Source organism: Bubalus kerabau, chromosome 9 (assembly GCF_029407905.1).
Source record: "Bubalus kerabau isolate K-KA32 ecotype Philippines breed swamp buffalo chromosome 9, PCC_UOA_SB_1v2, whole genome shotgun sequence".
Classification (NCBI taxonomy): domain Eukaryota; kingdom Metazoa; phylum Chordata; class Mammalia; order Artiodactyla; family Bovidae; genus Bubalus; species Bubalus kerabau.
Window position 1 is genome coordinate 101,073,654 of NC_073632.1, and position 288,358 is coordinate 101,362,011.

The 288,358-nt window shown below is 41.4% G+C and overlaps 1 long non-coding RNA gene and 1 pseudogene across 1 annotated transcript; one reads left to right on the forward strand and one right to left on the reverse strand.

Moving 5' to 3' along the window:
* Positions 1-5,712: 5,712 nt before the first annotated feature.
* Positions 5,713-158,355, reverse strand: LOC129620189 (uncharacterized). The gene is made up of 6 exons (XR_008698426.1): positions 156,615-158,355; positions 124,482-124,823; positions 117,725-117,833; positions 104,066-104,159; positions 8,566-8,648; positions 5,713-6,245 (listed from the first exon to the last, which is right to left on the reverse strand). It is a non-coding gene; the product is annotated as an uncharacterized LOC129620189 (long non-coding RNA).
* Positions 94,702-95,644, forward strand: LOC129620188 (hydroxyacyl-coenzyme A dehydrogenase, mitochondrial-like; annotated as a pseudogene).
* Positions 158,356-288,358: the final 130,003 nt, after the last annotated feature.

Consider the following 288,358-nt stretch of genomic DNA (forward strand, 5'->3'; position numbering starts at 1 on the left):
ACCCCCCAAAATTCCATCATCTCCGAAGGAAGATTCTGAGCAAGGATTTCTGACTCAGATAGTCCAGAGCAGAGCTTCTACAGGATAAACAAATGTGTTTTTTTCTTACTAATATGATTCACCCTCCCAACAAAACCTTGATTGGGGGGTGGTTGTTGTTCAGTTGCTAGAAGCAAAATTAGAAAATATTTGGAGTTGAATGAAAATGTCAATTGTTGTTCAGTTGCTAAGTCATGTCTGACTGAGACCCCATGGACTGAAGCACCCAGGCTCCTCTGTCCTCCACTATCTCCCGGAGTTTGCTCAAATTCACGTCCATTGAGTCAGTGATGCCATCTAACTGTCCCATCCTCTGCCATCCCTTTCTCTTCAATCTTTGTCAAAATCGGGGTCTTTTCCAATGATTCGGCTCCTCGCATCAGGTGGCCTTAGGACTGGAGCTTCAGCTTCAGCATCAGTCCTTCCAATGAATATTCAGGATTGATTTCCTTTAGGATTGACTGGTTTGAGCTCCTTGCTGTCCAAGGGACTCTTAATCAGGTATTTTTCTATTAATACAATAACGATGTCCATTTGTTGTGTTACTAAAAACTCTCTTCTTGGAGAAAAGTAAGGAAAGAAGGAGAAGTTAAAGAGACATCTCATTTGCCACAGGTATGCCTTCTAACTCTGTAATATTGTGTAATATTTCTTCACTTCTACACCCAGAGATATTAGTGGTAAGGCAGGTGAGGTGTTTCTTCTTTTTTTTTTTTTTCGGTTCTTGAAGGTTTCTGTTTTGACAAGACCTCTTTAAAGACCTGCCAGCTCAGCTGTAAAAACGCTGTGGATTGAAACTTGGCACTTACATTTGCAGTCCCAGAGCAGCATTTTTTTTTAACACTAAATTTGGACTAAATCTGTTAAGATTCTTCTTGAAATTGTGAGTGTAAAAATAAAACTCAGGAGCTTCATGAGTTCCTTGATATTTTGTGTTCCTACTATGTGAGGAAAACAGGTTCTGATTTCTAAAGAAGACAAACTGCCAGTCTCCGATTAAAATTTCTTCCTTGGGTGTGTGCCTGTGTCTGTGGGCGAATTTATCTAAATATACAATATACTCATTCACGTATCACACGTGCACGAACTTTAAGCCATTTCGGATAAGGCAATGTTAAGCACACTTCAGGGCCCCCACCTCTCAGTCCCCATTGGGAAGCTGATGGGCGGGCAGGCCCAGAGGAAGAAGGAAGAGTATCAGAGTGTGCCTCCCTCTTTGCATCCTGAGATGGCAGGCAGGGGAGAAAAGAACTGGTGGTCCAACCAGGAGCACAGTCCCCTTGTCAGAGGCCCAGATGAGATGGGGCAGCTGCTGTCGACAGACACTGCTCAGCTTGTCAACAGAGCTGCTGGGTTCCTTCCATTTTACGTATGTCTCTCCCGTCTGTGACCACCCACCAAAGGGTTAATGAGGCTCGCACTCAGCCTCCTCACAAGCTCTTTTTTCCTCAGCCCAGAGATGTAGGAAAACATATCTGTTATTTGCCTGTGTTTGGTTCACTTCTTTGTATTGTTTTTTCCTATATTAAGATGGTCCCCCAAGATAATGTTTAACGATGCATTGAGTGAAATGTCTCGTGCCAAGCCCTGTTCTTTCCCCCTGGACTGTCACGGCCACCCCGACAACAAATCATTTGTGTTGGTTTCTCCTGGGAACCTCCAAGGCTTCTTGATGGAAAAAAAGGAGTAGAAGAAACTGTACCTTTAAATTCTCTTTCATTTTATACCACTCTGCACCTCGCTTTTCCAGTTAATAAGTGTTTCATATTAGTGCTTAGAGATCTTCCCTGTTTGCCCCCTATACCTCCAAAGTCACACTGTGTCAACATGGTCAGTCATCCACCTGGTCTTCCGTATTTGTGCTGTTTCTAACCTTTTCTTATTACTAATAAACAATTATTTCTATAATAACAAACATAAATAATAACAAATATTGAAGTGATTAAGAACATGTTCTGTCTCTGTATTCTAACTCATATATTTATGCTTGTATCTTCATAATTATTTTGTTTCTCCAACATTTGGAGTCATGTGATACATATATAAGATATGTATCTTATCTTCATTGTTTTATTTTTTATTGATCTAAGCATTTTATGTCAGGACTATTTGCAAAACAGCTTATATTCCAAAATTCTGACATATTTTTCATCAATATTAAATTTTGTATTTTTTGTTTGCATTCCCTCTTTGACCCAAGAATTAGCACTTTTATTTTGCTTTCTAAGTGAGAGGGCCTTGTTCTGAATTGAATTGTAGATTCAATGCATGGTTGCCAGATAATTTTGCTGTGCTATTTCTATATTTCTACTTTATTAGAACTTATTGAGATTTTCTTTGTGGCTTAATTGGCATGTGATCAGTTATTTTGTGAAGAATGTATGAGCACTTAAAAAGTAGGAGGAGTTTTGGGTATTTGAAATATATCCAGAAGGGTTAACTTATTGTGTTGTTTTATTGTTTGTTTGGTTTCTTTTTTAATACTAAAAGAGGTGAGTTTCAGCCTCCAGTTATCAGTGAACTTCTTATATCTGCTGTGTTTTCTGTTTCAGGGAAGTTCCCACTGTCATCTGCTGCATAAATATTCTTAATTATTTTATCTTGTCTGAATTGTAGCCTTGAGCATTATAAGGTCTCATTTCTGTCATTATTAATGTTCTTTGGCTTAAATTCCTCCTTGTTTGATATTAAGATTATAACCTTTATTTCTATTTCTGTTTGCATTTTCCTGGCATAACTTTGTCCTTCTATTTAACTTTTCTTAATCATTTTTAGTTTTCTCTTTTGTATACAGCATAGAGTTATGTGTGCTTTGTAACCCAATCTGAGTTTTTTTAAGTGAGTTAAGTCTATTTTTATTTACTCATGTAACAGATAAGTATGTTCGCTAGGCTGTAATACCAATTCATATAATGTTTATATCTGTGTGTATGCATGAATATGCATGTTTAATTTTCACAATGTGCTCTCTTTTCTCCTTTTGGTTTGCTATTTTTAGTTTTTTGTTTAATTTAGAAAGTTATTTGTTTTGTTCTTGGAATTACTTTACATTAAACTTTTATATAATGTCCTTAATTGTCTCTTTGCTTTAGATATTATATATTAGCTTCTTATTATAAGCAACAATTAGTTTGTAAGCTCTTCCCTTTCCTTCATCATCTAATTTTAAGCAATACAGTTATTGTCTTTTATATTTGCCTTGTGCTATAAAATCAACTAAAACATTTACTGCTTGTTTTGTGAGCTTTGGATGATAATTTTTGACTCCCAGTTATCACCTCTGAAGCAAGTATGATCTTACAGAACTTTCAATCATTTTTTCCCATTCTCCCATTTTTATTGATATATTATTTCTATATTTTCAAAGGGTATAAAATGTACATATTATTTTATTACAATTACTTATAACTTTCCTCTGAGTTAGATATATTTAATATGTATCACTAGTTCTTTTCCCAAAATTGCCTCAGTCCCATCTTTTTTGGCCAAAGCTCATTCTCTAGTGGATTCCTCAGCAATATATGTTCAGAACTGTTGGTCTTTATAGCTGTGAGCAACTTGCTTACATATAAAATGTTCAGATTATCCTTTTCCTCTTCAGATGCCTTATAAATTGTGATGATGTTTGCTATAGGATGTTGCTGTTGAGAAGCATGATGCCAACCTGATTTTCTTTCCCTTAAAAGGGCTTTCCTTTACCTGAGTGTCATAAAGATACCTGCTTTGTCTTCCAAATCAAATATTGCAATCAGTGTTGAGTCAGCGTTAACAGTTTGGGGTCAATTTTCACTTTCGGTAACACATTAGCATCTGTTTCATTTCAAGAAAATGATATGAATTATATACAGTCTTGATATTTGTTCTTTGTTCCACTGTGTTTATTTTCTTTTGGGGGAATTTCAATAATAGAAATGTTAAATTTCCTTTACCTCTTCTCTATATCATTTTCTCCACATCCATTTTTAAAGTATAGTCTTTTCCTATTGTCTCAGTCCTAATCTTTTTGTTCCCAATTACTCTTAAAACCATGACTATTTTGTTTTGTTCTGCATAATTTAGTCTTCATTTCTGAAATGGTATTTATTATTCTTTCATTATTTATGAGCATATATTAATGAGACATTTTTGAGACTTGGCTCTTACAAGGGTGGCAAGGCCTATATATGTATATATATATATATATGTTAGTGTGAATGAAATTTAAGAGCTTACCATCCCTTTCTGCACCAAGTTAAGCATTTAGCTTTAGGAATGGATATGATATTATGGTGACTGCTCTGAAAATCCTATTTCACAGGTGACCCACACAGTTTATTTAGTGAAATATCATAGAATATCACGCTAAGCTGCTAAGTCACATCAGTCGTGTCTGACTCTGTGCAACCCCATAGACGGCAGCCCACCAGGCTCCCGTCCCTGGGATTCTCCAGGCAAGAACACTGGAGTGGGTTGCCATTTTCCTCTCCAGTGCATGAAAGTGAAAAGTGAAAGTGAAGTCGCTCAGTCGAGTCCAACTCTTCGCAACCCCGTGGACCGCAGCCCACCAGGATCCTCCTTCCATAGGATTTCCCAGGCAAGAGTACTGGAGTGGGTTGCCATCGCCCTTTCCTAGAATACCATAGTCATTTAATCAAATTAGTTCATTAAAGCAGAGAATCAATTTTAAAATTATATATGAAAGCAATAATATATGTAAAATATACGTGAAATATATATGACCAACCTAGATAGCATATTCAAAAGCAGAGACATTACTTTGCCAACAAAGGTTCGTCTAGTCAAGGCTATGGTTTTTCCTGCGGTCATGTATGGATGTGAGAGTTGGACTGTGAAGAAGGCTGAGCGCCGAAGAATTGATGCTTTTGAACTGTGGTGTTGGAGAAGACTCTTGAGAGTCCCTTGGACTGCAAGGGGATCCAACCAGTCCATTCTGAAGGAGATCAGCCCTGGGATTTCTTTGGAAGGAATGATGCTAAAGCTGAAACTCCAGTACTTTGGCCACCTCATGCAAAGAGTTGACTCATTGGAAAAGACTCTGATGCTGGGAGGGATTGGGGGCAGGAGGAGAAGGGGATGACAGAGGATGAGATGGCTGGATAGCATCACTGACTCGATGGACGTGAGTCTGAGTGAACTCCAGGAGTTGGTGATGAACAGGGAGGCCTGGCGTGCTGCGATTCATGGGGTCACAAAGAGTCGGACACGACTAAGCGACTGATCTGATCTGATCTGATCTGATACATGTATTTTGTATTTTAAGTAAAAATATTTTTTGATTAATCAATAGTCAATCCCTGCTTACAACATGGATGACCAGTGATTAAAGCTCCACACCATTTCACCATTTCAAAAGCATGATTCACGCTCAATGTGATTTGAGTGTGATTCAATTCATTAGAAGTCTGTGACTTCTAATTTCAGTTCTTTAAAGTTGATGCAATGCAAGGCCCCTTGGGGAAGAATATGGAAGGAAGAGTTGATCTCTCAAAAATTTCCTGATAAATTAAATTCCTCTAATTCACACCTAAAACAACAGCAAAACTTTAATAATTTTTTTAAATTCTTATTGAAATATTTTTTGTTTTCATGGGTACAGCAACAATTTTCACAGTTATATTTCACTATATCATATAATGTTTAATTAAGATATATTGTTATAATAACAAACTCCACTAGCATCTACCACTGACTCTTAGATCTAGAAGGAGCCAATGTGGGTGAGATACTAAAAAGGAGCCTACAGCCTACAGTGGGTGGGGCATCAGTCAGTATCTTTTAAAGAAAGAGTTGAAATCATTGGTTAATTTAGTGAGTCAGCTTTGGACATGTCAATTAAAAGAGTTTCTACTGCTTTGAGAGTTTATAGAGCTGTTCCAGGGCATCCAAGGCTTTCCAGAGCTGTTCATGCATTATAGAGGTGGGATGAACCTCTCAAAGATTATACTCCCTACTTTGCTACTGGGAAACAGAGATTCAGAATTCTGCTATTTTATGCTCAGTGTTACAGAATTACGGCACTCCCCACCTCACCCCTCTGTTCTTTCTGAGTGCTGAGTCCTTCCTCTGTGCAATTCGTTTCTGCGATCATATCCTCACCACTTGCCCCAGCATCTTCATCATCTTCTGTAGGGAGTTCATCGTGTTCAGGACCCTCTAAGATATGCTGTAGTGATTTTATTCCTTTGCTTTATTCCTCAGTATCAAGCCTGCATTCAAAATACCATCACTGTTAATTTTCCGTTTTATTTTTAATGAAGCAGCTAAGTTGCATTGATGAGTTTCTTTCACAAGATCATTAAAATTCATAGTTTATCAGGGAATTCTGACCTTTAAGTGTTAAGAAAATGACATGGACTCAATGTCTGTGCCCCTCCCCCCCCCCCCCCCCCCCCGCCAAAATTCATTGTTTAAGCTCTGATACCCAGTGTATTTGGAGGTGGGGCTTTGGGGAGACAAACAGGTTTAGATGAGGTCATGGAGGTTTAAAACTCAACACTCAAAAAACTAAGATTATGGTATCCAGTCCCATCACTTCAGGGTAAATAGATGGGAAAAAAAATGGAAACAATGGCAGATTTTATTTTCTTGGGCTCCCAAATCACTACAGACAGTGGCTTCAGTCTTGTAAGAAACTTGCTCCTTGTAAGAAGAGCTATGACAAACTTAGACAGCACTTTAAAAACCAGAGACATCACTTTGCTGACAAAGGTCTGTCTAGTCAAAGCTATGATTTTTCCAGTAGTCATGTATGGATGACTACTTCTCTGGTGGATCAGATGGTAAAGCATCTGCCTGCAATGTGGGAGACCCGGGTTCGATCCCTGGGTGGGGAAGATCTCCTGGAGAAGGAAATGGCAACCCACTCCAGTACTCTTGCCTGGAGAATCCCATGGACGGAGGAGCCTGGTAGGCTACAGTCCACGGGGTCACAAAGAGTTGGGCACGACTGAGCGACTTCACTTTCACTTTCATGTATGGATATGAGAGTTGGACCATAAAGTCTGAGTGTTGAAGAATTTATGCTTTCAAATTGTGGTTTTGGAGAAGACTCTTGAGAGTCCCTCAGACAGCAAGAAGATCAAACCAGTTAATCCTAAAGGAAATCAACCCTGAATATTCATTGGAAGGACTGATGCTGAAGCTGAAACTCCAATACCTTGGCCACATGGTGTGAACAGCTGACTCATTGGAAAAGACCCTGATGCTGAGAAAGACTGAAGGCGGGAGGAGAAGTGGACGACAGAGGATGAGATGGTTGGATGGCATCACCAACTTGACGAACATGAGTTTGAGCAAACTCTGGGAGATGGTGAAGGACAGAGAAGCCTGGTGTGCTGCAGTCGACGGGGCTGCAAAGAGTCGGACACGAGTTAGCGACTGAACGACAACATCCACAACAATGAAGGTGGAGCCCTGTGATCAGACTAGTAGCCTTCTAGGAAGAGGGGGAGACCAGAGACTCCTCTCTCTTTCTGCCATGTGAGGATACAGCAAGTAGGTGGCCTTCTGCACACCAGGAACAGAGCCCTCACCAAAACTCAACCCTGCAGGCACCCTCTTCTCAGACTTCCTACTCTCCAGAACTATGAGAAATGAATTTCTATTGTTTAAGATACATAATCTAATTGATATTTTGTTAAAGCAGCCCTACCCAGCTAAGAAAACACTAAAATAGTCTCAACGTCATTCAAATTAGCCTCAAAATAGTGTCCCTTAGCAGTCATGGGAAGAAATAGGAAGGCAGGAAGGCCAGAAGGGGCTGACCTAAGCCATTGCCTGAGGGGACAGTGGCATCTCCCACACAGGGGGAACTTCTGTGAGACAATATCACATATTGTGAGGTAACATAAATAGGGTTAAAGCAGCTAACTGTTTTTAGAGAACCAGAAGAAGTTGAGATCCAATAATTTTCAAAATACAAGGTGACCCATTCCCTCATTTCCAAAGCTACACACCGTCTGTTCCTCCTTGTTTGCTTTTTATAATCATGCTTTCTTTCTCACTTGTCTTCATATTTCCATTCCTCCTTTTGGAGGTTTTCACTTAAAGATTTACAGACTGTGCCTTGCACTCTTTGAGGGAGGAGGTGTTACTAAACAGTATATAATAAACACAGAAAAGCCTTAGAAGGAAAATGTGTTTTGATATTAGATGGTAAAGTAATTGCTTATATAAAGGCACATTAATTTAGAGTTGGATGAAAGATCTCAGTGGGAGAAGCAGGCTAAAATCTATGTATATTATGATCGTATTTTTACAAATAGAGAAGTGCAAATATAAATATGTATGCATACACATACACACACATATATATGTGTATATATATACCTACACATTGTATTGAATAAGTGAATGCTAAGAAAGAAAATCTGGAAGAATAAACGCCAAAATGTAAATGTTAATCCCCAAGAAAAAAGGAACTCAGATGAATATATGTTACAAGTATATCAAAACATATCTTAACCCACTACAGATCTTAATATCAGTCTGGTTTCTCTTGTACGCCTTCCAAGGAAATCTACTCACTGAAATACCAAAGCACCATTCATCTCCTGTGTGTAGTCTTGAGGGCATCAGAATCAGTCTTCAGAGTCTGCGTGTTCATAGGTCTGTATAATGGGGAGATACAAAGGTATTAGGGGAAATCATTAGTCAGAATGGAAGTTCACAAAATGTGAAAGATCACATTTTAAAGTCAGAACCAAAAAATATATGTATGTATGTATGTGTGTGTATATATATATATATATATATATATATATATATATATATATCAGATCAGTCGCTCAGTCATGTCCGACTCTTTGCGACCCCATGAATCTCAGCATGCCAGGCCTCCCTGTCCATCACCAACTCCCGGAGTTCACTCAGACTCACGTCCATCGAGTCAGTGATGCCATCCAGCCATCTCATCCTCTGTCGTCCCCTTCTCCTCCTGCCCCCAATCCCTCCCAGCGTCAGGGTCTTTTCCAATGAGTCAACTCTTCTCATGAGGTGACCAAAGTACTGGAGTTTCAGCTTTAGCATCATTCCTTCCAAAGAAATCCCAGGGCTGATCTCCTTCAGAATGGACTGGTTGGATCCCCTTGCAGTCCAAGGGACTCTCAAGAGTCTTCTCCAACACCACAGTTCAAAAGCATCAATTCTTCGGCGCTCAGCCTTCTTCACAGTCCAACTCTCACATCCATACATGACCGCAGGAAAAACCATAGCCTTGACTAGACGAACATTTGTTGGCAAAGTAATGTCTCTGCTTTTGAATATGCTATCTAGGTTGGTCATAACTTTCCTTCCAAGGAGTAAGCGTCTTTTAATTTCATGGCTGCAGTCACCATCTGTAGTGATTTTGGAGCCCAGAAAAATAAAGTCTGACACCGTTTCCACTGTTTCCCCATCTATTTCCCATGAAGTGGTGGGACTGGATGCCATGATCTTCGTTTTCTGAATGTTGAGCTTTAAGCCAATTTTTCACTCTCCACTTTCACTTTCATCAAGTACAACAACCAATAAGACAAAACACAGTATTTCTTCATCCGAATCGTGTGTCAGTCAACTAGAGGCTAACAGAGGGCACTTGCACAAGGTATCAATCTGCCTGGAGCAAATGCTGCTCAAACACAAAAATCTTCTTTGTCAGCACACTGTCAAATTTAGAGAGTAAGGAATTATTAATACAGGGAAAATTTGAGGGTCTTTTATTGATTCATAAAATTTTTCTCAGAAGTGGGCCTAAAGCAAAGCTCGGAAAAGAAGAAGTTTTAAGGCGCTATGAAAGTGTAAACTGAAGTTAAACTGGAACATCACTCTCTCTGTTGGTCCTGGTCCATTGAGCCTATATTGAAAGAATTCCTCCTACTTACCGATGTAGGAAGAGTAAACACGGTGCTGCAGGAGAGATGAGAATAGATAAAAAGAAGGACAGTGTGATACAAGTCTGACTTACAGATGGAGTAGTGTTGATTAGAAGGCAAAGTATTGATATCCTGGTTTTCTTGGTTTTCTTAACCTGTGCTCTCCCTTCAAATAAGGAGAAGGGTGGAAATTCATCTGATTTAATAACAAGTCATCTCGAACAAGATCACAATCAAGTTGCCAACCATTCATTCATCCAACAAATATTTATTGAGGCACTGCCAGGTGCCCAGAGACGTGCTGAGGATGTAATAGACTCTGAGATGTAGTCTTTGCCCTCAGGAATTTAAGTTCAGGGAAGAACTAGTTAAAAGTAGCATTTCTGTAGGAATCACTTTTCTATTTTTTTCTTTTGGTTTTATTGAGACGCAATTGACATACTGCACTGTGTTAAGTTTAAGGTATACAGCAGAACGAATTAACTCATGTATATTGCAAAATGATTACCACAATAAGTTTAGTTACCATCTCTCACTTTATATAGTTACAAAAAGGAAAAAAATACTCCTTGTGATGAGAACTTGGGGATCTATTCTCTTAGCAACTTTCATATATACCATGTAGCAGTGTTAACTATAGTCATGGGCTGTACATTATACCTGCAGTCCTTAATTATCTTATAGCTAGAAGTTTATACTTTTTACCTATTTCAATAACCATTACTGAAACATTTTTAAGTTTCTGTAATATGCTAGGTTCTATGTTTAGGAATACAGAAATAAATAATAATATCTGATTTCTGTCCTGCAGGATATAAGAATCCAGTACCGATTCAGATATATTAACAATCAAACAAGCAAGCAAATAAGACATAAACCTCCAGATTTCATGACACTATAGACTCCATCCTCATCCTTCAACTAGAGACATGCTGAAATACTGAATAAAATAAATCAAAGTTTTTTTAAAAAATGAACTCTAAAGAAAGGAAATTCTCTGATTTCCAATAATTATAGAACTAAAGGATCTTTTAAAATATAAACAAAAAGTTTATAATAACTAATCACATATTTGCTTAAAGCCAATGCCAAAGGAATTAATAGGATTTTAAATTTTTATTTCATTTTTGGTATTTCAGTGAATAAAATCTAAACTCTATAAGTAGAGGGTTATAAATGGGTTCTTTATATGGATAGTTGATATTCATCTAAGCTATTTTTTATCCCCCAAAAATTGCAAACAGCTCTATTTTTCTAATATAGAATACATATCTACATTTCAAATCAAGAAGATGCAGAAAAATGCAAAGAAAATTAAAGAAACCTTTTTAAATTCTAGCACTTAGGGATAACTACTTTTAACTTTCTGGTATATAAACATCCATATTTTTTTATTTGCATTCACTCATTAAAACACAATATGAGCAGATATATTTATTTATACTATTCTTAATTTATAAAAATTTAGTTTCATATAGACCACTGCTTATTAAAATTAGAAATCAAGGAAACCTGTGACAATGAGAGCAACAAGACCCAGATGTTTGAAAATCTGATCATCACCCTGCAGGAGCTGGCACATACCAAGGAGAGGTCAAGAGAGGCCCCTGTCAAACCCAGCAACCCTTTTGAGCTACAGTGAGGTACTAGGCCCTAGCTTTAAGTGAACCCTAGACTTTATTTTTTGAGGCTCCCAAACCACTGCAGATGGTGACTGCAGCCATGAAATTAAAAGACACTTACTCCTTGGAAGGAAAGTTATGGCCCACCTAGATAGCATATTCAAAAGCAGAGACATTACTTTGCCAAAAAAGGTCCATCTAGTCAAGGCTATGGTTTTTCCAGTGGTCATGTATGGATGTGAGAGTTGGACTGTGAAGAAGGCTGAGCACCGAAATATTGATGTTTTTGAACTGTGGTTGTTGGAGAAGACTCTTGAGAGTCCCTTGGACTGCAAGGAGATCCAACCAGTCCATTCTGAAGGAGATCAGCCCTGGGATTTCTTTGGAAGGAATGATGCTAAAGCTGAAACTCCAATATTTTGGCCACCTCATGAGAAGAGTTGACTCATTGCAAAAGACTCCGATGCTGGGAGGGATTGGGGGCAGGAGGAGAAGGGGACGACAGAGGATGAGATGGCTGGATGGCATCACTGACTCGATGGACGTGAGTCTGAGTGAACTCCGGGAGTTGGTGATGGACAGGGAGGCCTGGTGTGCTGCAATTCATGGGGTTGCAAAGAGTCGGACATGACTGAGCGACTGAACTGAACTGAACTGAACCTATATGCAGAGTCCAGCAATGGGAAAAATGGGAAGGAAGATGCTTCTAATCACATAAACTAATCCACAAAGCAGCTTTCTTTTGGGGTGGAGGATGGAGGGTCTTGAATATTGGTATAGTGGAGGGAGATGGCCTGACCTCCATCCATCCTTGCTACTAATCCCCTGCTGCCTAAGGGTCTACCCTCTGCGTGCGTCCCTTTCCTTGATGCCTTTATTCTCTTTGTGAAAGTGATATAATTCATTGTTAAATATTAAAACAATAAAGACCAATGCAAAATGTACAAATTACCTGAAACCCTCCAACCCTTAAATAACCACTGTCAACACTTTGATGAATGTCCTTCTCAGTAGTCCCCTTTACCTATGTACCCAGATAGATATATGTATAGATAAGAGTGAGCAAATATAAGTGTTGTTCTAAAGTCTGTATTTTTTCAGCGAATAATATATGTTGTAAGCTTCTTTCTATACCAGTAAATAAACAGCAGCAGCTAAAAAATAAAATTAGAAATCAAGCATATGTTTTTTGAATTTTAAAATTGCCATTATTCACCAGTTTTTGGGAAAATCATAATGCAAAGCTTATAGAATATATTAAACAGAACAACACAAATAACCAAGCTCATATGATAACTTTATATCCAAATTCATAGGACACAGCTAAAGCTGTACATGGAGGGAAGTACTAGTTTTATATAATGTATATATAAAGGAAAGAACTGATCAGAAGGAAAAAATGGATATAACAAACACTCTTAGAAATAAAAAAGAAAGAATATCATATAAAGAAGTCATTTTAAATGCAAAGATTTACCAAATATTAAGAAATGCTGCTGCTGCTGCTAAGTCGCTTCAGTCCTGTCCGACTCTGTGCAACCCCATAGACGGCAGCCCACCAGGCTCCCCCGTCCCTGGGATTCTCCAGGCAAGAACACTGAAGTGGGTTGCCATTGCCTTGTCCAATGCATGAAAGTGAAAAGAGAAAGTGAAGTCACTCAATCATGCCCAACACTTAGCGACCCCATGGACTGCAGCCTACCAGGCTCCTCCGCCCATGGGATTTTCCAGGCAAGAGTACTGGAGTGGGGTGCCATTGCCTTCTCCGAAGAAATGCTACTCCCTGTATAAAGCAAAACTTTTTGGAGAATAGAAAGGTCAAGCTCTTTAGCTCATTTCATGTAGAATAAAACAATTTTGATAAAAAATAGACAAAGATAATGAAAGACAGGAATATTATAGGTCAACACTTTTCATGAAAAGAGAAGCAAAAAGTCAAAGTAAAATATTAGAAAATCACCACCTCACAGTCCTTAGAACAGCAACTATAGAAAATTGCAAGTGTTGGCAAGAATGTGTAGAAACTGGAACCCTTGTGCCCTGTTGGTGCGAATGTAAAATGGTGCAGTACATATCAGAAATGGTATGGTTTTGATCCAGCAATTCGACTTCCGGGTGTGTATCCAAAGAATTAAAAACAGGATATCAAAGAGATGGTTGTATACCATACTCAGAGCAGTATTATTCACAAAAGCCAAGATGTAGAAAGCAATCTAAGTCTTCATTGATTGAGGAACAGGTAAACAAAATGTACTATACACATACAAAAAAAAGAAGTATTAGCAGTCTTAGAAAGGAAGGAAATTCTGACATGTGCTTTAAAATACAAGGGTCCAAGTGAAATGAGTCAGTCCGTTACAGAAAGACAAGTACTGCATGATTCTACTTATGAGGAACCTGGAGCAGTCACATTTATAAAGACAGAGAGTAGAATGGTGGTTACCAGGACTGACGGAAGGGAGGGATGGCCAATTGTGGTTTAGTAGATACAGAATTTCCATCCTACAAGATGAAAGACTTCCAAAGACTGGTTGCACCACAATGTAAATGTACTTAACAGAGCTGAAGTGTACACTTAAAAATGGTTCAGATGGTAACTTTTATATTATATAAATTCTACCTCAGTTTTTAAAATTAGCATACCAAATTTAACAGTGATGGGCTCAGCCCCACCCAACTCTGTGAACTCATGGACTGTAGCACGCTAGGGTGCTCCGTCCATGGGATTTCCCAGGCAAGAATACTGGAGTGGGTTGCCATTTCCTCCTGCAGGGGATCTAACAAACCAAGGGGTAAAACTAGCATCTCCTGTGTCTCCTGCATTGGCATGCAGATTCTTTACCACTGTGCCACCTGGAAAGTCCCTTAAATGGTATATGACAACCTAGAGGGGTGGGAGTCATGTATGGATGTGACAGTTGGACCATAAAGAAGGCTGAGCACCGAGGAATTGATGCTTTTGAACTGTGGTGTTGGAGAAGACTCTTGAGAGTCCCTTGGACTGCAAGGAAATCCAACCAGTCCATCCTAAAGGAAATCAGTCCTGAGTGTTCATTGGAAGGACTGATGTTGAAACTGAAACTCCAGTACTTTGGCCACCTGATGCTAAGAGCTGACTCATTTGAAAAGACTCTGATGCTGGGAAAGATTGAAGCTGGGAGGAGAAGGGGACGACAAAGGATGAAATGGTTGGATGGCATCACTGACTCAATGGACATGAGTTTCGGTGAACTTCAGGAGTTGGTGATGGACAGAGAGGCCTGGCATGCTGAAGTCCATAGGGTCACAAAGAGTCGGACATAACTGAGTGACTAAACTGACTGAGAGGAGTGGGATGGGATGGGAGGTGGGAGGAAGGTTCAAGAAGGAGGCGGGATATGAATAGATATGGCTGATTTATGTTGATGTATGGCAGAAAACAACACAGTATAGCAAATCAACTATCTCCAAATAAAAATAAATTAATTAATTAATAGAAGAAAATTAAGAGCAGCAGAAATGATAAATATCTGGGTAAATATCAAGGATTATTTTTTCTCCTCTCAAGTTCATTATAATATCTTTGATTGCTGAAAAGCAAAAATTATAACACTGGAGTTGTCAATGCATGTAGATGTAATATTAATACATGTGCAAACTGTAACATGAAGACCCAGGGGAGAGTAAAGGAACCTATTTAGTTCTAGGAGTTCTATCTACACTGTGTTTGAAGTGCTAAAATATTCAAAACTTATATGAGAAAAACTTCAAAATCATCAATTATAAATTTAAACATGAACAAAAGGAAAATTTAGATATGTACTATAATCTCAAACAAATGCTTAAAAGATACAAAAGAGATTAGTTAATGTGAAATATTAAAATAATTTTAATAATCCAAAAGAAAGCAGGAGAAGGAAAACCTACAAGCAAGAGGACAAAGTGTAAACTTCAATCTCATCAATACCAATATTTTTATTAAGTTTAAATGATTAATGGATTTAACATATCAAATGAAGGACAGAAACTGCCATATTCAGTTTTTAAAAGACCCAACTATATGCTGTCTAAAAGATACGTATTTTAAATATTAGCACATAAATGGGCTAAACATTTTAATGGGAAAAGAGTAGTTATATTAATATTAAAGTTAACTTCAGAGCATGAATATGACTAGAGATAAAGAAATACATTAAATAATGGCCAAAAAGTTCTGCAACAATAAAACAGCAAACCTAAATGAGTATTGACCTAACAACAGACACCAAAACACACTGACAAAAAAGAAAAGAGAAAAGAAAGAGGAAATTTTAAAATCTACAAATTTGAAGCCTTCAGCACTCAAAGGAGTTATTTTGATAGAACAGAGACAGAAAATTAGTAAAGGTATAGAAGCCATGAACAAACAGCTTGCTCTAATCAACACTTACAGATAATTCATCCTACAATAGCAGAATACACATTCCTTTTGGGTGAACGTGGCATAATCACTAAGACAGATCATACTCTGGGTTATAAAATAAACCTTACATTTAAAAGGATAGGAACCACATAAAATATGTTTGCTGTCAATAATTGAATTGAACTTGAAATCAGTTACAGAAAGACAGCTTCCCAAATTTGGAAATCAAATAGCACACTTCTAAATAATAATAATTCATGGGGCAGAGTAGAAGCTATAAGTGAAATTAGAAAAAATTGGGGGTTGAATGAAAATATCAATTGTTTTTGTTCACTCACTAAGTCCTTTGTGACTGTCTGTGACCCCATGGACTGCAGCACCCAGGCTCCTCTGTCCTCCACTATCTCCCAGAGTTTGCTCAAATTCATGTCCATTGAGTTGGTGGTGCTGTCTAATTACCACATCCTCTGCCACCCTTTTCTCCTTTTGCCCTCAATCTTTTCAAGCATCAGCTTCTTTTCCAAAGAGTTGACTCTTGGCATCAGGTGGCCAAAGTATTGGAGCTTCAGCATCAGTTCTTTCAATGAATATTAAGGGTTGATTTCCTTTAAGATCAATGGGTTGATCTCCTTGCAGTCCAAAGGACTCTCAAGAGTTTTCTCCAGTACCACAAGTTGAAAGCATCAATTCTGCAGTGCTCGGCCTTCTTTACGGTCCAACTCCCACATCCATAAATGAATACGGAAAAAACGGTAACTTTGACTATATGGACCTTTGTCAGCAAAGCAATCTCTCTGCTTTTTAATACACTGTCTAGAATATTACAAGTGTATGAGAAGCCTTTCTTCCAAAGAGCAAGCATCTTTTAATTTCATGGCTGCAGTCACCATCTGCAATGATTTTGAAGCCCAAGAATGTAAACTCTGCCACTGTTTCTCATTTTTGCCTATCTATTTGCCATGAAGTAATGGGACCAGAAAGATGATGCTGTGAAAGTGCTGCACTCAATATGCTGGCAAATTTGGAAAACTCAGCAGTGGCCACAGGACTGGAAAATGTCAGTTTTCATTCCAATCCCAAAGAAAGGCAATGCCAAAGAATGCTCAAACTACTGCACAATTGCACTCATCTCACATGCTAGTAAAGTAATGCTCAAAATTCTCCAAGCCAGGCTTCACCAATACGTGAACTGTGAATTTCCAGATGCTCAAGCTGGTTTTAGAAAAGGCAGAGGAACCAGAGGTCAAATTGCCAACATCCCCTGGATCATCAAAAATGCAAGAGAGTTCCAGAAAAACATCTATTTCTGCTTTCTTGACTACACCAAAGCCTTTGACTGTGTGGATCACAATAAACTGTGGAAAATTCTGAAAGAGATGGGAATACCAGACCACCTGACCTGCCTCTTGAGAAACCTATATGCAGGTCAGGAAGCAACAGTTAGAACTGGACATGGAACAACAGACTGGTTCCAAATAGGAAAAGGAGTACGTCAAGGCTGTATATTATCACCCTGCTTATTTAACTTATATGCAGAGTACATTATGAGAAATGCTGGGCTGGAAGAAGCACAAGCTGGAATCAAGGTTGCCTGGAGAAATATCAATAACCTCAGATATGCAGATGACACCACCCTTATGGCAGAAAGTGAAGAGGAACTCAAAAGCCTCTTGATGAAAGTGAAAGAGGAGAGTGAAAAAGTTGGCTTAAAGCTCAACATTCAGAAAACGAAGATCATGGCTTCTGGTCCCATCACTTCATGGGAAATAGATGGGGAAACAGTGGAAACAGTGTCAGACTTTATTTTTGGGAGCTCCAAAATCACTGCAGATGGTGATTGCAGCCATGAAATTAAAAGACACTTATGCCTTGGAAGGAAAGTTATGACCAACCTAGATGGCATATTCAAAAGCAGAGACATTATTTTGCCAACAAAGGTCTGTCTAGTCAAGGCTATGGTTTTTCCAGTGGTCATGTATGGATGTGAGAGTTGGACTGTGAAGAAAGCTGAGCACCAAAGAATTGATGCTTTTGAAGTGTGGTGCTGGAGAAGACACTTGAGAGTCCCTTGGACTGCAAGAAGATCCAACAAGTCTATTCTAAAGGAGATCGGTCCTGGGTAGTCTTTGGAAGGAATGATGCTAAAGCTGAAACTCCAGTACTTTGGCCACCTCATGCAAAGAGCTGACTCATTGGAAAAGACCCTGATGCTGGGAGGGATTGGGGGCAGGAGGAGAAGGAGATGACAGAGGATGAGATGGCTGGATGGCATCACCGACTCAATGTACATGAGTCTGAGTGAACTCCGGGAGTTCGTGATGGACAGGGAGGCCTGGTGTGCTGTGATTCATGAGGTCACAAAGAGTTGGACATGACTGAGTGACTGAACTGAACTGAACTGAACTGAATGGGACCAGATGCCTTGATCTTAGTTTTTTGAATGTTGAGTTTTAAACCAGCTTTTTCACTCTCCTCTTTCACCCTCATGAAGCTCTTTAGTTCCTCTTCACTTTCTGACATTAGAGTGGTATCATCTGCACCTCTGAGGTAGTTGACACTTCTCCCTGCATTCTTGATTCCAGCTTATGGTTCATCCAGCCTGGCATTTCCCATGATGTACTTTGCATATTAGGTAAATAAGCAGGGAGATAATATGCAGCCTTGTTGTACTCCTTTCCCAAGTTTGAACCATTCAGTTGTTCCTTGTCCAGTTCTAACTGTTGCTTCCTGACCTGCATACAGATTTCTCAGGAGACAATTAGGTGGTCTGGTTATTACCATCTCTTTAAGAATTTTCCACAGTTTGTTGTGACCCACACAGTCCAAGGTTTTAGCCTAATCAATAAAAAGAGAAACAGATATTTTTCTGGAATTTCCTTGCTTTCTCTAAGATCCAAAGGATGTTAGCAATTTGATCTCTGGTTCCTCTGCTGCTGCTGCTAAGTCGCTTCAGTTGTGTCCGACTCTGTGCGACCCCATAGAAGGCAGCCCACCAGGCTCCCCCGTCCCTAGGATTCTCCAGGCAAGAACATTGGAGTGGGTTGCCATTTCCTTCTCCAATGCATGAAAGTGAAAAGTGAAAGTGAAGTCGCTCAGTCGTGTCTGACCCTTAGCTACCTCATGGACTGTAGCTTACCAGGCTCCTCCATCCATGGAATTTTCCAGGCAAGAGTACTGGAGTGGGGTGTCATTGCCTTCTCGATCTGGTTCCTCTACCTTTTTCTAAAGTACCTTGTACATCTGGAAGTTCTCAGTTCACATACCGATGAATCCTAGATTGAAAGATTTTGAGCATAACCTTGCTAGCTTCCCAGGTGCTAGTGGTAAAGAACCCACCTGCCAGTGTAGGAGATATAAAAGAGGAGGGTTCAGTCCGTGAGTGTGGAAGACCTCCTGGAGAAGGAAATGGAAACCCACTCCAGTATTCTTGCCTGGAAAATCCTATTCAAGGATAGCCTGGTAGAGCAGCCTGGCAGGCTATAGTCCAGAGGGTTGCAAAGAGTCAGATACGACTGAAGCAACTTAGCACTTCTAAGCACTTGCTAGGAAGTGAAATGAGAGCAATTTTATGGTAGTTTGAACATTCTTTAGCATTGCCCTTTCTTTGGGATTGGAATGAAAACTGACATTTTCCAGTCCTATGGCCACTGTTGAGTTTTCCAAATTTGCTGACATATTGAATGCAGCTCTTTAACAGCATCATGTTTCAGGATTTGAAATAGCTCAGCTGGAATTCCATCACCTCCACTAGCTTTGTGCACAGTAATGCTTCTTAAGGCCCATTCACACTCCAGAATGTTTGGCTCTAGGTGACTGACCACACCATCCTTGTTATCCTGGCCATTAAGACCTTCTCTATATAGTTCTTCTGTGTATTCTTGCAACCTTTTCTTAATCTCTTCTGCTTCTGTTACATCCTTACCTTTTCTATCATTTATCATGCCCATCCTTGCATGTAATGTTCCCTAGATACCTCCAATTTTCTTGAAGAGCTCTCTAGTCTTTCCCATTCTATTGCTTACCTCTATTTCTTTGCATTGTTCATTTAAGAAGACCTTCTTATCTCTCCTTGCTATTTTCTGGAACTCTTCACTCAGTTGGGTATATCTTTCCCTATCTCCTTTGACTTGCACCTCTCTTCTTTTCTCAGCTATTTGTAAAGCCTCCTCAGACAACCACTTTGCTTTCTTGCATTTCCTTTTCTTTGGGATGGTTTTGGTCACTGCCTCCTGTACAATGTTACAAGCCTCCATCCACAGTTCTTCAGGCACTCTGTCTATCAGATCTAATTCCTTGAATCTATGTGTCATAAGGGATCATAAGGGATTTAATTTTGGTCATACTTGAATGTTTAATCATAAGGGATTTAATTTTGGTCATACTTAAATGGCCTGGTAGTTTTCGCTACTTTCTTCAATTTAAAACTGAATTTTGCAATATGGAGCTGATGATCTGAGTTGCAGTCAGCTCCAGGTCTTATTTTTACTGACTGTATAGAACTTCTCCATCTTTGGCTGCAAAGAATATAATCAATCTGACTTCAGTATTGACCACCTAGTGATGTCCATGTGTAGAGCCATCTCTTGGGCTGTTGGAAAAGAATGTTTGCTATGACCAGCATTTTCTCCTGACAAAACTCTGTTAGTCTTTCCCTGCTTAATTTTGTATGCCAAGGCTAAACTTGCCTGTTATTCTTGGTATCACTTGACTTTCTACTTTTGCATTCCAATCCCCTAAAATGAAGAGTATGTCTTTTTTTCATGTGAGCTCTAGAAGGCTTCCCTGGTGACTCAGATGGTAAAGAATCTGCCTGCAATGAAGGAAACCCAGGTTCAACTCAGGGTAAGGAAGATCCCCTGGAGAAGGGAATGGCAACCCACTCCAGTAATCTTGACTGGAGAATCCCATGGACAGAGGAGCCTGGTGGGCTACAGGCCACAGGTCACAAAGAGTTGGACACAATGGAGTGACTAACACTTTACACTTTTTCCTCACTAGAAGATATTGTACATCTTCATAGAATATTAATGCAAAATATCAAAACATGTAGGATGTAGATAAAGCAGTGTTTAAATAGATGTGGCACTGAATACTTACATTAGAAAAAAAATATCTGAAATCAATGACCAAATTCTGTATTAAGAAACTAGAAAAAGAGATTTTCCTGGTGGTCCAGTGGTTAAGAATCTGCCTTGCAATGCAGGGGCCATGGGTTCAATCTCTGGTCAGGGAACAAAGATCCCACATGCAGCAACTAGGAACCAATGCAGCCAAATCAATCAACAAAAAAAAAATTTTTTTAAATAAAGTAGAAAAAGAAAAGCTAATTATTAATAAATCCAAATCAAGCAGGATGAAAGACATAATAAAGATCTGAGAGGCAATCAATAATAAGATTCAGACAGAGCAAGAGAGAACATCAATGGGAAGAATAGTTAGAAATCAATAACCAAAACATATACATTTCTATTCTGGCTATAACAGACTAGCTTGTACTACACTAATCATCCCACAAAAAGGAACAGTATAAATAAGCACAATACAAATAAAATGTTTTTGCAATGAAGATGAATTATCAGAGAACTATCAGATTACCCAGAACCTGCGAGTTCAGGATGCTGGAGAAAAGGGAGTGAAATTCGCATTATCCCAACATTCTGTGCCACTTTCCTCTCAGCTCATCTAACAATCTCAGTGTGCTGCAGGACTTGCAGCCTGAGAAACAGGGGATGGAACTTAGTAGATCACTTACTTTGCTTTACTGTACAAGAGTGGGGAAATTCTGAGGGCAGTGATACACATTTTTCTCAAACAGCAGTTGCTGCTGCTGCTGCTAAGTCGCTTCAGTCATGTCTGACTCTGTGCAACTCCATAGCAGTAAGCCCTAGTTTTCAAGGTGGGATCTAGGTTAGTGGTATGTTCTTTTATTGACTTTTTGCTCCTTTCCTATCTCACTTTCTCTACTTCCTTCTTGAAATTTCAAGAATTACCACTGAAAAATACCACCTGAGACCACGTAGTTTTCTCAGTGTTTGATTTTCAGGGACCCTAAAATATCAATAACTCTGTTAGTAGCAAACAGTTAAAATATAAATTTTGAACAATGTAATCAAAACGTAACCTAATAGAAATACATAGAAACCACAAAGACAGAGAGTACTATTTAGAAATGTATTTTTAAATTTCTAAACTTAGCACAATTTTTGTATCTGTTGCTGATTTCTAACTTCATTTCATTCTGATTAGAGAACACAGGCTTTAAATCCTTTAAAGCATTCTGTGTTTCACTTTACAGCCTAGCATGTGGTCAATTTTGGTAAATGTTCCATGTGTATCTGAAAGGAATTCACATACTATGTTTTGCAATGTGGTGTCCTGGATGGGATCTTGAAACAGCTATAGTACATTAGGTAAAAATTAAGGAAATCTGAATAAAGCATGTGATGCCATCCAACCATCTCATCCTCTGTCATTCTCTTCTCAACCTGCCTTCAATCTTTCCCAGCATCAGGGTCTTTTCTAATGAGTCAGTTCTTCGCAGCAGGTGGCCAGAGTATTGGAGTTTCAGCTTCAGGATCAGTCCTTCCAATGAATATTCAGAACTGATCTCCTTCAGGATGGACTGGTTAGATTTCCTTGCAGTCCAAGGGACTCTCGAGAGTCTTCTCCAACACTACAGTTCAAAAGCATCAATTCTTCAACGCTCAGCTTTCTTTATAGTCCAACTCTCATATGCATACATGACTACTGGAAAAACCATAGCTTTGACTAGATGGACCTTTGTTGGCAAAGTAACGTCTCTGCTTTTTAATATGCTGTCTAGGTAGGTCATAGCTTTTCTTCCAAGGAGTAAGCGTCTTTGAATTTCATGGCTGCAGTCAGCATCTGCAGTGATTTTGGAGCCCCAAAAAATAAAGTCAGCCACTGTTTTCCCATCTAGTTGCCATGAAGTGATGAGACCAGATGGCATGATCTTTGTTTTCTGAGTGTTGAGTTTTAAGCCAACTTTTTCATTCTTCTCTTTAACTTTCAACAAGAGGCTCTTTAATTCTTCTTCACTTTCTGCCATAAGGGTGGTGTCATCTCTGTATCTGAGGTTATTGATATTTCTACTGGAAATCTTGATTCCAGCTTGTGCTTCATCTGGCTTGGCATTTTGCATGATACTCTGCATGTAACTTAAATAAGCAGGATGATAATATAAGGCCTTGACGTACTCCTTTCCTGATTTGGAACCAGTATGTTGTTCTATGTCCAGTTCTAACTGTTGCTTCTTGACCTGCCTGCAGATTTCTCAGGAGGCAGATAAGGCGGTCTGGTATTCCCATCTCTTTAACAATTTTCCACAGTTTGTTGTGATCCACACTGTCAAAGGCTTTGGCATAATCAATAAAGCAGAAATATATGTTTTTCTGGAATTTCCTTGCTTTCTTTAAGATCCAAAGGGTGTTGGCAATTTGATTTCTGGTTTCTCTGCCTTTTCTAAATCCAGCTTGAACATCTGGAAGTTCACGGTTCATGTACTATTGAAGCCTGGCTTGGAGAATTTTGAGCATTACTCTGCTAGTGTGTGAGATGAGTGCAATTGTGCAGTAGTTTGAGCATTCTTTGGCATTGCCTTTCTTTGGGATTGGAATGAAAATTGACCTTTTCCAGTCCTGTGGCCACTGCTGAGCTTTCCAAATTTGCTGGCATATTGAGTGCAGCACCTTCAAAGCATCATCTTTTAGGATTTGAAATAGCTCAACTGGAATTCCATCAAATCCACTAGCTATGTTCATAGTGATGCTTCATAAGGCCCACTTGACTTTGCATTTCAGGATGTCTGGCTCTAGGTGAATGATCACACCATCCTGATTATCTGGGTCATGAAGATCTTTTTTGTATAGTTCTTCTGTGTATTCTTGCCACCTCTTCTTAATATCTTCTGCTTCTGTTAGGTCCATACCATTTTGTCCTTTAGTGTGCCCATCTTTGCATGAAATGTTCCCTTGGTATCTCTAATTTTCTTGAAGAGGTCTCTAGTCTTTCCCAATCTGTTGTTTTCCTCTATTTCTTTGTATTGATCACTGAGGAAGACTTTCTTATCTCTCCTTGCTATCCTTTGGAACTCTGGGTTGAAATGCTTATATCTTTCCTTTTCTCCTTTGCCTTTTGCCTCTCTTCTTTTCTCAGCCATTTGTAAGGCCTCCTCAGATAACCATTTTGCCTTTTTGCATTTCTTTTTCTCGTGGATGATCTTGAACACTGCCTCCTGTATAATGCCACGAACCTCTGTCCATAGTTCTTCAGGCACTCTATCAGATCTAATCCCTTGAGTCTTTTTGTCACTTCCACTGTACAATCATAAAGGATTTGATTTAGGTCATACCTGAATGGTCTAGTGGTTTTCCCTACTTTCTTCAATTTAGTCTGAATTTGGCAATAAGGAGTTCATTATCTGAGCCACAGTCAGCTCCCAGTCTTGTTTTTGCTGAATGTAAAGAACTTCTCCATCTTTGGCTGCAAAGAATATAATCAATCTGATTTTGGTACTGACCATCTGATGATGTCCCTGTGTAGTCATCTCTTGTGTTGTTGGAAGAGGGTATATGACCAGTGCATTCTCTTGGCAAGACTCTATTAGCCTTTGCCCTGCTTCATTTTGTACTCCAAGTCCAAATTAGACTGTTACTCCAGGTATCTCTTGACTTCTTATTTTTGCATTCCACTCCCCTATGATGAAAAGGACATCTTTTTTGGGTGTTAGTTCTAGAAGGTCTTGTAGGTCTTCATAGAACCATTCAACTTCAGCTTCTTCAGCAATACTTGTTGGGGAATAGACTTGGATTACTGTGATACTGAATGGTTTGTCTTGAAAACAAACAGAGATCATTCAGTCATTTTTGAGATTGCACCCAAGTACTGCATTTCAGACTCTTTTGTTGAGTATGAGGGCTACTCCATTTCTTCTAAGGGGTTCTTGCTCACAGTAGTAGATATAATGGTCATCTGAGTTAAATTCACCCATTCCAATCCATTTTAGTTCACTGATTCCTAAAATCACAGCCCCACCCACCAACAGAAATTGGATTAAAGATTTAGTGAGCATGGCCCCACCCATCAGAACAAGACCCAGTTTCCCCCACAGTCAGTCTCTCCCATCAGGAAGCCTCCATAGGCCTCTTATCCCTATCCATCAGAGGGCAGACAGAATGAAAACCACAACCACAGAAAATTAATCAAACTGATCACATGGAGCACAGCCTTCTCTAAAGCAATGAAACTATGAGCCATGCTGTGCAGGGCTACCCAAGATGGACAGATCATGGTGGATTGTTCTGACAAAATGTGGTCCACTGGAGAAGAGAATGGCAAACCACTTCAGTATTCTTGCCTTGAGAACCCCATGAACTGCATGAAAAGGCAAAAAGGTATGACACTGAAAGATGAATTCCCGAGGTTGGTAGGTGTCCAATATGCTACTGGAGAAGAGTGGAGAAATAACTCCAGAAAGAATGAAGAGACGGAACCAAAGCGAAAATGCCCAGTTGTGGAAGTGCTTGTGAGGAAGTAAAGTCTGATGCTATAAAGAGCAATATTGCATAGGAACCTGGAATGTTAGGTCCATGAATCAGAGGAATCATTTCAGTTCAGTCACTCAGTTGTGTCCAACTCTTTGCAACCCCATAGACCACAGCACACCAGGCTTCCCAGTCCATCACCAACTCCCGGAGTTTACCCAAATTCATGTCCATTGAGTCAGTGATGCCATCCAATTTCAATATTCATTATTTGAGGCAATCATTGAGATTATGTTAAATTGGCTGAAGGATAAACACAACAACCAAAAGAACAGAACAGAAATCTTAGAAACAGACCCACACAAGCGCAGCCAACTGACTTTTGGCAAAGGTACAAGAGCAACTGAATGGAAGAAAGATAGTCTTTTCAACAAGTGGTGCTGGAGCAATTGGATATCCTCAGGCAACTAATAAACCTCTACCTAAATCTCACATCTTATACAAAAATTAACTGCAAATTGATCATAAATTTACATGTAAAACTATAAAACTGTCAGAAGAAAACACAAGATAAAATATTTGGGACCTAGGGCTTATTTAAGAGTACTTAAATATGACACCAAATACACAATCTATAAAAGAAAAAAATCAACAAACTGCAGTTCATCAAAATTTGCAACTTCTGCTCTGTGAAAGATCCTGTTAATAAAATGAAGGGATTTACAATGAACTGAAGATTATGTGCACAAACTACATATGTGACAAAGGACTCATTTTTATAATGTACAAAACTCTTAAAGCTCAATAGTAAAACGAACAATCCAATTAGAAAAGGGGTATATCATATCCGGTAACACTTCCCCCATGAGGATACATAAATGGTGAATAAACGCAAGAGAAGATGTTTGCCATCACCAGGGATAACAGTAAATACAAAGAAGGACTGTGACGAGTTATCATCACACATCTATTAAAATAGCTGAAATAAAGTGGCAACATCACATCCTGGTGACAATGCAGAGAAATGGATTTCTCACAGCTGGTAGTAGGAACACCAATGACACAGCTACCTTGAAAAAGAGTTTGGCAATTTCTTTAAACACAAAAAAGGGTTTACATTTACAACTTAGCAAACCCACTTACACCCAACAAACACTCTTATGCATTGTCTCAAGAGAAATGAAAACTTAAATGTTCACGCAACAACTTTAGGTGGATGCTCAACTGATCCATATCTGGGGAAATCATTTGGCTCCCCCAGATAATATAGCATTCCTATGATGGTAGCTTCTCAATTCCAAATGCGGGTTCTATTAATAGTTTACCTTCACATTGCCTGCCTACATGCTTAATCTCTCAGTCGTGTCTGACTCTGCGACCCTATGAACTGTAGGAGCCTGCCAGGCTCCTGTGTCCAGGAGATTCTCTAGGTAAGAATACTGGAGTGGGTATTCCTTTCTCCAGGGGATACTCACAACCCAGGGATCAAACTTGGGTCTCCCGAATTGCAGGCGATTCTCAACCGGCTGAGCCACCAGGGAAGCCCCGACATCTCATGGCTGAAATCAGACTTTCCATTCTCCAAGATTTGTCACCATGGGCTGAATTCACACAGGTCAGAATGAAAGACTCAGTTCATGAGAATTTTAAAAAAAAACCTTGCTTAAAATGAGATAGTGCTTGTAAAACTTTTTCTAAAAAGAAAAGGAGAATAAGAAGGACATATTTGGAGAGACAAAATGGCAACTGTTCTTAGAGAATAATATTCTAAATATATCGGCATATTGTCTTCCAAAATAATTCCTTAATGGCCACAATGAGTTAGTACTATTAGTCTGAACTTTTGAAGTTTTGTCTGGGGGTAATACCGTCTGAGTACCTCCTCTTTCCTCATTGAAATGGTCAGGAATATAACGGTCTGAGAAGGAATAGAAGATTTAGCAAGGCTGCAGACTATGTCATTTATTCCATGTTCAAAAGCAATAGTAGAAAGGAAGCCAGGAAGATGTCTTTATTCTTCTGTGAGAATTCTATTGTTCATCCTGTTCTAATTATGAAATCTGAACTTGAAAGGATGAAAGGGAAGCTCAATCAGTAGTATAAAAGTGTATCTTCTCTAGAAATGGTTCTTAACAATTTTAACGGCAGGCTTATCTATCCTGGACTGACTGACCCAATAGTTAAAAGTAATATTCTATAATACTGAAAACAGTCTGCAAAGCTGCATTTCTTGATTCATTTATGTTTCAAATTATAAGGCTGTATGGCAGAGAAAACACCACTAATCTTTCATGACTGTGAGGTGGTTTAACTGAAATGTTATTGTGAAAACAAATTTCTCAGGTACAGAAAAAAAAAATATGCTGTGCCATTTCCTCAATTCAAAATGAATTCATTTAGTTCTTAATCACAGAAAAGAAAAAAGCTCTCCAAATTGAACAAAAGGAAATGTAGGGGATTTCCACAAAAGAGAATTTTAAAATAAAATGAGTAAAAGGCTTCAAGAATACTTTCATTCCTCAGAGGCCCACCAGGGAGTTAATAGGAACTGTGGCCACAGCAATCCAGAATTAATATCTTACATTTGGAAAATCAACATGTTTGGGAATCTGAAAAGAGGACAGCTACGTGAAATGAAATCATCTTGGGTCATTATGTGCCTACAACATTCGCCCCACTCAGGCACACTCAGACATATGTTAAAGACATAACTGTCTCTACCTCCATTTGAGACTCTTTTCAATAAATGAAACTCCAACCGCAAAAGCAGTTGACAATGTGAAATTACAAAAAAAGCTGTCAGAAGGCCTGTGTGGGAGATACATTCGCCATAAGCAAAAGGGCTAGGAATCTGAGAAGCTTTTTAAATGGATTCAGAGACCTTTGGAAAAAAAAGGTCTCCTTCTCCAGTAATTGAATTTGACACCAATGTTCTTTGGATGCTAGGGCTGTACAGGGTATTTTCCCATCCACATCTAGGCTAAATTGGAGATGGTGACCTCTGATAGACTAGAGCAATCCAGGAAGTAATAGAAACCTCACTTCATAGAAACTAGTGACAGGTTGGGATTAAATGCTGGGCTGGCCAGGAACAGTCCAATTCCTTTTTAGGGAGCCCACAGGCTTCCAAAGGAATGGAGGTTTTAAAAATCACTATAAATTCTTCTTTCTCCAACTTGCTTTAACTAAATCGAACATTATAATCTAAGGTCACCTCAGATTTAGAACATAGGCAAGCCTTAAATCCAAATGAGATGTTCTTGCTTTCTAAATTCAATACATTTTACAGAATTCAGTAAAAGTTGATTAGGACTAGGGCATTTACCCAGAGTTTATATATAAGGATGTTCCCTCAACTGTTATCTCAAATAGTGGGGAAAAAAAAAAAAACAACCTAAGTTTGCAAGAACAAGGGATTGATTAGGATAAGGTATGTCATAAAATGGAAGTTTATGATATAATTTGAAATAGTCATTTTCTATAAGTTTCCAATGTACCCCATTGTGTTCAACATCTGTAGACACTACAGTGTGATCGCCGTCAGAAGTCTAATTAACATTAGTCACCATACAGGTGACCCACTTCCCTATTTTTCTCACCTCTAACCTCTTCCTCTCTGGTTACCACTAATTTGTTCTATTTTTTTGTTTTCGTTTTGTTTGTTCTATTTTTTTAAGACTCCACATATGAGTGACATCATATGGTATTTATCCTTCCCTGACTTATTTCACCCAGCGTAATACTCTCAAGGTTTATCAGTGTTGTCAGAATTCCATTCCTTTTTACGGCTGAGTAGGACTCCATTGTGTGTATATGAGTTCAGTCGCTCAGTTGTGTCGGACTCTTTGCAACCCCATGGACTGCAGCACACCAGGCCTCCTTGTCCATCACCAACTCCCAGAGTTTATTCAAACTCATGTCCTTTGAGTCGGTGATGCCATCCAACCATCTCATCCTCTGTCGTCCACTTCTCCTCCCACCTTCAATCTTTCCCAGCAGTGTGTGTGTGTGTGTGTGTGTGTATCACGTTATCTTTACCCATTCAAGTGTCAGTGGACACTTAGACTGTTTCCATATGTTGGCTGTTTTAAATAATGCAGAAATGAACATAGGGATGGATATGTCTTTTCAGATTATTGTAGTCATGTTCTTTGGATAGATACACAGAAGTGCAATAGATCATTACAGCAGTGTTTGTCTCCTATTTCTTAACCCTTTGAGGACTTTTGGTACTGTTTTCTGTAGTAGCTGCACCAGTTTACACTCCCATGGACAGCGTACTAGAGCTCCCTTTTTTCCACACCCTGTATAACATTTTGCTGTTGCTGCTGCTAAGTCACTTCCTGGTCTTTTTGATAACAGCCATTATAACAGATGTGGGGTAACATCTCATTGTGATTTTGATTTCCATTTCCCTGATAATTAGTGATGCTGAGTATCTTCTCATATGCCTCTGGGCCATATGTATGTCTTCTTTGGAAAGATGTCCATTCTGATCATTTTTTAAATCAGGTTATTTGTTTTGTTATTGTTGAGTTGCATGAATTCTTTATATATTTTGGATATAAATCATTTATCCAACATATAATTTGCTAATATCTTGTCACATTCAGTACATTGCCTTTTCATTTTTATGATGGTTTTCTTCATCCCACAGGAGCTTTTTAGTTTGATATAGTCCCATTTGTTTATTTTTTATTTTATTCCCCTTGCCTTTGGAATCAGATCTACAAAGACATATCTAAGACTGATATCAGTGAGGGTACAGCCTGCCTATGTTTTCTTCTAGGAATTTTATGGTTTTCAGTCTTACAGTAAGGTCTTGTATGGTATAAGTTACTGGTCTAGTTTCATTCTTTTGCATGTGACATTCCAGTTTTTCCAAGACCATTTATTGACAAGATTGTCCTCTCTCCAGTTTCTGCTCTTTGATCCCTTGTCATAGACTAACTGTCCATATATCAGTTCAGTTGCTCAGGCGTGTCCGACTCTTTGCGACCCCATGAATCGCAGCATACGAGGCCTCCCTGTCCATCACCAACTCCCGGATTTCACCCAGACCCACATCCATCGAGTCAGTGATGCCATCCAGCCATCTCATCCTCTGTCATCCCCTTCTCCTCCTGCCCCCAATCCCTCCCAGCATCAGAATCTTTTCCAATGAGTCAACTCTTCGCATGAGGTGGCCAAAGTACTGGAGTTTCAGCTTTAGCATCATTCCTTCCAAAGAAATCCCAGGGCTGATCTCCTTCAGAATGGACGGGTTGGATCTCCTTGCAGTCCGTATATAAATGGGAGTATTTCTAGGCTCTCAGTTCTGCTCCACTGATCTGTGCGTCCGTTTCTGTGCCAGCAGCATACTCTTTTTACTACTATAGCTTTGTAGTTTAGTTTGAAATCAGGGAGTGTGGTACGTCCAGCTTTATTCTTCTTCCTCAAGATGGGTTTGTCTATCCAAGGTCTTTTGTCACTCCATTCAAATTTTAGAATTCTTTCTTCTAGTTCTGTAAAATATGTCATTGGCATTTTGAGGAATTACATTGAACCTGTAGATTTCATTGTGTAAAATGGACAGTTCAGCGATATTAATTATTTTAATCTATAAACATGAAATTTTTCCAATTTGTTATCTTTTCAATTTCTTTTATCAGTTCTTATAGCTTTCAGTCTAAAAGGTATATTTTAAAATAATATTTAATTAAATTTCTCAAGTTATATTATTATGAAAGAGTGAGAATGATGTACATAATGCATACATATATATGTACACATGCATATAATAAAACATAAGAAATGATAATCACTAGGCATCAGATTACAAATGTTTCTTATGTTTTTTATTGCTTTATATTTATTTATTTATATAAATTTTTCCTCTGATCATGATCATTTAACTGGTACTGAACTTGCCTTCCCAACAATTATGAAAATGGACAAAATAGAGGCACTGACAAACAGGTAGTACAAGATGCAGTCCTTTGGAGAGGGGAAACATCTAAGTCCAACTGTTGCTCCACAACTGCCCTGGTTTTCTGCCTAATTGTATTCTTTTATAGTTCAGGAAGGTGAGGAGACAGATATTGGAATTCCAGGCTGCGGAAGCAGGGAGAATTTTCAGAGCAGGGTACATAAGAAAAGAGAGTTTTGTGTGTGTGGTGGAGAGGAGTCTTTTGAGGATTCACTTGAGTGTTAAGCTAAGGACTGGACTGATTGTTAATTTTGAAACATGTAAAATATCATGTATGAAATGAGATGCCAGTCCAGGTTCGATGCACGATACTGGATGCTTGGGGCTGGTGCACTGGGACGACCCAGAGGGATGGAATGGGGAGGGAGGAGGGAGGAGGGTTCAGGATGGGGAACACATGTATACCTGTGGTGGATTCATTTTGATATTTGGCAAATCTAATACAGTTATGTAAAGTTTAAAAATAAAATAAAATTTAAAAAATAAAAAAAAAAAAAGGGTGAGATTCTGCAAGACCACACAGAGATGGCCTGCTACAAGGCTGAGAGCTAGCCAATGATACCTGAGGTTGTGCAGTGTTAGGAGATATTGGAGTGCCATCTCAATGTAATCAAGAAACTATACACTGAGTACAGTGGACATTCAGCTGACAGTAACCATGTGCTATAGTAAAAGGTACACCATACAATTTGGCCCCAAACTGAAATAGACCAATCTTCACAAATAATAAAAATAATTCTAACAGGATCAAAATAATTTAACTGAATTTAAGATCTTCCAAGAAAAAAAAATCCATCTTTTACAGCAAGATGATATAACCCATAATCTCTACAACATATTATTCTGTCCAGTATATATTCCAAAATTAGTAAGAATGCAAAGAAACAGGAAAATTTGACCCAAGAGATAGAGAAAAAATAGTTAATGGCAATAGGTTTCCAAATATCCCAGTTGTTGGACACAGCAGATAAAACTTTAAAGCCACTATTACAAATATATTTAAGGTCTTAAAGGTAAATATGATTATAATGAAAAATGATCCAAATTTAGCAGAGAAGTATTGTAAAAAAATAATTAAATGTAATTTCAATATAAGAAGTGTACAATATATGAAATGAAAAATTCACTGGATGGGCTTCATTGGAGAATTGGAGCAGCAGAAGAAAGAGGAGCAGAGAAAAGTGTCTGTGAGTTTGAAAAAAGATCAGTGGAATTTATCCAGTGTTAAGGACACAGAAGAAAAATCAAAATAAATGAATAGAACCTCAATAATCCATAGGAGATAACAGTGAAAATAGAACAGAACAAAATTTTAAGGAAATGATAACAGAGAATTTCCCATATTAGGCAAAAAAAAAAAAAAAAAATCAACATAGAGTTCCAAGAAGCTAGTAAAATGCAAATAGGAAAAACACAGAGAGAATCACACCTAGGCACACCCTAGCCAAACCTCTGAAAAGAAGTTAAAGAGAAAATCTTAGAGTAGACAGAGAATAGCCATATATTATACATAAGGAAACAGCAGAATAAATAATATTTAACGTCAACAACAGAATCCATTAAAACAAATGGTATGGCATCTTTAAAGTGCTAAAGGAAAAACAAATGACATTCAAGAATTTTATATCCAGAGACAATATCCTCCCAAAATAAAAAAGCATTTTCCCATGATGAAAACTGAGAAAATTTGTGACCACCAAACCTTTACTAAGAAAATTCTAAAAGAAGTCCTGCAGGCTGGAGGGAAAATGATACCAGATGGAAATTCAAACCTATAAAAGGGGATGAAGAGCACTGAAAGTGATAATTGTGAATATACATATAAAAGACATTTATTTTTTTCTTTTAATATCTTCAAAATCATAACTCTTTATGGCAAAAATTATACTATTGACTAAGGATTTAAAAATATGTAAAAGTAATATGTATAATGATAACACAGAGTATGAAGAATAAATAGAACAGTATCAACCTAGATAGCATATTCAAAAGCAGAGACATTACTTTGCCAACAAAGGTCCGTCTAGTCAAGGCTATGGTTTTTCCAGTGGTCATGTATGGATGTGAGAGTTGGACTGTGAAGAAGGCTGAGCACCGAAGAATTGATGCTTTTGAACTGTGGTGTTGGAGAAGACTCTTGAGAGTCCCTTGGACTGCAAGGAGATCCAACCAGTCCATTCTGAAGGAGATCAGCCCTGGGATTTCTTTGGAAGAAATGATGCTAAAGCTGAAATTCCAGTACTTTGGCCACCTCATGCGAAGAGTTGACTCATTGGAAAAGACTCTGATGCTGGGAGGGATTGGGGGCAGGAGGAGAAGGGGATGACAGAGGATGAGATGGCTGGATGGCATCACTGACTCTATGGACGTGAGTCTGGGTGAGCTCCGGGAGTTGGTGATGGACAGGGAGGCCTGGCGTGCTGCGATTCATGGGGTCACAAAGAGTCGGACACGACTGAGCGACTGAACTGAACTGAACTGATTGCAAGGCTTTACCTTCTGAAAAGGACCAAGTGTTTACTCTAAAAAGACACTGTAAACTACAGATGCACACTTATTTCTTAGGAAAGCCACTAAAAAAAATAAAGAAGTATACCTACATGTATACCGCCGTGGCAGATTCATTTTGATATTTGGCAAAACTAATACAATTATGTAAAATTTAAAAATAAAATAAAATTTTAAAAAAATTAAAAAAACAACAAAAAAAAAACAAAAAAAGAAGTATACCTAAAAATCAAATAGAGGAATAAAATGAAATAATGAATTGCTCAATAATCACAAAAGAGGGCAACAAGGATGAATGGAAGAAGAAACTGACAGGACAAATAGGAAAAAAACAGCAAAAGCTATTCACAACTAAGTGTTGTTTACAAGACATGCTCATTTAATAAAAAGAGAGATATAGGTTGAAAAAATTTTAACTGAAGAGGATATAGCAACCAAAGAGTAAGTAAAAGAGAATGGGAGTAGGTACATTAATATCAAATACAATAGAAATCAAGACAAGGAGAATTATTGGCATTTTTTAAAAGATATTTCTTAGTACTATAAGGATCAATTATAAGAAATGGCAGTCAAAAACATGCAGGAACCTAATCGTGGAGTTTCAAGATATATGAAAAAACAACTTAAAAAGAACTAAAGGGACAATAAATACATACCTACTAATCGTGGGAGATTCGTAACAGCACTTTTCTCAGTAATTGATAGAACAACTAGGAAAAATTCAGCAAAGATATGGATGATTTAAACAATGCTACAAGCCACTAGTGACCTAACAGATATGGATTAAAAAATGTACTCAACAATTATAAAAAGCACTGTCTTTTTAAGTACACAGGGAACATACAACTGGCTAATAACATAAGTTTTGATACATTTCACAGATTGAAATATCACAGAATATGTTCTCTGACCAAAATAAAATTGAGTTTTAGAAATAAGACACTTACAAAATACTTAATTATTTGAAAGTCAAATAACACGCTTCTAAATGATCAATGAATCAAAAAAGCTATGACAGAAATTAGAAAACAATTTAAATGATATATAAGAAAATATATCAACATTTGTGATATAACTAGTGATTGGCCAGAAATTTTAAGCTTTATTTTTAAAAAGAAAAATAAAAATTACTTTCTATTATAAAAAGTTAGAAAAATACTTAAACCCAAAGTTGATTGAAGAGTGCACTCTTAATAAAAATAAGAGTGCATGTCAGTGAAATAGAAAACAAATAGGAGAGAAATTTAACAAATCCAGAAATTGGTTCTTTGAAACAATAAAGTTGCTAAACTCTAGCAAAACTGATTAAGAAATATAAGAGCATAAATCATGAAATCAAAAGCATACAATAGAGAAAATTAAGTCAGAAGTTAGTTCTTTGATAAGATTAGCAAGATGATAACCTGAGCAAGACAGATGAATTTTTAAATAAAGAAGACAATACACAAATTATTAAAATTAAGCATGGTAAAGGAGGTATTTCTTCATATTCCACAGGCATTAAAAAACTACCAAGGGAGTATTGTGAACAACTTTATGTCAATAAATTGACAACATAGCTGAAGTGAACAAATTCTTTGCAAATGGCATGTGTAAATTAAAACAAATGAACCAGAAAATCTAAATCCACTCTACTTATTTAAGAATTTCAATTTTTTATTAAAATCTTTCTACAGAGAAAACTCAAGGACCAATTGTTTTCACTTGTGAATTCAAATGTTAAGGAAAAAATAATGCTAAATTTACATAAAGTCTTTAAGAAGATGGAAATGGAGGCAACATTCCTCATTCATTTAATAAGACCATCATAAACCTAATACAGAGACATGATGATTAAATTATAAGATTAGAAAGATTACAAAATAACTACACTCCAATTTTTCTCATAAACATAGACACAAAGTCCTCATAAAAAAATATTAACAAGTTGAATCCAACAACACAGAAAAAGGATGATACACCACAACCAAGAACAGTTTATCTCAGCAATGCAAGGTCATTTTAACATTCAAATTCCAATCAATGTAATCCACAGATTTAACAAAATAATAAACAACCACACGAGCATCTCAATTGATGAAGAAAAAGCATCTGACAAAATTCAACACCAATTTATCATAAGTACTCTTAAGAAACTGGAAATAGAAGGGAACTTCCTCAACCTGAGAAGGGGCATTTTTGGAAAAAACTGGCTGTTGACATCATATTTATTGGTGAAGATAGAAAATTTTCTTCTTGAGATCAACAAAAAGGCCAGAAAGTCAGAATTCTATCCAGCCGTGTACTGCAGACCTTAACCAGTGCTAACTGACAAGAGATTTGAGAGGAAGAAGCTAAAGTACATGTTTGCAGATGACTTGTCTTCATAAAAAAAGAGAAATTTACAAATAAATACTAGAACTAAAAGTGAATTTATGAAGTGAAATACAAAATTACCAATTATCTTTCTATATACTAGCAGCAAGATTTGGTAGGTAAAATTTTATTAACAAGTCCCTTTGCAATGGTATCAAAACTACTAAAGCTAATAAGTAAATGCTGCAGGATCATAAGGATACGGAAAGAAATCAACACACAGAATAGAGATTCCAGAAGCAGACCCCAACTCAATCTCCAACTCAATCTATTTCAAAAAGATATATGCACCCCAATGTTCATAGCAGGAATATTTACAATAGCCAAACACAGAAGCAACCCACTGCCCACAAACAGGTGGATGGAGAAAGAAATTGTGTTACACATATATACAATGGAATCATAAAAAAATGAAAATTTTCCATTTGCAACAACATGGATGGACCTGGAGAGTATTACACTTAGTTAAGTAAGTTAGAGAAAATAAACACTGTGTATTTTCATTTTTCTGTGGAATCTAAGAAATAAAATATAAATAGACTCACAGATACAGAGTGGAAACTAGTGATTATCAGTGGAAGAGGGGTGGGGGAAAGAGTAAGATAAGTGAAAGGAATTATTCTATTTGGCAGCCTGGACTCCTCTGTCCATGGGATTTTCCAGGCAAGAATACTGGAGTGAATTGCCATTTCCTTCTCCAGGAGCTCTTTTCTACTCAGGGATTGAACCCAGGTCTCCTGCTTTGCAGGCAGATTCTTTACCATCTGAGCCACCAGGAAAGCCCAAGAGATACAAATTATTAGGTATAAAATAAATAAGATAAAGTACAGGGAATGCAGCCAATATTTTATAATAACTTAATTTGTAGAATCATCTATTAAAAAAACCTCAAAATCCTATACTGTACACCTGAAACTATTATGATGTTTTAAGTCAACTGTACCTCAGAAAGAAAAGAAAAGCCTTCCAATGGAAAAGCATTCAATTCTCAGAATAAGAAACTCAAATAGAAAAAAAAGAAGAAAAAAAAAAAACATTGTTAAATATAGAGAAAGATGACATTATTTGTAAGAGCAAAAAAAAAAATCAAAAGGAGATACACACGGTACATCCAATACATGACTATGCTAAAAATTAGATGTGTTGATAAGGAAAGTTTTCTATGTTAAGTAGGCAGGGGACATGACAAATACCACACATAGTGCAATTTAATATTTTAGATAGTAAATGAACTGTCCAGGAAATAAATGCACAGACGTGAAAACCTATTACATGTGCCTCTCCAAGGGTAAGGAGTAAATGCTGATTCATGGGGAAGGACATGTTATCCAGGCAATGGTGACATGGAACAAGGACTGAATTGTGAAAAGAATCAGAAAAGAACTCACATGAGAGGAAATAGATGAAGACAATTAAAAAGCCAAATTTTACTGGAATATAGGTGAAAATTTCAGAATACTTGTACTTTCATTCCTTTATTGATGCTCATTATCAGTTGGTTAGGTAAGCAGTGTGGACAGGATAACCTACATAATACATTGTGTGACCAAAGTTTGACAATCCAAATCTTACCACTTTATTTTGGATTTTGAACAGTCCACGAGGTTTGGTCATGAGAATTTTAAATTTAACTTTTTTTTTTTAAGAATGAACTGGATTATGTCCAGTTGCAATGTGTCCATCATTGAAAAAGACAAAATATAAAAGTAAAAAATAAATCACTTTTATCACTGCCTTTAAAGATAACCACTGATGAAATATATGATTCTGGCACTAAAATATATGAGCATGGTACATATTTCTTAATAGTTGCCCCAAAAGATTGAGTCAGTTCAGTTCAGTGACATCACTCAGTCGTGTCCGATTCTTTGCGACCCCATTGACTGTAACATGCCAGGCCTCCCTGTCCATCACCAACTCCCGGAGTCCACCCAAACCCATGTCCGTTGTGTGGGTGATGCCATCCAACCATCTTATCCTCTGTAGTCCCCTTCTCCTCCCGCTTTCAACCTTTCCCAGCATCAGGGTCTTTTCCAATGAGGTAGTTCTTTGCATCAGGTGGACAAAGTATTAGAGTTTCAGCTTCAACATCAGTCCTTCCACTGAATGAACACTCAGGACTGATTTCCTTTAGGATGGACTGGTTGGATCTCCTTGCTGTCCAAGGGACTCTCAAGAGTCTTCTCCAACACCACAGTTCAAAACCATCAATTCTTTGGCACTCAGCTTTCTTTATAGCCCAACTCTCACATCGATACATGATTACTGGAAAAACCATGGCTTAAAACTGAGAAATCTGTATAGAGCTTCTTCATCTTTGAGTGCAAAGATATGCAAATATATATTTCAATCAACAATTCATGTACATTGAAAATAACCAATTTTAAAAAAATATCCTTCCTTTTAATGAAGGATAGTCATAAAATCTCCCCTTCTGTGTGACCACACACAGTCCGTGCCTCCTGTTGAGCTCACTTCCCTTATCATTTCTGAGATTTTTCAGCATTCTCTTACAGTATCCACAAGTCCATTCCAGTAGTTGGCTGTCCCTCTCATTCCAAACCCCTGCTCTAGGCTTCTCTGAATGTCATCATTGCCATCAAGTACTTTCTTTCCCTTAAAAGCTATGCCTTATCCAAATCTACATCATTCTAAGTGCGGTTACAGGTTTGACACTTAATTCCCTAAAGCAGAGCTGGAAAGAACGCCGCATACACTAACTTATTAGAAGCTGAGTTAGTAAAAGAAGAATGGAGTATAGATGGAAAAAAATTTTTTTAACTAGTCCTTTAGAATTCTTTGCTCCTTGTCTTAATCCATTCAGCCTGTTATAACAAAAATACCACAAACTGGGTACCTATAAACAAAAGAAACTTATTCCTCAGAGCACTGGAGGCTGGAAAGTCCAAGATCAAGGTGATGGGTTTCAGTCTAAACCCAATAGCTCCTTCTTGTCCTCAGCCAAAGGAAAATATTATTACAAAAATCTTTACAGAGATCCAATTTCCCCTCCAATAAGACATTTGAATATAACTTAATATACCAATATCTGAAGCAACTTCATTCAGATTTTGGTGCTGTTTCCAAGACTGAGATTCTTAATACATACCTGTCTCAGCATAAAGTCATTCCTTCCATCACTGGAAAGACAAATGGAGAGTCAGCTAGACTAATTCCAGCTGCCAACTCAAGTGCAGAGACTTTAAAGACACCAAACAGCATTTTTTTTTTCCATTGCCAACAATTTTAAGATCTAGATTTCACTCTAACCACACAGACACACAAAGAAAAAACCTCCCAGCAGTGTGAGAGCAGTCATTTGGCCCATATGAAGACCATATGAAGAGATGAAAATAAGAGCACATTTCTGTTTGAATTCACACTTCTTTGATGGCATTCTATTATTTATTCAGGATTTAAACTATTTGCCTAGCCTCTGACTCTTTGTTATCCTTTGCATCTACCACACCCTTCCTGGATCAATGCTCTGTGTGGGTACCTCTGCTTCCTGCTACACACAGATCAGAAGAATCATAAGCCCAGAAGGCAGGAGCCATTAGATAAAGAAAAGAAGAATAACGTGAAGTTTAGGGAATGGTTTCATTCATCTTCTGAGGCGGTTGTGTAGAAAGAGGTATATTTCCCTGGTCCCTATAGGTATCACCAGAGGCGCTGTTTGAATTCTACAAGCAGGATCCAGGACCAATTTGGGTCAAAAGGGCCCTACAGTGGCCTTGTGTCAGTGTGTTCATTACCCAGGCTCTTAATGCTTTCTTTGGAACCAAGCCCCCTGACTTATAAAATTTTAGAAAATCAGTTCCCCCAAATTTTGCTTTCTTCCATCCATTAAGTCAACAAAATGTATTGGCACCAACTATGTACCAGAAGTGGGCTTCCCAGGTGGTGCTAGGGGTAACAACCCACCTGCCAATGCAGGAGACCTAAGAGACATGGGTTCCACCCCTGAGTCCAGAAGATCCCCTGGAGGAGGGTATGGCAACCCACTCCAGTATTCTTGCCTGGAGAGTCCCTTGGACAGAGGAGCCTGGCAGGCTATAGGGTCACACAGAGTCAGACACGACTGAAGCAACTTACCACACACACATGTGCCAGAAATTCTGCTGAGCGCGAGGCTCTTGCCAGTGAACCAGAACACTGTCCATATTTCCTAGCAGTGAACAGACTTTGAACAAATAATTTTGAAATAGAAGCTGCTTGTGTTATGTTGTATGTGAGCTCAGTCATGTCCAACTCTTTCTGATCCCATGGACTGTAGCCCTCCAGCCTCCTCCATCCATGGAATTCTCCAGGCAAGAATACTGGAATGGGCTACCATTTCCTATTCCAGAGGATCTTCCCAACCCAGGAATCAAACCCATGTCTCTTGTGTCTCCTGCTTTGGCAGGCAGATTCTTTGCCACTGCGCCACCTGGGAAGCCCAAAGCTGCTAGTGAACACCCTATGACTCCTGCTTCGGTTTCCTTCCCTGGGCCTCCCTAGCTTACCACAATAGCTCCTTCCTTTCCCACAGCCTCTTCCTGACCTCAACTCCCAATGCCCACATCCACTCTTCTTCCACCAGCCTCCCGGCTGAGCAAGCCTCTGTCTATTAGCAGAGGCCAGTGTTACCACCTGCTAGAACATTTCCCTATCTGGATCCATCCTGAAGCCCCAGGCCTCTTTGATGCTGACGTTCACCTCTAATCATCTTCTTCCACCCAAACCTGTCTAGTTTCCCATCAGTAACCAGCCCTAATTTGGAAAGAGGAAGGGGCCAGATAGAAGGAGTGCAGGCAAGACATTATCAGAAGCTGAGGGACTTCCCCGGTGGTCCAGTGGTTAAGACTGTGCTTCCACTGCAGAGAGTTACAGGGTTCAGTCCCTGGTCGGGGAACCAAGGTCCCGTGGCCAAAACCAAAACAAGTGCATATTAAAAATGATAGGATTTTAAAAAATACAGAAGCTGAAACACGTGTAGAAAGAAATTTCTCTGTGGTAGGTTGTCATCTAATATCTGGCTTTCTAAAGAGTGATTACTTGTATTATCTTTCTTATCTTCACAAGTGTATTTGTTATTAAACTCATCCAAATGAATAAATAAGCACATAACTTGAGAAGAGAGTCAATCAGTCTTAAATTAAACAACTTGTTTTTCTCTCCCAGAAGTTGTCTCACAGAAAACTGTGTTTTGCATATGTGTGCATTGAGTCAGCTGTCAGAGTCAGATGCTGTGGAATGAAGTTCTTTAGTAGAAAACAGAGCATGAAATACCTGCATAGTGAAGTCGCTCAGTCGTGTCCGACGGGACCCCGTGGACTGTAGCCCACCAGGCTCCTACGTCCACGGGATTCTCCAGGCAAGAGTACTGGAGTGGGTTGCCATTTCCTTCTCCAGGGAAATCTTCCCTACCCAGGGATCCAACCCAGGTCTCCCGCATTGCAGGCAGACACTTTAACCTCTGAGCCACCAGGGAAGCCCAAAATATTCTATGTTATCACTTCCATGTGGAATCTAAAAACAAAACAAAACAAAACAAAACAATGTATATAACACAATAGAAGCAGATTGGTGGATACAGAGAACAAACCAGTGGTTACCAGCGGGGAGAGGAAAGTAGGGGAGCAAGATAGGGATTAAAAGGTACAAACTACTATTGTATAAAATCAATGAGCAATAAGGGAACATTGTACAGCACAAGAAAATATAGCCATCATTTTGTAATAACTGTAAATGGAGTATAATCTATAAAGGTATCAAATCACTATTTACTTCACCTGAAGCTAATATAATGCTGTAAATCAACAATATTTCAAAAAAAATTTTAAGATACCTGCATAACTCACTTTGAAAGTGAAAGTGAAAGGTGCTCAGTCATGTCCGACTCTTTGCGACCCCATGGATTCTACAGTCCATAGAATTCTCCAGGCCAGAATACTGGAGTGGGCAGCCTTTCCCTTCTAAAAGGGATCTTCCCAACCCAGGGATTGAACCCAGGTCTCCCACATTTCAGGCAGATTCTTCACCAGCTCAGCCACAAGGGAAGCCCATAACTCACTTTAACCACTTCTAATTAGTGGACCAACTTTATGGGTAGTGTAAACTTGAGAGGGGTATATGGAAATATTTCTAATCTTATATTTTTAATATAGGTTATAATGGTGTGCACCACTAATCAACAGAAAAGAAACAAAAGCCAATCTCTAGTATAGAAATTATTGACATCACTGATTTTTAAAATGTTGATCCTTCAGTAAGTACAATAAAGAGAAAATTAATTTGTGGCTAGCCGTGCAAATTAAAACCACAATACCTTTGTTGGTGCAGTGAGCATTGCAAGATAAACAGTGGGCACAGAGTAGAGTTGCAAGGATTTATTTGCTGTATCTGCTGATTTTATACATAAGCAACAGCAGCACATAATCAAATAAACATGCAGTAAGCACTGGGAGAATGTCACTGGAATTTTATCTGCTCAAAGCTTCAGGAATATGTCTTTTTCTCAATTTTATCAGTATATATATAATATAGTGTCTTATGCTACAAGGAAACACTGATCAAAACCTCACAAAAAAAGGTATATGTCATATCCTAGCAGAGATTTTACTCATTCTGATATTGTCAGCTGCTCCGTCACCAACAGATGGCGGCTGCTTTCCTCCCGTGTTTCCCTGAAGGTTCTCCTTTAAGCCACTGGCCAGAAATTTGGTCCGCAATAAGGAAGAACAGACTCAGAGCCTCATGAAAAGGACTCTGCCTGGTATTTTTAACAATTTATATTTTAAGGAATAGACTTAGGAGCTGGTATCTCTTAGAAAATTGTCAGAGGTACTCAGGGTTTCCAGGATGCTTTTGAATTTGGTACCACAAAAGCCAAAACTCAGTTAAGAACAGCTGAATGAACTCAAGAACATCTCATTGTGATTATTTATTTTGGAATGTTTGTAGAGTTTTTATTATTCTGTTTTCTGATGGCTCTATGAGAAAGCCCTTTTTCTTTTACGTCAATTGATTTCTTTTTTTCTTTTTGTTTTAATTGTGGTAAAATGTGCATAACTATTTTTAAGTGTACAGTTCAGTGGCATTAATTACATTCACAATGCTAAGTAAACATCACTGTATCTACTGCCAGAACTTTTTCATTACCCCAAACAGAAACTCTGTAACAATTAAGTAATAACTTTCCATGCTTTGTCCTCAGTCCCTGGTAAGCTCTAACTTATTTTCTGTCTCTATGGATTTGTCTACTCCAGATACTTGATATAAGTAGAATCATACAATATTTTATCTTCTATGTCTGGCTTCTTTCACTTAGCATAGTGTTTTCAAGGTTCATCCATTTTGTGGCATCTATCAGAACTTCACTTTTTGTGGCTGAATAGTATTTCCTTGTATGTATACATGTTTTGTCTATCCGATCATCTGTTTATAGACACTTAGATTGTTTCCATCTTTTGACTATTATGAATAATGCTGCAATGGGCATTTGCCCTAAAGTACCTATTTGAGTCTCCATTTGCAAATTTTGGAGAGGATTGATTTAGGAGAGGAATTGCCGGGTCAATTCTTGACCTTTGTCTGACCTCAAATTAATAACTATGTGCTTGCATTATGTTCTCTCTGACTCTTCAAAATTCAGAAAAAATATTTTTATTGAGTTCCTTTACTTTTAATGGCAATGTCGTTAGTTGCATGTGTTTAGTAAAACTAATCAGAATGTAACTGCACGAACTGAATGTGTAATAAAGGCTATACATGGAGTGTCATATATCAGAATAAATCTCATGTGATCAGATATGAAAAGCCCACCATTAATAATGAAGGGTAATACTTCATGGGTGGAATCAACTCCTTCAGTATTCTTCCAGGAACTGTTCTCATGTCTCACAGAGTCCCAGATGCACAGGTAGTAAGACAGGTCGCCCCCTGGCAGGCCAGGAAGCTTAGAAGATTGAGGGACATTACAGAGAGAGGAGTTCACACAAATCTGTAGATACTCCAAGCAAAAGCTGAGGGAGATGAATTGCCTGGGTTTGGCTTCAAAGCCTCAAAGTAGAAGAACAAATGCAATCAATGTTTTATTTAATCTCTGGAGAATAGAGACTATTTTTTTAAAAAATCCAGTCCTAGATTTCTTACAAAATCATGGGCATAGTTGTTTTTATGGCTTTTTATACTTGCTTAATGCCATATGACTCCAGATTTGAAGATCATACCACAGTTTATACTTGCTAATTAACACTGAATGCTGTACCTATGAGAGCAGGCCAAAACACCATGAGATCACCCCTATTTGAACCAGGAATAGTCCCCTGGACGTAGTTCGGGAACACAAAAAGAGAACTATTAAGAAAAATTATCCCAAATTTGGAAATAGATAAAAAGATGGTCTCATGTTTCAAACTTATACCTAGAGCATTTTCTGATCCTCTAGGAGTATGTGCTTTAATCATTTACTATTAATTAGGGTATTTTACAAATCTATAAGGATAGTCTTCAATCTCTACAAAAGTAATAATTATTCAAATGATTTTTGTCCTGTGGCAATGTAGATGAAATTTTTTCCTGCGGATGAACAAATGGTTTCTGTTTGGGAGAGAGGATTTCATCTCAAAGGTGAGAGAGGCATTGCCATCATTGTGGCCTTGACCTTCTTGTGCATTAATCAGTTTTGTGTGTAATAGCGCATCCTTCCTTTCAGTTACTATAAATGCTTTTGCCTTGCGTACACTTTTCAGAGTTGGCTCACCACCCCATTGGTTTTCCTCATTCATCAGTTAAATAAATCTCTGACACAGTGCTCCCTTAAAGAAAGAAAATGCTAGAAAAGAACGGCAAGATTATAGCAAAGTTGCAGACTTTCCTGAAAAACAAGAAAGTCCAGATAACATTGGAGCAACAGCTTAAAAATGTTAAGGAGAAATAACTGCCCACTTAGAAGTTACACTTAGTTCATACATCATCCTTGACCAAGGTAAAATAAAGATATTTTCAGACTCATGGTGATAAAGAGAGTTAACAACCTCTTTAAAAGAACTATTAAGGGAAAATTTTCAATGAGAAGAAAAGTAAACTACATAGGAATGGATGAGGTTCTTTTTAAAAAAGAATAGTGAAGCTTACATTCTAGAGAGCAATAATGTGAAACTGGAGAAATTAAAAGTGAGCTTAATGTATATGAAAACTTTTTATCCTTTTGGAGAACAAAAAAATAATGAACAAGTCTCAATTTGTTTACAAAATTTAGCTGATTATATATTTTTAAATTTTAAAGTTACCAAAAATATTAGAGATGCAATTTATAACTTCCAAACCAGCACAAGGAAAAGTAAAAATAACCAATGTGAAGGAAATTCTATCAACCCAGAAGAAAAAAGAAAGGATAGTAAACCAGACAGGCAAAATTAGATACTGGAAAAAAGTACAACCACATCAGTAATCATTAAAAAACATAAATAAATTAAACTCATCTATTTGAAAAAAGAAGATTGTCAGGTGAATTTTATTCAGCTATATGGTGTTTTCATGAGATACTAAAATCTCCTTGGACTTCAAGGAGATCAAACCAGTCCGTCCTAAAGGAAATCAGTCCTGAATATTCATTGGAAGGATTGATGCTGAGGCTGAAGCTCCAATACTTTGGCCACCTGATGTGAAGAACTGACTCATTAGAAAAGACCCTGATGCTGGAAAAGATTGAAGGCAGGAGAAGAAGGGGATGACAGAGGATGAGATGGTTGGATGGCATCACCAGCTCGATGCACATGAGTTTGAATAAGCTCCAGGAGTTGGTGATGGACAGGGAATCCTGGTGTGCTGCAGTCCATGGGGACACGACTGAGCAACTGAACTGAACTGAAAACAAACCTTAAGAAAATATTGAAAGTAAAGACACAAAAACATATTCCAGGAAAATATGAAAAGCAATATGATACAGCATATTATTATCCAACAAAATAGAATTTAAGGTAAAATAGTTAATAGATATAAAAAGTTACACTGTAATAACCAAGAAAATTTTTCTAGCAATAAAGTATGAAAAAAATCACAAAATTACATGCACTCACTGCATAGTTTCAAAATATGTAAAGCCAAAAATGACAGGGTTACAATGTAAAATTGATACACCTCTATCAAACAGAAAGATCTATTTTGGAAATATTATTGAGTCTAAATATTTCAATGAAATATTAATAAGCTAACTATAAGAACAAACATAAAATATTTGCTAAAACTGTTTTGTCTACTAGATCATGAAGGATATTGTGATTAATTTTAAAGAATTGATACTGCTGAGAACACATTCTCTTATGACAATGCAATTTAACTGTAAGTCAAGCAATAAAGAGATGATGAATATCATATGTGTCTGATCCAGCTTGATCTCTGTTCCCCACATATTATGGAATAATTCATAGGTTAAAGAAAACGTCATAGTGAAAATAAGAACATATTTGAAACAAAAGAGCATTAAAACTACCATATGCCCAAACTTATGAAATAGAGCCAAATGTGACATAATTAGAGAATATATGGCCTAAATATATTTTTAGAGGAATACTTAAAATAAATGAATTAAGTAGGCAACCTATGAATCTGAGGGGAAAATCAATAAATTCAAAGATAAAAAGGAACTAATAGATATGAGCCAAATGAATAAGATTAATTAGAAAATGTAGAGACCATTTGCAAGACAAATTTTTTAAACTAATTACATAATTTTTTTTTTTAAGTTTGGCAATACTGATCAAGAAAAAGAAGAGAAAATATAAGTAACAATTTTTGGAAAAAAGAAAGGGAAATAACTCTGAACACATATGATATTTTTAAAGCTTAATAGAGTATGGTGAACAAGTTCATGTGAATATATTTGAAAACATAGTCAAAATGTACAATTTTCTAGGGAAAAATGCAAATCACTAGAAGTTACTTTATAACCTTAATAGTATATAAGCCATAATTTTGTATAAGTTTACTTTTAATATCATCTACCAAGAATAGATACAAAACTCAGATCAGCTAACAGATCTTCAATGAACAAATACATTTTACATAATATATACATAATATATAACAAATTTAAAGAATAGGAAAAGGGAGAGATCTCCCTAGATATCAAAAGATGATATATACAATTCAAGGAAATCAGTCCTGAATATTCATTGGAAGGACTGATGCTGAAGTGGAAGCTCCAATACTTTGGCCACCTGATGCACAGAGTCAACTCATTGGAAAAGACCCTGATGCTGGGAAAGATTGAGGGCAGGAGGAGAAGGGGGTGACAAAGGAAGAGATGGTTGGATGGCATCATCGGCTCAATGGATATGAGTTTGAGCACACTCCAGGAAATAGTGAAGGACAGGGAAGCCTGGTGTGCTGCAGGTCATGAGGTAGCAGAGTTGAATATGACTTAGTGACTGAACAACAAGAGTTCAAGGAAGCAAAAGTATTTGCTTAGTCGCTAAAGTCACGTCCAACTTTTTTGCAACCCCATGGACTACAGCCCCCCAGGCTCTTCTGTCCATGGGATTTCAAAGGCAAGAACACTGGTTGGGTTGCCATTTCCTCCTCCAGGGAATCTTTCCAACCCAGGAATTGAACTCGCATCTCCTGCATTGGCAGGTGGGTTCTTTACCACTAAGCCACCAGAGAAGTATAGTTAATATCATAAAAGCAGATTCAAAAACTTGTTAACTAAAATATTAGTAAATACAATCCATTAATGTAACATCTTTTAAAAATCAGTACAGTATAACAAAAAACCAAATAACCTAGTAGAGTTTACCTCAGAAATGTAAGGATAATTTGCTATTAGAAAAAAAACTTTACAGATTAACAGATTAAGGGAGAAAAATGATTTCACCATCTAAATAAATGAAAAACAGAATTTCATCAAATCAATAGCTCACTAATCATAAGGACTCTATATACAAAAAATGAAGGTAGCTTTTGTAAAGTCTTAATAAGAATTTCTACCAAAAATCTACAAGATAAGACACAGATAGTGGAGTCATTTTAAAAACATTCTCTGCAAACACCAAGTTTAGAGTGCATGATACTAGAAGTCTTACTACTACTAAGTCACTTCAGTCGTGTCTGACTCTGTGCGACCCCATAGACGGCAGCCCACCAGGCTCCCCCGTCCCTGGGATTCTCCAGGCAAGAACACTGGAGTGGGTTGCCATTTCCTTCTCCAATGCATGCAGGTGAAAAGTGAAAGTGAAGTCGCTCAGTCGTGTCCGACTCTTAGCGACCCCATGGACTGCAGCGCACCAGGCTCCCCCGTCCGTGGGATTTTCCAGGCAAGAGTACTGGAGTGGGGTGCCATTGCCTTCTCCAACTAGAAGTCTTAGCAAGACAATAATAAACAAATGAGTTAAATACACAAGAACTGGAAAAGAAAAACCAACAATTTATTACTTATAGATAATACAATTATCTACATTTTAAAAAATCTAAGTTTGCAAAAACATCATTAAAACCAAATAAGACAATTCAGAGATTTCTGAATTTAAGACCACCATAAAATCAGTATTTTTCTCTGCAACAGAATAAAATATTGTCTTAATATAATAATTTGTTAAAAAAAATCTATTCTATAAAAACTTGTTCTGTCTATCTGGAAGCCTACAGGCTTTTTTTCTTTATCATTCAGTTTTACAAATTTGGCCAGGACACACTTGGATGTCTGTCTCTACTCCTCAGTCCTCTTTGAAATTCCATGAGACTTTCTACCTCAGGATTAAGTCTCCCTTTTCTTTGTGAATGTTTTTCTTCTAATGTTTGTTTAGTTGTTATTAGTCTCCAGGATCTGTCTCTGTCTCTTCTCCCTCATGATCTCTGCTCTGTGCCCTGAAATGGTTCATGGGCTCCATCCTCCAGTCCACTGATGGGGACCTCAGCCAGCTCTTAACTCATTATCACCAAAAGACTGGCACCCAGCAAGGCATCTCTCAGGAGAGATTTAAACAGAGCCCAAGATGCTACCAGCGTCCAACAGCATGAGGTTGTGTACGTGCAGCTGGCTCAGGAAAGGCAAGTAAGATTCCCCTGGAGAAGGAAAAGGAAACCCACTCCAATATTCTTGCCTGGAGAATTCCATGGACAGAGAAGCCTGTCCTCTGTCCACAGGGTCTATAGTGGGCGGGCTACAGTCCATGGGATCACAAAGAGTCAGACACGACTGAGTGACTAACACTTTCACTTTCAAGACTTTACCAAAGTCCAACAGCGTAAGGTTGTGTACATCCAACTAGCTCAGGAAAGACAAATAGCAGGGAGTATGGGACATATAATTGGTTGTGTATTTCCACTCATGCAGTTGGCGAAAAGATCCCACTCACTTTAGCACCAAAATATAAAATATTACAGATACATTACAATATATGCAAGAAAAATGCAGAAAATCATTAGAGATACAATTCTGAAATATTATAGAAGGATTTAAGGACTAGATAAATGGGAGATATACTGTACTCATAGATGAAAATGGTTAACATGATAAAAATGTCAGGTCTCTCCAAATTAGTCTAAAATTCAACACAAAAATTGTACCAAAAATTGATTGAGTTTGGTGAAATTTGAATCTAAAATTCATATGAAAGATTATAAATTCAAGAATTATCAAGATAGCTCCAATAAAATAAAAGAGAGATAAAATTTGCCTATGATATGCCAAGGCTTATTTTAAAGTTTGAATAACTAAATACACTTGATGGCATGAATAAATGCAATGAGAGAATTACACATAATTGCAATAGTAGCAAAGGACAAGTAATAATCTCAAGCTTATTTGGGAGTTCAATAAACTACAGTGGGGTCAGTCCACCAGTGGATAAGAGCGAGCATTTAAAAATGTTTATAGACCTTTTAACCAAAATTGGAATAAATATTAATCTTGACCAATATTTAATATGCAGACAGACACTGCATCCTTCTAAGGGGCTTGTGTCAGTAAACAGAAGTCACCTACAGCGGGGTGAGTGCCCCAAGGGAAGTGGCAGTACCCCAACACAGAACTCCTCTCAGCCACTGTGAACAGACCCTTAAAATGCTCCAGATTAAGTTTACTGAGATAACACCATACTTCAAATACATTCACCAGATCGCTTACAGGAAGATCATGGCAACAAAGGCGCTGAACCAGAAATGCGTAAAAGGCTACAGATTGTCGTCCATGTGGTTGATTTTGAAAAAGAGGACCTTTAAAATACAGTACAAAATTCATAATATTTCATAATAAAATAGGCAAGAGAGATGAAAATCTGTTGTTCTACAAAGAGGTTCACGGTTTAGTTGGTGGCAAGTTATGTAAAATAATTGTCAAATTTACATTTGAGCTACACATTATTTTCCTTTACAAAGTGACAAGTGTTCCCAGCTTGTTGACCTTCTCTATGATAAAAAACAGCTCTAAGTAGTTCATTACTAAAAAACGTTTCCCAAAAAAAAATCACGTTTAATCTGCCCCTTAAAGAGTAAGATAACTTTTTTAAATGGTTGAAGAAGAAACTGCTTTTTAAAACTCAGACTATAAATTAAACCTTTTGAAAAGGAATAATCTGGGCTGTTCCCATGATTATGCAATTTTATTGCAATAACAATACAAATATACCTTCTATAAAACATGTAATGAATGCATATTTAAACTGGAGAATGCCACAGCTGAAAAATCCCATGTCCCAACAAAGACCCAGCACAATCAAATAAATAAATAAATATTTTTTAAAAACTGGAGAAACATAGTTTCCTAACCTGTTTAACAATCATTCAAATGAAACATTCCTGTAGGTTTTGAAGTAGATCCCCTGCCACGTGTGAAGTCTGGTGATGAACAAAACCCTCATTTCACATAGTGGGGAAAACAGATAAGTAGATTGATTGGCCAACACTGCAAAGCACAGGAAGTGCCATGTGAGTAGGGCTCCTAATTCAGTCTTGAGGAGGAAATGAAAGCCTCCTGGACGAAGCAATATCATACTGAAAGACACATACGAAAAGTTACGTTGGAGCGCTCGTGCTGTGCTCAGTCGCATCCAACTCTGCAGCCTCATGGACTAGCCCACCAGGCTCCTCTGTCCATGGGATTCTGCAGGCAAGAATACTGGAGTGAGTTGCCATTCCCTTCTCCAGGGGATCTTCCTGACCCAGGGACTGAACCTGTGTCTCCTGCATTGGCAGGTGGATTCTTTACCACTGGAGCCATCTGGGAAGCCCCATGTTGGAGTAGGAGGGACTAAAAGAAAGTGGGAAGGTTCACCCAAATGGACCACAGCAGAGCAGGCCCTCGCTTCAGAAGGAATGCTGCTTTTCTTATTCTGACATCACAGAACCTGACCCTGAACGTTTAGGGGAGTTTCTTCTGGAAACTGAGACGGGTAATGTCACCAAGCGACACATGGAGAGATGGCAGCTGAGAGCACAGTGAGGTCTGGATGAGGACAGCTACCTTCTTCTGCAGACCCCTTCCCATCACCTGGTAACACTGTCTTTAGCCCCTCATCTCTCCCTGTCCCGTAAAATATTCTACCCATGCATCAGGATCACTGACCTGACCCAAGACCAACTGTGTCACTTTTTAAAAATCTTTGTCTTACTTATAGTTGACCAAAAAAGCCACATCTAGGTTGATACCTGAATATAGGGGGAAATGTAATAATTCATGTCTCTCTCCTTGTGCCCCAAGCAAAGTTATCAGGAAGTTCTCTTCATTGTGTTTGTCACTCAGTCATGTTCAACTTTTTGTGAGCACCAGGCTCCTCTGTTCATGGGATTCTCCGGGCAAGAATACTGGAGTGAGGAGCCACTCCCTTCTCCAGGGGATCTTCACAACCCAGGGATCAAACCCATATCTCTTGCATTGCAGGCAGATTCTTTATCATCTGAGCCACAAAGGAAGCTCATTCTCTTCATTATTTTTTCTTTTATCTGAAGCCCAGCGATGTGAATATTTTTATTTCCTTTGCCAGTGTCCCTTCTGGGTATATCTCCCCCAGGAACCTCTTGGGACATATGAAGATTTACTGGGTCCCTAGCCCAGTAATACTCAAATTTTAGTGGGCACACAAATCACTTGTGAGGGAGAGGAGTGTCCTGTTAAACACAGTCAGTTCAGTTCAGTCACTCCGTCATGTCCAACTCTTTGTAACCCTATGGACTGCAGCACACCAGGCTTCCCTGTCCTTCACCAATTCCCAAAGTTTGCTCAAACTCATGTCCATCGAGTTGGTGATGCCATCCAACCATCTCATCCTCTGCCATCCCCTTCTCCTCCTGCCTTCAATCTTTCCCAGCATCAGGATCTTTTCCAATGAGTCAGGGTTATTTCCAATGAGTCAGTCAGTTAAACACAATAGGTCTTGAGGAAGACCTCAAGTGTATGCTTCTGAAAAACTTCTAAGTTAGCAAGGTCCTATGCCATCTTATTGCCTTCCAAACTCTCCCCAGTTTCCCAAAATAAGAAAGTACCTGGTTTCTGTAAATGAAATTATTACTTCAATGCAAGAAGATACACACACACACACACACACACACACACGTTTAGTTGCTCAGTCTTGTTCAACTCTTTTTGACCCCATGGACTGTAGCCTGCCAGGCTCCTCTGTCCTGGAATCCAGGCAAGAATACTGGAGTGGGTTGCCATGCCCTCCTCCAGGGGATCTTCCTGACCCAGGGAGGGAGCCCATGTCTCTTGCGCTCAGGAAGATTCTTTACTGCTGCATTACTGGGGATAAGATTACGTGTAGTGTTATATACACAACAAAGGCAATGGCATCCCACTCCAGTACTCTTGCCTGGAAAATCCCATGGACAGAGGAGCCTGGTAGGCTGCAGTCCATGGGGTCGCAAAGAGTCAGACATGACTGAGCGACTTCACTTTCACTTTTCACTTTCATGCATTGGAGAAGGAAATGGCAACCCACTCCAGTGTTCTTGCCTGGAGAATCCCAGGAATGGGGGAGCCTGGTGGGCTGCCAGACGTCTATGACGCACAGAGTCGGACACGACTGAAGCGACTTAGCAGCAGCAGCACACATTATAAGTATATAAACTACATGTTATAAGCTGAATCGTGCCCCTCAAAATTCCTGTGTTGAAATTCTGAACCCCTTATACCTCTGGAAATGACTGTATTTGGAAATATGTTCTTTGAAGGGATGGTAAGTGAAGATGGGACGGTTAGAGTTGGACCCTAATTTTAACCTAACTGGTGTCCTTATAGCAAGAGGAGATTTGGATGCACAAAGAGACAGACGCCAGGGGTGCTCACACACAGAGGAAAGACAGCGAAAAGGCAGCCATCTACAAACCAAGGGGAGAAGCCCGCGGAATAAACAAACTTGCCAACACCTTGGTCTTGGACTCCAGAACCATGGGAAGTAAATTCTTGTTTAAACCACCCGTTAGTGGTAAGTTGATACAGCAGCCTTAGGAAACAAATACACTGTCGTATTAAAAGAATTTGCATGTGTGATTCACTGAGTGCCTGCAACTTAGGAAGTAATGAAAATAGTTCAGGTGACTGCAAGATGGAAATAGACACTTTCAAAATAGTCCATCTGACTTTCAAAAATGGAAACAGCATGAATTCCAAAAATTGCAGGTGGGTACAGTTGCACTGAATTCCCTTGACAACGCTTTGGACAGGATTGTTAAACAGGTGGCTGGTGAGCTCTTAAAAATAGAGCCATAAAGGAAAGTCCAGGTTCCCTCAGATTAAGGCATGCTGAGCTACCCTCATTCCCTCTATTGATAGGTTAGTTGCTGGAGATCATGGGAAGGCTACAATCATACTGTATCTAGAGTTCAGTAAGATATTTTGTAAAAGGCTGTCAAATGATCCTTCAGAGAAAACAGAGAAATGTAGACTGAGCGAGGCTTGGCATCGGGTGGATTTGTGGCTGACTGAAATCTATGAACCTGGGATGTTAATCAAGAAAGCATTAAAAACTTGAAGATTAACTCCCACAGGCATGAGACTTCCCTCATGGTTCAGTGGTTAAGATGCCATGCTGCCAATTCAGGGGCACGGGTTCTATTCCTGGTCAGGAAATTAAGATTTCACATACTGTTCAGTGCAACTAAAAGATAAAAAAATAAATAAAATAAAGGCCTGTGGGGGTGTAAAAAATGTTTTTTTTTTCAAGTCCAACAGATATGCCCAGAACAGTGATGTATATAGAATTGCATACATACATACTCTGAAATTACCTGTGGCAAAGATAGCTCACTGTCTTCCAATAATTATTTTCTCTTTCTTTCAGATAATAGAACAAACAAAAGAAAAGACTACTTCTCCCAGCCTTGTTGGCAAGTTGAAATAACCATGTGACTAAGTTCTGTCCAATAGGATAAGAACAGATTTGATACGTTCTGGAAATCCTGTCCTTAAAGTGAAGAGGTGCCCCCTCTTCACTTTTGCCCTTCGTAATGATTAGGATATGAAGTTGTTGTGAGTGAACTTGGCCTAGGGATTGGGGAGAAATAAGATAGAAGGTGGCTGGATCTCTGAAGCCACAGAGCCTGCCTACAGCTCTAGACTTATACCCAGATAGCTCAGAAAGAAATACACTTCTATCTTATTTAAGCCACTATTAAGTTGCATCTCTGTTGAGCACCTGAACCATATCCTAAGTAACTGAGTATGTTTATCTGGTTGTCAGGGGACATTAAGCTGGGGAGGAAAACCAAACCATTCAACATCAACCAGAAAATCTAAATAAGCTGGAAGAGCGTAACCTCAGGATCCATTTCAACAATCTTGCATTTATGTTTAAATAATCAGTTGCATAATAAAATGTAGGATGGCCTACCATAAAACAAGGTCATGTGTTCTTTTTTTTAAGAATTTTTTTTAATCTGAACTCAAAGCCACACTCTTAGGCTACAGTAAGTAACTATGGTGTCAGCATCAATGATATTAAGATCCTCACTTGGTCCATTCTGCTCAGATGACAGGAGAACAGCCAGAGGGTGACCAGGACACAGGGGCACGGGCTGACCTCCACGGTGCACAAACAGAAAATGGGTTTATTCTCTCCCCACCCCTACAGTCTCCCTTCCTCACCACTTGATACCTCAGGCAAACTTCATAGCTTTAGGGTTACTTCCATTCATAATTAGAGTCACATAATTCCAAGCTCATTTTCATGTATCAAAACTGTCAGTCATAATGAAGGAAAGTTGAGATGGAGACATTTCACCATGTGCCTTTGGTTTGTGAACCATAAATTCCAGCATAAATCAAAAGTTCAATATCACATCCAACTCAAAGCCTCTCCCTTCTGCCGCTGCAGGTGGGGCTCCTGGCTCAAGGCAACAGGGAAGTGGGTAGGACCTGTTCTTCCATCTTCTGTCCTGGCCCTTCTCATCCTCTTCCACTTACTCGGCTTCTTTCAGGAAGAACAGGTCAGAAAGGGGGTAGAGAGAATAGAACACCAAAATAATAATAATAATAGTAATCATTTATCATAATAATGCTCCTGTGACTAGGCTGGTAAAGAATCCGCCTGCAATGCGGGAGACCTGAGTTTGATCCCTGGGTTGGGAAGATCCCTGGTGAAGGGAAGGGCTACCCACTCCAGTATTCTGGCCTGGAGAATTCCATGGATTATACAGTCCATGGGGTCTCAAAGAGTTGGATACGACTGAGAGACGTTCACTTTCTCTTTCACTATAGGATGAAAAGTCTTTCCATTTAGCTGGAGCTGTGAACACTCTCTTGGCTCAGCTTCTGGCTGTCCTGTTCTCCATCATGGCAGGAGCCCACTGCTGGCCCAAACACTGAGCCAGGCATTCATCAGTGAATCTTATAGGAATCCCTAAACTGTACAATTCCCTGACTTAATTACAGATTCCACCTGAATTTTTGTTAACCTGTTTCATACCCTGGTATCTGTGCAATGTAGCCCATGGCCTCCTTCTTGCAGGCACCTCAATTTCCTGGGATCCCCTCACACTCTGTCCATGGGCACCTCTACACTCCCCATGGGAAAAGAAAGAGGAAAGTCCAAAATGTCCCCCTAAGCCTGTGGATCCCTATGCTAATCCAATCAGCTGTCTGCTGAGCTCTCCTTTCTGTAGATGGCCTGCCACAGTAGGACTTCCATTTCTTGTTGTGAGTGAGTGACAGTTGCTGAGTCATGTCTGACTCTTTGGGACCCCATGGACTATAGCCTGCCAAGCTCCTCTGTCCATGGAATTCTTGAGGCAAGAATACTGGAGTGGGTTCCCATTTCCTATTAAGTTCTCAAAAAGTATAGTCTAGTAGCTCTTCCTTCAAACGTGAGGGAATCTGGGGCTTGAAAGAGACCATTCATTGTCCCCCAAAATATGTTCTCCTCTTTTTTCATAGTATTAGGCTTTTAGCACATAGCTAAAAGCATGTAGTTACCCAATCAGCAACTTTATTTCCCTCATTTCATTGTAGCTAAGATTCTGGATTCGAATTTAGGTCTATCACATTAAGAACTTGCATAAGATTAGAGGGCAGAAGGCAGGTACAGACACCTTCTGGCTCCTGCTGCTGGTACAACGTCAGGGCTTCTTCTCCAGACCAGGTGTTCTTGGCAGGGTCCCAGCTTGATCGTTACCTAATGTTGTTCCTTGATTTCAGCATCTCTGTTTGTAACCGTCTCTCCTTTTGTTTTCCTCTCCACTTAGTATAAGACGCAGGAATATGCCATAAGGCAGCTTCAGTTGTCTGTGTGACACCTCCTTAGTTGTGGGCCACCGAGTTCATCAGGTGCCTTCTCTACTTCATGTTAATTCAGGCGGCAACATTGCTAAACTTTCTGCCATTCTGTAACAAACAGAGTGCACAGTAAGTTTTCCTCACCTTCCTTTCAAGGCCTCACCACAGCGTCATCAGAGGCCACTGCAATTCTAGGGCCAGTTTCTTCCTGGCTCCTTAATCTTTCACGAACTCTCTCTTCAAAGTCCTTCCTGCTTCTGCCCACTGTCTACTTCCAAGGCCACTTCCACATTTTAGAAGTTTGTTATAGAATTACCCTACTTCCAGGTACCAAAATCTATACTACTTATCTATTGCTATGCCATAAATTCCCACCAAGTATAGTGGCTGAAAACACACTTTCTTTGGGTCAGTAATTCAGGACTTAATTGAGTGCTTGTGGCTCAGAGCCTCCCATGAGTTTAGGGTCAGGATGCATCATGAGCTGCATGTTTGTGTCCTTCATAATTCATATGTAGAAACTCTAATCCCTACTAAGATTATATCAGGAAATTATGCCTTTGAGAAGTTTAATAAGGCTCAGATGAAGTCGAGGGGGTGGGGCCCCTCAGGCTGTGGTTAGTGTCCTTATAAGAAGACTGGACTAGAGTTCCCTCTCTGCACCATGTGAGAACACAACCAGAGGCTGGCTGTCCATAAACCAAAAGAGGGTCCTTGCCAAGCATCAAATCTGTGGTGCCCTGAACTTGGACTCCCTAGACTCCTGAACTGTGAAAATTAAAATAGGTTGTTTGAACCACCCAGTCTATGGTATTTGGTTATAGTAGGTCGAACTAAGATAGGAGGTCAGCAAGGGCTTCAGTCATCTCAAAGCTTGACTGGGGCTGAAGAATCTAATTTCAAGAGGACTCACTCACATGGCCATTGGCAGGAAAGCCTCAACTCCTCACCTCATGGGTCTTGCCATGATTCTAAGACCAGGGCACAAAACAACCAAAAAAAAAAAATCCAAGATGATCCCAGAACATTGTTTAGTGCCAGAAAGTTTAAAAAACACACATCTTAATGACAGCATGTCCAGAGGATCTAAGAACAAATCTATAAAGGCTCCTGGTGGCCAAAACTAATAGGATTTAGGCAATAAAATAAATAAAACTACATTGCTTTATCACTCAAAGAATAAAGTAAACACGAGTCCATGCTTATATAAATAAATAATTGAATAAATAAAGAGAAAGGATAAAGCTTCCTTAAGGAAGAATACCAGTTAATAAATATAGACGGAATCAGGAAAACAGAAAATCACCATTAGAATACCACAATATTTATTTCTGCAGACAAGATTAATTGATAATTGCTGAAAACAGTGAAACTTTAAGAACAAACGGGGTATCTTTTCATACTTTTATATCTCCCAAATTTACTAACTACTGTTGTGGTTTGAAAATATGACAACAAATCCCTTAATACCTCTTCTTCCAGGAGGTAGAGTGTAATACCCTTCCCTTTGAGTGTGGATCAGACCTAGGGACTACTTCTAATGAACAGGTTAGAGAAAGGGAAAAATAGTAACTTTTAGTGGAGAGAGCTAACAGACATCACCTTAACCAGCTGATCAAGGTTTGTATCACCTGTAGTTTTGTTGGTGTTCAGTCGCTTGGTCATGTCTGACTCTTTGTAACCCCATGGACTGCAGCACACCAGGCTTTCCTGTTCTTCACTATCTCCCAGAGTTTGCTCAAACTCAAGCCCATTAGCCATAATTAGCCATGCTGATGTTAGGTGTCCACTGATATGACATAATGAGAAGGGCATGTCACCTCTAATGTTCTTTCCTGAATCCATAGCCAGTGTATTTATGAGAAAGTATCAGATAAACCCAAATTGAGGGACATTCTGCAAAATACCTAACCACTACTCTTCAAAATGTTTAAGGTCATGAAAGAAAAAGAAAGAAAAATGGTCCAGGACGGAGGAAACTAAGGAGACGTGATGACTAACTGCAATATAGTACCCTGGAACAGAAAATGAACCTGAGCAGAGACACTTGGTAAACCTAAGTAAAGTCAGTAGCTGAGTTGATAATATCGACCCATGTTAATCTCTCAGTTTTGATAAATGTGCCATGGTTAGGTGAGATGTCAACCTCAGGAAAAGCTAGTGTATCAGAACACTTCATAGTGTGACTAACTCTTTAGTAAATACAAAAGATTTCAAACTAAAAAGTTAAGAAAACTAGGTATGGCTGCAAATCATATGGTGAGAGGTGCAGATGGAGATATCTGATCTGCGAGGTAGGAGGTCAAGTAATTTGCTGAGAAAAGTAAGGGTAGAACAAAGGCACTGCTGAAAGCCCTTATTACTTCTTGCCAGAAAGTCTACTCGGCATTTTAACAAATTATCCCCCCAAATCACCATACTGTGCTGTAATTGTGCTATGTCTACATATATCTGCCACCCCTGTGTTTTCTGGGCATGCTATAGTGATGTAAGAGATTCAAATGTACCTTTTCAGCAAAAGGAGAAGTTTCCTGATTGGTGGCCTGAAGCGAGAAGAGATGACCTTTCACCTGGGGCAAGCATGAATCCCAGCGTCCCTCTGTGTGACACCAAGGAACAGCACGTCCAGCCACTGAACCCAGGATCTTAATATTTGGGACAGCACCTCTGTCAGATGGTCTGCTAATCATTGATACAGAGCTGAGATCAATAAGAAAAACATCCTGTTTACCCAAGTTGCATTTTTATAGTATCCTGTTACATTGGTATGTAGTTTATATCCTCTGTATTAGTAGGTACGTCACCAGCATCTAGTTGAAGTGCACAAAAGCAAGTAACATTTAGCAGTAGCTTCATGATCTATCAAGAATGATGTCTCTATTTTTCACGTGTGATATGTCACACCACCCAGAGAGAAAATAAAACAGAGAGTGTAGGATACACACATACTACCCATAAAACAACCATATTGTAACAGCAAAATATGTTTGTAAAATTGGTCAAGGAAATTGAATTTAACATATGCTGTTATCATACAAGCATTTTTAATGAAATAACACTTTGTATTTATATAGCACCTTTCTTCTAAGGAGCAAAAATATGGCTCAGATATTATTACTCATTCTCACACCATCCTTGACAGGTGGGTAAGTAGCAACATTTATACCAAGTTTTAATCACCGAGAAACCAAGACATGCATAGAGAGACCAAACAAACCACATGCAATGAGCCAGAAAGTTGGAATTTTCCAGCCCCAAATGCCCAGTGTGTTCTACTCACTCTCTTCTCCAAAATCTTAAAAGCTAGTTTTAATACTAGGGGAAAAAAAGAGAGAGAGAGAAACAGTTGAAGAATAAAAAAGGTTTTTAGCAGCTACTTGGAAGATGATGGTAGAACCTAGATTAGAAACTGCTGAAAGTTAAAAATAGTGCCCAAACCTTGATCATCTACTTGGGCAATCTATACTATAGTCCAGGAAAAATTAAAGTACCTTTCCAAAATATGATTCAAACTGTTGTCAAAGCTTTTTGTAGATACCTGAGTGAAAGTAAAGTCTTTTTCTCAACCAATTATCATTCAACGTGCAGGTGGCCACAGCAAATCAATTAGCAATAAAGGGTAAATACATCTGAGGAGCACAGAGAGTCTTGCATAAAACATAACAAGACAGGAAATTTTGGATGATGGCTTCCTGGGAAGCTCTTCAAAAAATTATTCAAAGGACCAAAAGTTACTTTAAAGATAAATGTAGATTACAGACATGGTTGCTTCCCAGATGGCTCAGAGCTAAAGAACCTGCCTGCCGATGCAAGAGCCGCAGGAATGGTGAGTTTGAGCCCTGGGTCGAGAAAAATCCCCTGGAGAAGGAAATGGCAACACACTCCAGTGTTCTTGCCTGGAGAATCCCATGGACAGAGGAGCCTGGCGGGCTACAGTCCACAGGGTCGCAGAGTCAGAAATGAATGTGCACACATGCCTATATATATATATATATATATATATATATATATATATACACATATGTGTATACATATATATATATAGACATAGTTGGAGCCTAAAAGTATCCCTTGAAATAAGAAAATTACTGTAGGATAAATTCTTTAAGAGCCATAATGTCTTTTAAAAGGTGTTAATGTATTTAATCTCCAGTTAACTTTAAGGTATGTAAAGATGTAGTTCCCACACACACACCTTTTTTCAGATAAAATGCGGTGTCTGAAAATGTTTATCATATCCACCAATGTATTCAACCAATGTCAGCAAACCTAAGGAAAGCATCAGACGTAAAGAGAATAATGAAAATGTTCAGAAAACTTCTGAATCAAAGGGACAAGGAGGGAAAGTCACATTACACTCTAACAGCAAATTTCAGTTACGTGAAAAAACAAATATATTGCAAATATATGCAGTCAATATTTATTAAGCACTTTTAATACACTAGGAAGGGTATAGCACCAGGAACACACATGAATATCTAACTTCATCACCACAAAGTTCCTTTGAGATATTCCCATTTTATATATTTAAGGAGGTTAAAGATATTGTCAAAGGTCAGGCAGGTCTGAGGGGCTATCTGACTCCAAACCCACTCCCTAAAGCTGCCTAGAACTTTCTTTCAGTTCTCAATTAGTGCAAAGAATTGAGTCTCATCTTCTGCTTCTTCCCCTGCATTGACAAACATCTAAAAGCCATCATTTTATAACATTGAAAACTTGGATTCAAAAATCCATTAAAATCTTACTTATGGAAACATTTCCCAAAGCCTGATAGCAAGCAATTCATATAAAAGCACATATTTTCACTACTTTGCTGTTCTTCACTCTCAACAACGTGATTCCTATTTTGAGCTTCATCCTTTCCTATTTGACTGCTTTTAAACCTATCAAATTGTACCATGAAGCTGCAAATACTGTGAAGGAATAAAAAAATGTAACCAGCTTCAAGATAATTGATAACTCCCCCTTCAACAGACTAATTTATATGAAATATAGTGAATCACAATGATACACTTTAATTAATTAATTTAATTAATTAGTTAGTTAATTAATTAATGCCTCTGGCAAATAAATTTCATTTTCTTATCCAGAGAGCTTCTTGGCCCACGAAGGAGAGAAAAAGTAATGATCCTTCAGAACTCTCTAACCTTCACAACAGTCGGAGGCCACCTTCAGGGGAGCATGTCCTCTGTAAGTTCACCAAGAAAATTAGGTCTTCAAGAATGCACTGCAATCCACACACTGGCCTCCAGTGAGTCAATTAGGAGTGAAAGCCAGTGTTAGAAATAAGTAAATTACACCAGTTATCGTTGGCTTGATTTTTCTTCTTATGTCCATCACTTCCATCACTGGATACATTTAACTTTTAATCTGACTAATCACCAGAGTTTAAAACCTCTGCTTTCCCAAGAATCAAAGCAAGTAAATAAGGAGGAGAAGAGGCCCATCTCCAAAGACCAATCCTGCACCCTTGGAATAAGGGCCTTTTCCCTTCACCTCCTTGGCAACCACCGCCGCTGGGCTATTTTCATTTACTTCCACAGAGGCGCCCCTCCCGTGGGTCGGTGCACACCTTTGCATCCCTCAGGCCTCCCTCCCGGCAGCCAACCCCACTGTGCTGGACCCACGAAGGAATTTCTCTTCCACATGAGCCACTCTTGGGTGGTCCTCTGGTTCTTTTCATTTTGAAGAATGGGAGAGATTTCTGCCTGAGTTATCCAGGTCTTAGGCTTCCATTCAATTCAGACCACCAGTAATGCTCTCCTGGGTATTCATGAACGCACGATTTCTCCAGAGTCTCTTTCTCCAAGCACAGAGACCAAAGTCCTCTTCCTTTCCTGCCCCTGACTGCCTTAGTAATTCTCAAGCCTTTCGTGGCATTTGTTCCCTTGTTTAATCTTCCAGCAAATGCTTATTTAACAACAATCTACTATGGTCCAGATACTTAACTAAGTGCCAGGAAACAAAGATGACTAAGAGATAGTCCTTGCCATAAATAAGTTCATGTTGCTGTGAGGGACACCAACCACCCAGATTATTAGAGAACACAGTGGAAGGGCAGGAACAGAGTTAAGCCCAGGGCATTACAGGACTCTCAAAAATAACCAACCCACCCAGCCAGGGACTCTGTCTAGTTCTCATTCTTCAGGTTGCATGTGTTTCCAGAGTTTGGTTTTATTAAAGTGTTTAAATCTTTCCCTTTCTGTCAGCCTTCCCCATAGAGAGGGGGACGTCAGAGGTCGCCCACCCTGACTCCCAGGCTGAATGGCCATATTGCTTTTCAGCCAACAGGTCATATATACCCATATACCCCTTCTCATTATAAATAATACCACAAACACCAGAATACTTACAACCCCTTTAATCAAACCCCCTCAACCCATGTTTGAGTTATCCTAATTCACATAGGATTCAGGGAAGGTGGTTTTCTCAGTGCAGTGGCCTTAGAATTGCTTTTAAAATCAACAGACATTCACTTCATCCTTTTGTCTCAACTTCTGATCTCATAAAGATGAAAAAAAAACCTTCATTCACCTTAATTCTTAGTCCCTAACATTATTCTGCATGCATCTTCAATGACGGGTCTTCCTCTTACCTATCTGGTTTGGGATTGCATTGGCCAACTTGAGAAAAATCATCTTTACTAAATTGGTTCTGAGAGTAATTGAAGCAGAGGACATATGAGGTCTCTTAGCGATTGTTTCAGCTATGCTTTCCGTTTTGATATTAACAGCCTAATGAGGGGTCAGATACATGACATTTTAAGGTCTATTTACTTATCATATATTCAAAACCTTTCATCAGCTTAGGAGCCTCATAGTCAATGTCAGTTGTCATTCTTTTTTCTCATCAAGATTCCTTCACAAACCAAAATACCATTATGCTGTTATCTTTCCTAGCGGGAGAAAAAATGTTGAATGGGAAAGAAATTAAGCTAAGGAGAGACAGGGACAAAAGCATGGGATCTAGACCGAAAGATCAGGTTTCAAGTCCTGCTTCATCAGTTATTCACTGCAGGGTTTGCCTCAAATTATTTAACTTCTTTGTGCCTCAACTCCCTCACCTATTTTTTTTTTAAGATTTCTTTTAATATTTATTTATGTTTGGCTGTGCTGGGTCTTCATTGCTTCATGGGCTACTCTCTAGTTGCGGCGTGTGGGCCTCTCATTGCCGAGGCCTCTTGTTGCAGAGCACGGGCTCTGGGGCCATGGGCTTCAGTGCATGGGCCTCTCATTGACGAGGCCTCTTGTTGCAGAGCATGGGCTCTGGGGCCATGGGCTCAGTGGTTGCAGAGAGCCGGCTCAGTAGTTGTGGCACAAGGACTTAGTGGCATGTGGGATCTTCCTGGACCAGGGACCAAACCCATGTCCCCTATATTGCAAGGTGGATTCCACTTAACCCCTGGGTCACCAGGGAAGCCATCCCTTACCTATTAAATGAAGAAAATCATCATTCCTGCCTCACAAGGTGTTTTCAAGGATGAGTGAAAGCCCTCATCTCGTGGACTCAGCAGGAGCACCCAGCCCGTCATTCTGAAAGTCCCTCCTCTGAGCGGCCCAGGCTCCTGGGTCCTCTCCTACTGCTCTGGACCCTTCTAATCCTCCACTTCATGGCCTGCACCCACTGGAGTTCCTCAGGTTTCCATCCTAGACTCTCCCCTTTTCATTCTCAGCCTCTCTCTACCACATCTTGTCCACATCCATGGCTTCAGTGCCAGTTACCTCCAAACTCTAATTTGAATTTCAGACCCTTATGTGCAAAGATTTACAGTTGTTAGAATAGCTACTATCGTAGCTGCATTTGGGGCTATCTCACACTCAACAGCCTGAACCGAGTTCAAATCCTCTCCTAAATTGGGCAGTCCTGCCTCTGTGTCTCCCGTCTCAGCTAATAGTGCTGCTCACCACTCTGGGTAAGCCAGATACCTAGGAGCTATCCTTGACACTTCACTCAGACCCCAAATCCAACCAGTGCACGTCCTGCCCATTCTTCTTTTAAATTATATTTATTTATTTTTAATTAATTGATTGCTTTACAATATTGGTTTGATTTCTGCCATACATCAACACAAATTAGCCATAGATGCACATGTCCCCTCTTTCTTGAACGTTCCTCCCACCTCCCACCCTTTCCCACCCCTCTAGGTTGTTACAGAGTTCTGCTTTGAGTTCCCTGAGTCATGTAGCAAATTTCCACTGGCTATCTATTTTATATGTGTTAGTGTATGTCTCGATTGCTGCCCCGTGAATAAGTCCATCAGTAGTGCTGTCCATTCTGCCTCCTAAAGAACTCCTAAATATACCTTTCGACCTGTATCTCATCCTACCACTGATCCCAGTCACCATCACCATCTGCTCCTAAGCCACCCATCCCCCTCCTTCGCGTGCTACAGCTGGAGTGCCCTTAACGGTGCACAGAAGTCCCGGTGTGGTTCCCCTCCCTAAGCCCTTCCACCGCACTGCATTGCTCTTTGGATCAGAACCAACATGCACAGTGAGACCTGGACAATCGCACCTGAACTGGCCCCGGCGGCCTCACCATTCTCGTCCCCCATTGCTTTCCATCTCTGTATCATGCTGCCTTCTTCCCACCCACCCCCCACCTTTGTCATCCATCAGACCTCAGTTCAAGTTCACTTCTGCAGAACGGCATTTTATAAACCCTTGAATGAGTCTACACATTCTTCGAGACTTTCCCACCTCATGGCATGATTTTACTGCACGGCAGGGTCACAGTCTGTTGTTATCCAACAGTGTGTTTCTTTTCATGAGGTCAGTCTCCCATGCTAGAGTGTGCCATCCAGCAGGACAGAAATGGGTGGGTCTCGCTCCTCCTCGAGTTCCCAAGGGCAATTCCCAGTGTAACTCCTGTATGTATCTGTTCATTATTCATGGAATTATTTATTAAATTATGATTCACTTCTTTAATTAATTAATACTGAGGTGGACCCACAGAGTGGTTGAGCACCCCACTTCCCCAGGCAGACTGCCAGGATCCACTTCTGGTTCTTCCACTTACTCGTGGTCTCATGTTGGTGAATTTGGCACTGTCCCTGACATCCTCTCTCCAAAACTTGGTCACTGGCATAGGAACCTCAGCAAGATGGCAGTTAGCTCCCCAGCAACTACAAGAGCCCATCTTTAACCAAATACCAAAAACACATTCCATGTTTTTTAAAAACATGTGCCTGTAAACATCAGTCATTGCAGAGGATATTATTTTAACAAGAAGAAAAGGTGGAGTCCCAGCCTGTTGTGTTTTGCTCTCAAGTCACGATCCTGACAGTACCTTACCCCCTCCTAGTGCAGGTGTCTCAGGGAACCTCGGTTTCTCGCTAGTTCCCTCTCCTGGAGCACCCCAAGCTCTCCAGCAGCTGACGCAGCTCGTCCTCCGGGAGAACTCCAGCCAGGCGCCGACCCGTTCCCCGTGCAGGGAACAAGTCTGAGCCAGGCCCCTCTCCTGCAAGCAATCAGCACAGGCCCTCAAGCATGAGATTTAATTGCTTGTTCATTATTTTAGCTCACAGGGGCTACAAGGAAGCCAGGCATTTCCGAGCACATCATCCACCAGAACCCTGGGAGCTGTCAAGATTAAAAAATAACAACAGCAATGAGAAAGGAGTCCGTCTTGAGCAGAATGGCTCCAGGTGCCCGTGACTCAATGAGAGGATCCCAATCAAAATGCATGGCGGACCCTCGCTGTTTTCTCTGCCCTTTCCAATTCTATTTGTGCGGGGAGGAGAGGGGCACAAAGGGACAAGAATTTGAACTCACAGCCCCCAGTGCACCAGCGTCCCTCTTCCGCCTGATTGTATACTTAAAGTGCCTGAAAAGTCAATAACTTCCCATGGCTTCACAGCAAAGCCAAAAGATTAAAAGAGAGACATTGTCCTTTTGAAGATGCGGAAAGTAATAAGTGAGCAGGCTGAATCCTCTTTGGGTTTAAAAGCCTGTACAGTGCTAGCAGTTCTGCTTTAAGGTGTCAAAATTGCCTTAAATCTTTAGCTTTGTTATAGCCCACTGCTACACAGATATAATAGAGCCAGGTTGACTATCTCAAACAATTTGGAGATCACTTTTTCTCTCTAAAAACTTTGTTGAAATATATATATTAGCACAGCCTTTTTCCTTGACATTTTCTGTTTTTAAAAAAAAACACACTATGTTTTCAGATACTTAAGAGATCAGGGTAGCCAGGCAGTGGCTCACTTAAAAAAAATAATAATCATACACCAGCTATCAGGATTTGAGCACAAAGGTTACAGCCAGTTTTCCTATCTCATTTTCTTTTCTCCTTTGGAGCACATTTGACCTCGGCTGTCTTAAGGCAGAAAACTTCAACAAAGACAGGAGGACTATTTAAAGTGATGAAAAAGATTCTGAATGAAGGCTTAGGCCTTTGATGAAGCCTGAAAGAAATGCAGTGCTTAGGAAGTGGATAAAAGTCAATAGCAACCAGTCTTTGCTTTGGATGAAACCTTGATGGTACACTTTCCCCCCAGTGACCTTAAAAATAAAAACAAACAGAGACTTGCAAGTCTTCAAGCTGTCTGGTATCTGTGCATCCACTTGATGGACATTTACTGAATTCCAGAGGGTCCCTGTCCAACTCCAAGCTCTGTGATGGATTGGGCGATCTGTAACTGCACCAGGAGAAAACAGGAGGATGTAGGCAATGGACAGAGAGAGAGAAACCTCCTCCCGCTCACTGATCCCAGCACAGAAGGAAGACTCTTGTCCTGCAGACCAAGAGGCTGTGAAGTTGTTCTGTAGGAGAAAAGATGGGGAAAATGTCCTGAAGAGAGAAGACCTTGAAAGGATGCTGCAAAGATGCCCCTTCTCCTTCCTCCCTTTCCATCTTTCCCTCCAAAGCACCCCACCCACCCAGTTCTAGATTCTAGAACTAGAACTGAGCTGAGGTCTGACAAATACATTTCCCAAAAACAGGTGGGGGGGAAAAAAAAGCAAGGGCTCCAGACTGTACATGCAACTCATCCTTCTGTGTCAGAGAGACACAGAATGGCATTTCCACATCTGCCTGTCCTGTTTCCCTCGAACTGTGAACTACTTAAGCATAAAAGGCAAATGTTCCAAATAGCAAGATTCCCCTCACGCTCCAGTTAGATGCTTACTGGTGAATATTTACTTAAAAAAAATCATTATTTGGGTTCACCCTGGTGGTTCAGACAGTAATGAATCTGCCTGCAGTCAGGAGACCCAGGTTGATCCCTGGGTTGGGAAGATCCTCCAGAGAAGGAAATAGCAACCCACTCCAGTAATCTTGCCTGGAAAATTCCATGGACAGAAGAGCCTGGGGAGCTACAGTCCATGGGGTCACAAAGAGTCGAACATGACTGAATGACTAACACACAGAGATAACAAATCAGGTTTCTGAACCTTGAATGGGAGGAACTGGGCTGTGCACAGGCAATGTCTGTTCTCACCTCCAGCTTCTCAGCAACTGCAGGTCTTAGCTGGACTCTGCTGTTATCTTTGGGATGTTCTGTGCTCAGTTCAGAGGGCCAACCGTGGCAGCAATCATTTTATGAGCCAACTCAGGCACTCTGCTGGTGTCTGCACTGCCTGCCCTGTTTCAAAAGTCAGGCTCACAGGAAAGAGCAATTTCTTAATGGAAAGAATTTGTTATCGGTTTAGGCCACAAGCCCAAATCTTTGAAACAGCGTGACTCAGATAGTTCAGCACTCAGAAAATTAAGGTTTCGTGTCCCTTGGTTTTACGTGAGGTTTCTTACTCTCTTGAGGCTGAAAGCATTACATTACTAATGCCATCTTATTCCTCATTCACACAGGTGAATAGGACTTTCCAGCACCTACTATGTGCAAGAGGTAGTGGGAAGCAGGAAGATTAAAATTTTTAAACAGCAACTACCTTTGAGGAGGTTAATTAGTTACAGATCTTGAAATCATAAGAAAAAAATTTTTGACCTTTTTAGGTAACCCAAGTACTTTTATTTTACAGATGAGGAAATGAAGCCCTCAGCTATTCCCTACTGTCTCTAATAAATGGCAGAGGTAATTTTCAGACCCAGATCTGTTGGCCAAAATAAGGCCTGTCCCTTCCCACATCTCCAGACCACAGAGGTAGGCTGGTGTGGTTTGCAAGGCTGGCACTGTGGCTGCATTATAATCAGAAGCACACACCACTCTTTGGGCAGCCCTCATCTTCCGCAGCCAGCCCCTGGTGGGAGGTTGTACACACACGCTCACACACTCATAGAACACTCACCACCACATTTGTGGCTGAGATTGGTATTCTGGATCTACATTGGAGAAATCTGTGTGCAGAGTGGTTAGGCAACTGCTCAAGGTTAAAAGGCAGGAGAGGATTCAAACCCAGGATGCCTGACTCTTCCAACCCTTCTCGACTCCCACACCCCAGCAGCCTCACCTTCCATCTGCTTCTGTGGTTCTTTGTCTCATCTTCACAGACTTCCATCCTCTTAATTTGTACTGAGTAATGGAGCAGAGAATTCGAGAGATGAAATGATCTTGGAGGCCATCTGGCCCAGATCTCTCAATTTACAGGTGAGGGGATGGGCCCAGCAACGTACCTGTGGCCTTGTGGCTAGCGCTGCTCAAGGTCTGGGGAGCTCACATTGAAGGAGAAAGACCGTGAATTCTTTTCCCTCCTGCCTACATGGCCTATCCATACTTTGAAGCAACTTGGGTGTGGTCCAGTTTCCCCAGGCCTCAGCAGCCAGTGGGTGTTAATGAAGTTCCCATTATCAATAAGAATAAATAAGTTTAATTAAGCACCTCTTTAAGTCATACACACATATTTGTCTGGCTGTGGGACGCACCTCCCACCCTTCTCAAATCTTCACTTAGTTACCCTGGAGTCTAATTGGCCATCCCATTGCCCCCCTCAACCCACCACATTGGTGCTCACTACCCCAGATGGCTCTTGAGGGTGGTCCTCAATCATGAGCACAGCTGCTCAGCCCATCCCGAACAGTCTTGCTGTCCGTGGGGAGAGTGCTCCCTCTGGACTCTGCCTAGATGTCTGATGCCTGAGTTGGAGGTCCTTGTTTCCAAGGAACTGAAGCTCTACTGTGATCCATGCTTGGAAAGATCTCTCTTCTTCCTCCAGATACCACTTGTCTATCTGGCACTAACACTGTTTGCATTCTTGGGGCTGCTGTGAGAGCCAACCAAGATAATGGATGTGACGAACGTAGCCGAGGCTGCTCCTTAAGTCAGGTCTTGGCAAATTTTAGTGTTTTCATTATGGTTTTGTTGCCATCATCACTATTACTTAAGTGTTAGAAAATTTCAGAGAAAGAGATCCTTGGATGCTGGAAATTGGGAAAACTTAATTTCATATGGGTTCTAGAGTCAGAGAGGCCAGTATTTGAAGATTTGATAATAGAGATAAATCAACAGAGATTTGATTATGTAAACAAATTTACACAGGGAACCCAATCCTTCTGAACTCGGTTTCTTTACCTATAAGATGGGAACAGTAACACCTACTATGCGTATTTATTATATTTTTCTCTAAGGAAAGAAAAGTTATTTAATTACTCAATAAGAAGTATATTTCATCTGTGGACAGAAAACAACTCAGTTTACTTACCCACATAGGAGGGGAACATAGACGTACCAAAACTGCGTTAGTTGCTCAGTTGTGTCTGACTCTTCATAACCCCATAGACTGAAGCCCACCAGGCTCCTCTGTCCATGGAATTCTCCAGGCAAGAATATTGGAGTGGGTTACCATTCCCTTCTTCAGGGGATCTTCCCAAATCAGGGATTGAACCCAGATCTGCTGCATTGCAGGCAGATTCTTTACTGTCTGAGCCACCAGGGAAACCCACCAAGACCATAGATACAACGTATCAGTTATCTTTACTACAGTCCTTGACTTAGGACACTCTCAGTACACAAGAGCTAGTCTTAAGAATGTAAGACAACTAGACTCAAGTATGGCCTCAAACAAGGAGCAGAAATAGGTCAGAAAATAGAAAGGATATCGCAGAAAGTGGAGAGGATATCGCAGGACGAGGGACAGCATGGGGACCAGCTTAGAATAAGGATGAGGATATCAGATATGAGCAGGATTTGGGAAAAGGGAAGGGTGAGCGAAATCCATTGGGAAACAGTGACAGGTAAGATGGGCTAAAGAAACCACCAACGCCAGGAGGCAGACGGAGGAGCTACCAGAAATCCAACCATCCCAGGCCCTAAAGCAGGAGAACCTGCTGAAATCAGAGCTGCAGAAGATCAGCCCGGCTGGCCGGATACGCTTAGTGCATGGAGCCAGGAGCAACTTGAGAGCGGTCCTCTTCCATACCTGGGGACAGTAGACTGAAAACGTTCCGTTCCCCTTCAGCAGGCACAGCTCAGCTCTCCCCTTCCAACCTAATCGGATTTCCCGTGGATACCCACTTCCCCTTCTGCGCCAAGATTCAAGGGATTTGCAGGTACAGATTCCATAAGGATTCTAGTCACTCACCTTCTACTGATTTTTCGCTTAAGACACAGTAGAGAATTATTGACGTTATTTCCTTGAAAAGCCTTCCCTGCCTGTGCATGTCTGTGTCAATAATTGTCATGTTGGCAATTGGAAATGGGCCTTTGGCAGCTCGCCTAGGAATGTCAAATAGTCTCCATTAGGTTTGAAAGCTCTGAGTTTCAGTAATGGGTTGATACTCTACCTGATATGATTGTACAAAATTACATAATTGATTTCTGGGACACTGCACCACACACATTTTACAGGTTTCTTTTATTTTGTGCCTCAGAAGGCAAGTGTGCTTTTGTCCATTTTCCTCAGTAAGAGGATTTCAAGTCTTGTTCCTGACTGGTCCAGATTAAACTCGGGTATTTTATAAGGCTCTACACTCTTTTTCTCAGTTATTTTACACATCAAAGTCTATGATTTTTCCACTGGTTCCGAGGAGCTGATAACTCAAAAGTGGGCCTAAGAATTTTATGCAAAACTCCAGCTGCATTTGGGAGGAAATAAAAAAGAGCATTTCTTAATTGCTGCAGTATTTGTTCAGTGTTTATTTTTTTGCTTTATATCGTTACATATAGTATTTGTTATATATCTTTAGAGCAGATTTGATTAGCTCAACCATCTCTTTTTTAAAGAAGAGTGACCTTATATGTATAACTGTATCACTTTACTGTATGCCTGAAACTAACACAACATTGTAAATCAATTGTAATTCAATATAAAATAAAAATTTTTTAAAGAATGGTGATTTCTAGCCTTGAGAACGCCTACAGTCAGGGAACAGTGACGAAGTGAGAAAGAACCACCTGGTGTGCAATCCATTCTCTAGTTGTCGATGGATACAAGGACTAATGGGCTCCCATTCAGCCGTGACTGTACTGCCCGGGCCAAGGCAGAGACGACAAGCTGAACCGGCCACATTCAGTGACACCCGGTAATTGTCCCTACTATTTAAACAATGGCCATGACAAGTCCAATGTTCAGAGGGAAAAGCATGAGGCATTAGGCTGAGAAAGTGCTGGGGAACTGTAGGTGCATTTTGAAAGAAACATCTTATACAAGGAGAAAGGAGGAGGAATATTATGAAATGCAAAAGGCATATAAGAAGAATACTTTTTAGAAGATACTGAAAGACAAGAGAGACTGGATTTTTTTTTAATCTTCTGAATGAAAATTATTTCATTTGCCTGATTAGGCGCATAAGGTGGGTGCTAAACTAAGTCACAATCAATTCATATTCAAATATCCTGACTTTTCAGACATGATTTTCAAACTGATTTTAATGATTTTAATTTTTATTTAGTTATTTATTTTTGGCTGTGCTGGGTCTTCACTGCTACACGGGCTTTTCTCTAGTAGCAGCAGGCAGGGGCTACTCTCTACTTGCAGTACACGGGCTTCTCACTGCCGCGGCCTCTCTTGTTGCAGAGCGCAGGCTCCAGGACACACAGGCTTCAGTAATTGCAGTTCCAGGGCTCTAGAGCACAGGCTCAGTGGTTGTGGTGCTCGTGTTTAGTTGCTCCACGGCATGTGGGATCTTCCCGGGTCAGGACCGAACCTGTGTCTCCTGCACTGCCAGGCAGATTCTTTACCACTTAGCCACCAGGGAAGTGCTCAAACTGAAAGACCTAAGAAAACTTCTTTCTTCTTGAGAAACGCCTTTTACGCAGAACTTTTCAAAAGACTAATAAAAATAGACTGCTGTCAACCAATAATCCCCAAAATATTTCCAGGGACAATCTGGAAAATTCTATGTAATTAGGATCTCACACTATACCTTGCTAAGTACTATGCCCACAAGCAAGCAGGAGTCTCTTACCAAAGATGAAATATGTTCTTTATTCTGATGTTCAAGAGAATCTTGTTATAATATCTCAAAAATTACATAACAGATATGGTTTTATTGTTTCGAAAGTGACATTACCAGAAGAAATGTCACATTTTTTCTTAAGGGAAACTCAATTGAAGTTAAGTTTGTTTTGAAATTTTCACAACTTCCTCAGAAATACCTGGGACATGTGTTGATGTGTTATGAAACCAGTGCTTATTCATTTTTCATACTCACTCATCATGCAATGCTGATTCCAGTCAACAAGGAAAGATTGACTGTTCTATACTAGGCACAGCTGGATAGCCAGTAAGGATACAAAAACTAGTACTTTAAGACAGTCCCCACCTACATGGAGCAGAGAAACAAACCAATATCCTAAAACAGAAAGACCATTCACTTGTTCTTTAATATAAGAAAAATCTACCTCCCAACCTTTCAAAAATTTTTCAATAGAAAAAATAAAATATAAAAATTAAAATTTTCCAAAGAATTCAGCTCTTAGCTCAAGAACAAGCCATTGATAAACTCTGTTTTAGCCACTTTAACAAAATTGAGAAAAGAAATTCCTCTTAAAAAGCTAATGTTAGTAATTTTTCAGTGCATTTTGGGGATAAGAGGTTTTTCTTTGACATATTTACTCAAAATGGCCATGCTTTTTCTCAACTATTTTCATTTTCTTTAGGCAGGTGCTTGAAAGTCAGCCATAATTTTGACATCCGACTCTCTCATGTCCACATGGGAGCATTTAATTGTCCCTGTTAGACATGCACCGCACTCCCTTCTCAGAATCATGCCACATTCCCTTGGTCTTTCAGCCTGGGTCCTGACGAGAGAAGACCATGAAGCAGAGCTCCCAACTGGCCTTGAGTGACATGTAACAAGAGCAAGAAGGAACCCTTTGTTCTAATAAGGCAATAAGAATTCGGGATTGTTTGTTACTGCAACGTAACTAAGCCTATCCTGATTTATACCTTCTTTTAACTTCACCCATGAAATGTTCTCAGGGTTTCTCTCCAAGGGGAATTGAGAAGGAGGAGAAGAAAATAAAAGCCCTCAGCATGCCACCACTGAGTCCGGGATTTCTGTGGGTGTGAACTTTTTTATGTTTCCCAAGAAAAGGAATGACTTCTCAGACCCAGAACATATGGAAGCTATGCCATTATCCTATAAGGGAGAGGAAGATTTTTTTTTCCCTGTTTCTTAGAATGGTTAGATCCCTCCAGCTACCTCCTAGGCAAATGGTTCAGATTGGATGAGGATCAAGAGATGAGTGGAAAAAGGACCACAGAGAGGCACTTTCCAGGATCTGAGATGCCAATACCAGATGTCACAGGTCCACTCCCAAAGCTTTCTCCCATTAACTTTGTATGTGATTTCCCTAACCTTGTGGAGTGACGTGCAGTGCTAGACACTAGACCCCCTTTCCACTAGTGAAGTCTTATTACCCTCCATCTTATTCTGTCTCAGACTCACCATGCAGACCTACATTAGACAGGCTCTTCCTCAAACATACCCACAGGCATAGAAAACAAACTTCTGGGTACCCAAGGGGAGAGTCAGCAGGGAGGGATAAGTTAGGAGTTTGGGATTAACAGATACACACTATATTATATATAAAATGGGCTTCCCTTGTGACTCAGATGGTAAACAATTTGCCTACAATGCAGAAGACCTGGGTTCTATCCCCAGGTTGGAAAGATCCCCTGGAGAAAGGAATGACAACCCACTCAAGTATTCTTGCCTGAAGAATCCCATGAACAAAGGAGTTTGGTGGGCTACAATCCATGGGGTCGTAAAGTGTTGGACATTACTGAACAACTAACTTTCACAAGTTTTGTATATAAAATAGATGAACAGAGGCTCACTGAATAGCACAGGGAACTCTACTCAACCTTTTGTATTAACCTATAAGGGAAAAGGCTTTCTTATCTCTCCTTGCTATTCTTTGGAACTCTGCATTCAAATGGGAATATCTTTCCTTTTCTCTTCTTTTAGCTTCTCTTCTTTTCACAGCTATTTGTAAGGCCTCCTCAGACAGCCATTTTGCTTTTTTGCATTTCTTTTCCTTGGGGATGGTCTTGATCCCTGTCTCCTGTACAATGTCACAAACCTCCATCCATAGTTCATCAGGCACTCTGTTCGCAGATCTAGTCCCTTAAATCTATTTCTTACTTCCACTGTATAATCATAAGGGATTTGATTTAGGTCACACCCGAATGCTCTAGTGGTTTTCCCTACTTTCTTCAATTTAAGTCTGAATTTGGCAATAAGGAGTTCATGATCTGAGTGAACCACAGTCAGCTCCCGGTCTTGTTTTTGCTGACTGTATAGAGCTTCTCCATCTTTGGCTGCAAAGAATATAATCAATCTGATTTTGGTGTTGACCATCTGATGTCCATGTGTAGAGTCTTCTCTTGTGTTGTTGGAAGAGGGTGTTTGCTATGACCAGTGCGTTCTCTTGGCAAAACTCTATTAGCCTTTGCCCTGCTTCATTCCGTACTCCAAGGCCAAATTTGCCTCTTACTCCAGATTTTTCTTGACTTCCTACTTTTGCATTCCAGCCCCCAATAATGAAAAGAACATCTTTTTTGGGTGTTAGTTCTAAAAGGTCTTGTAGGTCTCCACAGAACCATTCAACTTCAGCTTCTTCAGCGTCTCTGGTTGGGGCATAGGCTTGGATCACCATGATGTTGAATGGTTTGCCTTGGAAACGAACAGAGATCATTCTGTCATTTTTGAGATTGCATCCAAGTACTGCAATTCGGACTCTTCTGTTGACCATGATGGCTACTCCATTTCCCCTAAGGGATTCCTGCCCACAGTAGTAGATATAATGGTCATCTGAGTTAAATTCACCCATTCCAGTCCATTTTAGTTCACTGATTCCTAGAATGTTGACATTCACTCTTGCCATCTCCTGTTTGACCACTTCCAATTTGCCTTGATTCATGGACCTGACATTCCAGGTTCCTATGCAATATTGCTCTTTACAGCATCGGACCTTACTTCTATCACCAGTCACATCCACAACTGGGTATTGTTTTTGCTTTGGCTCCATCCCTTCATTCTTTCTGGAATTATTTCTCCACTGATTTCCTGTAGCATACTGAGCACCTACCAACATGGGGAGTTCCTCTTTCAGTATCCTATCATTTTGTCTTAACATACTGTTCATGGGGTTCTCAAGGCAAGAATACTGAAGTGGTTTGCCATTCCCTTCTCCAGTGGACCACATTCTGTCAGACCTTTCCACACAGCATGGCTTACTTTCATTGAGTTAGACAAGGCTGTGGTCTGTGTGATCAGATTGGCTAGTTTTCTGTGATTATGAATGCAGAATTCCAAAGAATAGCAAGGAGAGATAAGAAAGCCTTCCTCAGTGATCAATGCGAAGAAATAGAGGAAAACAACAGAATGGGAAAGACTAGAGATCTCATCAAGAAAATTAGAGATACCAAAGAAACATTTCATGCAAAGATCAGCTTGATAAAGGACAGAAATGGTATGGACCTGGCAGAAGCAGAAGATATTAAGAAGAGGTGGCAAGATACACAGAAGAACTGTATGAAAAAGATCTTCATGACCCAGATAATCATGATGGTGTGATCACTCACCTAGAACTAGACATCCTGGAATGTGAAGTTAAGTTGGCCTTAGAAAGGATCACTACGAACAAAGCTAGTGGAGGTGATGGAATTCCAGTTGAGCTATTTCAAATCCTGAAAGATGATGCTGTTAAAGTGCTGAACTCAATATGCCAGCAAATTTGGAAAACTCAGCACTGGCCACAGGACTGGAAAAGGTCAGTTTTCATTCCAATCCCAAAGAAAGGCAATGCCAAGGAATGCTCAGACTACTGCACAATTGCACTCATCTCACACACTATTATGCTCAAAATTCTCCAAGCCAGGCTTCAGCAATATGTGAATCATGAACTTCCAGATGTTCAAGCTGGTTGTAGAAAAGGCAGGGGAACCAGAGATCAAATTGCCAACATCCCCTGGATCATCGAAAAAGCAAGAGAGTTCCAGAAAAACATCTATGTCTGCTTTCTTGACTATGCCAAAGCCTTTGACTGTGTGGATCACAATAAACTGTGGAAAATTCTGAAAGAGATGGGAATACCAGACCACCTGACCTGCCTCTTGAGAAACCTATATGCAGGTCGGGAAGCAACAGTTAGAACTGGACATGGAACAACAGACTGGTTCCAAATAGGAAAAGGAGTATGTCAAGGCTGTATATTGTCACCCTGCTTATTTAACTTATATGCAGAGTACATCAAGAGAAACGCTGGGCTGGAAGAAGCACAAGCTGGAATCAAGATTGCCGGGAGAAATATCAATCACCTCAGATATGCAGATGACACCACCCTTATGGCAGAAAGTGAAGAGGAAAACTAAAAAACCTCTTGATGAAAGTAAAAGAGGAGAGTGAAAAAGTTGGCTTAAAGTTCAACATTCAGAAAACTAAGATCAGGGCATCTGGTCCCATCACTTCATGGGAAATAGATGGGGAAACAGTGGAAACAGTGTCAGACTTTATTTTTTTGGGCTCCAAAATCACTGCAGATGGTGATTGCAGCCATAAAATTAAAAGACACTTACTCCTTGGAAGGAAAGTTATGACCAATCTAGATAGCATATTCAAAAGCAGAGACATTACTTTGCCAACAGAGGTTCGTCTAGTCAAGGTTATGGTTTTTCCAGTGGTCATGTATGGATGTGAGAGTTGGACTGTGAAGAAAGCTGAGTGATGAAGAATTGATGCTTTTGAACTGTGGTGTTGGAATAGACTCTTAAGAGTCCCTTGGACTGCAAGGAGATCCAATCAGTCCGTCCTGAAGGAGATCAGTCCTGGGTGTTTGTTGGTAGGACTGATGTTGAAGCTGAAACTCCAGTACTTTGGCCACCTCCTGTGAAGAGTTGACTCATTGCAAAAGACCCTGATGCTGGGAGGGATTGGAGGCAGGAGGAAAAGGGGACGACAGAGGATGAGATGGCTGGATGGCATCACCGACTCGAAGGACATGAGTTTGGGTAAACTCCCAGAGTTGGTAATGGACAGGGAGCTCTGGTGTGCTGCGATTCATGGGGTTGCAAAGAGTTGGACACGACTGAGAGACTGGACTCAACTGAACTTATAGGGAAAAGAAGCTGAAGAAGGATAAATAGATACATACGTGTAAGTGAATCACTATGTTGTACACCTGAAACTAACACAACACTGTGAATCAAGTATACTTCGATTAACAAAAATACACCTGTTCTTCCCACCTTTTGGATCCCCCCAGCCAGCCTGCGCCGGGTGTAGGCTAGAGCCTCCGAGTCCTGGCTGTGCAGGGGCTCCACCTGTGTGGCCTTCCAGTAGGAGGTTCAGACTCAGCACAGCTGGGACTGCCCCTTACCACGTGTCCTTCTACATCACACTTGTGAGTCCCCTATGGACACAGTGTCGAAAATCACTATTGTGTAAATCCCTTTCTTCTCAGGTCACTGGGGAAATAAACAACTATTAATAACCATTGTTTGTGATAAGTAACAATTATTAATAACTAGTAATAATTATTAAAATATTTATTATTAATACTAAGTATTATTAGTTGTTTAGAATTACATCATTTTATAATAACATTATTATTAAGCCTATACAAGCAATTTCTGAGCATTAACTCATTTAATTCTCACACTAATCCTATGAACGAAATACTGATATTATTCTCATTTTATAAACTCATCCAACATCACACAGGAGTTTGAGTGGGCAGAATAAGAACTAGAACCCAAGTCTGCCAAAGTTCAGGACTTCTTTCCCAAAACAGAATACAAACTCCTTTCCTTAAGCTAAGTCTCTTTGTTTTCTGTCAAGACCCAGCCACACCCAAGAGATATTACACTATGAGAGGGTGCCTGTTTCTCCTCAGTAGGGACTGGCCTGGTCCTCACCAGGCTTACTTTCTCTGCATGAGCATGCAGGAAGACCACACTCCTGCCTATGTGGACATAGGCTGGGCCTACGAGACCAGGTTCTGGCTAGTAGAATGTGAGCACCTTCCAGGCCTGGCCAGAGAGCATCTTGCAGTCTCTCCACACTAGTTCTGTATCCACGGAGGTCCCATATGTAAGACGGCAGCCTCACAGGTTAGAAGAGGCTGGGTGTCTACGCCTTCTCTCAGAGAAGGATGCCCAGTCTGCACCAGATTGCTACAGGAGCAAGGATAAACCCAGACTTGTTAGCCACTAAGATTTGGAGATTGCTGTTTTTGCAGCTAGTTTTTCTTATCCTGGTCAATTCACCTCCCCTACAGTAATAATATGGAAATTCTCATGAATAACTTATCAAGGAATTTCTCAAGCTCAGCACAAATATTCCAAATCTCATGTTCATCAACAAGTGTAAGTTTGGCAACCTCTCAGTCATGACTCTTGGTTAAGTAGCCATAACAAACAATAACCCAATGATATCTCTCTTGCTGTCCACACAAGAACTCTCACCCCTAATAACTGTTCCTCCTGGAGTATTTCTAAGGTAATCAGCTTTTTCATGCCATCCCATTCTACCTGAATATTTTGAGCTCTGTCTTAGAAAATCAATTCTGAAAGTCCCTATTTTAAAAGTCTCCTAAAACCATCCCATGTGTGGGTGGGTGAAACATGCGTTTGTTCCAGGTGCTCATGGGATTCAGAGGTTGAAGACGCTATTCCAGTGAATCAATGACAACTCATATGGGGCTGTTTTAGTCAAATACTCAAGATGCACCTGGAAAGAATTAACTTTTGTAAGTAACAATGGCAAGAATATAGAAATCCTCAGTGTATTGTTGTACATGGAACATTTATTTTGTGTCATCTGAGGTTCTCAAGTGTCCCACAAGAGCAAGGCCAAGTAGCGCAATCTAAAAGCAAATGAATGATTCTTTTGGTCTTTTTAATCTAGCAATTACTGAATAATACACTGGTTATCACCACGTGGTAGTCAGTGGGACCTAAATGCATACTGGAGGATACCTTAGAATATTCCATAGGCAAAGCCTAAATCTGTCATACGGATGTTCATCCACTTCAAATATGTTTAAAGAAAGTTTGGCAAAATGCAGGGCTGGGATGTGACAGCTCTATGACAGATCCATTAAATAAAAAAGATAACAATGGAAATTGTACATCGCTTACGGCACAAAAATTAGCAATGGGCTCAGCAATCTGAAGACTCAATTCGCGGCTTAATGTTCTCATTTTTTTTTTTTTAAGTTATTAAGCGAATATTGAGTTTTTGTCTCCCAGAGACAAAAGAAGAAAAACTTCCCAATAAGAGAACTTGAAAATAAAGAGTAACATTTCATACTAGACTTATTAGACATGCAGCAGAAACTAGAGGGAACAAAAATGTGCATACAACTGGCACTCTTCCGACGGCGCTTCACCTGAGGAACCTTTTAAAATAGCCAAAACGTTTGCTAAATCCTGCCTTCTCTTATTTGACACTGGTTAAAAGCAGCGTCAAAAAGTTGTCCTAGGATGCTGAAAAAGAGTCACCTGAAATGCCACATGAAAATTCTGATTCCTCAGCCTCATCTTAGATCTAATGAGTAAAAATGTCAGTGCCTTGGCATAGAGCATTTTAACAATCACTGTGCAATTCTGAGAACCCCTAGTAGAGTCAAATCACTTTTGAGAGATCAAGCGAAAGAAAAACATCACACACAGACAGGAAGCGTTTTCCTGCAACAGAACCCAGAAGTAATTTCTTAATTGAAATCTTTAAGATCAGAATAAATAAGAAGTCATTAAATGTGTCCATCTAAATAAAACAAAGATAGATGAAAGGGTATTGTGAAGAAAAAATCTTTCTGCTTCTAATAGAGATAAATTCACTGTTTAACTTTTTTGTTCTACTAAATGGAAAGAAAGATCTTAAAATGTATATAGATAGCAACTAGACAGACAGATATTACAGTTCCCACTGTGCTTAGAAAACAGCTTAAGAGAATGCCTTTTATCCTTTATTTTATATTCGTTCTACTTTTAACTCCCTTCTGTTTTTAACAACAAAGACTCCAAAACAGTCAAAGGGGAAAGGTTTTGAAGTTAGCTATTAGAGAGACAGTTGCCCCCAAATAACACCTAGCACAATTCACCCTTCACATAAGAGAACTGCCCAGTGGGAGGTTAAATTCTGAGAGCTGTCTGGTCAGGATTGAATACTATACCTTTCCGTTTGTGCTCAGTGTCCTAATCTAGAGCATTCAGGTTACTGGGCACCCAGTCCCTTCATCATTGTTTAGAGCCTGTTGCCAAGTGCCACTAGAAATAGACGTAACATGAGCAATGGAAACCATATTTTTAAAGGAAAAAGATGAAATGCCCCACACTTTTAGACCACAGGAAGTTTCAGTATATTTAAACAAGAATGTCAATATAAGATCAAGTCAGAAACCCACAAGTGAAAACACTATAAGAAACTTGGTTATCTGTACATGGAACAGATTTCAGCTGCTCATTACAATTCATGATGACAACCATCGCAATGCTGAAAAATCTATGGCATTTCAAGGTGCCGGTGAGAGAAACATAAAAATATTAGTATAGAAATGGGCATACGGTACCCCTGTGTGTGTGTGTTAGTTCCTCAGTCGTGTCCGACTCTTTGTGACCCCATGGACTGTAGCCCACCAGGCTCCTCTGTCCATGGGACTTTCCAGGCAAGAATACTGGAGAGGGTTGTCATTTCCTTCTCCAGGGGATCTTCCCGACTCAGAGATCGAACCTGGGTCTCCTGTATTGCAGGCAGATCCTTTACCATCTGAGCTACCAGGGAAGCCCTATAGTACCCCTATACAGCAAGCAACCATAGCGTCCAGCTGTAAACACAAGAGGGCAGGCACATTTTCTTTGGCTCTTCATGAAATCCCAGTGCCTTGCACACTCCTTGACTCTTGTTGTGCATATATAAATTTTTTTTGAGAGGACAGAATATGAAAAATCAGAACAAAATGGGCTTTCCTAAAACTATTAGAAGAAATTCCAAGGTAAAACCTATCTTTGCACCGAATTTTATCAAGTTACTTCCTAAGTATCCTTCAAAACCTCCCACCTTCCCCCACCTTTGCCCTGCTCACCTTAATCCCAACCACCACTAGCTCTTTCCAAGACAACAAGAACCTTTTAAAGGATCTCTCTGCATCAACTTGAGCCCGTCTTCAGTCTTTTGTTCATATTTTAACCACAGTCATGTTTTTCACACTGAAAAATCTGATCTTCACACACACACATACACACACACATACACAGATGGGGCCCACAGCAGATTAAACCATGATTCTCAGGGGTCTGAGGATCCAGACCAAAATTGTTAATGTGACTACCAACATGTCCACGGTCTTGTTCTATCCACATCCACATGGGAACCTTGTAGCGTGCTTCAGCCACCCGGCTGCTCTCAGTTCCTCTGATGTCCACGCCCCCGCTGCCCCAGGGCTCCGGCACTTGCTGCGCCTTCTACCTGCAGTGTTTCTTCTTCCCTATTCCTTTGCCTGCCTGCCTTTCTGTAATTACCAGTCTTCCTTCAGATCTCAGCTCACGTACATCTTCTTCAAGGGGAGGCTCTGTTACATCCTCTATTGCGAAGTCTGAAATCACCATGGACCTCTCCCTTGTAGCACTAGGAGAGTCATTATTTTATGTTCATTTATGTGATTCTTCGCTTAAAATCTTATTTTACTACACTGAAAACTATATGAAGGCAGGGACTCTGTCTTTGAGCTTTACTCAACAATATATCCCCATAACCTGGCAAAGTGTTTAGCATTATAGTCAGTTCGCAAGAAATATTTGTTAAAGTCAAGAATCAGTTAGGAGACTGATGATTCAAGGGTGCTGTTGGTTCCATATTCTGAGCCCTAGGTTGGTTGTGGCTGTTGTTTTTAAGCCATAAAAGGTTCCCTCTCATTAGTTAAACAAATGCATAACTAAATGATTTCACCAAAATTTCATCTCTTTGCAATGATGTGCAGTCAGATCCAGACAGCTGTTGGAACCAGAAGCCCAGAGCAAACGGGTGAGATTAAGAAACTTCCAATAACACCTCCACAACATTTTTATAACTTCAAGAAGAAGCTTCTTGGGTATTTAGGCTAAAGCAACTGGTTCCCAGAATGGCTACCATGGACTCTGATTTCATAAATTTCAAAAAACAAAGTATAGAATTACATGTCAGACAGCAGGATAATATCAACAGAAACAACTGGTATTTTTATGAGGTTAAAACAAGAAAAATCTGTTCTGCTGAGATCCAGCTGACCAGCAGAATATACACAGAGATAGAAAGTTTCCAAAGAAACTTTTTCTCTTTTTTAATTAAATGTTCTTTCTTAGTTTATGAAGCCAAACACATAATATCCACAAGAATATTTGGATTAGTTAGTAAGTAGCTCCGAAGATTTTTCTAACTTCTAAAAAAATACTAAAATATTTACCTTTAATAAATATTAAATAAAAGTTTACATATATGTAGATATATATAGAGAGAGAGAATTTGGGGATTTATTCTGTGCAACAACTTTGCAAGATAAATTAGTTGGTGTCATTATTATTATAATTATATACATGAAAAATCTAAGGCTTAGTTGTCCATCTGCTAAGTAGCTCAAGTGGGAATCAAATCTATCTTAGTCTCCATGATCAACACCATTCCCTTAAAAAAAAAAGGTGAGGGGGAGGGGGGAGGTGATGATTTTTCAATGTGGTATATTAAGTATTTTAGACCTAATTGAAAAGGTATAAAACTGATCAATTTCATACCACCCAGGTTTTTCCATTTAAGGTATTTTTCATATTTTTCCTAAAAGAGACTCTGTAGGCAGGGTTTAGAATTTTATTCCACATTGAGACAAAGAAGAAAATGTCTTCAGAGTTCCAAGCACGTTTCTTACTATTTCACTCACACAGAGGTCTCCTCTTAATTTTTTTTTTTTCTGTTTCATTCAAAAAGCAATTCCACTACCAACCTGAGGTTAGCTACATTAATCTAATGTCAACTCCATTATTGTTAATTATTTTATGGTGGCTATATTTTAACAGAAGGGGGACAAAGATCCCTCGTGTCATTTGATAGCCCACCAAGAATTATATTGAAATAACTACATTGATTTCCAGATCTCAGCAAGCAACTAGGACATAATTAAACTTTTATCTCTGCAAATTTTGCTGTCTTTTTTTCAAAACTTGGTTACCTATTGTTCAGTGGATTAATCTTATTTTGCTTCTCAGGTGGGCCTAAAATTTCATTCGGTGCTTAAGAAATGAATTCAAATGAAAGACATGTAATATCTGGACATTTCTCAAATAAGAATTTCCATTGGTATATTTTCTTTCTGGATTTATTCCCCCTCCCCCCGTTCCTTATTTGACTTTAATAAAGCTATATTCTATTGAAGTTAAATAAAAGCGTTCCTCTGAGCACTTGGAGTTAAATTAAAATAGCTGTAAATCTGAAGAAGCAGCCATTTAAAGAGTCTACTTGACCTACCTTAGAAGAAATAACCTGTAGCTACAGAAAAAGCGGGCTCCACTGAGACCCACTCTGTGAAACCAGCGCTGAGGTCCCTGGCCTTTTCCCTCCTGCAGCACATCTGCCATTACCTTGCTCCCTCCTCACCTCTCAGCACAGGCCTTAAACTTCATGAGAAGGAAACTTTCTCAAGATTTCCGAAATTTTTTTTTTCATTAAGGAAAAAAAAAAAAATTAGCAAGCAAAGGAGCAGTATGGTAAGGTAGGAGAGAAAAAAAATCCACTAGGCTGAATATAAACTTGAATTCATTTTCCCCTTAATTATCTCTGTCACAGAGTATAAACCACGTTGCGCTCTGTGCATCAGTTTGCTCACCTGAAATCTACGGGACTAGATCAGACCCAGGGCCAGGACTAGGGGGACTCAAGTGAGATTAGTCACCCCCTGTGCAAAATGCACAGGGCCACCAAAACTTCAGTGTGAAAGTGTTGGTCACTCAGTCATGTCTGACTCTTCACACTCCATGAACTGTATAGCCTGTCAGGCCCCCCTGTCCATGGGATTCTCCAGGCAAGAATACTGGAGTGGGTTGCCCTTGTCTTCTCCAGGGGATTGTCCCCACCCAGGGATGGAACTAGAGTCTCCTGCATTGCAGGCAGATTCTTTACCACCTGAGCCACCAGGGAAGCCCCTGTATGCAAAAGATCCATGATGAACAAAATAGCAAATGCTTAAATAAAGACAGGCTGAGGATCGTTGATTTTCCTTCGGTCTCGGCCCAGCTCTGTTCCTCGTCATGATTTCGATCATCTCTAAACTCCTCTCTCTCTCACATTCTAGTACCAGGCTTCTTGTCCCCAGTGGTAGCCTGGACATGCATCACCACCGCCACCCGCAAACCTGGGAGATTCAAGCCATTGCAGCCCAGGAGGAGCATCTCCAGGGTGACTTGTGACAGTGGCTGGCGCCTTCCTTTTAATTCTCCTCTCGCTGTCCCAGAGACATGGTGACTTCATGTGGCTCCACATCAGGACGTCTGCTCATGATCAAGATGGAAATCACAATCTCATTTCCCTAAGAGCCCTAGGAGGGCCCAGACTTCCAGCAAGCCGCCTTGGGCGCCACCCCACAGCCCAACCTACTCTGACTGGATTAAGATGCAGCTTCAGACTGAAAAACCCGTGGAGGAAACTTGCAGAAATTCTGGAAGGCTGTTCCCCCCTCCTCGCCTGTTTCCCTGCCCACCCAGCCTCAGGGAAGGGTGACATCCGTCAGGGCAAAGCTTCCAGTCCTCCAGAGTAAATCGAACCATCTCCTTTTGTTCCTGAGAGGGCAGGAGTGGGGATGGGAGTAATATGCCAGGGTGGGTGGGGACCCCCATAACATGACTCAAAACAAGTAAGGCAACTTCATAGAGATCCCCCAAGCTCCAGGGCGTTCCAGAAAGTGGTAGGAGGCCTTAGAATGCCCCTGAGGCTAGCAAGGGAGCAGTAAGATGATCTCCATGCTCCTCTAAGGGCAAGGGGGTCTCTGAATTGGAAATGCTAAGTTATTTGTCCAGATAAAGCAAGCTGCATTCTTTCTCAGGAATTTTAACAGCTTACTTGCTCTCTCTTCCCCAGCTCTCCATCAAATCCTGTTTACACAGCACAGTGTGGAATAGGAGTCCATGATGATCCACTTTTGTATAGGTTAGTGTGGATGAAGGCAGGAACCGGGAAGTACTCTCAAGGATGCTTCCCTGGTGGCTTAGATGGTAAAATCTGCCTGCAATGCAGGAGACTCGGGTTTGATTCCTGGGTCAGGAAAATCCCCTGAAGGAGGAAATGCCAACCCACTCCAGTATTCCTGCCTGGAGAATCCCATGGACAGAGGAACCTGGTGGGATACAGTCCCTGGGGTCACGAAGAGTCAGACATGCCACAAAGAGTCAAACACAACTGAGCGCCTTTCACTTCACTCAAGGATGCCAAGGTACCACTGTGCGTCTTCCAGGCTAGCGCTGGTTTGCTGTTCTTCCAACAGAGGCGACTTTCATGACACTAAAGATGTCACTTTTTTCCTAAAACCATAGTTACTTAGATAATTTGCTCTGCTCCCTCTGTTTCTCCCGTAGGGCTTCCCTGGTGGCTCAATGGTAAAGAATCCGCTTGCCAATGCAGAAGACGCAGGTTCGATCCCTGCGACAGGAAGATCCCCTGGAGAAGGGCATGGCTACCCACTCCAGTATTCTTGCCTGGGAAATCCCATAGACAGAGGAGCCTGGTGAGCTACAGTCCATGGGGTTGCAGAGAGTCAATCATGACTTAGCGACTAAACAACAAAAACAACAACAACAAAATTTCTCCAGGAGTGTTGTGCCTTGTGATTTACAAGGGCTTCAACATTCTTGTTTCATATTTAAACCCTTATGCAAATTCTGCCAGCAGCCCAGCAAACTAAAATTTTTGCATTAATGCTCCATATTATTCACATACAAAAATTCCATTTAAATCTCATTAAGCTTGTGACATAAATCCAAACAAACTAGAAAATGCCCCGTGAAGGTGGAAAAGTGACATATGTTTTCCAGTCCCCTGGCAGAACAAGGCAGAATGAAAAAAAAAATGATAAAGGTGCTCCCCATTTGGGACAATACACCAATGGACACATATGTTACTTTTCTGCCTTTAACTGTTCACAGCCTTCCTGCTTTTATCTCAATACCATTTAAATGAAGTATTAGTCAGCAACTGTTTCTGGTAATGTGACGTACGTGATTCAGTGAGACTGTGAGCCATGTTTCTGGAAACACAGCAGTATCCTGGGAAAATCATAAAAGGTCTGTCTGCTAACGGCATTTTTTGATTTCCCCCTAGGCATTTCTTGGGGTTCGCAATATAATTTATCTGTCATGTAGTATTAACAATATACCTTTCAGGGACTTAAAGATTAGTGGGGCCCCTGAGCTGCCTGTCTCAACTTGCCAAACACTGAACATCCTTCATGTCATCGTGTCTCATCTCTAATCCAGTTTTTCCTTGAAAAACAATTATAGTAATATCCGCAGGTTATAGCAGCTTTGCAATAGTGCCCGGCACTCTTTAGGACCACTGCTAATTATCAATTATTCAACGTTTTAATTCTGTAATGTGTAGTTTAGAGATTTGGGGGGTTGGGGAGAATCAGCTTTGGCCTTTTGCAATTGCAAATCTGAGTTCATCTTCCCTCTTGATGTGAATAAGCACGAGTTCAGACTGGTACATTGAATGACACTATTACAATATCATAATCATTTACATATTTTCTCAAAAAAATTGGATTTGGACATAGCTTTCAGCCGCTGCAGGAATCTCTCAGAAGACTTAATAAGAGTCTCTAAATATATATGAAAGCCCCCGCCTGTTGAAAGTAGAGTGGAGTCTTCAGCCAATGTTTACAGCTCTCCAATCGCTCTTGCCAAGCCTTCCAGGGCTCCACCAGGAAAAATGACATGGTTGCTTCCAGCACCCACTCCCTCGATCTAGTTCTACACCCTGTGGTTATCAGGAGCTACGCATATACAGTTCCCCATCCCCATGCATTTTAGAGAAAGAGAAGTAAAGAGACACAGAGCGAGAAAAATGGAGACAGTAACCAGATAGGTAAATATGGGGAACGAATCGAGTCTCGCACGCCTACTGCCCAAAATGCACTGCCTTCACCTGCATGGCTCCTACGGGTCCCTTCTCCACTGCAACCCAGGTCCCCCACCGGCCACTCCCCACCCCTCCCATTGCACACTAGGTGGCGCTGTCTCGTGGCCCTCCATCCCTGCATTGGGCACACTTCACACCCCTCACCTTGAAATCCTGAAGGCAGAACAGGGAGGACCATGACACCACAGCCAGAACGTCTGGGTTTGCATCTCAGTTCTGCCCTTGACTGAGTGACGCTGGGCAAGTGACACTGGGCACTTCCCTCTCTCTGCCTCAGTTTTCTCATCAGTAAAATAACTGGTTATGTAAAGACGTTTTTTTTAAATGTTCAGGAAACTGAAAGGGCTTACTAAGTGTTCAGTTCAGTTCAGTTCAGTAGCTCAGTCATGTCCAACTCTTTGTGACCCCATGAATTGCAGCATACCAGGCCTCCCTGTCCATCACCAACTCCCGGAGTTTCTGCAAACTCATGACCATCAAGTCGGAGATGCCATCCCGCCATCTCATCCTCTGTCGTCACCTTCTCCTCTCCCTTCAATTTTTCCAGCATCAGGGTCTTTTCAATGAGACAGTTCTTCGCATCAGGTGGCCAAAGGATTGGAGTTTCAGCTTCAACATCAGTCCTTCCAGTGAACACCCAGGACTGATCTCCTTTAGGATGGACTGGTTGGATCTCCTTGCAGCCCAAGGGACTCTCAAGTGTCTTCTCCAGCACCACAGTTCAAAAGCATCAATTCTTTGATGCTCAGCTTTCTTCACAGTCCAACTCTCACATCCATGCATGACCACTGGAAAAACAATAGCCTTGACTAGAAGGACCTTTGTTGGCAAAGTAATGTCTCTGCTTTTTAATATGCTATCTAGCTTGGTCATAACTTTCCTTCCAAGGAGTAAGCATCTTTTAATCTCATAGCTGCAATCACCATCTTCAGTTATTTGGGAGCCCAAAAAAAATAAAGTCTGACACTGTTTCTACTGTTTCCCCATCTTTCCCATGAAGTGATGGGACCAGATGCCATGATCTTCATTTTTTGAATAATGAGCTTTAAGCCAACTTTTTCACTCTCCTCTTTCACCTTCATCAAGAGGATTTTTAGTTCCTCTTCACTTTCTGCCATAAGAGTGGTGTCATCTGCATATCTGAGGTTATTGATATTTCTCCCGGCAATCTTGATTCCAGCTTGTGCTTCTTCCAGCCCAGCGTTTCTCATGATGTACTCTGCATATCAGTTAAATAAGTAGGGTGACAATATACAGCCTTGATGTACTCCTTTTCCTATTTGGAACCAGTCTGTTGTTTCATGTCCAGTTCTAACTGTTGCTTCCTGACCTGCATATAGGTTTATCAAGAGACAGGTCAGGTGGTCTGGTATTCCCATCTCTTTCAGAATTTTCCACAGTTTATTGTGATCCACACAGTCAAAGGCTTTGGTGTAGTCAAGAAAGCAGAAATAGATGTTTTTCTGGAACTCTCTTGCTTTTTTGATGATCCAGCAGATGTTGGTAATTTGATCTTTGGTTCCTCTGCCTTTTCTAAAACCAGCTTGAACATCTGGAAGTTCACGTTTCATGTATTGCTGAAGCCTGGCTTGGAGAATTTTGAGCATTACTCTGCTAGCATGTGAGATGAGTGTAATTGTGTGGTAGTTTGAGCATTCTTTGGCATTGCGTTTCTTTGGGATTGGAATGAAAACTGACCTTTTCCAGTCCTGTGGCCACTGCTGAGTTTTCCAAATTTGCCAGCATATTGAGTGCAGCACTTTCACAGTATCATCTTTCAGGATTTGAAATAGCTCAACTGGAATTCCACCACCTCCACTAGCTTTGTTCCCTTAGTATCTCTAATTTTCTTGAAGATATCTCTAGTCTTTCCCATTCTGTTGTTTTCCTCTATTTCTTTGCATTGATCGCTGAAGAAGGCTTTCTTATCTCTCCTTGCTATTCTTTGGAACTCTGCATTCAGATGTTTATATCTTTCCTTTCCTCCTTTGCTTTTCACTTCTTCTTTTCACAGCTATTTGTAAGGCCTCCTCAGACAGCCATTTTGCTTTCTTGCATTTCTTTTCCATGAGGATGGTCTTGATCCCTGTCTCCTGTGCAATGTCACGAACCTCCATCCATACTTCATCAGGCACTCTGTCAGATATAGTCCCTTAAATCCATTTCTCACTTCCACTGTATAATCATAAGGGATTTGATTTAGGTCATACCTGAATGGTCTAGTGGTTTTCCCTACTTTCTTCAATTTAAGTCTGAATTTGGTAATAAGGAGTTCATGATCTGAGCCACAATCAGCTCCCAGTTTGTTTTGGCTGACCGTATAGAGCTTCTCCATCTTTGGCTGCAAAGAATATAATCAATCTGATTTCGGTGTTGACCATCTGGTGATGTCCATGTGTAGAGTCTTTTCTTGTGTTGTTGGAAGCGGGTGTTTGGTATGACCAGTGCGTTCTCTTGGCAAAACTCTATTAGCCTTTGCCCTGCTTCATTCCATACTCCAAGGACAAATTTGCCTGTTATTCCAGGTGTTTCTTGACTTCCTACTTTTGCATTCCGGTCCCCTATAATGAAAAGGACATGTTTTGGGGGTGTTAGTTCTAAAAAGTCTTGTAGGTCTTCATAGAACCATTCAACTTCAGCTTCAGCGTTACTGGTTGGGGCATAGGCTTGGATAACCATGATATTAAATGGTTTGCCTTGGAAATGAACAGAGATCATTCTGTCATTTTTGAGATTACATCCAAGTACTGCATTTTGGACTCTCTTGTTGACCATGATAGCTACTCCATTTCTTCTAAGGGATTCCTGCCCACAGTAGTAGATACACTGATCATCTGAGTTAAATTCACCCATTCCAGTCCATTATTTTACATAAACAATTGTCTCACTCTGCTATTGGACTGGAAGTCAGCAATGTCAGGAACTCAGTTTTGCTCAGTGCCTAGCTTAAAAGATACTGATGGTGAATAGACTACAGTGATCTGAAAGCATTTTTTAATCTGTTAAAATGCACATTTTAGATATCTCCCTACGATGCTTTTTAAATTTTTCAAAAAATGTTACTGAGTTCTAATTGACATGTTAAAACTATATACATTTAAAGTGTAAAATTTGACAAGCTTTGACATAGGTAAATATCCATGAAAACATCATCATATCAAGACAGTAAATCCTGAGGGAGAATCCCAAATAATCCATGTTATTAATTTGCATTGTCAAGAGTTTTTTTACATAAATGTGCTCATCATTATGTACTGATATTTGCATGCTTCTTTTACTCACCATACTTATTTTGCGACTCATTCATACAGTTATGTACATCAATATTTTGTTCTTTTTATTGCTAAGTGGTATCATATTGTATTAATTATAACATAATTTGTTTATCCATTGTTGATAAATAATTGGGTTGTTTCTAGGATTGGGCTATTACAAAATATCTGCTAAGAACATTGGACATATACCTTATTTTCTCTCAAGTGAATACTATTACTGGAATGGCTGACCATTACATAATAGGTGTAAGTTTTAACTCTTTAACAAACTGCCAGACTGCTTTCCAAAGTTGTTGGGACATTTTACATTTCCACCAGCAGTGTATGAGAGTTCCAGCTCTTCTACTTCCTTGCTAATACTGGATATGGTCAGTCTATTTAATTTTTCATTCTAATAGGTATGAAGTACTATCTTTCTGTGACTTTAATTTACATTTCCCTAACGACTACTGTTGAGTATCTTTTCATGTGCTTATTGATCATCCATATATCTTCTCTGGTAAATTGTTCAAATCTTTATACAATTTTTTAATTGGGTTGTTTTCTTACTGTTCAGTTAAAAGATAAATCTTAGGCATATTAAAATTTTTAAGAGTTTATTTGAGAAAAAAATCAATTCAAATCAGGCAGCACTTTAACTTGAAAGTAGGAGCACTCACTCTGCAGAAATAAGAGGAAAGACTTTCATAGAGAAGATGCAGAATCAAAGGTAGGAAATTATTTGATTGGCTATCGCTTAAGTGTTGGGTTTCCCTGTGGCTCAGCAGCAAAGAATCCATCTGCAATTCGGGAGACACGGGTTCGGTCCCTGGGTCGGGAAGATCCTCTGGAGGAGGGCATGGCAACCCACTCCAGTGTTCTTGCCTGGAGAATCCCATGGGCAGAGGAACCTGGTGAGGCTGCAGTCCATAGCATCACAAAGAGTTGGACACGACTAAATGACTAAGCATGCATGCACACACAGCTTAAGTGTTTACTTTATTCTGAAAAGGCTTGTTGATTGGCAGTCCTTAGGTTTTTATTTCTTAACCTTGAGGCATTTGTAGGCTTAGGTTTTGGTTTGCTTACATAGGTTGCTAAGGTTGAAGCACCTCAATCTAATGGCCTCCTTGTTCACTTTATTTAATAATTCCTCCATTTTGGACATCTTTGCATACATGAGAAATTGACCAAAAATTTGTTATTAGCAACATTCTCACTCACCATCAGGGTTGTTTTTGTCTCATCATGAAACTCATAGGTTATAATGTCAGATTCATGGAAAAATTGTCTTTGCTGTTCATCTTGTTTCTGTTTGTCCAGGCTCAGAGAGACCACCTGATTCACTGCTGGTGGCTGCAAATGGGTATTTAAGATCCTTGAGAGAATACCGTGCACAAGAGAGACTGCAATAATGACTATCAGGAGGATAAAACCAACAGACTGAATTACTACTCTTAGCCAGAAGGCCTTATGAACCAAATCAGTTCATTATCAAATAAATCAGGAAATGTACCTGAAGGAGTGTGAACTTGATTTAGCCAAATGGTGTGTTTGTTAATTTCTTGTATTTTGCTACAGTATCAGAGGTGTTGATGCAGGCACAGCAGGTGATATCTGCCACAGCACAGACTCCTCCTTGTTCAGCCAGTAAGTAATCTAAAGCAATCTGATTATCTAAAACCACCTTAGCAAGAAAGTCTAGTGACTTCTGTTGTACAGATGTGGCCTTAGCAATAGATCCAAGGATAATTCAGAGTTAAGGTATATTTTCTTCCCAAGCATTGACAAAGAGAAAGCACACATTGGGAAAAGGCAAAAAGAAATAAAGGTTTCATATTGAAGATGAAAATCTTGCTCTGAGATCTTCAGAAAGCTGTCTGCCTCAAGATGCCATCTACCTCTGAGGAAGAACATCTCTAATCAATTTTAATATTAGATTTTAGCTGGTATATAAGCCCAAGAATCTGGAGAAGCCATTTGTAATTGGGCAGTGCAGACACAAGGTTCAAGTCTGACTGCAGTCTCAGTAGTGAGGACGACCAGGTACAGTACTTTCCAACAAAATTCAAGGGCAAATATTGTTCTTAGTGATTCCAAATCAGAAGGTGGGAGAAAAGTCAGACACATTAGTTTGGAGAGTCATAGCCAAGTATTTGAGGAAATTAGAATAATTCAGGATCTAGTTTGGTTTACAGGTATATGACAAAACAATTAATAGGACCAGAATTTAATATCCACAAGACTGTGCTATAGTTTCCTATTGAAACTTAATTTTCTTTTCTGTACAATCACCATCATTTCTATCAGATACTCATGGTAAGACTAATTTGTTTTAAACTTGACCTGACTATTTGCATAAGTGAAGCAAAAAATAGTGATTGACCCTATAGACTTTGTTTAAATCATCTTTGCTGGAACTTTTCATGAGGAATCTCAAATTGGACTTTTAAAATCTCTTGAGGCTAAGAAGCCAAGCCGAAAACACCAACAGGCTTTGCCTGTGATCTCTGTAGAGAGACAGAGATAGAGAGATTTGGGTTGATTCCACTTTTCTCAAGGTCCCCAAAATATCCTGAGAGTTTTAGGGCTTCCAGGAAGTGACCTTTCTTCCTTACTTCGTAAGGCTTAGAATTCTGTAAACTAGTTTTCCAAGGGGCTTTATTGTTTCCAGAAATTCAATCTTAGTTCCTTTAACCTATCTGTACATATGTGATTTTATGCACATCATTTACAGAGATGACATTCCAGTCAAAGTCCAAAGTCTTGATAATGTAATCAGTGTTTCTAATTGTGTCCTATTATAAGTAAAACAGGTTCCTATTAAACTTATGCAAATAACTATACTACCCTGAAAATAAGAATATTCAATAATTTCCTGAATTCTGGAGGGATCAGGAAGGGGGAAAAAATAAATGTTTCAATTCTGCTAACAAAAGTATATGTGCCAAACTACTATAATTCATAGATTGATTAAGAGAAGAGGAATCATTCTCTGCCAGGTCTTGTCCCTGTTGCTGTCTTCACCACCTGCACTATGGCTTTCATAACCAGGCAATTCATGCGTTCCACGTCCTCCTCCTCCACCACCATGGCCTCGGCAAAGAAAATCCTCACCAAGCACGTGAAGATCATCAGCGGTGGGCTGATGGGCTCCAGAATTGCCCAGGTTGCTGCAGCAACTGACCACACAGTAGTGCTGGTGGACCAAACAGAGGACATCCTGGCAAAATCTAGAAAGGGTATTGAGGAAAGTCTTCAGAAAGTGGCCAAGAAGAAGTCTGCAGAAAACCCTAAGAGTGCTGATAAATTTGTGGCAAAGACTCTGAGCAGCATATCACCCAGCATGGGTGAGGCATCCGTGGTCCACAGCACAGACCTGGTGGTGGAGGCCATTGTAGAGAACCTGCAGGTGACAAATGAGCTCTTCAAAAGGCTAAAAAGTTTGCTGTGGAACACACAGTCTTTGCCAGCAACACTTCTTCATTGCAGATCACAAGCCTAGACAATTCCACCACCAGACAGGACCAGTTTGCTGGGTTCCATTTCTTTAACCCAGTGCCTTTGATGAAGCTTGTGGAGGTTATTAAAACACCAATGATCAGCCAGAAGACCTTTGAATCTCTGCTAGACCTCAGCAAAGCCCTGGGAAAGCATCCTGTTGCTTGCAAGGACACACCTGGATTTATTATGAACCGTCTTCTGGTGCCATACCTCATAGAAGCAGTCAGGCTGTATGAACGAGGTGACATGTCCAAGGAAGACATCGATACTGCTAAGAAGCCAGGTGCCAGGTACCCCATGGGTCCATTTAAGTGCCTCGATTATGTTGGGCTGTATACTACTAAGTTCATCCTGGATGGTTGGCATAAAATAGACTCAAAGAACCCCCTGTTTCAGCCAGTCCATCCCTGAATAAGTTAGTAGCAGAGAATAAGTTTAGCAAGAAGACTGGAGATGGATATTACAAATACAAGTGAGCAGCTTCTCTGGCTCCAGGATGAAACCCCATAAGCACATATGAGCAACTCCCCAAGTGCCCGATCATAAGAGACTAGTATCAGCGACCATATTACAAAAAAATAGAAAACTTGGAAGAAATGGGCAAATTCTTAGAAAAGTATAACCTTCCAAAACTGAACCAGGAAGAAATAGAAAATCTTAACAGACCCATCACAAGCACAAAAATCAAAACTGTAATCAAAAATCTTCCAACAAACAAAAGCCCAGGACCAGATGGCATCACAGGTGAATTCTACCAAAAATTTAGAGAAGAATTAACACCTATCCTACTCAAACTCTTCCAGAAAATTACAGAGGAAGGTAAACTACCAAACTCATTCTATGAGGCCACCATCACCCTAATACCAAAACCAGATAAAGATGCCACAAGAAAAGAAAACTATAGGCCAATATCACTGATGAACATAGATGCAAAAATCCTCAACAAAATTCTAGCAAACAGAATCCAACAACATATTAAAAAGATCATACATCATGACCAAGTGGGCTTTATCCCAAGGATGCAAGGATTCTTCAATATTGGCAAATCAATCAATGTGATACACCACATTAACAAATTGGAAGATAAAAACCATATGAATATCTCAATAGATGCATATAAAGCCTTTGACAAAATTCAACATCAATTTATGATAAAAAAAAAACCCTCCAGAAAGCAGGCATAGAAGGAACATACCTCAACTTAATAAAAGCCATATATGATAAACCCACAGCAAACATTATCCTCAATGGAGAAAAATTGAAAGCATTGCCCATAAAGTCAGGAACAAGACAAGGGTGCCCACTCTCACCACTGCCATTCAACATAGTTTTGGATGTTTTAGCCACAGCAATCAGAGAAAAAAAAGAAATAAGAGGAATCGAGATTGGAAAAGTAGAAATAAAACTCTCACTGTTTGCAGATGACATGATCCTCTACATAGAAAACCCTAAAGCCACCACCAGAAAATTTCTAGAGCTAATTAATGAATATAGTAAAGTTGTAGGTTATAAAATTAATACACATAAATCCCTTGCATTCCTATATACTAACAATGAGAAAACAGAAAGAGAAATTAAGGAAACAATTCCATTCACCATTGTGATGAAAAGAATAAAATACTTAGGAATAAATCTACCTAAAGAAACAAAAGACCTATATATAGAAAACTATAAAACACTGATGAAAGAATCAAAGATGACACAAATAGATGGAGAAATATACCATGTTCATGGATTGGAAGAATCAATATAGTGAAAATGAGTATACTACCCAAAACAATCTATAGATTCAATGCAATCCCTATCAAGCTACCAATGGTATTTTTCAGAGAACTAGAACAAATAATTTCACAACTTGTATGGAAACACAGAAAACCTCTAAAAGCCAAAGCAATCTTGAGGAAGAAGAAAGGAACTGGAGGAATCAACTTGACTGACTTCAGACTATATTACAAAGCTACAGTCATCAAGACAGTATGGTACTGGCACAAAGACAAAAATATAGATCAATGGAACAAAATAGAAAGCCCAGAGATATATCCATGCACCTATGGACACCTTATCTTTGAAAAAGAAGGCAAGAATATACAATGGAGAAAAGACAATCTCTTTAACAAGTGGTGCTGGGGAAACTGGTCAACCAACTGTAAAAGAATGAAACTAGAACACTTTCTAACACCATACACAAAAATAAACTCAAAATGGATTAAAGATTATACATAAGATCAGAAACTATAAAACTTCTAGAGGAAAACATAGGCAAGGCACTAGAGAGTGTCAGAGACATAAATCACAGCAGTATCCTCTATGACCCACCTCCCAAAGTAATGGAAATAAAAGCAAAAATAAACAAATGTGACCTAATTAAACCTAAAAGCTTTTGCACAACAAAGGAAACTATAAGCAAGGTGAAAAGACAGCCTTCAGAATGGGAGAAAATAATAGCAAATAAAGCAACTGACAAAGAATTAATCTCAAAAATATACAAGCAGCTCATGCAGCTCAATACCAGAAAAAGAAATGACCCAATCAAAAAATGGGCCAAAGAACTAAACAGACATTTCTCTAAAGAGGACATGCAGATGGCTAACAAACACATGAAAAGATGCTCAACATCACTCATTATCAGAGAAATGCAAATCAAACCCACAATAAGGTACCATCTCATGCTGGTGAGAATGGCAAAGTCTACAAACAATAAATACTGGAAAGGGTGTGGAGAAAAGGAACCCTCTTACACTGTTGGTGGGAATGCAAACTAGTACAGCCACTATGGAGAACAGTGTGGAGATTCCTTAAAAAATCGGAACTTGAACTGCCATACAACCCAGCAATCCCACCGCTGGGCATACTGAGGAAACCAGAATTGAAAGAGACATATGTACCCCAATGTTCATCGCAGCACTGTTTACAATAGCAGGACATGTAAGCAACCTAGATGTCCATTGGCAGATGAATGGATAAGAAAGCAGTGGTACATATACACAATGGAATATTAGTCAGCTATTAAAAAGAACACATTTGAATCAGTACTAATGAGGTGGATGAAACTGGAGCCTATTATACAGAGTGAAGTAAATCAGAAAGAAAAACATCAATACAGTATATTAATACATATATATGGAGTTTAGAAAGATGGCAACAATGACCCTATATGCAAGATGGCAAAAGAGACACTGATATAAAGAAGACTTTTGGACTCTGTAGAGAAGGCAAGGGTGGGATGATTTGAGAGAATAGCATTGAAACATGTATATTACCATATGTGAAATAGATCACCAGTCCAAGTTTGATGCATGAAACAGAGCACTCAAAGCCAGTGCACTGGGACCACCCTGAGGGATGGGATGGGGAGGGAGGTGGGAAGGGGGGTTCAGGATGGGAGACACATGTACACCCATGGCTGATTCATGTCAGTGTATGGCAAAAACCACTACAATATTGTAAAGCAATTAGCCTCCAATTAAAATAAATTAATTAATTTAAAAAGAAAAAGAAAGGAGGGATCAGGCAGGGGAAAAAAAATAAATGTTTCAATTCTGTTAACAAAAGTATATATGCCAAACTACTATAATTCATAGAGAGATTAAGAGAAAAGAGGAAAAGATTTCCTTAAACTTAGAAAGCCAAAACATTAAAGAAACAGCAATCTTTCTAACAAAAACTTATGAAAACTTACAATCATCCTTATCAATTCAGTCAATCCATGGTTATTAATTCTTGTGCTTGAATCCAGTTTTTCCTATAAGGTTCTAGAAATTATTACCCAGTTCAGCGATATGATCATAAAGTTATCAGAAATCTGTACTCTAGGTTATTTAGCAGAGTCCTTTCAATAAATCTCTCTGAAAACAAAGTCTTCTATAAAAGGATGAAAATAAAACAATAACTGTCTACAAAAAACTTTGAAAAAAACAGCAATGGTTAAACATATGATGAGAGTTTGATATAAAAGTATAGTTATTTCTATAGCATACAACAGTTTAAAATAACAATTGAACAATGAAAGTATTGACCAATTTCTATGAGCTGCAATTTCTGGAGTATCTATATTAGTAACATATATCTGTACACATATAACTTGAGGTTTATCATCACTTCTTATTTGATAATGCCTCTTTGGTATGTTAATAATTTAACATACCAAATAAACCTAATCAGTTCAATATTTCTCTTACACAAGGTAAGACACAAATCCTTTGAGATTTCTCAGGGACCCCCCAGGAATTCTCAAAGTTAGTTTATTGTCAAAAAGATTCCATTTAGAATATGATTTGGGGAAGTTGTCAAAATGGCAAAAGGCTTTTATATTTGATTATGTAAAACCACAGGTAATTATGAAATAATACTCAATTATCTATTCAACCAAAGTGACAGTAGAAGATCGTAAAGGCAAATACAGAAGGTTATATGGTTGCTTAAAAAAAAAAAAAACAAAAAAACTTTTTCTCTTAATATTGAGAAAATTCAGTTCTCCCAAGTAATCAAAAACTTGATAAAGACAGTATGAAGCCCAGAAAATTTATTTTGATAAGACACTCAAAATCTATGCTTTTCAAGCAGACTACTCAAAGGGTAAAGAAAACTCTTTCAGAATCACTGTCAAGAGCAGACCAATAGTCCAAAGAAACAGTTCGTTTAACATCAGATCAGATCAGATCAGATAAGTCGCTCAGTCATGTCCGACTCTTTGCGACCCCATGAATCGCAGTACGCCAGGCCTCCCTGTCCATCACCAACTCCCGGAGTTCACTCAGACTCACGTCCATCGAGTCAGTGATACCATCCAGCCATCTCATCCTCTATCGTCCCCTTCTCCTCCTAACCCCAATCCCTCCCAGCATCAGAGTCTTTTCCAATGACTCAACTCTTCACATGAGGTGGCCAAAGTACTGGAGCTTCAGCTTTAGCATCATTCCTTCCAAAGAAATCCCAGGGCTGATCTCCTTCAGAATGGACTGGTTGGATCTCCTTGCAGTCCAAGGGACTCTCAAGAGTCTTCTCCAACACCACACTTCAAAAGCATCAATTCTTCGGTGCTCAGCCTTCTTCACAGTCCAACTCTCACATCCATACATGACCACTGGAAGAACCATAGCCTTGACTAGATGAACCTCTGTTGGAAAGGTAATGTCTCTGCTTTTGAATATGTTATCTAGCTTGGTCATAACTTTCCTTCCAAGGAGTAAACGTCTTTTAATTTCATGGCTGCAGTCACCATCTGCAGTGATTTTGGAGCCCAGAAAAATAAAGTCTGACACTGTTTCCACTGTTTCCCCACCTATTTACCATGAAGTGATGGGACCAGATGCCATGATCTTCCTTTTCTGAATGTTGAGCTTTAAGCCAACTTTTGCACTCCCCACTTTCACTTTTATCAAGAGGCTTTTGAGTTCCTCTTCACTTTCTGCCATAAGGGTGGTGTCATCTGCATATCTGAGGTTATTGATATTTCTCCCGGCAATCTTGATTCCAGCTTGTGTTTCTTCCAGTCCAGCGTTTCTCATGATGTCCTCTGCATATCAGTTAAATAAGCAGGGTGACAATATACAGCCTTGATGTACTCCTTTTCCTATTTGGAACCAGTCTGTTGTTCCTTGTCCAGTTCTAATTGTTGCTTCCTGACCTGCATACAAATTTCTCAAGAGGCAGATCAGGTGGTCTGGTATTCCCATCTCCTTCAGAATTTTCCACAGTTTATTGTGATCCACACAGTCAAAGGTTTTGGCATAGTCAATAAAGCAGAAATAGATATTTTTCTGGAACTCTCTTGCTTTTTCGATGATCCAGCGGATGTTGGCAATTTGATCTCTGGTTCCTCTGCCTTTTCTAAAACCAGCTTGTACATCAGGAAGTTCACGGTTCACATATTGCTGAAGCCTGGCTTGGAGAATTTTGAGCATTATTTTACTTGCATGTGAGATGAGTGCAATTGTGCGGTAGTTGGAGCATTCTTTGGCATTGCCTTTCTTTGGGATTAGAATGAAAACTGACGTTTTCCAGTCCTGTGGCCACTGCTGAGTTTTCCAAATTTGCTGGCATATTGAGTGCAGTACTTTCACAGCATCATCTTTTAATATAGAGACAACCAAATTCTAATTTTGTACCAGGATATTTTTATATTAAGACTCATTCTTAAAACATTTAAATAAATCTAACCCAATCTTAGCCATCTAGACCATTCATAAAATTTCTTTTCCAAGACTCTTTTTCCACAAATTTTCTATAATGAAGTCGTTCAGTCATGCCTGACTCTTAGTGACCCCATGGACTGCTGCCCAAAGGCTCCTCCATCCATGGGATTTTCCAGGCAAGAGTACTGGAGTGGGGTGCCATTGCCTTCTCTTTTATAATTGTCCTATATTTTTTCCTCCTTCTTAGTCTGGAACAACCAGTCATCCTACTTAGGGCAAAATGATCTTTTCCCTTAACAACAACAACATGCCCTTTATATCTTGGCTTATCCAAAAAATGCATTCTACTTTTCTTATGTACTGTTCATACATAGTTACTTCCCTTCATCCTTCTTATTTCTAGAAGTTTTAATTACATGTATTGACTATAAGTCTTGGCTGTCAGAAACCAAAATATCTTAAATTCCTCTAACAAAATACCAAAAGTAGATTAACTTATGTTCAGTAATTAATGCTTCAGTATTTTATCTTATTTGGAAACAATCTAGATATCCAATGAATATGCTTTATTTAACTTAATATAACTTTAATGTTTCAAGTTACCGAAAAGATTTTGGAAACTATTTTTATGTATGTGGACGTGAACGTGAAGTCGCTCAGTCGTGTCTGACTCTTTGCGACCCCAGGGACTGTAGCCTAGCAGGCTCCTCTGTCCATGGGATTTTCCAGGCAGTAGTACTAGAGTGGATTGAAACATAATTATTATTGTAAAGTTTTTAAATAAACATTTATTTTATTTGGGCTTCCCTGGTGGCTTAGAGGTTAAAGCATCTGCCTGCAATGCTGGAGACCTGGGTTCGATCCCTGGGTCGGGAAGATCCCCTGGAGAAGGAAATGGCAACCCACTCCAGTATTATATTATTTACTCTTATTTAAATTTCTTATTCTTAACAATTACATTTGGGTTATTCATAAAAATTTCATGAGACAGTAAACAACCATCATCATAAGTAATTTTTCTTGCTGACAAACTTTATAACACATAACATGAGCTTATCTGATTTTTGGTAAATCCAAGTAGAATAAAAGTTTCATGTCTGCCTTATGTTTAATCTTGATAACTCCAAAGACATGCCTATTTTAATTAAAGCAACACTTAAACCAGTTTTTATTTGCTAAAGATTATTCCAAATCATGAGAACTTGAAAATCATTCGAGTTATTTTCTATAATTCAGGGGAATACTTAATTTATATACATGTTTATTTTTCCTTAAGCCGATTAAATAGAGCTCTTTTACAAATTTTGGAAACACTATCCACGGGTAGAAAAATCACACATCTATAACATACGTATATAGACATACATAAACATATAGACAGACTCAAACAGAGATCCTACAGATTTCATTTTAAAATCTTAGTCATGAGACAAGTACAATAATGCAAAACTCACTAGTTTATAAAAGAACAGTTGGATCTGAATTGTGTTTCAGGAAGATGAAAATAATTTGAAGTTTCCTGCTCAAAAGGCTTAAGCTTTTTACTAATATTTGTGGAGAAGACTTTTAACAATTTTATTCACCTAGTTTCCAGATAGCTTCCTTTTTCCTTCTGATAAGAATTACCCCACAGAAGTTTGCATTTCAAAGAGATGGCTCTTGGTTCTTAGAGAAGACCTGGTAGAACATTTACACCTCAAAGGCACAGAGAAAGGATGTAAGTTCCTCCAAAAGGACTTTTGTTTCCTAAGTCAAGACCTTTTTACAAAATCTGCAGACCTTTGAGATGAATAGGGGATGTTTGGGGACTGGTAAAAAGGATAGGTGAGCTTTGAATTGCTCCTAGAGCTACAATTCTGTTCTATAGAGTTCATTTGTCAGGCAAGTACAGTTGTTTTTAATTCCTCAAAGAATTGAGTTGCAACCTGGATGATATCAAGGAATTGTCCCACCCACCGAAATATTATCTTCAATTTTCTTATATATAACATAAAAGAATTCCATCTAAGATGGAAATCAAAAGATTTCTGTGTTCTAGATTTAAGAGTTATGTGTCTTTGGAATGCTTCAGTAAATTCTTCCACAATGGCTTCAAAAGTAAATTCTTCTTCAATGGTTTTGTTTTGTTTCGTTTTTCCCCTTGTGGGCATGTAATTTAATTCTAAGTTAGGGGAAAAGGCCTTTAAAATTTTCTATCAAACTTTGAATATCAGTTTCCAGTTTGCCCAACTTTTGCCCATAGAATTCATGTTTAAAAAATCTTTCAAATATCTTTTTACCAGGTTTTACTTGGGACAAACAGTAAATATTCCTGGCAGTATTGAACATTTTTTCTTAAAAAAAAAAAAAAAAAAGGTATACCTACTAAGTGACTCAAAACCAAACCAAGTAAGGCTTACGCATGGATACAAGAGGCATTCCCTAAGAGGGTGCAAAAGATGCAGCCTTCCCAAGATCCAGAACCACTACTAAAGACAACCAAAAGGAGGCATGATTTAGCCAGTTCCCATGAGATGGGCCACAGTTCACAGGATACTAACCACAAATGGCAGAAAGTCAAGTTCTGAGGACACCAAACAATACAAAGAAGAAAAAATAGCCCTCCTTGGGAGGAAAAGAACCTATAACCAAAGGATACTCCAAAAACAAGTGTCAGGAGTCTGAATTTGAAAAGAAAAGGACAACATGAAATTTTACCTTCCTGTCTCAACCAGGCCCTATAGGCAGAGATTTGAAACAGCCGACTTTCATAAAAGTTCTTACCCTTCACCAGCTTCTGCCAGTTTTCCTCGGATTCCATCTGCAAGCTCCAGAGCAAGTGAGATGTCTCAGCAGGTCCCATCTTGGTCACCAGAAACTGTAGAGGAGAAAAAACATTTTTCTCTTTATCTTTTACATTGAATTCTTGGCTAAGATCCCTGTTTCTCTAGGGCATCAAGTAAATTGATAAGCTTATCTAGGTTAAAAGTTTCCTACTGTGGCTACTGTAATTAAGATTATCTTCAGTAAGTTTAATCTACTTGTTCAAACACAAGTGGAGCCATAATTTTTATAGATAGTTAGCCAGAGTCCCAGGTGGAGGAGTCTCAGAGTCTTTGTACTCATAGGAACCCATATTCTCTCTCTATTTTTTTTTTTTTTTGCCCCCCTTGAAACAAAGTTTTGATTACCTGAGGCCTAACACTGGACCAAGTACATTTTAAGTTAGATGCAGCTCAATCTTGGATGCTGTTCAGAAAAAGAAATGTGTATATAAAGTCTGAGAGCTCATAGCACAAAATCTGTGGGGCTCAAGTGAAACCAAATGACTCTGTGGGACCCTCCTAGGCACAAATCCTTTCTGTGTCCTCCATTTCTTATTTTCAGGGAAAAGATTTCAGCCTTCTTCCCTGAGCTCCAAAGGGCAGATTCAAAAGGCTGCTAATCAAGAAACAGAGTGAATGCAGGAACAAGGGAAGAGCAGTCAAGAAATAAAAGTGCAGCCTTGAGACAGGGTCCTGGTTTCTCTTCAAGGAATATATACAATATCTTTGAGTTCTTCTGTTGGAACAAAGGCCTCCATCCAGGTCGAGGATGGTGACTTCAGGCTGAATGCAAGATTCTTGGAGCACAACACTGTTAGCTCACCTCCAACCAATGAGAAGAAAGTCACACACCTTATAGCCCTCACCCCAAATTTTGCCTGTAAAAACTTACCCTCCCCCCCCAGAAAAGGGAACCCTCTTGCACTGTCGGTGGGAATGTAAATCGATACAGCCACTATGGAAGACAATATGGAGATTCCTTAAAAAAAACTAGGAATAAAACTAACATATGACCCAACAATCCCACTGCTGCTGCTGCTGCTGCTGCTAAGTCGCTTCAGTCATGTCCAACTTTGTGCGACCCCATAGACAGCAGCCCACCAGGCTCCCCCATCTCTGGGATTCTCCAGGCAAGAACACTGGAGTGGGTTGCCATTTCCTTCTCCAATGCATGAAAGTGAAAAGTGAAAGTGAAGTCGCTCAGTCATGTCTGACTCTTAGCGACCCCATGGACTGCAGCCCACCAGGCTCCTCCGTCCATGGGATTTTCCAGGCAAGAGTGCTGGAGTGGGGTGCCATTGCCTTCTCCAACAATCCCACTACTGAGCATATACCCTGAGAAAGCCATAATTGAAAAAGACACATGTACCCCAGTGTTTGTTGCAACTCTAGGACATGGAAGCAACCTACATGTCCACTAATAGAAGTATGGATAAAGAAACTGCGGTACACATATACAATGGAATATTACTCGGCCATAAAAAACAATGCATTTGAGTCAGTGCTAATGAGGTGGATGAACCTAGATCATATTATACAAAGTGAAGTAAGTCAGAAAGAGAAAAACAAATATCATATATTAAGGCATATACATGGACTCTAGAAAGATGGTGCTGATGAACCCATTTGCAGTGCAATAAGGGAGACACAGACATAGAGAACAGATTTATGGACAAGGGGTAGGGTGTGGGGGAAGAAAGAGTGAGACAAATGGAGAGAGTAGAGTGGAAATATATACACTACCATATGTAAAAATAGAGAGCCAGTGGGAATATGCTGTATGACTCAGGGAACTAAAACTGGGGCTCTCTAACAGTCTAGAGATGGGGTGGGATGGAGTAGGAGGTGGGAGGGAGGTTCAAGAAGAAAGAGGCATATGTATACCTATTGATTCATGGCCGATTCATGTTGATATACAGCAGAAACCAACACAATATTGTAAAGCAATTATCCTTCAAAAATAAATAAATAAATAATTTTTTGTAGCAAACGTCTCCAAACTCACTGGGGAGTTCAGAGGTTTTGAGCACAAGCCACCCATTTTCCTTTCATGGCTCTGCAATAAACCTTTTCCTGCTCCAAACTCTAATAGTTTGGTTTCTTTGGTGTCACTGCACATCAGACACAAACTTGTGTTCAGTAGCACAAATACCTGAAAAGGACTTACTTTGATCTTCAAGAGCAGGAAGAGAACAGTGAGCACAAAGGGAGCAGGGACTTTCTTATGCCTGCTCTATGCTTGTTGCTCCTGGAGGCCATGAGGGCTCTCCACTTACAGCACCAGAACAGTGAAAAGATGAACTAAAGTATATTAAACATTTTAAGGGTTTGCTTAAGCAAAAACCTATTTAAATCAGGTGATGCCAAATGCCAAGTGCTTAGGAATATTCCATCAATAAGAGCAAGGGTATAGACTTACAGAGAAAGAGCAGAAGCAAAGCCATGAAATTACTTGATAAGACAATGGTTAAGCATTTGCCTCGTTTGGAAAAAGGTTAGTTGGTTGGTTGTAACTGGCAGTTCTTAGGTGTTGATTTCTTAACCTTGAGGCATTTATAGGCTTAGGTTTTGGTTTGTTTATGTAGGCTGTTAAGGCATCAGGACCAACTCAGCTTAATGGCTTTCTTATTTAATTAACAATATATTCTACTTACAAGTTCTTTATCAGATATGTGTTTTGCAAATATTTTCTTCCAGTCTGTGACTTTTATTTTCCTACTCTTATGAAGGAGTCTAAGCTTTTTATTTTGGTAAAATTCAGTGTTTTAATGGATCATACTTTTAGGGATATGTCTCAGCAATCTTCGACTAACCCCAAGATCATAAAGATTTCCTCCTATGTTTTCTTATAGAAGTTTTATAGTTTTAGGTTTCTATTGGTATGACTTCAAGTTCATTAATCTTAGTTTCTTATTATCACTGCCGTGTCAAATTACTATATGTATAATGTCAGGGTAAAATAACAATAGATTCAAGAATGCAGGAATCAGAAGTTTTACTTCCCATGCATCTCTGTTTAAGATGCTATCATAGGACATGGAATCCTGGGGAAAGGAGCCAACACAGGGTAAAAATAACAAAAAGTCCTAGATTAAGCCTTGTTCAAAAGACCTAGCCTAGATCAGAGCAGGAAGAAAGAGGGAGAAGGAAGGTTTCCAGAAGAAAGGGGGAATAAGGGAGTAGAAGGATGCTAAAAGATTATTGGACATGCTCCATTATTTGAAAAATATCATAGCTATACATTGGATAAGTTTTTATATCAAAGGAAAAAAGTTTATAAAGAACATGAAAAAAAGAAAATTTAAAAACTGAGCAATAATTAACTGCACAAAAAGCAAAAATTTGTACAAGAAAGTAAGTCTAATAATACTGTGACATATATTTTGACAATAAAAAATATTTACTTACTTGTAATAATATAAAAACTGTCAGGTAATCAACCAAAAAATGTACTATAACTCAGTTTGGAGAATGGGTAAGTTGGGAAAGGAATTCTAGGGGGGTAAATCCTCAAATATCACCAGAGAACATTAAGAAATAGTGTCTAAAATTTAAAAAACCAACAATATAAGTGTACTCCTTAGAAATACAGAGGTAAATGCCCAAAGTTAATAGCCGGAAGTATTTGAACTGATTGCTTCCGGGCTGTGGGATGGCAGGGAGGAGGTTTCTGTGGAAGGCTGGAGCCAAGGAACTCTCTCAGAGAGTGAAGAAAGAAAACCAAAGACTGGCAAGTGCTTTATTTTTTCAATGATGTACATATATTACTTTGTTTTCAAAAATTCATTTTTGAAAAGAGTGGTTAATTCAAGCATTTACTTTTCAACTGCTTGCCACTGAGTCTTATAAAAGAGCCTTCGGCTAAAGGAAATGAACAGGGCAATATGGCCACCCAGGGTGAAGCCACTTCCACAGTGTTCGGCTCTTCCTTCATCTTGCGGGAACATCTCATATTCCATTTCCTCTTCGGGCCCTCTTTGACTTCTATTCCCATCTCTGCAATCTTCCCCACCCTAAAGGAGTCCCTGAGAGGCCACTCGGCTCTAAAATTGGAATAAATCACTGCCTTCAAAGGGCAAGTTATGCTTTTGACAGGGTGAACTGCACGAGGGCAGGGTGTGGAAGTGGTGGATTATACTCAAAATGCAGCCAGTTTATTGGACGTGGTGACATCCCAGTAGATGCAGCTCTGCTGCGGGCAGATGCAGTTCTCTTAGGGTTGCTGGGTGATGGGAACTTCTCTATGGTCTTGTCTGGCTACTCTGTTCAGGGGTGGGGGTGTGGTTGGGAAAAACAGCCCAGTTCAGACAATGCAGCAGCTGCCTTGACTAAGAATAGAATCCCATGTTTGATTTGAATTAGCCATTTGAAACAAGAGCAAAACAGCTCTGAAAGTACTACCATCTGTTTTCCTTTAAGGCTGGGTCATAAATAACAAGATGAAAATATATTTCCTGTTCTGGATTTGTGACCTGAACTGCCTTCTACTGCGTTGTCACTGACCACTTCTGCTCTCCACGCATATGACATTCAACGGGCAGCTGTTGGCTGTTGGCTGTGAGGTGGTTAGAATTTGTTGGTTTGTTTTTCAGTGTCTATATATGAAGAGCTCCTTTATTTCACCCCTCACTTGTTAAATAAGGAAATATAAATAAATTATTCTCTGTATATTTTTTAAAAAGCAATTCATACCAAATAGCCATGTGATCAAACTGCTGCTATTGCCTAGCACAACACTTTTGCTGAAGAGTCCTGCCTGGTGGAAGGGTATCTTTCAGGTCAAGGTCAAAGTGAACTAGGAAGTAAGGGAGAAGACAGGGAACTCATTCTGCATCTAGAACTCCCTAGCATTGACCTGCCAATCCCAGTAATATGAGGATGCAGAGAATAGAGAAACATCTAGACAGAGAGAGAAAGAGAAGTCAAAAAAAAAAAAAAAAAAAAGAACAAGAATATTTCTTCTTTCCATGCAGATCATCACACAGTACTTGCATCCTTCTTAGCTGGGATTTCCAGTAATTGTAAACTGTGATCTACCAGCTGTTTCTCCAGTTATCTTTTTAATTTTCATACACACACACACACACACAAAACCCACCTCTTGATTTTGTTTCTTTGATAATTCAAAGGAAAAGGCCACGAAGGCTGGCAGGCCATTCCATTTATGCACTCAGCCTGGTGAGCTGCCAATATATTCTGGGAGGCATTTCAAATGACAGACACGCAAACATGAAATGTACCATAAAGGGCTGTGGTTTCTGCAAGTTTTAGATCGGCCAGCTGTGAAAGAAACTGTACCTAACAGTGAATATCTCCACATGTTTAAATGTCCTTTTTAAATGATTTTGAAGCAAAAGACTTTTTAAAAGACTTAGAGCAACAGAAATCTTAGAAGGCACATCCCTGAGCTAACGAAGGCACTGGATTGGAGACCTGGTACAAATGCTGGGTGCCCTTGATGAAGCCAGACACTTGGCAGTGATGCATCCAAGCATAGCAGTCGTCACACCATCATCAGCTGAGACTTCATAATAGAAAGACAGGGTTGGGAAACCTGGTCATCTGATGCTTAGACTAACCCCAAACCTTCTGATGGGCTTTCCTGCTGCAGACTAGGCCCATCCAGACCATTCTGGATCATGCTGTCAGATTGAAAAGTGAAAGTGAAGTCACTCAGTCGTGTCCGACTCTTTGCCACCCCATGGGCTATAGCCCACCAGGCTCCTCCGTCCATGGGATTCTCCAGGCAAGAATACTGGAGTGGGTTGCCATTTCCTTCTCCAGGAGATCTTCCCAACCCAGGGGTCAAACCCGGGTCTCCCGCATTGCAGACAGATGCTTTACCATCTGAGCCACCAGTTAAGTTCAGTTCAGTGGCTCAGTCATGTCCGACTCTTTGTGACCCCATGAATTGCAGCACGCCAAGCCTCCCTGTCTATCACCATCTCCTGGAGTTCACTCAAACTCATGTCCGTTGAGTCGGTGATGCCATCCAGCCATCTCATCATCTGTCGTCCCCTTCTCTTCCTGCCCCCAATCCCTCCCAGCATCAGAGTCTTTTCCAATGACTCAACTCTTCACATGAGGTGGCCAAAGTACTGGAGTTTCAGCTTTAGCATCATTCCTTCCAAAGAAATCCCAGGGCTGATCTCCTTAAGAATGGACTGGTTGGATCTCCTTGCAGTCCAGGGGACTCTCAAGAGTCTTCTCCAACACCACAGTTCAAAAGCATCAATTCTTCGACGCTTAGCTTTCTTCACAGTCCAACTCTCGCATCCATACATGACCACTGGAAAAACCATAGCCTTGACTAGATGGACCTTTGTTGGCAAAGTAATGTCTCTGCTTTTCAATATGCTATCTAGGTTAGTCATAACTTTCCTTCCAAGAAGTAAGCGTCTTTTAATTTCATGGCTGCAGTCACCATCTGCAGTGCCACCAGGGAACACTCAAAAAAACAAAACTTCTGAAAATAAAACAACAAACCCTTCCCTCATCCACCATTTTGGCCCACAAGTCCTGAGTCTACCCTTTCAGTCTGATCTCCCGTGGGGCACCCTGCCCCAGCCACTGCCCTGTACCCTTGCCCCATCTCCCTCCAGAAAGCTGCCAGTCTATCCTCCAGACAGGGTCCCACCACACTTTTCCCAGAGTTTGCTCCACCACCCAGCCTGTGAGAACTCCATGTAAAAACAAAGAGATAAAAATGTTTGAGAAACACAGCATGTTGAGTCCCTTTTGGAGAGTTACTGTGTGTTCATCATAAAAAGACCCTGAGAAACAGCACTGTGAAGAAACTCATTTAACCTTTCTAGCCAGTGATACCTAAATGTCTTTGCCTGTAGGACCGTTTTGTGTGTGTTAGTTGCTCAGTCATGTCCAACTCTTAGCGATCCCATGGACTATATCCCGCCAGGCTCCTCTGTCCATGGAATTTCCCAGGCAAGAACACTGGACTGGGCAGCCATTCCCTCCTCCAGGGGATCTTCCCCACCCAGGGATCAAACCTGGGTCTCCTGCATTGCAAGAAGATGCTTTACCATCTGAGCCACCAGGGAAGCCCCAGGATCATTTTACTCCTAACAAAAGAGGGATTATTTTAGAAACCATTCAGGAAAACATGAACTCAAACTCCATTTCTTTCAGAAAATAACTTCTGAATACTCCATCCCATTGCCCTCACCCCTCTGAACCTAGTAAAATTATTGTTTGCACATCTAGCTTCATATATTTGTAATGGCTGATTATGTATGGATGTCAAAATAATATTAATCATAACCATAATAGATACCATTTAAGAAGAACCCGTTACTTTCCAGCTACCATACCAAGTGCTTTGCAGATATAACCTTAGTTTATTCAGTTCTAACAACCCTGGAGGTAGGGGCCATTATCCCCATTTTACCAATAAGGAAACCAAAGCTCAGAAACTTCAAAGTCTGGGTCACACAGCTAGCAAGCCAGTTCTGGGTCTTTGTGTAATCCATACACCAAGCTCTCATCTAGCATTCTATGCATTCAACTGGATGGCTCATCCTTAAGAATCAGAGACTGCCTTGCTTTTCTGAGTATCAGGCATGTGGTAACTTCTCAGCATACATGTCCATTAATAAGATCAGCAATAAAACAACAGACTATACAGATTTATGAGCTTTGTAGATTCAATGTATATTACACTATTTCCTCCACTGCTGTTTTGAAAAAATCTTTTAAATGTTTATTGAAGAAAATCCTGTATCTCCTAAGATGAATTCTTATTCTGGAATGAACTACCTAATTCTTAAAGATGTTTGAAGCCATTACAACTTACTAGCATTCTTAGTAAGCGATAGACATCTTAAAAAAAAAAAGAACTTTGAGCATCCTTCCATAGGCTGGTACATCATAATGGGGCATGCTCAGGACACTCAGTATAGACTGGCAGATGATGACTGCTAGCCTCCTTCCTCTCTGATAAGGAGTAGAATCATAATTGGGTTAAATGCCTCAGTTATGGAGTTGGAGTCCTGGATGGCACAGAATGGTGACCAAAAGCCAGATACCAGCACCAGACTGCCTGGGTGGAAATCCTAGCTCTTAGATACTGTGACTTTGCACAAGTTACTACGCTTCTTGCTTGGCTTTCCTCACAGGTAACACGGGCAGGGCACTGGTGTGAGTAGTAAATAAGGTAATACATGCCAGGTACTCCCAAAGAATGTTTGGCATGCAGGAAACAACAGTGGTTGGATATTTTTACTCTATTCACGAGATAAGAGGAGTTCTTGGTTGATCAATCCTATAACGATTTAAAAAAAAAATAAGCTAAATAATATTGAATATTTCTACATGTCAGATACATTCTAAGTGCTTGCTATCAATAGATATCCTCTCATTCAGTCCTCTTCACAACCTCTAGGTAATCATTATTTTCGTTCTCATGCTACAGATGGGAACTGAAGGCCAGTGATTAAATAACTTGCCCAAGGCCATTTCATAAGTGATGGTGCTGGACTGAAACCAAGCTCTGCCTGGGTGCAAAGCCCACACTGGTCCTCGCCATTTTGTATGCCAACATATACATATGCATACAAGGTCATCAGTTATAACTGAGCTATTGTGATGGTGCCTTTGGCCGTGCCCTTCTCTGGGCTGCTAGGCTCACCTTATATTGTCCCCACCAACCCAGAACCCACTCCTCAGTGAGTGAGACTCCTCCTGAGCACCTTCCTGGACACCTGCCTCTCATGTCTGAGCCACATTTAGCATCCCTGGACTCAAACACCTCATCAAGCTCTTTACTGGTTTCATGTCTCTCCAAATCCATGTTGCAACCAAGAGGGAAAAATAGCAATACATTTTATATTTTTATGTCACACAATCCTTAATAAATATTCATGGACTGATGAGCTCATTACTTAATATATTGAGTTTTAGCTTCCATTTGGGTTTAAGACATTGTCAGTGACAATATTTAGGAGAAATAGTTTTCCTTATCATTTTTGGAAAGACCAGTATAATAAGACCAAGTTGTTCTACTCGTGGTTCATCTCTACCATGAGTACAACACCACCATAGTCCTTTCTCTACATTAAATCTTCCTGCCTGTTTTGTTAGGAGGTGTTATATTAAGAGCCATGTGTCCTTCATATTCACTTTTTGTCCAGTTTAGTTTCATTTCAGCATATAAACTACATCTTATATCATCAGTAAAAGAAAAAGAACAAAGTTATAGCAGTGTTATTTTTAAAGATAAAGAAAAAATGAGGATTTAAGGATAGGACTTCAAAGTTAATTTACCAAAATCCAACTACATCCTTGACCTGTACAGACCCCAATAAGGCATTAATTACAAAAGGATTAACACTTTTCTCCACTGTAATAATGGAGTCCTCTGTCAATGGAAGGTGATAACAATATTTGCATTCATCCATTAGCATGGGATTCATAGATTATGAGAAAGGTCTTAACACTCTTCCGAAATGAAGTTAAGCAACCGGTGAAGGGAAAGAGCTACTTTTATTGTCTAAACGGACTTAAATGATTTTGAAAAAGTCTAGCCCACTCCAGTGTTCTCGCCTGGAGAATCCCAGGGACAGGGGAGCCTGGTGGGCTGCTGTCTGTGGGGTCACACAGAGTCGGACACGAATGAAGTGACTTATCAGTAGCAGCAGCAGCAACACTTTGTGCTGTGCTCCCTGCAAAACTAGTAGGGGCACCAGGAACGTGTTAACTGGCAATATTTATTCGACTTGCACAAAACTTGTGACACTGCATTGCAACTGAGCCCAACAGTATCATACAAGGAACAATTTCCTTGTTCTTTTGCACTCTATACCCAGCCTTCCCCTTTCCTCTGCCCACTCTGATGACTGTCCAACTTCAGACTGACTGCAATGACTCAGTGAGAGAGATATAAATAAACAGTTTCTTCCCTGAATGATTCAACATGTTACAGCCATGTTGGAACAGAGAATGCCATCAGCATGGTAAACTTGAGTTATAAACATCTAGAGTTATTTTTTTCTTAACTAAATTCTGACACCAGTTCTCCTGCCTATCCCTTGAAATAGGATTTTGCACTTTTTGTGGAATGACACGATGCTTTAAAAATGTAACAAATATAAGAATACTTGGGCCAGGGAAAGAAAAAGGAGGATTTATGAATAGTATACACACCCTCAGTGGAATTTTTCTTACTCTTTGAAGTATGTCTTCCCATCTAGGTCAAGTCAGTAATGCTGCCAAAGTCTTTATGGGCATAAGGAAGCCTTTCACATGCTTATAACCTTGAAAGATGAATGGGAGGCTATCTAAGAGCTTTCCTTACATGTTCATTTTTTCCTCCTTGAAAAAGATATCTGATTGAAAATAAAACAGAGTTGACAAAAGTGCCAAATTCCACCATATTTCTGTCTCTATTTAAACTAGGCTCTTTTTCCTCACACATCTGAGTTCTTAGGTAACAGAAGGGGACATGGCAGCAGAATGTTAGAGGCTGAGTGTGGGAAGCAGAGGTCTAAGTTGACCCCTCACAATCTTCATCTCCTTGTGTTGTGAATGTGATTGCTACATTTCATGGAGAAAAGAGATTTTGCACACATAATTAAAGTCACTAAGCAGATGACCTTGAACTAATCAAAAAGGAGATTATGTGCAAGAGCCTCAACTAATCACAGGAGACCTTTACAAAAAAAAAAGTTTTCTCCAGCTGGTAGCAGAAAAGGAAGTAAGGGAGATGAGAAGAGGGAGAGGGATTCAATGTGAGGGAGGTTGGCTATCCCTGTGATGGAAGGAACCATGAGGTAAGGACATGACTGTGCCATCTAAGAGCTGAGGGTGGTACCTCTCCAGTAATTAGTAAGAAAACAAGGATTTCACTCCTGCAAGCACTTGACCTGCAAACAATCTGAATGAGCTTGGACATGAGATGGGAGAGAAAGAGTCAGGGCACAACCAGTAAAAGAATGACATGACCATTGAGGAAAAGACAAAAACTGGTTAAAACCAACTAAGGGCCAAGATGGCAGAAGATTCAAGTTCCAACAGACCTTGAGCCTCATTGTACACTTATTGTAACATATTAGCATGCTGAATGACACACCCATAGGTGCCATGACAAATTCCAAGGCTGACCATAAAAGGCCAAAAAGTGGGCAGTGGCCCAATTCCTGGAAATCTCTCCCCCTTCCCCCAAATAGTTGAAATAATCCTCCCACTTGTTAGCATATGAAATTCAGTTCAGTTCAGTCGCTTAGTCGTGTCTGATTCTTTTCACCCCCATGAATCGCAGCATGCCAGGCCTCCCTGTCCATCACCAACTCCTGGAGTTCACTCAGACTCACGTCCATCGAGTCAGTGATGCCATCCAGCCATCTCATCCTCTGTCGTCCCCTTCTCCTCCTGCCCCCAATCCCTCCCAGCATCAGAGTCTTTTCCAATGAGTCAACAACTCTTTGCATGAGGTGGCCAAAGTACTGGAGTTTCAGCTTTAGCATCATTCCTTCCAAAGAAATCCTGGGGCTGATCTCCTTCAGAATGGACAAAACTAACCATCCCACATCCCTTCTGAGACAGACCTCATTCTGCCTATAGAATGTGTATCTCTCTAAATAAACTTGCTTTCACTCTACTCTGGCTCTCTCTTGAATTCTTCCTTTGCAAAGCCAAGGATGCTCTCTTGGTGGCCTGTTCCAGGGACTCACCCAAGACCTGGGGTATGACTGCTTTCTCTCCGTTCTTCTGCAACAGAAGCATTCTCTCCAGAATCTCTGGTTTAGCCCACTTGGCCCCTTGACTTTGATTTTGTGAGACTCTAAGCAGAGAAGCTAGTTGCACCTACACAGACTATTGACCTATAAGATTATGAGCTAATAAATGGGTACTGTTTTAAGCTTTTAAATTTGCAGGAGTTTATCACAAAGCAATAGAAAATGAATTCATGTGGTATTAACTGAGAATCTTTCTCCAAACATTCCCACTACTCTCCTGCTCCAAGTTTCCTTTCCAACCAAAATATCTTCTTTGCTTCCTGAACATACCTTTTGCTTTCTGCTAGGCAGCCTTCACACACATTAACTTGCTATCTTGAAAGGTCCCTTTGCTGTTTAACCAAGGCTTTTGAGACCAACTTATAGCTTATAACCTGAAGAAAGGAGCCTGACACAGTTTTCTTTCCAAAATCATCTTCACCTGAATAATTCAATTGACATTCAATCATGTCCTGCTCTGTGGCACCTTTTTCTGTGTGATCTGTATTCTTTTATTTTTCCTATTTATTTTCTTGTTAATTAGATAGTAAAGCTCTTAAAAGCAAGTGCTTCTAATTTGCATGCTCCATTCTACCTAATACATCCCTTGTACATCACAGGCACCCAATAAATATTTGTTCATTTGTTTTGTTCTAAAGCACCTCTCTTTAATCTTAATGAGATTAAATGACACCAACGGTCCAAAGAAAACCTCATTAGCCAAGCGACGGGAATCTCAGCAGTGACCTGCCCCACATTCTACTTGGCCTTTCACTTCCATGAACCCCAAACACACTTAAACTGTCAAAATTAAAAATGTAAGTGCAAAAACAAGATAATCACAGAAAGTAATGTTTGCCAATTGATTTGTACGACTTTCAATGACATTGTAAGCTCCCAACTATTCCCTGAGCAGCCAATTTGCATAGAAAGGGATGCTCTCTCCATGGACCATATTTACCATGAATACACTCTTCGCATGACTGTGCAGGAGAGGGGAAGACCAGCAGAAAATATAAAGCCTGTTGCGCTGAACATTGTGAACAATTAAGAAGGATCTACATAACAGGCGCGAAGAAGCAGAGGCCGGAAGTCACCCGCGGTGTTACAAGCCAGGCAGATTTGTTTAATCCCTTGAAACACAAATAGGGCTTAAAATCTCAGCTAAGACATTTACTAAACTAAGTGAACCTATTTTAAAGTTTCAGGGAAAAGCAACAAGAATGCAATTTGGAAAAACAATGAAAGTCAACTTCGTCAGAGCCCAGTGCCCCTCCTCTGCTGTTACTATCCAACCCGAAGCAACACGTTGCTCTGTCACCCTCTGAAAATTCGACTCAGACTTTGAAAATATCACTATATTTTTCTTTGTTTCTCAAAGGAAAATGTGAAATAAAAATCAATTTTACATGTAATTTATGTGCTCTCTGTTCTATATAGAATCATAGAACCTAAGGGCTGGCTAAGACTCTAACAAAGCTATTTTGTTTATTCTTCTCCACTAGGCAGGCCCACACTTAATCCTTCCTTGATAGGAAAATCTCTTATCATTTTTAAAGACTTTCAGAGAAGATTTCTTAGACTCTTTCTAACCCACTAAGGTAGTTAATAACTTTTCTTATTATCTAGCCTAAATCCTTCACACTATGCTCAAGACTCATTTCTTCTTGTCTGACTGTTCACTAGAGGTACAGGGAATAATTTATCACTCTCTTTCATATAAGAAACACTCACATACTGATCATAATTATGGAATTAATTCTACAATCTCATAATGCAATATCCCAAGGTTGTTGTGGTTCTCTGCTAAACACTCTGCAACTTCCCTTGCTTTCCTTTACCTATCAACCTCAAAAATGGTTGCTACCCTCTGCTAAGGATTTAATTACCTGGTTCTGAAGTCCTTGGTAGTTCTTGCATGTTACAGCTCGGGCATCTGTCCAGGACCATATCTCAGGACTATGGGATGAAATAAATCATCCAAGGCTGTCCTCACACCTACAAATAATTTTATGAAGATAATTTGGTTGGAATGAGTATTGAAGGAAGCTATGAAATGTGAAAATAAGTCACAGAAAAGTTGTCCATATAGAAAAAAAAAAACTGAAAGGCAATATATCACAATGCTAACAGTAGTTATTCCTGGATGATGGTAGGATTCTGTGGGTATGTATTTTGTCTTTCTTTACACCTTTCTAATTTTCCAAACCTCTTGTAATGCATTAATTTTTTTGAGAAAAAAGAGTAAATGGTATTTGCAATGTGTGTGTGTGTGGTAGAAAGGGTAAGAAGAAGCTGCCTAATGGGGTTACATAGGGAAGAGGTGGTGAGTAGCCCACCATGCCAGTTTTCATACCAAAAACTGGTTGCAAAAAAGCCCTCGGTCCCAACCACATCTGGATGGCTGGTCACCCAACCAGGAGAGGGGACGGCACAGATGCTGCTGGGAGGGGGAGTCACACCGATGCCTTTATAGTTCTCACCAACTGGAAGCCACTTGACCCTTCCTGATGAGCTGCTCAGGACACTTAGATTTGTGGAACCCAGGCAACACCCTAGATGCATGGAAAGGTAAGAGCAACTCTATGTTCTCACCATGTTCTCTTTTTCATATACAGAGGCATGTTGCTGATTCAGGGCAAAGTAATAAAAGGATTTTATTCTTAAAGAGATGGGAATACCAGACCACCTTACCTGCCTCCTGAGAAACTTGTATGCAAGTCAAGAAGCAACAGTTAGAACTGGACATGGAACAACAAACTGGTTCAAAATTGGAAAAGGGGTATGTTAAGGCTGTATGTTGTCATCCTGCTTATTTAACTTTTATGCAGAGTACATCATACAAAATGCCGGACTGGATGAAGCTCAAACTGAAATCAAGATTGCCAGGAGAAATATCAATAACCTCAGATATGCAGATGACACCACCCTATTGGCAGAAAGCAAAGAGGAACTAAAGAGAATCTTGAGGTGAAAGAGGAGAATGAAAAATTTCACTTAAAATTCAATATTCAAAAAACAAAGATCATGACATCCAGTCCCATCACTTCATGGCAAATAGATGGCCGGCAGGGGGAGCGGGATGGGAATAGAAACAGTGGCAGACTTTTTCTTGGGCTCCAAAATCACTGTGGACAGTGACTGCAGACATAAAATTAAAAGACTCTTGCTCCTTGGAAGAAAAGCTATGACAAAGCTAGACAGCATATTAAAAAGCAGAGACATTATTTTGTCAACAAAGGCCCGTCTGGTCAAGGCTATGGTTTTTCCAGTAGTCATATATGGATGTGAGAGTTAGACCATAAAGAAGCCTGAATGCCAAAGAATTGATGCCTTTGAACTGTGGGGCTGGAGAAGATTCTTGAGAGTCCCTCGGACAGCGAGGAGATAAAACCAATCAATTCTAAAGGAAATCAGTACTGAATATTCTTTGGAAGGACTGATGCTGAAGCTGAAGCTCCAGCACTTATGCCACTTGATGCAAAGAGCCAACTCATTAGAAAAGACTGTGATGCTGGGAAAAGCATCACTGACTCAAAGGACATGAGTCTGAGCAGACAGTGAAGGACAGGGAAGCCTGGCATGCTGCAGTCCATGGAGTTGCAAAGAGTTGGCTACAACTGAGTGACAGAATGACAACGACAATAAAGGATTTTAGATTGGATCAGAATAGTAGCTCAGACAGTAAAGCATCTGCCTGCAAAGTAGGAGACCTGGGTTTGATCCCTGGGTTGGGAAGATACCCTGGAGAAGGAACTGGTAACCCACTCCAGTATTCTTGCCTGGAGAATTCTATGGACAGAGGAACCTGGCAGACTACAGTCCGTGGGATCTCAAAGAGTCAGACTCAACAGAACAACTAATACACACACAGGATAGAAGATTCTAGGCTTATATGTTTGCTTTGCTTTTGCTTTCTCTTCTCCTCAGGGCTCTGGAACTATGAATGCCAGGCCCACACATTCAAGAGCCAACCTAAGACACAGATGTGGCTTCAGGTCAACATGGTGACCTGGTACCACATCAGGTTCCACACACAAGGCCACTCTGGGCAGAACTGTGGGGCAGGAAAATAGCGTTGGCTCTGAACAGGTCTCCATTCAGATCAGAATCACCCTTCCCTTCATCAGGAGCCTGCCACTATCCCAGGCCTTTGCTGCATGAAGTGCATTTATTTCCAAGTGTTGTGTGGTTATGGTGGAGCCCCAGGAGACAGTGTAGCTAAGTTGCTTCAGCTGTGTCTGACTCTTTGTGATCCCATGGATTGTAGCCCACCTGGCTCCTCTGTCCATGGGATTCTCCAGGAAAGAATACTGGAGTGAGTAGCCATGCCCTCGCCAAGGAATCTTCCCAACCCAGGAATCGAACCCTGCAGCTCCTGCAGCTCCTGCACTGCAGGTAGATTCTCTAATCACTAAGCCACCAGAGAATCCTTTAGGAGACAATGTAATAGCATTTAAAAGCAGAGGTTTTCAAGTAAGGCATATGCAACTCAGAGCAAATCCACAGACCGATCTTACCTTCAAGCCTTCATGTATACCCTGGGGTCGCTAGGAGTCGGACACGAAGCGACTTAGCAGCAGCAGCAACAGCAGTAATAATGGGATTATCTACATTGTAGGGAATGCATATAACGTGCCTAGAGCAGGGCCCAGCATTAGTGAGCAGAGGCAGATATACACACACATGTACCAGCAAGAAAGAACCTTAAATCTAGCCTTCTTTACAAAGTCAGTCTCAATCATTCATTAAATATTTACTGAGCACTCACTGAGGGTCAAACTGGGCTAAATAACAGGATACAAGATAATTAAGACATGGCTTCTGTCCTCAAGGAGTTCACAGCCCAGCACAGGGAACAGATGTGAGCACAGCCTGGACTGTTCTCTGAGCAACAAAGCACATGAGTAGTGAGTGCTGGGAAGAGTCACATTAGGGAAACTTACACAGGGAGTAGTGTTTTAGGATCAAATCTTTCAAATAATTTTTAACTTTTTAATTTTAGAAGTATACCACTTCAGTATTAAAAAATTCAAAACACATAAGCAAAACAGAGAAAAATAAATTAAAACCGTGTGTGATACACAGGGCCAACAGATAAATGATTTTTAGCATTTTTATATACTTGCATAATCTTTATATATATATGGTATGCATGGAAAGTTGCTTCAGTCATGTCAGACTCTTTGTGACCCTACGACCTGCAGCCTGCCAGGCTCCTCTGTGAGATTCCCCAGGAAAGAATACTGGAGTGGGTTGCCATTCCCTCCTCCAGGGGATCTTTCTGACCCAGGGATTGAACCTGGGTCCCTTATGCCTCCTGCCTTGGCAAGCAGGCTCTTTACACTAGTACCACCTGGGAAGCCATATATATATATATATATATATATATATATATATGGTGGGCTGCCATCTATGGGGTCGCACAGAGTCGGACACGACTGAAGCAACTTAGCAGCAGCAGCAGCAGTGAGGAATATATGATACAAACTATTTTGTAATCTGATTTTTTTCACTTAAAAATATAGCCTGAACTGTCTTCCATATTAAGAAATATGAAAATAAGTACAACTTTCAAAGTGACTGCATAGTATTTTACCATAAATGCATATGTAATTGGGGGGGGAGAGTGTGGCTTCCCTGGTGGCTCAACAGTAAAGAACCTGCCTGCCAATGTAAGAGGTACAGGTTCGATTCCTGGGTCAGGAAGATCCCCTGGAGAAGGAAATGGTTACCCACTCCAGTATTCTTACCTGGAGAATCCCATGGTGAGAGGAGTCTAGCAGGTTGAAGGCCATAGGGTCACAAAGAGTCAGACATTACTTATTGACTAAACAACAAAAACTATCTTTCTTGTTGCCTGATTGTTTCTGTACAGTCATATCATACCACTCTCCTTCTTTAAAAAAAAAAAAAAAAACCTTCTAGTTCCCATTAAATGAGAATGTCCAGCATAACTCAGTTGAAAACCACCAGTGAAAGTGAAGTCACTCAGTCATGTCCAACTCTTTGCGACGCCATGGACTGTAGACCACCAGGCTCCTCCGTCCATGGGATTATTGCTTTTGTTGTTTAGTTGCTAAATCACGTCCAACTCTTTGGTGACCACATGGACTGTAGCCCACCAGGTTCCTCTGTCCATGGGATTTCCCAGGCAAGAATACTGGAGTGGGTTGCCATTTCCTTCTCTAGGGGATCTTCCCAACCCAGGGTTTGAGCCCACGTCTCCTGCTTGGCAGGTGGATTCTTTATCCCTAAACCACCTGGGAAGCCCAACAAGGAGGATAGATCCCAGCAAAAAGAACTCCAAGGGCATCAGTATTCCAGTTGGAGTCAAAGAGGGGCTGAATTAAGGCAGCAGTGGCCAGACGGGGAAGGACCCAGCTGGAGACTCATGGATTTGAACTTACAGGACTTACAGGGCTGACCATGGGGCACTGAGTCAGAAGATGGTTGTGCCTTGATGGGGTGTTATCAAGAGAGAACCCGAGAACCCTGGGTTTGGGGACACATGAATATTATTAATTTCTTTTAGAACACATTGAGGTGGAAGGGCATGGGACACTCTGACCTGGGGATGATCTGTTGCCAAGCCAGTGTCTCCAGATCATGTCTAGGGTGAAGTGGCTTTGAAAATCTTCACGGGATGTACACAGTGAAGCCTTGGGCATGAAGAAGACCATCCAGGAATGGTGTGTTAGGATACTGACCCATAGGTGAGAACGGGTCATATGAGAGGAATGGTACAAGCTAAGAGGGACCTAGAGGAGAATATCTCAAACTCTGCTAGAGTGCACTCATAAAAAATGGAGGGAAAGACCTCTATAGTCACACAAGTTTGAAAACACAGAGGTGAGGTTTTAAGTGGGGCTCTTCGCTGTAGGACAACTCAGAGGCTTTGCTGCTCATTAGAATGGTGCTTCTTCAAGAGATAAAGGTGGTGGATGGCATCTCCCAGACTTCTGCAACCACAGAATTCTTTCCACATGGGAAACCTGCTAACAACTGGGAGATCCCCTGCGTTCTGCAAAAGCATACAGGAAATGCTGACCAAGAGAAACACAGCAGGCACTACGCACAGCCCCAAGCTCAATTACTCACAGTAACAAAACAAAGCAGCTAATTTACTTTGTCTGCAAAATAGGTCAAATTCCAAAGGGAGAAAAGCAATAAAGGCGAGGAGTCCTTTAGTGCCATATTTTCATTAGTTCCGAGAGTCACACTTGTTTACATTTTACTCTCTGAAATTCAAAATCAGGATGTCTCTAGGTGGTATCTAACAATCTCTGTCTGACCTGTGGCAATCATGACAGGGTTTTCATTGCCCAGGTGTGACCCAACATCAACAACTTGGGAAAAAATTCCTGGAAAATGAGAAAGGCACTCTTGTAAAGAGCCTACAATCTTTGGTTGGGGAGCTGGGTCTGGGGTGGTAACTAAATGATGAGCCCCATTCCTGACCTAGAAGTCCAAGCCAGGTGAAGGGCCCTGCACCATGGCTTTGGGTTATCTTACAGATTCTTTAAGAAACAACAACCATCATTGTCTTCAAAGGAAGAGGCTGATATACACACAAACAAGGACGATGAATGAAAAGGGATGCAGAAGAACTGGCCTTTGGATGGGAAGAAACATTAGAATACCACAATTACTCAGTTCCCTTATGTTTTCCTTCCTTCTGTAGGCAAAAGAATGATAAATGATTAATTTAAAAAAAATCCTATATCTAAGTCCAAAGACTTTAAATGAGTATAAAATGAATTCTAAGTGGTAAGACAGCATCGTATCAATGTTTCATGGGCAGCAATCTTTCCTTCTCAGTGGCATATAAAATAATGGAGCATTTTAAGTCAATTGTGACTTAGAATTAATGAAATGGATAACTGGTTTTTAATAAGTATATTTTAGCCAATCCTTTCGCTCTAAAACATTTTGCAATTCATTCTTAAATGGCTAAAATTCCCAAGGAATTTCAACTAACTACCGTTAGAGTGAAATTTTGAGAATAGCCCTTGGATCCCTTATTCTTCAGGATTTCAAAATCATGCATCTCCTCTTCCTGGAAACCTCAAGCCAGTGACCTCCTAAAGCAACATCTCTGTAACAGGCTTCTGTCTCTAAGCTGTCCTGGACAACAAAGCTTTGCACTAGACCAATTCCCTGAAGAAAACCCAGCTCCCCCTTCTAAGTTTTTGTTTTCCTCTACAATTCTCTTTTTATAGTTGGAGTCAGTGGTAAGGCCATTCGGCCTCAGCTGATCTCAATTAAATCCTCTGTGTGAAGCAGGGGGTAGGGGTTACCTGGCGCTATCTCTCGCCTCTTCATTTCCTTTCTATAAAACAAGGGGATGAGATGAGACATTCTCCAGGTCCCTAAAGCATTAACATTCTACATTTTATGTTGACTTCTCAAAACAATCAAATGTATTCTTGATATTTAATTTGCATTTTATACAAACAAGTATATTATACTCACAATTAACCATTTTGCATTAATAAGCAGATACCATTCCTTACAACTCTCAGAGAATACTGCCAAATATGGAAACACTCTGCAAATTAACATTTTTCAGAAGGTCATGTAACATATACTAGTGCCTCTCTGAATTATTTGACTTCTGTGTTTTAAAACGGTATTTGTTCTCACCTTGAAAGTAACTGGAGTGCCAGGTCTTAACAAAAGAATCATTCCAAGTTGAGATGGGCAGCTGTGATGATATTAACCATTTATATGATTAACAGCGCATAAGATTGTGAAGTCAAGCTCCCGTCCATCTTCTTTGCTTGGTGTGCCTAGCACAGATCGCGGTGCAGTCATGTAGTAAGAGTCCAATGTGTGTGCATGCTCAGGTGCTTAGATGTGTCTGATTCTGCAACCCCATGGACTGTAGCCCGTCATGCTCCTCTGTCCATGGGATTTTTTCTGCCAAGAATACTGGAGTGGGTTGCCATTTCCTTCTTCAAGGAGTAAATGCTCAACACCTAGCTACTAAGTGGGGAAAAAAAAAAAAAAAGAATGATTCAGTGGCATTGAAACAGAAAATGATGGCAAAATGAATTTTTAAATGCCTATTACATGTGTATTAATAGTATAAACTACTACAAACAAGAACAGGAGACTAATCTTCCTTCTGAATTTTGTTCCCTTGGGACATAGTTCAGAAACATGGAAACAAAACACACATCGTTATTGATCCTAGGGAAACAGGTGATTGATATTGAACTTTCTAGGACTATTTATCCTATACACATACAGGCATCTTCTCAATCACTAATTATAAACTGGACAGCCTCAACTGTAGCAAAAGGAAACTCCTAAACTGAATTTTTTTTTTTTTTAATTGTTGAAGACTCATTAGCACCTTGGGAGAAATACTGGAAAAATGTCAGATGGAGAACTGAACCTCTGAACGCTAGAATTAACTCTCCCAGTAAAATAATGTAAGCAGCTCCCCAAAGTCTGGTGGGAGGTGTCCTTTGGAGACAGAGAATTTACTTTTGCTAAGGAATAAAGTCTCTTCAAGAAAATCAGAGATATCAAGGGAACATTTCATGCAAAGATGGGCACAATAAAGGACAGAAATGGTATGGACCTAACAGAAGCAGAAGATATTAAGAAGAAGTGGCAAGAATACACAGAAGACCTATACAAAAAATATCTTAATGACCCAGATAACCACGATGGTGTGATCACTCACTTAGAGCCAGACATCCTGGAGTATGAAGTCAAGTGGGCCTTAGGAAGCATCACTATGAAGAAAGTTAGTGGAAGTGATGGAATTCCAGCTGAGCTATTTCAAATCTTAAAAGATGATGCTGTGAAAGTGCTGCATTCAATATGCCAGCAAATTTGGAAAACTCATCAGTGGCCACAGGACTAGAAAAGGTCAGTTTTCATTCCAATCCCAAAGAAAGGCAATGCCAAAGAATGTTTAAACTATCACACAATTGTACTCATTTTACATGCTAGTAAAGCAATGCTCAAAGTACGTGAACCAAGAACTTCCAGATGTTCAAGCTGGCTTTAGAAAAAGCAGAGGAACCAGAGATCAAATTGCCAACATCCACTGGATCATAGAAAAAGCAAGAGAATTCCAGTTAAGTATCTACCTCTGCTTCATTGACTACACTAAAGCCTTTGACTGTGTGGATCACAACAAACTGTGGAAAATTCTTCAAAAGATGGGAATATACCAGACCACCATACCTGCTGCCTGAGAAATCTGTATGCAGGTCAAGAAGCAACAGCTAGAACTGGACAAGGAACAATGACTGGTTCTAAACTGGGAAAGGCTCTATATTGTCACCCTGCTTATTTAACTTCTATGCAGAGTTAAATAATATCATGCAAAATGCCAGGCTGGATGAAGCAGAAGCTGTAATCAAGATTGCTGGAAGAAATATCAATAACCTCAGATACACAGATGACATCAGGAACATGAAAAAAGAAAGTGAAAAAGTTGGCTTAAAACTCAACATTCAAAAAACGAAGATCATGGCATCTGGTCCCATCACTTCATGGCAAATAGATGGGAAAACAATGCAAACAGTGACAGACTATATTTTCTTGGGCTACAAAATCACTGCAGATGGTGACTGCAGCCATGAAATTAAAAGATACTTGCTCCTTGGAAGAAAAGCTATGACAAAATCAGACAACATATTAAAAAGCAGAGACATTACTTTACCAACAAATGTCCATCTAGTCAAAGCTATCATTTTTTCCAGTAGTCATTTACAGGTGTGAGAGGTGGACTATAGAGAAAGCTGAGCACCAAAGAACTGATGCTTTTGAACTGTGGTGTTGGAGAAGACTCCTGGAAGTCCCTTGGACTGCAAGGAGACCAAATCAGTCAATCCTAAAGAAAATTAGTCCGAGTATTCATTGGAAGGACTGACGCTGATGCTGAAACTCCAATACTTTGGCCACCTGATACAAATAGCCAACTCATTGGAAAAGACCCTGATGCTGGGAAAGATTGAAGGCAGGAGGAGAAGGGGACAACAGAGGATGAGATGGTTGGATGGCATCACCGACTCAGTGACGTGAGTCTGAGTAAACTCTGGAGTTGGTGATGGACAGGGAGGCCTGGCATGCTGCCATCCATGGGTTTGCAAAGAGTCACACACAACTGAGTGACTGAACTGAATGGAAAGAATAAGCTGAAGACCTTGAGGTCTTATCTGACAGGGAGAGATGTATGTGGCCCTGGGGCATGTACTCAAGGAGCCTCTATCCGACCCCTGGAAGTTGACCAGGAGAGAAACAGGAAGGCTGAGATGCCTGCCCCATTGTAAGCAGAGAGCAAGGAGCCAGAGTAAAGCTGCCCAAGACTGTGGGGATGCCAAGACCATCAGGAAAGTGCCAAGTTACCCAGAGAAAAGGAGGACAAGGCGGTGTTTGAATTCCAGTACTTCCACTAGTTTGGTACTTTGAGGTCAAAAACCACTGGTATTTTTACTCAGGGACTTATTTATTCCTGATTTTGTATGTCTTGGAAAAAGGAGAATGACAGAAAAAATTACTTAACATTGGAGATGTACACCCAAATTTTTCTAATGTTTCCTGACTAGTTTGCTGAAATCCTAGAATTTTTATAAATTATCTTGCTCACCAAAGCTCAAGAAATTCTTCTACCGAACTAATCTGGAGACTCTGTCAAAACAAGCTCCTTTTCATATGTCAGCAACCATGGGTCTTTCCATACTCAAAGTATATATATATATATATTTATATTTAGGTGCAGAAAAATAAAAGAAATTGAGAGGTGGTGAGCAGAAGAGAATGTTATTCTGATATTTTTCTCTGAAGAAACATTTGAATTGGGAATACTACATCTATCACAACAATAGAAATGTGTACCTTTCTATTTCTATAATGTATAATCTCTACATTATACCAATATATTTACCATTTAGAGGTACTATCCTATAGACTTTTGGTCAGATTGGGTAATTTCATTGATCATACGTAATTAAATACTAGGGCTTCCCCGGTGGCTCAGATGGTAAAGAAACTTCCTTCAACATGGGAGACCTGGGTTGGATCCCTGGGTCAGGAATATCCTCTAGAGAAGGGAATGGCAATCCACTGCAGTATTCTTGCCTGGAGAATCCCATGGACAAAGGAGCCTGGCAGGCTACAGTTCAAGGGGTTGCAAAGCATTGGACACGACTGAGCAACTAACACACATACACAACTAAATATTACAAAGTTGAGTGACAGTTGTGACTTGATACTGTTATTCAAGTCATTGCCATACATCAGAGAGTCATATATGAACATATGCATATTCAGGATCCTAAAGGCAGCAGCACAGATTAAAAATTATGAGGCTAGTGATAGAGTTGGAGAGAGGTATGGGCTTCCCTGGTGGCTCAGCAGTAAAGAATCTGCCAGCCAATCTAGGAGACATGGGTTGGATCCCTGGGTTGGGAACATCCCCTGGAGAATGAAATGACAACCCACTCCAGTATTCTTGTCTGGGAAATCCCATGGACATAGGAGCCTGGTGGGCTACAGTGCACGGGGTCCCAAAGAGTCAGACATGACTTAATGACTAAACAACAACAACAAAATAGAAAAAAAAGATTTATCTCATCTGACAGCTCTAATACTCATTCATCCTGAGGGAAAAATAAATTCCACTACTCTATCGATTATTATTTCATAGGAGTCTAGGATATATATCTTCAGCAAGAGCTTCCGGTTCTTTTGTTGGAGTTAAGTTGGATAAGGGAAGAGATGCATGCAAGGACATGATGGCTTTCTACTCCATATGTGCATCACCTTTTCATCCTCCCTGCCTCTCTTCTGATGTGTGCCCTAGACAAGTTGGAAGCCATGCTGTGCTGAGGGCTGGAGGAAAAGGTTTAACTGATGGCCTCAGATCAGGACTACAGTCTTTTGTAAGCTTGTCTCTGTGTCTCCCCACACGTCAGCTCAGAGAGGAGAAAGAGGCTGGAGCAGAGCACGTGCTGAATGGAAACTCAGCATGCTAGTCTCTTTTGACCCTGGCCTCCAGGGAGGAGATAAGGTAACCTTCCAAACTACCCCCTGAAAAACAAACGTGATGAACACTAACACATCTGAGCTAGAATAAGTCAAACAGAAAGACGTCACCAGCTCTGAGAGACCCAGGTATTTCTACACAGAGCATCTCCTGAAGAGCTTCAAATAAAGGCATAACAGATAAATGGGTAACCATGAGGCCAATATTACTTATCAAACTGGAGGAAGGGAAATTAGGATACACGTCAGAGTGGAAATTGAGAAAATTCAGAGCTTAACTACAATTCAATGCAGAGAGATTTATTTCTTTGTTCCCCAAAAATCATAGCTTAACCCAGTAATGGATTTTGTACACACATATATAAAATGTACTTCAACTGAGTAAAGCTTTTCAAATATGCAAATAAATTATGTCATTAAAAATAAACCCCTCTAGGTGCTCAAACCAGGAGAAGATTCCTAATCATTAATGAAAGAGCATTCCATGAGTCAGCAATAGCTATTCTATGGGCAAAAGATTAATTAAAGATAAATAAAAGTCCTGACTAGCTGCATATATATGCATAATTATATATTAAATTGTATTCTATATTATATTATTATATTATACAAATATATACAATTACATATTATTCTTTTATTAGTATATTATTTATATAATTAATATTATAATTAATATATTGTATATTATATATAATTGTATATAGTATAATGGTAATTGTATAATATATATTATATACACAATATGTCTTTAAAGGCAGACCATGCCCAGAACAATGTGGGAAATCACATGACATATGAATGTGACCCACTTACCTCTAGTTATGTTGTTGCATGCTTGTTCTAAGTCGCTTCAGTCATGTCCAACTATTTGCAACCATATGGACTGTAGCCTACCAGACTCCTCTGTCCATAGGATTCTCCAGGCAAGAACACTGGAGTGGGTTGCCATTCTCTTCTCCAGGGGATCTTCCCAACCCAGGAATAGAACTTGCATCTCCTGTGGCTCCTGCATTGCAGACAGATTCTTTGCTGCTGAGCCACTGGAGACACCCAGTTAACTCAATATAGATTTGGGACACTTCAGCTTATTTGGGGGCTTCCCTGGTGGCTCAGCCAGTAAAGAATCCAGTTTATTTCATATTTAATATTACTACTAAATATTTCCATGACTGAAAAAAAGATATTTTATGTTTAAGTTTCTTTAATCTTTCAGGCATTTTCAAAACATCTGAACAAAATAAGCAAAATGATGAAACACTTCAAAGAAGGCAAGCTATAGCTCCCATTTCTTACAAAATTGGGAGAGGAGCTCTACACAATGAAGCAATTAATTTTTGGAGCAGCCTAGTTCAAAAAAATGCAGCTGCTGTAAAATGTGCAGTGATGTTTCTCTTCCATTTATTAAAGAGAAACTCTTGTGAAATGATAATTAGATTATTGAGCTATGAATGTAAAAAGGGAGGTGGAGAAAGATCTGAGCATGCATATGATCCAACGTGACTCTTGATATCAGATGACTATGTGAGCCTAGAAATGGCAAACTGTTCTCACTTTTTTGAATGGAGTTTTTTTGAATGCCACATAGTAGAGCAGCAAAAAGCAAAATGAATGATGTTTCATATTTCTATATACATTTGGCTCTTGATAAAATATAAAGGATTAAATTTACCTAAATTTGGGGGTTTTTGTTCTGTTTTGATGAATTAAATTTGATTTCTTACAGCAATTAATTTATATGAGAAAGCTTTCATTGGTATTTTAATCCAAACTCATATTGTATCTAATGAACTCCTACTAAAGCTCCCGCAGTAGATTATAATTTTAAAACTGCCTCATATTCACAATAGTGAGTCATCTTTGCCTTGAACACATAGCCAAAGTAGCTGTGTGTGACTCCAGCAAGTAATTAAAAAGTCCACAGGACTATTGGTTTCCAGTCTAATTTGTAAGGAGCTTGGAAGGTGTCACTTCCAATAAGAGGCCAGAGACCTGAGGTCACAGTGCAAACTGCTGTCTCAAAAATGGGAAAGATGCTGAAAATCGCAACTTACAGAGCAGAAAACTCCACAGCAACTACTACCGGCTTAGAAAAACCTGACCAATCATTGAGAAATTGCTGGAGGTTCATTGTAAACAACTCCAAGAGACAGAAACTCCCAGGGGGATCAGTCATCGGGGGGCTCCATATTTTTGTGAGTTTTGCCTCCAAAAGATGGACCAGGCTCTGACTATCAGAGGAAAAATTCCTTGTATCTGGGAGGTGGAGGGAAGAAGAAACCATTTAGGAACATGCTAGAACATTCTGGTTTTCTTAACAAAGACTTTCCTCAAAAGAAAACTATGTAAAGATCCTAAAATGTTGGGGTTTGATCAGCGCTTAAGTGACCTGGGGGAAGGGAAATACTAGCTCATTCAGGCTATCAGTTCAGTTCAGTTCAGTTATTCAGTCATGTCCGACTCTTTGCGACCCCATGAATCGCAGCACACCAAGCCTCACCTGTCCATCACCAATTCCCAGAGTTCACTCAAACTCACGTCCATCAAGTCGGTGATGCCATCCAGCCATCTCATCCTCTGTCGTCCCCTTCTCCTCCTGCCCCCAATCCCTCCCAGCATCAGAGTCTTTTCCAATGAGTCAACTCTTCACATGGTGGGCAAAGTACTGGAGCTTCAGCTTTAGAATCATTCCCTCCAAAGAACACCCAGGACTGATCTCCTTTAGAATGGACTGGTTGGATCTCCTTTCAGTCCAAGGGACTCTCAGGCGTCTTCTCCAACACCACAATTCAAAAGCATCAATTCTTCATCGCTCACTCACAGTCCAACTCTCACATCCATACATGACCACTGGAAAAACCATAGCCTTGACTAAACGGACCTTTGTTGGCAAAGTAATGTCTCTGCTTTTCAGGTTATTACATCCCATCAAAGAGGGTAGGAGACTAAGAAGCACTTGTGAAGTTCCTAGCCCAGAAGAACAGGCTCACTGAGAGACTAAAACCTAACCAGAGGGCAACGGAACACTTCCCTTCCCTACACTTCCCCTCCACATGACTAAAGGTCCATTTGCCACAGCTCCTCCTCCCCAATACACTGCCATGTACAGTCATCAAAAAATACTAGAAAACTGAATCCAATAATGTGTAAAAAGGATTATACACCATTCCCAAGTAGGATTTGTTCCAGGTATACAAAGCTTGTTCAACATTCAATTATCAACTAATGTAATCTATCACATCAACAGGCTAAAAAGGAAAAATCACATGAATGGATCAAAAAATTCATAACAAGCAATGAACAATATGCAACACTCATTCATGATAAAAATTCTCAATAAACTAGAAACAGAGGGGAACTTTCTCAACTTGATAAAGAATATTTCTAAAAACAAAAAAAAACCTATAATTAACATCAGACTTAATTATGAGAAACTCAAAATTATCCTACTAAGTTCAGGAATAAGGCAAGGATGTCCCCTCTACACCTCCTTTTCAGTACCATCCTGGAAGTACTAGCTTAATGCAATAAGAGAAAAGAGTAAGACAAAAATATACAGATTAGGAAGGAGGAAATAAAACTTTGTTCATAGATGACATGATTGTCTATGTAGAAAATTTAAAAATTAATAATAGACAAAAAATACTACTGGAACTAATAAGTGATTATAGTAAAGTTGCAAGATATAAGGTTAATATACAAAAGTCAACTGCTTTCCTATATACTGACAATGAACCAGTAGAATTTGACATTTAAAACATAATACGTTTTACGTTAGCACTCCAGAGTTGAAATACTTAGGATATGGTTTTTCCAGTGGTCATGTATGGATGTGAGAGTTGGACTGTGGCTGAGCAATGAAGAATTGATGCTTTTGAACTGTGGTGTTGGAGAAGACTCTTGAGAGTCCCTTGGACTGCAAGGAGATCCAACCAGTCCATTCTGAAGGAGATCAGCCCTGGGATTTCTTTGGAAGGAATGATGCTAAAGCTGAAACTCCAGTACTTTGGCCACCTCATGCGAAGAGTTGACTCATTGGAAAAGACTCTGATGCTGGGAGGGATTGGGGGCAGGAGGAGAAGGGCAGGAGGAAAAGGGGACGACAGAGGATGAGATGGCTGGATGGCATCACTGACTCGATGGACGTGAGTCTGAGTGAACTCCAGAAGTTGGTGATGGACAGGGAGGCCTGGCTTGCTGCGATTCATGGGGTCACAAAGAGTTGGACACGACTGAACAACTGAACTGAACTGAAGTGAGGTATAAATCTAATGATTTAACAAAAATTTCCACATTCACAGATAGAAAGGCAATACTGTCAAAATATCAGTTCTTCCTAAATTGACCTATAGATTCAATGCAATTTTTCCAGTGGTCATGTATGGATGTGAGAGTTGGACTATAAAGAAAGCTGAGCACAGAAGAATTGATGCTTTTGAACTGTGGTGTTGGAGAAGACTTGAGAGTCCCTTGGACTGCAAGGAGATTCAACCAGTCCATCCTAAAGGAGATTGTCCTGGGTGTTCATTGGAAGGACTGATGTTGAAGCTGAAACTCCAATACTTTAGCCACCTGATACGAAGGGCTGACTCATTTGAGAAGACCCTGATGCTGGGAAAGATGGAGGGCAGGAGGAGAAGGGGACAACAGAGGATGAGATGGTTGGATGGCACCACCGACTCAATGGACATGAGTTTGGGTAAACTCCGGAAGTTGGTGATGGACAGGGAGGCCTGGTGTGCTGCAGTCCATGGGGTCGCAGAGAGTCGGACACAACTGAGCAACTGAACTGAACTGAATCCCAATCAAAATCACAGTAAGCTATTTTCAAATATTGACAAACTGATGCTAAAATATATGTGAAAAGGCAAGAGATGCAGAATAGCCAACACAATATTGAAGGAGAAGAATAAAATTGTAGGACTGACACTACTCAGCTTCAAGACTCACTTCATTAAAGCCACAGTAATCAATACAGTATTGGCAAGAGAATAGACAAATAATGAAACAGAACAGAGAACCCAGTAATAGACCCATGCAAAATTTTATTCAACTAAATATATTTATAGAAATAAAGAAAGAAAAGTTACCACAATGAAAAATAGTGCTGGAGGAGCTGGACATTCAAGTGGCAAAAAAAAAAAAAACTCTAGACAGACCTTACATTCTTCACAAAAATTAACTCAAAATGGTTCATAGATCTAAATGTAAAATGCAAAACTAGAAAACTGCTAAAATATAACAGAGGACAAAATCTAGGTAGGTAACTTTGGATTTGCCAGTGACTTTTTAGATACAACCCCAAAGGCATGATCTACAAAAGAAATAACTGATAAGCTGGACCTCATAAAGTAAAAACATCTGCTCTGCAAAGGACTGCGCTAAAAGAATGAGACTACAAGCCACAGACTGGGAGAAACTATTTGCAATAGATATATGTGATAAAGGACAGCTATCCAAAATATACAAAGAACTTTTAATTCAGAAATCAGAAAATGAATAAACCGATTTAAAAATGAGCAAAGCACCTGAACGTATGTTTCACAAAAGAAGATACACCGATGGCAAGTGAGCATATGAAAAAAAATGCTCAATATCATATATCGTTGTGGAAATGCAACTTAAAACAACAGAGATACCACCACCTATCTACTAGAATGACAAATATCCTAACACCACCAAATGTTGGTAAGGATGGGAGCAGTAAAAACTCTTACTCATTGCTGGTGGCAATGCAAAATGGTACAAGCTGGAATCAAGATTGCCAGGAGAAATATAAATAACCTCAGATATGCAGATGACACCACCCTTATGGCAGAAAGCTAAGAGGAACTAAAGAGGCTCTTGATGAAAGTGAAAGAGGAGAGTGAAAAAGCTGGCTTAACACTCAACATTCAAAAAACTAAGATCATGGCATCCAATCCCATCACTTCATGGCAAATAGATAGGGAAACAATGGAAACAGTGACAGACTTTATTTTCTTGGGCTCCAAAGTCAGTGCAGATGGTGACTATAGCCATGAAATTAAAAGATGCTTGCTCCTTGGAAGAAAAGCTATGACAAACCTAGACAGCATATTAAAAAGCAAAGACATTACTTTACCAGCAAAGGCCCATCTAGTCACAGAGAAGGCAATGGCACCCCACTCCAGTACTCTTGCCTGGAAAATCCCATAGATGGAGGAGCCCGGTAGGCTAGTCAGTCCAAGGGGTCACGAAGAGTCAGACACGACTGAGCGACTTCACTTTCACTTTTCACTTTCATGCATTGGAGAAGGAAATGGCAACCCACTCCAGTACTCTTGCCCGGAGAATCCCAGGGACAGAGGAGCCTGGTGGGCTGCTGTCTATGGGGTTGCACAGAGTCAGACATGACTGAAGCGACTTAGCAGCAGCAGCCCATCTAGTCAAAGCTATGGTTTTTCCAGTAGTCAATTATGGATGTGAGAGTTGGACCATAAAGAAAGCTGAGCAACAAAGAATTAATACTTTTGAACTGTGGTGTTGGAGAAGACTCCTGAGAGACCCTTGGACAGCAAGGAGATCAAACCTGTCAATCCTAAAGGAAATCAGTCCTGAATATTCTTTGGAAGCACTGGTGCTGAAACTGAAGCTCCAACACTTTGGCCACCTGATGCGAGGAACTGACTCATTGGAAAAGACCCTGATGCTGGGAAAGATTGAAGACAGGAGGAGAAGGGGACAACAGAGGATTAGATCGTTGGATGACATCACCAACACAATGGACATGAGTTTGAGCAAGCTCCAGGAGTTGGTTATGGACAGGGAAGCCTGACGTGCTGCAGTCCATGGGTTCACAAAGAGCTGGACACAACGGAGTGACTGAACTGAACTGAACAGCTATTTTGGAAAAACACATTGGCAGTTTCTTACAAAACTAAATATACTCTTACCACACAATCCAGCAATCACACTTCTTGGTATATAACCAAATAAGTTGAAAAATTAGGTTCACACAAAAACATGCACATGAATGTTCATAGCTTTATTCATAATTACCAAAACTTGGAAGTAACCAAGAGGTTCTTTGGTAAGTGAATGGATAAATAAACTGGTACATTTATACAATGGAAAATTATTCAGCACTAAAAAGAAATGAACTATTGAGCCGTGGAAAGACATGGACAAATCTTGAATACATTATCGGTAAGTGAAAGAAGCCAGTGTGAAAAGGCTACATACTGTAAAACCATGGCGATAATGCAAAGATCAGCAGCTGTAAGAATTGGGGTTGGGAGAGGAATGAACAGACAAAGCACAGAGGATTTTTAAGTGAAATCCTAAAAGCTTTTGTTTTTATTTTAGTGAAAATACTCTGCATGATACTATAACAGCGACTACACTTGCCAACACGCATTTGTACAACACCGAGAGAGAACCCTAAGGTAAACTACGGACTTCGGGTGAGAATGATGCATCAGTGCAGTTTCATCAGCTGGAACAAATGGAACACTTGGCATAGGATGGCAGCAGTGGGGAGGGCTGTGTGCACGCATGACCAGAAAGAATGGCAAATCCCTGAACTTTCCACTCGATTTTGCCGTGAACCTAAAACTGCTCTTTGCTGTTGTTTTTCAGTCGCTAAGTTGCGCCCGACTCTTTTGCAAGCCCACGGACTGTAGCCTGCCAGGCTCCTCTCTCCATGCAATTTCCCAGGCAAGAATACAGAGGGGATTGTATTTCCTTCTCCAGGGGATCTTCTCAACCCAGGGATCAAACCCGTGTCTCCTGCATTGGCAGGCGTATTCTTTACCACTGAGTCACCTGGGTAGCCCAAAACACTGCTCTGAAAATAGTCTACTTTTTAAAATTTTGTTTTAATAAATGTGTTTTATTTTTTTAAAGGGGGGGGCCCACAGTGAGCCCTTGACCTTTCTTTCACTTTGATCTAATAAATGCTTATTAAGCATGTGGTATTAATTTCTTAGAGCTGTCTCAACAAAGTTCCACAAATTGCATGGCTTAAACAGGAGAGATTTTTTTTTCTTTTTTGGACTTTCAACTTTTTATTTTGTATTGGGATATAGCCAGTTAACAATATTGTGGTTCAGGTGAACAGCGAAGAGCCTCAGCCATACATATACATGTATCCAATCTCCCCCAAACCCCTCTCCTATCCTGGCTGGCACATAACATCGAGCAAAGTTCCATGTGCTATATAATAGGTCTTGTTGGTTATCCATTTTAAATATAGCAGTGTGTACATGACGTTCTCAAAGTTCCTAACTATCCCTCCCCGACCCTGACCCCAGCAACCATAAGTTGGCTTTCTAAGTCTTAAACAACAGAAATGTATTGTCTCTCAGTTTTGGAGGCTAGATATTCAAGATCAAAGTGTTATTAGGGCTGGTTCCTTCTGAGGGCACTGTTCCATGTCTTCTTCCTAGCTTTTAGTGCTTTAATGGCAATCTTTGACATTCCCATTCTCTGATTTCATGTTCACATGGCATTTTCCCCGCGTATGTGTCTGTCTCCAAATTTCCCCTTTCTCTAAGAGCATCAGTCACCCTGATTGAGATTTATATACTGCTGCTGCTAAGTCACTTCAGTCGTGTCCGACTCTGTGTGACCCCATAGATGGCAGCCCACCAGGCTCCCCCGTCCCTGGGATTCTCCAGGCAAGAACACTGGAGGGGGTTGCCATTTCCTTCTCCAATGCATGAAAGTGAAAAGTGAAAGTGAAGTCGCTCAGTCGTGTCCAACCCTCAGAGACCCCATGGACTGCAGCCTTCCAGGCTCCTCCATCCATGGGGTTTTCCAGGCAGGAGTACTGGAGTGGGGTGCCATTGCCTTTTCCGATTTATATACTACTTACCTGCAATACCCCTATTTCCAAACATGGTCATGTTTGAGGTCCTTAATGTTAGGACTTCAACATAGGAATTTTGCTGAAACACTGTTCAGTTCATAACACTCTATGTATATAACACTGTGCCAGGCTCTGCTGGGAATTCAAAATATTTTGAGGTCGTCTCATAAGATTTGTCATATTTGAGAACATGACAAACTTATGCACAACCATAGCCACGCGTACAACTGATGTTACGGCAAAGTAAGAGAATAAGGGCCAACTGAGAAGTACTCACACCTCTGGCACAGCTTCAAAGGAGGGGTTGCAACCACTTACTGGTTGGGTTGCACCATGCATGGGTTGGAAGTTTATGGACAAGCTCCCTAGAAGCAGGAGGGATCAAGCAGAGGCACAGCTGGGATCAGTAAGCGGGAACAAGTGAGAAAGCGACAGCTCTTGGCCTGCACTTCCTTCCAGGAGTCTGTGAGTAGCTGGGCATCTAACACAGTAGGGGGCAGACCTAGGGAAGCAGTTGAGCAGGTGATAAAGCTAGAAAACCAGAGTTGAAGCCAAATTGCACAGAACCATGAAAGATAAATGTGGGCTCTGGGTGAAGTGAGGCCTCTGAAGTTTTGAAAACAGGAAATGAAGTAATGAAAGCAACATTTAAGAATGGTTTTTCTGGCAGAGGGATGTAGACTTCACTGGAGAGGAATTCATTCATTCAACATACATCTGTTGAGTCTGCTCTCTCTCGGTGTGAGAAGAGCTAATATACAACAAACATACTTTCTAGAGTAAAAGATCAGGTACACTCAAAATACCCATTAAGGGAGACAGGTAAGACTGAGATTTGCCTCTGTCTGTGGGATTTCCCAGGCAAGAATAGTGGAGCGGGTTGCCATTTCCTTCTCCAGGGGATCTGCCTGACCCAGGGATCGAACCTGGGTCTCCTGCTTGGCAGGTGGATTCTTTACCCCTCAGCCACCTGGGAAGCCCAAGATATGAACACTTTCAGGAGACTAGCTGGCTGGTCTGCTTCTATCTGCTTGTGGTTTTTGGTTTTTTTCTCCCTTTCCTGAGTGTCATGTGCTGCAGTTTTATTCATGAGTAACCCTTAAAACTCACTTCCATCTTTACTCTCGGGCACACTGCATGCTCTCACACTCAGTGGACCACAAAACAATCGTGATGGATCCAAAACTGCTCTCCAAAGAGGAACCAGGATGGAAGAAACAGGCTCTGTTAGAGTCACAGCCAACTCCAGTCATCAGAGATGCAGGCTCTCAAGGAGGAAAACCAAACATAATTAAGTAAAATCGTATTGCTCAAATTTCCAATTACATAAATCAATGATATTTTCCTCAATACCATTTTGTAAACTATATATCACATGGATTTATAGGCTTCAGGATTGACTGAGCCAACTACTATCCGTGTTATATCAGCAGGTTCTGTATCTTTTGGTGTCAGCAAAAAAAAAAAAAAAAACAGTTACTTTTACATTCAAGATGAAATCACATTGTATTTTCAAAGCACATGTCATCTCAAAAAATTATGCTTAGGCAGGATTTTTCATATAAATAATTCTCTACTGGGCAATCTATCAGAGGCTGGTTTTTCTTTTTCCTCTTTTTTTAAAGTTGGCTTTGTGTGTTTAAAAAAAAAAGAAAAGGATAAGCCTTAATAGCTCGTCTCTAATAGCAAGCTTGGGAAGAAAAAGCAGAGAACTTTTTTCTGAAAAAATAATAATCTTTCTTAAACAAATATAGTTTATCATCTAGGTTCTTGATTCAATAGATGAAAATTTTTAACCTTTACCTTTTATTAATATATATTACCTACAGTTGTATATATGAAGATTGTGTTTGTAGATGGCTATAAACAATCTATTGGCTTATTCATCCTTTCATTTTCTTGAGACATTTTTACTTCATCTCATGAAGCCACAGAATTTTAAATTTGGACTATTAGAGATCTGTTTTTGGTCCAGAATTTAATGTAAAGTTAAAACTCATCACTTTTCTTTTGATTCAGTGTAATTATCAATGCAATATAAGAATCTTACAGAAAAAAAACAGAGAGAATCTCCTATTGATTTCTACCTTCTAATATCACCAATGTGATTTTTTAAAATATTTTTCTAGTATTTTCTCATATGTAAAAATTACAGTAATTGTAAAATTTGACATCCTACTTTTTTTTTTTAAGTTATGAGAGGTTTCCAGTAGCAATAGTCCTTCTTCCTGACACAAGCTTAGGGCTGCCGCAAGTCAAGTGGAAAGAACAGAAGTCTGGCCTTTGGGCAGGAAGAAAGGTGGCTTTGGGAGCATCTGTGTCTTTGCAGGAAGAAATAAGCCTGCTTAGATCAAGAGGAGCACACGGGGGAATCCTCAAAATTAGCCCTGGAAGAGCAGCACGGACTGGATTTGGAGGGTGGGGTTCTGGGGTGAGGCCAGAGAAGGAGTCTGGACTTGTCGCAACAAAGCGTGTGAAGCTGCCTTTCCGGCCAGGAGAGAAATGGGAAGAAGGTGCAGCTTCGGGAAGCACAGCTGCTGCTGGAAAAGGGCGAGCTGAGGGAAAGCAGGTGGACACCAGTGGCTGCCTGGCCGCCAAGGGAGAAAAATACGTAGGGAAGGGTCGTGGGGTTTCTTGTGGTTCTTTGTTTTTGTTTTTGGTGGGTTTTTTTTTAATTTATTTTAAATTGAAGGATAATTGCTTTCCAATATTATGTTGGTTTCTGCCACACTTCAACATGAATCAGCCATAGGCATACATATGTCCACTACCTCTTGAACCTCCCTCCCACCTCCCACCCCATCCCACCCCTCTAGGTTGTCACAGAGTACCAATATGAGCTCCCTGAGTCATACAGCAAATTCCTACTGGCTCTCTCTTTTACATATGGTAATATGTATGTTTCCATGCTACTCTCTCTTGTTGTTTTTAGTGGTGGTGGTGGTGGTGGTGTGTGTGTGTGTGTGCGCTTGCACATTAAACCCAGAGGAATATCTTCATTTTCTTGAAACACAGACTCTCTTAGTCTACCTTTCACGTGTTCACTTTTCCTAGACACAGGGGTGTAAGAAATATATCCTTCTCTTAGTTACCATAAGAAAATCACCAAAAGTATTATGACAATATTTTTGTTAGTTTCAAATCTATATATTCTGCTGTACAAAAATTGAGATGTTGGTCAATACTTGCATATTATAGAACATAGCTAGGCTGGCAGGGTTAGTTACTATAAAAATATTAGTTACATATGCCAACCACCTGGCTAGTAGTAGAGAGGTGTATTACCAATGCCTATTATCAATGCCTATTTTCGATGGCATGTTATTAGGATCCTAGAGCCTGACTTGTCCACACACCTTCAAACTGTGTTCCCTGGAACTCTAAACATTCGTCAGAGAAGCTTCTGGGCCATTCACCTCCTTCCTTCAGGTACAGCATCCCACCATTATCTGCTCCAAACTTACAGAGTTACTGTAAGTCTGAAGCCTACTAAACTAGTCCAAGATCCTCATTTTGTGAAAAAATAATAACAATAATGAGATTTTAGAGCTCTGAATTGACTTGCCTCAACTCATACACAGCAATGAGAGGCAGAGTTAGACCTAAAACTCTCTGAAGCGTTGCCGTGGTTAAGGCAGATGCTCTAAAGTCTGAGGTCATAACAGGAACAGCAGGAAGTGAGGAGACAATGATGCAATTCTGCCTTGTGTCAAGCTCTGTGGTTCCACTGGTTAAATGCTTCTCTTCCTACTATTATGCTTGATTATGTGTGTGGAGGATCTGGAAGTTAAACCACTCATTTTTTTCTAGGAATGCTAAGGAGCTTTTTTTTTTTTTTAACATGATGTATTCACTCATTCTGATTTTCACTCATCGCTGAATTCTACAAAATGCCCATTCCTTTCCAAATACGGCAGTAGCTTCCCCTGACCATAAAGTCTGGTGAGACTTATCTGGGGAGGGTGCCTTCTATTGAAAGTAGTATTCCATGAGCAATTAGGTAGTAAAAACTAATCTGGAACTTAACCAACTCATACCCTTTGTATATCTATAGAATATGCATGCTCAGTCAGTCATGTCTGACTTTTTGCAACCCCCGAGACTGTAGCCCGCCAGGCTTCTCTGTCCATGGAATTGCATAGGCAAGAATTCTGGAGCAGGTGGCCATTTCCTACTCCAGGTGATCTTCCTGAATCAGGGTTCAAACCCATATTTCCAGTGTCTCCTGCACTTGCAGGTGGATTCCTTACCACTGGGCCACCTGGGAAGCCCATCTAGATACAAATAAAAAGGAAATTCAAAGGAAGGGAAACATATTTAATTACTTGGAAAAATTATCAAATATCAAAGCAATTGTAATAAGATACTTCATAATGCTTAAATGTGATTGTTATGTATCATCATGATGAGTGCTGTACAAAATGTAATGTTAATTTTGACCAAGGTGAAATATCAATTTAGTAATTCTAAACATCAATGCAAAGAAATAGAGGAAAACAATAGAATGGGAAAGACTAGAGATCTCTTCAAGAACATTAGAGATACCAAGGGGATATTTCATGCAAAGATGGGCTCAATAAAGGACAGAAATGGTATGGACCTGACAGAAGCAGAAGATATTCAGAAGAGGTGGCAAGAATACACAGAAGAACTGTACAAAAAAGATCTTCATGACCCAGATAATCATGATGGTGTGATCACTCACCTAGAGAAAGACATCCTGGGTGTGAAGTCAAGTGGGCCTTAGGAAGCATCACTACAAACAAAGTTAGTGGAGGTGATGGAATTCCAGTTGAGCTACTTCAAATCCTAAAAGATGATGCTGTGAAAGTGCTACACTCAATATGTCAACAAATTTAGAAAACTCAGCAGTGGCCACAGGACTGGAAAAGGTCAGTTTTCATTCCAATCCCAAAGAAAGGCAATGCCAAAGAATGCTCAAAATACTGCACAATTTCACTCATCTCACAGGCCAGTAAAGTAATGCTCAAAATTCTCCAAGCCAGGCTTCAGCAATACATGAACCGTGAACTTCCAGATGTTCAAGCTGGCTTTAGAAAAGGCAGAGGAACCAGAGATCAAATTGCCAACATCCACTGGATCATGGAAAAAGCAAGAGAGTTCCAGAAAAACATCTATTTCTGCTTTATTGACTATGTCAAAACCTTTGACTGTGTGGATCACAGTAAGCTGTGGAAAATTCTGAAAGAGGTGGGAATACCAGACCACTTGACGTGCCTCTTGAGAAACCTGTATGCAGGTCAGGAAGCAACAGTTAGAACTGGATATGGAACAACAGACTGGTTCCAAATAGGAAAAGGAGTACGTCAAGGCTGTATATTGTCACCCTGCTTATTTAACTTATATGCAGAGTACATCATGAGACACGCTGGACTGGAAGAAACACAAGCTGGAATCAAGATTGCCAGGAGAAATATCAATCACCTCAGATATGCAGATGACACCACCCTTATGGCAGAAAGTGAAGAAGAACTAAAAAGCCTCTTGATTAAAGTGAAAGAGAAGAGTGAAAAAGTTGGCTTATGAGTCAACATTCAGAAAACGAAGATCATGGCATCTGGTCCCATCACTTCATGGCAAATAGATGGGGAAACAGTAGAAATAGTGGCTGACTTTATTTTTTTTGGCTCCAAAATCACTGCAGATGGTGATTGCAGCCATGAAATTAAAAGACACTTACTCCTTGGAAGAAAAGTTATGACCAACCTAGACAGCATATTTAAAAGCAGAGACATTACTTTGTCAACAATGGTCCATCTAGTCAAGGCTATGGTTTTTCCAGTGGTCATGTATGGATGTGAGAGTTGGACTATAAAGAAAGCTGAGCGAAGAATTGATGCTTTTGAACTGTGGTGCTGGAGAAGACTCTTAAGTGTCCCTTGGACTGCAAGGAGATCCAACCAGTCCATCCTAAAGGAGATCAATCCTGGGTGTTCACTGGAAGGACTGATGTTGAAGCTAAAACTCCAATACATTGGCCACCTGATGCGAAGAGATGACTCATTTGAAATGACCCTGATGCTGGGAAAGATTGAGGGCAGGAGGAGAAGGGGACGATGGAGGATGAGATGGTTGTATGGCATCACTGACTCAATGGACATGAGTTTGGGTAAACTCCAGGATTTGTTGATGAACAGGGAGGCCTAGTGTGCTGTGGTTCATGGGGTCGCAAAGAGTCGGACACGACTGAGTGAGTGAACTGAACTGAACTGAAATTTAAATATGCACGTATATGTTTCTTTTTGAGTTGACACAAAAACAGTCTTTTTCACAACTTTGAAACTGGTTCAAAGCCACAGTATCGTAAGGATTAACAGTGTCCTCTCTGATGATCTGGTGCCCAAAATATTCATGATGTTCCAGACTTGCTGCACTCTTATGGCTTCTGACGTATCTAATGAAGTTAAGAGTCTTATATTACTGTAGCATTTTATTAAAATCCTTTCCACCTTTTACCTGATGCTGTATCAGATAAACAGTTCAAAAAACAAAACAAAACACATATTACATAAATAAAGCACATGACTCAGTATCTGTCCTCACTAAGCTACCATTTCTCAGCCAACCTGCTAAATAATCCCTAAACTGCCATCTCAACTACTAGGTAATTCCATTAAACACCTGATGCCCCTGTCCTAGGGCTTTGCTGGTGTCTCCATGGTAAAGAATCTGCCTGCCAATGCAGGTGATGCAGGTTCGATCCCTGGGTTGGGAAGATCTCCTGGAGTAGGAAATGGCAACCTACTCCAGTATTCTTGCCTGGGAAAGCCCATGGACAGAGGAGCCTGGAGGGCTACAGCCCATGGGGTCACGAAGAACTGTACATGACTTAGCAACTAAACAGCAACAACAAAGCCCCTGCCCTTGTGAAGCAGTTATTGAACTACATTGATCAAATCTGTGGTCCAACATGGCATCACACGGCTTCAGCTCTAGCACTTATGGAGTAACTTACAAACTGAAAATACATTCCATCCTCAATAAACCTAAGGGGTGAGGGTGTCCCGTTACCTATTACCTCAGTGTCCACAGCTATTATGGGAACATTTTAATGACACCCAAATTCCTAGGAATAATGCTAGAAATCTAAATAGATAATACACATCAGGACCTGTTGATCTGCTGAAATTTTTATCACCTGGGCATGGAAGGAAAGGGGACCTTCCTTTCCCCCATTTTCTGTTCTCCCCTTTGCCTGCTGATGAGCAGAAGAAACCTGCAACCTCCTCAGCTTTGTCTGGACTATGGGTGAGGCTGGTGAGCACAAGGGCTGAGAAGGGGATCCAACAGGACCAGGTAGTTCACTAGGGTGGGGATTAACCACTGAATAATTTCTAGATATAAGGCTTGAGCAACTCTATAGATGCTGATGATACTTGTTCACAAGTGGAACACAGGGAAAGCAAAAATATCTATCTTTTTCCCATCTCTGTCTCTATAAATGTGTAATTCAAAATATTTACTCTCAAAATTTTTAGTTTCAGGACTTCTTAAAATTCTTAAAATTTATTGAGGACCCCAAAGAATTTTGGTTCATGGGGATTTTATATATTGATCAATACATAATAGAAATTGAAACTGATAATTTTAAAATATTTATTACTTTACTTTTTCAAAAAATAATAAGTCTATCACATACTTCCAAAATTATTTGATTTTGTGAGAAAAAAACTATTTTCTAAACAGAAAATAGTGACAAGGATGACATTACTTTGTAGTTTCGCAAACCTCATTAATATCTGGCTTAACAGAGCATAGCTGAATTCTCATTTCTTCCCTGCATTTAGTCTGTTGAGATATTTCTTTTGGTTGATGCATATGAAGAAAATACAATCTGACAAAGATGTGCAGTTGGAAAAGGGCAGAGTATTTTATAGCCATTTAAGATAATTGTGGATATTCTTCAGTACTGTGCCCAAACCCAACAGTGGTCATTTCTTAAAGGTTAGTTGTGATATGGAATCCAAAACTATATTGATGAACTTTACCCTGTGTGTGTTTGTATTAAATCCATTCATCACACTTCAAATGGATCTTTTACTCATGCACTGATCATTTGGAAAAGATTGGTTTACTGATTTATGCATACCTTCCAGTTGTTGGCTCTGTTATTACATAATATCAAAAGTGCATAAACACATGAAAAGGTGCTCAACACCGCTAATCAGCAGGGAAATGCAAATCAAAACCACAATGAGATATCACCTCATACCTGTTGGGATGACTATTCTCAAAAAGAACACAAATAACAAATGTGTGGAAAGGGTGTGGAGAAAGGGGAAATTTCACAAACTGTTGGTGGGAATGTAAATTGGTGCCACCACCATGGAAAACAGTATGGAGGTTTCCCAAAAAACTTAAAATGGAACTACCCTGTGACTCAGCATTTCCACTCCTGGGTATATATCTGAAAACAAAAACACTAATTCGAAAAGATACATGGACCATATATCGGCAGCATTATTTACAACTGCCAAACAGCAGCAGCATTATTTACAACTGCCAAGATATGGAAGCAACCTAAGTATCTATCAACAGATGCATGGATAAAGAAGATGTGGTATATATACACACAATGGAATATTACTCAGCCATAATAACAATGATATTTTGTCATTTTCAGCAACATGGATGGACTTGGAGGGCATTGCATTAAGTAAAACAAGTTAGACAGAGAAAGATAAATACTGTTTGATATCACTTATATGTGGAACATAAAAATATCACAAACTAGTGAATATAACATAAAAGAAGCAGATCCACAGATATAGATAACAAGCTAGTGGTTACCAATGGAGAGATGAAAGGAGGGAGAGGTAGTATAAGGGTAGGGACTAAGGTACAAACTATTAAACATAAAATAAGCTACCAGGATATACTGTACACCATGGGGAATATAGCCAATATTTTATAATAACTATAAATGGAGTGAAATTAAAAGATGCTTGCTCCTTGGAAAAGCTATCACAAACCTAGATAGTGTATTAAAAAGCAGAGACATCACCTTGCTGACAAAGATCCATCTAGTCAAAGCTATGGCTTTTCCAGTAGTCATGTACCGATGTGAACGTTGGACCATCAGGAAGGCTGAACATCAAAGAATTGATGCTTTCAAACTGTGGTGTTGGAGAAGACTCTTGAGAGTCCCTTGTACAGCAAGGAGATTAAATCTATCGATCCTAAAGGAAATCAAACCTGAATATTCATTGGAAGGACTATGCTGAAGCTGAAGCTCCAATACTTTAGCCTTCTGAGTCAAAGAGCCAACTCATTGGAAAAGACCTTGATGCTAGGAAAGATTGAAGGCAAAAGGAGAAGGGGGTGGCAGAGGATGAGACGGTTAGATAGCATCACCCACTCAATGGACATGAATTTGAGCAAACCCCAGGAGATAGTGAAGAACAGAGGAGCCTGGTGGGTTACAGTCCATGGAGTTGCAAAGAATCAGACATGACTTTAGCAACTGAACAACAACAACAAAATAAAATGGAGTATAACCTTTAAAAATTGTGAACCACTAGACTGTACACCTGTAACTTATATAATGGGCTTTGCTGGGGGCTCAGACAGTAAAGAATCCGCCTGCAATGTGGGAGACCTGGGTTTGATCCCTGAGTTGGGAGGGCATGGTAACCCACTCCAGTATTCTTGCCTGGAGAATCCCCAGGGACAGAGGAGCCTGGCGGACTACACTCCATGGGGTTGCAAAGAGTCAGATTTATATAATATTGTATAGCAACTATACTTCAATAAATAAATATTTTTTAAAAATTCATTTATATCACCATGAACCTCACCAAAAATGTCTATAAGCATTGGGAAGCTGTCAAACTCATAGAGGCAGATTCAAGTTTCCCAAAATTCTAATTTTCACTTGAAAGCTCAGATTTTATCACTGCAACAAATACTGTCAGTTGTTTTCCTAGAAGTAACAGGCTCCCTTCATTCATTTTTAAAAGAAAATGTCTGCCAAATATCCAAGTCTGAATAACCAGTTTGTCTGTCAGACATTTTCAAGCAATAGTGTTTCAGGAACAAAGCAGCTAGTTCAGCCCACAAGTCAATCACACAACTGCTTTTCCTACAGACAACCCTGGGGCTCCACTCTGTAATGGAAGTGTTTCACATGTGCTTCCTGCTTTGTCACATGTAACACTAAAGAGATGTGTTCAGTTTAGTTCAGTTCAGTCGCTCAGTCGTGTCCGACTCTTTGCGACCCCATGAATCACAGCACGCTAGGCCTCCCTGTCCATCACCAACTCCTGGAGTTCACTCAAACTCACGTCCATCGAGTCAGTGATGCCATCCAGCCATCTCATCCTCTGTCATCCCCTTCTCCTCCTGCCCCTAATCCCTCCCAGCATCAGAGTCTTTTTCAATGAGTCAACTCTTCGCATAAGGTGGCCAAAGTACTGGAATTTCAGCTTTAGCATCATTTCTTCCAAAGAAATCCCAGGGCTGATCTCCTTCAGAATGGACTGGTTGGATCTCCTTGCAGTCCAAGGGACTCTCAAGAGTCTTCTCCAACACCACAGTTCAAAAGCATCAATTCTTTGGCACTCAGCCTTCTTCCCAGTCCAACTCTCACATCCATACATGACCACAGGAAAAACCATAGCCTTGACTTAGACGGACCTTTGTTGGCAAGGTGATGTCTCTGCTTTTGAATATGCTATCTAGGTTGGTCATAACTTTCCTTCCAAGGAGTAAGCGTCTTTTAATTTCATGGCTGCAGTCACCATCTGCAGTGATTTTGGAGCCCAGAAAAATAAAGTCTGACACTGTTTCCACTGTTTTCCCATCTATTTCCCATGAAGTGATGGGACCAGATGCCATGATCTTCGTTTTCTGAATGCTGAGCTTTAAGCCAACTTTTTCACTCTCCTCTTTCACTTTCATCAAGAGGCTGTTTAGTTTCCTCTTCACTTTCTGCCATAAGGGTGGTGTCATCTGCATATCTGAGGTGATTGATATTTCTCCCGGCAATCTTGATTCCAGCTTGTGCTTCTTCCAGCCCAGCATTTCTCATGATGTACTCTGCATATCAGTTAAATAAGCAGGGTGACAATATACAGCCTTGACGTACTCCTTTTCCTGTTTGGAACCAGTCTGTTGTTCCATGTCCAGTTCTAACTGTTGCTTCCTGACCTGCATACAGATTTCTCAAGAGGCAGTTCAGGTGGTCTGGTATTCCCATCTCTTTCAGAATTTTCCACAGTTTATTGTGATCCACACAGTCAAAGGCTTTGGCATAGTCAATAAAGCAGAAAAAGATGTTTTTCTGGAACTCTCTTGCTTTTTCCATGATGCAGCAGATGTTGGCAATTTGATCTCTGGTTCCTCTGCCTTTTCTAAAACCAGCTTGAACATCAGTACCGAGGGCCAAACTTTAATAAAATTAATAACTTTTTAATGCTGTATTAGTGGCTTCCCTGGTGGCTCAGACGGCAAAGAATCCACAAGACGTTCTTACCTGAAACTGGGATTTCTTTGGTTTTCTAGTTTTGTTTTTAATTTTTGGCATTGAATGTTCGGTGGTGAGGAATGGGACGGATACCAGCACACTTTGGGGCCACTGCCTTGATTCAACCTTAAGGCACCAACAGTCTGTCTCATCATTGCTTTGGCACCATTATTGCAAACATTGCAAAAGTGGAAAAAAGCAAATGATTTCTAACGTTATTATGAAAACAGTTTTGACTCCACAGACTTCCCAAAACAGTCTTGGGGAGTCCCAAGGGTCATACTTTGAAAATCAACCTATCCAGGGCAAATTTATATTGATGAAGCCTATATTATTTAGAGATATGAATTCCTTGGCAGATGCAACTGGTTAACTCAGTTGTATTCCAGCCACATCAAACTAATTGGGATTTTCCAAATACAGGGCTTCTTTGACCTCTGAGACTGAGGCTAGAATGTGAGGACATACCCTCTTCCCAAGAGCTCCCCAACTAGGCCTCCCCCCTCCTTCCTTCACCTCTCAGCTCACTTGTATACTCTTCCAGGAGGCCATTTCCTGAGCCCTGCCATGGCCAAGCCCCAATCCACATGCTGAAGTGCCCTCCTCTCCATTATCCTACAACCCCCTGTGCCTCTTTGGGGACCTTGTTCTCCAAGAGTGGTCCCCAGCCTCTCCAGGGGTTCTGTTAGGACTGTGGAATCTTGGGTCTTACTCCAGACCAACTACCTTGGAACCTGCATTTCGACAAGACCTCAAGTGATCCCTGTTCTCATTAAGGTTTGCCAAGCACTACGAGTCAGGGGACTGGCCAACTTAATGGTATGACATTTGCTTATTTACCTATCAGTCTCCTAGAAGACAGGCAGTTGTTGTTGCTAAGTTTCTTAGGAGGGCCTTTGACTTAGGTGTTTCAGAGATGCCTGCTGAGTAGATGAAGGAGTGATGAACATGTTGAAGGGTATTTGTTCTTACATATTTAGGAATGATTTCTAAACCAGAACTGAAGCAGTTATCTGGTAAAGGATTCATTTTATCTTCATCAGCAGCAGAAAACTTTAAACATATAGATAATAAATTAATTCACTTTAAGGTACTTATTTTTAAAAGTTACTTATTTATAACAGTTACACATGCTCCTTTATTGAAAACTCTATAGTTTTACAAGGAAATTAAAATATTCCAATAGTTTAAAAAAGGCAGATGCTCAAGGAATAAAACCATCAAAATATATATTTTTTAATTAGGCCCTAAATGTTGACCAATGAATCTTTATGACAATTATTGACTTTGTAAAGCTCCCCCTAGATTAATGTGCAATAGAATCTGTGCATCTAAATTTTTTTTCAATCAATGTTTTCATTTGGGTCCACCCCCCCTCCCCACCCCCAACTTTTTTTTCTACCTTTTCAACAAACAGAAGCCGTGGTAAGAGCAGTTTGTCATTTTTAAGGCATGAGGATTAGGTTTGACTAATTGGAAGATTTGCCCATTATTTAAATGAAACTTGTTTGCAGTTTCATCATCCGTGTGGATCTAGAAAGGCCGTCGACTGGCCCATCAATTTGGTTAGAAAAGAATAAATGAATACGGAGACTGACAGTGTTCTCTCGTGGGAGGCTCTGTGTGGCTGTATTGTTTCTCCAGTATTAATTATCCACGTAAAAATAATTCACGACGCTGCAGTATTATCCGCCCGGCTCCCAGCTCCCCAGCCGGCCTGCCTCTCCCCTCTCCTGGCACATTTACAGCTCCCGATGTCAGCAAGTGCTGGGCACTCATGTGTTCACTGTCAACAACACACAGGAAATCAGGGTTCCGGGTAGCTCAGCGATGCCGGCTTTAGGCTGCCTCTGGAAGCGAGGCGAGCTCTCCTCCACGCTGCAGGAAAGGCTTGTTTACCAGGCCGGCACCCGTTCTCCGCTTAGGGTTTGAAAAAGGCAGCGCCAGCACCTTGGGCATGAAGCTTGGAGATGAGGAGCGCAGGGAGGGAGGTGTCATTGGTAGGTCAGTGAGGAGTTCAGACCAGCGAGACCACAGAACTGAAGAAAAGGGAGAGATGCAGAGAGAGGAGGAGAGGGAGGGAGCCATCTCATCTGAGTCTGTGGAAGGGCTCCAAGCCATGCGCATTAAAGGTTCGACCTGGCCTCCCACGCACTGTGGCCGCAGTGGGCGAGGAGCGGATGCTACCGACCGCTGACCGGGAGAGGCAGGTCTGACTCCGGACGCACAGAGCAGAGGGAGCAGAGATGCAGACGCTCGTAGTACAGGGTGGGGGCAATTCGACTGGGAACTGTTCAGATGAGGTTCAAAGCCACGGGGTTTCAGCACTGGAGACATCAAGGGGCTTCTTCTCTCTGCCCATTCAGACAGATCTGGGCATTCTCCATTACAATCTGAGCTCTGTATTAGACCCAATTCACAAACCGCTCGGAGGTTCAGTAACAAAATGTCTTAACAGACATTTACTTCTCACCGGTCTGGAGGCTGAGGGGCCCAAGGTCAAGGTGCAGGCAGACAAGGTTCCTGGTGACAGCCCTCCTCCTGGCTTGCAGACAGCTGCCTTCCCCCTATCCTCAAAATATGAGAGAGAGAGAGAGAGAGAGGGTGCTTCTTCTAGAACACTGACCCCCAGCCTCACCTCATCCAAACCTAACTATCCCCAAAGGATCCATCTCCGAATATAATCACATCAGAGGTTAAGGCTTCAAAATGTGAATTGTGAGGGGATATTACATTCAGTCCGTAATACCCTGTTAAGAGTTTGCCTGCCATTAGACAATATACTGGAACAGTCTTGCTTTTTGCCTGTAATCTAAGTCATCCTCTGACACCTCTCACCATTGCCCTCTTGATAGACAGAAGTGGACCTTCATCACCGGATGCAGTCCAGGCCTCCTCCTCCTCTGGCCTCAGGGGCTGCCCACTGCCCACTGCCCCCACACCCCACGCTCCACGCACGGGACGCACGCACTGTCCCTTCACACAGGACAACCCCTGCCTCCTCCTTCACCTGGGTACTCCTGCTCACAACTCAGGACACAGCCTCATCCACCAGATAGACATACACCCTCGGGGCTCCCAGCACCGGGCCCTCTCCCATTCAGACCTGCACTCTCTGTCCCTAACACCCCTCTGAAGGGGCGCTAGGCATCCTTGCCTCCCAACACACAGCAGAGTGCCTGCCTCCTCTTCAGACAGCCTTCAAAGCCAGCTCATGAGATAATGAGGGTTGCCTCCTGCAACCCAGTTATAATAAATGAAGGGAAAGAGGCGATGGGACACAAAGTCCTGTTTCTCTCCCCCTCTCCTTGGAAAAGGATGGCAGGTTTCTGATTTAGAGGGAAGGAGAGCAGAGTGGGGACAAGCAGATGGAGAATGCAGTCCTAGTCTTGGTCATCCTCTGTGGTCCTCACTCTTGCCCCCCACTTCCAGTCAAGGGGAGGAGGGGTTTCTCTGCCAGGGGATCCTTGCCTGCTGTTCCTCCCTGCCGTCCCCCCCAAACCACAGCAGGAAGTTCAGAAGCTGGTATGGATCTTGGAGGATTCCATTCCCTCGCCCTGCCTTCCTTGCGGATGTGTGTGTGTGTGTTGCTCAGTCATGTTCGACTCATTGTGACCCCATGGAGGGCTCTCCTCTGTCCATGAATTCTCCAGGAAAGAATACTGGAGCAGGTGGCCATTCCCTCCTCCAGGGGATCTTCCCTACCCAGGAATCAAACCTGGGTCTCCCACATTGCAGGCAGATTCTTTACCATCGGAGCCACCAGGGAAGCCCCTTGTCTTCCTTGGTGGCGCACCACATGTCTTCTGGATATGGGAATGCCCCAATCCAGGGAGGGAAATTTTCTGGAGCCAAGAAACCAGTGACTCCAGCCTCTGCTGCTCTCAGCATCCATTCTACTTTGGGATCACAGCCAAACAACCCACCTCTACTCCCCATTCAATGAATTTCAGCTGTTGTTTTTGCCAGCTCTTTCCTTTTAATCTCCAGATGAGTGTGTTTTCTTGCCCACTCTGCAACTTTTACTCAAAAGTGAAGTTGCGCTGCCCAGTGCTGTAGAGTTAGTGGGGTTTTTTGCCCATGCTTCTGTGCTGGACTCTGGCACGTCTCAGAGTCTTCTCCCATGGGCCCACCACTTGGCCCCCAGACACCCTGTGGTCTTACATGTAGTAACACTACTGTACTGTACACTTCAAAACAGTTAAGATGGTAAAATTTCTGTTCTGTGTTTTCTGCCACAATTTTTAAAATATAAAAAGTTTTTCAAGTAAAAATAAAAATTAAAAAAATCTTGTGTTCAGAAATCTCCATGGTCACCCTCATGGGAGCAGAAAGTAATTTTCAGTGGACTATTCAATGAATGATCTCTATGTATTACAGGTTGAATTATGTCCCCCAAAAATATATGTTCAAGTCCTGGGACCCCTGAGTGTGATCTGACTTGGAAATAGGGACATCAGAGATGCAATTAGTTAAAAGAAGTCATAATGGAATAGGGTGGGCCCCTAATCCTATATGAGTGGCGTGCTTATAGAAGAGGAGACATACAGACACACACAGGGAAGAAGGCCATGTGAAGATGGAAGCAAAGCCTGGGGGGTGCAGATGCAAGCGCAGGAACGCCAAGAATTCCCGACAACCACCAGAAGCTGGCAGAGACAAGGGAGTTTCTCTTAGATCCTCCAGAGAGACCTTGGTCCTGCCAACACCTTGACTTTGGATTTCTAGCCTCCAGAACTATGAGATAATAAATTTCTGTTGTTTTCAGTCACCCGTTTGTGGTATTTTATTAAAACAGCCTTAGGGAACTAATGCATTTAATACCATGCATATAAACCCTAGAATCTTTGGGAATTTGCTTAGATGTAGCACAAAACTTAATTTCTGCCCCCTTCATGATCCCTTCTCTCATGAGCACAAATGCAGTATCTGTGCAGTGGTGATTCATCATGTTCTCAAAAGGGTTGCCTATGCCTCTCTGACATCACCTTAGTTTCAACACAAGCCTAGATCCTCTGACTTTTCTATCTGACCAGGTTCCTCTTGTCCCTGAATCATTTTCATTGCTTTTTCTTCACCTTCTCCTTCAGTACAACATCCTTTTTACACCAAAGTGATAAGAATTGAAAATGATATTCTAAATGAGACTCTGCTAGTCCTTTTACATAATGGTAGAAGAATTCCTTTTGACTCAAATTCAATACACTCTATTCACACCTCTGAAAGCTGTTGGTACATTTCTGTGTGGCTTTATCATTGTGGTTTCAAGTACTACCTATTGTCACATAGGAACCACAGACTGTTGGAGGTTTAGAGGTTATAACCCATTTACTGTTCGCCTTTCACTTCACCATTTCTGAAATCACACACTAATGACATACATTTAATATGCACTCCACTCAATATTGCAAATTTTCCCTAGTTGTTAGGTCAGGTACACAAAGGGGAAGCCCCTTCCATCTCAAGGTTAGGTCAGGAATGAAAACTAACTCAAACACTGACTACATCAGCCACTTTACATATAAGATCTTCACACCCCTAGAAGCGAGATGTTATCGTTTGGGCTATTTCCACTGTATACATCAAGACTTGAAAGGAGGAAGATAACTTGACTCAAAGTCACTGTTGGTAGGTGACACACTCGTGGCTGGAATCCAAGTTAGCACAACTACAGGCCTACACTCCTCCTCTGGCCCACACCACCAAAAAGCAGATACAGGTGACATTACTCTTTTCTGCCTGGGAAACATTGAGATCCAAAAAACATAAATCATAAGAAAAAAAGGCAGGATGTTACCTTGGAAAGCACACTGCACTAGGAGTAAGGACCCCCGAGCTCTAGAATCAGCCCTTCTCTTAAGCTTCTCAAAACCATAAGCTTCTAAAGACCATGAAAGTGAAAGTCACTCAGTCATGTCTGACTCTGCAACCCCATGGCCTGTACAGTCCATGGAATTCTCTAGGCCAGAATACTGGAGTGGGTAGCCTTTCCCTTCTCCAGGAGAGCTTCCCAACCCAGGGATCAAGCCCAGGTCTCCAGCATTGCAGGTGGATTTTTTTTACCAGCTGAGCCACGAGGGGAGCCCTCTAAAGACCATAAAGTGCCTTTATTTATTTTACCCACTACTGTGTGATGTTGAGCAAATCGCTGACCCTTTCTGGGCTTCAGACTTGTCATCTGTAAAATGAGGGGTGGGAGGAGGCGGTCCCAGTAGCTCCCAGGGAGCTTTCACCCTGATTAGCTCTGAAGCAGGGGTGCAGGCTTGGCCCCTCCCTCTGTGCCTTCAGTTCCTTCCCCCATTATGTGCTCTGTGTTCATCTTGCTTAGCACAGAATACTTTCAATTTCATATTGTTTTCATTTCAGTTTTTTTAGATCTCTGGGTTTTCCCCAGAATGAAGGACATACAGCAAACAGGGAACAAGAAGGCTCCAATGTGCCTCTCTGTCAAATTCCCCTGTGGGCGGAGCCCAAGCCGCACTCACACTGCTGTGTCAGCGACAGCGGGGCCATTGGTCCAGCTCCTGCGGCTCAGTTAGTCACCCCTGACCATGCACAGCCGTTACCATGGCAACCATTGCACTGTGCTCCGTGGAGGCCACGGGTCACCACTGCAGATGCCACCGCCAGCAGACCCACACCTTTCTCCCCTCCTCTGCACGCCCTGACTCAGCATCGGAGGCCACGCGTCCCGGCCACGCGCCGCCAAAAGCAATCAGTCAGATTGAGGCCCAGAGTCAATGCAGGCGAGAAGCTTCTTTCCCTGTAACTCTACCACACCAAGAATGAGCACTGCACACAGGGTGGATACCTCTTCCATGTGGCGGGAGAGAACCCATCAGATGTTGCTCGGCTACACAGCGAATCCGTGCCCCAAAGAGAAAATTAGAAAAATGCCAATATTTCTTCCTTGTGCTATGAATTAAGCATTGTCCTCTCTGCAGTTTAAAGATAGGGATCTAAGCCTGCAGATGTTGCCAGGGTCTTGAATATGTTTATAAATGACATGCAGTTCCTGTTACAAGGCAGCTTCCGGGTCAGAGGTCGGGGGTGGAGCCTGGGAGTCTGAAGCCTTTACAAGCTCTAGCCTGATGTTTCTGCTCCTGATCCATGGACCAAATTTTGAGTAGCAAAGCCTTAGATGACACCAGCTCCTATTGCACATAAAGTGGACCTTTCCCGATCACTGCCATTTATCATTTCAGTAAGGAATCAGAGTAAATATTAGCTGGTTCAGAGAACACATTTCCACAGGGCAGAGACTGCATCTGCTTGGAATAAAGATAATAGCTACAATTTATTGAGAGCTTGCTGTTTGCCAGCACACACACACACACACACACACACACACACACACACACACACTCCATACAATAGCCTTTTCAATACAGTTGTTACTTAATTAAAATTTTAACATAAGGGAACAGAGGCTCACACCTGTTCTGTGACTTACCCAAAGCCACACTGTCAGCAAGGAGTCAGGCCGGGACTCAAACACATCTGTCTTTCTGCAGACCCGTGTGCTTCCTCTCACCACGCTGCTCCTCTGCTAGGCTCCGCTGCCCCGGGCAGCAAACAGAAGGGCTTCCCGAAAGCAATGACCTTGTCAGGATTTTCTGGGTCCCTGATCGCCACCGCTTCAGTGTTGGTTGTCGGTCACTAACAAAGCTCCAGACAGGAAATCCCTGTATTCACCTCTGGTCAGCCCCACGGCTAACATCACAGGGATTTGGGTCCATTCACTGAACAACAATTTATTGAGTGCTTCCCACAGAAAATCAAGTGAAGATGAGAAGAAGCAAAAGATAAAGGCTCTGGCCTCTTCCTTCTAGCTCCCATGACTGATTTTTCATCTCTTCTTTTGTGAGTCTCCAGCAGCATCAGAGTTTTTGCCCTGGTCTAGGCCAGACTCTGCCTGTATTGTTGTCAGCTGGGAAAGCTGGCTATCAAAACCGAGCTTCAAAGGTGATACTGATAAAGGCAAATTCCAGGGTGGGGGTGATGGGGTAATGAGGGTTCATGGCAGGCTGATCCGAACTGGGATATAAAAGGGCAGTGTCTGGGGTCAAATATCTGGCTCAAAGTTTAACTCCAGCCCTCACTAGAAGGTTGGCATAGAAAAACAATTTAACCTTCATCTGGGTCAGGATTTTGGTGTTGTGTTTTGTTTTTTTTTTTTCTATTTTCCTCTGAATGGAAGTATTAACACCCATGTCAAAGACTGATGGTATGACCATGCCAGTTTCACAGAGTCAGAACATGACAGGTGCTCAGTGAGGACTGGTTTCCTTCTTTCTGCCATTAAACTGGTCAACATGTGAAAATGAGACATTCAGGGTGAGATCCGGGAGAAAAAAAGGAGCTAAGAGCAGGTCAGAGCTGGGGCAGAAATTATGTCTGGTTTCTTTATGTGAGAGCAAGGAGACCTGACAGGGCAAGGTTGGAAAGACGGACACAGCAGACAGGCAGAAAGCAAGCACAGGATCAAGGCCACACTCGACAACCAGGAAGAGCCAGGAGCCAAAGACTGACCAGCCTGATTCAGCCATGGGGATTCTCCTGGGCAGCGTGCTGGACTAACCAGCTTGTTGGAAGTCTTTCCTCCCCACCTTCCTCCCGTGCCTCCTGCCCTCTTCTGACCACGGAAACACATAGATGATCTTCTTAAAGAATGCCCACCCAGTGTGCGGCCTCTTGATTTTAAAGGGCATGTCAAAGGGCATGAAGGACTCTAACTGGGTCCCTATCTCTTCCTTCTGGTCTTCGGATGAATTTTCCAGTGTGTAATCTTTATCCATCAGTTGTAGGACATTGTCAAATTTGTATTCCCCATGCTCATTTATATAGAACACAGGCTGAAAAATACATTTTATCTCAGACAAATGGGTTTCACCTAAACAAACACAGGAAGAACAGGGAATTTTTTCATCACTTTCCCGATGAGTGAGGCAGTCCTGGTTCCTCTATGAATTCAGACAAAAGCAGATTTCTGCTGGATGGCCACCAAGCCAATGCTCTCTGCCATTTCCCCAGGCTCTCCTGTAATTTTGTAGAACCAGATGACCAAATTCTGGATGATGTGTAGGTTGCAGCCACAGATGCCAATTCAGGACTGATTCATGAAAGCATCCCACACAATCCTGTCTTGAGTTCTGAATGAGGTCAAGGAGGCCTGAAGCCAGGAACTGGCACAGCCACAGAGAGGAAACAGTCCTGGTCCCGGATGTGAAGTTTGAGCTAGCCACCTGACCCACAGTAGGCTAGGACCCAAGCAAGAAGTAAACGGCCATTAGGTTAAACCTTGACAAGAGGGAGTGTCTGTTACAGCAACTAGTATGACTCATTCTTCCCACACCAGCCATGTGAGCCCTTGACTAATGCTCACCAATGACTAGAGTCAGCCTGGCCGGCCTCAGTTCCACTCAGCTGCAGGTACTAAGGGCCTGCCTTCTTTGTGATGATTTATTGCTAACTAAGCAGCCGGCCTTTCTGCAGGTTCAGACCAGATTCCACCTTGGTTTGCTGTTCAGACACTGAAAAGTGACTGACAGCCAGGGTGATATCCTGTCCCCTTGTCCTGCCGCTGCTAAGTCACTTCAGTCGTGTCCGACTCTGTGGGACCCCATAGACAGCAGCCCACCAGGCTCCCCCGTCCCTGGGATTCTCCAGGCAAGAACACTGGAGTGGGTAGCCATTTCCTTCTCCAATGCATGAAAGTGAAAAGTGAAAGTGAAGTCGCTCAGTCGTGTCTGACTCTTAACGACCCCATGGACTGCAGCCCACCAGGCTCCTCTACTCATGGGATTTTCCAGGCAAGAGTACTGGAGTGGGGTGCCATTGCCTTCTCCGCCCCTTGCCCTAGCCAGTCCCAAACATCTCAGCTTCCTCACTGAGCCACCCTTATATCCCAACATTGAGTTCCACATCACAACAACCAACCTGGGCATTCCAGAAAGTCTCTGCCTATGGATTAGGATGATGGAAGCAGAGGAGGAAAGGAAGGGGGCTGCACTGGAAGGTAAACTCTATCCTTGGTATTGTTAAACTTTACACCATAAAATTCATTTGGTTTTGTGGGACAGTCTGATATCTAAGACAAATCTACCACACTCTTGTTCTATCAGAGGTTTCTGATTCTATATTCCAGTCTTTTCCAGTAACTGTTACTCAAGAACAAGAAATCTCAAACTTTGACATGTGTGCAAATTTCATGGGAATCTTTTTAACATGAAGATTTTAATTCCATCGGTCTAGGGTAGACTTCAGATTCCACATGGTTACTGACTCAATGGACATGAATTTGAGCAAACTCCAGGAGATAGTGAAGGACAGGGAAGCCTGGTGTGCTGCAGCCCATGGGGCCGCAAAGAGTCAGACAAGACTTAGTGACTGAACAACAACAAAATTTCCACTCTCAATTCATTCAGGGCAGTTTTCAGAGAGACAGGGTAGTAGAAAGAGAACACAGGCTTGTGTGCAGGTAGATCTGGATCTGAATCATGACTTGACCACTTATCATCTACCTGACACTGAAGAGGTTACTTTCCTGTTTGCACTTCCATTTTCTCATGAATTAACTAGACTAATCCTGAGTTGTTGAGTAGACAAGACATGAACTTGAAATCCCTCTGTTACAAAGACTGGTCAACAGCAGGCACTCCAAAATTGGTGATACTGATTTAGAGTCCTCATATTAATACACTTGACTGTAAAAAAAAAATCTCAAGTTTCACTCAATTTTCTTGGACCCCAGTCATGCTAAAGAAAACCCAACCTCAGATATAGAGAAGTTTAGCACGGACTGAAGGAGGCTAAGATCATGCATCAAAGAAAAGGCCAGCCCATGCTCTCAACCCTAAACATCTTTGAGATCTACACATAAAGGACCAGTGATGTCACTCATGGTGGTCTGTCCAAGGGCCAGCATGGGAGTCAGTTCTGTTAGGCATCTCCCCACCATGCCTGGGAGAACCATTTGTTGATCTTGTTGAGTTGTGTCCAGGTGTTTGTGACCCCATGGGCTGCAGCACACCAGGCTTTCCTGTCCTCTACTATATCCCAGAGTTTGCTCAAGTTAATGTCCACTGAGTCAGTGATGCTATGTAACCAGCCATCTACAGTATGGGAGAACCATACTATCGAGAAAATTACATTATTGCTCCACTTTTGTGTTTCATACGAATTTTAGTGTACAGCTTCTGTACAGTTTGTCCGACCATGCTTTTGAAGAGAGGCTCATCATTAAGGAATTGGGGGGGGGGGGGGGTTGGGGACAAGTACTTGTTTTACACTCACATGATACACAGCTTATGACTCAAGACAACCACAAATGTCATAGAAATACACAACAGATATGGGCTCAAACCCCGTCCTGCAGAAACAGCTAGATGTTAAAAAATAAAGTTGAATGTGGTATAAGAGAACAACTTGCAGATCTTCATCTGGGTGATCAGCCATTTCCCCTAAAAGTCAAAGACCCACAGGTGCTGCTACACTTTCTCTGCTCGAGGTTGGAGAACCGAGGCCATTGGAATAGCCTGGATGCCCGCTGCAAGACGCAGATCCTGGGCCCTTGCAGATGGGCTGAGTGGATCCACAAGAAGGGCAGCCAGGAAGCCACAAGTCAGACCAGCTTGCAAGGAATTCCTATGTCGACACACAGACTTTGGAAGCTCTTTTGTTGAGAGGTCGTGGTTATTTACTCTTTAATGAAGATGCGACTACAGGACTTGCCATAGTTTTGATCAGGTACCTGGGTGTTCTGGAGACAGGTTTGTGACAAGGGTCATTTGGAAATTTGGGGCAGCCACAGATATTCTGGAATGGGGAGAAGGGTGCTGCACGGAATGAGAAGCAGTGAGGGTGAAGAAGCGATGAATGCTTGCAGCCCTCAGGTTCAGAGACCCCCAGCCTCCCCCAGCCTCTCTGATGTAGCCCCCAGGGAAACCACACCTGCCAGACTCTCTCTCCTCATCCCCCATTGTCCTCCTCCATCATCCTCCCCATGGAGCTCAGGTGCCCTCTTAAAGTCCTTAAAATCCCAGCTTCTTAAATGACAGACTATGGAAGCCAATTCAGTTCCCCATTTTCTGTTAGGTGTCGGGGGTTTTTCCTTGCCTCCAGACAGAGCCAGTCATCCCCTCGGACCACGACTATTCACAGACAGGTATTGCTCACACCTGGACTGTTCTCCTGCATGGGCCCCACAGCATTCTGCATCAGCGGTTCTTAGCCTTGGCTGCACAACTGAATCATGAAGGAGTTTTAAAAAATAATGATTCCTGGATTTCAACTCCAGAGGGTCTGAATTAATTGGTCAGAGGCGTGCCCTAGACACTGGCATGTTAAAAAGCTGGTGCAGGTGATTCTAATCTTCAGCCAAGGTTAAGAGTCACTTCTCTAGACCCAAGAACTGCTACACTGCCAGGAAACGGATGGGACCAGTGCCACTCAAAATGGACCACACATTAGAATCACCTGGGTAACTTTAAAACCCACCCAGTCCTGGGCCCCACTCCAGACCAAAGAAGTCAGAATCTACCAAGGTGCCAACCCAATGTCAGTATTCTTCAAAACCTCCGAAGTGAAGCTTACATGCAGCCAGGATTGAAAACCACTGGTGTAGACCAAAGGTGTGGCCAGAAGTAATCACTCGAGAAAGATGACCAAGGAATAAGGTAGAAGCAGAGGAGTAAGCAAAAATATCCTCCGCTTACGCGGCTGTAACAATGAAGATCTTTTTTTCAGGCTGATTCTACTTCATCTATTTGCCTACCTTTTCCAGCTGTTAGCTGGTTACCTGCCTGCCAATATTTGTGCGTAGGTTCTAGGAGTTTACAGTCAATAAAGTGACCCACCTGCAGACTTAAACAGGGCTATTATCTGGCACAGTGTTGGTGTGATTGCTTCTGTATTGCAAAATGATTTTATCTGCTGGTCTTTCTCTCTCTCAGTCTGTGGGAGAGAAGAGAGCTCAGCAAACTAAGAGGAAGTTAACAAGCCTGGCTGAGAAAATTTATTTGCGATTTCTGAACATCCACTGCCTCCTGTTCTTCTTTACTGAACATTTGAGATCATTACCTAACATATTTTTTCAATATATATATTTTATGGTGGATATTTAGGACTTTCGAGTTTTGAAATCTCTAGAACTACTTTATTACATGTTTATCACATGAACCAAGAGCAATATATTGTTTTTAGAGGGGGAAACATCTGGCTCTAAAAACCAAGGTATATATGTTAAGAAGGATCAGGAGAGATTTTTACAGCAAGACTAAGACCAGAATAACAAGAATGATCTGCAACTCTTTAATTCCAAGATTCACTGATTATCTCAATTGCCCTCATATTTTTTGGTTCAAATTTCCTGACTACAACACCTGTCCATTTTTTAAACTAAACTAGGATTTAGTTATTGACTTTGCAATTTCCCCTAACCTGGGGTTCCCTGGTGGCTCAGATGGTAAAGAATCTGCCTGCAATGTAGGAGACCCAGTTCGATCCCTGGGTCAGGAAGATCCCCTGGAGAAGGGAATGGTAACCCACTCCAGTATTCTTGCCTTGGAAATCCCATGGACAGAGCAGCCTGGTGGGCCACAGTCCATGGGGTCACAAAGAGTCAGACACGACTGAGCAACTTGCTTTTGACTTCCCTTTACCTGCAGTCTTCTTATTGCCTGATGTCACCTCTGTTTTCACAGGGTGAGTGACGAAAGGACAAAAGGAATTTCTGAAACTGTCAGTCCCTTTTTTATGTAGTGACTAGTCTGATGAAGTCTCAATATTGGGGAACTAAGAAATACTGCTTAAACTAATTTGGAGAATTATCTTTAGAGTCTAAGTATAATTAGGTCCAAGTTATGTGAGTGCTGTATTTTTGAATGCCTCCCTCCAATCCATCCCTCTTCTCCACCAATTGCATGTTGGCTTCCTGTTGTTGCAGTTTTCCTCTCTAGTATCATTCCATCAGGTGCAGAATAGCTGAGTCTGAACAAAGAATTACACAAACAAGCCATATTTGCAGGAAGCAATCTGTCAAAATGATATGGTGATGGAGAAAGTCAGATTGTAAACAGGCTTATGATTACCAAATTCTGCTAGCTGAAGAGAAGTAAGGAGTAAAAGAATCTTCTCTCACACACGACCTTATGAAATGAGAAGAATTCCTAATAAACATGATTCTGACCTCTTCACAAAAGTCGCTCAGTCGTGTCTTTTACTCTGTGATCCCATGGACTGTAGCCAGCCAGGCTCCTCTGCCCATGGGATTCTCCAGGCAAGAATACTGGAGTGGGTAGCTATTCTCCTCTGCAGGGTATCTTCCCAACCCAGGGATCAAACCTGGGTCTCCTGCATCGCAGGCAGATTCTTAATTTCTGAGCCACCGTAATTTCTTACAAAGAGTTAGGCACAATAGTAAAAAAAAAAAAAAAAAAGAATCAACATAGAAGCTATACAAAAAATAATGAAGTAGCAAAGAAAAATAAAAGAATCAAGAAAAAGCAATGCCAGGAATTAAAATGACCCAAGAGCAATTTTTTTAAGGGCTTCCCAGGTGGCGCTGCTGCTGCTGCTAAGTCACTTCAGTAGTGTCAAAAAATCTGTCTACCAATGCAGTGGGATGCAAGAGATGCAGGTAATTTTTAATTTCAAAAACACATTTTTAAAAAATTTAAGTATAAATTCTCACAGAAATATTTTTGAATATTTCAAACTTCAGTGAGAGGGGATACAATGTTTTAAAGGCATCAGTCCTGCAAAATTCTTCTACCAAATAGAGCATTTTGATCTGCTCCAGGAGTGCACTAAATGCTACTTGATACAACCTCAGTGGAAGAAGGTGGTCATCAAATTTAAAATTCAGAATACCTCCAGTATCTACTTAAAAATACTTCTCTCTTCCTGTACAGGGATTGGAAACTTGTATTTGCTGTACTGGGAATTTTCATACTGTAATTTGTTTTTCTTCCTCTGAAAGAAGGGAATTATGAGAGAATTGAAAATGAGTAAAGAATGAGATCTGCTCATAAGCCATGTATTCAGTAGTTCAGCAAGTAATTCAGCAAGTAAACTGCCCTTGTCAATATGATCTGCAATGCTGGCATTGTGACCAGGCCTCCAATGCAACTACCTCCATGGTAAGAATGAAATTAGCATAGGAAGGACCATGCTAAGAGTTTCTGATCAACCCACTCCTAGATTAAGCTGAAACTAGTAACACTTATAGGCTTCCCTGGTGGCTTAGTGGTTAAGCATCTGCCCGCCAATGCAGGAGACTTGGGTTCGATCCCTGGGTCAGGAAGATATCCTAGAGAAGGAAATGGCAACCCACTCCAGTAGTCTTGCCTGGAAAATCCCATGAACAGAGGAGCAAGAGGTCACAAAAGAGTTGGAGACAACTTAGCAACAACAACATTTACAGAGCAAAGAGAAAGTGAATTGATCCTTTAACTGTTTTTATTAAAATCTTGCTTTCAATATATCCTTATTAAACTCAATCTGGAAATATTGCTATCTCCATAGAATTTTAATTCTGCAAATAAGCTCTGGAAAATTCATGGGTATGAGAGTAGTGAGGTTGAATAGGTATCTGAGACAGGAATCTTAGCATCCATAATTATAGGTTCTATTACTTAAAGAGTGAATAAGCCAATTCAGATCATTTCAACAAACATTTATTCAGATAACTCAATATGAAGAGATCTATGATTTTACAAAGCTAAATATCCATATGATACTGAATATTATTCTATATTGAAACTAGAAGGAGCTCTAATAAACCCAGAAAATACATTTTTTGAAGAAGAGATACGGAAAAAAATGAGTTTTTGCTGAATTACTGTAACAAATACAGTCAGTTCTACTATAGGGTGACATGTGTGCATGCTTAATCGCTCAGTCAAGTCCGACTCTTTGCAACCCCATGTACTGTAGCCTGCCAGGCTCCTCTGTCCATGAGATTCTCCAGGCAAGAATACTCGAGGGGGGACCCATCCCTTCTCCAGGGGATCTTCCCGATCCAGGGATCGAACGTGTGTCCCTTACATAGCAGGCAGATCCTTTACCATCTGAACCACCAGGGAAGCCCATAAGGTGACACGTGGTCCTAAATATCACCGTCTCATCATACTATGCAAAATCATACAATAAAAGCAGTAAGGTTTATGGAGAAAATGAGATTAGGGCACAGGACTCAAAAACTGAGTGCCATGTTTTTCCAAATTTGAAGATAAGAACCTATATAAAACATTAGTATTTATGTTAAAAGGTTAAGAAGTTATATATACAATAAATATGGCACACTACCAACCTAAGGTTGTGTGCCTCATGAGGTTGCTCTTTGTGAGCTGTTGTGAAGTCAGGGAGGTTATCAGAACAGGATGGAAAGTTGTGACATGGATCACCCTGTGCGTGGCTGTGGCCCATCACACATGTGGTGGACAGGTTGGCTGGCCGCTTTCTGAGGCACGTTCCTCTTGTGTCTAAGGCTTGGTTCAGTTGGGTGCAGCTTTCTGCATTCACGTAGTGTTTCTCACTGATGAAATCACACATACGCCGACATGAACGAAATTCACTTTGTGTTCAAATCATTCCCTAAGAGATCGCTAGCACTGGAACAAACTTATGGTTTCAACATAAACCTTAGAGCAGAACTGACCTACAAATATTTATATTCTAGTCTTTTGCAAAACAATGTTCTTCCTCCAAGTTTATTGAATTATTGTTCTTGTCTAAGCAACTAAAAAAAAATGATATTCAAAAAATTCATTGGTGATTTTAAAACAAGGACAATAATACCAGTTGCTAAAGCTGAAAGCCTGCCCCGCCCCCAGCAGCAGGGTCTGCGTTCCAGCAGCATCTTCAGGCTCCAGAGCAACCTGGTTTACAGCCTGTGGATAGAGACCCAGGCCGTGGGCCCTGACCCAAGAGAGGTTTCCTTTCTCCCTGACAATGAGTGCCACGCACCTAACTACCTGGAAAAGCACTTCTTCTCAAAATACAGTGGCTCCCGCCTTATCCTTGGTTTTGTTTTCTGAGGTTTTAGTTACCCACAGTCAACCATGGTGTGAAAATATTAAATGGAAGATTCCAGAAATAAACAATTCATACATTTTCAATTCTGCACGGTTCTGAGCACATAATGAAATCTCATGCCCTCCCACCCAGGACGTGAACCCTCCCTCTGCCTGGTGCCCCCACACCCAACAGCCACTTAGCAGTCACCTCCATTATCAGAGCCTCTGTCACAGGACCGAGGTGCTAATGTTCAAGGAACTCTTACTTTACTTCATAATGGCCCCAAAGCACAAGGGTGGTGATGCTGGCAATTTGGATATTATCATTCCTAATTTATAAATTCAACTTTATCATATGTATGTACAGGGGGAAAAAAAGATACAGTATATGTAACATTTGGTACTATTCACGGTTCAGGCATCCACTGCCGCTGCTGCTGCTAAGTCGCTTCAGTCGTGTCCGACTCTGTGTGACCCCATAGACAGCAGCCCACCAGGCTCCCCCGTCCCTGGGATTCTCCAGGCAAGAACACTGGAGTGGGTAGCCATTTCCTTCTCCAATGCATGAAAGTGAAAAGTGAAAGGAAGTCACTCAGTTGTATCCGACTCTTCGTGACCCCATGGACTGCAGCCTACCAGGCTCCTCTGTCCATGGGATTTTCCAGGCAAGAGTACTGGAGTGGGGTGCCACTGCCTTCTCCATCAGGCATCCACTAGGGGTCTTGAAATGTATACCCCCCTAGATAAGGGGGACCACTATAGCATTGCATATTGGGGGAAGGGGGCGAACACAGCATCCTGCAATTTATCCTTCTTTCATCATCCCTTGCACAGCCCCTTAGAACAAAAGTCATCATTTGATTTATCAGTTTAACATTGGCCACCCCTGCCTCATATGCCATGGGCATTCTGGCACAACAAGCAGTTAAAGCAGGCCCTTTAATATTTATGTAAAAACCTAGCTTTCCCTGAACTGGCTGAATTATTTAACCTGACTAAGTGCACATTAGGTCCCAAGCTAATGGGTGACACACTTTTTCATATGGACTCCTATCCCAATAAAGTATCATAATGTCTGGCAGTGGTGAGACCTGAGGGTGAACGAGTCTGTACATTCTCTGTAGGAGCTAAGCTTTCCTAGGTTATATCGTAACGAGAACCCAGAGCAAAAGCTCCAAGAATATTCTGTACACATTTCTCTTCCAAGGAACACACACCGCCCAAAGAATGGCGCACACCACACACACCACTTTGACACTGACACCTAGGGTGTTTGCCTCGAGATAACTCCACCAACTTCTCTTTATGTGTTTCCACTTTGCTTGGCTCTGCATAAATTATTCTATGGGGTTTAATTCCTACAAAAGAGAATATAATCCAACCTTCTGCTATAAACGCAGCTACAATTTCATTCCTGTGCCAAGCAGCAGGGAGAGAAATCAAACAGTTGGCCCCCAGTGAATTAATCTATACGCCCCAGTTTCCTAACAGTAAGCCCGCCTCAGACAATAGATGGGGATTTAACTCTTTCTTGTCAAGTCTTCATCATAGGCAGGCAGATTGCACTCTTCTCGCTTCTCACCCCATTACTCACAAAGAATATCTTTTCCCATGAAACCTGAGCTAACGTTCTCGGCAGCCAATGCAGGAATTTGCAGTAAAAAGTCAGGTTTCGCCTTCAGAGGCACATTAGCATACAAAATATGTCTATAGGAGGGAAAAAAAAAATCCATCAATTGCAGGAGCTGTACTCCATTGTCTTAAACATTGCCATCCTCCGTTAGAATGCTCACTCACCCCACCTTGGAGATAATGAAGGTTCAGATCATGGTAACGTTTGAAAGCAATCATGGGCCCTGTGGAAGAAGGACATGCCCAAACTACATCCCAAGTAGATGCTGCAGAAATGGAGGGAGGTGTCTTTTAGACAGAAATCGCGATAAATGGGGCGCTGGGAAACCATTAATGACTGTACACTTTGCAAGAACTGTTAGAATCAGTCAACCTCACTCAGGAACAGATAAACCCCAACACTAACCCTCACTCTGATGTCGGGAAGACAACTGGGTAACAGAATCCAAATTAAAGGGAAACAGGAGTCGTCGTACAATATCCTGAATTTATTGCATCCCGCCCAGCGGTCAGTTAGGCAGGCAAATGAACAGTTAAAAGGCTCCACTGAACCATAATCCCCAATCGTTATACTTAAATGGCTCCTCTCAATATAAAGGAGGCTCTTCAATAACCGTAGATCTAATTTCTGTTAATTTTATGTAACTCTAACGGAGTCATTAACATTCGTGGAACCCACTCCACATACAGCCCCTCCCTACCCAACTCCCCGCATTTCTCCTACGAGCCTTTCTCTTGAAAATTTAATTATTACCAGTGGAATTCCTGCACTAACTAAAGGCTTTTGCAATCAAATCAATAGTTGATGAAAGAGTGGTCCGAAAAAGCCATCTTAAATGCAGCCTCCTCCTTCCTTTTCCTCATCATCCATATGGCTCTTTTTCTGATGTTACCGTTGGAGACCCTCAAAATAACATCCCTTTCAGGGAGTTAAAACGTCTACGTGTTATCCAGAGGTAGCTATTATGTATTTATAAGGGCTCCCCTATAAGCCTCTTCTGGATTTATTAAGGGCTCTAAGGATCTGTTTGGTTTATACCAATGACCACAGACTGAGCTGAGAAATCAAGGCGGAAACACTCAATGCAGATCTGGGCGGAGAAAAAAATGTTCACAGGTATCGTAGCTACTGCAAGGAAAGGGGCCAATTTTCTGTGTTATTTAGAAATGGAAATAAGTCGTCTCAGCACCACCCCACCACCCCGCCGCCCCCATCCTTGCCCTACTCTTATACCCCCCACCGTCCTGCTCTAATGGAAGAGCCCGAATGCTGTGCTGTCTCTCTGTGCTTTTCCACCTATGGAGAGTCTCCAGCACAAAATAACATGCCTTTGGGGAGAAAGAGATGCTTCAGTGCTGTGTCCTTTGCTGCTATTGGTGGGGTGGGCTCTGGTGCCTTCATTAGACAACAATTCTTGCACCAGAGACGGTTCTATAAAGAAAGCATTTTATCCAGGCCATGTGTATTGTAGCTCATGACATTTTGCAACACTTCCCATATACGGACATTTTTGAGACATGTGGGACATGTATACTTAGGAATGGTTACCAGCTTCTCCAACAGGGTGGTCAACGGCAACTGCAGACAACGTGATGCGTGATCGCACTGTGTACATTGCTAGACTACCAGAGACCAGGCTGGGGAGGTGCATTTAGACGCATTCTCTGGATAAACATCCAGAGTTGTCTCCTAAAGGGCTGAGAGCTGACTCCTAACATATAGACCCAGGTGTGCAAACACGATTCAGACTCTCTAATCTCAGTGAGATGAGCTGCAGTCACACATTATCTGGAAAATTTAGCCTGCCACTATTTTTCCTGCTAAATTGTCCAGATAATTACTTCAATTTTCCATTTCACTTTGACTTAGAAACCTAGTCACAGAATAATAACAGGTCATTGTACAGGGCAGAAGCTTATTTGCTTATTTATTTATAATGCTCATCTATTGATAAGCAGCTCCTATGTGCCTCGCACTGGCCTCAGGAAGTTTTATTCTAATTGCAGTCAACACGTGGACTCTAGAAAGATCAGTGAAATGTGAACAGGGACCCCTCAAGAGCTGGATTTGGAAAGAGGGAATATGAAAATAATGCTGTGATTGCTGCGGAGCCAGAATTTTATGGAAGCTTTCTGGAGGAGCCAAGCTTGACACAGACCCTAACAGACCTTTTCCCACATCAAAACAGAGACTGGTGTCTGCGTGCACACCAAAGGGTAAATGGATGCTACTCACGGCCAGTGACAGCCAGAGCCACCAGCTAGCAGGGACAGGGGAGATGGCACACTTATCACCGCTGGTCACTCACTCGAAACCCTCCAGGTCACATGCTTCACTTTCAAGCAGGCATAGATTGGGATCTAATTATGCGGAGGGAAGGTTGTAAGAAGAGAGAAGAAACAGATGATGCAAACTAATGTGAGGGCTTCCCAGGTGTCACCAGTGATAAAGAACCCTCCTACCACTGCAGGAGAAGTAAGAGACGCGAGTTCAACCCCTGGGTCGGGAAGATCCTCTAGAGGAGGGCATGGCAACCCATTCCAGCATTCTTGCCTGGAGAATCCCATGGACAGATGAGGCTGCCAGGCTACAGTCCATGGGGTTGCAAAAAGTCGGACACAACTGAAATGACTTAGCACGCCTGAATGAAGCGACTTAGCATGCAGGCATGCACACACTCAAACTAATGTGCAGTTCTTTGAAGAAGAAGTATAGCTTTTGCAAAAGAGAAATGTGACTCAGAGACAAAGCCTCAGAAGACAGTGTAGTTCAGTGGTTAGTTAGACAGGCTTTAGAATCAGAAAGTTCTGGGTTTAGATTCTGCCTTTCCACAACCTAGATGTGTGCCCTTGGGCAAATTAACTTCTCCAGACTTCATTTTTCTAATCAGGACAACAGGGATCAAATAATCCCTATCTATTAATGTAATTGTTCTCATCCACCTATGTTGTGAAGAATAAATTAGATACTGTGAATAAAACACGCTGCACAGAGCCTGTGCATGGAATGCTCAATAAAACTAGCTGTATTAGTAATACAAGTATTGCTACTGATGTTTCTAAATAATGTCTGGAGCTGAAGGTCAGTGCTTCGAGGTTAGAAGTGAGGGATGAAAATGTGAATTTCCAGAAAATGCGGATAAGCAAACATTTTGTATGCTTGCTGATACAGAAAAAAATAGAAAAACTAATCATTTTGAATACAGAAGCCCTGGTCAAAGGAGAAGATCAAAGAATGTTTTTAGCAGCTATCTAGGGCCAGTTAGGACTCCAGCTCAGAAGACACATTCACACCTTTATCTCCGAAGTAGCCCATTTTCAATTCTTCCACTGTGTTTGTGGGTTCACTTGTGTAGCTGCGCGGACAAGCAGATAAAAATTTTAATGCAACTGCTAAAGGGGCTACCCATCACTGTCTTCCCAGCTGCGCAGTCTTCACCAAGGGATCTTCCAAGCACCGTCAGATTAATGTGAGGGGAAGAATGCTGTTGCTGTTCTCTAGTCACTCAGTTGTGTCTGACCCTTTGTGACCCCATGGACTGTACCCCACCAGGCTCCTCTGTCCATGGGATTGTCCAGGCAAGCATACTGGAGTAGGTTGCCATTTCCTTTTCCAGGGGATCTTCCCCACTCAGAGATCACACCCACATCTCCTGCTTGGCAGGTGGATTCTTTACCACTGAGCCACCTGGGAAGCCAGAAGAGAAGAATAATGGACCATAAATATTTGAGGACCACCGAGCAAAAGTGCAAGAAATTATCTACTACCCATTGTGTAGCCAAACCTAAGTACCAGTTAGTTATGGAATTTGAGATAACGTTGCGATTCATGGGGTCACAAAGAGTCAGACACAACTGAGCGACTGATCTGATCTGATCTGATCTGAATTTCCCTGAAATATCAAAGCATATAATTCGCTGCCTAGTTACTTGTGACATGTAAATACACGTGATCTCCAAAAGGAGAAAGTAAGTGATGAATTTTCAATATCTAGCAGGGTACCAAGTACAAAGTAAGTGATCGATTTAGGTTGGTGATAGATGGTACTCCCTATTTTTAACATATATTCATCAAAAATTTCTCAGGAAAAAAAAAAGGGTGTGCCACTGGAAGATGTCATTAATTGTACGTTTCATCTTGTTATTTAGAAATAGGCGTATCAATGCCTAAAACGAAATGTATTTATAAAAAACTTTTAAAGCACTTCATTTACAAGTTACTGTATATCTATATATCACTCTGAACTTCTCCATCACCCAGGGAAAACTACAAGAGCATTTTTAACTCAACTTTACAGATGCAATCAAACATAAGAAATTTATGGGCAATGTCCAACTCTTTGCAACCCCATGGACTGCAGCATGCCAGGCCTCTCTGTCCCTCACCATCTCCCAAAATTTGCCCAAGTTCATATCCATTGCATTGGTGATACCATCTGGCCATCTCACCATCTGATGCCCTCTTCTCCTTCTGCCTTCAATTGTTCCCAGCATCAGGGAAAGGCTCATGACTTTTCCCATGAGTCAGCTGTTTGCATCAGATGACCAAAAATACTGGAGTTTCAGTTTCAGCATCAGTCCTTCCAATGAGTGAGTATTCAGGGTTGATTTCTCTTAAGACTGGTTTGGTCTCCCTGCTGTCCAGGGGACTCTCAGGAATCTTCTCCAACACCACAGTTCAAAGGCATCAGTTTTTCAGCACCCTGCCTTCTTTACTGTCTAGCTCTCACAACCGTTACATGACCACTGGGATTTGGAAAGTATGGAATCAAGACTAGAACCCAGGTCTTCCAACCCGTATCCACTGTTCATCGTATACTTTTCTTTTATGGAGTCATTATTCTAGGTGCAGCGGGGGGCAAGGCTGAGAGAATTAGTACAACCGTCGCCACTGAGCAGCTGGGGACACCGATTCAAGCCAAGTAGCACTTTGGACCAAGTTCAGGAGCAGGAGCGCACAGGCGCAGTGGCAGCCAGTCAGGCGCACTGGCCCCAACTATCACTATCAGAGGAGGTGTGGAATATGAGCTCTGAGGAGCCTATAAGACACACTAAGGAGAACGGGATTTATTCCACAGGTAATTGAGAACCGTCAAAAGGGTTTTTAACGAGGGAGTGATGTAATTAAAAATGTGTTCCAAGTCTCAGCCTGGATTTCAGGGGGGAGTGCTGCAGGGTCTGCAGGCAGGACCACGGGTGGGAACAGCTCCCCGGGAACATCTTCTGTGACAGCTCAGGGCCGGCCTTGTCGTGCATTCCTCTAGGATGTGGACACTAACTCCTCTGCCAGACTGTGACCTCTCTGCAGCAGCTCATGCTTTATTTACCCTCACGTTCCCAGGCAGCATGGTACTGTGAGTGAGACTTTGCCGAAACTGCCTGCAGGAGTTCCCCTCCTCCATGGTCCAACACCAACAGGGACAGAACGAAGTGCAGTATTCTGCAACCAAATACGGCTTCTCTTCCTACTTCTCTCTCCTGCTAAATGTGACACTACCGTGGCTCACGTTTTCCTTTGGAAAAGACCCTGATGCTGGGAAAGATTGAAGGCCAAAGGAGACGAGGGTAGCAGAGGGGAGATGGTTAGATAGCATCACCAACTCAATAGACATGAATCTAACCAAATTCCAGAAGATAATGAAGGACAGGGAAGCCTCGCATGCTGCCGTGCATGGGTCACAAAGAGTCAGTTGGACACGACTTAGTGACTGAACAACAACAGCAACTTCTGAGAAAGCTTAACTCAAAGAGTCACTACTGCTCACCAGGCCCTCGAGGCAGGAAGTCATCTCCCTCCTTCCATGAAAACACACTACCCACTGCTTACCTCTGCATGAGGTCTTATCACACAGCATTAAATGCATTTATTTTCATGATACCTGAGGGCAGGGATGCTGCCTGATTCATTTATCTTTCCAATATTCAATACTTAGTACTTAATAGGTACCCTTTAAACATTTTTATGTGTATTAATGCATACAGATTTTTTAACTAAATGATTAAATGAACAAATGGATAACTGTTGACAGATTTTTTTCTTGTCTATCATCAACAGCATGAATTCAGTAACACCTACCTATAGAGTCTGAGAGTAGATGTTTGAGAGATATTGAAACACGTGTGTGTGTGTGTGTGTGTGTGCGCGCGCGCACATGCGCACGTGCTCATGTCTGACTCTTGGTGACCCCATGGACTGTAGCCTACCAGGCTCCTCTGTCCATGAAATTTCTCTGCAAGAATACTGGAGTGAGTTGCCGTTTTCTCCTCCAGGGGATCTTCCCAACACAGGGATTGAACCCATGTCTCCCGTGGCTCCTGCATTGGCAGAAGGATTCTTTACCACTGAACCACTTGGGGAGCCCTATAGAAACACAAAGATTAAGGAGGGTGTGTGTGTATTCTAGTATTTTACAATCAATTTCATTATGTATGGTTACACTTCACACATAAAAAGCATCTTAGCACTTAACTCTGGATGTGATTATATATGTAGTGAGGTTTAGAGCCTATCATTAAAATGTAAATCTCCACATTCCTTAAGTGAATTAGAAAAAAACTTCACTGATATTGATTTTATTTCTCTTCCCTAGATCAAAACTTTAAGATCTTAAAAGCAGAAGTTAGAGACTTCTTTGGCGAATGGGTTAACATATAGCCATCAGCTTACCAACCAACCAAATATCCAATTTACCAAGGTAGACTGTATTTGGTGGGGTTATTTGGGCAATCAAGTTTAATTAAGCCTATCATAGTAACTTTCAATGTCTTTATTTTTCCTGCTTAAATCTTCAAATTGGACATTTTGTTAAGTTAACCTGGAAATACTCTAAATAAAATACAATTGCTACTGTCTTAAATAGTGCAATGCCTGGAACAAAGGAGACACTTGACAAATACTTGTTATTGTCAAACAACTCCTCCTTGCTTGATTATATAATCCCTGAGAGCAGGAAGAGTATCTTATTAACAGCACAGCTCCATTGAGCCAACCACTCTGCTCAATGTTGGTTGAATAAGTGTGTGCTCATGGGCATTTGAAATTGGGCAAGACAGACACATTCTTCAAACGGTATTTGTGTTGGTCCCATTACCTTAAGAACCGAGTTCATTGGTCTCTGTAGGTACCAGTCATTATTAAATTGAGCACTCTACTTGACTATTACAGGTACAAATCAAGTCCAAGCACACACACGCTAGCTTCCATCTGGCTCCAGGGACCTAAATGTGAAGTCTGAGGTATCACCTGAGGAGAAGTCAGCCTCCAAATAGGGGAATAGCAACAGTGATCCCTAAATGCTGTTTTTTCATCTGCAACAGTGATAAGTCACAAATAAGTAAAGTGAACAGTATTATCACTGTTAACTGTTTTGGATCACCATCTGTGGAAAGAACACAACAGAATGGAAATTGCTTCTGTAAAGTATTCAGTACAATTTAAACATCTCATGATATGCAATGGGGCTCTCTGAGATGTGCCAGATGCTATTAAATACAGCATGCTCTATGGGAAAATCATGCAAAGTACATTCACCAATTGAATTCTATTCCAGGGCATAAAGGGCCACATACATAAATGAACCCCCATTACTTTGGTCCGTTGGGCATTTTTCCTTGTGGCTTTCAGATATAGAACATGGAAAATGAAAATAAGAGCAAATATAATGCCTTTATTTTTCAGTCAACAATATGCTTTCAGAGCCTCCCACAGTTAGAGCACAAAATACACCACAGCGTGTACCCATCTCTCGTTTAACAAGAATGAGATTTTCTATTCACATTTATATTGGTTTTGCTTAGTACAGCAGCCTTGGGGATTGTTTACTGGAGGAGACACAATGAGAAAGATGCACAGTAGCTAAAAATAATTATAGGCACCCATTCATTTGTTAAAACCATTTAAAAAGTCAACAGATACTGATTAAATTCAGGGAAGTTCTTTTAATCCGAATGTGGTGATTAACGTTTGCAAAACTTTTTCCATTTTGCAGAGACTTTTCACTTCTTTCATATTGCCCTTAAAAAAAAAAAAGTACCTTACTTGCAAGATCCTTCAAGGTAGGATTAGGTAAGGCAAGTATTATTTAATAGACATACTGTAAACAGAAGGAAAGTCAGGTTCCCAGGGACTGATTGCTTTACCAAGGAAAACCAAGGAACAAGAATCTCACACCCAAGGGCTCCATGTATACCTTCTCCTCACACTCTGTATATTTTCAAAACAACCCTCAGGGCCTCTTTGAGAGCTGCCCACGGGAGAAGGCAGTGACTGGACTGGACTCCCTAGGTCCCCAGGCTCTGAGTATATCTCTTTTATGTATCATTCACTCAAAAACAAAATCTTTTCGTTTAAAAAAAAAAAAAAAAAGTTACTTTTTTTAAGCTTAAAAGCCTAGTCACTAAACCAAGTTGCTATGAAAATCAACCTTTGCATTAAGAATATAGAGAAGAAAATCCACGTGTTGAAATTATAAAGCTGGGGAGGTAAAATCCAAAATATAGCATCCTGAGAAGAGGTCAGCTGTGAGAAGAGGAGCCTAAACAATGCACCAAAATCAGGGGACACGGCCAACGTCTGTCAAGAGGACTTAGCATCAGGACCCACTTCCATGATGTCCTCTCAACAGGGGGCTATTCTTCCGGCCTGGCATATTGTGGAGGCATCAGCTCCATCTCACATGAAAATGCTTTGCCCAATCTCCTGTCCATCAAACAGAACTGGTTTCCCTTAAGTGGGGTTAGAAATCGCTCATGAGGCTGCTGACATCTTTCTGTAGAGGTAGACGGGAGATTATTTTTCAAAGTTGTAAACATTTGTACTTAAGACCTGGCCTGGCTAAGGCTCCTGCTGACAGACCCATAGAGTTGAGCTAAAAGGCTCTTAAAAATGGAGCAGCCATTTGGTGACATCAAACACAGAAGAATTTTCCAGAGAGCCCCCTCTATGACAGCAATGTATTTTATTCATACACCCTAAATCATCTTTCTGGTGGATAAGAAGCTAGCAGAGAGGTTGTCAGGAGAAGAAACAGAGAGAGTAAAGTAGAGTGACGGCAGCAGAAGAAATATGTTGACGAGACAGAATTCACAGGGGCAAATCGATGTGGAAACATTACTGACAATGCAGAGGGCAGAACCAAGTGGCGCCATTAACAAAGGCAGTGCTGTCGGGCTGGTAGTACTGTAAGTCCTTCCATACGAACCTTCAAGTTGCAAACTTTCAAAGATGAGAATGTGAATTCACATGTCCCATCACACAAGTTAATTCACATGTCTGGCTTACACTGTCATGTGTGTGTACCCTCTGCAACTGGTTGTGCTTTTGTGTATGTTCAATAACCTCAGATATGCAGATGACACCACCCTTATGGCAGAAAGTGAAGAGGAACTCAAAAGCCTCTTGATGAAAGTGAAAGTGGAGAGTGAAAAAGTTGGCTTAAAGCTCAACATTCAAAAAACGAAGATCATGGCATCTGGTCCCATCACTTCATGGGAAATAGATGGGGAAACAGTGGAAACAGTGTCAGACTTTATTTTGGGGGGTTCCAAAATCACTGCAGATGGTGACTGCAGCCATGAAATTAAAAGACGCTTACTCCTTGGAAGGAAAATTATGACCAACCTAGATAGCATATTCAAAAGCAGAGACATTACTTTGCCAACAAAGGTCCATCTAGTCAAGGCTATGGTTTTTCCTGTGGTCATGTATGGATGTGAGAGTTGGACTGTAAAGAAGGCTGAGTGCCGAAGAATTGATGCTTTTGAACTGTGGTGTTGGAGAAGACTCTTGAGAGTCCCTTGGACTGTAAGGAGATCCAACCAGTCCATTCTGAAGGAGATCAGCCCTGAGATTTCTTTGGAAGGAATAATGCTAAAGCTGAAACTCCAGTACTGTGGCCACCTCATGCGAAGAGTTGACTCATTGGAAAAGACCCTGATGCTGGGAGGGATTGGGGGCAGGAGGAGAAGGGGATGACAGAGGATGAGATGGCTGGATGGCATCACTGACTCGATGGACATGAGTCTGGGTGAACTCCGGGAGTTGGTGATGGACAGGGAGGCCTGGCGTGCTGCGATTCATGGGGTCCCAAAGAGTCGGACACGACTGAGCAACTGAACTGAACTGAACTGAACTGTTGTGTGTGCATTGTCTTGATGGGACTCATTGGGGTTGTTAATCGGCATCCACTCGGGCTTCCCTTGTGGTTCAGCTGGTAAAGAATCTGCCTGCAATGAGGGAGACCTGGGTTCGATCCCTGGATTGGGAAGATCCCTTGGAGAAGAAATAGGCTACCCACTCCAGTTTTCTGGCCTGGAGAATTCCATGGACTCTATAGTCCATGGGGTCGCAAAGAGTCGGACACGACTGAGCAACTTTCACTTCACTTCACGTTGTACTATGGAGTCGGTAGTGTAAAATGGGAAAAGGGTACAGGAGTCGTCACACGCTGGGGATGAGCTTCAAAGCCTGGGAAGAGAGTGAGAATCTGGAAAACCTGGAGATGAGAAGAAAAGATGACCAAGATGGTTAGAAACTTGGACTTTCTGAGTCAGAACGCCTGAGTTTGAATCCCAGCTCCACCATTCACTAGCCCTGTAATCTTATCTTGATCAGTCATTTAGCCTCTTTGTCCCTCAACAGCTTCATCTGGAAAATTAGAATACTAGTAGTTGCTGCCACTAGTGATAAGCATTAGTCACTTTAACATAGAGAAAGCACTCGAAGGACAGTGGATACTTGGTGCTCAAGAAAATAATATTAGTGTTAATAATGATGGCAAAAGTTATACTATTATGTATAAATATAACATATAAATAGATGTTTACATTTGAGGAAGAAGAGGAAAGAGAAAAGACTAAAAGAAGAGGAAGAAAGAGAAATCAAAAGGGGTAGAATCTGTAAAGTGAGTTGTCATGGAAACAAAGAGCTGAGAGGATTTCAAGCTGGAGAAGTTCATGAACAATGTTAAATGCTAGAGCAAGGTCAAGGGAAATTATACCTGAGAAAAGTTCCTGGATTTCGGAGGTTGAAGGTCACTGATAACCTTCCAGAAAGAAGTTGCAATAGAATATTGGAAACAGTGCCAATGTTGAAGGGACAAAGAGCGGAGTGTAGGATAAGAAGCAGGAAGTGCTGACTACTAGCTCAAGAATTTCAAAGGTGAAAAGAAGGGGAGTTGTTAATGGGGATAGCAGCGTATAGGGGATATGTGTTTTAAGATCGGAAAATATTAATATATCAAAAGACAGAAAAAAGAGTCATGGAAAGAGAGAGAATGCAGAAAAATTTGGAAGTGTAGAAAACTGCTGATGCTAGACATATGAGGAGGTAGAAGAGAATTCAGCCCACAGCACAGATGGAGGAACATAGAGGGGTGAAGGGCAGTTTCTTTCCTTGACACAGGAAAGGGGTAGGAAAGCAGAGCGGAAATAAGACGCGTGTTGAAGTGGAGAGGAGGGACGTCAGGGAGCCGAATTTAAGCGGAAACACTCTTCATGTGACAGTTGAATTGAGACCATCTTCCATGACTGCGGGAGGAATATTGGATTGAGAGTTTGACTCAAATAGAATTTAACTGGAGCAAAACCCCACTCCTCTTTTCTGTGTGATGTGTTTAATAAACACACAGGAGATCCATCAACACATCTTTGTGTGTTGGCAACTCTTGGTTGCACAGAAGCAGGAAGCAGCGTGGCAAGCTGGTGAGGAAGGCATGACTGAGGTCCGGAGAGTGGGTGCACCAGGATACGAGAGGGCACGTGGCTGAGACACCGAACCAGGACGCACGGGACAACTGTGAGCCAGGAGGACTGCAGGAGCCGGAAGGGCAGAGGCAGCATAGGATTGCACGTTATGTTAAGAATGCAATACGCAAAAGCAAGATTTGGGGGACGAATGATTGGGAGGATGGCTCTGGCTGGGAAGAGAGGTGCAGGGGGACAGGACCACAGAGCCAGAGATCCTAGGACCTGAACTACCCTTTGGTGATGCCTGCTCATCAGGCAGATGAGTGAGAGGGCAGTGGATGCCAAGGAGTTCTCAGGCCTGCCCTGTCTCCTCCAAGGAGACATACCCACTAACGCTTTTCCTATTTTTTCATTTGTTTTTCTCCAGTTTCAATCCAGGAATCAAAATGCAAAAGTAAATGGTAGAGGCATAAAAGGGAATCCCAATATTTGTCATTTTCCTTATTATTACTATTATTGTTGTTGCTATTATCCCTTCACTGTCATTTTAGAGGTTGATTCTGGAATGAAGAGAGAGAAATGCATGGGCTCTGAGCCCATCTTAAACTGGAACCACACGTTTTTATTTTCACTGTAGAGTCAGCTCAGTGGTGCTGGCCAGGTGACTCCCACCAACAAAAATAACTCTTGTCCAGGACTTTCTGAAATAAGAGAGACCAAAACACTCTTTTCTTGCACTTGCCAAAAAGCCTTGTGTGCTTCTATGGCTTACTTGTGCTTCAGCTTGGAATGCTCTTCCTACTCCTGAATACTCAGAAAACTCTTAACTAACCCCTCAAGTCCCCGCTTAAGAATTACTAGTTCTATGACATTCCCCTTGATTCCCTCAAATAGCAAGTACCACAGGAATGGGGTTTTATAAATATATCCCTGTATATGTCCTGTTGGCCTGAAACAGACTACTGGATACTTTTTCCAGCAAAGATAGATTTTTTTTTTTTCCCAGCAAAGATGGTTTTATTCGAGATCAGTAGAGAATTACAGTTCAGGATCTACAACCATGATGAGTCCTGCAAGGCAGGAGAAGGCTTTATAGAGAGGAAAGGAAGTCGGGAGGGCTGGAATAAACAAAGGATATGTGGCCTTTCACTGGCTGAGTCCTTGCTGGACAGATACCAGGAAGGAATGAAATGACCTGTAAGAGATTTTATGTGCAAGAAGAGAGTGAGATAATTTACCAAGCATTTGGCATTGAGTTTAATAACTAAATTTACTAGCTAGATCAAGATAACTAAAGTGAAAGTCACTCAGTTGTGTCCGACTCTTTGTGACCCCATAGACTGTACAGTCCATGGACTTCTCCAGGCCAGAATACCAGCTGAACCAGAAGGGAAGGCCAACTATACTGAAGTAGGTACTCTATCTCTTCTCCAGGGGATCTTCCCAACCCAGGAATTGAACCAGGGTCTCCCACATGGCAGGCGGATTCTTTACCAGTTGAGCCACAAGGGAAGCCCAAGAATACTGGATTGCATAGCCTATCCCTTCTCCAGCGGATCTTCCCAACCCAGGAATCGAACCAGAGTCTCCTGCATTGCAGGTGGATTCTTTACCAGCTGAGCTACCAATTAAAGCCCAGCACACACTCAAAACACATCAAACTGGATGGGGACTGCATTAGTCGGGGTCCTCCAGAGACAAATACATAAGTATGGACACCTCCTATTGGAACTGCCTCGCACAATTGTGGAGGCATGGAAGGTTCATGATCTGCTGTCTGCATTCAGGAGAACCAGGAAAGTGGGTGTATAATCCAGTCCTAGTCCAAAGGCCAGAGAACCTGGGGCCTTTGGATAAGTCCCAGTCTAAGTCCAAAAGGCCAAGAACCAGTAGTCCTGATGTCCAAGAGCAGGAGACAATTATTTCCCAGCTCAAGCAGACAAGAGAGCAAATTCGCCCTTGCTCGGCTTGTCTGTTCTGTCCGGGCCCTCACAGGAGTGGATGATGCCTGCCACGCTGGGAAGGGCCATCTGCTCTCTCCCTTCACTGGTTCAAATGATCATCTCATCCAGAAACACCTGACAGACATACAGTCACAATGTTTCACCAGCGATCCAGGCAGCCCTTAGCCCAGTGCAGTGAGACATAAATCAACCGCTGTAGGGACTGCCAGAAAAGACCGCTGTAGAATGTAGAAAAGATACATTCCCCCGGCTTGAAAGCCTTGTAAATCTGTGACCTCCTATGCAAGACTCACACTACATCCTAATTATATATGGATATATCTATTTCCCACATTAAACTGAAGTTTCAAGAGTTGAGACTCTATATTTTCATCTTCCAATTCTAACACAATCTCTGGCACACCCCAGGCTCCTAATAAATATTTTCAGGATGAAGGAATAGGAGAATCAGAGCTGGTACGGTAGTGAGAGAACGAGCATGAGCATTCCTGTCATGCATGACAGCAAGACAGCTTCAAGTATGCACCCCAGGAATCTACCCCTCTCTGCTGGGTTTTGATGAACTTTAGGTAAGTTTTCTTACTCTCTCTTCTCCTCTGTTTATTCTTCCTTTCTTGCTTCACCAAGCATTAAGGAGAAAGGAAAACAAGAGAGCTGGCCTTAAAAAGAATTTCTGAGCAACACTTTTCCATCTCTCTGTGTGCGCTGATGTTGCAGTACAGGTGAAGGGCTACTGAGGGGAGCAGAGGACTAGCAGAGTGTAAGGAGCCAAGAAGTAAAAATAAAATACACACACAGTCACGCCAGAGGAGTTTGGAATTCAATTAACTAGCAAGAGCAAGTTGTGCATTTGTACTTGCATTTTGATGAATGCATAGATATATAGATAAAATATACAAGGCAACTGCAAGTGAGTTTCTATAACCCAATGAATTATTTCATCAGACTTTCTGTCCAGTCTTGCTCCATAATAGGAAACAATAAGGAACACTGCTAAGTGGTCTTTAACATTATATTATTCTTTGCAACTGCTTATGGGAATGCCGAGGTGGATTTTGAACAAACTCTGCTAAAAGGAATCTTATAAAATAGGGCACGGATCTCTGCAGGAATGGGATTAAAGGGAAGGGAGGAAGGATGAACCTGCAGGAGTCAGGCTGTCTGTGGATTCCTCAGCATCACTTACCCCTGCTATAACCCACCCCGTGTTGCAGAGCTGGTGGTCTCATATCCACCACTCCAGAACCTCTGCCTGCAAGACTCCTTGTCAGACCCCACACAGAAGGGGTCACACGTGCTCACACATGATCGAAGGCAGAAGAGAAGCCATCAGGGGGAGCGCTCCTCCGGGGAGGGGGTGGCCAAGTGAGGGCTTTGGCAGCCCAGGGGTGTTTCAGTCAACCACCATCTGTGCTGGGGGGTACTTCCATCTAATGGCTTCCTGGAGACCTCACTACTTCCTGTCTCTCTAAAGGCTAAGTATTCCCCTGTACTAAGTCCCTTTCTTCTTGACTACCTGCAGTTTTTTTTATATCTCTGACCATTGTGATGACACTGTTGTTCAGTTACTCAGTTATGTCCGACTCTTTGTGACCCCATGGACTGCAGCACTTCAGGCTTCCCTGTCCTTCACCATCTCCCAGAGTTTACTTAAACTCATGTCCATTGAGTCAGTGATGGCATCCAACCATCTCACCCTCTGTCAGCCCCATCTCCTCTTCCGCTCAATCTTTCCCAGCATCAGGGTCTTTTCCAATGAGTCAGTTCTTCACATCAGGTGGCCAAAGGATTGGAGCTTCAATGTCAGCTTTAACCCTTCCAATTAATATTCAGAGCTGATTTCCTTTAGGATTGACTGGTTTGATTTCCTGGCAGTCCAAGGGACTCTCAGGAGTCTTCTCCAGCACCACAGTTTGAAAGCATCCATTCTTTATGGTCCATCATCGTGATGATATGACAACTCAAACAACAGTATGTGTTATTATTCTATGGGAGAGAGAACACACTTTGAGGATGTCCTGCTGCAGGATCACCTTTTACACACCTGCCCCTCCCCTCCCACATGGAGCCATTAGCAAGGCCTGCCTCATCTAACAGGTCAGCTCGCATCCACCTCCTGATCCTGTGGTAATCAGCCCAGGGTGGTCCTCTCTGTGCCATACTCCCCCATGAGTGGGCAGCTCCCAGCACCCACCTACTCCCTATCTCCAGCACAAGGCCAAGGTTCTCTGTCACCTCCTACATTGCTCCCATCCTCAAATGTCTTCCAGGGCTACTTCCTTCCACCTCCGAGCTGATCCTCTCATGGTCCAGACTTTGTGAAGCTTAGCCACACACCTACCACCTTTGCTGAGTGCCAAAGAATGGATGCCTTCAAAACTTGGTGCTGGAGAAGACTCTTGAAAGTCCCTTGGACACCAAGGAGATCAAACCTTCCCTGAGAGCTCAGTTGGTAAAGAATCCACCTGCAATGCAAGAGACCCTGGTTCGATTCCTAGGTCAGGAAGATCCCCTGGAGAAGGGATGGGCTACCCACTCTAGTATTCTAGCCTGGAGAATTCCATGAACTGTATAGTCCATGGGGTCACAAAGAGTTCAGACATGACTGAGCGACTTTCACTTCACTTCAAACCAGTCAATCCTAAAAGAAATCAACCTTGAATATTCACTAGAAGCACTGATGCTGAAGCTCCAATACTTTGGTCACCTGATGCAAAGAGCCTACTCATGGGAAAAGACCCTGATGTTAGGAAAGATTGAAGACAGAAAGGGAGCAACAGAGGATGAGATGGTTGGATGGCATCGCTGACTCAATGGACATGAGTTTGAGCAAACTCCAGGAGATGGTGAAGGACAGGGAAGCCTGGCGTGCTGCAGTCCGTGGGGTCGCAAAGAGTCTGACATGAATGAGTGACTGAAAAACAACCAGCTCTGCAGCCCTGCCCAAGTCAGCACACCCCCAGTCAGACCACACAGAGTGCAGTCAGCAGCACGCACCCGCGCCCCATGTGTGCCCTCAGCCCAGTCCCTCCCTTCAAGCTTCCCCCTCCCTACAATGTCCTCACCTATCTGTCCAAACCCACTGCCTCTTTCAGGGACACCTCAGGTCTCAGCTCCGCCGGGAAGCCTTCTCCAACCACATGATGTTTTGTTAATGCCTTGCTCCCCTGAACTGAAATATTTAAGCATGGTGGACACTGCCTGCCAAGTCCAGCCCAAGTTGCTGACCCACAGACTTATAAGCTGCACACAGGCTGTTGCTTTAAGCTGCTACATCTTAGGATGGTTTCTCTGCAAATGCTAACGGACAGACGTGGCTCCCTCTCGGGTCAGCCCGCAGCATGTGCTCTACAGGGCAACCGGTGAAACTGAAGACCAAAGCACACCTCTGCCCCCACCGGCTCCCCTCCATCATCAGCCCACCACTCACGTCTAGTCACGCTGGCCTTTTGCTGTTCCCTGAACAAGCCCCGCATATCCCCACCTCAAGACACCTGCATTTGCAGTTCCCTCCATCCAGAAAGCTCTTTTCTTAGAACCACACCTCATTCCCTCTCTCACTGCAAGGAGGTTCTCTACTCAAACGTCACCACCTCCAGGAAGCCTTCTCAGGTAACTCACTCTCAAGTACCCTCTCTCAGTCTCTGCCCCCTTTCCCTCCTCTGCTTTCCTTGGTGTGGCACTCATGTTACCTCTGCACTGGTTCACTGGTTTCTTTTCCATCACTCTGAACCGGAGCCTTCTGAGAGCAAGGGTCCCAGTGCTGCTGAGTCCTCACACCTGTAGTGCTGAACACCACGCCAACCTCAGAGCAGTGACTCAGGAAGGAGCTGAGGATTGAGAACAGGATCGATTCAGTTTCAATGTTTGTGATATACCAAGTCTGGTGTTTTAAGAACTCCAGTGAGGCATGTATGATTTGAAGAGTTTTCTGTATCTAAAAGCTTGTTGCCAATAACGAATGAATGAAATCAAATTTACAACTCGTTCTTCTTTTGTGTAGCATTATAGTCATCTTGCTGTGACCCTGACACAGTTCTTCCTAAGCTGTTTCCTTTTTATAGCACAGTTTGCAGAATTTAAGGACAACTCCATAAGATTTTTAATCGAAGGCAATGCCAGAAAATGTATTTCTATAGTCTCAGGATTTGCAGAGCTCGCCAGCTCCATGTAATGGTGATGTGCCTTGTGGTGAAGGTGTGAGACAGGATACCTACACAACAAGCAGTCCACTCTAGGAAGAGGAACTGGGCCAGTGTTTCACGTCCAGACGCAGAACGAAGCACCGGCTGTTCCTTTTCCTGCCCTCAGCAGTAATCAGGAAACACAAAATTAAAGGGAGCCCAGCCTTCCTCTAGCTACATCTTATCTAAACTGGCCAACTAAAGATTTAGAATCCTTTATTATAGCTCTTTTAAAAACCAAAATATGCAAATTCTTATCCTTCTGAAGCTAAGACTGCCCACCTAAATGAGGTTGAAATGTGTTCAGCTCAAGTAATATAACTGAATTTAATCTGAAATAACAAATAAAGGACAACAAAAGTGGAGTTTGGGGAACAAAGCTGCTTAGAAATTTATATCAATTCTCTGCTGCAGCTGCTGCTGCTGCTAAGTCGCTTCAGTCGTGTCTGACTCTGTGCGACCCCATGGACTGCAGCCCACCAGGCTCCCCCGTCCCTGGGATTCTCCAGACAAGAACACTGGAGTGGGTTGCCATTTCCTTCTCCAATGCATGAAAGTGAAAAGTGAAAGTGAAGTTGCTCAGTCGTGTCTGACTTAGTGACCCCATGAACTGCAGCCTACCAGGCTCCTCTGTCCGTGGAGTTCTCCAGGCAAGAGTACTCTACTCACTGTTAAATTTCAGTCCAGTCCTCATAGCATATTCTATACACAAACAGTATCATTATTTGACTTTTTCAATGTTCTATGAATAAGTTAAAAAACACGTATAGAAAATTTTTGTTAAATGAAAATACAGTTAACAATAATCAAATGTCCCCTAGTTAAAATAGTAGAACTCACTTGTGTTGCAATAAAAGATTAATACGTGATCTTAACATTAGGAACATAGGAGTTTTGCAGAATTTTAAAACACTGTTTAACTGTTCCCTGAGTGTAATAGCAATATTTTTAATTATATGATGAAAGACTCTCTAAAAGACAAATTTAGGAATCCCTCCTTTCATACTACGAGGTTTGCAAGCACAGGAAAGACACCGCACAGATGTGCTAAGATGGGTGAGGCTGGGAGGGAGGCAGCATTCACACTACTTCTTCCTTTAAACACTCTACCCTCATTAATTTCTCTGAGTCAAGAGCCTATTAAAATAACATTTGCTTTATTGTTGGGTATTAAAATGACCTAGATGTGACAAAGAGAATTGGTCAGATGTCACAAAAAGCAACCAGATCTTAACATAAAGAAGCCAAGGGTTACAGAAGGATCTAGGGTTAGTGCCAAAAGACTCTACACTCTTATGCTTCCTCTTTAATAAAAAAAGAATGTGAAATTATAAGTGTAGAGTTGCTATTGAAGTACAGAAGCATATTTCATATATACTTGAGAAAGGGAATCTCAAAAAATTATAGTTAAAACTGACCAAAAAATCCACACACAGAGCATAAAATGCAACAATGCCATAATATTTTTACTAACTGAATAATTAACAAAGCTCTATAATACTTTTTTATTCATTTTGGGCTGGATGTTATTTGAGCATCTCTTCATCAGGAAAAAAAAAAAGTGTTGTGTATGTTCTACACAGAGAACCAAAAGATAGCTCAGCCTGTCCTCTTGCACAGTTGACAGAAAGATGCTGCATTAACAATTATATTCCTGACAAAGAGAGAACTTCCACTCAGCTAGATGTTGATGAGAACCAAATCTTTAACTTACAATGTCATGTAACCAATGATATTTTCACACATTGGCCTCTGGCTCCATATATTTCAACCCTTGCTTCTCCCCCACCTCCAACACATTTTGGGGATCAGCTGATGAAGAGCACCAACTGCAGGCTGGCGTGTGACTCAGCACCCCTGAGCCACAACGCTAGGGGGGCTGGTGCAGTGAGTCGTACAAGCATTCCTGGAACTATTCCTGCACTGGGATAACTAGTGATGCCGGACAAGACACGGAAGTGACTACAAATCACAGACATGCATCCCACTAGACCCAAGGTAAATATACTCCTGTCTCGCCTTTCCTGAGTTATCTCAAAATTGTCCAGGGCTTGACAGCAGCTTTCTCTATAATTGCCAAAACATGGAAGCAACCAAGATGCTCTCAGTAGGTCTCTCAGTAGGTGACTGGATAAACAAACTATGATACATCCAAACAATGAAATATGGTTCAGCATAAAAAAATTAAATGAGCTCTCAAGCCATAAAAGACAGGGAGGAATCTTAAATGCATTTTACTAAGTAAAAGAAGCCAATTTGAAAAAGCTAAATAGTCTATGATTCCAGCTACATGATATTCTGGAAAAGGCAAAACTATGAAGACAATAAAAAAAATCAGTGATTGTCAGGGCTGGAAGAAGGGAGGGAAAAAGTGGACCACAGAGGACTTTTACAGCAGTGAAGTTATTTTGTATGAAACTGCAATGGTGGATACACATCATTATACATTTGTCTAAATCCACAGATGAACTATGGTTGGAGGTTCATGGCATTGTACAGGAGACAGGGATCAAGACCATCCCCATGGAAAAGAAATGCAAAAAAGCAAAATGGCTGTCTGGGGAGGCCTTACAAACAGCTGTGAAAAGAAGAGAAGCGAAAAGCAAAGGAAAAAAGGAAAATATAAGCATCTGAATGCAGAGTTCCAAAGAATAGAGCAAGAAGAGATAAGAAAGCCTTCCTCAGCGATCAATGCAAAGAAATAGAGGAAAACAACAGAATGGGAAAGACTAGAGATCTCTAAAAAATTAGAGATACCAAGGAAACATTTCATACAAAGATGGGCTCAATAAAGGACAGAAATGGTATGGACCTAACAGAAGCAGAAGATATTAAGAAGAGGTGGCAGGAATACACAGAACTGTACAAAAAAACGATTTTCATGACCCAGATAATCACGATGGTGTGATCACTGACCTAGAGCCAGACATCCTGGAATGTGAAGTCAAGTGGGCCTTAGAAAGCATCACGATGAACAAAGCTAGTGGAGGTGATGGAATTCCAGTTGAGCTATTCCAAATCCTGAAAGATGATGCTGTGAAAGTGCTGCACTCAATATGCCAGCAAATTTGGAAAACTCAGCAGTGGCCACAGGACTGCAAAAGGTCAGTTTTCATTCCAGTCCCAAAGAAAGGCAATGCCAAAGAATGCTCAAACTACCGCACAATTGCACTCATCTCACACGCTAGTAAAGTAATGCTCAAAATTCTCCAAGCCAGGCTTCAGCAATACATGAACCATGAACTTCCAGATGTTCAAGCTGGTTTTAGAAAAGGCAGAGGAACCAGAGATCAAATTGCCAACATCCGCTGGATCATGGAAAAAGCAAGAGAGTTCCAGAAAAACATCTATTTCTGCTTTATTGACTATGCCAAAGCCTTTGACTGTGTGGATCACAATAAACTGTGGAAAATTCTGAAAGATATGGGAATACCAGACCACCTGATCTGCCTCTTGAGAAATCTGTATGCAGGTCAGGAAGCAACAGTTAGAACTGGACATGGAACAACAGACTGGTTCCAAACAGGAAAAGGAGTACGTCAAGGCTGTATATTGTCACCCTGCTTATTTAACTGATATGCAGAGGACATCATGAGAAATGCTGGGCTGGAAGAAGCACAAGCTGGAATCAAGATTGCCGGGAGAAATATCAATCACCTCAGATATGCAGATGACACCTCCCTTATGGCAGAAAGTGAAGAGGAACTAAAAAGCCTCTTGATGAAAGTGAAAGTGGAGAGTGAAAAAGTTGGCTTAAAGCTCAACATTCAGAAAACGAAGATCATGGCATCTGGTCCCATCACTTCATAGGAAATAGATGGGGAAACAGTGGAAACAGTGTCAGACTTTATTTTTTGGGCTCCAAAATCACTGCAGATGGTGACTTCAGCCATGAAATTAAAAGCCGCTTACTCCTTGAAGAAAAGTTATGACCAACCTAGATAGCATATTAAAAAGCAGAGACATTACTTTGCCAACAAAGGTTTGTCTAGTCAAGGCTATGGTTTTTCCTGTGGTCATGTATGGATGTGAGAGTTGGACTGTGAAGAAGGCTGAGCACCGAAGAATTGATGCTTTTGAACTGTGGTGTTGGAGAAGACTCTTAAGAGTCTCTTGGACTGCAAGGAAATTCAACCAGTCCATTCTGAAGGAGATCAGCCCTGGGATTTCTTTGGAAGGAATGATGCTAAAGCTGAAACTCCAGTACTTTGGCCACCTCATGTGAAGAGTTGACTCATTGGAAAAGACTCTGATGCTGGGAGGGATTGGGGGTAGGAGGAGAAGGGGATGACAGAGGATGAGATGGCTGGATGGCATCACTGACTCAATGGACGTGAGTCTGAGTGAACTCCGGGAGTTGTTGATGGACAGGGAGGCCTGGCGTGCTGCGATTCATGGGGTCGCAAAGAGTCGGACACGACTGAGTGACTGAACTGAACTGAAACCCACAGAATGTTCAACACCAAGAGTGGAAGACAGACAAGCCTGGCATGCTACAGTCCATGGGGTCACAAAGAGTTGGACACAACTGAACAACTGAGCACACACATACACGATAATATAAATAAACACACACACACATATATATGTATATACGTGTGTGTGTGTATATATATATATATATATACACACACACACATACGCACACACATCATTAATCTTCCCAGTGTCAGCGCTTATTCTTTGGAGATTCAGAACTTCCTTGTCAGGAGAATCCATATAGCCTTTATCCCCACTGAGGTTCTCTTCTGCTCTTAAGTAGGTTAACTCTCCCAGAACCTCATTTGTAAGTGGCATCAGATAAGCTTTGAACTGTTCTCCAACATCATTTTCATGAAGTTCACGAAATCCTGGCTCCTTTGCAAGAATTCAGTTCCACTTTGTAGTTGAAATATTTTGTTCTGTCATATGTTTACAATTTGGTGCAATCGGAGACAATATGGACCAGAAAAATACTGAGCCTTCGAAATGCATGGATGAGATGGAGGTGGATAGATGTGGTGTCACGTGTAGAGGGACGTGAAAAGGGGGCTGGCGCTGTGCAGTGCGCCAGAAGCACGGTTTCCCAGGTAACCTCGTGGTGAGAGGAGCTCTGAGAGCCCTCCTGTATCTTTGCTTAGAACATCATTTCCCAAAGTGCATTCCAAGCAATTTTAATTCATGGAGATATTATTAGTTGATGCTTATATGCAGGGGCTGGGGAAGAAAAAAGAGGAAGGGATAGGGGAAGTTATGGTTAAGCATATTTAGGAAACACTGAGTTAAACAGAGTGAAATAAATTTGAGCTCTGCAAGAGTTCTCTGAGACTATAATGTACCAATAATGTACATTCTGAATTCTTAAGAGTCAGGCACAATACGTAGTATTTTCCAAACATTGTTTATTTGATGATAAAACTGTCTTTTCTAGCATTTACTAGGATCAGTGTCCAGAAAAGCACACTCTAGGAAAAGCTGAATTAGGAGACTCTTTATGTAGATCTGGCACAAGAGCCAAAGGAGAAAAACCATAAATTCCAGCTCTAGGACATCCACGTTAGTATGACTTTGTCCTGTTAAGTAATAACAGCAAGAACACAGCTTCAAAGTGTTTTGAGGCCAGGCCCATGAAATATTATAGGAAAAGCACTAGACTAAAGAGAGAATTTACTCTAGTCCTCATGCATGTTTTGTTATCCAACTGAGTAGGAGGGGTAATCCCTAAGGTTCCTTGTGGCAGGGAGAACCAGAATCAGTAGAAAGAGAAGATTCAGCAGCTGTAGATGCTAAGGACAGAAAGGGAAGGGCCAGTCAATGCTGCATCTTTCAAACCAATCATCTCAGAAGTCAAGGAACTGAACACCAGATTTCTGCCCTCGTATAATGCTGGGCTAGTTTGTAACAGCATGTCACATGCACATATGCTCAGTTGTGTCCAACTCTTTGCAATTCCATGGACTGTAGCCCACCAGGTTCCTCTGTCCATGGAATTTTCCAGGCAAGAATACTGGAGCGGGTTGCCATTTCCTACTCCAGGGAACCTTCCCCACCCAGGGACCAAACCCACATCTCTTGCATCTCCTGTACTGGCAGGCAGAGTCTTTACCACTGGCACTACGTGGGAAGTCAGCATAGGGACAGCCAATAGGCAGACTTCTTTGCAAAGGGCTTCCCTGCTGACTCAGATGCTAAAGAATTTGCCTGCAGGGCAGAAGACCTGGTTTCCATCTCCGGGTCAGGAAGATCCCCTGGAGAAGGGAATGGCTACCCACTCAAATATTCTTGCCTGGAGAATTCCATGGACAGAGGAGCCTGGTGGGCTACAGTCCATGGGGTCACAAAATGTGGGACATGACTGAGCAACTTTCACTTTTGTTTGCAAAGAAATTTACCTTTTTGAAGTTTCTTGGTTTGTTTTTTAAGATTGTCAAGAGACTCAAACAAGTGTAAATGCAGAATTGGAGAAGGAAAAAGAGGCACCAACAGGAAGGACAGTGGAGGATGCCAAGTCCATGAAGGATGAACAAACAAAGAAAGCAAGTAATACTGGGGAGACCATCCACATCCAAGGCAACCACCACACCCAAAACAAAACACCCAACGACTCATCCCACAGTCAGCAAAGGTACTTTGTGAGTACAGCAATATTAAAAAGGCATTAACATGAAAACTTCTAATCTATTTTTTTACCTGTTATTTATCATTTCTACCCTGTTCACATCCCAAGGAGGGTGAGTTGTATTACATTATTAAATCATATAGAAAAATTCAAAGTAGAAGACAGATCAAAACCAATTCAGAGGCAGGCATCTGGGTTTAATTAGTCACTGCGATTGTGCACTCCAATAGGCTTTCTGTTAGCCCACCCTGGATTCCTAATGAAGGGAAGAATCAAGTCATCGAAAAGAGATTACTTTAGCTTCCAGGTTCTACATTCCAAGAAGACTATGTTGCTAGCCTGTTTATATAAGAAGTGACAGGTTAGGAAAGTCTTCATCTCTGATACAGTATTCCCCCATACCTTCATCACCCCTTCGGCCCAAACTTCAACGTGAAGGCCTCTCAGGGGCAGCATGGCCTGATGTGCACCTATTCCATCCTGCAGAATTTCTTCAGACAGGAGTTCCAGGTTAAAGAAACTTCCAGCTTCCTCTGCCATCGCTCTGGAAGGTGAAAGTTGAGATTGGGGAACCAGACTCATAAGAGGAGCTCTAGGTCTGGACGCTAAGCCAGGCCAGCTCCTGGAAGTGAGGGAGTGGGGGAAGAGAGGAACTGAGCTTCAGGCCAGCTCTGGTCCAGTTTATGAAGCCAACTGAGGCTCCTGTGTCACCTGGGGAGATTTAATAAGAGGAAAGCATGCTGGAACTCAGGCCTGGTCTCCTTGTGCCGTATGTCTCAGGAACTTAGCACTGTTAGGTTGTAGGATGTATACGTGGGATGGATAAAGTCACAGAAATACTCGTCATGTGAATAATTTCTAAATAACACCACCCAAAAAAGCTACAAGAAAAATGTCAAATCAGCAGCAGCAGCACACTTACATGACACGCCACAGCGTTCTTTCATGAACTCAACCCATCCCAGGAGCTTATCATCGCATCACTTCCATTAGGAAATATCTGAGAAACTAAGATAACAAAATGCATACGCATTGAGTTTGTTTGCTTGTTTTTATTTTTCTCAACGTCTAGTCTACTCGATGCAGGGAATGATTTTAGAGACTGTAGATGAATGAATGGGCAAAATTTCCCTTGAATTGTCTCCCTCAAATCAAAACTCAGTTGACCTTTCAGTGACTTCTGGGTTGTTTTTAGAGTGGACATCCCCAAAAGGGCCCCAGTAATTAGCAAGTCTTAGAGTCTACTAAAGAGGAATTTCTGAGTCTTTGAGGTCAAATGCTATGGTTTTTCCAGTAGTCATGTATGGATGTGAGAGCTGGATTATAAAGAAAGCTGAGCGCTGAAGAATTGATGCTTTTGAATTGTGGTGTTGGAGAAGACTCTTGAGAGTCCCTTGGACTGCAAGGACATCCAACCAGTCAATCCTAAAGAAAATCAATCCTGAGTACTCACTGGAAGGACTGATGTTGAAGCTGAAACACCAATACTTTGGCCACCTGATGCGAACAGCTGACTCATTTGAAAAGACCCTGATGCTGGGAAAGATTGAGGGCAGGAGGAGAAGGGGACCACAGAGGATGAGATGGTTGGATGGCATCACTGACTCAATGGACATGAGTTTGGGCAAACTCCAGGAGTTGATGATGGACAGGGAGGCCTGGCGTGCTGTGGTTCACAGGGTCGCAGAGTCGGACACGACTGAGCGACTGAACTGAACTGATGTCAAATGCAGAACTGAAGTCCTCTGAGAAGACAGAGAAGCCTGGTTCTCACCTTCATGGGATGTCAGCCCAGTACCACACCAGGATGGTCCTAGCAAGGCCTAGAACAGGGATTCTCAACCTCAGCACTATTGACACATAAGAGGGATAAATGGCCCCTGGGTATATTCCAGTGTCACCTAGTTTATAGTCTATATTGGGAACTTGAACAGAATTTGTATACCTACATTAAAATTGCATAAATCTTAATTATGTTTGATTGGTTCATGGTGTTTTTCAGGTCTACTATATCTTTCTACTTTTCTATATATTCATTCTATTAATTTTTGAGAGTTTGATATTGAAACTCCAACTAAAAATCTTAATTTATCTACTTAAAAATAATTGTAATATATAGTAGAAAAATAATTGTAACATATAGTGGAACTGTACGTAACTTTGTCATGTATTTTCCAAGTCTCCAGTAAATGTATTATCATACTTTCATAACTTACAAAGAGAAAAAAAGAGGGCTAAATGCTTTCTTGTGGGGGAGGGGAGAGGCTGTAGAACACACAATAGGGTGTTCAGCATCCTGCTAAACGGCCCTACACATTAGCAGTACCTCAGCTCAGGTATGGCAAACAATGTCATGCAACACAGGAGGCAGGGCGGAGAACAGACCCAGCTGAGCACCGGTGGCCCAGACGTAGGGCCAAAGGCTTTCACAAAAATTGGACTTTAAATCTGCCAAGTGCTCAGACAGATTTGGGCTTGCAACTCCCAGATTTCTAGGTCCAAAAAGGAAAGAAATAATTTCAAAATTTTTTAAACTTAAGTCTTACTGGTTGGCTAGCTCAACAATTTTTAAATCCCAATATGGCTTCAAGTGAATTTCTGATTTTCAATAGCTCTAAATTCTGATGAGCTCACCAGGATGTTAGCTGCCATAGGTAGCCCCAAGCACACAAAAAATGGTCTTTTTAACATGACTAAAGCTTCACATTTTACCCAGAACATTCATTATTTTATTTAACTCTGAATGACTTATTCCTTTAGAACCGTCCAGCTAGGACAAAATCCAACTCAACTCTGAGAAATCTTAGCCAACTGGAGTAATTTTAGTTGATATGATCCTTTCTGATAATAGTCAGGCAAGGGATTCATCAGTGTCTTATGGTCATTCCAATATGTAATATTAAGATTATGCCATGGGGGAAACGGGTGGGCGGGAGACGGAGTGGGAGCCTGGATGAGCAAATGCAAACTATTATATGTAGAATGGATAAAAAAGGTCCTACTGTACAGCATAGAGAACTATACTCAGTATCTTGTAATAAACCACAATGGAAAAGAAAAAAAGGATTTTGTCGGAAACACAGAAGTGGATGTGTGTCTTCCGAGTTCCAATGACAGGAAGCTGCTGCTGCTGCCGCTGCTAAGTCACTTCAGTCGTGTCCGACTCTGTGCGACCCCACAGACAGCAGCCCACCAGGCTCCACCGTCCCTGGGATTCTCCAGGCAAGAATACTGGAGTGGGTTGCCATTTCCTTCTCCAATGAAAGTGAAAAGTGAAAGTGAAGTCGCTCAGTTGTGTCTGACTCTTCGCGACCCCATGGACTGCAGCCCACCAGGCTCCTCCGTCCATGGGATTTTCCAGGCAGGAGTACTGGAGTGGGGTGCCACTGCCTTCTTTGATGACAGGCAGAGAAGCACCCAAATTATCTAACTTCTGTAGTATGACTTAAAAACACATTTAATAGAAAAACAGCATAGTTTCCCACCATGTAAATTGGATTTTGACTTGACAAAAAAGAACATTTCTTTGCCTCTTAGAGTTTGACGATAGTATTGTGAATTAGACTTTGAGAAACACTAATGGCCTGAAGATACACAATGAGGTTTTATAGATTGGCCCATAAAATATTCCTGTCTACATGTGAAAGGCCAATGAAACAGACATGAACTTTGGGAAATCTTTCGTGTTTTTCTTACATCATTTCATCAGTGTCCAGAAAGAGCAACGACCAATACTAAACTAATTTTGCAAAAAAATCTAAATTGTTTTAGGATTAGGTTAAACACAGGGCTACAGATTACATAAATGTCCCACAGAGTGCTGCCTCTATGGTTTGTAAGGGATCTAGAGCTCCCCCTTTTTGAGTCTATCCTGATGGAAATAACACCTGAAGAGTTAATTTAGCCAAGACTGAGGCCCATTTCTCAGCAGAGGCTCTAAACTCTGCAGGACAGAAAGAAAGAGCCTCCTGGGACATTTTTAAAGGGAGCAAAGGGCTATTAACAGGCAGTTGGTTTACTGCGGTCCAAATAAGAGGCCAGGCATGTGCGTGACCCTCACAGGACCCTTGCAGAGAAATCCAGTGCAATTAGTCATCTGATCGTCAGCCAAGATCTGTGCCCCCCGAGACGACAGCATCCACTGTTGAGGTGTGGCAACGTCCCTAAATCTACCATCTACCTGTGCCATTGTTTCTGACAAGCAAGCCCAAAGACTCCTTCCAAAATCTATTATAACCTGATTTTTGGAAAGGATAAGTTGCTTATGAAAACATTGGAACTTAATAAGTTTACATATGAGTCATCTGGGTTCCGTTCACAGTATTATCTCCATAACACAGCCAGGCTGCGTGGCTTACTGGCAGGTTTTATCAGCAAGGAGACAGGCAGGTCCATCCACTGCCCAGAAACAACAGCCTTCTAGGTCAGCAGTTCCCAAGCCAGATTCGCTACATTAGAATCGCCTGCATGCATGCTCAGTTGTTCAGTCGTGTCCGACTTTTTGCAACCCCATGCACTGCCGCCCACCAGGCTCCTCTGCCCATGGAATTTTCCAGGCAAGAATACTGGAAAGGTTTACCATTTCCTCCTCCCGGGGATCTTCTCAACCCAGGGAGTCAACCTGCATCTCTCCTGTCTCCTTGCCTTAGCAGGTGGATTCTCTGCCACTGAGCCACCCAGGAAGCCCAGAATTGCCTGGGCACCTGCTAAAAACACAGATGCCAGGTCCCCACCCCAGAAGTCCTGAATCCAAATCTGGGGTAGAAGAATTCCTGGAATCTGTATTTTAACAAGCATTCAAAGATAATTCTCGAGCACACTGGAGTTAGACCCTCAAAAGAGTGATAACTTGACTTCCATCTTAGTTTCCTTGTGTCCCTGGTATCACAGCTCTCTGGCTGTGTTTGGTCAGTCATGGTGACCAAGGTTGATGCCAGGTTCAGTTTAGGAGGGGCTGTTGCCTCTAAGACCCAGATATCCACAGCCCCTCCTAGTTCCCACTCTCCACCACAGCCACGCTTACTCAAGGTGCTATTTTCCATATACACATATGCACACAAACACTTATAACATATAATAGAAGTGCTCACCTGACTCTCTTCTCAGGATGAACCTGTGCTGTGACTTTTCCAGAGATGCTAGTCTGACTCTCTGAATGAGTACTGCATTTACTAGGGAAACACCAGAGCCTTGTCTCTTCTTTTCCCCCCTTGCCACTGCGAAAATCATTTCATCTTTAAGAGTCTCTCCACCCCTCTGTGAAAGCCTTACAAAAACTACTTACGGTCTATACTTGACATTAGCCCCCACTCTCAAGCGTCTGCTTATACGTTCTGATAAATAAGTAGCATCTTCTCATGCTACAAAGCTACAGTTCTTGTGGCCAAACAGCAAGCTCTATAACCAAAAAAAAAAAAAAAAAAGGAGAAACCTTTGAGAAAAGAAAATGTGTACAAGGAATGAAGAGAGCTAAACGCATCCTTATTACCAAATCTTGGTCTTACATCATGTGACACAGGTCCTTTGGTTAAAAAGGAGATAGAATCCTTCTGAAGGACAACACATTCCTCAAGGAAAAGAGACTTCAGACACTTCTACTCAAAGCAATGAAGACATACCAGATCTTTTCTGAGAGAGATGCCTACTGCATGCATATCTAAGTCGTCCTCTTAATTTCAGCCAGGTACCAAGTATTGTGTCCACCTTCTATCCTACAAATCAAATACCATCTCTGACTTCCAGACAATCCCAGCTAAGATTGTGCTGCTGTATGAAATAAAATCAGAGTCTTTGACAACTTATGAGCAGGACTCATCATGCGCTCCAGCTCGTTAGTATATGAACGTGGCTATGAGACAGGGCAGAGAGTGGTGGAGCTCACACGTGCACAAATGTGTGTAAATGGCTGAGCACCCAACACTACCAGTGTGTCCCCGGAAGGCGTCTGCTGTGCCCAACAGAGCTGACAGCACGGTACCCAAGGCATGAAATTCTGTTGGTAAAAGAGAGATTGTGCCTCAAATCCATTTACAAAACTACACCCCCTCCCCCGTATTCGTTTGCTAGGGCGGCGGCAACAAGGTGTCACAGACCGGGGAGCCTCAACACCGGAAACTGATTTTCTCACAGTTCGGAGACTAGCAATCCGAGATCAAGGTGCAGGTGGGGCTGGTTCTTCTGAGGCCTCCCTCCTCGGTTTGCAGACGGCTGTCCTCACGTGGTTCTCCCTTCTCTGTGTCTGTGTCCTACTCCCCCTTCTTATAAGGACATTAGTCCTTTTGAATTGGAGCCAGGATATGACCCTGTTTGAACTTAACTGCCTCTTTAAAGACGCTTTCTCCAAATGCAGTCACATTTTGGGAGGGAGGGAGCATGTAGATTCCATCCAACACAATTCAGCTTGTAACCCCTTTTGTGCAGACCCAGAAACTTCAAGGTGCTGAAACTTCATGCAGTAGAGAAAATAACCTTGTCTGAGGTAGCATTCCTGCAATTGTGGGAGATAATTTCCCTCATTTCCACAGGGCATACCACTGGGCAGCTGTCAAGCCCAAGGCTTGCCCAAAGTTCCATGCTGACTGCAGAAAATCCCACCCCAGCACACCTCCATGGGGCCTGGGGGCTCCCTCAGTCAATGGAAGATTCAACTGTGTCCCTGCAGCTCAGACAGCTTGTGGTGGGTGGTGTGGGAAGATTCAGGGAAACACCAGAGTGCCCAGAGGCCCACATGCTAAATCCAGTTAGGCAGTAAAAGTGGGAGGAAGTAAGGCAGAGATAAGCAGCAGTATAAAGCAGCATATAATAAGCAATGCCCGTGAATGCTGGGCAACCTTATTATAGGAATTGAGCAGATGAATTCAGTATAGACCCCAGTGTCTACAGAATGCTACACAGAGCAGGTGGGGCTTGTACTGAGCTGGACCAGTGAGTGAAGCATCAACATGGATGGAGTGTACTGTAGAACCTAGTAGCTGGAATGCAAAACAACAAATTTGAATGCTGAGATTATGAACTCAGAAAATGGGAGAGTGGTAACTGTTCCAGCAGAATTAGTAAAGTCAGAATCAAAGCATCAAGTACCATCTTGGTTGTGTGTTGATGAATCTGAGGGAAAGCAGTGCATTTGTAGAGAAGAGCTGCTGGGTTTTGCCTATCAGCATTCATTCATACTTATTTTCATGAAGCAGTGCCCTGATTGTAAGCTACTGAGTGTGGTAGAACTGATGCTCCTCTAAAGCTATAGAGAGAGGCTCTCTCTTCCCTATCAGTGGCATGATGGGAAAACAAGAAACATGAGTACTTTGTAGATTCTCACTAAGGTCCTGACTCTCAGAGGATGGGTCCAATCCCAAGGAAAACAAAAAATGAGAAAATCCAGGGCCTCAGTCTACCATAGGAGTCCCTGGATCAAACCATACCTGAACCCACATATTCTGGATTTTTCAAACAATGAACTTCCCTATCATTTAAGCCTGTTTAAATTGTGTTTTCTATCATTACAGCAAATATGCACATGTGCACACACGCACACATGCACTGACAAAATATCCAAGAGCATGTACGCACTGATAGGGTGGTGATATGAATTTGAGAAACCACTCAAAGAGGTCATAAGTGGACCAGGGAGAGAGGAGTGGGAGAGAAGATGACAACTAAGAATGGGAGTAGGCTGAGGACTGTGAGTACATAGAAGAATGCTGGTAGAAACCCATTTAACCAAAACTTTAACATCTCCTACATTCAGCCTGACTTGGATGTCTGAAATTCTGCTATTTTTTATAAGCATTATTCTTTTTTATGGTGTTCTCTTCAAATGTAAATAGATGAGGGACAGACAGTTTATTCAGTCATTCACATCTTAGCATGAATTAATTTGAAAGAAAACTTTCTTATAGCAGTAGAGCAATCTGGGCCCATACAGATTTGTTCAAAGCATGATGTGCTACAAATCAAACAACTCAGAAGAGACTACTGAATACAAACTCTACCCTTTCACTATTCTTCTGTGAATTAAGACATTTTCCCTCCTTTTATCACCGAGCATAGGTTTCAAAAGATCATTGTAAAAGTTAGTCTTATTGTCCATGAGCTCAGACCCACAAGGTAGTTTTCGAAACCCACAATTGCTCACTTAGGATGAAGAATTCTAACAGTAACAAAACTTTTTAAGTAAAAACCTCATAGGGCAGATTTTCCAAGTAAATCATCAAAGGCAGAAAATATACATGAATATAAATATTTATAGATTTTACTAATTGAAAAATCTTGAGATGTCAGCATAAACCATGAGCCAAGGTTTGTTTTGTTTTGTTTTGTTTTGTTTTGTTTTTTAAAGGCAAAGAACCAACTAAGAAAAATGTTCCTACACACCTGGAACTCCATCTGAACCTGGCTGAGCCCTCTTTCCCCAATTTCTCTTCACTCATCGCTGCCTCTGGAAAGTCTTCCAGGATAGCCCTGTGATCCTTCTTTATTGCAGGTTAAAATCATTTTTTCTGAATCTCCATTTTCCTCCCTGAATCTTGCAAACATGAGGGCAAGGACTGGGCTATCTGTTCCCCACTAGCACTTACCCCAGCTCGGGGCTATGGAGCTGGCTCTCATGAATTAATCAAGGCAAACAGAGGCTGCTACTCTGAATGTATGAATATTTCTACAAATCATTGATAAAGAGGCAAACAGTGCAGCAGAGAAGCGGGCAAAGTGAGTAGGTTTATAAAAATAAATGCAAAATAAAATGATGACACCATTTACATTCATTTCCCCTCTCCTTTAAATTCAAAAAAAAAGAAAAAAAAAACCTACATCCTTTAGATGCGGGGAAGGTCACTGCAATTTTTCTGCAGGAGACTTGAGCTCTATGTATTGACATCTTTAAAATATACGTGCCCTTTATTTAGCTCAGCAATTCTGCTTTTGGGAGTATGTCCAAAAACTATATACAGATATGTACAAATATTTACCTATAAAACAATCAGTGCAGCACTGTGTATAATAGCGAACAAAAATCTAAATAAGCAGTAATAGAGGATTGGTGAAATTACGCACATTAGTAAAATGAAATGATATGCAGCGTTCTCAGTTACCATTTCCTGGGCCCTTACTGTGGGCACTTACCAGGCACTGCCCTGAGCACTTAACACGTACTGTCTGATTTTCATCCTCAGAATGCTTTATGAAGTGGACATTACTGCCATGGCCATTTTCCGTGGGAGGAAATTGAGATTTAGAGAGGTGAGGTAATCTGCTCAAGGTGACACAGAGAGTACGGACCACAGCCAGAGTCAGGCTCCAAGGCCCGGCTCTTGATCACTAAGCTCTCCGCCCCCAAGTTATAAGCACCAAGTGTGCATTTAGTGGTATGGAAAGGCGTTCCTCTGTTCTTGCTGTATTAACTAAAAAGACAGATTACAGAACAGTACCCAATATGATCACCTTTCTGTATTAATAAAATGCATACTATACTAAAATATATGTATTTGCATACTTATGTGCACACATGCATACCTGTGTTCATCCTTGCACAAAGATGAAAAGAATTTATACCTAAAGGTCATCTCAGGGTGGTGGGGTCATAGGATAATGAACTTTTCCTTTTCTTTTTACTTACTCCCAAGTTTCATGGTTTTGTACAATACATCACTTGTATTATACTGTAAGTTTTATTTTAAGTTGAAGTCAAAGTAGCCTTAGAACTTCAGAGGAACTTACACATCACCTAATCTAATCTTCTTAACAGCAAGAAGACCGAAGCCCAGAGAAATCAAGTGAGCTAATTTAACAAACAGGGTTCCCAAGTGGCTCAGTGGAAAAGAATCCACCTGACAGTGTAGGAGATGCAGGTTCGATCCCTGGATTGGGAAGATCCCTTGGAGAAGGAAATGGCAACCCGTTCCAGTAATCCTGGCTGGAGAATCCCATGGACAGCAGAGACTGGAAGGCTACAGTCCTTGCATGGAGTCACAAAGAGTCAGTCATGACTTAGCAGTTTCTTTTTAATTCTTTTTAATTTAACAAACAGAGCGAGGAGTGGAGTTGGCTCACCGCTGCCCATGGGCCCTGGCATTGCCCTCCCTCATGAAGGCAGCTCACTACACTCTTTTGCACAGTGAAGATGACAGAGCATGCTATGCAATCATTCTCCTGAGCCCCCAAAAGCTCAGCCTCCCCAAGACGCGCATTCTGAGTGATACCTCAGTGCCCTATAAAACAGTGCTCACTGCAGATGAAAGGCGTGAAGGAAACACATCACAGCTTGGCTGTCAGATGGCCTCCAAAGAACCAGTCATTTTTTCTGAACCGTTGGCTTTTAACTAAGATGCGTGTCAGCATCCCCTGACGACTTTTTCCAAAGATGAGACCCCCCATGGAGACTGACTCAATGGATACAGACCAGGGCCTAGGTCAGACTATTTCAAAACACTTTCCCATGTGATATTCATGTCGAACACTAGGGCCCCAGTTAAGGAACCTTGGTCTATATAAATCTTCAGGTGCATGTCTTAACCAGGAACTAGACCTTTGGTTGGTCTGGACCATTGGCTGGAACCACTGGTTGTACCTTAATATAAAGCTCTTCCTGTCTGCTGTTAGCAAGAACAGAGGCAACCCCTTCCAGTGGCCTCCTCCAGATGCCTTGTAACAGATCTGAGTTCCCTTTAGGTGTCCTTTTTAATTCTACAGAGAAGAAGGTTATGGAGAGCAAAGGAAATGGTGGCACCATCCACCGTGTTGCTCAGATAGATCTGGCCAAACTCTGGATGGGGGGACACAGGGCTCAAGAGCAGCCTGTAAGGTGCTGGGGACCAAGGCACTATCATCAAAGGAGGACAAGGCTACAGGAGGACCAGCCACTGTGCTGAAACAAGGGCTGAGGTGTCACACACAAAGCAAGACCTTTGCACTGAAGTAGCCAGGCCCAAGGTAGACAAGGAGCTAGGACAAAGGCAGAGAGAGATGGCCCCATCCAGGACAGAACAGAAAATGTCTCCAATGCAATGAGATGCAAACAAAGGTGAGAAACAGAAGGAAAGAAACATAAGAGAAATGAAGATGCACTTGTAAAACTGCAAAATACATTATGCCATATTACCAGTAATTTTAGTGACTGTTCACTAAAGAAAGGCTTTCCTTAAAAAGAAAAATGGAACAGCTTTGTCTTAGTTGAATAATAATAGGGAGAATTTTAAATACTTGATTGTGTTTCTTGCTTTTTGACATTGTTTATATTTGTTATTTGTATATATTAATATGTAAGTAGATTTTAAATAAATCCTACCCAGGAACCATTTTTAGAAATTGTGATTTTTTTTGACATTCCTCTTTTTAACTAGACTACTGAACTCTGAAAAAAAAAACTGCTTAGGGATACATTATGATTGTAAAGAATATTACAGCTAACAACGAAAATTAAAATAATGAGTGTTTTCTTCTAAATTATATAAAATCCCTCTAACAGGGGAAGTGCTAATGGTTCTTTCAGTTAAAAGACTGTGCTGCCCTTGCTCATTAACATACACAAGTCGGGTATTTTTAAATCCTTCGTTACTTCACCATACCCAGGGCTGCTGCAATGGCCGGGAATACCCAAATCCCACGGAATCTTGGGCAAAAGATGTCAGCTCAAGCCCAGCTGTGGGTCTCAGCTACCTACCAGGATTCGAGGCTGAGTTACTGAACGTCCCCTGGTCTGCATAATCTCCACGAAACATTGAGTCAATCCCTTGGATGGAGGCCTAAGACCTCCTTCTCTTCCCCTTCTGCTGAAATCTCCACTAACATCCAAGAAAGTTCAAACCCAACCATCTCAGCCTTTCTCTGCCTCAAAGCTTTTCTCTCACAACTAAGAAGCATTTGGATTCTATCAGGCCAGCAGTGGCACAAAAGGAGCACTGGGCGTGGAGTCAACAGGCAAAGGTTCAAGACACAACGAAGTCTCTGACTTGCATTTGTGATGAGAAGCCTCTCTGAGCCATAATCTCTCCCCTGTCCACGTTAGCTCCAGGTCATCCATCGAGCTGGTGGAAAACAAATCCACCTTAAAGTCCCGGGCACCGTGCCCACCAGTCAAATGAGGGCGTGATAAAGGGAGACAAGACACCAGGTCGGCACTGGTCCAGAGGCTTGCCTGCCACACAAGAGCCTCTGTCCCTGCCCAAGGGGCCTGAGACCATCTACACGGAACTCCGAGGAGGCAGCTTTCCTGGCTGCGAACCTGTGTTAGTGGCTGTTGAAGACCCGGTCTGCTGAACCCAGGCAGCGAACACCCAGCTTTCTCCACGTGAGATGGCCAATGAGCAATGCTCCTGTTTTGTGGATATTTATTCATTGTATTCCGTGCTTGCTGCAGCCGGGACTGGTTTGGTCAAAAACAGGGCTCTGCAATACCAGTGTTAAACAAACAGCACTAGGCCTGCTCCTCTTAGATACATTAAAATTCTGTTTAAGCACAGTGTGAGGGCCTGAAAAACTCAGGCTGTTTCCTATGGCTGAGCGAACGCTGATAAGAGCTTTATCCAATTTATAAGGCAAGAGAAGGAAATAATCATGTGTGATGGAATTGGACAAATAATCCAGCTCCAAACAATTATGAACCATAATGCAATTACAGAACCCTGTGCCAGGATCCTGGCAGTACCCAGACTCTCCCCTTTTAAGAGTCAGTGATAGACCTGCTTCTAGGTCGGGGTTTCGTATGTAGCAGAGCAGCTCCCTTGCCGTGATCTATTGAAAGTCAGCCTTCAATACAAGGGTTTGTAAAAAGGAAAAAAAAAAAAAAAGTCAGGGATAACCTAGAATTTCAGCACTCACAGGAGTCATGAGTGGCCAAACAAAGGAAAAGTCAAGACCAAACCAATTGAAACGCGCGTATGTGTGTGTGTGTGTGTGTGGCTCACACCCTTTCTTTTATGTTTGTGTAAACCAATTTCACAACAGTTCACAACTGGACACAGCCTACATTGCCCATCAAGACAGAAAGATTACTTCAATTGACATGCTAAGTTGCTTCAGTCATGTCTATTTGCAACCCTTATGGGCTGAAGCCCTCCAGTTTCCTCTGCCCATGTGATTCTCTAGGCAAGAATACTGGAGTGGGTTGCTTCCTCCAGGTAATCTTCCCAACCCAGGGATCAAATCCAAGTCTCTTACTTCTCCTGCATGGGCAAGCGGGTTCTTTACCACTAGGGCCACCTGGGAAGCTGTCAATTAAATGACAGCTCCCTACAAAATTGCAATTCTTTGGAGGAGAAATTCACACTCTACTGCTAGTTTCTTGGAGAGATAAGGAAGAGTTTCATTATAGAATTCACACAGCAGAAATGGATAAAAGTCTTCAGTGGACTTTCTGTTCTCCACTCAAACGTCTCCCCTTTCCCACCATTAACTTCGCCTCTCCCCACTCCCCCTCCTCTTTGGCCCAGAGCAGTGGGCTTTTCTCAACCACAGAAGTTAGGTGACAAAGCAAGAGTTCCTTCCTCCAGTAACTGCTTGTGAGGCCCTACCTGCAGAGGTCAAGTTTAGAGGAAAGGCTGAGTCCTTTGTCTCCCTGGGTTGCGGTCTGGACCATGGTTTGAAGAGTGGAGGAGATTGAGCGGGAGGGGAGAGAGGGGCCACTGGGGAGCAGACCCATCTACTTCTTCACTACCCTTGACCATCACCTAACTTTTAAGACAGCCAGTAGGCCAGGTTTATGGGCACAGATCATTTCGTTCATCTCTCTCCTTGTATCTCCAGCTTATAACTCAGGAAGACTCAGGTTTTCATTTCAGTCTCCTGGAGTCACTGGGACTCTAGGGTCAGGTGGCTTTCCAGGTCCCCAGGGGAGAGAGGAAGACGCTGAAAGGACCTGGCCAACAGCCCCAGATCTGAGGTGCTGGCTCCTGACCGAGGCGGTTCTTCATTCTTGCCTGAGCTTCTTCTGGATGAGCCCTACCCAGAGGATGGCCACGCCCTGAGCTCCACTGCAGGGCTTTTACTTGACACCAGAGATCCCTGATGGGAGCACAGAACGGACTCGGACCAGGCAGGCTCCCCCACCAACCACACCACACGCCCGTCACAGAGCTGGACCACAACTCTTCCTTCTTCACACAGTTGTCTGGGAGTCTCTCTAAAATTAAACCTCTCTCAGACACACACGCACACACACACACTTTGCTTTAAATGTCTTCAGAAAATAACTCCTCTTTGCTTTCAGGGAAAAGTTCAAAGCTTTAAATGGCTTGCAAAGCCCTTTGGATTTGACCTCTGCCCTTAACACTCCACACCCCAGCCCCTTGGCGCTTCTTTGGGTCCCTTGAGCGACGAAGCTCTTTTCTCCTCAGACGCCAGCAGACTGGGTCTCTCCCCCTCCTCTTCCTCCACTCTTAGCAGAGTCCGATTCTTACCATCCCTCAGGTGTGTACTCAGTCGCTAAGTCGTGTCCGACTGTTTGCGACCCCATGAACTATAGCCCTCCAGGCTCCCCTGTCCGTGGGATTTCCCAGGCAAGACTATCAGAGTGGGTTGCCATTTCTTTCTCCAGGGGATCTTCCTAACCCAGGGATCAAACCCAGGTCTCCTGTGTCTCCTACATTGGCAGGCAAACTGTGCCACCTGGGAAGTCCCAATCCTTCAGGTGTCACTTCAGTATTGTCTCCCCAGAGAGGCCTTTGTAACAATCCTTTGTGACAAACCTAAAAAACAGGCTTTCTACATGCAAACCTATGTGGTCCTAATTCTCTGGCTCAGTGTTTGACAGCAGTTACTGAAATTTGCAATCACCGATTTCTTTGTTAACTTTTTTACTGTCCCTCTAGAAGCCTACTGTTAGCTCCAAGATGGCAGAGTAGAGTCATTCACCTAACTCCAACACTGTGCACACGGCAGGTTCCTGAAACCACATCATTAAAGGTATTATCATAACTTACACTGCTGTTGTACCTTTCAGACAAACCAAAGAAAGAAGAATTATCATTGCTTTATTTAAACGGCATTGAAGAGATAGCTGAAACTGGATATTTGTATGGTGAAGTCCTAGAAGCAAATATGGTAGATACAGTAGACAGGTTGGCAGGGTAGCTCTTGAAAACCCAGATGATAAGTCTGGGCTTGACCTTTACAACTTGATAGGAGCAATGACCAACTAAAACGTACTCAGAGGTCACATCCCAGAAATAGTGAAAGGGTTCTAAAGCTTGAACTGGTGAAGGAAACCATGACAAAGTAATGTCTTCAAACACCATGCCCAAAGAGAGAAGGAGAGAAAATGGCAACCCACTCAGTATTCTTGCCTGGAAAATCCCATGGACAAAGAAGCCTGGTGGGCTACAGTCCATGGGGTCACAAGGAGTCGGACACGACTGAGCACAAAGAGAGCAGGTGATTTGGTTGTGATTGTTCTCATGGGCAAAATTGGGTCCAATAGGTGCTTGCTTCAAGGAACTGATTTCACCTCAATCAATACAAAAACAATCCTGTTAATACCTCAGACTGGCCAATAATGAAACCCATCACTTCATGAGGCAGTGAAGTCCCTATGGCTAGAGCGATAAGCAGGAAACCAAAGAAGATTATTGGGGAGATAATTTCTTTATCCAGCAAGAGACTGGATTTGTATGATCCCTTTCCACTTCAAGACTCAAAGGGCAATGGAGAGCCATCAAAAGTTGATGAGCCATCAAAGGTGATGAGATTTAAAAAAAAAAAAAAATACAGTGTTATATTAGAAAAATCTGTGAAAGGTTTTAAAAATGAAAACTTTTTCAGTACCAAATGAAAGAATCAGAGGTACCTTGAGAAGCACGGGATCAGGATGGGGCATTATTACTCCAGATGAAATCTGATTTGACAAAAACAGTAAGAAAATAGTGTTCACAAGATCTGTCACAGGCATCCAAGTCTCCAAGATAACAACTTTCTTCATGACCAACATCTTTAATAAGCAGATAAAGGCTTCCGCATCAGAGATTTTAAAACATGTTTCAATAAGAATGACCCCTCACCTTAACATTCTGTGTGGGATGCTCAATTACAGCAGTGTTCAAGATCAAAAACTTGTGGAATGTCTGATCTGTTTACATACGTTCCAACCAGCAGTGGAAGAGATGTCTTCACTATAAGTAATTAAGGCTCTCTTATCCCACATTTAAATTTCAATTTCTAAAGGGGTTGGAGACCATCTGGGTCACATTTATCACTGTGAGCACCAAACTCTTACTTACAATTCCAAAGATACCAGCCTCTTTTTTAGCTTCAGCATTACCTGACAGTTCTTGACCTGTTCTAGTCATGAAGGAAAAGCCATCATTCCACAAATACCCGCATGGCCAGTCCTCCAGGTGTTCACCCCTGGGCAATAATCAATGCATCTGCTCGACTGTCTCCCCTTTCCCTTTTTTCTTGTGAGTAAGAGAAGGGTCTCTGCAGTGGAGATGCCATCTGTGAAACCCTGGGTAGTGATTCAAAGATTTGCCAAATTATCCAACTGCTGGAACTAAATGGACTCTGCTCGGGGGTGGTATGGTTACAATTCGGGCTTGCCCAGATCCACAGGCACAGAGCCACATCATCTGGCACCTCCTCCACCCACAGAGAAATAAGCACCTGTTGCCAACTGACTTAATTTTCACCATTTGAAAACAAGCAAGAAACACGTTTTTCTCTACTTGCTGTTAAACAAAATGCTTTGACTTCCATGCTGGAAGCGGTTATAAGGGAGGAGAAAGGTGGCAACAGCTGTGGTCAGTAGTCTGCGTGGCTTCCTTTGGTCTGGCCATGACCAGGTCAGGCAGCCCCACAGTAAACGGTCAATTCAAGTCTGTGATGCCAAGCAGGGCCATCATTACTCAAAAATATAACCTCACTGGCAGCATACTGAAATCTGTGTCAACACCTTTACAAGGGTTAAAAAGAGAGAATGAAAAATAAAAGGAAAGCCCGAGCCTCTTGCATTTCCATTTTGTATGTCAGTCAGCAAAGGGTTGTGTTTTTTCATCTTAATAGACGGTGACACCAGATTTATTTAGTCTGGAGGGAAAGTCAGCCCTTAAATACACGAAGTAATACTGTCCAAACCATAGCACAGGTGCCTCCGTTGTCTGAGGCAACGGATTTTTGGAAAGAGCAAGAGGGCTTTAGGTTAAACATCAGAAAATACTCCTACCTGTAAGACTTTGTAGCCACTGAAAAGGAGAGCCATTGAAAAGGGGTGGAGCTAAAACTGTGGCAAAACCAATATGCAAATTAAGCTGGTGATTTCGCTTCAGAGTTTGATCGGAGAGGTTTAGCAGCTTCGTCTCCAAAGCTCTGATTCAAAACCACAATGTTCAGCAAGTCAGTGAGATTTCATGCTTTCCTCTGAAACCCACAACAACAAATGCATCTGGTGCAATTCACACTCTTAGAATTTTCACTGAAGAACCAAACCAAACCATGGAATTCCATCTCAAAGCCCTGCTTCCACCCACAGGAGCACAAATTCCATTTAAAGGTTCAATAAAAAAAAAAGAAGATTAGAGGTGGGGAATGCACATTAACTGCTGCATTTAAACCCCCACCACAGTATCTGAATGTGATTGAGGTTTCAGAGGGAACCCTACATGGTATGAAATGTAGCAATTATTGGTCTATTAACCTAGGATGGTGGTGCTGTCGAGTGCTTTCTCTAAAAGGAAGGTGGGGGAGATTCTTACTGCAAAGGTAAGTTGTATTTTTTCCCCACTAGGAAAGAACAAAATTAAGAAACTGAAGATCTGCTGGAGAAGGAAATGGCAACCCACTCCAGTACTCTTGCCTGGAGAATCCCATGGACAGAGGAGCCTTGCGGAGCTGCAGTCCATAGGGTCGCACAGAGTCAGACACCACAACCTAGCCACCAAACCACAACAATCTTAAACTATCTCAGATGCAAAGACTTCCGAGTGGACCCCAAACAAAAGCTGGCAAGACAAGCATGATGTCAGTGATTCTTGCTGGCCATTTCAAGCTTGGGAATCAATGAATTTCTCAAATCCTATGATTAGTGAGGGACAGAGAAAGAAAATGTGGGGAAGGAAACTAAGAAATAAAATTTTACAAAAGATTCCCGTCTTAGTGACCTTCAGACACCAGCTCTGGAGAAAGGAGGTGGCCACCAGCCATGCACTCTAGAGCTACAGGTGAGGTGCCTCCAAGCTCATTACCCCCACCCCCACCTCCCTGCCTGGGATGCCAGGGAGGTCGGGCAGGAGGTGGTCCTCGCACACCAGGTGAGTTGCTCCCAGATGGCGCTGCCACCCCCCACCCCCTAGGTACTGTCTCCTTCACCGAGGCAGCTAGTTAAGCCTTAGGCATTTTTTAAAATGCCCTCAAAGTGTGAACAGCGGAGAGCCCCATGGAGTAATACCAGCCTAGAGAGATCCCGGGAGGCCAGGATTGCTCCCCACCCCCACCCCCACCCCAACTCCTACAGGGAGACAGGAAAGAGGGCCCCTCCGAGGAGTTTTTCCCTTTAAAAGATGCTCGCTAAGTCGTGTCCGACTCTTGCGGCCCCATGGACTGTAGCCTGCCAGGCTCCTCTGTCCATGGGATTCTCCAGGCAAGAATACTGGAGTGGGTTGCCATTTCCTTCTCCAGGGGTTCTTCCTGATTCATGAATCGGGCTGGGTCTCCTGCATTGCAGGCAGATTTTTTACCAACTGAGCTACAAGGGAAGCCCTTAAAAGACGCAGGCTGACTCAAAGATGTCCAGGGAGAGGAGCCAGCTCAAAATGGGGTCCAGACATTCACCTGTGTTTAAGCAAAGACAAGACCTGCTTGAAAAAACAGTTCACTCCTCAGATGGCCCCGAATCCCGGCAGAGTGGGAGGAGGCCGAACAGCTGAGAAAGAGAGGAAGGGAACAGGATGTTGGTCAGCAAGTATTTATACAGATCGGGCTTCCCTTGTGGCTCAGCTAGTAAAGAATCCGCCTGCAATGCGGGAGACCTGGGTTCGATCCCTGGGTTGGGAAGATGCCCTGGAGAAGGGAAAGGCTACCCACTTCAGACTGGCCTGGAGAATTCCATGGACTGTATAGTCTATGGGGTCGCAAAGAGTCAGACATGACAGCGACTTTCACTTTCACTGGGGTTGGGCTCTGGGTACTAATCTGGGAAGGTAATTCTGCAAAATGGGAGCATACAGGTGCTGTGTCTGTAGGCAACTTGACAAAGGGCACAGTCTAGGAAACTGAATAGAGATTTGTCCCCTGTCTCTCAGCCTACTGACCCACTTTCCTTGGGCTACGTCTCCCCCAGATCCCCGCCCGCCCCCTTGCATCTTCCTATAGGAAGCCAACAGGGAGGGAAAAGAACCCCCCTGGATTATACTGTGGGTGGAATAAGCAACATGGGCCTGTTTGACATCTTTAGAGGGGCAAAAGTCCTCTCTTTGCCCAGAAAATCCCCTCAGAGCCAGCCCTCACTCCCACTTCCATAGACAGGTACCTCAAGTATCCTCCTCCAGCTCCCTGTCAAGGACCTGAAATTCTACAGCTAATCATTTATTTTGTGTGAAGCACCAAAAACATCTGCACCTTAAAAAAGGTAAGTGTGCTATTCTGGAAAGAGAACCCTTTAATCCATTCTTAGTAGACAAAGTGTTTTCTTAACGAGTATCCAGTCAACAACCAGACTGAGGTAGAAGAAAGTAGTTCAGTTCAGTTCAGTTCAGTTCAGTCGCTCAATCGTGTCCACCTCTTTGCGACCCCATGGACTGCAGCACGCCGTGTTTCCCTGTCCATCACCAACTCCCAGAGCTTACTCAAACTCATGTCCATCATGTAAGTGATGCCATCCAACCATCTCATCCTTTGTTGTCCCCTTCTCCTCCTGCCTTCAATCTTTCCTGGCATCAGGGACTTTTCCAATGAGTCAGTTCTTCAAATCAGGTGGCCAGAGTATTGGAGTTTCAGCTTCAGCATCAGTCCTTCCAAAGAATATTCAGGACTGATTTCTTTTAGGATGGACTGGTTTTATCTCCTTGCAGTCCAAAGGACTCTCAAGAGTCTTCTCCAACACCAACAAAAGAACCTAAATTGAGTGAATATTGAGAGAAAGTTCTGGAGCAAGACACACTGCCCAGGAGGAGTCCACGGAGGAAAAAGCACCATCCAGGTGTGAACACTCACATGCTTTTGGACAAGTTCTCTGTGATTTTAAACTGGCTTTAGTCACTTTCCAGAAGCCCAATGTAGCTGCTGGTAATTTTGTTACATCCACTGGAGTGATTATAAAGACCCAAACTCACATGATTGTTGAACAGTATGGTTACCTCCACCTTCCAAGTGTCCATGGACATGGTGAGCCGCAGCCGTACGGCCTGAGCTTTAGCATCGAGCATATTTGGTTTGTGGCTTCCCAGGTGGCTAAGTGGTAAAAGAATCTGCCTGCCAGTGTAGGAGATGTGGGTTCAATCCCTGGGTCAGGAAGATCCCTGGGAAGAGGAAATGGCAACCCACTCCAGAATTCTTGCCTGGAGAATCCCATAGACAGAGGAGCCTGAGGACCCCATAGTCCATGGGGTCACAAAGAGTCAGACATGACTGAGCAACTAAGCCTGCATGGTTGGTTTGAATTCTAATTCTCCCATCTTTCTGCCACAACGGGCTGAATTTGAGTTTCAGCTTTCCCTCTGAGCAGCTATATGACCTCAGGCAAACCATATGCCACCCCTGTGGCTCTTCTTCCTCATCTGTAATGAGTACAGTCCCATTAAAAAGTCCACACAAAGCCCTCAACACAGCGCCAGGCACCTGGAACAGTACATCCTCAGTCAAGATGAACTATATTTACTTTTACTTATTATTGATTGAGACTTTAGCCAAGTGATTTTCCTTCTTTAAGCCTCAGATTCCTTATCTGTAAGATGCAGATAATCAGATGTATAGAACAGTCTTTTAGACTCTGTGGGAGAGGGAGAGGGTGGGATGATTTGGGAGAATGGCATTGAAACATGTATAATATCATATAAGAAATGAATTGCCAGTCCAGGTTCGAAGCAGGATACAGGATGCTTGGGGCTGGTGCACCGGGATGACCCAGAGGGATTGTACAGGGAGGGAGGTGGGAGGGGGGTTCAGGATGGGGAACACGTGTACACCCATGGCAGATTCATGTTGATGTATGGCAAAATCAATACAATATTGTAAAGTAATTAGCCTCCAATTAAAATAAATAAATTTTTAAAAAAAGATGCAGCTCATCATATCAACTTATCCATGAGTGCCATGAGGTTTGAAAGAAACATATGTAAAGTGCCTAACACAGTATCTGAGATAAAGGAGCCACTCAGCAAAGGATAGCAGTGATGAGGGTGAGGAGGATTTCGGTGTTAATGATGTTCAAGTTAAGCCAGAAAATTCACAGGCATCAGTCCTAACCATCTGTTCCCAGACAAGGTAGACCTTCCACGCTTCCCTCCCACTTATGCTTAGATGGAGATGATAGTCATCTCACCACGTTATTTTTCTTTTGCCAAATCAGTTTTAAACCACAGTCACAAAGATCAAGTGGTCTAGTGTGAAACTGCATAGAACATAACCCAAATTCAGGAATCTCAAATGTTTAGTTGTTGCTTCCTCTTCCCCTTTTTTCTAAGCCCCGATGTGAGGTAGTATCTTAGAGAATTGACTCATCTGCCCGTATGTGTTCATTACAGCGGTTGCTAGGAAGTTATTAAGTAAATGGCTCTGCTCCTCACTCTGCATTATGCTTTCTTCTTGTTATTGTGAGACGGAATTAAGTGCTAGCCCTGTGCCGAGTTTTCATTAGAGTCGTTCTATACTCTTTGCTATTTTTCTCTCCCCCCTTTATCAGTAACTTTAGAAGTTAATCCTTTTATATTTAAGGGCTTGAAAGCAGATGTAAAAATTCTTGAGTATCTAGGGGGGAGGAGCTGGATTTCAAAGTGGATTCAGCCTCTCCCTCTTCACTATGTCCATAGTTAGTGCCTGGCTTTTTTTAATTTTCAAAATCCAAATTAAAACATCATCATGCTCCTATAAGCTTCACTACCTCTAATAATCAAAGAACAAGTTTCAACTTGACACAGGGATATGGCACTCCTGAGCCGCATTCATTGCCACTCCTTTCACTGGATTAGGTTATCATGTGTAATAAAAATGAAAATCTCCCAAGATAAAAGGAAAATAGTAAACACTAGTACTAAAAGTCAAAAAAAAAAAAAAATTAAGTAAATATCCCACAGTCAATTTGGAAAACACAGGACTAGGTGGTGGTTATATTTTTTGCCACATTCCAAAAGATATTTGTTACGTGTTCCAGAGTGCAGAGTCAATATAATTTTTACCCCCTGAAGGTGTACCAAACATGTATGAAGCTTTCAAAACCAGCCCAGCAGGCTTTTCAACAGATGGAAACTGAAGTTGCACATTTCATTTCAGATACCTGTTTCTAAATCATTGATTTTTGTAGAAATGTCACACTGTACTGAAGAGAAGTATCTTTCTCAATAAACATATAGCAAACTTCCTAGAAAATGCCAACATTTTTAGTTAAGAGAGAAAGCTGCAGAAAAGCCCATGAAATTCAACTCACTCTCTCATCTCAAGCGCACAATATCCAGCGACTTCAATTACACACCAGCTTTCATCCGGCACTTCAGGAGGAGTTTCAAGCCTAAAACAAGCAGTGAATTGGCCCTACCCTGCTGAAAATTTGTGGGAAGAACAGTGGGAATCAACTACTTACTCTTTAGTTTCAATACACTGAGGAAAAGGGGTTAGACTTATTGCTTGGGGTAATAAGGCCAAAGCTGTAAGGGGTAAAAAGACAGCAGGTTTATACCTGTAGTTTTATTTTTCATGATGCTTTAACCTTCAGGCTAAATCTTCAAAGATTAGAACCAGTCCTCTAAGATAAGAATACAGGTTCAAATTCAGTGTCCCCACCAAAACTATCTACATGTAACATACTTTTCTGCCATTAAAACAAAAAACAAACCAAAAAAAAAAGGAAAGAAGGAGGAAAAGGAAGAGGGTGAGAGTAAAAGGAGAGATGGAAACTGTCAAAGCAGAAGGGTTCTCACAAGGCCCCAGTCACATTGTGGTCAGATCCCAAGCAACACTGAGTTTCCAGCAGAGAAACTGAGGAGACAGACCAAACCAAGGACACATGTGGTTCTTGTTTAATTTCTTGTCCCAACAAACAGTAACAAGAGGTTATCTGAAGCAGCCCCCAAATTTTAAATATAGACTGATGATACTAAGAAATTACGATCAGTTGTGCATTTTGATTACGTAAGAAAATGGCCATATTTTTAAGAGATGTATACTCACACATGGACAGGTGTGAAGGGAGATGATGGCTGGGGTTTACTTTACAACACGTAAGAGAAAAAGTAAAGACATGAATAGAGGAAACAAGAATGGGGAAATTCTAATTAACTATTGACTCGGAGTGAAGGAGAGGATGTTTGAGGACTTTGGAGTATGCATGCTAAGTTGCTTCAGTCATGTCTGACTCTGTGCGAGCCTATGGACTATAGCTCACCAGGCTCCTCAGTCCATGGAATTCTCCAGGCAAGACTACGAGAGTGTGTTGCCATGCCCTCCTCCAGAGGATGTTCCTGACCCAGGGATCGAACCTGCATCTCCTGTGGCCCCTGCATTGTAGGCAGATTCTTTACCACTGAGCCACCCGGGAACTTCCCAGGTGGCTCTAGTGGTAAAGAACCCACCTGCCAGTGCAGGGGGCATGACACATAGGTTTGATCCCTGTGTGCTTAATAAGTCCCTGAAGTGCTGAGATGACTTATTAGAAGGAATAGTGGCATGCAGAGGGGCCCTGATACCTGGAGAACCAGAAAGTGTTTCATAAAGGAAGTGACTTTTCAGCACCTCCCTGTCCACATGGCTGCACCTGTCCTCAATCCCTGGCATCGTACAGAAGTGAAGTGAAGTGAAGTGAAAGTCACTCAGTCGTGTCAGACTCTTTGAGACTCCATGAATTACACAGTCCATGGAATTCTCCAGGCCAGAATACTGAAGTGGGTAGCCTTTCCCTTCTCCAGGGGATCTTACCGACCCAGGGATTGAACCCAGGTCTCCTACATTGTGGGGGGATTCTTTACCAACTGAGCCACCAGGGAAGCCCAAGAATACTGGAGTGGGTAGCCTGTTCCTTCTCCAGCAGATCTTCCAGACCCAGGAATCAAACCAGGGTCTCCTGCATTGCAGGTGGATTCTTTACCAGCCGAGCTATCAGGGAAGCCCTAAGGCATGGTGTAGACTATCAGCAAGTACTTAGGAATGATCAGTGAACACTCTTGCCACTGCCTCCTCCAGGACTGTCGGTGATTCAACTCTGCATCCAAGTGCTTCATCCAGTCATTCCTGGCCCATCAAGCTTGGGCCCCACCCCCTCTTCCATCTGTTCAACCTTCCCCTTCAAACCCATTCCAGTGAATCCACCTCTCCAAACCTCCTCCAGTTTTGATCACACATGTCTCAGATGCACCTGTGCCCGGGTCAACAGCTCCAGAAATGGGAGGAAAAGAGATGGATGCGGGAGCTTGAGGTAGAGGCAGGGGACAATGTCAGCAGCCACAGAGGATGTCAAGGGGGATCAAAGACAGAAGCCACAGGCCCTGATCAAACCTAGGCAGATCTGTCCATAGTTAATGTTAGTCTCTCAGTCGTGGCCAACTCTTTGCGATCCCACGGACTGCAGCCCACCAGGCTCCTCTGTCCATGGGATTCTCCAAGTAAGAATACTGGAGTGGATTGCCATTCCCTTCTCCAGGGGATCGTCCCAACCCAGGGATCAAATCCAGGTCTCTTGCATTGCAGACGGATTCTTTACCATTTGAGCTACAGCAAAGTCCATAGTTAAAGAAAACTGATTTTTGTTATTAGGTCTCTGCACCCAAATCAGGTCTGCAGAGGAGGGCTGCCCTACTTTGAGAAGGTTTCTCAGCAGCATTTCTTAACTAGGGGTTTCCAAGTAATCACATAGTGAGTTCAATTTATGTCCTCCAGGCCCCTGACAGTTTTAGTTGGCACGCTTCCAGAAACAAATGTTAATACACAGATTTGAGTACACATAGGGGATTTGGGAGGTGACCATGGACTTGCAGGTGAAGGCCAGGTAAGATGTCAATAAGAGTGTGTTGGGACGAAAATTAAACCTTCGGGCCATTGGACTCAGTCCTGTGGGCAACTCGGAGACTGTCCATTGATCCCATTCTGAGACCCCTCCCCAGGGGGCAGTGACTGGGATACTTGTCCACCAACTTCAGTCAATAGTTGACTGAGGACTTTGAGAAGGGGAGGGCCATATTAATTCCCCAGCAACCTGCCCTGCTCCGTATGCCTGGCCTACCAGCTCTGGTAGCCAGAGAAAACCTTCAGACAACCAGTCATCGGTGTAGGAGCTAGAAGCTGGGCCAGTTTGCCTGGAGATTGTAGTGCTACTGGGATGTGAGCACCTTTCTGATAAACATCCCCAGGTTTATACCTACACACACATATATTCATCTGTGAAGTCATGTTTATTAAAACTCCAAGATGGAAAAAAGCATCCATCTTTGCATATGGCCTTTGTATAGCAGGAGTCAACAAACAACACTACCAGCCACATCTGGCCTGTGTAGCAAATAAAGTTTTATTGGGACACAGCCACGGCCCTTCATTCGCTATTGGTGGTTGTGTGCTGCAGTGTCAGAACAGTTACCACGGAAACCACATGGTCTGCAAAACCAAAAATATTTACTATCTGGCCCTTTATGTAGTACACCTTTTTCCCATTGGCCTTTTTCTCCTGGACCATCATGCAAGAATAAGTTCAAAGCAATCTCCTTTAACTCCCTCTCATTAGCCCTTCTACCCTTAAAAGATATAGCTTCCTAACTTGTGTGTCCATCATGCCATATCCATTCTTCAATATGTCTCTTACCACACTGATTTACAAACATTCACTTTCATATTTAACCCACCACCACCACAAGAACTCAGCTTTATTCACGTTTAGATACCTAATGTCCAGACATTTCAACAAATGCATAAATAAGATGAATTCATTCAGGGAAGTTCATCTCAATGGTCAGCTTCCCAGGTGGCTCAGATGGTAAAGAATCTGCATGTAATGCAGGAGACCCAGGTTCAATCTCTGGGCTGGGAAGATCCCCTGGAGAAGGGAATGGCAACCCACTCCAGTCTTATTGCCTAGAGAATTCCACAGACAGAGGAGCCTGGCAGGCTACAGTCCATGGAGTGGTGAAGAGTCAGACACAACTGAGCGACTAACACACAAACACACACCTCAACATCCGTTGATTCAGCACTGTTTGGGTTTCAGAAAGTACAGAACACTTTCTCAGGATTCCCTTTGTGGCCAGCATCCGACCCAGGCAGGTCCCTTTGTTCCTCATCCAGGACTCTGCTATATAAAGACAAAATCAGGCCACATTACTGCCCCCGCAATGCATGTGCTACATTTAACACATAGCGTTTTTAGAAGAGCAACTCAAGGTGATGATTTAAAACCTCACATCCTGTGATTGACCAGGACCTCCACACCTGGTGATTCCCTTCTCTGTATGTGCCTTGCAGCCGCCGCCACCAAGATCCACATCTCTGAAAATCCTTCTCCACCTACTAACCCACTGCTCCCAGGAATCAAACCTCAAAAGTCTCTCACAGGTAGGGCTCTGTGACCTGTTATCTTTCAAAACCACCTTATGTGTCAGTAATAAATCTTTCACTTTCTGAAGAGGGTAAATCAAACCTTTGGACATCACTAGCAAAAAAAATGGCTTTTCATTATTTCTGCCTATTATAACCACGAGTGTTCAGATGGCACCTTTCAGAGCTGCTGAGACAGTAAACAGTAACAGAACATCTTTACTGCCTGATAACGAGAAGACACTTACCTTCATCAAAATAAATCTCAGCAGATTTCAACACCCTTGAAAGAGCTAGAGAGGATAAAAAAGAAAAACAAACCCTAGTGGAATGATATTTTATTTATATCTTTTATTTATGCCCTGCTTTTTAAAAATAGGCACCTCACACCCTAAATACAGGCAAAATCTTCTTTCAAACAGCTAAGGAAATTTGTTACCTGCTTTAGCAATATTTTTTATGTAATTCAGAAAAAGTTAAGGCAAACTACAGACTATAACCTCCATCACAAACTTCTTAACAGCCCTAGGACATCTGAGGTCCACTTAACCAAAAAATGAGGATTTTTTTTTTAATATCCATGTCCTAAAAAATTTTAAGAAGTTATTTCCCCCTCCTCAGGAAAGATGGGGCTTACTTTTCGGGACTTCCAAAAATAGCTGCTTCTCCACTCTTCATGTCTGAAACCTACCATAATAAAAGGTGGTAACAATCTATGTCAAATGTATTTGTATTTCATAGATATGTGCTGCTGCTAAGCTGCTAAGTCACTTCAGTTGTGTCCGACTCTATGTGACCCCATAGACAGCAGCCCACCAGGCTCCCCCGTCCCTGGGATTCTCCAGGCAAGAACACTGGAGTGGGTTGCCATTTCCTTCTCCAATAGATACGCGCAGTATCTAGATATTTTGATGATACTTTTATAGTTGTTTCATATCTTTAAAATAATTCTTTATTGTAGAACACAAGGGGAAGAAAAGTTGGGCAAATGGTCTATCTCAATTCACAGGTAAAGAAACAAAGTTCATAACGGGCAAGTATTATCATCTCCACTTTTCGAACAAGGACAACACAGTCCTGAAAATGTTAAGTGACTTCCAAGTTCATGATGAGCACAGAAAAAATGCAGTCCAGACTTTCTGCCTTCCTATAGAAGTCTTTCTTTGGCATTTGGCCGACATTTGCATCAAAAAAGTTCTCTTATTATATTCTCTATGCATTTCATATATTTTAATTAAATGAAAACAATGACAATAGACTATTAAGCTATTATATGTTAAGCGGCTTAAGATTATCACAAAAGGCACAAAATGAAATGACTGACTGGCATTTTAAAGGGAAGTACTCTGATTTTCAACAATTTCCCCCCCCCAAACTTATTAAATATCTTGGTGTGGACTTTGCAGGAAGGGTGTACAAAAGACCAATCTGAACAGGCCTGCATAAAGTTTCAAAGATTGATAATGTGATAAAGTTCAGGCAAATATGTTTCCTTAGATCATCTTTTCCCTACCCCTCACTGAGGATGAACTCTGTCATCATTTAAGGACCCACCAACAACAGTCATAAAACTGAAACAAAAAGTTTCCAGAAAAAAAAAAGGTACAGATACACTTAAAATACCTTTATCATATATTCAGTCAAGAATCACCACATGGACAATGGCTAAGCCAACATGTCAAGACAAATGTATGGAGAAATTTTTGTCACAGGAGAAAATTACAATATCCCAGTGGGAATTTTTTTCTCTCTCTCTCTTTGGAAAAAGGTTTTTATCTGTGGGATTGAAAACAAGAAATGCTTATCCATGCATTAATAAGGATAGGGAGAACCCACTGTTAACTCCCTTAGCTACAGATAGTAGCCCCCGAGAAAATGATCCATTCAAATAATAATCTCTTAAAATGATATTTGACTATTATATACCCAATGTGGTTTGTGTTGGATTTAATTTCCATCTAAATTTAAAATACAAGAGACATCTAAAGCCATTATTTCATTTGGAGTTGAATGAAGTAAGTCATTTGGAAGTACAGTTTAATTTTTTCAAGTCATAGCATAACTAAGGGAGTTTTTATCATTTCTACTTTGGAAATACACAAGAGCAGCCTGGGATACTTAAATGTAAAATGCCATATTATAAAAAGGAGCAAAATTAAGTCATCAGATGTATTTGCTGCATTAAGGCAAAATGAAAACTACTGTGATTAGAGCAGTTTGAGAAAAATGGATGTAAAACACTTTCCATTTAAATTATAGCAACAGCTACAATTAAAAGAGCACTTTGCTACTTGCTGGATAACAGGAAGTTTGTTTTTGCATGCTGTTTGGTGGTTTGGGTTTGGAGGTTTTTTTTTTAGAATTACTTTTATTTTATTTTTTAATATAAATTTATTTATTTTAATTGGAGGCTAATTACTTTACAATATTGTATTGGTTTTGCCATACATCGACATGAATCTGCCATGGGTGTACCAGTGTTCCCCATCCTGGACCCCCCTCCCACCTCCCTCCCCATACCATCCCTCTGGGTCATCCCAGTGCACCAGCCCCAAGCATCCTGCATCATGCATCGAACCTGGACTGGTGATTCGTTTCACATGTATTATACATGTTTCAATGCCATTCTCCCAAATCATCCCACCCTCTCCCTCTCTCACAGAGTCCAAAAGACTGTTCTATACATCTGTGTCTCTTTTGTTGTTTCGCACACAGGGTTATCATTACCATCTTTCTAAATTCCATATATATGCATTGCTGCTGCTGCTGCTAAGTCGCTTCAGTCGTATCCGACTCTGTGCGACCCCATTGACGGCAGCCCACCAGGCGCCCCCATCCCTGGGATTCTCCAGGCAAGAACACTGGAGTGGGTTGCCATTTCCTTCTCCAATGCATAAAAGTGAAAAGTGAAAGTGAAGTTGCTCAGTCGGGTCCGACTCTCAGTGATCCCATGGACTGCAGCCTACCAGGCTCCTCCATCCATGGGATTTTCCAGGCAAGAGTACTGGAGTGGGGTGCCATCACCTTCTCCGATATATATGCATTAGTATACTGTATTGGTGTTTTTCTTTCTGGCTTACTTCATTCTGTATAATAGGCTCCGGTTTCATCCACCTCATTAGAACTGATTCAAATGTATTCTTTTCAATGGCTGAGTAATACTCCATTGTATATATGTACCACAGCTTTCTTATCCATTCATCTGCTGATGGACATCTAGGTTGTTTCCATATCCTGGCTATTATAAACAGTGCTGCGATGAACATTGGGGTACACGTGTCTCTTTTCCTTCTGGTTTCCTCAGTGTGTATGCCCAGCAGCGGGATTGCTGGGTCATAAGGCAGTTCTATTTCCAGTTTTTTAAGGAATCTCCACACTGTTCTCCATAGTGGCTATACTAGTTTGCATTCCCACCAACAGTCTAAGAGGGTTCCCTTTTCTCCACACCCTCTCCAGCATTTATTCCTTGTAGACTTTTGGATCACAGCCATTCTGACTGGCATGAAATGGTACCTCATTGTGGTTTTGATTTGCATTTCTCTGATAATGAGTGATGTTGAGCATCTTTTCATGTGTTTGTTAGCCATCTGTATGTCTTCTTTGGAGACTTGTCAGTTTAGGTCTTTGGCCCATTTTTTGATTCAATAATTTATTTTTCTGGAATTGTGCTGCAGGAGTTGCTTGTATATTTTTGAGATTAGTTCTTTGTCAGTGGCTTCATTTGCTATTATTTTCTCCCATTCTGAAGGCTGTCTTTTCACTTTGCTTATAGTTTCCTTTGTTGTACAGAAGCTTTTAATTTTAATTAGGTCCCGTTTGTTTATTTTTCCTTTTATTTCCAATATTCTGGGAGGTGGGTCATAGAGGATCCTGCTGTGATGTATGTTGGAGAGTGTTTTGCCTATGTTCTCCTCTAGGAGTTTTATAGTTTCTGGTCTTATGTTTAGATCTTTAATCCATTTTGAGTTTATTTTTGTGTATGGTGTTAGAAAGTGTTCTAGTTTCATTCTTTTACAAGTGGTTGACCAGTTTTCCCAGCACCACTTGTTAAAGAGATTGTCTTTTTTCCATTGTATATTCTTGCCTCCTTTGTCAAAGATAAGGTCTCCATAGGTGTGTGGGTTTATCTCTGGGCTTTCTGTTTTGTTCCATTGATCTATATTTCTGTCTTTGTGCCAGTACCATACTGTCTTGATGACTGTGGCTTTGTAGTAGAGCCTGAAGTCAGGCAGGTTGATTCCTCCAGTTCCATTCTTCTTTTTCAAGATTGCTTTGGCTATTCGAGGTTTTTTGTATTTCCATACAAATTGTGAAATTATTTGTTCTAGCTCTGTGAAAAATACTGTTAGTAGCTTGATAGGGATTGCATTGAATCTATAGATAGCTTTGGGTAGTATACTCATTTTCACTATATTGATTCTTCTGATCCATGAACATGGTATATTTCTCCATCTATTAGTGTCCTCTTTGATTTCTTTCACCAGCTTTTTATAGATTTCTCTATATAAGTCTTTAGTTTCTTTAGGTAGATATATTCCTGAGTATTTTATTCTTTTCATCACAATGGTGAATGGAATTGTTTCCTTAATTTCTCTATTTTCTCATTATTAGTGTATAGGAATGCAAGGGATTTCTGTGTGTTGATTTTATATCCTGCAACTTTACTATATTCATTGATTAGTTCTAGTAATTTTCTGGTGGAGTCTTTAGGGTTTTCGATGTAGAGGATCATGTCATCTGCAAACAGTGAGAGTTTTACTTCTTGTTTTCCAATTTGGATTCCTTTTATTTCTTTTTCTGCTCTGATTGCTGTGGCCAAAACTTTCAAAACTATGTTGAATAGTAGTGGTGAAAGTGGGCACCCTTGTCTTGTTCCTGACTTTAGGGGAAATGCTTTCCATTTTTCACCATTGAGGATAATGTTTGCTGTGGGTTTGTCATATATAGCTTTTATTATGTTGAGGTATGTTCCTTCTATTCCTGCTTTCTGGAGAGTTTTTATCATAAATGGATGTTGAATTTTGTCAAAGGCTTTCTCTGCATCTATTGAGATAATCATATGGCTTTTATTTTTCAATTTGTTAATGTGGTATATTACATTGATTGATTTGCGGATATTGAAGAATCCTTGCATCCCTGGGATAAAGCCCACTTGGTCATGGTGCATGATCTTTTTAATGTGTTGTTGGATTCTGATTGCTAGAATTTTGTTAAGGATTTTTGCATCTATGTTCATCAGTGATATTGGCCTGTAGTTTTCTTTTTTTTTTTGGCATCTTTGTCAGGTTTTGGTATTAGGGTGATGGTGGCCCCATCGAATGAGTTTGGAAGTTTACCTTCCTCTGCAATTTTCTGGAAGAGTTTGAGTAGGATAGGTATTAGCTCTTCTCTAAATTTTCGGTAGAACTCAGCTGTGAAGCTATCTGGACCTGGGCTTTTGTTTGCTGGAAGATTTCTGATTACAGTTTCAATTTCTGTGCTTGTGATGGGTCTGTTAAGATTTTCTGTTTCTTCCTGGTTCAGTTTTGGAAAGTTGTACTTTTCTAAGAATTTGTCCATTTCTTCCACGTTGTCCATTTTATTAGCATATAATTGCTGATAGTAGTCTCTTATGATCCTTTGTATTTCTGTGTTGTCTATTGTGATCTCTCCCTTTTCATTTCTAATTTTATTGATTTGATTTTTCTCCCTTTGTTTCTTGATGAGTCTGGCTAGTGGTTTGTCAATTTTATTTATCCTTTCAAAGAACCAGCTTTTGGCTTTGTTGATTTTTGCTATGGTCTCTTTTGTTTCTTTTGCATTTATTTCTGCCCTAATTTTTAAGATTTCTTTCCTTCTACTAACCCTGGGGTTCTTCATTTCTTCCTTTTCTAGTTGCTTTAGATGTAGAGTTAGGTTATTTATTTTACTTTTTTCTTGTTTATTGAGGTACACCTATATTGCTATGAACCTTCTGGGTTTGTTGTTTTTTTTTTAAAAAGCTAGGTTGCCTCCCTAGAGAAGGAAATGGCAACCCACTCCAGTATTCTTGCCTAGAAGTCCCATGAACAGAGGAGCCTGGTGGGCTACAGTCCCAAGGAGTCACAAAGAGTTGGACACAACTTAGCCACTAAACAACAACAACAAATCCCAGAGCAGGCCGGTCACGCAGCCCTGCTCCAGCCCACATCCAGTCTTCCTGGACAGCTCTCCTGAGAAGCCAGGGCTCTGCAGAGCTCCGTAAAAAGGCCACAGGAAAGAAGAAACCCAAGAAACCTAATCACACCTGTATGGCCAGAAGGAAACAGATACACGAATGAAAACATCCGTCAGACTCATGGAGGGGCGGCCTCGGCCCCTCTCCATTATCAGTCACACATGTCTATGTTCAGGTGGAGAAACTTTAACCCATCATACTGAGAAAGGCAATTTTTTTCATTCTAATTAGTTTTAAAAAGTAAAGATAATATTTTTTGCAAAACAGCAATACAAATCAGTCAAGATCGAAATATCTAGACTGAAAAACCACATCCATCCTCTACCCCTAAGAGCTGGTTATTTCCCACCGAGCTTTCTAGAATTTTCAAACATGCGAGAGAAGAACATGCCAGGCGTAGTGTTCTGCCCTTTTCTTACTTAATGGCTTCCAGAACTTCCGAGGAAGGGTAAAGTCTGTGAGCAAATATGTGAGCAATAGTAATTCTCTATTACATTACATTTTATGATTTTATCTCTATTATATCATTATACTTTTCAGTAAAAAATTATTTTCTAATGTTTCTTCTGAACTAGGAAGAAAAAAAAAAAACTTGTTTGAATTCCTGGGCAAACTCACCTTTATCCCACTCTCCAAAGTTCCCAGCAGGACATGGAAAATTGGAGATGGACTTTTACTTGGCACTATAGTCAAGTCACTTGCCTGGGAAATCCCAGGGACAGAGAAGCCTGGCAGGCTACAGTTCATGGGGGTCACAAGAGTTGGAAATGACTTAGCAATTAAACCATCACCACCATAGACAAGTCTGTATAGTGTTTTCCAGATTTGTCTGATAATGTAAATTACCTAAGCAATGATTTAAAACACAGACAGTCAGGGTCTCTCCTCTGGAGACTTTTACTTTTTATATCATAGATAGGGCCATTTGATCCATTTTTTCAAAGAACTTCAGGTGATTCCTATAATTGGGTGGTTTGGTAAACTCAAATTCAGGATTCACTAGTCCTAAAAGAAAAACAGAAGGGTATGGACAGAAATAACTCGAAAGAGAAACACATCATAAAGCAAAAGACACAAGCTAAGAAATATCCTGCCTCACTCTTTCAAGTCATTTCTGTGCAGACAGGGCACAAGAGTGACCACAGCTCTACCTTTCTTAGATTTCTTATGAGGTCCCTGTTTGTCATTTTGCATTACACCTACCTTTCTCTGGGTGGGGGCTTTCCTAGTGCTCAGACGGTAAAAGAATCTGCGTGCAATGTATGCGACCCGGGTTCGATCCCTGGGTCGGGAAGATCCCCTGGAGAAGGGAATGGCAACCCACTCCAGTACTCTTGTGTGGAGAATTCCATGGAGAGAAGAGCCTGGCAGGCTACAGTCAATGAGGTTGCAAAGAGTCAGACACTACTAAGTGATTAACACTTTCTTTCTCTCCAGGTAGTTATTAGCAAAACAACTCTTACATATCCCAGACTGGGAAGTCTGAATAGTTAAGAGTAGGAGATAGTGTGTCCTTCTGTGCAGGCCCTAGAATGAGGAGGTCCCTGGGTTCAGAGGTCAGCAGAAGAGAAGCCCCGAAACTGATTCAGGGGATCTGTGTACTGACCGAAGTTCTGGAAAACTGTTGCAAAATGGAGTGTAAAGGGGAAGAAAAAAATGATGGAAACTGTTTCTCTTTGCCATTTATTATAACGTGACTGTGATTGAAGTCCCAGGAATCTCTCCTCACTATCCTAGGGCCTCTTGGGGTCGGGGTGGGGGGGTGGATGAGACCACACTGCCTTGACTACACGTGTGACCAATGGTGACAAAACAGTGTTTCTGAAGGACTTGCTCATCTCCATCCCAGAAGAAGCCAAGAATCTGTTTCCTGCATTCACATGGACACTTGCTGGATGTTACACCTGAACTTCTTATACATGAAGATCCTTCTTTCCCTTGTTATTTGCATGGGGGACTGACTCCACACGGCACCTTTCAAGCTTGAAGGTCTAGGGTATAATTCATTTTATGATAAAAAGGAATATCTGTTCATTTTAGCACTTGCCGCTGCAAGGAAATATTTCAAACACATTTGTAGTGAATGATCACACTGTATGGCACAGTCATATTGATATGTGAAGTTCCCAGAATAGTGAGCAATTAATACTGAACACACTGCAAATCATAGAGCCCAGGCTGAAGATGGAGTGCCGCTTTCACACCAGGAAATGAATGTGTATGCCAGACTGCAAGAGAAACGCACGGAGGATCTGGGCAGTGGCTGCAGCACTTACATGTACACGCAGCACGAAACACTGTACCCAGAACAGGACCTACAGGAGAGGTGAGACCCAGAGGAAAAAGTGGAAGTGTTAGTCACTCAGTCGTGTCTGACTCTTTGCGACTCCATGGACTGTAGCCTCTGTCCGTGGAATACTTCAGGCAAGAATACTGGAGTGGGTGGCCATTCCCTTCTCCAGGGGATCTTCTTGACCCAGGGGTCAAACCCAGGTCTCCAGCATTGCAGGTAGATTCTTTACTGTCTGAGCCACTCCGGAAACCCAAGATCCAGAGGGTGACTGCCTTATGCCCTATGTAAGGTGATATGTGGGGAACACAAGCTGGCCTTTGGCATCCCTCAAGCTGCCCCAGGACCCAGGTTGTAACAGGGCTCAACTTGAGAGAAAAGATTTTGTGCTTTTCTTAAAAGGCTGTTGGGTGGTTCCTTTAACAGTTACCTGTCTTGTGGCCTTTACATTTTTAAGTAGGTCATCTTTTAAATGTAGTTTGCTGTTTATCTAGAAACTCTGCCTCCTCAAGTGTCTCTTCTATCAATGCTACTGCCCAGGACTAACAGAATTACGAACACAGCAAAAGGAAAGCAGGATTATTTTATATTAAATAACGATTGCTTAACATGATAATTTGGAAGCTAATAATTAATGCTTATGACCTTAATAATACACTGCATAATAGTGATTTAATAAATATTCTGAAGGAAAAGATACTTACTTCTCAAGAGCTTAACCTACTTTCATGAAGTAACTACCTTTAAATAAGCTAGCTAGATATATGTAGTAAACTATAATGAATAATCAAAAAACTATCTTCTCTCAGTGACAAGACACAATTATTAATGAATTCCAACACTGAAAAATAAAATGTTTTAGAATAATAAGGCACAAATATATCATAAAGTACTTATAATTACTCTAGTCATATAAATTATCATTTTAAAAATAATTGTTTTTCTATATATGAAAGAGTTATTTATAGAATATAAAATATGTTAAAATTGAGAGAATAGCTATAAAAATATTGATATGATAATGATATTGCTTTTTTCTGTTTTCCATACTCAAGAAAACTTACCATCATTTTAACTTATCTGTTTAATCATTTTACCTTAACAGGAATATAATGAATTTAACATTTATGCAACACATTTTTAAAAATATACATAATATTGTAGAAAAGAATATTACATTTATGTACATGCCACTTAAATGTTAATATATTTAAGCTATATATATATATATATATATATATATAGAGAGAGAGAGAGAGAGAGAGTCTTTACATTACAAAGTAATACATGCTCATTGAAAAAATGTTTAAAAAACAGAAAAGAGCCAAGAATAAGAATCTGCCATAGTCATCACCCAGAGGTAACCAGTATTAATATGTTGGGATACAACTGACCCAATCTGGATGGGAATAAAATACATCTTTATATCCTCACTGGAATTTTACATTTTCTTTAACCATCAAAGTAGACAATAAACCACAGCAGTAGCAACAGGCAGGTTATCTTAATAGAAAAGGAAAAATTAAAAAAAAAAAAAAACACTGGTATTTCTAAAACTGAAAAATACAATATCTGAAATGAAATTTCACTGAATAGCCTTAACAGCTGATTAAACACTGAATAAGAAAAGCTCAGTGAACCAGAACCCAGGTAAAATAGAAATTACAAACCACAGTAATATGAACAATGCTTGTGGCCTTATCATCAAAAAGAATCACATTACAGTTACTGAAGATGAATTAGCACATCATTTATATTCATCAATACTTTGAAATTATATTATTAGGCCTGTCACTAAATGGCATGTGACCTCTGATCATGGAGCCAGAGGTTCAAGTGGTATAATTGTTGGTTTTGAAGAATGAAGGAGGCAATGAGCCAAAGAATATAGGCAGCCACAAAAAGATGAGAAAGCAGAGAAATGGATTCTCCCCTCAAGTCTGCAGAAGAAATGTAGCTGTCCTGCCGACACCTTGATTTTTGCCCAGTGAGACTCATTTTAGACTTATGACCTCTAGCACTATAAAATAATAAATTTGTATTGTTTTAAGTCACTGGATTTATGGTAATTTGTTATAGATGCAATAGGAAACTGATTACAATGATATGCTGAAAAGTGATAGAAGAGATTAAATGATATATAAAAATTTAGATTAACCTTAAAAAAGCAAGTAAGAGAGCTAAAAACAGAATAAATAGGAAAGACAAGTATCAATACTTTTCAAAGGACATACAAAGTATGTCCTCTGACTATACTGTAATTAATTTGAAATCAATTTTAAAAATCTAGAAATTCCCCAAATATGTGGAAATAGTGTACCATACTTTCAAACAACCTATTGAAGAGGAAATCACAAAGGAAATTAGAAAATATTTTAAATTGAATAATAACTTATATCTAACATACCAAAATGGATGAGATGTAACTAAAGCAGTGCTTAGAGGAAAAATCTTAGCTTTAAATATTTATATGATAAATGAAAAAAGGTTTAAAATTCATTATCTAGATTTTCACCTTAAGAGCTAGAAGGCAATGAATAATTTAAACCTGAAGTAGAAGGAAAAAATCATAAAGATCAAAACAAAATGAAAAACAGATAAATAATAAAGAAAGTTAACATAGTAAAAAGGTTTTTTCCTTTAAAATATTAGTAAAATTGATTAACCCTTAGCAAGATTGAAGAACAAAAATGAGAGCAAGAAACAAAAAATAACACAGAAATTGCCAAACTGGCAGTTTTTAATATAAACATAAATTTATCCTGTGACCCAGAAATTACATTCCTAGATATTTACCCAAGTGAAAGTAAAATATATTTCCACTAAAAGACATACAATAAAGATAATAGCAGCTTTATGCATAATAGTAAAAAACTGGAAACAACCAAAAATTCCATCGACAAAGAATGGATAAACCATTTGTTTATAATGAAATACTACTTGGCAATTAAAATGAATGAACAGCTAATATATACAATTAGATATTGATCAAAGACAATAAACGAAGCAAAAGAAGGCAAATAGAAAATAGTACATACTACATTACTCTATTTGCATAAAGTTTTGAAATAAGCAAAAAGTAAGCTATGGTTTGAAATTCAAAAATCCAAAAATGTTTGAGGTGGGAGAAAACAGGATTAGGTATTAGTCAAAGCTCATTGAACTCTACCTTAAGATCTGAGATTTTCACTATATATAAATTACACTACAGTTTTTAAAAATCTAAACAACATTTAAAAAAATCAAAGATCTAGAAAGAGAAAAAGGTTTGAAGAATTCTTGTATTCCTTGAGACAGCCTATTGTCATCCTCTAAAGCAAGCTATGGAAGTAATTTGTTCCACTTACAAAGGCAGACCTTTGTACATTTAGATTTCCACTACTTGTAGTTATCACAAAGAAATCAAACTTGACTGGACGTTCAACATGAATGAGTGCTGCCTTGGTAAAGGCCATTCCACAGTTTAATGTTCGTATTCAAGCTAAGCTATCACAGCCTGCACACTGATTTGTCACTAGAAAGTAAAATTTAACTTTAGCGTGACTGTATTTAAGTGTCTTATTATTCAGAGTGATAACTTAAAATACATATATAGTTACATCAAAATTTTCTCTGTCAACATCTTGAGAAGTACATTTAAATATAATGTTCCTTTTGTTATCCTATTTTTATGCAATGAAAGACATTAAAAAGAAATTCATAAACTTTATGAGATTCCATGGAACAAAACAGGTGAAAAACTCATAGAAATTTTTTTAAAAAAACATACAAAAATAATCTTAAACTTTACCTGAAATACACATACAAAAATGGAATCTTTTTATACTAATAACTTGATTTTTTAAGTTTTCTGAATAATATAAAATAACATAAATCCACATCATTAATTTTTTCCAAGACAAATATTTTTATTTAATTGCATCATTTTCCATTCACCACATAGCCCATAATTTTACCGGTTTCTTGTATCTTGATAACCAGATTGCTTCCAGTCCTATAACTCTTTTAAAGAATAGATATTTTGGTTAATTCCAGCATAATGTATTTGTATCTCTGTGTGGCTGAATCTAATCTTTGTTTCATGATTGATGAGAAATTTGACCCTCAGCAAATAAAGGAATTACAAATCCTGTGTGCTTAAGGAGAAAGGATTCCTGGGTTCCTATGACACTTCAGTTAGACATTTTCAAAGTTCCAGTCACATTCCAAATAATATATTTATTCAATATCCAGCAAATATTCTAGTGCCTTTTATGTGCAGGCATATGAAGAGTAGAAGAGATTACAAGTTTTGATAGGATGAACAGTGGAAAATCTCACTACAGAAAACAAAGCAGAAGACCATGCAAGTTATCTCAGAGTCTTCCAAGCCTGAAGAATAGCAAATACAAAGGTCCTGAGGTAGGAATGTGCCTGATATATTCAAGGTGGAGCAGAAAGACCAATACAATTGGGATGGGAGGAGCAAGGAGAGAGAGGTAAGAGTTTATGTCAGAGAAATAATAGCAGCCAGACTGCAAATGGCTTTATTGGTCATTGAAAGGACTCTGTTCATTCAGTTCAGTCATTGAAGAGCTTAGAACAGAGTTCAGTCATTGAAGGGCTTAGAACAGATAAGGGACTCGATCTTCTTACAAATCAACAGAATTACTTTGGTTCTGTGCAGAGTAAAGACTGTAAGTGGATGAGGGGAAACACAAATATACTGGTTAAGAAGTTATGGCAAACCAAAGTGAACTACAGATTTAATGCTATTCCTATCAAACTTCAAATGGAATTTTTCACAGAAATAGAAAAAATCTACAATTCATATGAAACCACAAAAGAAACCCAGAAAAGCTAAAGTAATCTTCAGCAAGAAGAGCAAAACTGAAGACTCCACATGTCCTGATTTCAAACTGTATTACAAAGCTACAGTAACCAAAACAGTATGGTATCTGCATAACAACAGATCAATGGAATATAATGAAGAGCCCATAAATAAAGCTACATATGCATGGTCAACTAATTTTCAGCAACGGCACCAAGAATACACAGTGGAGAAAGGATAGTCTCTCCCTTAAGTGGTGTTGAGAAAACTGGATATTCACAGGCAAAAGAATGAAATAGAACTTTATCTTACATCATAAACAAAAATGAACTAAAAGTGTATTAAAGGCTTAACTGTAAGACGTGAAACCTTTAAACTCCTAGAAGAAAACATAAAAGAAAAGCTTCCTTGACACCAGTCTTGGTGATCATTTTTGGATCTGATAACAAAAGCACAAGCAACAAAATCAAAAATTAAACAAGTGAGACTACATCTAACTTAAAATTTTTTTGCACAACAAAGGAAAAAAAGTCAACAAAATGAAGAGGTAATCTGCAGAATGTGAGAAAATATATGCAAACCATATATAGTAAGAGGTTAATATCTAAAATATATAAGGGACTCTTACAACTCAATAGAAAAATAAAAAATTTAAAATGGACAAGGGACATGAACAGACATTTTTCCAATGAAGATATATGAATGGCCAATATGTACATGAAAAGATTCTCAACATCACTAACCACGAAGGAAATGCAAATCAAAACCCCAATGACATATACCCTCGCATATACTAAAATGACTATTATCAAAAAGATAAGAGATACTGTTGTGCTGGTGAGGATGTAGAGAAAAGAGAACCCTTACACACTGCTGGGGGGAATGTACATTGGTACACCCATTTCGGAAAACAGTGTGGAAGTTTCTCAAAAAATTAAACATAGAACAATCCTACTTCTGGATATATATTCAAAGGAAATAAAGTAATTATCTCAAAGAGATACCTGCTCTCCCATGTTCACTGCAGCATTTTTCACAACAGAAAAGACACCAAAACAACCTAACCATTCATCACAGATGATTGGATAAAGAAACTTTTTTTATATAAATACATATATATAACATATAGTATACACAAGTGCTCAGTCACTCAGTCATGTCCAACTTTTTTGCCACCCCATGGTTCTTAGCTCCAACAGGCTCCTCTGTCCGTGGGGTTTTCCAGGCAAGAATACTGGAGTGTGTTGACATTTCCTTCTCCAGAAGATCTTCCCAACCCAGGGATCGAACCCGCTTTCCTAATTGGCAGATTCCTTACCACTGAGCCACCAGAGAAGCCCAATGAAATATTGTTCAGTCATAAAGGAAGAAAATTCTGCCATGGATGACCCTGGAGGGCATGTTCAGTTCAGTTCAGTTCAGTTCAGTCACTCAGTCGTGCCCGACTCTTTGCGACCCCATGCATTGCAGCACACCAGGCCTCCCTGTCCATCACCAACTCCCGGAGTTCACTCAGACTCACATCCATCGAGTCAGTGATGCCATCCAGCCATCTCATCCTCTGTCGTCCCCTTCTCCTCCTGCACACAATCCCTCCCAGCATCAGAGTCTTTTCCAATGAGGCAACTCTTCCCATGAGGTGGCCAAAGTACTGGAGTTGCAGCTTTAGCATCATTCCTTCCAAAGAAATCCCAGGGCTGATCTCCTTCAGAATGGACTGGTTGGATCTCCTTGCAGTCCAAAGGACTCTCAAGAGTCTTCTCCAACACCACAGTTCAAAAGCATCAATTCTTCGGCACTCAGCCTTCTTCACAGTCCAAATCTCACATCCATACATGACCACAGGAAAAACCATAGCCTTGACTAGACGGACCTTTGTTGGCAAAGTAATGTCTCTGCTTTTCAAATATGCTATCTAGGTTGGTCATAACTTTTCTTCCAAGGAGTAAGCGTCTTTTAATTTCATGGCTGCAGTCACCATCTGCAGTGATTTTGGAGCCCCAAAAAATAAAAGTCTGACACTGTTTCCACTGTTTCCCCATCTATTTCCCATGAAGTGATGGGACCAGATGCCATGATCTTCGTTTTCTGAATGTTGAGCTTTAAGCCAACTTTTTCACTCTCCTCTTTCACTTTCATCAAGAGGCTTTTTAGTTCCTCTTCACTTTCTGCCATAAGGGTGGTGTCATCTGCATATCTGAGGTGACTGATATTTCTCCTGGCAATCTTGATTCCAGCTTGTGCTTCTTCCAGCCCAGCGTTTCTCATGATGTACTCTGCATATCAGTTAAATAAGCAGGGTGACAATATACAGCCTTGATGTACTCCTTTTCCTATTTGGAACCAGTCTGTTGTTCCATGTCCAGTTCTAACTGTTGCTTCCTGACCTGCATACAGGAATTTCTCAAGAGGCAGGTCAGGTGGTCTGGTTTTCCCATCTCTTTCAGAATGGTAAGTGAAATAAGCCAGACAGAGAAAGACAGATACTGTATATGACATCACTTTCATGTGGAATCTTAAAAAAATGCCGGACTGATAGAAACAGAAGAATGGTGGTCACCAGGGACCTGAGACAGGCAAATAGCAAGATGCTAACCAAAGGATACAGACTTTCAGCAGGAAGAATCGTAAGTTCTGAGGGTCTAAGGTACAGCATAGTGAATATAGCTAATAATCCTGTATCATACATGTGAAAGTTGCTAAGAGACTTCACCAAAAAAAAGATAAGGACGTGACGTGAGTCCTTGGAAGGAAAGTTATGACAAACCTAGAGAGTGTGGATGAGACGGTTAGATAATGTCACTGACTCAATGTACATGAATTTGAGCAAACTCCAGTAGATAGTGAAGGACAGGGGAGCCTGGCGTGCTGCAGTCCATGGGGTCACAAAGAGTCAGACACGACTGAGCAACTGAACAACAGATGTGAGGTGATAGATATGTTAATTAACCAACTTGACTGTGGTAATTATTTCACTATGTATATCAAATTATCACACTGTACACTTTATATATATTACAATTTTATTTGTTAATTATATCTTATAGAAAGCTGTACAAGGAAGCAGGGGGAGAAGATATAAAAATAACCTCGGTTATAAACATCTGCTTCTCCTCCAGGCTGTAAACTTTGTCAGAGACAAGGATTATGTTTACTCATCTTAATATTCTCCAGTGGATATGAATCAAAATGAACAGAATATCCTAGTAGGATCTAGAGGCATCTATGAGTCATCAGAGGCAGGCATGACTCTATAATATGATGGAAAATTACACACTAAAATAAGATAGACTTTGGATTCAGCTAGAGTAATCTGTACTACTTCTTACCAAGTTACTTAACCTTTCAAGGATCAATTGCCTCACCTGTGAAACTGTGGATGGTTCACTTAATTCCCAGAGCTATTGTAGAAATTAATAAAGTGATGTCAGCAAAGTGCTGGCTAACAGTATCCAATATGTGGGACTATCTAATAAACCTCTCTAGATAGCAGTTTCCTCATCTCTAAAACAGAAAGATTTGAAAAGATGGTATTACAGCTCCCAATTAGTTTTAAGTCCCTGAATCTACGAGCATTCAGTTGGTCAACAAACATACTGACCTCTGTGATAAAGACTGAAGATACAAGGGTTTTCTTCAGTTCAGTTCAATTCAGTCGCTCAGTCGTGTCCGACTCTTTGCGACCCCATGCATTGCAGCACACCAGGCCTCCCTGTCCATCACCAACTCCCGGAGCTCACCCAGACTCACGTCCATCGAGTCAGTGATGCCATCCAGCCATCTCATCCTCTGTCGTCCCCTTCTCCTCCTGCCCACAATCCCTCCCAGCATCAGAGTCTTTTCCAATGAGGCAACTCTTCCCATGAGGTGGCCAAAGTACTGGAGTTTCAGCTTTAGCATCATTCCTTCCAAAGAAATCCCAGGGCTGATCTCCTTCAGAATGGACTGGTTGGATCTCCTTGCAGTCCAAGGGATTCTCAAGAGTCTTCTCCGACACCACAGTTCAAAAGCATCAATTCTTCGGCGCTCAGCTTTCTTCACAGTCCAACTCTCACATCCATACATGACCACTGGAAAAACCGTAGCCTTGACTAGATGGACCTTTGTTGGCAAAGTAATGTCTCTGCTTTTCTTACACTCTAAGAAATTGTTGTCCAATGTAAAGTGGGGACTAGTAAATGCTGAAATAAAAGAAGATAAAACACGGCAAATATATAAAGACAACGAGAGATGTGCAATTCCACCCTTGTGCCAAGAGCCCCATTTTATGGGTAAGCTAGAAACATGGCACACCTAGTGGAAGGCAAGAGTGAGGTCCAATCCTTCTAGCTTCTGGTTCTGATGAGTCCTGAGGTCTCATTCAGTTCAATGCTCATGCATCCCCTTGACCTTCACTGCAATATACCACACTTGTTTGCACCTGCAGAGGTGACACAAGACTGTAGAAGCCAATTATTGACCAAAAAGATCTGCACCATTTTGTATGGATAGATGTGCCAAACAGCACTGTCAAAATATATTCACATAAAAGGAGTAGAGAAAAGGTCATTATGGAAAAGATTAATGTTTATTTTCCTGGCTTTACTGGGTTTAAAATCAGAAGCTTAACTCTTCATTAACACAGGTGATTAAGCTGATTACACTATTTTAACTAGAAATCGGTCAAATGGCTTGATTAGACTAATTTATTGTCATTATTCAGACATGCATATATTGAAGATGTTCCTCCTTCCACAAAAGAAAAAGGAGTAGTTTGTGTTTATAAGTCCACAATCCCTCATCAGAAATCCTCCATGTCAAATGATTTCCTCAGAAATTTCTGGATTTCAGAAAGGTGATTTGGTATATACACCTTTCAGTATATAATGAAGAGTCTAGGAAGACAGTCTGTGACCAAACAACAAGACATATCAATTGCCACATTAAGCAAAATAAATACAGACTATAAAGAGCCTTATGTCCAGTCCAGCCAGGTTTGACTGCCAAGTGAGACAGCTCAAATTTTGCCACTTGAAACAAAAAAGCTTTGGATTTCCAGAACTTTGGATTTTAGAACTGTAAGTGATTACAGACTGTTTTAATTTATGTAGAGCACAACTGGCTAATTCTCATCTAAAACTTCTATTGATCTATCTAGGTTATGCATGCTAATCAATAGCCAGAGCTGTGATCAGAACTTTTTTTACAATAAATGTTGTGGACACTCGAAGAGAAGAAAGGAAGGGTATCCAGGATGCTACTTCTTACTCTCATGCCCCAGCAGACAAAGCTAAGCAGCCATTACCTTTTCTGAGTCTGGAGCAGGAGATGACAAACCATGAACCACGAGCCAAATCTCACTGCCACCCATTTTTGTAAATAAAGTGTTTTGGAGCATAGCCACGCCCTTGAGTTTACTTACCATCTTTATGCTACAATGGCAAAGTTGAATAGTTGCAGCAGAAACCACATGGTCCAAAAAGCCTAAAATATTTACTATGGTCATTTACAAAAAAAAAAGTTTGCTGACTCCTGGTCTAGAGGCAGCTTCACAATCCTTACCTCAGTGCTCCTGTCAATTGCTGCCAACAGAGCAGTGGTGACAGCCAAGAAAAAACCTATTTTCATCCCTGGAATAGTAGGTCAAAATGATTCATAGTAATCTCCATTAGTATAGAATGTGCAATTTCCCTGCTAAAAGGCAATGCAAGGACTCCACTGTTTTAAGATTTGTTGATGAGAAGATTTATTGATAATAATAATAATTACACTGTGCACTTCTATGACATAATATACACAAATATCTCGGGTCTCCACAGCCATAATTAGACTCCTTTCCACTTAAAAATATGAGAAATATAAGACTAGAAAGGTTGGACGTTTTAATCGGAACTAATTGGCACAAGATCTGTTCAGTTTTATATTTAAAAATAAGAAAACTGATGACTCTGGTTTTTCTCCCCAGCTTATCTTAGTGTGGTACCATAACACCCCGAGGTGGGTTTACAAGCTGAGCAGTAGAGGAAATATTCCCAATATTAGATTCACCTCAAAGTGAGGCATGAAATTATCTTGACAAAATAGAGCTCAACATCAGCGGTTAATAGCCGGCCTATTCAAGTTTGTGTCAGCATGAAAGAGCTTTTTATCTTGTCTCTGTTTTTATTCAGTGTTAACACCACAGTGGGAAACTGTAGGGTTAATTACAGCCTAATGAATGAATGGATGTTCTTCACATAACCTAGAGCTATTTCCACACATAATTCACTCTCCAAGGCCACTCTGCTGACTGGCCATCCACCAACCAACACAAATGCCAATATTTGGAGAAATACAATGCTTTCGCTCAATGACTATATGCACAGCCTTCTTCCCACTCAATGTGTGCAGAGTTCTGTCCTAAGCGCTGTGGAGAATTTCTGGAACCATAACCCCTGCTTAATGGCCCCAATAATCTTACAATTTAATTGAAGAAAGAAGGCACACACTCATAAAAATTAAACAATCGTACAGACCTAAATAATTCCAGGCAATTTGTGATCATTTGCCAAACTTCAGGCCAACTTTCCAAACACTTCAGCATAAACCATATCATAGCAAGAGTTCAAAACTGTCTGGAAAATTCTTCTCATCTAATATCACTAATGCCTGTTTCAAACACTGAGATTTTGATTTATTTTGACAACTATTCCCAATGTCAGGATGTGGGCAAGCAAGTATGAAAAGATGAATAGACAGGAACTTGACAATATAATTTTATAACATGGATTTTGGAAATATTTATGGGAGAATTTTTTTATCCTATTTTTACTATCCATTCTCAAAAAGAATCTTGGACTCCCCAGATATTATAGGCTGCACTTAAAACGTGGGAAATGCCACACCTTCGTCTACAAAGGTGGAAATGAAGAACCAGAGCATTCAGGTGACTTCCCCATCACCACAATGATAGTGGCTAACCAACCTGGATCACTGGTCTAACTCTAAGCTGGTTAGGGAATGATGGGAAGAGTGGGTTACAATAATTTGGACCATATAAAATTGCAGTAATATTCCCATTAGGCAAAGGCCCTACATGGGTCAGGTCTATAGAAAACCCAGGATAAGAGCTAAAAGAGTAGCTGGGGATTTCAGGTGGTCCCTGAACCCTGGTGGTTCAGATGGTAAAAAAATCTGCCTGCAGTGTAGGAGGCCCAGGTTCAGTTCCTGGGTCAGGAAGATCCCCTGGAAAAGGAAACGGCAACCCACTCCAGTATTCTTGCCTGGGAAATCCCATGGACAGAGGAAACTGGTGGACTAAATCCATGGGATTGCAAAGAGTCTGAGGTGACTGAGCAATTCATATTTTCACTTTCACTTTTGAGCTAGTAGGACATTAGAGCCAGAGTATCTGCAACTGATTTCAGCCTCCAAAGGAGGTCTGATGAATACTGGGCAGGTTAGAGAGCAGTCTGGATTCATGGCTCCTTTTTCTATGGACAGAACTAAAGAAGGGGTTTACTTATGACGGAGAGAAAAGAGCCATTCTCCAACATTTACCAGTGTTTAGGGTGACTAACCACTTTAGCATTTCCAGAACTCTCTCAACTTGGCACCAAAAGTCCTGCATTCCATGAAACCCATCAATGTCAGGGAAACTGGGATGGTTGGTTACCCTAAAAGGGTCATAGTTTGACCACCATGAGGAATTGGATATTGGAATTGGATAAACAGAACTGCTACTTCATAACAGTCCTCTCTGATGTTTAATGCATGCAGGAAGGCCCCCTGTACCTATTAAAGACTGAGCACTCCTCCAATTAAGTTTTTCAAGTTTGTGACAAAAGCCATCACTACACAGCAAGTCTGCGTCTAGGGGTTGTCAGATGTTGGCTAAATCACACCAGAGAAGCACTCTTTTTTGGAATAATCTTTGCTTGAGTTAATCTGGGATTTTTTTAGCCAGTTTAATGTGGAAGAAGGAGATCTCTTTCTTTCTCTTTCTATTATTTCTTGCTTGAATGGTACCTTTGTCAAAATGTCTATGATTATACACTGACAAGCACAGTGTAAGTCCTTATAGGTACTTCTTCCGTAAAGTCACTCAGTATCTTAGAAACTTTATTTTTAGCAAAGTGCTTTAAATGAGAGGGTTTTTTTCAAAACGAAAGTATCGAATGCACAGGTGAGAACAATTCAGTGCTGTGCTCTGCAGGCTGGCCTTGTTCCACACCAACTCCTTCCTGAAGCCATTCCCACCTCTATTAGTTGGTGCTGAGGAAACACAAGCCAGGTGGGATACTGGCCTGAACCCAACATCACCATCTTCTGCCCTAAAAATAAGACCCTGTGTCCCAAAGCCAAATATCAATGGACAAATAGAGTCTGGCTCAAACACTCGTTGTAGCTGACCATATGGGCTGGGTCATGTTAAGAGTTCTGGGAGCACCTCTGCAATCCACCATCTGCGTGGTCATGAGGAAGTCCTATGACCTGCTTCAGTCTGGGCAAAGCGAAACTGCTGGAATGATGTCTAACCTCTGTCCAACCACAAAAACAGCTGCAAGTATGATCTACACCTTTGTATTGATACGTGTCATCAAGATTTGCCTTGTTTATTCATGCAGCAAATATTCAAGTGTCTCCTTCCTGCTTGATAGGCTCTGGGCCCTGTGCTGGGTGTCTACACCAGTAAATAACCAACATGACCCCTCAGAGTTCACAGTCTCATGGAAGAGAGACAATAAGAAGAAAACAAACAAGGCATAAGTATGAATTAAAGTGACCACACCCAGCACCTGGAAGGGGGATAGCGAGGAGACTGGGGAGTCCCCATCAGATGGTTTCCACTTTTCCAGTGATCAGATCAGATCAGTTGCTCAGTCATGTCCGACTCCTTGCGACCCCATGAATTGCAGCACACCAGGCCTCCCTGCAGAGAAGGCAATGGCACCCCACTCCAGTACTCTTGCCTGGAAAATCCCATGGACAGAGGAGCCTGGTAGGCTGCAATCCATGGGGTCGCTAAGAGTCAGACATGACTGAGGGACTTCACTTTCACTTTTCACTTTCATGCATTGGAGAAGGAAATGGCAACCCACTCCAGTGTTCTTGCCTGGAGAATCCCAGGGACGGGGGAGCCTGGTAGGCTGCTGTCCATGGGGTCACACAGAGTCAGACACGACTGAAGTGACTTAGCAGCAGCAGCAGGCCTCCTTGTCCGACACCAACTCCCGGAGTTCATTCAGACTCACGTCCATCGAGTCGGTGATGCCATCCAGCCATCTCATCCTCTGTCGTCCCCTTCTCCTCTTGCCCCCAGTCCCTCCCAGCATCAGAGTCTTTTCCAATGAGTCAACTCTTCGCATGAGGTGGCCAAAGTACTGGAGTTTCAGCTTTAGCATCATTCCTTCCAAAGAAATCCCAGGGCTGATCTCCTTCAGAATGGACTGGTTGGATCTCCTTGCAGTCCAAGGGACTCTCAAGAGTCTTCTCCAACACCACAGTTCAAAAGCATCAATTCTTCGGTGCTCAGCCTTCTTCACAGTCCAACTCTCACATCCATACATGACCACAGGAAAAACCATAGCCTTGACTAGATGGACCTTGTTGGCAAAGTAATGTCTCCAGTGAAGGATGAGGTAAATTCACCAGCTAAGTGTGACTGGACAGAGGAGGAAAGAAGATTTGAGAAGAAAGAAAAAGGATAAAACAGTCCTCTCTGAGGGGGTCACAGGCAGCTTATAAAGATATGTGACCAGATGTCCAGGGAGTACTGAAAACCCTCCCAAGGTCTGAGATCAAGAATGTAAGAGGAATTCAGTCTTCTCAGTTGTGGTTTCCTCCGACAAGGCTCAGAGGCTCAGACAGGCAGAACAATGCACACAGCTGGGTTCATCCAGGCAGCAGCTCCCAGCCTTGACTGGATATTAGAACAACCAGGGAGCTTTTTTAACAAATGCTGATACCTGGGCTCCTCCTCCAGACACTGATCAACTCACCTCAGGGGCCCAGGCATGGATAATTTGGAAAGCTCTCTGGTGGCTCAGACAGTACAGAATCTGCCCATAATGTGGGAGACCCAGGTTCGATCCCTGGGTTGGGAAGATCCCCTGGAAAAGGGAATGGCAACTTACTCCAGTATTCTTTCCTGGAGAATGCTCATGGACAGAGGAGCCTGGCGGGCTACAGTCCATGGGGTGTCAGAGTCAGACTAAAGTGACTTAGCACGTAAGCACTGGTGGTGTTAAAGCACTTTAGATGAGTTCTGAAAAGAGAGCATCATAGCCAAAAAGAAGCAGGCATCTGCAAGACAATACTGACTGAGCAGGGATCACTGACTCGATGGACATGAATTTGAGCAAACTCCAGGGGATAGTGGATGACAGAGGAGCCTGGTGTGCTGCAGTCCATGGGGTTGCAACAGTCAGACATGACTTAGCGACTGAACAACGACACAGAACCTAAGCTGGACAAAAGAAAAAAAAAAAAAAAAAAACACGAAAGCTTAGGGAGAATTAATGAACAGTGAGAAATTAGGGTGTTCAATTGACTCAATAAGGCCAAAGAATGATTATAGTGGGGATTCCTCAAAAAGTTAACGAAAAGAATAAAAAGCCTTTTGTAAGAGCGTGGGCATTAGCATTTCAGATATTAAGGGAATTGTAAAAGTTATTTTGGTGCAGAAATCTAAGATGTGGCCATGGGAGTGGGTGGCTAACCGGTGTAGAAAAAAGAAAAACACTGCGGATGAGAAAGTGCAGGAACTAAGAGGCCAGGATGTGGTACAGACCATCCACCCAGAGGCTGAGGTTGCCAAGAATCAGCACAGGGGTTGGGTGGAACAGAAGACGCTGAACTAGGAATTAGGTACACAGTGAATGAGTGTGACAAAGACTCAACCAGCGGCCCAGAGGCAGTGAGTTAGGGGGTCTGGGAAACAAGAAATATTCGTGCAGAAATAAATTCAGTGGAGACTAGAAAGACAATCTTTTGATCACCAAACCCAGAGTTGATTGTTTAAGAAGATAAACAAAATTGACAAACCTTTAACTAGACTAAGAAAAAAAAAGAGATGACTCAAATTAATAAAATTATTTTAAAAAGAAGAGACATTACAACTGATACCTCAGAAATGCAAAGAACCAGAAAGACTATCATGAACAATTATTTGCCAACAAATTAAATAAATTCAAAGAAATTAATAATTCCTAGAAACAGACAACTTACAAAGGCTGAATCACATATATATATATATATATTTAATGAATGGATATATAACTAATGAACTATATCAAAGAGAAATTAATAATCCAATTTACAATAGCATCAAAGACAATAAAATCTTTAGTAATAAATTTAACCAAGGAAGTGAAAGACCTATGCATTGAAAAGTATAAGACACTAATGAAAGAAATTGAAGAAGACACAAATACATGGAAAGACACCCCATATTCTTGAAATGGAAGAATTAATATTGTGGAAAGTTCATTCTAGCCAAAGTGACCTAGAGATTCAATGTAATCCCTGTCAAAATTCCAATGGTATTTTTGACAAAAAATATAAAAAATTATTCTAAAACTTGTATGGAACCCCATATATATATCTGATGGGATATTACTCAACCAGAAAAAAGAAGAAAACACTGCCATTTGTAACAACATGGATGGACCTGGAGGGCATATGCTAAGTGAAATAAGTCAGACAGAGGAAAATAAATACTGTATGATGTTTATATGTGGAATCTATTCTTTTAAAAGCCAATTTCATAAAAACAGAAAATAAAATGGTGGTTTCCCAGGGACTGGTAAGAAGGAAAAATGGGGAGACTTTGGTCAAAGGATATAAACTTTCAGTTTTATGAAGAGTAAGTGCTGAGATTCTAATAGACTGAATGGTGACTATGGTTAATAATACAGTATTGTATACTTGAAAGTAGCTGAGTGTAGAACTTTAAGCATTCACATAACCAAAAATTTCTTTAAAAAGTTAACTATGAGAGGTGATGAATATGTCAATTATCTTGATCTTAATAATCACTCCACTATGTATCTCAAATCATCATGCTGTACACTATAAATGTATACAATTATATTTGTCAATTATACCTCAAATTGAAAAAAATTAAAATAAAGTAAAATTGCAACCCTTGCTTCTAATGCTCCGTTTCCCATTCCCTGTTGTACTTTTCTCATCACCCTCATTCCCAACCAATTATTGATGCTACCAGGCTTCCCTGGTAGCTCAGATAGTAAAGAATCTGCCTGCAGTGTAGGAGACCCAGGTCTGACCCCTAAGTCGGGAAGATCCCCTGCAGAATGGAATGGTACCCACTCTAGTATTCTTGCCTGGAGAATTCCATGGACAGAGGAGCCTGGTGGGCCCATGACAAATTATATATTACAATTACATATCATGTTTGCAGTGTGAATTCCCCCTGATGTTAACTTTAGGCGGACAGAGATTTTATCTGTTCTGTTCACTCCTCTATTTCCTGTGCTTAGAACACTGTCAGATACTCACCACATATTTGTTTAACAGATGACCAAATAAATGAATGAGGTAACCTCTCAGAGAGATGAATCCGTGCCCAGGGTTCACTCAAAAGCCTGTTGGAGCTGAGATTTGGAGGGAGGGGATGGGGATAAGGAGACAGGTCAGAGAACAGGAGGAAGAACCAGAGTAGTGATCAAAACTTTCAGTCCTTGACTAGAAAGTGTGACTTTATTCCGCCACCCACCAGTTGGGGGAGTGAAGAATATTAATGTGCACTTTCTGCCTCCATCTGTGAGGCAGACGATGTGGGTGGGAGGTAAAAGAAATAAGGCAGGGACTCACACAGAATTCTACTCTAAGAAAAACGCTTAAACATTTGCAAGCAGAATGTGGTGCCGGATGCCTCAGTGGAGAGAGAGATGGTCATGTGAATGTTATGGTTTGCTGAATAAAATGTGGTCTCAAAACATGAGTCAGAGTCCCCTAGAAAGTCTGGAATTTCTAATAATTGAGTTTCCTCGGTACAATAGAAAAACATGACCTCATCTCTCCATATAAGCAGCTATGTTTTCCAGGGTAACACAATTCCAAATTTCTCTTAAAAGGATTTTACTGGAGGAGATAAAAGAAAACTGATGCTCATCTGCATTTTCCTGCCTAATGTCATCATTATTGCTTGGTTATATTTCTTGAACTGTCTCCTCCATTCAGGATTTGTTGACATTAAAAGCTTGCAAAAATATTTTTGAAAGTCAAAGAGAGTCCAGGAACCAAGCCCCGTGCATGATAAAGATTTTTATTACAACTGAAATCATGTGGGTGATACCAGTTCATCCCTTGGGATTTCATGTCCCAGTGAGCAAATCCATATCTTGAATTGGCTCTGGATCTATAGGAGACCAGCCAAAGCTTAAACACAGCAGAGAAGCTTCATTACAGCCAAGGTTCAAAGTCAAAAACGAAGCACAGTACTGGCCCTTCTGGAGACAGCAGTTTGGGGGAAGAAGAGAAAAAAGAATTCTGAGTTTAGAAGTGTGTGTGCACATGTACGTGCATGTGTATTTGCATGTGTATGCATGTGTATAATATAAACTTTAGTGTTATTTGCTCAGTCGTGTCTGACTCTTTGCAACCCCATGGATGGTAGCCCACAAGTCTCCTCTGTCCATGGGATTCTCCAGGTAAGAATACTGGAGTGGATTGTCATTCCCTTCTCCAGATGATCTTCCTGACACAGGGATCGAATCCAGGTCTCCTGTACTGCAGGCAAACTCTTTACCATTTGAGCTACAGGGAAGACCTTAATATAAAGTTTAATTGAGCTATTTTCTTCCAAACATACAAATGGCCTTCAATTAAATAGCATCATTTAATTGTAAAAAATCTAAAATTAAAATAAGTTATGCAATGTGTGTGGGTTTATGATCTAAGAAGCATATATATAAGATTTTAGAAGCTAATGTCTGGGTAGAGGTGAACTACAACATGAGAAACAAGGCTGAGGTAGGAAACAGTTCATGATTAAACTACTAGAGGAGCTTTCAGAGGTCCTGACAATTCAAAAAATCTAAAGGAATCAAAAATGGGCTTTAAGAAAAATGGTTCAGGAGTAGAGGAAAGTGATAAGTGATTTCCGGAAATATATGAGTAAATCCATCTAGTCAAAGCTACGGTTTTTCCAGTGGTCATGTATGGATGTGAGAGTGGGACTAGAAAGAAAGCTGAGTGCAGAAGAATTGATGCTTTTGAACTGTGGTGTTGGAGAAGACTCTTGAGAGTCCCTTGGACTACAAGGAGATCCAACCAGTCCATCCTAAAGGAGATCAGTCCTAGGTGTTCATTGGAAGGACTGATGTTGAAGCTGAAACTCCAATACTTTAGCCACCTGATGAGAAGAGCTGACTCATTGGAAAAGACTCTGATGCTGGGAAAGATTGAAGGCAGGAGGAGAAGGGACTGACAGAGGATGAGATGGTTGGATGGCATCACCGATTCAATGGACATGAGTCTGAGTAAACTCCAGGAGTTGGTGATGGACAGGGAGGCCTGGCGTGCTGCAGTCCATGGGGTCACAAAGAGTTGGACACGACTGAGCAACTGAATCAACTAACTAACTAAATCTGTGAGGGCTGGAAATCAGGAGAAGGGCCCCAGGTCTCCATGGGCAGGTCCAAGGACTGCAGGTCTAGTCAGATGCCACGGGCACTGAGATGGACAGTGTCAATAGACTGAAGCCAGGCTCCCCTCAGGGAAAGATCCTGTTGGTCCAAAATTAGGTTTGTAAGTGAATGAACTAGTGACAGGGCATCATCTTTCAGTCACTCATTCATACACTCAATGAACACCCACAGCAAACTATTAATTTGGGAGTCCTGAGCCACCGTATACTAATAAGTTCACCTACACTGGTGGAGAGATCACGCAGAGAAGGAAGGGCCCTGAGACTCCACAGAGAGAACAGAGGAGCCAATGGAGAGAGAGAACAAGGACCCAGTTCACTCAAGCCTTATTCACAGCAACCTCAGCATGTGAGTCAAGAAGTCATTTCGGACCTTCCAGCCTCCGCAGACAGAAAGAGAGCAGAGACAAGACAGTAAAGGTCTGCCTGCAGTGCAGGAGACCCAGGTTCAATCCCTGGGTCTGGAAGATCCCCTGGAGAAGGGAATGGCAACCCACTCCAACATTCTTGCCTGGAGAATCCCATGGACAGGGGAGCCTATGTAGTATGTAGTCTGTACAGGGCAGACTATACAGTCCTTCCTCCCATCAGGAGCTAAGAGTTTATGCTTCCTCCCCTTGAATGTGGCACAGCTCTGTGACTGCTTCGGCTAACAGGAGGCAGCATACGTGAGAGGCTGGGGCTCCCAGGCCCAGGTTTTAAGGGACTTTGCAGTTCTTCCTTCCTTCTTGGAAAGCTTGATCTTGGGACACACCCTCCCTGAACCCAGCTCCTACATTCTAAAAGCTCAAGCCAAATGAGGAGGTCACTGAGATGAGAAGAGCGGGATTAGGGCCAAAAGCCACAGCTCAGTCTTGACTGACAGTCATCAACTGCCAGGCGTGCGGGTGAGTCATCTCAGGAGTTCCAGTTTCAACAGCCCCCAGATGACTGCAGCTCCCGCCAACATGGGGAGATGGAGAAGTAACCATCTGGCTGATCTTACTCAACCCTGAGAACTGTGATAGATAATAATTGGTGCTATTTTAAGCAATGGGATTGTGGGTTAGCTTATTATGTAGCTTTGTGTTTCCAAAATCATGGCAGATATTAATTGTTGGAATTTAGGAATGGGAATTTTTAACTCCTGAGAATTCTTGAAAACTCCTGAAATTATGTTATTTTTTAATACTTCTAATATTCCTTAAAACTTTACTCATTATTATAGATTGTTTTTAAAAGTTTTAATAAATAAGAAATATTAAATTTAGTAGTATTTTCCAAGAGTTAGAGCCTAGAATATTCACTGGAAAATATCAGCAAACATTATTGGGTAGTATTCAAATAAATGTAACATTTCAATCTCCTAGCAAGCACTAACAAAATCATGTGCCTAAATAGCCAAGTTAAGAGCTTATTTTGCTTCTAATACATATTATTTCTTGGAGCATCACTCATAGGATTTGCATAAAATATATTATGCATATAAACTCATTCATTTGTATTTTATTTTTAAGAAGGGTTCACTATCAGAAATAGAGCCACAAACCCACACTTATAACAGCATGGCTGATTAGATTGTGAGCACTTCTTTCTTATACATCCCTGTCCCATTACCCCTAAGTTGTTGACATTATGCATGCTTGTGTACCCAGTCCCTTCAGTGGTGTCCAACTCTTTGCGACCTTATGGACTGTAGCCTGCCAGGCTCCTTTCTCCATGGGATTCTCCAGGCAAGAATACTGGAGTGGGTTGTCATGCCCTCCTCCAGAGGCTCTTCCCCACCCAGAGATCAAACCCAAGTCTCCTGCAGCTCCTGCATTGCAGGTGAGTCACCAAGGAAACCCACTGACCTTTATACTTGATTCCAAGTATCACTGTTTTCTGCTCTTGCTTTCTACTTGACATCAGTGGATTCCTCAAAACCAAGAACAATCTCTATGCTGTGTTCATCCTTATAAAAGTATGTTATTTTCTCCAATTTTCCTGATTTTATGACTGGCTTGTCTTGGGATTTATGATTCAGAAAAACATGTAAATTTCACAAGAAATACCAAGAAAGAAATCCCATATGGAAACACTAAGAGATAACAACATCCATATTCAGCCTGAGTTTCTAGGTAATCAAACTGATAACAAATATGGTTTCTACAGTCACTGAGCTTAGAGATGAGTAAAGAAAATGAATACTAAACAAATGAGCAGAGAGATAACTATTCAATCACAAACCACCATGGGTCCCACAACCACAAGCAATGCCCTTGCCCAGATGAAGATGGGAAGCTTCCAAATTAGAGGAAAAAAAAAAAAAAAAACCAAGCTGGACTCTATAAAATAAACTTGAAGAGAAGCCCCAGATCTTTGTACCATCAGCGTAGTGATTACAAAGTTACAGGGGGTGGTGGTGGGGTGGGAAATAAAGTGAACTCAACTAAGACCCTGGTTTGGCGGTTGTTCTTAGAAGGGCCATTCACCATGAAGAATATCTGTTCAGCCACCACCCTCTACCAACTGGAGCCAGTATGTTGAAGCTACTGCAACCTGCTGAAGGATTCACTCAGCAAAGTGCTATGGTGAATCCTATTTTTACAATATCACTATATTTCCTCACAATTTACACCTTTTTTCCAAACCCATTACTTTTTCTTTATAGATATAATGCACTTTCACAATTAATGCTAATTTCCTGTGATTTGTGGTCATTTCTTGTAAATTCTCAACAAATATCTCTGTTGATGCTAGTAATTAGAAGGGAGGACAAAGGTCCTTAAACAGGCTTCCAGCAAGCATATCACACCTTCCTGAGACATGCCCAGTTCACCACGTTCACCACGTTCACCACTCACAGAGATGATTCACTCCACCTTCTAGATGCTTCCTGAGTTAATGACCCACTGACAATACAGATGGAACCTCTGTAACCCGACCCCCGAGGACTTGGGAAGGTTCTACCATGTGAACTCATCTAGGCATTTGCTGTGGCTTTAATTATGTCTAACTATAAAATGTGATAAGAAAACAACCTGGTTAATTTAAGAGTTCCATCAGTTTACGCTTTCTTGCTACTTACAAAAATCCCCTTACACCACCAGGCAATTTCCCATATAGGCAGAGGACAGATTTAAGAGTGACCAGAGCAGGACTTAATGCCATGGAACAGCCTATGCCGGCCAGCTTCAATCATTCCTGTCACTAAGCCTTGCTCTCCCCTTGTAAAATGCTGCATGATACCCATAAGCCACCACCACTTAGGACTAATTGTGAGATTCCCCAAGATGTAAGCTGAATTGCTGTGAGGAGAAAAAGCAAGAGGAAGAGATGGAAATGGACAGAGAATGAAAGAGATGGATTTTTTTTCAACCATGGCTAAGGTATCAGACGCAATTAATAATACTTAATTAGCCTGGCTCTATGAAATCCTCTCAAAGATCTGACTCAGTTAATGAAAATACCTTAAGTTTATATGAGAAATTGCTTTCCAAAAACATCATGCACTCACAGCCAATCCTCCAAACATCTCAGTATGGCAAAGGAAGGGGACAGAGAAATGAGTTGGTAACTAAGCGTGCCCAAAGACACGCAGGCAGAGGCACCAGAGGTTTGCTCACATTTTGTGATCTTCAATGCCAAGTGCATTCCTTCCAGAACACAGCTCCCCACAAAAAGTGACTCAGAATAATGAGCCAATTCACTTCTTCCCAACTCCCAATAATCACATGGTCTTGAGGCTTGGGAAGCCTCCTTCCCTACCTCTCCTGACCAGCCTCAGAACATTAACCATGATCCAAAGCTAACCTGAGAGTGAACTTGGAGGAGACTTGAGGGGAGTCAGTTTATTTTGGATTTAACCAGATGAATTTCAATCTCAGTTAGACATCTTGGAACACAGTGTAAAATTTAACCTGGGTTATTTGATTCTCACACTTCATCAGTTGAATGGAATGAATTCTGATCTACCTAACTCCTCCAGGCAAAAGGCTGATGGGCTAAGGTGTTTCCGTATTGTTGGCATGAATGTCTCTTGGGGAAAGCTATAGAGAGCCTTGTTCCAAACACTGAGGTGAAAATAGGAGTGGAATGGTGGGATGGATCTGCCCACACAACATCTTGGGCCCAAAAGGAAAATGGCACGCTCAAGCCTACTCTAACCCTGTCTATCCCTTGGGACATCGTAGGCTAATATAAGTTATGAGAAAATGCATAAATAGGCAGTGTTGGTCATGTTTGCAACTTCCTCTTAAAATCCCACGTTGTTGTTGTTGTTGTTCAGTCCCCAAGTCATGTCTGACTCTCTGACCCCATGACTGCAGTACATCAGGCCTCCCTGTCCTTACCATCTCCCAGAGTTTGCCAAGTTCATGCTCATTGCATCGGTGAAGCCATCCAACTATCTCATCCTCTGATGCCCTCTTCTCCTGCCCTCACTCTTTACCAGCATCAGGGACTTTTCCAGTGAGTCATCTGTTTGCATCAGATGATCAAAATACTGGAGCTTCAGCTTCAGCGTCAGTCCTTCCAGTGAATATTCAGGGTTGATCTCCCTTAAGATTGACTGGTTTGATCTCCTTGCTGTCCAAGGGACTTTCAGAAGTCTTCTCCAGCACCACAGTTCAAAGGCATCGATTCTTTGGCATTCTCCTTCTTTATGGTCCAGCTCTCACAACTGTACATGACCACTGTGAAGACCATAGCCTTGACTATACGGACCTTTGTCGGCGGGGCAATGTCTCTGCTTTGCAACATTCTGTCTAGGTTTGTCATCGCTCTCCTGCCAAGAAGCAACTGTCTTCTGATCATGGCTGCAAGACACTGTCTGCACTGATTTGGGAGCCCAAGAAGAGGAAATCTGTCACTACTTCCACATTTCCCCCTTCTGTTTGCCAAGAAGTAATGGAGCCAGATGCCATAGATCTTAGTTTTTTCAATGTTTAGTCTTAAGCTGGCTCTTTCACTCTCCTCCTTCACCCTCCTCAAGAAGCCCTTTAGTCCATCTTCACTTTCTGCCATTAGTTAGAGTGGTATCATCCACATATCGGAGGTTCTTGATGTTTCTCCCACCTATCTTGATTCCAGTTTGTAACTCATCCAGCCTGGCATTTCTCATGATGTGCTCAGCATATGGGCTAAACAAATAGGGTGACAGCAGACAACCCTGTCATACTCCTTTCTCAACCTTGAACCAATCAGGTTGTTCCACACAGAGTTCTGTTGCTTCTTGACCCACATACAGGCTTCTCAGGAGACAGGTCAGATGGTCTGCTATTCCCATCTCTCTAAGAGCTTTCCACAGTTTCTCATGATCCACCCAGTCAAAGGCTTTAGCATAGCCGATGAAACAGAGACAGATGTTTTTCTGAAATTCCCTTGCCTTCTCTATAATCCAGTGAATGTTGGCAATTTGATCGCTAGTTCCTCTTCCTTTTCTAAACCCAGCTTGGACATCTGGAAGTTCTTGGTTCACATGATGCTGAAGCCAGCATGCAAGATTTTAAGCATGACCCTACTAGCATGGGAGATGAGTGCCATTGTCCGATGGTTAGCACATTCTTTGGTACAACCCTTCTTGGGAATTGGGATGAGGATTGACCTTTTCCAGTCCTTGGCCACTGCTGGGTCTTCCAGAATTGCTGACATAACGAATGCAAAACCTTTATGGCATCAACCTTTAAGGAGTTGAAGTTCTGCTGGAATTTCATTGCATCCACTAGCTTTAGTAAGATCCCATGGTGGTGGTGGTGGTTTAGTCACTAAGTCATGTCCAACTCTTGTGACCCCCCTGGACTGTAGCTAGCCAGGCTCCTCTGCCCATGGGATTCTCCAGGCAAGAATACTGGAGTGGGCTGCCATTTCCTTCTCCAAGTAATATCCCATACTATCATTTAAATCCATCTTATCTTCCCTCCAGGGACCCTTCCCTTCCCCACACTTCTTATACCTGGACTCTTCAACTCAACCAAGCTGATCTATGAAGCACTCATCCACAAGATACCACTTTGCTATCCTAGGCATGCCACGTCACAAACATCCCCCTTTCAGGACCAACTACATAATTTGTGGGGCCCACAGCAAAGGTGAAATGTGGGTCTCCTTGCTCAAAAATCATTAAGAATTGAACGTGCTAACTGCAGAGCAGTAAAACAAGCACGGGGCCCTTCTCAGTTTAGGACTGTGTGATTGCCTAGGTCATGTGCCCTGGCCCTACTGCCTCCTCCTGCTTTGGAGATAAGATCATGCCCTCCTAGCAAGCTTTGTCAGGTAAAGCCGATCTCCATTCAACCAGAGCCCAAGGGTTGATACGTTGATCTTTGTATTTATGTATTTTCTTACCAACAGGATTATAAAGCCCTCTTTAAAAACAACCCCACACTTTTATTTTTAATCCCTCAATGGTTCATAGCATGATGCTTCGTGTATGTGTTATTGTGCTCAGTCACTCACTTGTGTCCAACTCTTTGGAACTCATGGGCTGCAGCCTACCAGGCTCCCCTGTCCATGGAATTTTCCAAGCAAGGAAGCTGGAGTGGGTTGCCATTGCTTCTCCAGGGGATCATCCCAATCCAGGAATCAAACCGGTGTCCCTTGTGTCTCCTGCATTGGCGGGCAGATTCTTTACCACCAGTACTACGTGGGAAGCACTAGTAAGTATACAGTAGGTATCAGTGAAATGACTGTTTTCTTAAGAAAGCTTCAGAACAATCCTGAGCTCCATGAACTGGATTCAGCTCCTCTGAATCCAGAACGTATTCTGACTCAATAGGGTTTCCGTGCTTGGCTCCAGCTCAAGCGACAACACCACTCCTGTTGAGCAAGCAATACTATATAAGCTGGGATCTTCAAGAGAGCTCCGGGGAAGGGGGAAAGAGGGCATCCAGAATCCGCCTGCACTGGACTCCATTTAACAGGTCTGCAGAAAGAACAGCCCCTGCCAGGAAGCCAAATACTCAACCGTGTTTGAACCTGGACTCCAAAGCTGTATAGCAGGAAGAGACAGGGATAAGGTCAGTAAATTGACAATATGGTTCTTCGGAGGCTCTGGGGGTTGGCAGGGAGATGTCCTCCAAGTGTTTCACTTTTAAGCCCACGTTCATTCTTGTGGCCATGGGTTGTAACTTTCCTGTTGTACTACATGGCTGGGTCTCATCAGGCAGATGTTTATATGCTGATGTCAATCATTTCTTTTTTGTGCCGCTTGCTCACTGCAGCCCACAGAGTGGAAGTGATTCTTACTCCTTGATCTCTTGATGTTGGTTATTTTTATGACATTATTTTCTCTCATGCTTTGATACCTATCAAGTTCTCACATCTACAGTGAGCAGGGGGTTATCCCAGAATCAAAGCACAGGGTCGGTGCGTCAGAAGAATGTGGATGAGAGCTGATGTGAGTTTTTTAAAGAGATTTGCCACTATCCATCATTTTTTGAATTTCCAACAATGGTGTTCTTGCATCCAACAGCACTCTTTGCAGAACGACAGCCAAATGCTTTGGAAACACTAGTCCATTCATCCTCCGTCATGAGTGAGCTCCATGTTAACTATTTATGTCTCTGTTTGGACTTAAGAGAAAAATTAGAGAGACACCTCATTTTTCAGAAGGTCACCTTTCTGGCATCTTCCATCATTCAGTAGGCAAATGAGAGCTAAGAACCTCTGAGTGGCCAACAGATCCACCCAAGCCATTACAATACGTTCACAAAAGAAGCCTTCCCTCTGGAAGCTGATTGTTCTGCCTTTAAACACAATTCTGATGAGATCAGGTATGTAGTTTCACAACCAACAAAAGACAAAGTGCTCGAATGGTAGGAAGAGAGGAGGGCACAGTCAGTCAGAGTGACCCCAGAGATGGAAAACAAACAGAGCCCGGGGGGTAGGGGAGAGCCCCTCATTCCCAGAGGCCCATGCACACCTGCCCCTGCAGACACTCTGCGCCTTCCCCGCTTGGGCAAGGCACTTTCACAGCCTCTACACATGCTGGGCTCAGTGCCTGGAATGCCCTTTCCCAGGGTCTCTGGTCATCAATGCAATGTACTTTCACAGCCTCTACACACAGTGGGCTCAGTGTCTGGAATGTCCTTCCCTAGGGCCGGTCTCTGGTCATCAATCACCTACTCATCTTTTGAGATCCAACCCAAATATCCCCTCCTCTGTGAGACCTTCCCATCATGTCTGTCCGCCTGTGCCACTGCATTAAATGTAGATCATAATGTATGTTTCTGCCATCCCTGGCCAAACTCAGCAGTTCCTGAGAGTAGAGGTTATTTGGCATATACCTTTGTAGCCACACTGCCTCAACCATGGTACATGCTCCATAAATATTTGCTCAAAGAAGGACTTACCTATGGAAAGTAGACAGAGTGAAAACACTGCAAACAGAAGTCCTGGCAGGGATAAAGATGCAGCCATAGAGAATGGTCATGGGGACACAGAGCGGGAAGGGGAGGGCGGGGCGAAATGGAGAGTGGCGCTGACATACACACCACCGTGTGTGCACTGGAGAGCCAGTGGAGGCTGCTGTAGAGCACGGGGGCTCAGCTCCGAGCTGGGTGCTGGCCTAGAGGGCTGGCACGGGATGGGCAGAGAGAGGCTAAAGAGGGAGGGGGCAAGTAGACACACACAGCTGATTCACTCTGTTGTACAGCAGAAGCTAACCCAACATTGCGAAGCAGTTGTACTCCAATAAGAAAATAAGATAAAAAGTAAAAACCCACAAGTCCCAGGAATTATCACCCTGAAATACAGCCTCTAGATTGAATGACAACCCACACTGAGGACGATAAATTATTTAGGAAAGGTTAAGATGTGTTCCATATCCTTTATGTTGCAAGGCAAGTAAGCGTGTAGCCTGTTTTTAGAAAGATTTTGATAATAACTATAGAAAAGTCATTTACTTGGAACACCTCACCTGAGTTAATATTTAATAGGTGCGGAGCTACCATCAATATCATTTACTCAGTGTTTGAACCAAAAGGAATGGGTATTTTTGAGACAGGAACTCTGACCCCTAACTTCAAGCTTCCCTTCCCTCTAGGCCCCAGCTGGAAGCATTGCGTGACCCGCCAGAGGTGGATGACAGGTGCATCCCCTGTTTAAGTAATGGAACCCAGAGGACCGCCGTCAAACGCAGCCATCCAGACCAGTGGCTACTGCAGACACAGGGAGCTTTCTGCTCCCAAGGCAAGGAGATCCTGTTCCCTTTGTTCTTTTGGCACAATTCTGCTTATGGCTCAGGCCTAGGAAAGTGGATGGTGCTATCAAAATATTTATTAATAACCATATCACTTGTCCAAACAAGCCATTTACATTCCACTTTTCAAAAAGTAAGCTGCAGCGGTGGGGCTGAGAGAAGCACATGAACGCCACCCGCCACTTCATCTCTTCACCTTTAACTGCACCAGGTGACACATTTAAAATCCAGCCCCAACCATGCCAGGAGGCGACGGTGCATTATTAAATAGTAAAATCCATACCTTTAGGGGAGGTGACAAAGCCCACTGCTTAATGTTTTCTGGGCATCTTCATGTGTCTGGCAGCACTGTGCCCTAAGTCTGGGTCAGTAAGCGTTCTTTCCAGAAGATGACAAACACTGCTTCTAACTCCCATTCATGCTCTAACCTAGGAAGGCATCCCATTTTCGGTGACCATGTGACTTCAACTCAGTCACCTCCAGTTCTGTACCTTCACCTCTTGACCCTGAACTTCCATGACCCAGGAGCAGGGGAGACGAGCTGAACTGAGAGAGGGGCCGTAAGCAGCACGCCTGGTCCCCCAGCCACCATTTCCATTCTCGATGACTTTCAAGGTTAAACACCTTCCTTTTCAAAGCCACAGCCATGGGCAGATTCATGGCAGCTCTGCAAAGCACACTCCAGGTCTGAAAACCTGCCCGCTGCCTCCACTTGAAAAGGAAGAACTGCTTTCATCTTCAGTGGGTTTGCCAGACCAAAAAAAAAACGTCATGCCAGGCTGTAGCAAAGCCAGGCCAGGCTGACTGTACCACTAAGAAAGAGCACCCAGACACCCAGTTTCAGGGAGACAGCTGAAACTGTGAGAAGGAGCGGGGCCAGGGCATCTTAACAGGGTCAGAATGAGGCCCAGACACCCCACAGATGCTTCCCATTCACCCCCAAGTACCAACCCAACGTGACTCCAAGGAGGGACCTGGCCAAATGGTAGTGGCGGTGCTGGGTGAGGGCACTGAGAACGTGCTATTGGCCATTCCCCAAATCCTCTATAAGTAAAAAACAATAATAAGAATACTTAGTAAAGAATTTTTAAACATGCAATGATAAGAACCTTTTCAATTTAATTCTATGACCAGGAAACCAGAAAGACAAGAACAAAGAAGGCATCCACAATCCCTAACGTTTCACCATGGCCTGAAAAAATATCGAAGGAGAATATCCTATCGAGTGTAGCTTATGTGGCACCAGATGGTAAGCAATGTATAAACGTCCCTGAAACAGGGGGGTGGAATTCATAGGCTAGATTTCTGGATGTTCACTGGTCTCTTTTTCTAGGAACTGACTGATACTTGCTAAGCGGGAGTGTCTTAGAACAGAATTGAAGAGGGTTGAGTCCTTGGATGGCAGGGAGATCAAACCAGTCAATCCTAAAGGAAATCAACCCTGAATATTCATTGGAAGGATTGATGCTGAAGCTGACCTTCCAGTACTTTGGCAACCTGATGCGAAGAGATGATTTATTGGAAAAGACCCCTACGCTGGGAAAGATTGAAGACAAAAGGAGAAGTGGGCAGAAGAGGATAAGATGGTTGGATGGCATCACTGACTCAGTGGACATGAGTCTGAGCAAACTCCGGGAGATAGTGAAGGACAGGGAAGCCTGGAGTGCTACAGTCCATGGGGTCACAAAGAGTCGGACACAATTCAATGAGTAAATAACAACCAGCTTTTGTTTGTTACATTTGAAAGGAAGCTTAGAGTTCATCTAGTCCAAAGACCCCTGTGCCTGGGAGGTGGCTCTCAGACCCATGCCCCAGCCTTCACCATGGTCCAAGTTCGCAGCCGACAGGCTCCCAGCTGGCTTTGGCCAATGGGAAGCACTGGTTGGACACTGGAAAGCAGGAGGAAGGGAGAGGTCAGGGTACTGCTCCTCACTTTCTATGGCAGCAGGAGGTCCCCTCTCTGAGGCTCCAGCCCAGACAGCACCTCTCTCCACGGCCCCAGCTCTCTCAGGGAAGCTCCAGAGCAGCTTCAACACTGGCCAGAGTGGCCCAGTTTCTGGGCCCTCAAACCACCAGCTTTTCCCTTTGTCCCTCTAGTCCTATGGGTAATGCTTGTTCTTCATTCTAGTCTCCAATTGCCTTATTGGCCAACGTAACCTGGATGAAATGCCCCCTGACTAGACTGTTGTTGTTCGGTCGCTCAGTCGTGTCCGACTCTTTGAGACCCCATCGACTGCAGCACGCTGGGTTTCCCTGTCCACTATCTCTCAGAGTTTGCTCAAACTCATGTCCACTGAGTTGGTGATGCCATCCAACCATCTCATCTTCTGTCAGCCCCTTCTCCTCCTGCCCCTGGTCTTTCCCAGCATCAGGGTCTTTTCTCATGAGTCAGCTCTTCACATCAGGTGTCCAAAGTATTGGAGCTTCAGCATCAGTCTTCCCAATGAATATTCAGGGTTGATTTCCTTTAGGATTGACTGATTTGATCTCCTTGCAGTCCAAGGGACTCTCAAGAGTCTTCTCCAGCACCACAGCTGAAAAACATCAGTTCTTTGGGGCTCAGCCTTCTTTATGGTTCTAAGTCTAGACTTCCTAGAGTCCTTCTGGGGCCCCTGCTCCACCTTGACTGATATGCACGACATCTGAATCCTCTCTACAGTGTTTCTCTCAGGTATCTTTCTAAGCCCTGCTTAAATGCTTCCAAAGACTTGGAACTCATTACCTCACAAAGCTACATAGTCCTAATAGATTGGTATAAAAATTCTTCCTTATGCTGCCAAAGTATGTCTCCCAGTAACCTTTAGGCCTAAGCTCCATGGGGGGGTAGGGGAGATCCCTTCAAGCAGCTCCATAGCCCACCCCACAGTTGTCTCCCTTCTTAGGCAAAGGCAAGGCTGGAGCTGAGTCTGTAATCTGATTTGAAGGGCAATTAGAAGGTCCTTATGAAATTCCACCATTTCTGATTCATCTTTTAAAATTAAAACACTGACACCTCAAATTTTTTGCGTGCATGCATGCTAAGTTTCTACTTTATAAAAATACCACATTAGGAAGAAAATGCACGAAGTTGCTATCACTTATGAAACTCTTCAGAGGAATTTATTCTATTTATTTCCTTAAAGCTGTTAGTTGAGAGCTGGGCCCTTTGTAAACGGGGTCTGGATAAAATAAGGGCTGGAAGAGCAGTGACTGGGGAGCAGCCAGGAGTCCTAGGGTGGAGGCAGCCTAGGAAAGTGGCCCAGACTGGGGCTCTGAGCTGCCAAAGGGAAGCAAAGTCACTGGAAAGCGAGAAATAGAGAAAGCAGAAGGGAGAGACCCCTCCGAACAGCTTTGCCTCTGCCTCCTCCCCCCAGACCCCCAACCCTCCTCCTGCCCTTCTTCCCTCTGCATTTGGGCATATGGGAGCTTCATGGCCAGACCTACCATCACTCTGACAAATGAAACAAAAGAAAATGCCCATAAAATCATCATTTGCATTTATACGTCCAGTTCTTCCAAGTTTTCACAAATCTCTTTGGTAAGCACGGCAGGACTTTAGCAGTGCAGCTCAAGAAGATATTTAATCCAGCTGCCCTCTTCCCAGAAAGTAAACAGATAATAAAATAAATCTAATCAGCATTCCTTTTCACTCAGCTGAAATTAAATTTTACTCATCATGGGTAAGTGGCTAATTACATGTTTAGCGTAAAGAAAATTCCGAGGACATTCCCTTATTTACTTTCTTCTTGTGTCAATAGATGAGAAGACTGGCATTCAGATGGAGGTGGGAACAGCTGGCTGCTGATGCCAACTCACCTTTCACAGCCTGAATTCAGAGCAAGACAAAGCAAACAGTAGAGACACCAGAATTAAATTGCCTTCAAGCCCAATCCAGGCAATCTGCCCATTGATTTGCAGCAAGCATAAGTGCTGATGAAATGGCTTCTGAAATGAATTGATCCCTGGGATCCAAGAGTGAAAAAAAAATTCTTGAGTGATTACTATGCACTAGGCATTTCTTACATGGATGCTTCATCATAACCCCATGAGGTAAGTATTATTTTTATACTCATTTTGTGTGCTCAGTCGCTCAGTCGTGTCTGACTCTGCGGCACCATGGACTGTAGCCTGCCAGGCTCCTCTGTCCATGGAATTTTCCAGGCACGAATACTGGAGCAGGTTGCCATTTCCTGCTCCAGGGGATCTTCCCGACCTGCATTTCCTGTGTCTCCTGCATTGGCAGGCAGATTCTTGACCACTAGTGCCACCTGGGAAGCCCCAAACTCATTTTGCAGCGGTGGAAAGCAAAGGTTGAAAGGATAAAAAGCATCTCCAAGGTCAAACAGGTGGTAAATGAGGTATGGAAATCTGACGCTAAAGGCCATTCTCTTAATTATGACATCGCCTTTGTGGCCAAGAGAGCTCCTTTCCTGACACTTCACAGCTCCCATGTTCTAACTCTAAGGGAACCCAAGAATTCTGAGATCCTATGTCAGTCATGAAAGTTTTCCTCAAAGAAAACTCACAACGGGAAGCTAACTCACAGTACCGGCCATCCCTCACCTGCTCCATCTTCCTCGTTTGGCCTTCTTCCAGGAAAACGTCTGGCTCCAAAGGCACCTTTGGGGTGACAGACCTCCCATATGTGGCCTGTTTCTCAGTGCCATGTCACTCTGCTAAGCCTTCCAATCTGGAAAACGCGGTTGTACCCAGCACGCTGGCAGACAGAGCACTTTCCACAAAGTGTTTAGGGAATGAAGCAGACTGTGCAATTCACAGGCTTGTTAATGAGAGCTGTATGTTTAATTCCCCACGCTCTAAGCAAGACCCAGGGGTATTCTTTTTTAACTCAGGAAAAACATAAATGCAAATAATTCCATACAAATAGAACTGTCCTGAATTGGAACTGCTCAAATGAGCCTATGCCCAATTATTCCAGCTCCTGATCATTACTAATCGAAGCTTATGTTTATACCATTACATTGTAACACACTCCAAACAAATGGGCTCCATCTCTGAAAGAGGGACTTTTGTCATCTTTTCTTTTGCTGAGCTTTATACATCCTAAGTCATTGTCAGCATCCTACTAAATTTTAAATTCAGTTCCTTTTCTTTATATAACTGTTTTTGGATTTTATCTGACATAGTTAAACAAAATCTGCTTAAACCTAAAGACCTGAAATTGGTCACATGGAAACTCTAGATAATAAAAAGAAACAAGTCAGATCACACTGTCCGGATAATGCCTGCAACATGGAAGAAAAGTTTTTTCCCTCCATTATGAAAAGTTCATCAATAAAATTATTGCTCAGCAATAGATGCTCTTATGCCTCATGGCTCAGATGGTAAATAATCTGCTTTCAATGCAGGAGACCCGGATTCAATCCATGGGTTGGGAAGATTCCCTGGAAAAGGGAAAGGCAACTTACTCCAATATTCTTGCCTGGAAAATCCCATGAAGGGAGGAGCCTGGCAGGCTACAATGCATGGGGTCGCAAAGAGCTGGACTCGACTAACTAATACTTTCATAAATGTTTTCATCAAAACATACCCCCAAATAGTTTCTCTTAGATTTGCCATAGGGGACAGAGGATATCATATTCGTTTTTGTTGACCTGGGAGACAGATGAGCAAATTTAGAGGATACTAAAGGCCGTAACAAAGTCATCAATTTGTGATGATGCCAAGCCCTCCCTGGAGAACAAGTAAGCTACCCGATTCCTTGTTAAGTCTCTGAAGTCCAACCAGGGACACAGGAATAAAAGGTGTCCCCCTGTGACTGACTCATGTCGATGTACGGCAAACATCATCAATATTGTAAAGCAATTATCCTCCAATTAAAATTAATCAATTAATTTTTTAAAAATGAAATAAACTCCCTGCACTCTCTAAAAAAAAAAAAAAGTGTCCCCAGCTGAGTTCAGACTGAAAGAAAACCATAGCTAGGTCTTATCAAAAACTAAATCCTTAGGAGTGACTACTAACAGAGAAGAAGCTGGATGGTGTGCTTCTGGTACATTTCCAAACTTCAGAGATTCCATCAAAATATCTTTCATATCATGCTCCCTGAGCCCACAAAATCTGGTATAGAAATTGGCGCAGTGGGAGGCGATCCAAAGACGTCAGCCTTCCTGTGAATCTCTGTTCTCTCACGGCAAAGACTCTTCCCTCAATCCCTACTGACACCTGTTCTTACCTGTAAATTAGTACACCATGTCCACCACATCTTCCCCAAAGGCAGAAGATGGCCTTCTTAGCTTCTCTAAATCAGTTATTTAATACTTTGTGAAAACATGGGCTGTTCTTCACTCGTGTGTTTCCTGACTCACAGGTCACCTCCTGATCCATTCCACTCTGCCTTCTCCAGCTTGATTTGGGCTGGAACACCTGCTCCTCCCCCATGTCCAATTTCTCCATTTCCTTCCTCTCCCTCTCTCCTTGAGACCCCATTTGAACAAAGAGAGTAAGATGCTTTTTTGCTCACTACTTCCTGGAAATCCCTTGCCCCTTTTAAAACTTGAACTGTTCCATAGTATTTGGAAATTTTGAAAGATAAACTTGGGAAAGCCAGTGTTCTATTTCCAATCAGTCAGTCAGTTCAGTCGCTCAGTTGTGTCCAACTCTTTGTGACCCCATGGACTGCAGCACACCAACCTTCCCTGTCCTTCACCAACTACCAGAGCTTTCTCAAACTCATGTCCATCAAGTCAGTGATGCCATCCAACCATCTTACCCTCTGTTGTCCCCTTCTCCTCCTGCCTTCAATCTTTCCCAGCATCAGGGTCTTTTCTAATGAGTCAATTGGCATCAGGTGGCCAAAGTATTGGAGTTCCAGTTTCAGCATCAATCCTTCCAATGAATATTCAGGAGTGATTTCATTTAGGATGGGCTGGTTTAATCTCCTTGCAGACCAAGGGAAACTCAAGAGTCTTCTCCAACACCGCAATTCAAAAGCATCAATTCTCTGGGGCTCAGCTTTCTTTATAGTCCAACTCTCACAGCCATACATGACTACTGGAAAACCATAGCTTTGACTAGACAGACCTTTGTCGGCAAAGTAATGTCTCTGCTTTTTAATATGCTATTTAGGTTGGTCATAGCTTTTCTTCCAAGGAGCAAGCATCTTTCAATTTCATGGCTGCAGTCACCATCTGCAGTGATTTTGGAGCCCAAAAAAATAAAGTAAAATCACTCACTGTTTCCATTGTTTCCCCATCTATTTGCCATGAAGTGATGGGACCAGATGCCATGATCTCAGCTTTCTGAATGTTGAGTTTTAAGCCAACTTTTTCACTCTCCTCTTTCACTTTCATCAAGAGGCTCTTTAGTTCTTCGCTTTCTGCCATAAGGGTGGTTTCATCTGTGTATCTGAGGTTATTGATATTTCTCCTGGCAATCTTGATTCCAGCTTGTACTTCATCCAGCCCAAGATTTTGCATGATGTACTCTGCATATAAGTGAAATAAGCAGGGTGACAATATACAGCCTTGACATATTCTTTCCCAATTTGGAACCAGTCTGTTGTTCCATGTCCAGTTCTAACTGTTGCTTCTTGATCTGCATACAGATTTCTCAGGAGGCATGTAAGGTGGTCTGGTAATCCCATCTCTTGAAGAATTTTCCACAATTTGTTGTGATCCACATAGTGAAAGGCTTTGATGTAGTCAATAAAGCAGAAGTAGATGTTTTTCTGGAACTCTCTAGCTCCCAATTTAAAATATGTCCCTGGATGCTCTAACTTCTATCAGAAATGAATCCTTCAATACAAGAATGATAGGTTCCCAAGCCCTGGGAACTGATTATAGGTTGACAAATCAAATGACAGTGATTTCTCCTACATCAATGAATATGTGTTCCTAACTCTCTTCATGTTACAGAACTTCACGCAATAAAAATAACAAAATATAGCAGATGCTGCTAGTGCTTCAGCCACATCCTCGTACCCTCATCACTTCATAGCACGTGGACCAGACTTATCACAGCCTGCTCACGTGACTATCTTCTTTGGCTGAGGTCTCTGGCCTCTGAAGCCCTCTCTGCCTGTCCACGTGGAAGACTAGGGATGTTGGGAAATCAAGAATTCCCAGGAGCCATTCTAAGCAATATCTAACAGGAGTCAGAGCATAAATACCCCAGCTCCCTTGCCCCTCAGGTGGGATAAGTCAGGAGCATATGTTCTGAACTGGCTCCATCAAACAGGAGTCGGAGCATAAATACCTCAGCTCCCTTGCCCCTCAGGTGGGATAAATCAGGAGCATATGTTCTGAACTGGCTCCTTCAAACAGGACTTGGAGCATAAATACCCCAGCTCCCTTGCCCCTCAGGTGGGATAAGTCAGGAGCACATGTTCTGAACTGGCTCCTTCATTTTCTTCAGAAGGATTAAGTTCCAGCTGCCACAACTAAAACTGTCCTCACATGCCTTTGTTGGCTGTCTTCTCCTCCTGTCTCATCTCCCCACTTCCTTCCAGCATTTCCTTCTCCTCTCATTTAAATGACTTGCACTTGAGGTCTTGTTTCAGGGTCCTCCTCGGGTGACCCCAAAAGAAAACATGGGCCTATGGAACAATGGGGCTGGGTTAGACACCCCAAACTTTCTGTGTTTTCTAAGTAATATACCATAAAGTAGAAAAGTAAGAAGAAGGAGAAAAATAGCACTGTTTAAATGCCAAATATTTTAAGTCCTTAATACTTTAAAGAAAATAACATGATTTGGCAGATTACCTTAACAAATAGCATGAATTCTCTTTTTTCATGGAAGTATGCATGTGAAATCTATGACTTCTGAATTACAAAGAAGAGGTGGAAGAAATGACATCTGAATTTTTAGGATGAAATGCAGTGACATCAGAGGTAGATACTTATGGCTCATCATTCTACATTTTTTTCTCCTACATTGATTTAAATTAGAATTCCAGGTTTGGGGTTTTTTGCTGGTTTCCTCTTTTAATTACAAAACATCTAGTTTGCTGTATTTAGCATTAAGTCATCATCTTCCGTTCACTGGAGGTGCTTTTAAACCCCATTTAAAGCATCATTTAAATAACTACCCCACTTAGCTAACTACCACACAAGTTATCTTAGAAGTGAGAATTTAATATAGGAGATTGCGTAAGTGGGTAATGGATGACTGAAAAGGCAAAGGGAAAATCTGGGCAATTTTAGGAAGCACTCACCACTGCTCAGTTCGGTTCAATCGCTCATTCGTGTCCAACTCTTTGCAACCCCATGGACTGCAGCACAGCAGGCTTCCATGCCCATCACCAACTCCCGGAGCTTACTCAAACTCATGTCCATTGAGTCAGTGATGCTATCCAACCATCTCCTCCTCTGTCATCCCCTTCTCCTCCCACCTTCACTCTTTCCCAGCATCAGGGTCTCCTTGAAGCTAAGGAAAATGTAGAGAAATGGAGCAGAACCCAAGAGGAGCATCATATGACCAAACCAGACTTCTGGGAAGACGTTTCTCTAAGACACAGACTTTCCAGGCTAAAACCTGGAAAGGAGAGTCCTAGGCAAGCGGGCATGGTTGGTCATCCTTGAGGAAATCGTGGTGCCTGACTGGTGGTGATGCCTCACGCACTTACAGGAGGGGCTCCACAGAGCTCGCACTCAGGTCTCTGACTGGGAGGCACCTGCCAGCTGGCACTGCTACCTCTGCGCTGGTAAACAGATCAGGGTCCAGGAATGGAGGAAAAGACTGGAAACGGGAACCAACTGCTGCTCCAGGTTCAACCCTCCATCTCCATGGACAGATCCCAACAAGCAGCAGCTGCCAAAGGGTGGAGCAGAAATATGGCGTGCTTCACAAAGCGGAGCACAAACAGCAGGTCTGAAGCGAGAGCGACAGCTTAACAAGCAGCACCGCCACCACGATGTCCACGGCGTTCGTGGCTCAGGTCTCACTTCTCACTTCTCTCTCTCTGTCTCTCTCTGTGACCCTGTGTGTTTGTGTGTGTGTATGTGTGTGTGAGTCTCTCTCTTGCTGGCATTCTCTCTGATGATGACTCCTTCAGATCTATCACCTAGTCTCTCATTCTTATACCTTTTAAAACTTTTCATTATTTTCAGTTTCTCTTCAATACTTAAGACCTTCCTTTTTGCTCATCATTGGAATTCTTTATAAGGACTCGTTCATGTTTCCATTGCTGTATTAAACAATTTTTTAACAACAAAACCTGCAAGCTCAGGAGAATGGCATGATACACACACACAGAAAAACCTGTATAAGGATGAACTGAGGCACTAGAGAGAGGATGAGACGTGTGCTCCCCTGTGGGCTCTCACAACCACCTGCAAAGCATTTTCGCTGTCACCTGGTGTTTCTTGTTAGTGCAAAGCTTAGTTGCTGTGTGACAAAAAAATATCTCATTTGAGCAAAGCTGGTTTTGCATTTTGGTGATTTTATCACCCTATATCTGACCCAGAAGAGCCAATTCATGCATTAGAGATGCATTTTAGCAGAAGGCTTGGAGTGAGAGCCAGGGGCACCTCCTAGACCTGAAGTGGAGAAGGACAGGATGCCTGGCCTCAACCCTCTTGGGAGTTTCTCCACGTGTCTCACTGGAAATAGCTTTACAGCCTCTCTTATCTTTCCTATTTACCTACAAGACCACTAAGCCAACCTATCCCTCAGGGTTTACTTGATAACATCTTAGGCATCTTTCTTTACTGACTCTGAGCAGACAGGCAGGATTCACACAATGGGACTATCGCATCTGTATTTCCCAGGAATTCTCAGACTATTTCAACCACAAATACAGACCCATCAGGTTAGCAGAAGCAAGAATTCATGACCCAGGCCACACTCGCAGGTGCCCAAATTCCCCACCTCACCCTACCTGAGTTCCTACCCCAGCCGCCCACCAACTTCCCAAGGTCTGATAAGGGTCTGGTAGTCAAACAAAAAAGCTAGAATCCTTGACTTGTTTTTTCAAACTACTTTACAAAGCACAATGTACTGCAATAAAGACTTTTAACGACTTTCATCTTCAAAGAAACACCAAATTATGTTATAATTTATCTGAAACTTTAAATTATTTCTGGGATTGTTTCATGTTTTCAGTCTCTTGCTTCACACACATTACTCACAATTCCTGAGAGGGTCTTGGATGTGAGCTCGGCATTGCAAAATAGGTCACTGGCATGCCCGAGCCTGATTCCTGCAGCCTGCAGGATTCCTGCAGTTTCCATTTCAAATGTAAGCAACCATAAACTTTTTATTATGAAGGCAAATTTTCAGAGGCTTCTGCTGCATGTCTGGGACACCTTCTGGGTGCTGCTATCCAAGGCACCCCCATATATGATCAGAGAGCTGATCATACCAGGATTGCCGTGAGGTCAACATATGAAACATCATTAACACTCAATTTGCATTTAGCTTTTACTTAATGATGTAGTCGTTGGACAGGCACTCACTGAACCAAGGAAACAAATATATTTCTGCCTTGAAAAGCAGCAAGAATACAAAAGAACTTTAAATAAGTTTCTCCCAAAAAATCATTCTTCTGTCCTGGTGGGAAACATTTTCCACTTCTTCACAAGCGGGTTTCCTCCTGACTTGGGGGCTTTTGATTTTTACCCATGGCAGTGGAAGGCCCACCTGGGTCTTATACCTTTAATGTCAATTAGCCACAATGACGGTAAAATCTGAGATATGAAAACAGTTCCCTAACCACAAGACAAGCAGGTTTAGGGAGCGCTCACACCCAGCAGCAGAAACCACATTTGGCCCTGGATCAAGGACAATGTTGATGCCAGCTAGTTCTAAGACCTTCTAGGACTAAGAGTGCTTCCCAGGACCAAACATCTCAGACAGGCTCTACTTCCAGTTCTTTAAAAAGTAGCAAGAAGTTTCAAGCACCCCTTAGAAATCCTCAGTGGCCAGGACTTCCCTGGCTGTCCAGTGGTTAAGGAGTCACCTTCCAATACAGGGGGTGTGGGTTCAGTCCCTGTACCCACCCTGTACTCCACCATCGGGGAGCTAAGATCTCATATGCCTGGAGGCCAAAGAACCGAAGCATAGAACAGAAGCAACACTGTAACAAAATCAATAAAGACTTTTTTTAAAAAAAAGAAATGGTAGCCCAGAATCCTGGGAACAGGATCAAAGGCTTTTGGGTAGGAAATTCATCAAGCACCATTAAACGAGGATGCTGATGTGCTTAGGTCACCAAGTCGTGTCTGACTCTTGGGACCCCATGGACTGTAGACCTCCCAGCTCCTCTGTCCATGGGAAGTCTCCAGGCAGGAATACTAGAGTGGGTTGCCATGCCTTCCTCCAGGGGCATCTTCCTAACCCAGGAATTGAACCCAGGTCTCTAGCATTGCAGGTGGATTCTTTACCATCTGAGCTCCTTCTTCTTCTACCCTGTGTTATCCTGCAGTTTAAAGTGATGTGAGCAATCTAGAGGGGAGGAAAACCCCCTTTCCTTGCCATGCCCCTCCCCCTTCCTTGGGGGTACACAACACACTCTCCCAGGAACCACAGGTTACCCAACCAACAGTCACACCCCACTGCCAACATGAACCACAGGTCTTACCCCACTCCTTACACAAAGCACAGCTCATTCCAAATGCTCCATACTAACCTTTGAGATTCCAACAGATTCATTTCAGGAAGGATACCTAAGTTCTGAGCATACTGCATGTGGTGGTTTCTTTATTTGATCATTTCATTTTAACTCAGTCCAAGAACATACAAGCCTCATGAGGAAAAGGACTCTGTCTGCCTCAGTGATGCTCCCCATCGCCAGTCTAGCACAAGACCTACCACAGAGTAGACCCAATAGTATTCGGTGAATGAATGATGTAAATGGAAGAAGGAAAGCATGCCTTAAAAGAAACCATTCCTAAGGTGATTTGAGCTATGGACATACAAAATCAGCCTAGGTTAAAACACTTTTCAATATTAAAAAGGTATCCGCTTTTAAAAAACTTAAATTTGAAATTTTAGTCTCTCCTATTTCCTTTGAAATTATTTCTGAAAATTATCATTTCCATTGCTTTATATGCTTTATATGTCAAACTGTGATCCTGTTTCCATTTTATATATATATCAATGATTGTATCACAAAGTGACACATGATAATATGCAAAACCAAATATGGCATGTATCTCTTCTCCCTGGACCTCCTTTCTTGAGGAAGGCACGAACACATCATTCAGAAACTGTGTGTGTCTCAGTGAGAAGCTGTGTGCAGGCAGGGACCTAACTAGATCACCATCACCTAATGCATTGCCAACACGTAATAATAGATAGTCAAGAAATATTAGGTAAATGTAATAGTTACATGGGCTCAGGCAATTGCTTCTATTAGGACATCCTTCTTTTCTATGAAAGACATGAGTTTTACTATTGAGGGTAAATCCAGCTTCCTCCAAGAAACCACCCACTCCAGGGGAGATGCAGACATAGAGAACTGACTTATGGACACGGGGCGGGGGAATAGAAAGGAGAGAGATAGAAAGAGTAGCATGGAAACATATACACTACCATGTGTAAAATCGATAGCCAGTGGGAATTGGCTGTATGACTCAGGAAGCTCAAACCGGTGATCTGTGACAACCAGAAGGGGTGAGATGGGATGGGAGGTGGGAGGGAAGCTAAAGAGGGGGGGACATATGTATACCTATGGCTGATCCACGTTGACGTATGGCAGAAACAATACGATAGTGTAATAATCCTTCAGTTAAAAATAAATAAATGGTTGGATGGCATCACCGACTCCATGGACATGAGTTTGAGCAAGCTCTGGGAGTCAATGATGGACAGGGAAGCCTGGTGTGCTGCAGTCCATGGGGTCGCAAAGAATTGGACATGACTGAGCAACTGAACTAAGCTGAAAAATAAAATAAATTAAGAAAATAAATCTTTAAAAAGAAGTCACACACTCAGCAATAATCTCTCCTTTCCTTATGCTCTCTTAGCACGTGGTATATACTTATCAAATTAGACTGAGAGCCCCTAACTGACAAGGACGTTCTCATTTTAAATTCTTTATTTACTTCTCAGTCTTGACTACAGTGATCTCATGTGAAAGGGGCTTAGTTATAGTAACAAGAAGCTTTGTAAAGACCTACTTTAAATGATAGGCTTTGAACTATTTTAAGAGATTTCCATGATGAATTCATTTAATTCTCACTACAACCCTATGAGACAGTTAATATCAAGATCCCATTTTACAGATGAGGAGACTGAAGCCCAGAGACACACAAATAGTTACTGGCCATGATTCAAATCCACATGCTCTGCCTTCCAAGACTACTCTCCTTAACTAGAAGGAAACAAAACCAGCTAGATGGTCATTAACTAGTGAGAAGCTTACAGGATCAGCCATCCTTATGCACACAGGCACAAAAAAAAGAACATAGCAAATAAAAGCAATAAGGAATAGACATGGCCTGTAACTCACATGACTACAACGATAAGCAAGGAAGTCATGGATGCCTGGATGTCACTGAAGGGGTGCTCTGAGGTCACCCATGGAGAAGATTTTACAAGGCTGTGAAATATTTCCATTCAACATTTCCTGTCCTCTTACCCATCTGATAAGGGTTACACATCCATGCACAATGGATTTTTCTCCCATTCATCATTATACAGTGCACTTTAAGACTTTTCAATATTCAAGTATTTTAATTCAATACAAAATGTCCCTAATACCTCAACAAATAAATAAACAGGACATGCTGTTGGATGCATTCTTTTTACAGATGTTGGAATTAATCATGAATTTTGCTCTTCTTTGTCAAGCACGCTTTGCCATCTTGAAATAAAGGAGAGTTGAATAGGTCACAGATTTGCGTTGAGCCTGAACTGTAACCTAAATCGCTTGGGCTGAACATGCTTGTGTCTATCAAGATCTCAAGTAGCGTTAAAATGCAAGTGTGCTGCTCTTAAGTCATTTCATTGCCAGTATTACAGAGACACAGAACAATAGAATTTACCTATACTTCACAGTGATCCTAGAACATTCTGTGTAAGCCATGTGCAGGGTTTCAATTACAAAGAGATCCTGGGCAAGCACAAGTCAAACGTTCGTGCTTTCATTTATTTTTGACTGATCCCAAATATTGGCATCATGTAGTGATTTATAATGGGATAAAAATCTCTGCTTCGTGAGTGTGTGTTGAGGATTTAAGAAGATGATACATGGGAAGCATTTTACAGGAGTGTAAATCATGGATACTACCTGGTTGACAGGAAGGACAGAAAGTTTGCCTGCCCAGGCCTCCCCATCTCAGTGGCCGTTGCTCTGAGATTTGGAGACACTGGGGTCTGGATGTATTCCTTTGAAATGAGTCTACTTTTGTTACAATCTTATATTGTGTGCTCTTGCGGAGGCAATTTTTCAACATCTATGAAAATTAAGCTATACATCCCCTTGGACCAAACAAACCTGCTTCAAGTAACTCACGCTCTAGATCTTTTCATGTGTATGCGACTCTTTGTGACCCCATGGACTATAGCCCACCAGGCTTCTCTCTCCATGGGATTTTCCAGACAAGAAGACTGATGTGAGTTACAACTTCCTCCTCCTGGGGATCTTCCCCACCCAGGGATCAAACCCATGTCTCCTGCATCTCCCGCATTGGCACGTAGATTCTTTACCACTGAGCCACCGGGGTAGCCCAGATCTACTCACATCTGATCCCAAAAATGTATGCAGACTTGTTTGTAATAGCAGCCAAATGTCCGGCAATAAGGGATGAGTTGGAAAGTATGGCTTGGGACTTCCCTGGTGGTCCAGTGGTTAAGAATCCGCCTTGCAATGCCAGGGACGTGGGTTTGATCCCTGGCTGGGGAACTAAGATCCCACATACCGGAGAGCAGCTAAGCCTGCACCCCAACTACTGAGCCTGTGCACCACAACTAGAGAGCCTGTGCGCCACAGTGAAAGAGTGCCACAACTAAGACCCAAGGCAGCCAAACAAATAAATATTTAACATAAGTAAATAAAGCATGACTCATCTAAAGAGTGGACAGCTGTGCAGACGTGGAAAGGATGCATGATCAATTTGGCACCACACTGAGATAGATTGATAAGTGAAATGAGTAAGGAGCCAAACAGTACAGATAGGATGCCCCTTGGGTATTTTTAAAATAAGGAGAAGCATACATATAAAACGGGTATGTGCACTGACTATTTCAGAAAGGATTCCCAAGAATGTGGGGAGAGTGGTTACCCGTGGAACAAAACTAGAGATTGGGATCTGGTGAGAAGATCTACGTGTCTTCATTATATGCCCTCTGGCAGTGTTTGAATTGTTCTTACCACACTGAAGTGCTACGTTTTCAATTTAAAAACCAGACATTGTTTTCCCTACATGATTAGGATCAACATTCACCAATCGGACAGCGTGACTTGCTTCCAGGCTTCCATGTGAGTTGAGTGTAATGTGGAAGCATAGGAGCTGGGCCAGGAATTCTGAACTCTGATAGGACACACACAGACAAACACACACACACACACTTTCAACTGGTGTGTGCAAAATCCCTTCGTAAGGTTGCTTGCTGACCTAAACAATCATACTTCTTGAGTAAAGTGTGTCTACCTGGAGGAAAGTTAAAAGCAAGCACAGTGGGGATATTTCCCTGAAACTGCCTAGTGAAGAACATGTAGTTTGGGCAGGTTGGAACTTTTATTACCATTCAAAACATACCTCATCAAAACTGCCTAGAGAGAGGCTGTGCCAGAACAAAAACAAAACAAAACTTGAGCATGAATTTTTTTAAATATGCATTTGTTCTTGGGTTTCGTCTCGTAGATACTGGTGTAAAACACTTAAAGAAGATGTCCACATTTGAAAACCCAGGCATGTTGCATAACTTGTCTCTAATTATACAGGAATGAATTATTAAGTGAAAAATGTAATTAGATGTTTAAAACGTTACTGATAGCTCGCACTAACAAAACAAACTGTGAATTATATTTTTTTTAGCATATGATTCAGGCACCAGTTTTATAGATTTAATGTCCTTGAGGAATATCAGATGTCCTCAAGATCTGGAGTTTGATTTAACTGAAAGATACAGGGAAAACTTTGTAGCCAGCCAATCCCCCATCGGCTCCATATCTAAAGAGGATCAAAAGCGTGCGTTATTCCAGCTAAGGTTAGCAATAATTTATGCTGAATAAATTATCTGCAGTTTAGCTGCTTTCAGCCAGGGGCACAAGAAGAAGTTATGCAATGCAAAAGGCTGCGCACACCAGCAGGTACTAACATGCTGGGAGCAAACCAGGCTGGGCCCATCAGAGGTGATCCGAGCCCAGTTTGTTATGGACTTGGTGCAAAGCCAAGTCACTGGCTCAGCTGGGAGCTGAAGCACCTTCCCAGTTTCCACCCACTCACCTTGCCTAACCTATCCCTCACCTTGTCTGACCTGCAATCGTGAAGTGTAGAAAGCATGCCTTAGAAATAAAGTGGAACACTAATCCACCATTTAGAAGTACAACATAAATACACATAGATGAAAGCTGCATGTTCAAAAAGATGCTACAGATAAAGATGACAAGAGGTAATTAATTTTCTAAACTGGAATGAATTCCAGATCTAGGGGATGCCTATAAATGCTGAGCCAAAGCTTTGGTACAGAAGTGGCAGGCAGCACGGGAAAAGTTCCAGAAAGATCCTCCCCAAGAATCTCCTTTTAGGAGCTGGAGTTACATGGGGACTGGCTCAGGTGTCCTTGCCCTTCTGAGAGAACCCAGCCCACCTACGTCTTTCTATGGTTGAGCCAAAAAAAGGCAAGACCCTTATCACAGGAACATGGGCTTAAAGTGTCTAAAAGGCAAATGTATTAGTATGTTCAGTCAGCTTGCAAGCTAATGACTAGACACTCAGAGCACGGGGGACCATTATCCAAGCATATCATCAGTGAGCTCCCCAGAAAAGCTAATTAAGGGACCCATTAAAATGCTTGCCCGAAAGTGAGGGTTTATCACAGAATCTCATTCGTATTTGAAGAATTTGCAAGATTTTCCCTCTGCCTGCTCCCGCCACCTCTCATTTCCTTTCCTGTGATCTCTAAAGATGAGCAAAATTAATTAGGGAGATTCTTATTTTCCTTTTATCATAATTTAGGTATCTCATTATTTCCCCCCTTCTCTAACACTGTTTGCTATCAACCTGACTTGGAAACCCAAAAGAACTGCTACTGCTGCTAAGTCGCTTCAGTCGTGTCCGACTCTGTGCGACCCCATAGACAGCAGCCCACCAGGCCCCTCCCATCCCTGGGATTCTCCAGGCAAGAACACTAGAGTGGGTTGCCATTTCCTTCTCCAATGCATGAAAGTGAAAAGTGAAAGTGAAGTCGCTTAGTCGTGTCCAACTCTTAGCAACTCCATGGACTGCAGCCTACCAGGCTCCTCCGTCCATGGGATTTTCCAGGCAAGAGTACTGGAGTGGGGTGCCATTGCCTTCTCCACCAAAAGAACTAGAGGCGGACAAATACTATTCATATATTCCTCTGTCAAGAGTAGCATCAGGTCACACTTGCCCAGAAAATTCCCTGTTCACTTCTTTAACATCAGAAGTTGTTCTTTGATCATCTTTAGGTCTTTAAGTATCCCTTCTTGGCATCCTCCAAAGTAGGTACATGCAAGGTGGGGACGGCCTCCATCCAGTAGAGTTGGAAAGATACCCTACACGTTCTCTTTTACATTTCTTTTGTTCCCTCATCTGATGGTAATTTATATTTTCTGTATATATCTTACAATAGATAAAACATCTAGGTATCAATGAGATGGTTGGAGGGCATCACCAACTCAGCGGACATGAGTTTGAGCAAGCTCTGGAAGGTGGGGACGGACAGGGAAGCCTGGTGTGCCATACAGTCCATGGGGTCCAAAGAGTTGGACACAACTGAGCGACTGAACAACAATGGTAGCAATACTTACATATCATCTGTAAGTAAAAATAAATAATCACAAAGGAGGAATGTGGATTCAAAAGGTTTCACAGATGAGGCAGGCAGTCTTAGGGACCCATGGGCCAGCCTGGAGGACCATGGCATCAGTTTAGGATCATCTGCCAAGTGCTGTCCACAGCCACGGGGAGCCCTGTGGTGTGTGTGCTCACCACAGCTCTCTAAACTGCTCAGATTCTACATCTGAAAAGAGTGAAAGGCAGCCGGATTCCCTAAGGATTCAGAGTCATCTGTGATTTAACCTTGCTCATCTCATATTCAGGAATTTTTAAGGGAAGGAATGATGCTAAAGCTGAAACTCCAGTACTTTGGCCACCTCATGTGAAAAGTTGACTCACTGGAAAAGACCCTGATGCTGGGAAGGATTGGGGTCAGGAGGAGAAGGGGACGACAGAGGATGAGATGGCTGGATGACATCACCGACTCGATGGACAAGAGTCTGAGTGAACTCCGGGAGCTGGTGATGGACAGGGAGGCCTGGCGTGCTGCAGTTCATGGGGTCGCAAGGAGTCGGACACGACTGAGCGACTGAACTGAACTGAACTGAAGTAAAATTGCTCAATAGGCCCAGAATGACTCCTCCCCCTACACTGGGAAAACTATATAAAACAAACAGAAAATGCCAAACTAACTTGTAAGTTAGCTCACTGGATGCACAATCTAGCCTTCCTCTTTCCCTCAAAAGTAAGGTCTGAATTAGCACTGTCTTTTCTTTTTAACTCTCTTGGATTTTTTTCAGTTATAAAATAATATGTGGCTGCCATAACAAAGAAAGATAAAAAGAAAGAAAGTTGCCTGTGATGGCATTTTTTTTTTCTTCTAAAATCAGAACACTATAGAGTCAAGAATCTACTGAGAAAAATACGCCATCATCACAATGGCTATTGCTCGTCCTAATAAGCCAGGGCTGAAAGAGGCAGTCACCGTCTCACACAGTGGTAAATTTTTGGGGACCAACAAGGCATCAGACATCAAATTTTACATCAATGAATAACTCCCGATGAGCACATTTCTATGTCAGTCAGCTCACAAAAGACCCTGGTGACTCGTGACAATGACAAAATCTTTCCGAATACTAAAAGTATTTCCCCTTCCCCTAATCTTTGCATTTACTACACTGCCAACTATTAATGGAAAATTGATTTCGTTATTTCTGATGCTTCGTCTATCTTATCTAGGAAAAGTCAAAGGGAATCCCTATGGATACAGACAGAGGGAACCGTTCTTTACACATTTTTGTATATGATTTGGAAAGCCTGAGAAAACTGACAAATCACAAGAAAAAGAAATTTGTGTCCTGTGGAGTAAAACTCAGTACCTGGAAATTTCACTGCAGGAAGTTGAAATTGACAGATAGAAACTAGACCAGTTTCATAATATCACTTCACAAACTCACAGTGAAAAACTGTTCTGAAAGTTTAGCTCTATTTCTCACAAATATAATAAAATGACAGAACTCAAAGGGCATTAAGAGGTCATCTTTTCCAGCCTCCTGCCTCAGGCAAAGGAGGACTTCATCAAACAAGATAAATGACTGCAGGTACTGTTTTGTTTCCCTTTCTGTTTTTTTAATATTCAGAGAGATATTTAAATTCCTCTTAGTTACTTGGCTTGGCCAGAGTCCAATCAGCCTTTTAGTCACAGAACTTTTAATTAGACTTGCAATTTAGTCTCCTTTTCTTTTGTTCAATTCTCTATAAAGGATGAATTGTTGATTGGTATATTGTAAGAATACCCATTGATATACTTGAAAAGAGTACTACTGCCTTAAATTTTCAGGAGTATAGTGAACTAGATACTCTAGCCCAACTATTTGCTACAAACGACTAAAAATACTTAGTGAAATAGAAAATCTGTCTTCTAACTTGCATCAGTGAGTTGATAAGAAAGTAAGGAATTCTCAGAAGCAAAAATCCAGGTCACAGCCAGATTCTGAATGAAGACCAGAGCCCCAAAACTGCCTCTCAAACTGATGTCAATAGGCAAACCAGATGGACTTGAACTTGGTCTACGAGGCCTCAAGCGGTACTGGAACAGCACACACAGCCTAAGATGGAACATAAAATAGGAGGTACACACTACACCCCGCATAAAGACACAATGCCAAAGGGCTGTATGCTCAACACAGGTAAACCAAAAATAAATCCTCCACTCTCTAGGAGAGCACAAGTAAGATTATGTCTTAAACTTCAAAGCTGAAAAAAAAATCTTCCCTGCAAATTTTTAACCACAAAGAAGCCTGCCTCAGGTGAGCTTGGATTTCAAAGTTAAAACAACCTGGCATTCTGGGAAAACAGCACTCTTATTCTAAAAGGATCCCAGGTTCGCCATGCCCTCCAAATACCTGGCTCAAGCAAATTTAAATCATCTATGAAGGACAGGACTCCAGCTTCAATAGAGACCCGGTGAGGTCCCCACAGATACGCACTCAGAAAATAGACGCCACAGGGAAGTCACCAAGATCTCAAGGAAACAAGACACCCCAATTATGGATTGAGTTTTTAGAAGACAGTAAGTTTCTGGTTGAATAAAAAAGAGTAAGATCATAAACTCATAAGTATTTGTTGTCTGATAAACTAAAATATCACCATTTTTCAGGAGACACAAGCTTCACTACCACCAAATTATAGGAATAATTGCATACGCATATTGATACATAAAGGAGGCTTGTTCATCTATTGGTTTGACTATGTCGTCATTAACAATTTTCATTCTATCTACTCATGCACATGTATTGAATGTCCGCAAAAGGTGAGGGACCAGGCAGACAGATGTGGAAACGCATGGTCATTTCCCTCCAACGACTCATACCCAAATAGGAAAAATGAGAGACAGGAGTTAGTGGTTTCCTTGTTTTTCATTTGCTTAGCATCTATTAATTTTCAGTCCAGGCTACGGTTTTTCCAGTGGTCATGTATGGATGCGAGAGTTGGACTGTGAAGAGAGCTGAGCACTGAAGAATTGATGCTTTTGAACTGTGGTGTTGGAGAAGACTCTTGAGAGTCCCTTGGACTGCAAGGAAATCCAACCAGTCCATTCTAAAGGAGATCAGCCCTGAGTGTTCTTTGGAAAGAATGCTAAAGCTGAAACTCCAGTACTTTGGCCACCTCATGTGAAGAGTTGACTCACTGGAAAAGACTCTGATGCTGGGAGGGATTGGGGACAGGAGGAAAAGGGGACGACAGACGATGAGATGGCTGGATGGCATCACCAACTCGATGGACGTGACTTTGAGTGAACTCCGGGAGATGGTGATGGACAGGGAGGCCTGGCATGCTGTGATTCATGGGGTCGCAAAGAGTCAGACATGACTGAGCGACTGAACTGAACTGAAGCATCTATTAATTTTTTTTTCACATTTCATCAGATCTAAAAAATTCACCTCAGTATTATTTGCAAAAAGGTCAAAATTATCAAATAAGCCATTGTGGTTTGTTTTTTTTTCCCCCTAACACCCTTCCACCCAGAGTCTCCTGTCCTCCTGATGATATATTGTTTGGAAATATAAACATATAGTAAAATGATAAGGAAAAGCAAGAGAATGCTTAACATAATATCACATGGGTTATATTTGGAATGAGAAGGAAAAGGTTTGGACCAGGAGGAATACAAATATAAAAATAGGAATTCAATCCCTGGCTGGGGAACTAAGATTCTGCATGCCATGCAACACAGTCAAAATTTTTTTAATCTCTATATGTGTAAATATATGCTATATATAAAAGACATACATATATATATATATATATGTGACACATATATCTGTTAATCTTTTACATCAGGAAATTCTTTTATTTTGCCTTCACACATGACAAGATAGTTTAGCTGGGGACAGAATCCTGTTTGATAATTATTTTTCCTCAGAATTTTGCAGGTCTTGCATTTAGTATTGCTGTCAAGAAACGCAGTGCCATTCTGATTCCCAATACATTTTTTTACTCCGTAAACTTCTCATTTCCCCTGTATCCTGGTATGTCATAATGAACCATCTCTAATCGTTCTTTATTCATTCATTATGATGGATACTCAATAGGCCCTTTCAACTGAAAGATTTATTTATTTCTACAGTTGTAGAAACTTTTCTAGTGCTAGTTCATTAATACTTCTCTCAGCTACACTTTCACTCTTCTCTGCTTTTTAACTCATTAGTCACAGGTTAGACCTCTGGGATCAATCTTCCAGTTCTTATCTTTTCTCTTATTTTCTATCTCTTAGTTTTTTGGTGTTTTGTTCTGTTCTATTTGGAGGAGAATTCAAGTTTATCTTCCAATCGTTCTATTGGGATTTTATGTCACCTATCATATTTTTAATTTCCAATAGCATTTCATCCTTTCTGGTTACTCCTTTTCCCCAGTGTCCTATTCTTCCTTCGTATATGCAGTATCTCTCCCTATTTCCTGAACTAAACTTAATTTTAGTTTTCTAGATGTTTTCTTCAGTTTCCTGCCTTATATCAGTTTCTTCTAAAGTTCCTTTTTTCTCTTTGTTTTAGTCTCTCTTATTTCACAGATCTCTCTCCAATGAGTAGAAATTCTTGGCTGTCCGCTTGTATTTACAACAATCTAAGTGGAAGTTCTAGTTGCCTGGATTGGGCTTACTGGATAGTTTTCACTACAGTGTGTTGGGCTATTAATATAATCTTTTCATTAGAGTAACATAATGTAAATATGTAAAGGTCTTTTCTTTATGGTCATATTGTTTCTCCAGAGAAGAATCTATCTTCTGCCCCAATTGGGTTTATGTGTGTGTGTTTACGTGAGTGGAGGCAGAGGAGGTTAGGATAACATGTCTGACTTCTAACATGTTAGTATGAATAACAGAGTAGGGGAAGGGAACCAGAGGTCATTTACAGACACTCACTTCATTCCTCGTATTTAATTATGCACTCCATCCTTGCCCTTCCCTATGCCTGTACTGTGCTGTGCTGTGCTAAGTCTCTTCAGCCATGTCTGACTCTTTGCTACCCTATGGACTGCAGCCCACCAAGTTCCTCTGCGCGTGGAATTCTCCAGGCAAGACTACTGGAGTGGGAGGCCATGCCCTCCTCCAGAGCATCTTCCCAACGCAGGGATAGAACCCACGTCTCTTACGTCTCTCGCACTGGCAGGGGCGTTTTTTACCACTAGCGCCACCTAGGAAGCCATATTCCTTGTCAGTAAATTCTAATTCTCTCTGGTTTCACTTGTCCAAAATACAAACCTCTCACGCCCTGCCTGTGGAATTTGTCAACTGGATGCATGGGATGGGGTGGGACCCAAGGAATCCAACCACTGCATATACAGTGTATCTGCCTGGTGCCTCTCTGCTCCCTGCCGTCCCCTCTCGAAGCCTCAATATGTCCCTGCTCTTCAAGTTCTGGGTTGCTTGCTCCTCACAGTCTCCCTCTTGAGGGCACCTGGGATTGTTTCTTCCCTCTACTCTGCTTATTCAGCTGCAGCTCTAGGCTTCTTTCATTTGCTGGTGTCTCCATTCATCTTCCTTTGTGTTTGTGGGTTTACCTATTTTTACTCCTTTCCAGCCATTTTAATTGAATTTGGGGACAGAAAGGAGAAAAAGAGGTATGGACATTTCGCTATGACTGCAAGGAGATCCAACCAGTCCATCCTAAAGGAGATCAGTCCTGGGTGTTCATTGGAAGGACTGATGTTGAAGCTGAAACTCCAATACTTTGGCCACCTGATGCAAAGAGCTGACTCATTGGAAAAGACCCTGATGCTGGGAAAGATTGAGGGCAGGAGGAGAAGGGACGACAGAGGATGAGATGGTTGGATGGGATCACCGACTCAATGAACACAAGTTTGAGTAAACTCCAGGAGTTGGCGAAGGACAGGGAGGCCTGGCGTACTGCAGTCCATGGGGTTGCAAAGAGTCAGACATGACTGAGCAATTGAACTGAACTGAACCAGAAAGAGTTGAGTTGAATGGGATGGGTTATAACATGTGTCCACCATACTGTTCAGATTCTCTCTCAGACTTCCTTTAACATATTTAAATATCTGGCTCCCATCTGAAAAGGCAGACACCGTGTCTCATCTCTGTTGTATTCTCAAAGCCTACAGCCATACATATTTGTTGAATGAATTAAATAAATTCAGAGGGTTTAATTCTTGATCATCCACAACAAAATCATGACTACAATTTATTTGCTGAGCACCCTGAATATGCCAAGACCGAGTCTAAACACTTTACAGATATTATTTTACCCAATTTAACCCTCATGACAGTGCTATGATGTAGATACTATTAATCATGCTTACAGATGGTAAAATTGTGGCTCAACTGAGCTAAATGATTTGGTGACAGACGTACAATTAGCTAAAATGTGACCCAGCATTCATATGTAAATCTTCTTCAAGCCAGAAACCTTGCTTATTCCATCTAAGTCTTCCCTGATAGCTCAGCTGGTAAAGAATCTGCCTGCAATGCAGGAGACCCTGGTTCAATTCCTGGGTGGGGAAGATCTGCTGGAGAAGGGATAGGCTACCCACTCCAGTATTCTTGGGCTTCCCTGGTGGCTCAGCTGGTAAAAAACATCCACCTGCAATGTGGGAGACCTGGGTTCCATCCCTGGGTTGGGAAGATCTATCTAAGCATGGTCCTCCCCACCAAAACCTGGCATCAAGAGGGAGCAGCAGCAAGACTACCTACACACAGGCATGGTAAGAAAGGGCTTAAATCCAGAAAGCATGTGCCAAATAGAGATGGGATAAAAAAGAGGCTTTGCACCAAGGTTAAAGGTCATCAACCACTGACTTAAATTTGGCAGTTCAGACTCGCAAACTACTTTTCAAATTTCATAATTAACATGTGTTGCATGTAGCAGCTCTGAAAGTACTTTCCAATACATTATCTTGTTTAAATTGCCAAACAAGGGCTTCCCTGATGGGTCAACGGCTAAGAATGTGCCTGCCAATGCAGGAGTCACGGGTTCAGTCCCTGATCCAAGAGGATCCCACATGCCACAGAGCAACTAAATCCATGCACCACAACTACTGAGCCTGTGCTCCAGAGCCCATGCTCTGCAACAAAAGACACCACAGTGAGAAGCCCGCCCACTGCAACTAGAGAGTGGCCCCCACTCACTGCAACTAGAGAAAAGCCTGTGCCCCAACAAAGGTAGAGCAAAGCCAAAAAATAATCAATTTTTTAAAAATTTATACTTCCAAAGTATAAAAATAAATTGCTAAACAAAACGATCAGAAATTGACTAGATGTGAATAAGGTGTTTTTAAAGTCCTGAATGAAGACTTTTTGAGCAGCATTTTTATTATGCAAGGATAATATATTTCAGAAGAATATTTGAGTGACTAATATGACTAAAAATAGAGAAGTCAAATGCATACTGATTAACACAGTGAATTAAGTATCCCCAACTGTAAGGATGATTCTACATCATATTCCCCAGGAAAATATTTGGACTTGGAATTATCCGTTGAACAACATATTTTCATTCAAAAACATATTGAAATATAAGCAGTTCTCTCACGCTTGCTTTTAGAATCATCGAATTTTGGCTTTGTTGAAATTACTTCTCCCATGGCTTCAATTTTTTCTGCATACACAATTTCATACCCAAATTGTGAAACAAAAACAGAATTTGTCTCATGGCAAATGATGCCATGCAACTAGATTCAACATATTTTGAAGCCCGACTATAGATGAAGGTCTGTGCTAAGCATTCTAGCATATTTAAAGCTGAACAAGGCATGTTTCCAAACATTAAGGGAGGAAGCATATACGTACAACATAATACAAGGCGGGCGTGGGCAGCACTGCTCTGGATATAGACACGCTGGCTGTGGGCGTTTAGAGAAGAGGGAGTATCAGAACCAAGTTGAGGGGATGATGAACTGGCCTTGGAAGCATGGGGGGCCTCACCAGGCAGAGGTGGGAACAGAGAGCACACTGGTGCAGGGCATGGTGAGCACACTCCTGAATGGGAAGGAGGAAGCAGGTAACACTTGCATATCAGACAGAAGTGGCTGGGGCATGTTTTGGAGGCCTGGGGCCGCCATCACAAGGTACTGCAAACTCAGCAGCTTAAAACAACAGAAATTTATTTTCCCAAAGCTCTAGAGGCCAAAAGTGCAAAATCAGGATGTCAGAGGGCTGGGTCCCTCTTGAGGCTCTGTCTGAGAAACCCCTTCCTGCCTTCCTCCTAGCTTCTGCTGGCAGCTGGCAACCCCTGTTCCTTGGCTTGCTGCTGCTGCTGCTGTTAAGTCACTTCAGTCGTGTCCGACTCTGTGTGACCCCATAGACGGCAGCCCACCAGGCTCCCCCATCCCTGGGATTCTCCAGGCAAGAACACTGGAGTGGGTTGCCATTTCCTTCTCCAATGCATGAAAGTGAAAAGTGAAAGTGAAGTCGCTCAGTTGTGTCCGACTCTTAGCCACCCCATGGACTTCAGCCTACCAGGCTCCTCCAACCGTGGGATTTTCCAGGCAAGAATACTGGAGTGAGGTGCCATTGCCTTCTCCTTGGCTTGGAGCTGCACAATTCCAGTCTCGGCCTCCCATCCCCACATGGCCCTCATCTCTCTGTGTTTCTGTCACCCATCTTTTTCTTCTTCTCTTCCCTCCCCTCCCTTTCCATTTCCTTCTCTTATTTTCAGGACTTATCTTTTGATTTAGAACCTGCCCTAACCCAGAATGACCTCACCTTAAGATCCTTACCTCTGCAAAGACTCTTTTTCAAATAAGTTACATTCTGAGGTTCATATTTTTATGGGGGCACAATTCAGACCTCTACAGAGTGCCTCTCACATAAATGTATAACTTTAAAAATAAATTTCCTGGGAATTCCCTGGCAGTCCAATGGTTAGGACTCACTGCTGAGGACCCAGGTTCAGTCCCTGGTCAGGGAACAAAGATCCCACAAGCTACATGGCATGACCAAATAATAACTTTCCTTGTATTTATTTTTGGTGATGAATTGAATCAAAAAATATCCAGGCAATAAATTCTTAAAGACAATCTTATGGTCATGTTTCTGAACTTAATTTTTAACCAGTTGGGAGGGTTTTGAGATCTTGGCCAGGTCCATATGACTGATTGCTGAGGGAGACTTTCCCAAACCCACCAACCATCACATGAGTGGAAATACCAGCCACCTCGTATGACTGGATTTGCAGCTGTTCCAGAAACCGGTGTGAGTAATGCTGCCGTGTGCGACTCTTCACCTCCCATACCAAGAGAACTCCATATTTGAAAAATGCTCTGAAAAATCCTAAACAAGGGACCAAGAGACATGAATCGAAAGCACTATAAAAATTAAGGAAGAATATAAAGTCTAAACTAATCCAAAATTTGCTTTATGCACAGGAAGCATTTAGAAGCTGATTCTTAAGAATGGATTTTGCAAAGCATTTCATAATTGCCTTAATTATGAAAAACACTTTTTATTGGATTAGAGGTGCAATTCGATGCTCTTTGGATTCTGGATAAAGGACTCAGTAATTGTATAAAATGATAGACAGGCTTTCAGGCTCTCGCACTTGTTTTCTGACTCTGATTTAAGTGTGAAATTGATCTGAAGTCTGTATGGGTCTTCTATCAAGTATACTCAAATGTAAGCAGTGCGGTTTCATTTGCACTAATTCAGTACAAAATATCCTTTTGCTCTGCAAAACTCAAATGCATCTCTTAGAATAGAGAGTCCAATTTATGTCATGCTATAATCATAGCAGTTCTAAGCTAATTTAGCACCCTGAAGAAGTTAATTAACATCATTAAAAAGTGCATCCAGTCAAGTATGACATGTGACCCAAATAAATAACTGAATGAACTTTCCTACTCTAGGGGTGACATGTTCCAAGTCTGTCCTCTTTCATCAGACTGGCCAACAATTGTTTGAAACATCCGACACCAACCACATTAGATGATTTTCATGAAGGTGTAAACCTACATGGCAGCCTAATAAACAACTTAAGTTTCATGGCGGACATTGATTTATACATCTTCTAAAGACATGGTGCATGAAATGATCAGAACAGCCAATAATGCAAGCAAAATGTATGGGCTTGAGATAAGAGAGCAGAAAACAAAATCAATGCCTTCCAGCTATTAACAGCATGCAGCAGAGTTCATAATAGATGGCATTAAACTTGAACAAGTTGCATCATTCAAATACCTCAGAGAAACTGTCATTCCAACAGTAATTGCAAGAATAGCACTCACATAAATGAGTATATGTGGCTTCAGCTTGGTCACTGAAGGCATTTTACCAATGAAAAGCTGCTTGGATGAATTGTTTGGGGTACATCCTTATTGCAAAAATTTTAAAGGAGGTCACTAGGCATACTAATAAGTATCATTAGGTGCATAAAATTTAGATAATGAAGAAAGTCAATATAATGCTATAAACCTTCACACACAAAACAGATGCACAAAGGGCAAAGCAATCAGCCGCAAATGGATTTTTTTTTTCCTTTAAAGGAATGAAAATGAGTGGAATTAAATATTGCTATCTTGTAATCAACACAGTCATTTTTAAGCCCTACAGGTCAGATAAGTTTCTGATTCAGAAACACGAATAGAGTTCTAGCAAAGTATTCAGTGTCGCTGAGTGGCTGAGCACATTGCCTTGGAGATCAAATCTACCTGTGCCTGAATCACACACCTCTACCACTTATTAGCTTTTCCATTTAACCTCTCTGGGCCTCTGTTTATTCATCTGTAAAATGAGATTAATTGTAAGTACCTCAAAGTGTTGTTGTGAGAATGTAATAACAGATGTTGGAGGAGTCCCTGACTAAACAGTTTCTATCTTTATTTTCAGTATATGTATGAATTTAACCTTATACCAAATTTCTTAGAGACTGTTAAATTGACATAAGTACTTCAAAAGAAGGTCAGCCCTTAATAATCTCTATTTATTACAAAATTACAGTATTCAAATCCATAGCAGCTTACTTAAAGAAGCACACGGTCAAACTGCTCTCCAGCAATTTGAACACATTCAGGAGAGTGATTCTCTAACAGTGACACATTCGTGAACAGGTTTATTCTCCACTTCATCTTTCTTTATACATTATCCAGGTAAAGGAGGATTCAGATAATCCTCACTCACATTTTCCATTTAACCTTGAAATGATTTCAAGTATCAGAGGATCTTTTCAAATTCCAGGTCAGCCACCCACCCACAGCTTTGCATCTCAAGATCACATTCTATCATCCTCCAGCATTGCTGCAACTTCAATCAAGACGGCACCATTTGGAATTTTGACTGCTTTTTTTTTTCCTTTAGGCAGCATGCATTAGTGAAAAGTCACATGGCATATTTCTAATGGCAATTGGTAATTCTCTTCACACATTTGTATAAATTAGCACCTTTTTTTCTTCGTTTGTGTCATGAACAACCATTGCACTATGTAAACATTTTGTTGAAATACTGTAGAGTATATGAAAATGATCATATGTTAGGAATGCAAATGACTGTGTCTCAGGGCACTGGAACTAAAATATTGGCTCTTGGTGCTAGAGAAGACTCTTGGGAATTCCTTGGACAGCAAAGAGATCCAACCAGTCCATCCTAAAGGAAATCAACCCTGACTATTCATTGGAAGGACTGATGCTAAAGCTGAAGCTCCAATACTTTGGCCACCTGATGCAAAGAGGCGACTCATTAGAAAAGACCCTGATGCTGGGAAAGATTGAGGGCAGGAGGAGAAGGGGACCACAGAGGATGAGATGGCTGGATGGCATCACCAACTCAATGGACATGAGTTTGAGAAAGCTCTGGGAGATGGTGAAGGACAGGGGAGCCTGGCACACTGCAGAACGTGGGTTCACAAAGAGTCGGACACAACTGAACGACTGAAAAACAACAATAGGGTATCAGGGCTAAAATACTGGCTCTTGATAGGAAGTGAGCGTGGCCCTGGCTCTGGGATGTTAGTCAGCAGTTGAAATAGAAATACTCCCAGTGTCTCCACCAGCTGCAAAGGTGATCCTACAGCAAAGGCTGAGAAGAACAGCTGCTGCTAGACCACGGTGTGCAGCACTGAGTATTCCTGTTCAAGCAAAGATCTCTCCACTGAGCTTCACAGTGGGCTACCAGTGGTTCTTTATACCTGATTTTACACCTGATTTTTGTGAATTCCAGCACAAGAAGCTCTAGGAAGATCAGTGCATGCATGCACGCTCAGTCGCTTCAGTTGTGTCTGATTCTTTGTGACCCCATGGACTCCAGCCCTCTAGGCTCCTCTGTTCATGGGATTCTGCAGGCAAGAATATTGGAGTGGGTTGCCATGCCCTCCACCAGGGAACCTTCCGCACCCAGGGATCGAACCCACATCTCCTGCGTCTCCTGTGTTACAGACGGATCCTTTACCATTGAGCCACTGGGGGAAGCCCAGAAAGATTAGTACTTGAGGGTAAACTACCGTCTATCCCTCGAACCCCCTGCCCTATACTAGAAAAAGGCTGCATAAAATGTAATTTCCCCGTTCTTATTTTCTGAGTACCTACAGTTACAGCTGAACGGACAAACCTACAACTGAACACTTGGTGATTCGGAGACATAGTAGCCAAGCTGGGAAACTGATGGTCAAAGAAATGCCCCTAAATAATAATGCCACGAAAAATAGAGAACTGAATCACTGGTTTGATCATTTGGGTTAAATCTTTAAATCAACCCAGTGGTTTGAAAAAAAAAGGAGGGTGTACATTTAATAACACCTGCTGCTGCTGCTAAGTCATTTTGGTAGTGTCCAACTCAGTGTGACCCCCATGGACTGCAGCCCACCAGGCTCCTCTGTCCATGGGGGTTCTCCAGCTGAGAATACTAGTGTGGCTGCCATGCTCTCCTCCAGGGGTTCTTCCTGACCCAGGGATCAAACCCACATCTCTTACATCTCCTGCACTGGCACGTAGGTTCTTTATCACTAGCACCACCTGAGAAGCCCTAATAATCCCAGAACTTTCTCTAAAACAAAATCATATGTAAAAGAAAGAAAATGGTACAAGGAGAACTATTTACTTTCAGGGGGCAGAAAGGATAGTGTGGAGCATGGGGCAGCCTTCGGACCCTCTCTGCCTTGACCACAACAGGCACTTGCCTCCAAAGACTTTCCAATCCCATCAGAAAAGCAAAGATAACAATGATCCAATGACAGAACAATATGAGGGAATAGGTAGCTTTTCCATATTAAAGTGGATGATACAATTAAACTTTGTAGGAGTTCAGAGAAGGGAGGTGTTGTTGGCCCCAAAACAGCAGGGCCCACTAACCAGGCAGGCAATTCTGCCAGTCACTGACGGGGTCAGTCTGCTTATTTCTGTGCCTAAATGCCACCTTCGTGCCTCTGACACATCACTCCCCAAATTCAGGTGCCCCTGCTCCCTGCTCAAGACCCTCCATCTCGGAGTGGTTCAGCTGGAGCTGTCCCTAATCTATGATGGCCACCACCTCACAGCACCCAAGAGCCCCTCTTCCACTGACCACCTCTCACCATGAGAACTATCTATGATGCCTTGTACA